Source organism: Rattus norvegicus, chromosome 5 (assembly GCF_036323735.1).
Source record: "Rattus norvegicus strain BN/NHsdMcwi chromosome 5, GRCr8, whole genome shotgun sequence".
NCBI classification, from domain to species: Eukaryota; Metazoa; Chordata; class Mammalia; order Rodentia; family Muridae; genus Rattus; species Rattus norvegicus.
In genome coordinates this window covers 32,576,017-32,819,809 of record NC_086023.1, presented here as the reverse complement: position 1 = coordinate 32,819,809, position 243,793 = coordinate 32,576,017, and the positions used below count along the sequence as shown (strand labels likewise).

Genomic DNA, 243,793 nt, shown 5'->3' with positions numbered 1-243,793 from the left:
TAAATAACCACACACATGCTTTTCTTTCTTTTGGCTTCACAGTTTTAGTTAGAATATTGGCTTTTTGGGCGAATTCCAATGATTCAGATCATAATACAGGATTACTCTTCTGGAGACTGTGGGAAACAATAATACAATAAAATCTTTGACAGTCTATTCTGTTATAAAATGTAACACTAGCTTTTAAAAGGAGAACACTCTACTAAAAGTTATATCAACAAAAATAGTACTACACACACACACACACACACACACACACACACACACACACGTGCCACTTCAAACAATAGTTTTAACGATACTGAATTTCTCAATAAATTTTACTTACAATGACATAAGTGTGTTAATTAAAAACGGAGAGAAACAACCAGGGTAAAATGAATGAGCAGAGACAGGAAGAAAAATAAAGTCTAGCCACAAATATTTGCTCATTGTGGTACTTAATTCCTTAGCCCAGGAGATGAAATTTCAGTTTGTTTATAAGAACTAGCTAGTCCTTTCTCAGATGGCACAGTGGTTATCTGAATGTTTTTTCTATGAATGAAAACTTCATATTCCAGATGATAGCATTACAAGGACTGTTGTAGTTCCCTATCATGTTTCCAAATTATAAGGACTTTGCAACTTTTAGTCAGGTTGGAAATATATACCTCACAAAGAAGGGCGGCTGTAGCATATTCTGCACAGCGGCTCCTTCTAGCAGTCAGGACTTAGCTTTTGCTTGTAGGGAGACACTGGACTGGCTGGATCCTTCCTGGTTTCATTAGCATAGCCCAGCCCACTTCCACCACACGCCCAGAACTACCTCATTAACCATTGGGAATGCAGCCAAAAAACATAAGACGACAGTGAATATAAGGAGAATTACTGGCAAGGGAGCTGTAACCATCTCACCGCCGAACCCATTCCTTTTCCAAGATCAGAAAAGTAGTACATGAACAGGGACCCATTTCTTATTGAGATAAGAACTCAAGGTTTGAGTCTACAATTTTTATCTAGAATAATTAGCTGAACCACACAGTAAGGCATGCAGCTCAGTTGTATCCATTTGTGTTTCTGCTTCTCTCTCTCTCTCTCTCTCTCTCTCTCTCTCTCTCTCTCTCTCTCTCTCTCTCTCCTCCACTTATTTATTTTCTGGATAGCTTTGACATTGTAAACCACAGACGGATTGGAGCCTGGCATCGAAAGGAGGTGTTCTCCAACGATTTTTTTCTCTCTCCCTTGCCTGAAAAAGTTGACTACTACAGGAGGGAATCTGAGAAATGACGGGGGCAAAGAGGAAAAAGAGAAGCGTGCTGTGGGGCAAGATGCACACCCCCCACCGAGAAGACATTAAACAGTGGTGTAAGAGGCGCCTACCTATCTTGGAATGGGCACCGCAGTACAATCTGAAGGAAAACCTGCTTCCAGACACCGTGTCTGGCGTACTGTTGGCAGTTCAACAGGTGACACAAGGTAAGTGAGCATTCGGGTTTGCAGCTTTCTGCAGAGCGGATGTTACTCTGCTCCTTGGATGGGGGTTATGTTTGCGAGCTGACAGTTCAGCTAGTGAAACAGGCTTAATAAAATGGTCATTGACGTTAGGAAAAGAAGCAGAGTAGATGTCTCTGTGTAAGATTTTCCTAATTGCTTTTAAAATTGCTTGGCTTTTTCTGCCCCCCCCCCCCCCGGCTAGGAATTAAGCAATTAAGCAGCAACCCTTGAATGGAATTACGTGTTTTGCCATGTTAAAGTTCATAATGGTTCAGAGTAAGGAATTGGTGGTTGTGGGAAATGAGCTTTTATAATTTCACTGTGCTGACATAATTTCCCACCTTCATCGAATCAAGCTATAAGACACTTCCTGTTCTGAATACAATTGCTTTTGAGCCCAATTAGCAGCACACAGTTACCTGCCATAGCCTTGGGACTTGCTATAAAGCAGAGAACAAAGCTTTTTGTACATAAAGGAGACTTATTGCCAAGATCACTATTTGCAAAGAGAATCCTACAGGACTGCCGTGTGCCTGTTTACTTCTGAGGTGCAGTCCCTACAGGATTTGTGTCTCAATGAGAAATAATACTGTGGTAAAACATCCCCAGAGCAGATTTAAAAAGTGACATTCTGGATTAATCTGTGTGTACTCGTGTGTGTGTGTGTGCGCGCGCGCGCACACGCATGCCTTCTTTCCCTAAAGGTATGTTCACATGCGTTTTGGCTAAGTCAGGTAATAATGTTCTACCTGTAGCCAGAAAAGGAACCGATTTCTCAACTTCCAAGCTTTAAAACTTTGAAACAGCTTTCTTGGCAGACTCCAAGTGATTATATTTCCATGCAGTCTTACTACCTCCCTGGCTTTAACTATTATTTATTCTGTTCAATTATAAGTGTGCTTTTAATGAAATTATTCTGTAGCTGGAACAAGCTGGTTTGTGTGTTTGTGTTTTCCGCCTGATTAGGAACATCTGCACAGGGGGTTTAAGATCCACAGTACTATCATACTTTATGGAATCCAGTTTTACTGCTTAGCTCTGTGCTGCATTTTTAATGACTGCTTTGCCAATAGCAAAGTATAGTAGTCTTTAACAAATGGAAAGGTGATAGCAGGTCAGAGCATTTCCAGCCTTCCTTTTATTTGATTTTAAATTCCCCACGAAACACCCCTATATCACTTGAAAATTTAGCTCATGGTCTTAAACAAGTTGTCTCTCCCCAGATGTTTAGTTTCACCATATCCCATAAATTTATCTTGCTGTTATTTAATATAAAATAAAAGTGGAGTAATTAGGATGTTAGCAGAAGTTGTCTTTTTATGTTTGAAAAGCACCCAGCCACCAAGAACATTTGGAAATGTGATTCAGTCCCCTAGGCTCATCATTTGGATAAGGCTTAAAAGCCTTTGGTAGTTAGTTTGGTTTAGCTTTTGAGAGACTTTGTTTAATGATCAGGCATTACATTGATTAGGAACAAGTACATTGATAAGCTGAGGACAAGCACGGAGCTTACTCAGCCTCGTTCCATGAGAAGTTTGGATCAGGTCACGTGCTCTGTACATGGACAGTTAGACTGCCAGGAAGAATGTTGGTGTTTTTCCTGTCATGAGAAAAGGTTGATTCTTGCAAAGAGCCTTTTAAAATATGCATTTCTCATTATTTTTCAATCTCTTTTATTTAAAAGACTTCAAAGGTAAAATATGCATTGTAAGGGGCCCACTATTTAAAAGAATCCGGAGTTAACATTACCCTTTCCACAGGAGGCTTAAAACCAGTAAGTTTCTCAGGCCCTCATACCTGAGAGGTGGAGGAGTCAGGCCTTGAGTCCAAAGCCAACATGCTCAACATTTTCATTTTATTCTCTATACTGCCAAAATCATCAGGCTTTCTGTAATACTAATGTTATTTGTAATAGGAGACATTTTGGACAAGTCGACTGTCTGTCTCTGCAAATGAGGTCTATATTCAAGTTTCGTCTCTGAGGTTTTAGAGTCAAAGGAGAAGTGACAGAAAAAGCTGTCCCAGAAAGGGGAACAAGCAGACAGAGACTCTCTTGGATGTTGATGCTTGTTACCAGCCCTGGTATTGAGGGAACTTCGAAGAAAAAAGGAGTAAAGCTTACTCTTCTACCATAGTGCAAACAATAGGAACAGATCCTTTTAATCTACTGATACGAGAAATAATGCTCTGAATTCAAATTCTTTTAACCTATATGTCCTGAAAATGAATACGGTTCTACCTAGAAATCACTCTTCCTTTCTGTCTCTAGAAATAAATTTAAAATCAAGAAAACGAAAAGTATCCTGAATGATAACTATGAGATAGGTGTTATACATTTCTTAAAAAGATTTATTATTTATTTTATGTATGTGTGTACACTGTAGCTGTCTTCAGACACACCAGAAGAGGGCATAGGATCCCATTACAGATGGTTGTGAGCCACCATGTGGTTGCTGGGATTTGAACTCAGGACCTCTGGAAGAGAAAGAAGTCAGTGCTCTTAACCGCTGAGCCCTCTCTCTAGCCTTGTGTCACTTAATTTTATATATGCCTGACTCCTATGTCGCATTTCTCTGGGCTGTTCTTATAGATCCTTCTGTTTTTCCATCCTCGTATTTAGCCTTCTCTCCTAATGAACCTGGGTAGATTTTGCCACCTCTGCTTCCTATCAGACATCGTAGGACCTTTTATCAGACATTCCTAGCTTAAACACTCCAACCTTAGCCCCATCCTTAAAAGTGCTGTAGACAGTATCATCTGCATGAAGGATCTGACCACTATCACTCTGCTAAGGATGCTTTCCTCCCGATCGGAGAGCCGTCTATTAATCCACACCAACCTAGACTGTTCTCAAGCGCAGCAGACGCCAGAGTGCACCGTATCACAATGGACGGTCCAAAATCAAAACAAAGGGAACATTTGGTCTTCTAAGACCGGCACACTAGATAACGTCACCATCCTAACCATATTTACAGTGAATAGTAACAATAGGAAGTTTTAGGAACAAACGTACAATGTTGCCAAGAGATCTCTTGGCATCTACACCAAAAAGAAAGTCAGAGAGCATAAGCAACTTGCCTGAAGCCACACAGAAGATAAGTATTCAAGAACGTTTGACCGCAAGTAACCTGGTTCCAGAGTACCCTGCTTGCTTTTGCACCCAGCCTTCTTTCAGAGGAACTCCTGTTTGGTATTCTGAACGTTCCGCGTTCCCCCCATTTCTCCCATCTTCCCCTTCTACTGTAAGTCATCAGGTTTTTGTCTCAGTCCTCTAGATATTGCGATAGAGTTTGTGACTTCTGGGAAAATACCACAGACTAAGTCCAACTATAATTAAAGGATTTATTGATTGATTAACTGCTAGCAGGATGAACATTCTTTGAGCCAATTTTGAGATTGCCACCAAGGAGGGGTATGTAGAAGACTTTCAAAAGGGGAAAAACCACATGAAGACCTTCAGTGTCTATGCAAGCATACAAAACCTGTTCTTCTCTGCCAAGTTATGTGGTTGAGGCAACACAAAACAACCTCTGGGTATCTGTGTAAGCAAGTTACAGAAGCAAAAAAGAAAGCAGTTAGTTATATGTAACAAGTAGATAGTTATGGCTGTACATTTTTCCGTGGGTGCCACTAAGTCAGGGTTACTGGGAACTTATCTTTCAGGAACTCGAGTCAGAGACAAACAACTGGTAGGTAGCAAGATGGAGGCCTAGCATAAATGGAGCGTCTTTAGTCATAACATTATCTTTTCAGCCAAATAGTCTTGCTTCGTGTCCTTGCTCCTCTTTAGTGGGCTAAATTACTTAAATCATTTTCTGTGGCGCTCCATTGTCTCTTCTGCTTCCTGTAGATCTTATGTCACACTGCTGCCATTGCAATAATAATGATAACAATAACAACAACAATAATAATATGACCATATTGCTTCCCTGTGCATACTTTTTAATGCTCTTCTTTCTATTTCTGCTAAAATAAAAAAAATTTACTCACTCAGAATATCTTATTAAATGGTTAATTTTCTGGACCTCACAGTCTACAGCAACACTAAAAGAGCTCTCTCCTCTGAGAATCCCTCTTAGTCTCCTGGGAGGAGGAGTGTTTTCCTTCTCCTTCTCCTCCCTTTGTCCTTTCTACATATCTCTGTGATAGGCTCTACTTAATACACGGTATTGTAAACCTCTGATATAATTCTTTCCACAGTCTGTAGACTCTGAAAACAAAGACAATCTTCTCTTTGTGTTTTACCAACCAGTATATTGCCTAGCACAGGGGAGTACATTTTAAGTAAATATGGAAAGATTTAAGGCATTCCCTAAGTCAATGGTTGTCCTACTGTGGCGTGCTGACACTGTAGGAAAGATGTTGAATTCAATTTAAATCTTATGGCTTAAAAATAAATATAAGAAAAATAAATATTTCTTAAAAAGAAATATACTGATAGGGAAAGGGCATAAAATGGGAGTAACTGGGTTCTTCTCCCTTCCCTTTCTTGTATCCTTTTACACAGATCTCTTAAAGACTGTTGTCTTTGTCTCAAGAAATGTTGATTATTTAATTTTTCTTTTTCAAAACAATGTTTTTTTTGTTAATTCTTTGAGAACTCATGCAGTGTATTTCAATCACGTCCATTCTCTCCTCCAAACTTTTCCCAGATACCTGTTCCCCAACTTCATGCTCTCTCTCTTTCTCTGTCTCCAGCTCTTTCTCTCTGCCCTCCCTCCCTCCCTCCCCCCTCCCTCCCTCCATCTCTTCCTTCCTTCCTTCCTTCCTTCCTTCCTTCCTTCCTTCCTTCCTTCCTTCCTTCCTCCTTCCTTTTCGCTCACTTTTCAACCCGCTAAGTCCAATTGTATTGGCTGACCATCCCTGGGTGTGATGCCTGCCCTGGAGTGTCAAATAATGTTAATTTTTTGTCCAACCAGCACTAACAAGATGGATAGCGCATAGAAAAATTCAAATGCCTTCTCTTAAAAGGATAGAGAATATGGAAATCCTCCCTTTTATAAAGACCCTACCCTTAAGTAAAACATTCATAGGGGCATTATATTAAGCCTTAGGTTCTTAAACTCTATCGTTGGAACCTGCAGGCTTGGGAATTAGTCCAATATATTCTTTTATTGATCATGCCTTCTTTATCCTATACATTTTTTGTCACTTATCTTTAAAAAGGCAAGGAGAGATCCCACAGGTTTTCTCTGATTTCTTAAGGGTGAATTGCCTCTCACCAGTGTAAAACTAAACATTGATGTATTCATTTCAAAGAACAAAAAACAAAATAAACTTTATTCCCTTATCTCACCACAGTAAGATATTTTCTAGAAACTACTTGTAGGTATAAAGTAGTTTCTAAATTCAGGAGCTTTCATTACTTATTACTGTTACCAGGTAAGAACTATTCGTTAAAAGCAATATTCATTAATGGATGCTACGAAAGCCTGTTATAGGTTGAGTTGTATTATTATATCAACACGTATATAGGTTATTTATTGCTACCAAATGCCTTTATAGATGATGCCTTTATAGATGCCTGTAGTGACTGCAAGCTACTGGAATTGTTACCCACGTGACTGGCAAGGCAGCAGGTGGAATACTGGTCTGCACACCGTGTTGCTCACATTCTAGCCTGCATGGCTGATATGGCCTGACTGTTTGCGACATGGAAAGTCAAGCACAAGAGAAGAAGCAAACTCAGAGTGCGTCACTTAGCCCGTAAGAGCCACAGCTAATGAGAAGGGATGTGGGAGTACTTAGCTTGTACCTAGAGTTTTTGTCCCCAACCACGAAAACCTGAAGCTGCCATAGAGGCACCTGATGTTTGAACCAGAATGTTTTGGATGGCAGAAGAAAGATGAATAGTCCCAACAATTATGGAGACTGGATGGCAGCACTGGTACTAAGGTCCACATATGGAAGCCTAGCTTTATTGCACTCCCAAGAAGAGTTGAGTTGCATGGAGAATGAAAAATAGAAATTCCCGGATCCTCTTTATACTAGAAAGATTAATAACTCATCTGGAGATTCTCCCCAACATGCCTCAGGCACAGGGACATAGCATTCTATCATTGGTTATACATTTGTAACTCGGCTTCCTGGATTGTGCTGTCTTCCTGCTAGAAACCCTTCTCCATGAATAATGGCAGCCAGGTACTCCCAAGGAAGTCTCAAGCATAGTGTCTATGTTCTCTTCAACAATCTACAGAGAGGATCCACCACAGAAGATCTAGTGATACTTTGTCTGCTTCTCCCTCTCCACCCTTTCCCACATCCCATGTCTTACTCCCAAATGATAGCTCCAGATTCCATTTAGAACTTCTGACTTCGTTTTTCTTCAGTGTAAAAGAATGATGATCCAGTTACTAAAGGACCACTACGAAGGCAGTTCTTCCTAAAATGTTTAAGACTATATGCATGAAAGACCCAGGGCCTTCCTTGGTAGGTATCAAAAATGTGACACAATTTGTGGTAATTGTACTAAGTTGAGGACCAAGTATAATCGCTTTTGCAGCCTTTACTATATAAATGTCATTTCCACATCTGCCAGCAAGGCTCCATTCTTGGTGCTTTTAGTACCTGTAACTCACTTTTGCTTAGGGAAAGAAAGCTTATTGCGTTTTCAGTACATGAAGGTTAAGTGAGATATTACTTCTGGCTTTAGTGATAAATTCCATTTTCATCAGAAGCCTGATCGTATGTAGAGTAGACACTCTCCTTTGCAGGACAATTGGAACCACATGGAGAGTGCTGAGAGTTTAAAAATGGTGGCATCTGGGTATCATCTCTATTAATATCATGTTTTTCTAAAGGTGGTATCCAGGACTAGATTCACTGCCTGTGTGCTCTCTCTGTCTGTCTGTCTCTCCTCTCCTTTCTCCTCCCCTCCCCTCCCTTCCTCTTCCCTTTTCCCTCCCTCCCCTCCCCTTCCTCCCCCTCTTGTATGTCTCTCTCTCTTTATCTCTTTCTCTGTCTCTTTCCATTTCTTTCCTTACTCTCTCTCTCTTTCCTGCTGTTGACACAGGTACATTATGTAATGTTGGGGGGCACTGGGCCCACTTACAATTATGCTACATTTGGCTTATATTAATTATGGCTCAAGACGTGGTGACTGGCACATTGCCACACTTCTGGACAACGTCTAGTTCAGGAAAAGAGCTGCCCTCTACACACAGGGGCAGGGGTTTACAACATGGCAGAGTAGTCATTTATCATTTTTACATAGTAAAGACAATAAAAATAACTATGTGGTTCAGTAAGTTAGCCTGGGAACTGCTACATGTGTGGACCTCATGAAAAGATGACTCCCCTCATGCTGGGACTGATGACAGTAAGGATAATACACAGAGATGGCTTCCAGGGACCCTCAGCCTTGAAGATGAAGCCAACACAACAAAGGTCAGAACAGGGAGAAACAGCCTTGGAGATACACTGTCTTTTTATTTGCCTGCAGGCACTTTTTTGTTTGCTTATCCTGGTTTGCTTTCTTCTGATTGTTAGTGACACATTTTAGTGCTATCACAAACTAAGTGTGTTAGACAAATTGTTTCTAATCTTATGAAGCCCAGAGGGATAAATATTGTACTCTATAGCCACATAAGGTACAGACTTTGTGGCTCAGAACCATTGCTTTGTTGCCTCCAATTCTAGCATTGCTAAGACAGATTCCAACATGAGCCAGGATTCAGTCTGTGCTAATCTGTCTCTGTCTCTGTCTCTGTCTCTGTCTCTGTCTCTCTCTCTCTCTGTGTGTGTGTGTGTTAGTGTGTGTGTGTGTGTGTGTGTGTGTGTGTAAAAACACAACCTGAGTGAGCATACATAGGCTCTGAGGTTTTCCTGATCCCTCAGGCTCCTTTTCCTCATAACAGCTTGTGTATATGGTTTGTTGGATAAAGCCCACTCTGTGTGGCCAAAGCCAGAAGAAAGCTGTGATGGTGGAGAGACTACATGTACCCTGGGCCATTGTCCTTTCTCCAGAGGGACTCTTACAGATTGTTGGAATATCTCATGGTGGGAGAAGGAGGGCTCCAAGATTTAATCCTGGCCTGAGAACCTGTGATGAATTTACCAGTTAGCAGTTATGGTACAGGAGAAAGGACTTGAGTGAGACTCAGTGGTCAATAAAGGAGACAAAAAGCATGTGCCAGACTCAGTAACCGGTACTAAGGACCCTAAAGTCTCCTTTATTTTACTTGGTCCCTTCTCTCTGAACGCTGCCCTCTTTCAGATTACGCACATCTCTTACCCTAACTACTCTCAGGTCAGAGCACAGTTGCCGATGTTAACTGACTCCCCATTCTGAGTCCAATGGAGCAATTCCTGACTCTTCTAACTTTTCTCTTCCCACCAGATGCAACTCTATTCTTACCGACCACCAGCCTCAGAAGCAGGGTTCCATCCTGCCTCTCTCTCTGGGGTGGGGGCGACTCAATTGTGTAGCTGGGGCAGGGCTTGAATTTCTGATTCCCCTCTTTCTTCCACCTGAGGGCTGAAACACACTCATGTACCATAACACTCAGTAGGTCATTCAATGCTGGGCATGGGACCTAAAGCTGTGTTTATGTTGGGCATGCCTCCTACTAATTGATATATAGACCCGAACCCCCATCTTATCTTTTTTTTTCTTTTTTTCATCTTTATTGAATTGGATATTTCTGATTTACATTTCATTGTTATTATCTTTCCCAGTTTCCAGGCCAACATCCCCTAACCCCTCCAACTCCCCTTCTATATGGGTGTTCCCCTTCCCATCCTTCTCCCATTATCACCCTCCCCCCAAGAATCCCAATCACTGGGGGTCCAGCCTTGGCAGGACCAAGGGCTTCCCCTTCCACTGGTGCCCTTACTAGGATATTCATTGCTACCTATGAGGTCAGAGTCCAGGGTCAGTCCATGTATAGTCTTTGGGTAGTAGCTTAGTCCCTGGAAGCTCTGGTTGCTTGGCATTGTTGTTCATATGGGGTCTCGAGCCCCTTCAAGCTCTGTCAGTCCTTTCTCTGATTCCTTCAACGGGGGTCCCATTCTCAGTTCAGTGGTTTGCTGCTGGCATTTGCCTATGTATTTGCCATGTTCTGGCTGTGTCTCTCAGGAGAGATCTACATCCGGTTCCTGTCAGCCTGCACTTCTTTGTTTTATCCATCTGATCTACTTTGGTGGCTGTATATGTATGGGCCACATGTGGGGCAGGCTCTGAATGGGTGTTCCTTTAGCCTCTGTTCTAAACTTTGCCTCTCTATTCCCTCCCAAGGGTATTTTTGTTCCCCTTTTAAAGAAGGTGTGAAGCATTCACATTTTGGTCATCCTTTTTGAATTCATGTGTTCTGTGTATCTAGGGTAATTTGAGCATTTGGGCTAATAGCCACTTATCAATGAGTGCATACCATGTATGTCTTTCTGTGATTGGGTTAGCTCACTCAGGATGATATTTTCCAGTTCCAGCCATTTGCCTACGAATTTCATAAAGTCGTTGTTTTTGATAGCTGAGTAATATTCCATTGTGTAGATGTACCACATTTTCTGTATCCATTCCTCTGTTGAAGGGCATCTGGGTTCTTTCCAGCTTCTGGCTATTATAAATAAGGCTGCAATGAACATAGTGGAGCACGTGTCTTTTTTATATGTTGGGGCATCTTTTGGGTATATGCCCAAGAGAGGTATAGCTGGATCCTCAGGTTGCCGGAGTTTTTGATTTTAGCCATTCTGACTGGTGTGAGGTAGAATCTCAGGGTTGTTTTGATTTGCATTTCCCTTATGACTAAAGATGTTGAACATTTCTTTAGGTGCTTCTCAGCCATTCGATATTCCCCAGCTGTGATTTCTTTGTGTAGCTCTGAACCCCATTTTTAATAGGGTTATTTGTCTCCCTGCAGTCTAACTTTGTGAGTTCTTTGTATATTTTGGATATGAGCCCTCTATCAGTTGTAGGATTAACAAAGATCTTTTCTCAATCTATTGGTTGTTGTTTTGTCCTAAGGACAGTGTCCTTTGCCTTACAGAAGCTTTGCAGTTTTATGAGATCCCATTTGTCGATTCTTGATCTTAGAGCATAAGCCATTGGTGTTTTGTTCAGGAAATTTTCTCCAGTACCCATGTGTTCGAGACTCTTCCTCACTTTTTCTTCTATTGGTTTGAGTGTATCTGGTTTGATGTGGAGGTTCTTGATCCACTTGGACTTAAGCTTTGTACAGGGTGATAAGCATGGGTCAATCTGCATTCTTCTACATGCTGACCTCCAGTTGAACCGGCACCATTTGCTGAAAATGATACCTTTTTTCCATTGGAAGGTTTTGGCTCCTTTGTCAAAAATCAAGTGTCCATAGGTATGTGGATTCATTTCTGGGTTATCTGTCTGTCTCTGTACCAATACCATACAGTTTTTTTTTTATCACTATTGCTCTGTAATACTGCTTGAGTTCAGGGATAGTGATTCCCCTGGAAGTCCTTTTATCATTGAGGACAGTTTTAGCTATCCTCGGTTTTTTTGTTAGTCCAGATGAATTTGCAAATTGTTCTGTCTAACTCTATGAAGAATTGGATTGAAATTTTGATGCTATTGCATCGAATCTGTAGATCACTTTTGGTAAAATGGCCATTTTTACTATGTTAATCCTGCCAATCCATGAGCATGGGAGAGCTTTCCATCTTCTGAGATCTTCTTCAGTTTCTTTCTTCAGAGGCTTGAAGTTCTTATTGTACAGATCTTTCACTTGCTTGGTTAAAGTCACACCGAGGTATTTTATATTATTTGGGACTGTTATGAAGGGTGTCGTTCCCCTAATTTCTTTTTCAGCTTGTTTCTCTTTTGTGTAGAGGAAGGCTACTCATTTATTTGAATTAATTTTATACCAAGCCACTTTGCTGAAGATGTTTATCAGGTTTAGTAGTTCTCTGGTGGAACTTTTGGGATCACTTAAATATAATATCATAGCATCTGCAAACAATGATATTTTGATTTCTTCCTTTCCAATCTGTATCCCTTTGATCTCCTTTTGTTGTCTGATTGCTCTGGCTAGAACTTCAAGAACTATATTTAATAAGTAGGGAGAGAGTGGGCAACCTTGTCTAGTCCCTGATTTTAGTGGGATTGCTTCGAGTTTCTCTCCATTTATTTTAATATTAGCTACTGGTTTGCTGTATATGGCTTTTACTATGTTTAGTATGGGCCTTGAATTCCTGGTATTTCCAGGACTTTTATCATGAAGGTGTGTTGAATTTTGTCAAATTCTTTCTCAGCATGCAATGAAATGATCACGTGGTTTTTTATCTTTCAGTTTGTTTATATAGTGGATTACGTTGATGGTTTTCCATATATTAAACCATCCCTACATGCTTAGGATGAAGCCTACTTGATCGTGATGGATGATTGTTTTCATGTGTTCTTAGATTCGGTTTGCCAGAATTTTATCAAGTGTTTTTACATCAATATTCATAAGGGAAATTGGTCTGAAGTTCTCTTTCTTTGTTGGGTCTTTGTGTGGTTTAGGTATAAGACTAATTGTAGCTTCATAGAAGGAATTAGGTGGCGCTCCATCTATTTCAATTTTGTGGAATAGTTTGGATAATATTGGTATGAGGCCTTCTATGAAGGTCTGATAGAATTCTGCACTGAAGTATCTGGACCTGGGCTCTTGCTGGTTGGATGACTTTTAATGACTGCTTCTATTTCTTTAGGTGTTATGGAGTTGTTTAAATGGTTTATTTGTTCCTAATTTAACTTCGGTACCTGGTATCTGTCTAGAAATTGTCCATTTCATCCAGATTTTCAAGTTTTGTTGAATATAGGCTTTTATAGTAAGATCTGATGATTTTTCGAATTTCCTCTGAATCTGTAGTTATGTCTCCCTTTTCATTTCTGATTTTGTTAATTTGGACGCACTCTCTGTGTCCTCTCGTTAGTCTGGCTAAGGGTTTATCTATCTTGTTGATTTTCTCAAAGAACCAACTTTTGGTTCTGTTGATTCTTTCTATGGTCCTTTTTGTTTCTACTTGGTTGATTTCAGCTCTGAGTTTGATTATTTCCTGCCTTCTACTCCTCCTGGGTGTATTTGCTTCTTTTTGTTCTAGAGCTTTTAGGTGTGCTGTCAAGCTGCTGACATATGCTCTCTCCTGTTTATTTCTGCAGGCACTCAGCGCTATGAGTTTTCCTCTTTGCACAGCTTTTATTGTGTCCCATAAGTTTGGGTATGTTGTCATTGAATTAAATTGTCATTGTCATTAAATTCTAAGAAGTCTGTAATTTCTTTATTTCTTCCTTGACCAGGTTATCATTGAGTAGAGCATTGTTCAACTTCCATGTACATGTTTGCGTTCTTTCCTTATTGTTATTGAAGACCAGCTTTAGCCCGTGGTGATCTCATAGGATGCATGGGATTATTTCTATCTTTCTGTATCTGTTGAGGCCTGTTTTTTGCCCCATTATATGGTCAATATTGGAGAAAGTATCATGAGGTGTTGACAAGAAGGTATATCCTTTTGCTTTAGGATAGAATGTTCTATAAATATCCGTTAAGTCCATTTGGCTCATGACTTCTCTTAGTCTATGTCTCTGTTTAATTTCTGTTTCCATGATCTGTCCATTGATGAGAGTGGGGTGTTGAAATCTCCTACTATTATTGTGTGAGGTGCAATGTGTGTTTTGAGCTTTAGTAAAGTTTCTTTTATGTATGTAGGTGCCCTTGCATTTGGAGCATAGATATCTAGGATTGAGACTTCACCTTGGAGGATTTTTCCTTTGTTGAATATGAAGTGTCCTTCCTTATTCTTTTGATGACTTTTGGTTGAAAATCGATTTTATTAGATATTAGAATGGCTACTCCAGCTTCCTTCTTCAGACCATTTGGTTGGAAAGTTGTTTTTTAGCCTTTTACTCTGAGTTAGTGTCTGTCTTTGTTTCTGAGGTGTGTGTTTCCTGTAGGCAGCAAAATGCTGGGTCCTCATTACATGTCCAGTTTGTTAATCTGTGCCTTTTATTGTTATTGAGTCCATTAGTGTTGAGAGATATTAAGGAATCATGATTGTTGCTTCCCGTTATCTTCGTATTTGGAGGTGAGATTATGTTTGTGAGATTGTGTTCTCTTTGTTTTGTTGCAAAACGATTACTTTCTTGGTTTTTCCAGGGTGTTGCTTGCCTCCTTGTGTTGGGCTTTACCATTTATTATCCTTTGTAGGGCTGGATTTGTAGAAAGATATTGTGTAAATTTGGTTTTGTCATGGAATATCTTGGTTTCTCCATCTATGTTAATTGAGAGTTTTGCTGGATACAGTAACCTGGGCTGGCATTTGCATTCTCTTAGGGTCTGTATGACATCTGTTCAGGATCTTCTGTCTTTCATAATCTCTGTTGAGATGTATGGTCTAATTCTGATATGTCTGCCTTTATATGTTACTTGTCCTTTTTCCCTTACTGCTTTTAATATTTTTTCTTTGTTTTGTGCATTTGGTGTTTTGACTATTACGTGATGGGAGGATTTTCTTTTCTCGTCCAATCTATTTGGAGTTCTGTAGGCTTCTCGTATGTTTATGGGCATCTCTTTCTTTAGGTTAGGGAAGATTTCTTCTATGATTTTGTTGAAGATATTTAGTGGTCCTTTGAGTTGGGTTTCTTCACTCTCTTCTATACCTATTATCCTTAGGTTTGATCTTCTCATTGTGTCTTGCATTTCCTGTATCTTTTGAGCCAGTAGCTCTTTCTGGTTTAGATTATCTTTGACAGTTGAGTCAATGATTTCTATGGAATCTTCTGCCCCTGAGATTCTCTCTTCTATTGTATTCTGTTGGTGATGCTTGTATCTATGGCTCATTGTCTCTTCCTTTGGTTTTCTATATCTACGGTTGTCTCCCTTTGTGCTTTATTTTTCTCTTTCCATTTTCAATTCCCTCACCTGTCTGTTCGTGTTTTCTTGTCGTTCTTTCAGGGATTTTTGTGTTTCCTCTTTAAGGGCTTCTACTTGTTTACTTGTGTTTTCCTGCATTTCTCTAAGGGAGTTCTTTAGACCTTTCTTAAAGTCCTTCATCATCATGATCAAATCTGATTTTAAATCTAGATCTTGCTTTTCTGGTGTGTTTGGATATTCAGTGTTTGCTTTGGTGGGAGAATTGGGCTCTGATGATGCCATCTAGTTTTGGTTTCTGTTGGTTGGGTTCCTGCGTTTGCCTCTTGTCATCAGGTTGTCTCTTGTGGTACTTTGTTTTGCTATTCCTGACAGTGGCTTGATCGTCCTATAGGCTTGTGTGTCAGGAGTGCTGTAGACCTGTTTTCTTTTTTTCTTTCAGCCAGCTATGGGAACAGAGTGTTCTACTTTCTGTCTCTCGGCTGTTCCTTTGAGCTGGAACCAGAAGGGCCTGCCCCTGCTTCTCCTGGGTCCCTGTGCACAGGGGGCCCAGATGGCACTAGGTGTTTTCCTTTAGAGTCAGTAATGTGGGCAGAGAGTAGTCTCTCGTTTCCCAGGCATGTCTGCCCCTCTGAAGTCTAGCTCTCCCTCCCATGGGATTTGGGTGCAGGGAGCTGTTTGACCATGCCCATTCAGATCTGAACGCATTCTGGACTGCAGGGCCCCTGCAGCTTGACTGCCCCTCTCTTCCTGTGCCCAGAGGCCCTATGCAGTTTCCTCTTGGGCCAGGGATGTGGGCAAAGGTGGGCAGAAGTGGCAGTCTCTCCTGCCCTGACGTTTCAGGTTTGCCCACACTTCTGGGCTATCAGCTCTCTCTTCCAACGGGTTTAGGAGCAGGGAGCTGTGGGCTGGGATTAGCGAGGTTTGGGTGCTGGGCACCCCCATCTTATCTTAGCATCCATTTTTTTCTAAACACAAGGCAGAGTGGTGTCACTTCTCCTGACCTTATACTTGACTATGTTTTATGTACTGTCTGCACCTTCTGTTTTCAGGAGCTGATCTATTTTTGTGGCTTGAGGTCTCTTTTCTGCTAGTACATTATAGATGTACATTTACAGTTCAATATATTTTTTCTTCCTCAAACTAGACATTTTATCCAATGGTTTGTTGACCACTATGTCAATGTTTTTCAGAGACATACTTAAACTGAGAGCATCATTTTCTTTTCTCAATCCAGTCCCTATCCTCCATTTTTTTCTTACAGTGAAAGCCACGCACCCCACCCCCATCTGCCCAGTTGTCAATGCCAAAAACCTGGAAATTAATTTACTTTTCCTCTCATCAGCCATATTCTATTAACCACATTTTGAAAATTCCTCCTCACAAACAGTACCGAATGTATTTTCGGCAACTACCTTGTCAGTAGACATATAACTAATCTTCACCAAATACTCAAAATATGACCCATGAAATAAACCTTCAATGAATATTATATTGATTTTTTTCTTTTATTGGATTTTTAATTTACATTTTAAAAGTTGTCCCCTTTCTTGGTTTCCCCTCCAGAAACCCATTATCCCATCACCCTTAACCCTGCTTCTGTGAGGGTGCTCCCTCACCCACATACCCTCTCCCTCCCACTTCCCTGCCCTGACATTCCCCTACACTGGGACACTGAGCCTTGACAGGACCAAGGGTCTCTCCTCCCATTGATGCCTGACAAGGCCATTCTCTGTTACATATAACAATCTTAAGAATTCAACAATCAGTTATGCAGTTTTGTACAGCAGAAGGAATACTTAAATGCAGATCTCTCTGATACCCAAGCCCATCTTTCTACCCTCAGAACCCCACATTCCTTCTTGTCCTGTTTGAGTGTCTTATCACTTCTTGTTTGGCTATTATCTTTTCAAATTCAAAATAATTTTGGGAACATGGAGAAGCTCTTGGTCTACTACCATTTCTAATATTTAAGTTCCTGGGTCTATTAATCCTGATGATTCTGGAACATGGTAATTCTTTATTGAGATCTCAAGGGTATAGGAAATTACCTCATAACATGTTGTGACTTATATAACCTTTTCACTAATGAGGACCACTGACTTTGATTCAATAGTTTTCTGTGAAGAAAAGTGTGTGTGTTTGTTGGAATTGTTTTTACACATTCGTGGCTCTCAACTATGTGTAAATTTCCTCTGGGAAACCTACTTATAATGCTATTTAATCACAAGCCTGTTGATAGTGTGAACCAGACAGCTGTCTATGCTCTGTCTTGCTGATAATCAAGCTAAGACCACCACAAACTAGTTACCAGATGGAAATACCATTCACCATTACCCACATGGTTTGGATTTAAATTTTGTCCAAATCTTGGAAGTAGTCACCATGACCTAATTTTTTTTCAAAAGTGCTAAAATATGCCTCACCAAGGTTCTTCATTCATTTCTATTAAAAATATTTGACTGATTATACAACCTTTTGCTATGCTCTTGGAAAGACAGAAAAGTCTTACAGCAATCTATTCCACAAGGGGCTTATTATTTTTTCTCTCCTCAGAAATGTGTACAGAGTGTATGAGAATATGATCTTGTTATTACAACCTTGAAGATATCATTCTCCTGTGGGCTTTTGTAAGGGTGGGAACCTTTTCTTAATGAAGGTTGGTAGAGTATTGGTTTCAGATGATTTTTACCTTGAATAGGTTATAAAATCTAGGGACCTGCCCCAAATAATTTGTTTTTATTCAAGAGCACGAAAACTAGTACTATCTCATCTACGTAATGTAACATAGCATTAAATGAATGATTGGTGGTAAAAATTGGGGGAACAAAATATCTATTACGATGCTACCAAGGTTTTGTTTGATACAGACACATGGCATTAAAACACAGGTCCCTATTCATCACCTTTCCTTTAGAGGGACTCTCTAAATGCTCTGTCTACAAGGGGAGTTTAGAGAATAATAACTGCTTAGTTAGATAAGTTAGCAGAGAGAGCACAGCTCTGACTACACTAGAGAGGACAGATCTGACAGCTAGGGTCTGAAGGTGCTGTGGGAAATGTGAGGCAAGCATGTTGAGTTTACTCTTAGGTGAGATCTAATCTGTTCACCATGCTCAATATATGATTAAATGGTAGAAGAGAGAAAAAACTCCTAGCATGTGCATCACCTTCTCTTCTCAGGAAAGGTGTCTTCTTTAGTTGGTTCAACTTATATTTCTCTAATTAGCAGCACTCCTCTTGAGAGGGGAAGGGGAAGCTAATGGAAAAAAGGGATCGAGGGACTTCTGTTCTACACCTTGCGCTGAATTCGTGTCACTGTTTTGTGAAAACAGAGCTGTAGATGGAAGTTCCCAGAGGGATACTGCCCCTTCAACCAAACTGCTACAAAGCTGATTAACCAATCAGAACTTTAGTAGTGCAGTTTGTAACGTTGCAGGTGCAGAGCCATATTTTCTTGGGCCCTCTAAATAGCCACTCACCTGACCTGTACCTGACCTAACTGCTTTGTGACCATTAGGTAAATCATTTGCTATGTAGTGCACGAGTTTGCCTTTGTAATGTAGTAACTTAGCAGATCATTATGGCCCCCCAATCTAAGAGCTAAAAGTGTCAGCCAATAGCTCTGAGATTCTCGCTGCTTTACTACAGCCCACCTCCCCAGTGTTCCAGCCATTGTTTTTCAAGTGTCATGATTTATAGCTTTCTTTGCTTTTTGTTTTTTGTTTTTGACTATAAAAACTTCATGGAATAGCTAAGACACTGGGAGTAACCCAAATCTGTGTTCCTAGGCCACACCCACTCATACTTAGCTCCAGAATAAACCAACTCTTTGAGGTGACAGTTGTGTTTTTATACTGATAGAACTTTGACCTAAGACCGGTGTCAGGGTCAGGAATGCTGTTTAAGACCAACTCAGTCACCTGGATTTGGGAGTGTAAAGTTTATCATCTGAATGTCAGCTGTGGGGCTAAACAGAAAGAGTACAACTGTCACTGTCAGAGCAACTTGAGATCTGAACCTGTCTAAGACTCCATGATAAATGGGTTTGAGTTACAGGTTAGAGAACTAGCTGGGTTGACACATCTGAGAGTCTGTTCTGGGTTTCTAGGTCATTGTGCAGCTAGGCCTTGGTGCTTGTGTGAGGCTTTTATGTGCTAGTGGGTGTCCATCCTGCCCTCTCTTAGATGTTACAGTGTGGGAAAAAGGCACCAGCTCAGAGGGCAGAAGCACTCCATGTCTAACTGGGCAGTGGCAAGCTATTGGCACCATGCACTTCTCTGATTTGGTACTTCCTTGTCTTCACAAGGGCCTTAGTGTTTGGTATAGAATACTTATCCACTTGAATCACACAAGCTACCTAATCCCCTTTGGGAGCAGCTAGATTATCCTTAGGAAATTAACCCCTTCCAAGTCATAGAGCTATGTGTAATCTATTCCCCAAGAGAAAATTAAACCACACTCAGCAAAGAAGTTATTGCATTAAATGTGTGGTCTCATCATGTGTGCTATAGAATTCTTTCTATGAAGAGATCACTTTACCCTACTCCATGGCAATAATTCAGTTATGAGCATGACAATATAGGAGGCATTACTCTACAAATACTAAAGAGTAAAAGGTGCAGTTCTGGGGAGATAAATCAGTTGGTAAAGTACTTGCTGTGTGCTTGAGTTCATATCTCCAGTACACAAGTAATAAGATAGAGTATATGACTGTAATCCCAGCAATGACAAGATAGAGGCAAGAGGAACCCCATAGGCTGCTGAACAGATGGTGTAGTGGAACCAGTGATCTCTACATTGAGTAAGAGACCCTGGGGTAAACATATGACATCAGTTTCTGACCTCACATGCACCCATGTATATATGGGTGCACACATGTGGACACATGGTTCTGACCTTGTACCCCGCAATCCCCCACAAAATACACACATGAGGTAAAATTATCAAGGGGGACATTCTGTGATTTTTATTAGTCATTTTCAACAATAATTTATTCAGATTTAACGTTGTTTGCAAGAGCAGTTTTGCCACTCACTTGCCTTTGTGTTTTATTAGCATTAAATTGAATGCATACGGTATTTCAACTTTAATATGAAGTGATTAATTTTTATTATAATGCAATGCATTAGGTATAACAGATCCTGGATCCTATAACTGAAGATCCAGCAGGTAGTAGGAGCGGTAGTAGCAGATATGATCAAAATTCTTATAAATCATTCCTCCAGTGCCAGGGTTATTATTACTTTGTTTTAAGCTTGCCGTATGTATGGTCATGAGCTGGCCATTTTTATCCCTTCCACAGAGACTGGGCCCTTTGGTATTCTATTGAACTTGTGTTCAAACTATTCCTCTCTCCACTTAGATTATGCTTTGAAGAGGCAGATGCAATTCTTTTTTTTTTTTTCATCTTTATTAAATTGGGTATTTCTTTTTCTTTTTTTAAAATCTTTATTACATTGGGTATTTCTTATTTACATTTTGATTGTTATTCCCTTTCCCAGTTTCCAGGCCAACACCCCCTAACCATTCCCCCTCCCCTTCTCTATCGGTGTTCCCCTCCCCATCCTCCCCCCATTACTGCCCTACCCCCCAACAATCACATTAACTGGGTGTTCAGTCTTGGCAGGACCAAGGACTTCCCCTTCCCCTGGTGCTCTTACTAGGATATTCATTGCTACCTATGGGGTCAGAGTCCAGGGTCAGTCCATGTATAGTCTTAGGGTAGTGGCTTAGTCCCTGGAAGCTCTGGTTGCTTAGCATTGTTGTACATATGGGGTCTCAAGCTCTTTCAGTCCTTTCTCTGATTCAGAAACAATTCTTTATCCCATATCCATGACCATGGCTGCAGTTGCCTCTATTCTAACAGTGCAATCTGTGACATGCATCTCGTGTCTCCATTTTGTGTGAACCAGGTGATAACCACATCATAGTTGCTGTTTACTATGGTACCTCAGGATGCTTCTGAAGGATTAAACTCCATCCTGATAATATAATTTAAAGTATTCTATTTCTTATCATCCAGCTTGCTCACACAAGTGCATAATCTCTTGATTGGTCCTCTCTGAGGGAGGCCAACCATTCTTCCCCTGCTCTTGGTGATGAAATGCCCACATTACATTATATTTGTATTTCCATGATCAGTGTTTCTACTTTCTACTCTACATTTCTCCCAACTCCATGTTCTCCACTTTTCTGTATCTTTGTCACATTTTCAAAGTTAAGATATTTTAATGGAACCTGAGTTAATAACACTATTTCTTTCCAACCCAACTTCCTTTAGTAATATATTGAGGTCCAGTGGCATTGCCATGATTGTAGTTTCATTGGAATTTGGCCAAGGGGTTTGTCAAATACTTACACTGGCAGAGCTAAAATAGAACTCACGTGGAACTCAGGGGAACATTGTCAAGTTACTAATTAATTAATGTTTATGATTTAGGCACTATTAAATGCATATGCCTTTGGTCAAGGAATTTCTTTTCAAGCCCTTTTTCATTTTAATTTTATTTAAATGAATTAAAGATTTATTTGCTTTTAAAAAATTTATGTGTATATATCAGTGTTCGCACAAGTTTATGCGCACCACTTGCGGGCAGTATCTAAAGAGACTAGAGAGAGTCAGATTTTCTAAAGTAGAGTACAGGCAGTTGTCATTCATCTGCTCTGGGAACTGAATCCCATTCCTCTGCAAGGACATCCCATGCTCTTAACTGCTGAGCCGTCTTTCAGTTTCCTTTGTTTATTCTTTTTCTTGGAAGATAATTTTGTAATTATATTTATGTACAGAAGACTTCGTGTACATTTTTAACCCAGTTTAGTGGCGAGTTCTTCAGCCTTTGCCTTTTCCAGCTTGGCAAGGCGAGGCACAGACTTAGGACCCAGAACATTGCCTCCTCAGTGGCGGTGGATCTCTTCATATCTGTCATGATAATTGGTCCTAATAGCTTCCATCAGCTTAGCCAGAGTAACCTTGTCTTCTGTGTTAACCTGTGTGCAGGCAACAGTGGTGCATGTCCTCCTGTGGACCAGGCGCCCCAGCCTGGCCTTTCCCTTGATGATGCAGTAGGGCACCCCCATCTTTTGACACAAGGCAGGCAGGAAAACCACTGGCTCGAATGGGGTCTACATCATGGGCAATCACCACCAGCTGAGCCTTCTCAGCTGGAGGAGAGAGCCCTTTGTTTATTCTTAATTGGGTTCTTTTATTTTTTGTTCACATGCACACCTGTGTGTATGTGTGTGCCTATATTTGTGCGTGTGATGCATGTGTATGGTATATGTGCATGTATGCTGGATGTGCATACTAAGGTCAGAGAACAATGTTGGATGTATTGATCTATCATTCTCAACCTTATTTCCCTGAGACAGGAATCTCACTAAACCACAACCATACTGAAATATAGCAATGTCCAGAGATTCCATACCCTCAACCCCTGGCCTTGGGTTATAAGGACCACTCTTGGCTTTTCACATGGATTCTGGGGAGTGACCACATGTCCTCATACACGCATGGCAAGTGCTCTCACCTGCTCAGTAATCTCCCTAGCCTAAGTTTTGCTTTCTTGATATTGAACTGAATTCCTTATGTATTTTGGATAATCAGCCTTTAGCCAATGTAGATTTTGCAAATATTTTCTCTCTCACAAGTTACTGTCCTTGGCGATGCAAAACTTTGATATAATCTCTTTCCCTCCCACTTTCCCTCTTCTTTGGGATCATGGACAGAACATTCAATGTCTAGAGCACCACACAAGGCTCTTCTGCTCTGCTCTGTTCTTGTAGTTTTGTAGTTTCGATCCTCAGATTTAAGGTAACTAAGTTTATATTGTAGCTTTATCTTTCTAGTGAGCTTCTTAAAATTTATAAAATTTAGGACTTACAAAACTTGAATCTTCACTCTAGTTCAATGTCACTTTATGTTAGACATAATTAAAAATAAACTCAGCTCTTCTTTGTCCTAGGTCCTTTCTTCTTGTCTACAATTTATAGAAGTCAGATCAGGCTTTCTGTTTGTTCTCTCTGGTCCCTTCCCCTGTTTCTCCTGGTTCCCACACCCTGTATTCTCAGGTCCATGACAGCCTATTATCAGGCTTTGAGGACATGTCTCCTTTACAGGAAACTGTTTCTATGGGTTTGCCACACACCTGTGCACCCAGATTCCTTCTAGGCCCTCTGATATTTGTTTTTCTGTATCTGACAATTCCTTACTCTTCAGTGTTAGATGCAAACCAGATTTTCTCCTTCAGCTTACCTATCTCTTCTCTCCAGGTGGCATCCAGGGCTGGTACTGTTTGTTCATTTGTCTTTTCTCATCTATGTATGTATGTATGTATGTATGTATGTATGTATGTATGTATATATGTATATATGTTTGTATGTATGTGTATCATCTATCTATCTATCTATCTATCTATCTATCTATCTATCTATCTATCTATCTAATCTATTGTGGCTCTGGAACTCTCTACTGCCTTCCAGCTGGTAGCATTTGGTTATGTGACATGTGTCAAGAAGAAATTATTCTGTACCTTTCTCACAAGCCACAGAAATGATTTGTTTTTAGATGCATTTGCAACATGTTCCTATCTGGAATGCTGCCCCTTTCTCCACTGCCACCACCTGGATATTGGTGGGACTTTCCTAGCTTTCCATATACCACATATCCTCTATGGCAATGTCTGATAAAGGCAAAAGGAAGCCTTCCTTTAAAGAAAAATAGTCTCCTAATAACATTCATCAAATTCAGGGTGATAGCAAGATCATTTTGTAGTCTTCTTTGAATATGCTTAAATAGTATAGAATTTTTAAACTCATAATACAAAATCTCCCCTAATGGATGTATAAAAACACTAGTCTCCTTGTATTGTCATGGCAATCATGTAATCCTGAAACCTGTTTGTATGTGTCATGCATATCACAGATTCTACCTCCCGATCAATGGAGATAGTTTCAACTCAGACATTTTAACAGCTGTAAATAATTCCATAGCACAATTGTAACAAAATCCTACTCTTTATATAGTGATGCATATTTAGCTAATTGTTGTTTAATCATAACTTAACTTATTAGCACATAGTAGTAGGAATTGGCACCCAGGCCTCTATATGAAGTTGCACACGTATAGAGGGCTGTCTCTTACCTACATCTTGTCATTTCCTGTCACTGTGGGTAGTCTTTCCTCTTCCACTCCCAGACACTAGTTCCTACCAGCCAATGTTATTTGCCATGAGGGACAAGAAGTGACCCTGGCCTGGGTAGTTAGAAACCGTATCTTTCTAGATACAATGTTAATAATAATTTGCTCCTGTGGTACAGAGCATACTGCTTTAAGAGCTTTTATTATGCTTCAACAGTAAAAGATGTAAGTTTGTAAGTTTGGTCATCATTTTCTAACATGTCACTTTGAAGTTCTCACATTTTGCATTTAAAATTTTTTATTTTTGATACTATAAAATAATTACACCATTTACTCCCTCCAACCTCCCCCCACATATCCGCCCTACTCATTTTGTTAAAATTGTAGATGGAAGGCAGTGAGAATACAGTGGGTCACCCTGATGGTGACCTTTGTCCTCTAACCTCCATTTTTTGCTTCGTCATATAACCCTAATTTACATTGATATGGTAAAAAATTTAAAGTTTTAAATCAGAGAAAAATTATGCATCATCACTCTCTTTCTTTCAACTTCTCACATATCCTAGTCTATCATTTTCCCTGCAGGGTGCAGTGAGTTCTAATATGATTTGATTTTCCTCCTTTAACCACTTCCCTTAGGTTAGCTCTGGTCAGGGTTTGGGTGACTGCTGAGGCCTCCAGGAGGAGCAAACAAGAACCCACGGATGGAGCCGTAGATTCATTGTTGGCCAAGTCCAGGCTGTAGAGGTGAGCAGTAGGTAGAGGTAGAACTGTAGAACATTCTTTCTCAGGCCTGAGTAGACAGTTGAGCTCTGTACTGCTCAAGTTCCTCCCTGTCCAGGCCTAGCTATGGGATTGAGCTGACCTTTAAGATCATAGTCGTAGGAGGTCAAGGAGCTAGACATCCTCTGAGGAACCCCACATTTTTGTTAACCAAGCCCTTCTCTTTCTCTGGAAGCAACATACTCTAACTTTAAATGAGAGGTAATTTTCTCTCTGTCTCCTTTGGTTGACTGTGTCTCATGGGACATCAAAGAGAATGAAACTGACTACCTAAAGTACATACAATGGACTAATGATGCAGTCACATGCCTGGGATATTTTTTTTTTCTGGTCAGCACTGAGGAAGTTGGAGGACAAGGAGCTTCTGAAGGTTCAAACTGTAATCCTCCAGAATCACAGACAGGGTCATAACACTTTCCCCATTCTTAAGACTCTGTGCCAATCAGAAGTACCATTTTCCTGCTCATGCAAACGTACTATGCAGTCTTGTATTCCAGAAACCAAAGAATTCTGTTTTGAACATTTTCCTTCTGTGTAAAGTTATCTCAGCTGTACTCTTTAACTATTCACACCTTATAATTTACCCTTTGTATTATCACTCAATAATCAGTGCAGGCCTTTTCACTTCTTAGGAGCCAACCATTTGTTTTAATGTTTAGTTATCTAATTAAGTGTATGATGATTATATTTATGTATAAACTATGCATGTGAGGCTAAAATGTCAGTTGTTAATTTTTCACTGTACAGTGTAGGAACACAATATCACACTTCTAATTGTAGCACAATTAAGAAGGGATTTAAAGCTACTTAAATGATAGTTTACCTAGCACTTGAAAGGCAGAGGCCAGTGGAGCTCTGTGATATCAAGACCAGCCTGGTCTACATAGTGAGTTTCAGAACAGCCAGGGAACTGTGGAGTGATCCTGTCTCACCAATCAATCAGCCAGTAAAACAAACAAACAAAGAAACAAAGAAACAAACAAACAAACGAGAGACAGGTCAATTAGTAAACTCCTCTATTCAAGCATGAGGTCCTAGATTCAATCTCTAACATCCATGTTTTAGTGTGGGCTTGGAATAGCAGAGGCAGAATAGGCGTAAGGAATCAGTAAATTCTCCATGCGAAGTACTGTATCAAATATTAAAGTCCAAAAAGAGAGGAGACAGCACTGTTAGCCGCCTCTGACTTCCATGTGCACATATGGTCACATGCTTACACACATAACACACACATCCACACCTAAGGAAAGATAATAAACAAATCTGAAGATAATTAATTGCTGTGTAAATAAAAACACTGGAACCAAAACAGACATGAACCACGTAGCTTTGGTGGCTCCAGATCCTTAGCTTCTACTTCCTCAATGTTAAGAGATTCCAGATGTTTCTCCTCATTCCCTTATCGGGGCAGGTATAAAATATGGTGAAAAGAGAGCAGAAGGAGGTTTGGAAGAAAGAGATGGTAGAAAGGAAATGAAAGGGGACAGTCAGTCAGGGGGAGGACAGATTCACCCAGCACCTCCCTATTTCATGAGATAGTTGTCCCTACTTCCTAAGTGCTGAGGGAGGATGTTCCTCACACACACCCTTTTCAGTGTCCTTACTTTATTGAAAAGGCGACTGAAGTGTGACTGTAGCACAGGACAAACTTTTTTACGTCCTTTCCTTGTGCTGCATTGTTGTCACATTGTCCAGATCTTTCATACACAGAATTTAGCTTGTATTCATTGCAGTTGAGAATATGTATCTACTTTTCTTTCTTTTTTTCTTTCTTCCTTCCTTCCTTCCTTCCTTCCTTCCTTCCTTCCTTCCTTTCTTTCTTTCTTTCTTTCCTTCCTTCCTTCCTTCCTTCCTTCTTTCTTTCTATCTATCAATCATCTATCCGTCCACCCACCTACTCATCCACCCACCCACCCATCTATCCATCCATCCATCCATCCATCCATCCATCCATCCATCCATCCATCCATCCAACCGTCCATCCATCCATCAGCTCTGTGAAGTGCTTTATTAAAGTTACTGGCACTGCAAGTGCTGAGAGGTGCTGGTTAGTAAGGAGCCTTCCAATGCCTGCCTGGCTTCAAGATGAGTTCTGAATTAATTAAAAATACTTCTGTTGCTGCGTATTTAAATCAAGCTGCCACCTCCAAAACTCCAGGATTTTTGTAAGAAACAAGTAAGCGTTTACTACTGGCTTACTTTTAGTTATATAAATTGTCTTCACCGAAAGGATATTGTTTGACTAGTGCTATGATTTATCAAGTGCTATAATTTGTTAAGTTAAAGTTCACAACTTTGATTTTTAAAGTAAAAGTTCCAAGTCTCTTAGGCCGCCTGGTTACCTATTTCTAATTTATGGACACATCCAATGTTGTAGTAGAGACTCAGACCCAATGAAGGTTAACAGGAGCCCAGGAGCCCCAAAGGATTTCTGTGAATGAATCACTAATGGACTGCTACTATTTTCTTTCTTAGACACAAGACATTGGAAAGACTAATGAAGCAGTTAAACAGTATTACTTGTGTGGAAACCCCATTCCTCAACACTTTACTATGCTGGCTACCATCCCAAATACTGTGGGTCCACTTTGTCTTACATTTCTTTCAAATTACACATGCTGAGTCCTGAGCACAGAGTTCTAATTATGGCATCACATGTGCTGGAGACGGAAGGAGGTTTCGTCTTTTCTAAGTACTGATTGCACAGACATTCCAAGGACTAGCTTTTACATTTGGCTCCATAACCTCTCCACAGTCACTCAAACTGTAAAATTTAAATAAGCTTAACAAAGACTCATGAGTTTATAGATCGGAAATATAAAGGCTTTGTTATTTTGTATCTATCAAGAACAAGTACTTTGACTTTGCTCAGAACCTGAGGTTGAGGTCCTACCACCAGATGGCTTCAGTTTTTATTTCCCTCTCAACAGTGACACTGTGTATCTTTCATTGGGCTGCCATAGCAAAGGATCACAAATGGGTGGGTAAACATCTCAGAATTGTCTTACAGTTTTGGAGTGTAAAAGTCCCACATGTAGGTATTAATAGGATTGAATCCTTCTGAGAGCTGTAAGGAACAATATATCCCAGGCTTCTCCCCTTACTTCTGGTGGTTTGCCATAGTCCTTAGTATTTTTGTTTTTTTGATTTTTTTTGGCAAAAACAAACAATAACCCAATCTCTACTTCTGTCTCCATCTGGTGTTTGGGTGAACTTTTGTCTCTCTTCACAAGATGTTCTCTAAAATAATACCATTCAATTTGAGTTAGCCCCTATCCCCACTACAATAAAATTATTTAAATTAAATGTCTTTAATGATTGTATTCTCAGTATGTATTCCCATTCTGAGGAGTAAGGGTTTAGACTCACATGAGGGACACAATTCAGCTCATGGTGATAACTAAAAGGTGTTGTGATACGGATTAACAGTCAGGGGACAGTGCATTTTATTGGGAATGAGTTATTTCGACTGTAATTTTTTTTGGGGGGGTGCATAGTTAGTTCATATTAAGAATCAAAGGCTAAAACCAGTAAAATGTACTACAATGCCAGAGGCGAACAAGGCTCACGATTCTGAGTTCTAGGTGCTTGGCTTTGAGTTTATAAGGTGGGATCACTAAACCAGCATCTACACAGCTTAAGATGTAATGCCTCTAACAGAATGGCTTTACCTGTGTAATCCTAGCACCAGAGCCCAGTTCTGAATTCCACAACTTCTAGATACAACCTTTTCTGTTTTATGCTGGTATCAAATCAATTGCCCTGAAACTGAAGTAAAAGTTTATCTCCGTAATATAGAAATACTTTCTAGCTGGTAACTTGTTCTCTTTCTTACCAGTAGAGATTGAGTCCCTTTCTGGTCATCTTAGCAAAGAGTTACTGTAAAAGCAGAGGTGGAGATTGGCTTTTCTACAAGTTCCCCTGTCCTTCTGGGTCAACAGGCTGGGGCAGTCAGGAAAGCTCCTTTCAGTGCACCGTAGGCTAGAGAAGGCAGCTGATAGCATTCCACTTTACCTTCAGGGCTTCATAGAAGGTTCATAGGGTTCCTAAGGGCTGACTCTCTGAAATTTTAATATTATAATCTCGTATTGGAATCTTTTCTGCCCTAGTATGATGGACTATTACTATGGAAACAACACATTTCCATAAGAATTATGCATTTCAAGGCCTTCTAGAAACCATTTCTGTGATTACGTTAGCCTTATATAATTTCACACTGCCTATATATGTTTTTGAATTTTAAAAGTAACTAAAATTAGAATATCCTCATCTTTAAGTTGTCTGTCTGTCTGTCTGTCTCTGTCTATTCTTGCATTCACCTGTCTACTATCTACCTATTGTCTCTCCATCTTCTATCCGTGTGTCTTTCCGTCTTATTTCTTTTCCTTTTTGTCCCCATCAACCCTTTCGGATTCTTTGTCTTTACATCTTGAAACTTTCATTCGTGTTACTTTTATTGTTATCAAAGATTAAGCAATAGACAGGCTCTATCAGCATTATTTTTCTAAATAATAACATTATGGAGTCGGAGTTTTGCTCACACCTGTAGTGAACAAATACTGTTTCTTTTTTTTTTTTTTTAAGGCAGAGAAAAGACAAACTGCTGGTAATTTGAAAATGCCTCTAACTAGTTAATAGCTTTCTCTATTTTTTGAGGATTTAATATATTTTAGCTTGTAGGAATACAAAGGTGTGACAAAACGCATCTAGTTTACATTTATAAAAGAAAAATAAATGGGTCAGAAAGAGAGTTTTATGTGAGCGGGATGTGCCTGGGCCTGGACCTTCCTCTTTATGGAAGAGGTATTGAAGTTCTAAGGTATCATATAATCTGATTAGTTCATTCCTCTTTTTAATCAGGTCATTCTCTGGAGCAATCCATTTCCCTTCACTCCCACACTAGCAAGAAATGGGATCTCATTTATTTAAAGTGAAAGAGTTACATAGGATAAAGGAAATGCATACATCACTTTTGGTCTTCGAGGTTATTCTTGTGAATGTGACCCAAATGACATTTCATGTTTACTTTATAGATTTAAAGACCTTTTCAAATGTCTTAAATTGGACACAGTCCTTCATGCCTGTAATCTCAGCATTCAATATGAGGAGGCAGAGAGAATGTCTTGATTCAAATAGTGAGATTCTATCACAGACAAGTAGAGTAAAAAACAAAGCCATTAACCTCACAGCATTTTGGGACAAATATATTTTCTATAATTATTTTCTTCTTAAAGCCATATAAATGTGAGATATGATTAGTTCATTCCTCTTTTTATTCAGGTCATTCCCTGGAACTTCAATTCCCCCTCACTCCCACACTAGCAAGAAATGTTTTATTTATTTATTTTATAAAAATATGGTGGGTATGAGGGGATGTGGACATTCTCTTGGAGAGGGGGGAGGAGGTATGGGATAAGGAGCAGTCAGACAGTGGACTGGGAGGGGGATAATGACTGAACTGTAAAAGAAGATTAAAGAGTAATTATAATAAAAATTTTATAAAAAATAAGTTTTTTTAAATAAAAAATTGGTTTATTTTTTTTCTTTTTTCTTTTTTTTTTTCCGGAGCTGGGGACCGAACCCAGGGCCTTGCGCTTACTAGGCAAGCGCTCTACCACTGAGCTAAATCCCCAACCCAAAATTGGTTTATTTTAAAACTGTGTGTCTGTATCTGTCTGTAGGTATGTGCATATGTGTATCCATAAAAGGCCAGAAGAGGGCATTGAATTCCTTAGAGCTATTGTTATAGGCATTTGTGAACTGCCCAGTATGGGGGATGGAAATCAAACTAGGATCTTCTGCCAGACCAGGAAGTTCTCTCAACTACTGAACTATCTTTGCAATCCTGAAACTAACTTTTTAAACTCCTTCTGTTATGTATTTTATCCATGTTAAACTAAAGAAGGAGATGAATGTTCTTCCAATTTGGTAGATAAATGAGAGGTTTATCTTTACGAGGTGGGAAAGAGAATCAACTGCTCCAGCTCGATGCTCACATGAGTTCGTTACAGACTACAGCACAAAGTATAGCCCAATGGCTTACAGTTAAGAGTGTGTCAGTCTGACCACAGGTGGCGGAATCTAGCATCCGTGTGATTTCACCAGAGGTACTGAAGTGTTTCCATTAAATATGCCTTATGAGCTTCCTTTTTACACATCTATTGAAATAATAGGTAAAGGTGATCTGGTTGGCATGGTCCACACTATTTTATTCCTATACTATCTGGTTCCCCTTCCCCTCACACACAGAGACTGAATTCAGAGATAGCCATGGTAGCCAAACACCGTGCCACCATGTCCTACCTCTCTGGCTCTCGTAGAAGTGACTGAGTAAAACTTATTCTGAAAAAAAAATGAAGGGTAGTCATGTAAATATGGTATTATTTTCTTTAGAAAGTCATTGAGATAAAAGATACTAAGAGGTTCTGGTTGGTAGGGATGGAAATATTTTGCCTTCCGATGCTAACCTGGGTTCTAGACCTGCTCTTTAATAGAGCCCCTCCCACCAGTCTGATTGTACCCTACACTACTGTTTTTATGAAATTCCAGAGCAGTTTCTGTTGCTCACTCTTCTGTAGTAAATTTTAATCTATTTTCACCAGACTTAGGGATTCCATTACCAGTAAACAAGCTTGAAAAAAAAGGGGAAACAATGGTACAGCTTCAATCTATTTTAATCAGAGCATAATTTTTGTCTAATCAAATGCTCAGCATTAAACTCAAATGGACTTTCAAATCTTCCCTAGAAGCATTAATGCCAAGGAACAGCTGCAGACAAGAAACTTTACTGAACTTGTGTTAACTCATGTACTGCTAACATTAAAATCACCAATGGTCACGTAGGAAGGCATAGAAACATTTTCTGTGTACGCAGAACACACAAGCTATGTAGATACTAGCATCCCTGAAAAACAAGGATGCATCATTGTAAGTTATAGTTTATACACTCATTAAGTAAGCTAAGCTGTTGGTCTTTGCTATGCTAAGAGGCTATAGTTGACACACAGTCAAGGCTAGTCAATGGAAAGTGGATATGATTGGCCTGGCTGCTATATACACCCTTAGCTTGTGCACTCAGATAGTCCCTTTGCCAGCTTTTAAGTTTGCATCCTTGTGCCTCTAGACCAGAGCCCCTTTCACTTCAGGCTTCTCTTTGTCCAATGATAAAGCTACTGTTCCTGCCTACTACACATATGCTACTCACCAACAAAATGACCTAGGAGAGTGCTTCTAACACCTCAGTGTATCTAGACATGTATTGCCTTTACATGATCAAAGACTACTTTTACTAAGAAGGTTCTCCAAATCCCTGTTTCTTCTAGACATTTCTGCAGTTAAGAGAAAAACCAGCAGTGCAAAAACATGTGGTCTTGAGAATTGAAGTATGCATATGAATGAGTGATCAACTACCTCTTAGTACAGTAATGCTAGTTTTTGTTTTGTTGATAGGTAGGATAATCAAAATATTCATTTTGGCTTTATGCACATCAATAGCTGTTGTATCATGTACTATATCTTGAATATATGAGATGGTCCTAATTCCTCTGGATTTCTTCACAGGGCTGTCCTTCGCTATTCTTTCATCTGTACACCCAGTTTTTGGTTTATACGGATCTCTGTTTCCTGCCATCATTTATGCGATATTTGGAATGGGACGCCATGTTGCCACAGGTAATAATTATGGTCTGTGCTTAAGCGTTTTGTACAATGAATGAAAGGGACTCAGGGTGTTCATCAGCTCCTGGTTACCTTTTCAAGGCCATTCTCACTGCACTGAGGGATGTGAAGCATGCATATTTATCAGATTATGCTCCATGATTTATTGCAATATCACTGTGTCATAAAAAGGAATCTGAAAAATAGGAGTGTGGCTGAATTGACAATGGAAAAATATGTAAGTATTTGAAAGAAAACAAAGACTGTAAAATTTAGTTGTTCAATTATTGAAAAATATTTCAGATGTATTTCTTTGATTCTTGAACTAAATTATCTAAGATACTGGTGTATCTTACCCTACACCTCACTCCGCATCTCTGAAAAATACAACCATGAATACGAAGGACGAACAGTCATAATGATTCTCTGATAGAATGGACTGTATTTCTGTGTGAGCTACACCTAAGTGCGTGCCTCTTTTGATATTTACAAACGGCATGACCCTGGGTAAGCTTTTAAAACTCTATTCCCTTTTAGCTAATAAGATGACCCCTCCGCCATTTCTTTTTTCTTTTTTCTTTATTAACTTGAGTATTTCTTATTTACATTTTGATTGTTATTCCTTTTCCCAGTTTCCGGGCCAACATCCCCCTAACCCCTGCCCCTCCCCTTCTATATGGCTGTTCCCCTCCCTGTCTTCCCCCCATTACTGCCCTCCCCCCCAACAATCATGTTCACTGGGGGTTCAGTCTTAGCAGGACCCAGGGCTTCCCCTACCACTGGTGCTCTTACTAGGATATTCATTGCTACCTATGAGGTCAGAGTCCAGGGTCAGTCCATGTATAGTCTTTAGGTAGTGGCTTAGTCCCTGGAAGCTCTGATTGGTTGGCATTGTTGTTCATATGGGGTCTCGAGCCCCTTCAAGCTCTTCCAGTCCTTTCTCTGATTCCTTCGAAGGGGGTTCCGCCATTTCTTACAATGGTGAGAGCTACACAATTGGTATTGAGTGTTTAATTTAACACTTGCTTACATTAATGTGACATTGAGGTTAGTTACTATGAAATGATGCCTTAATCTTAAATGTTCACTTAATAACAAAATATAGTTCAATGGAGAGAATGCAGATACCTTGCTATTTATTTCTGTGAGATCTCAGCCCTTAAGGAATAACATTTACAACTCTGTCTTCTGTGGTTAGTTGGAGTTGTTGATGGTACATACATACTGTCACAATTATCAGGAGATGTGTGACTTAAAACAGAAGACTTTCTGTACTTCCGGTCAGTGGTCTGAATAAGTCTTCCAGCCCTAAAATGAGCAATTGGCAAAGCTGCATGCTTTAGCAAACACCTCATTTTCTTAACTTTTCCATCTTCTAGAAACTTCCTCCATTCCTGGACTCCTGGCCTTATAACAGTTTTCAAGGCCCATCAGATCTTTCTTTAACTTCAGCCTTATGCCTCCATCATCTGTATTTATAAGATATGTCCAGGAAATCCAGGATAATCATGTTTTAAGACCAGTTAATTATTGATCTTAATTTCACCTGCTACATTTGTAGTTTCTTGATATGGAGCATACATACATATGGATTCTGATGATTTCATATAGAAATTTTAGGAGGTTTTTGCTTATGACACACACATGTTTTTTCATGAAATGATTTTGTACTTGTATACACTTAATTTTTATATCACTAAACTTTGTTATGAGAGATCAAAAGTTATCAGTTATTTGTAGACTTGCTACCTAACAAGGACTCTGTGAACTTGGTTGAAATGCAGATAGTGACTTTCATTGCTGGCATGCTGAATTAAAATTGGCATTTCCACAGGAGTTTTACCACCCCCAAGCCTTGACATTATGACATATTTCAGTCAACAAAAATGGTACAGAAAGTATGGCTCATAATATTATATATCACTTGGCATCATAGCTGGTGTGGTTTGGGTAAAGTGCACTATGATATACCACAGTAGTGAAATTAGCCACAGTGAATTCTCAAAAATGAATCTTTACAACTATAATATATATGTTTTAGTACATAAGTGCATGTGTGCCCATGCACACATGTATATCTGTTTGTATATATGTGTTTGTTTCATAAAAATGTGTGTACTATTCAGTAGGAGCATTGTTAAGGGGTTTACATGCTCTTGTCTTAAAGAACCCATAAGTGGATATTACTTTGTATTATATATACATTTCAAGTAAACTAGGAAGAAACGTACAAGGTTTCTTATGACAGCACAGATTAAAGTCACAAACCTACAATGTGCACATCAGATATAGCCAAGACTGAAACCCAAACTACTTTTTTTCTTCTTGACAACAAAATGATTTAGAATACTCATTGAATGAGTTTTCTTCCAGATGCAAAAGAAGAAAGACACAGAATGAATTAGAAATTCTTTTCTTCAGTATTTATTTATTTATTTATTATTTGAGACATATTATCACTACTTATTCCCCTAATTCAACCTCTAGAATGTTGGAATTACATATGACCCAAGATAAAATAAAAAACAAAGCAAAATTTCTCAATAGACAGTAATTACTTCTAGAAGCCAACGTCATGCATAGTAGTTGACCTTCATAATCCAACACTTGAGAGACTACAATAGGAATTCTACAAAATCCCACCAATTCAAGCCCTGTGTGAGCTCTATAGTGACTTCTAGGTTAGTCTGTATCTCAGAGCGAACTTCTGTCTAAAGTCAATATATATATATATTACATAATTTGATACTGAAATGTATGCATACACAAACCATTGCATTTCAGAGATAATTAATGTAGATATACTACTGGTTGTACAGTTTGAAAATTACCATTTATGTGAGATTCTGTAACTCAAAAAGATATTTGATAATTTACCAGCTATACCTGTGATATAGATGTCAAAATACACATTGTGCAAACCACAGTCATTCTGCTGTTCAATAGCTGGGTGACATTCTACTTGTGCATTTATATTTCTTAGAACCTGCTAAATCTTTCTGTTTTGGTTAAAAGCGAATATTAGAATCATTAGCACCAATAACAAACAGGACACTTATCCTTATGATATAAATAACAGAGGAACCACAGAAATGGCATGTGTGATCTTCCTGTGATCATAACTATAAGGGCCATTGAATCTCTAAAGATGCCCACAAATATTTAATACAGAAATCATATTTTGCTTATATTTGATCATAGTTTAGTGCATGTGGGAGATTAATGTCCCCTGAAACTTTATTAAGATACCAGTGTACTTCTGTGAAAGATACATGCCTTATCTTGGGTCTTAGCCTCCCAGTTAGGTGTTAAGAACGCAGTCTGACTTTATGAAATTCGTAGACAAATGGTTGGAACTGGAAAATATCATCCTGAGTGAGGTAACCCAAACACAGAAAAACACACATGGTATGCACTCATTGATAAGTGGCTATTAGCCCAAATACTTGAATTACTCTAGATGCACAAAACACATGAAACTCAAGAAGGATGACCAAAATGCGAATGCTTCACTCCTTCTTTAAAAGGGGAACAAGAATACCCTTGGCAGGGAATAGGGAGGCAAAGTTTAGAACTGAGGCAGAAGGAACACCCATTCAGAGCCTGCCCCACATGTGGCCCATACATATACAGCCACCCAATTAGACAAGATGGATGAAGCAAAGAAGTGCAGGCCAACAGGAACCGGATGTAGATCTCTCCTGAGAGACACAGCCAGAATACAGCAAATACAGAGGCGAATGCCAGCAGCAAACCACTGAACTGAGAATAGGACCCCCGTTGAAGGAATCAGAGAAAGGACTGGAAGAGCTTGAAGGGGCTCGAGACCCCATATGTACAACAATGCCAAGCAACCAGAGCTTCCAGGGACTAAGCCACTACCTAAAGACTATACATGGACTGACCCTGGACTCTGACCTCATAGGTAGCAATGAATATCCTAGTAAGAGCACCAGTGGAAGGGGAAGCCCTGGGTCCTGCTAAGACTGAACCTCCAGTGAACTAGACTGTTGGGGGGAGAGCGGCAATGGGGGGGAGGGTTGGGAGGGGAACACCCATAAGGAAGGGGAGGGCGGAGGGGGATGTTTGCCCGGAAACCGGGAAGGGGAATAACAATTGAAATGTAAATAAGAAATACTCAAGTTAATAAAGATAAAAAAAAGAATGCAGTCTGAATTAGGAGACACAGTAAGACCTTATACTAGCCTCACTTTATAAACTAAGTGTGACGTCTTCATACATGTAAGCAATGAGTTCTGATCATACCTTGCCTTTCCATCCTTCATCACCTCTTAACAACTCACCCTCTTTTCAATGCCTTTTACATGTTAATGATTTTGTTAAAGACCTGAGATTCTCCACTGGAGCTTAGTGGGTTTACCAATGGTTGTTCAAATGATGACAGTGTCTCCTCGATTTCTGTAGTTTATCTACTGAAGCCACTGCTGAAGTAGCAGAGCTTAAACCCCCATCTTCTTTCTTGATGGGCCATTAACACGGTTCTTCTTGTGTGGACTCAGTGGAAGAAAGTGCAGCTGCATTGAGTTCCCATATCTTTTGAAAGCAATTGTTTGCTGAAGCCAGAGTGTAAAGATGTCGCCCATGCTAGTGTATTTAGCTATTTGAATTTTCATGACTAACTTAAAATAAAATTACTTCAAATATTTTAAATAGAATGTCATAAAATATAATCGTGACTCAGTAGTCACGGAAAAGAATGAACTGATTTATTCCTTGGACTAAAAAAGAGAAAAATAAATCTGGTTATGATCCTGATATTGTATTTTTAAAATGGCATCCTACAAGTTTTCTCTGCAGGATGCCATTTAAAAAATACCAATGAGTATTTACTGAAAGACTTCAATAAAGTGGGTCTTGCAGCTGACTGAGACTCATCCCCCTGCCCCTCCAACAGAGCCTTCCAGATGGCCCCTTCTGTCTTGTTTAATTCCTTTCTCTCTTCTACTAAATCACAGGAAATAGAACCCTAAACTAAAACATTAACACATTTAACCAAACCTAACCCTGAAGGTATATTTCTTCTGTGGTTTTGCTCTTTGCTTCAGGGAGTATTAAGGCCCCACTTACTATGTGGTTTGATTTCAGAGCTCTCTGTTGTAAATTATGCCTTACCTGATGAATGTTCTTTACTTTGTATTACCCATCTGGGTGCTAGAATCTTGACTCCAATCATTAGTTATGTTCTTAATTTAGTTCTGTATGATGAGTATACTTTTTATAGCAATTAATATCTATTGATTTATTAAAAATACCTAGCTGCTCACTGAGAATAATCAGTTCTCAGAGAACAGAGTCTAACCATAACAGAAGACTATTAGTTTTACTTATAAGGCTTGCTTATCTAGTTATTAAACACATACTGGGTGCTAATGACATGCTATTAGATACTAACTATGATATATTTGTGTGACATTTAAGCCTTTTAGAATGTCAAAGGATGAGGAATATGCTCTTTTTAAGACAAGGAGTTTGAAGAAATAGGTATGGGATTTAGGGCCAGGTCCACTGGAATCCACACCTACCATGTTATTCTAAATCTATAGTGATACCATAGCTCTTTTTCAAACCCTCTGGTCTTACTGGACTACTTATTAGACTGCTTACTTCTAGCAAAGAAGACTCTGCGCTAGGTGTCCAGTGCGAGCAGGCGGTGGGAGGGTGCCTATCTCCTGTAGCGTCCCTTTCTCTGAAGGCTCATGCATAAGCTAGAACAAGGTGAGGTCTTTAAAATATAAAATGAGGTGGTGCTTGCACAACCCAGCATGTGTTGTTTAACCTGAGTTTTCTGGTTTCCGGTAGGAGTCAGCATTTCTCATCTACACTGGTGCATTCTCAGGCAAGCTATGCCAAGAGGAAAAGCATCAGAGCTCCTGTCAGGAGGAGAGCAGCATACTGAGTAAAGTCCTCCTTAGAAACCAAGCTGTGAGCATTTCTAGGACATAACCATTGAACTCTGTCTATCAGCAATAGGCAAATATGTGGGCTTAATCATTTTGTGTACCCTAGCATTGTGTTCATAAAAATAAAGTCTACTCAGTTATTATAGGTATCAGGTATCAGAATCATAGGTAGACAGCCTATAGCCTGGTGGGGAATAACTGGATGGACAGTTGTGACTATGGAGTCTGAGTCATATTTTGGAAGACGAGAAATGTGTTTGGTAGATTAGAGGAGTCAACATTTTAGCCAACAGGTTTATAGTTAGTCATTTAAGTCTTCAAGCTTTTCTCCTCTGACTCTCCACAAACTCTAAAGTATGGGTATTAGTCTCATTTAGTGGATAAAGCAATTTAGAGCCAGAGTGACATGCCTTAGGAGGCATTGTTGATATGTTGAAGGCTTGGATTTAAATCTAGGCAACCATCATGAACTTCAGACACTCTCTATACACAGAGTTAGGAAAGTTAGTTGCGAAAGACACAAAAGCTCAGTGGGTATTGGGACAAGTCAGAAATACCGTCCTTTTCTTTCTTGGAAAGGAATGAAAGAAATGGGATCCAGTGGAGTACAGTGTGTTTCTAATAGCTCTCCATGGCTTTTCAATATTCATGGTAGAATCCAGTAGCTTTTCATGCTTATATGGAAGCTTTCTGATTTCGCTCTCACCCTTAGGCACCTTTGCCTTGACGTCCTTGATATCAGCCAATGCTGTGGAACGGCTGGTCCCTCAGAGCAATAGAAACCTCACCACACAGAGCAACTCAAGCGTGCTGGGCTTATCGGAGTTTGAGCTGCAGAGAATCGGGGTTGCAGCAGCCGTTTCATTCTTGGGCGGAGTGATTCAGGTAAGCATCCCCGAGACTGCGTAGGCTGGAGGAAGAAGGAACAGAGGGAAAGCGAACAGCATTGCACCTTCATTTTAACTAGCGCCTCTGCGCACTGATAACGTTTTATCATTATGGAAATCTGTAGTGACTCTATAAATGCTGGCTAGATGAGTGAATGAGAATCAACAGATTAGAGATTCAGAGAAACACTTAGTAAAATCTTATCTTTAAAGGGGATTTTTTTCTTTTAGTAGTGGGAATAAAACATGATGTTGGGTGGGTAGGGAGGTGTTGAAGACTTGGGAGGAGTTGGAGGACGGGAAAGAATTACGATAAAATATACAGCATGAAAATTTAAAAGCAAAAATATAAATTAAAAGTGACATACAATTTTAATAATTTTAAAGAGTGTTTTATGGCCTAGAGAGGTGGCATAGGGGTTAAAAATACTTGCTTTTCTTGCAAAGGACATAGGTTCAATTTTAAGCACTCATGGAGGGCAAAAACTGCCCGTTTAGTTTCAGGGCATCCAATACCCTCTTCTAACCTCTGTGGGTATCAGGTACACATACTGTATGATGTACACACACACATACACACACACACACACACACACTCACTCATATACATACATACACATATATACACATATACAGGCAGGCAAAACACATGAAATTAAAAATCAAGGTGTTTTACAAATAGAATGAGCATCCTTATAATACAATGAGGCCAAGCTGTGTTGATATCTGTCCAGATTATCATGGGAAGGAACGTGTGAGAGAAATTCCTACAACAGGATGATGCAGCTTTCTCGAATACTTCTCTACCTAAGCACCCTATGGTCCTGTATATACATGGGCAGTAGATGGTACTTAGTCTGTTGGCTTTGCTCGCTGGTCTGAGGTCTCTAGACTCAGATCTGCACTACTCTTTGCCTTTTTCATGATTATGAAAAATCAATGCTGCCACATTGGCTACTGTCAAATGATAATTGCTTGTTTTTAATGAATTGTTCATATGTAGACCACATCAGTCATGACTTTAGGATGAACTTTTGGTGACTGGCAACATGCCAGTCAAAAAATCTTACAGGAGAAAAGGTTTAGTTGTGTTCACAGTTTCAAAACTGTCAGTCCATCATTGCTAAGTTTTATTTCTAGGCCAGTTGTGTCACAGAACACCGTAGAGGGAAAAGGTAGCTCACCATGGGGCAGCTGGAAAACAGAGAGTAGGTGAGCAAATTTGGACCTTTGAAGCCTAGGTAGCACAGCATCTGTGATCCACTGCCAGTAACACGGCCTCACCCCTCAGTTTCTACCACCTCCTAGTCACACCACCAGACCATCAATCTATTTATGTATAGCATTAGAGCCATAATAATGATTTTTGTAAGATCTCTGCACATTGTTTTGGGGAAAAAATCTTCAACACATGCATTTGGGAAATACATTTCAAACTTAAGCCGTAGAACACAGAAAGGCACTAAATATTAGACTGAAAATTCCCTGTTAAGTGATCATTTTTGCTTGCTTATTTCTTGTAAAACTAAACTGTGTATAAACCAGCTTTCTGGATGTCTGAGTTCTAGGCAGATAGAGTCTATTTTGAACTATTTTCTTATGGTTTACAAGATTGAATATGAGCATCAGAAAGAGAGGCTAATGATTATGTGAATAAATGGAAAGGAAAAATGTGATCTACATAAAAAAGAGAAGCTAAAAATCCTTAGAGTATCGCCTTCTGGTTATGGCAGAAGAACTTATGAATCAAGGGTATAAAATGAAATGAGAGCTGAAGTCTGCACAGTAACTGAGAGGAATGAACTACTTTGCCACAATGACAGAACAGACTAGTGGGCCTGTCAGATTTTGCCTTTCAAGAAGCAAAGCCCAGCTGTGGCCTTCACCATGAGTTTTCAAACATGGATAAAGGCACTGTACACGGAGACTGGTGTGGGCTATGGAAAATGCCCGATATGACTCCATATCAGACAAAGTCAGCTTTGCCAACTGGTGACTGGAGTGCAACTATGTCATATTAGTTTTGCTATAGATTCCTCTTAATTACTGCTCATTTAAAATGAAAATCTCTGCATTAAAGTGGTGAAAAAGATCACAGTGCCTCACCTTGCCCCATTTTCTCCCATTTTGGTTTCTCTTACAAATAGTTATAGGCGTGCACTTTCTTCAGAATAGATCATTGTTAATAAGACTAGTAACTGTCTTCTTAGTCTCATTTTAACCATTTCTCTATGAGTCTCGAATGATCTTCAGGAATTTTATTATCATTTAGCATATTTGGATTAAGACCTTACTCGGTAAGCTTTAAAAGCAGAGGCCAAGATTCAAGCAAGAAAACTAAATCTCATTGCTCCCCCCTGAAGCTCTCTAGAAACATAAGAGTAAAGCAGGATATTATTAAAGATAATAAAGTCGTTTCATTTTCATGGCCTTTTACTGCATGTAAAATGTGATCCAGATAGTTGAATGTTTTCTCTTATAAGTTTGTCAGACATCTGCTTCCCTCCCTCTGTCCCAGGCTCCGGTCCTGGGTGTGGATCTGTGAGTTAGTCAACGTTTAAGCAGATGGCTGGACTCTGTTTGACCCCCACACTCGTCTGTCCCTTGTCAAGCTGGGGTCTTAGATCCGTGAGGTCCTTTGGTTTCTGCTCCTCCATCTTTACTTTCCTTTGTTCTCCATCCGAGTCCATTGACAATGAGGAAAGTGTTCTACAAACACAGGATGCTCTTCAGCCATTCTTGGGTTGTTTTGCTTACTTTTATGCTGCCCTTACCCTCCCTTTCACATACCTTTGACATACATTATTTTTTCAAGTTTTCTGAAGCAATCATGATCGACCTTATTTCCAGGCTGTGTGAATTAGAAATGGTCTCAGTATAAATTAGAAATGGTCTCAGTTGCCGGTAGTCTCCTCAGAGGCAAATCTTAAAGAAATCAGTTGCTTCACTGAGGTATTGGTAGGTATTAGTGTCTGTCAACATATTCAATTTGAGTAGATTTTTATGAACAGATCTGCTTTCTCTTATTTTATAGTAATGCCCTGTACCTTAGCACGGTTTTCAGTTTTCAATCTCCCTCCTTCTCTTTCTTATCCTTCCATTCCTTTCCTCTCTCTTTTTCTCTGCCCTTGTCTCCCTATTGCTTTTTCTCTGTCTGTCTATCTGTCTGTCTGTCTGTCTGTCACAGGTGATTGATCCCAGAATCCAGGGATTTTTACTGTTTTTTCTACCAGAAATCTTTGTCTTTTAGTCCCTTTCTTTTCAGATTTTAAGAGTTTTCTATGTATTAGGGATTTTAGCCCTTTAAGTATGCCATGTGTTGCTATTTTTTGCTATTATGACCATTACTTAATTATATTTTACCATGAACAATAGAAAAATATATGGAATTCATCAGTCATTTCCTTTCAGTGGATTTTAAGCAAGCAGTAGAAAGCTTCTGTTGAAGGTGTCCTTTTATTTTCCTAGTCAATCAACTTTATTCCTAGATTTTTTATACTGTTCAAAAGGCTATCATGAGTGGACATTTTTCCTGACTTCTTTTTTTAGTAAGCTATTTTTTTGGTATTGATAAAGTTTATTGATTTCTGTATGATTTGAGGGGTCTTATTTATTGTTTTGCTGCTGTGAAGAGAGTTATCATGGCGAAGGTAACTCATAAAGGAAATCACATGAGTAGAGACTTGCTCACAGTTTCAGAGGGTTAGCCTGTTATTGTCATGGTAGAAAGCAGACAGATGTAGTTCTACCTGAAGCTTTACATTCTGATCCACAGGCAGTGCGTAGCGGCAGTACGGTAGGCATTGAACCCCGTGTGAGCTATAGAAACCTCAAATCCTATCTCCAGCTTCCTCCACTTCCTCCGACAAGGGCACAAATTCTAATCCTTCCCGAAAGTTTACAGCAACTGGCAACCAACCATTCAAGCATATGAGTCTATTGGGGACAGTCTCATTCAAACTACCAGATTCTACTCCTTGACCCTCAGAGTCTTTTCACAATGCAAAATGTATGACTTCAAAAGACCCATAGTCTTTCAGTTTCAAGACAGTTCCAGATCTTAAACTCTTAACTGTAACTCCTTATAAAATAAATAAAAAGAGGAGATCACACACTTCCAACCTACAATGGTACACAACATCCATTACTGTTTCCCAAAGGAGGAAAGCAGGCATAGTGAGGACATACTGGACAGAAGCAAGACTGAAAACCGGCAGGGCAAATTCCAAACTCTGCCTTAGATGGTTGTTTAGATCTCCAAATCCTAAATTCTGCCTTCGGTTTGGGGTGAAACCCGACCCCATTTGTAGGGAAATCCCTTCAGCTTCTTCCCTTCACAGGAGACAGGGTGTTCTTGGTTGGGTCTTGCCCTGAGGGTAGGACTCCCTTATTCACTTTAGCATCAGGCCTTGGTTTGAGCGTTTTATCTCCGTGAGCTCAGGACTTACTTGGCTCTGACATTACATTTCCAGGTGCTCCTTTTCTATTCAATCTGTACATTTGCCTTCATCCAGCTTGCACCCTTTTGCTGTAGATCTGCAAGTGAGTTATTGCAGATAACCACATGACACAGTCAGCACTAGGCTATTTGGAAATCTCTGCCAAGGACATTAATCCAAAACTCTTTCATTTAGCCTCAGGCAGACTCTTAGGACAAGGGCAAAATAGTGGCACATTCTTTGCCAAAATATCACAAGAATGGTTTGTAGCCCAGCTGCTAATATTAATAATGTTACCCCCTGAAAACCCTCGAGCCAGGTCTCCACACTATCAGCATTCCCATCTTCTGTGTTCATGCCTGCTAAGGTACCTTATCACTGCTTTATCCTTATACCAACTGCTGCTATGTTAGTTACTGTTTTATTGCTCTGAAGAGATACTATAACTAAGGAGACTCTTATAAAAAAACAACAACATTTAATTGTAGGCTTGCTTACACTTTCAGAGGGTTAGTCCCTTAACACCATGGAGGGAAGCAGACAGACCAGCGATATGCATTCACACTATAGGCTACCTTTTCCTCGATAACATTTTCCAGCTATTCAGTGTTTTTCACCCTCTTCCTCTCCTTTTGCCTGTTCCCCCTCCCTTCTGTGTTTTTCTGTCTCTCTGTGTGTGCCTTTCATACACAGTCATTCAAGCAATATCAAACTTCCCCTCCTCTTACCACTTTTTATATTGTTTATATTGTAGTGTATAAAATGAAATTGTAGAGTTGTGGCAACGCAATGTGATGTGTGTTTGGGCTCTAAATTAGATTATGGAATGTTTCAAGAACTGCTCTAGTGAGGTATAATTGTTGTACATTAAATTCTGTACATTTCTAATATACAGTTTGATAAAATTTGACATCTATACATATCCATGAAATCATAATCATCATAGTCTTAATATCTGCCACATATATCCATTGCACACACCCATTTTTTTTCTGGACCATTTGTAAGCACGTTCTTTCAGTCTTTCATGCATTTTTAGTCTCACTTCATAGCATTCACTGGTCTGCTTCAGACTCCAGGCTCCACTTACAGCTATTATCATGTAGGATCATCACAATTACTTCTTAGCACTGGAAGGAATTCTCGTTAAAATTCACTTACTTTCCTACTATGGATAAATACAGTAGCTAAACTGACAGCAATGATTTTGTTCTGCTTTTTATCATCATTTCTTTTTTTTCCTTTGTATAAGTATAGGGGTGTGTGTGTGTGTGTGTGTGTGTGTGTGTGTGTGTGTGTGTGTGCACGTGCGCATGCGCGTGCATTGTGGTATTAAAGTATGTTGACATCATTGTGGTACTCACATGTGTGTGTGTGTTTATATACATTGTATACATATGGGCATGTGTGTGTATCTCAGGCCTTCCTCATTTCTCTACTCTACAGAGCTTGCTGACTTGGCCTATCTAGGTAGCCATGCTGCTGTCTGGATCCCCTTTCTCTATGTCTCATGTGTTGCAATCACAAGTGGGCCAACTTGCCCACCTGACACTTACATATGTGCTGGGATTTGAAGTTTCATTCTTATGTTTGTGTGACATACACTTCATTCATTGAACCATCTTCTCACCGTATGTAAATGTATGTTTTATGTTCCCATATGCAAATGCCTGTGCATACATGTAAGCTAGAGTATACCAAAGGCCCTACTAGTACTTTCTGATTTATTTCCTTGAAAAACTTTCTTACTGAGTCTGGAGCTTGGTTGATAGCCATCAATCCCAATGACCCTCTTGACTCTCTCTTCCACCACACTGGGACTGCACATGTACATGGCCACACCTGGCTTTGTAATGTGAGTACTGTATTTGAACACAGGACCTTGGGCTTGTTCAGTAAGCATTGTTAGCCATGATCTCATCTCTCCAGCCTCTCTATCATCTGTCTCTAAAGTACATTATCATTTGTACTTTAAAAGAACATTTTTAGTGTAACTCACATAATTGTGCATTATTAATAATTACTTTTGATGAAATATAGGAAAAAAGAAAAAGAAAAACAAGCTTCCTAACTGAAGGCCAATAACAGTCAAGAGAGGAACTGCTTGCACTCTATCAGCAACTGACTGTCAAGCTCAGGGTTGAATTTTGAGATACAGGGATACATCTTTCTATAGGGAAGCAGGCACTCAATAAAAACCATTGCTCTTTCAGAGCCATTGATGTCCCTTATTTGTCTCCATGATGGGCACTTTGCCTCTTTCTTTTTCCAAGAACTTAGAGAGGCCTGGGACTGTCCTTTACTCATTTAATTTTGGAAAATTTCCCAAGCTCTACTTTTCTGAAGCAACTTCAGCACAAGATTTCTGCCCTGGAGGATAAAGCATATACAGCTCCTTTGTTTAAGAGTTGCATAAGCACTGGTGAGGGGTGGGGGTGGGGTGTTCAGTGACAGAGACCAGTGGTATTGCACCACTGGCTTCCAGCGACACATGGTCTTAAAAGTCTTCAGGGTGACAAACTACAGACCAAGCTCTTCCATATCCCTGTAGTTTTGCACTAAACATATTTAGCACATTTAGATAAGATGCTCACAAGGTTAGACGGCCTTAAGATAAAAGTTATTCATCCTGCCTTTTCCATACATCATACTTAGTTTTTCCCAAATATCATGAGCTTTTTTCTTCTGTAAAAGAGGAGGTCATTCTAGTCTCTGCCTCCCCAGTGCTTGGTTGCAGGTGTGTGACACTATGGCCAGCTATTGTCATAAACGAAAAGACGATGAACACAGACACATACTTTACTAAATAACCACCTGTAAGCCTTTATACAGTATATTATAATTAGGAGATGACATAATAGAAGCTGTACTTCATCTACACTGTTATTACTGCTGTGTTGCACAGCTTATAATCTTATTTGTTTATTTATTTATCTATTCATTTGTTTGTTTATGGAGACAAGGTCTCACTCTGTAGCACAGGCTGTCCTCGAACTTGCAGCATTGCTTTGGTCAGCTCAGTGCTCAGGCCACCAGGACCAGCTTTCTAAGCTGATACTGAGAGAAGAGAGGGAGAGCAAAGCCATCATCTTCTGGAGCAGTGCTGTTCTTGCTCTTTCCCATATGTCACCTTGTGTGTAGTCCCAACAGCCTGGGCTTCAAGCTCACACTATGGAGTGGGTGGACATCTGGGTTCCATGCTCTACTCAGTGGGCTGGCAAAAGTTTTTCTCCAGCCATGTAGGGTCTGTCCCTCTGTGTGCAAACATGGCTATATAACTGTGTGGTCCCATAGGGCACTGCTCATTCCTTTTCTTCTAAGACTTTTTGATACCAGGAAACAGTATTTGTGTGTTTATCTTCCTTCATACACTGCGGGCCTCTGTGGAACACAGAATGTTTACCCCTCTAATTCCAGCAGCTGGTGCTTAATAACCATGACTTAAAGAAATTAAAGAGGGAAAAGGTTAATTAAATGTTAGTGGCTTCACTATGTTAAATAAGCAAAATTAAATGGAATTTTTTTCTTACCTTTACAGATTAGCCTTTATTTATTTTTTTGCTTCTATTTTTTTTAAATCAAAGGAGAGAAAAATCATTCTATATCTTTAAAATTGTACTGCGGTTCTTAATGAAGGAGGTTAGCAAAGCTTAGAACTTTCTAAGTTGGCCATATATTCTGTGGGCCATTCTGATTGAATGTAACAGTCTATTCAGCAGAACTTCTACCTCTGTGACACCATTTCCCCCATACATGGTAGAAAGTCAACTCCACTATCTGTCAACTCCACACACTCCTGTGTCCCTTAACACAATGCTTCCACTCATCCCAGTTGGCCTCCATGCTCTTTCTTTTGGCTGGAGTAGAAAGGGAGATAGAAGAATCAAACCATGCATCCCTGGCCGTTCTGAGTCTCATGGTCTCCTGCTTTACTTAGTTCTGACATGAAAATTCTGGGCACTAAATATATTATGGCATACTCTTCAACCACATATGTAACTGCAAATAGAAACAATTCTCAAAGCAAGTGACTGTCTGATATGTTCTGTGGCACAGCGAAGTCAAACCATGCTTGTTTGCCTGCTGGGTTACCACGGCCATCTCTCTGTTATCCTTTTTCATTCTGTGTGCTTTAGGGGCCATGTCTTTCTAACTCTGGTCACCCTTCTCATACTCACCTTTTAAATAACTGCTCCACATTCTAACATTAGATCGAGTCTATTAAAACTTGGCTCTGATGCAGGAGCCAGACTTACATAAGTCTTGGCAAAATTAGGTGTTTAATAAATGTATGGAAGAGTGATGTCACTTGCTCCTAAGACACTCCCTTTTAACTGCTTTTTACAACACTCCTTGTTCTGACATCAGCGTTTCTTGCTATATTTTCTGCTATTCCCTCTTGGCTAGTTTTGCTCCTTTTAAGCAAACTGAGCTGTCCTCTCCACATGATCCTGCTGAACTATTTTCCATCTATATTCCACTTCTGGAGTATTTTCTAATCATATCTCTGTCTTGAATCTCTCCTTGAGTGTAACAGACAATTCAAACCTGTCCTGAAATAGACCTATCTTCCTACAGAATACTGTGGCACACTTTCTTTTCTTTTTCTTCCTTCTTTCTTCCCTCCCTTCGTCCTTCCTTACCCCCTTCCAGCTATCTGTCCACCTCTCCCTCCCTCCCTTCCTCCCTCCCTCCCTTTGTTCCTCCCTCTCTGTCTCTCTCTCTCCCTTCCTCCCTCTCTCTCTCCCTCCTTCCCCCAATCTGTTTTTAAAGACATAGTTTCTCTTTGTAGCCATGACTACCCTGGAACTTACTCTGTAGACCCGACTGACCTCGAATTCAGAAATCAGCCTGCTGCTGACTCTGGAGTGCTGGGAGTAAATGTATCACCATCGCCTGGTTCCTTCCCTTCCCTTCCTTTCCCTTCCTTTCCCTTCCCTTCCCTTCCCTTCCCTTCCCTTCCCTTCCCTTCCCTCTTCTCCCCTCCCCTGTTCTTTTCTTTCCTTCTCTTTCCTTTCCTTTCACCTCTCTCTTTCTATCTTTTTAACATAGCTTTTTATTAACATTTATTCATTATACACAATAATGGGTTCTGTTAAGACATTTTTATACATATCTATAATGTACTTTGATCACATTTACTGTTGTGTAGCCTACTGTTCAGGGAATGCTGTGTTACATGAGGAATTAATTTGCACAAATGTTTGGGATTATGCAGAGGACACCTGTCCTATTCTTCCCATGTATTTAGTCAATCATCTATATCAACATGGACTCAAGGATATCTACTTTATATCCCAATACTATGCTTACTTTGCTCTAGCTTTGGGCATCGGGGGCTCTTTTGTTGTTTCTGGATCTTGGGCTATGATACATTTATTTATCAATGCCCTCTTATCCCTCTCCTAGTCCTGGAAATCCCTTTGATCTCCCCAACTACTTGCTTTTTTTCTACTTTCAAGTCTGTTTTGGTGACCCAGGGAGTCTAGCTAAGATGGCCATGGGTGACAGCGTATTGTTGTGCTCTCTTACGTGTATACTTAATGTCTTTCTCCTGGTATAACTATTTGTGTATATGTCATACCCCGGACCTCCAGACATTTGGTACCACTTGAGTCCTCCTTCCCCCTAGTGTCACATGCCAGGACTCAGAACTTCCTCAAGCCCATTGCATATGGTCAAGTAAGAAAGGGAGATTTGTCAATGAATTCTATGGGAAAGATGGAGATGGTTTTCTTCTTTAATGTAATTTTACTTTATGATATATTTTTTTAAGTTACAAAGATAGTAAGTACGTGGAGTAGCCATATAGCCTGTTCAGTTTCTCCTATTATTAACATCTTATGACATTCTTGTCACAATTGATGAATCTGATTGATAACAAGGCTCTTACTTCACTCCATATGTGATATTGACATTTCCTGGATTTTAATCTAATGTGCTATTTCCTGTTACAGTATCTCATCTCAGATATGATAGTACTCCAATCCTATGCAGGAGCTTATCCCTGGAGCAAAATAATTCTCCAATTCTTTGTGATCATTGCCCACTTGTGGCTCTTCACCTAGGACTGGGACCATGTGGAATATCCCCTGGTCACACTCACATACAAATTGTTGTCATTATTGTGATCATGTTCAGGCAAAGCCATATTGTTCACATTTTGTGGGTGCAGTTTTCTCCGTCGTGCCTAACAGTCATTCTCTAACAGCAGGCAGCCTAGCACTCTGTCTCTTCTCTTTGGCCTCACCTTCAGTAATTTTCCCTGAGCCTTCATTGCCAGAACTGTGTTGGAGATACACAAGTTGGAGTTTGGCAGTGCACAGTCTTTGTTTTCTCCATTTTGACCAGTTGTGAATCTCCACAATATTTCCCATCAATGCAAAAGGAAGCTTCTTTGGAGAGGGGTATGAGCTATCCATGTCTGTGGATATGAAGATACGTAATTAGAATACAGTTACAAATTATATTGGTTTGAGAAGATGGCAGTAGTATGTTCTCCTCTCAAGTCTCTGACACCTCTAGCTATGGATAGTTGGTAGGATTATAGCACTAGGCATCCCTCCTATTGATCAGGTCTTACGTCCATTTAGACAGTCACCACTATCGCCTCATTGAGCATTCTTTGCTCAGTGGTTTTGGACAATGCATAGTGTTACACATTGACAGTAAGAGTTTCACCACCCTACAAAGTCTATATTTTACTTCTTCCTCATTCTGTAGTTTTAAATTGTTGGAAACCAAGATGGACTCACTGTTTCTATAGTCTTGCCTTTTCCAGAGTGTCATTAAAGGGAATCTTACATGCTGTTTACTTTTATTTACAATACAAAAATCAATTCTATTTCTAATACAAATTCTATCATGTCTTTGATCATTACATCTTAAACTGAAAACAGATCGAAGGTTTCGATATGGAATTTTGCAAAATATATCTTCATACATATCCATTTGGTCATTTTCTCTCTCTCAAGTCCTTTGTTTACCCAGAGGATTTTCCATCACCCCGTGGAGCACCTGCTGTTAAGTTCTTTCCTTTATCCTAAATATATCATCCATTAAACTCTATGAGGCACACTCACCTTTTAGGTCCCACCTTCAAAGCTTTTCAGACTTTACCTTCCAACTACTCCTGTTAGGCTTTTAAATTTTTTCTATTTTTATCTCCTTAAAGTCCTAAATCACATTCCTGCAACCTCATTTCACCTTTCCTTCAATATTTTATTGAATATCGACATTTTCCTTCGATTATTCCACCTTTCCTTAAATATTTTAAAGTCTGAGCTATGTCTTAAACTCTGTAACCTGCAACAATGTTATGCCTGTCTCATAATCGGTGTCCATAAATACTCATTGAATGGGCAGATGATTTGCCATAGGGAAAAGGCTGGCTGCCTGGCGCAGCGATGCCACTCGAAATGCCTGCTCTATCACATCCACTCGAACACGCAGTCATTTCCTACTCAAACTTTACAAACATGTCTGAAGGTCATTTGAAAAGAATGGACTGGAATCTGAAATAAACGTAATCTATGTAGAGTACATGATGCTTATACTAGCAAGATCAAATAACACCATGTTAGCGAACCTTGAAAATGCATGTCAGAAGTTTTAAGCATTAGCCAGAACATTGGTACTGCTATGAATAGCTGTAGTATATTGCATGAAATTTACATTCTCCTTATCCAGTGCATGGCTACTTGGGAGAGGATATTAACCCGAATACAATCATTATCATCATCCATGCTGATAAAAAGAGCTATGGCTGTGTGTTTTGTCATTTGCTTCAAAGAACCCTAAGTGAAATATTCTTGAGAATCCCCATTTTGCATTTTGTACGTTTGAAAATGAACTTGGGTTCATCTGTGGGTTCCGTTTCTAAAGCACACTGTTCCAGGATAGGATTTGCTACACTTGGATTGTCTCTGTGTACCAGATCAACTCCCCTGTGAATGAACTGTTACAGTTTGGATGGTAGGAAGAGGGAGCTCTTTTAACTCTCTCTTCTCCTGCTTCTCTCTTTACCTACCCCATTCCTTCACTTTCTCCCTTTCTCTTCCACCCCTTCCTCCTCCTCCTCTTCCTCTTCCTCCTCACATCTGCCATTGTTATGGGTTATGAAGAATGGTGTGGATATAATATCATATTCAAACTCATGGATGAATTCTGAATTAATATTGTAAGTAAAAGTAAATAACATGAAAAATTCCCTTTACATGACACTTTTTCCATTTGTTTTTTTTTGTTTGTTTGCTTGTATGTTTGTTTGTTTTTTTAAACAAGGTCTCTCTGTGTTGCCTTGGCTGTCCTGGAACTCACTTTATAGACCAGACTGGCCTTGAACTCATATCAATCCAGATTCAACTGCCTCTGCTTCCCAAGTGCTGGCATTAAAAATATGCATCATCTCTGCCTGGCTTATACAACACACTTGAAAAGGCAAGGCTATAAACACAGTAAGTAAGTCTAGATTTCCAACAACTTGAAAACAAAGCCAAGGAAAGGCAGAAGCAAACATTGCCTCCACACATTTGCAGTCCCTGCTGGAGGCCCAGTGGACTGTGTGAGAAGGGGACCAGTTAGCTTTTCACTCAAGCACTCTCTGTTCCAAGTGTTGGCCCCTAGCTGGCAGGCTGTTTTAAAGGCACAGATCTGTGGGCACATAGCACATTACAAAAGTTGAGGCTGATGTTCTAAAAGACAATAGACCCTTGTCTCTAATTTTTGAGACTAAGGAGATTTGAATATTTGCAACAGTTAGAATCTTTTGATAGTCTGGAGTTGTCCTAGAAGCTTCGATTGTGAAAATGACAAAGGTGCTAGTGGAAGTTTGTGGTGTAGGCAGTTACAGTCAGTCACCACTTTCAGGTTTCTCAGCATAGCAAGTCATAAACCCATCTGAATAGATCTTGTAATTTAAGAAATTAATCAAAAGCAGTTGAAATGAAGATGACTGCTACAAAGCCTTTCAAGAGTTTTCCTCTCAAAATAATGATTAGCTCCAAGTTATACAGATAGAAACTTCTCACCTAATCTTCCACACATGTGCAACACTTTATTTTTGTGAATCGCTTCCAGAGTTTAAAGATGTAAATCCATCTATAGTTCACCTAGATAAAATGAAGATTCAACTCTACTGTTCTCTATCTTTTAATAATGTGCTCCTTTCATCTTTATGACCTAAAAGAGTTAATACCATATAAATGAGAACTCATGATCTCATGATCTTGCTGATAAAGAGATACTTGGGAATTCTTGGTTCAGTGTTTTTCTTGATTGTGTTTTTAGAATAAAACCAACAGACTGTGTCAAGAGAGGCTACAAAGATCACTGTGTTCCTTTAGTACCCATAAGCTTGCTTGTGTTGGAGTTTCCAGCAGGTTCTTGTTTCTACTTTCCAAGCTAACACAAGGCTTCTGAAATAAATCATATTACCAGACGCTATACCCTTCTCTTCCTGTGTTGGCTGTGGGAGTTTGCCTCATTTCTTTTTTAATGACCATCATTCTTCTCTAATCACATATTGAATAAAAGGTGGTAGCTAAGCTCTCTACACTCACGTTCTTTCAAGGTTTCGAGAGTGGGAAAATATGCTGGGGCCATGTCTGCCCTTTCAAAACTGATGGCTAGTTTCCTATACAAAATACCTCATGATATTTTTCTGTATCGTCTGTTTTGCATTATTTACAGGCTTTAAATAATTTTCATGTATCATTTCACATACATCCTACCAGGTCTCTAACAGTTGAACAGGGCAGATATCACTCTAATATTTATGGATGATGGTTCAGTTTAGAGAATTGCAGTAGGTGTTTTCTACAGACACGAATTTAGGATATGGGAGAAGACAGGATCATAAAGCTAAGCTTCTAGATTCCTCTTGGAAACTCCATTTTAATACAGAGCATTATTGCTGGCGAATAGTGATGCCATCACAATATAAGTGTCACACATTTTTGCAATGTATGTTTTGGTGGTACTAGATAACCATTTGAACTTCTATGCCACACTGTTAATCTCTTGATGGAAGGAAATCCTGTAGCCATTCTTCCTTCTGGTTTTTTCTTAATCTCATTTTCCAACAGGAATTTTAAGACTTGACCTAAATACTATTATTAAAACATGGCCTTGTTTCTCTTTTCTGGAAGGGATACTCACAAATATAATTTAGTGTTATTTTCAAACTAGTCCTACTTTTTACTGATCCTGTGACTGAGTTTACATAGTCAAAGATCTTAAAGCTCTGTTCTTGTTCCACTGGCAAAAGATGATTGGAATGGTAAGAGCCCACTTTTGTCTTATCATGAGCTCATTTTGAGATGGGGGATGATACTGTCAGTCATTAAGTGTTTAATGTTTCCATAGTGATTTCTATAAAGTCTTGCTTCTTAAGAGACATTCCTGTACCCCATCTTTGTCTGTATTCCCAATTCTGCATATAGGTCCTTGTGTCTTCACAGTAAATACCAGTCTTTTAGAGAGGTCTCATGGGCATCCTTTGCTCCCACTTTTCAAAAGCTGAGGTAAAAACTCTTTCCTCTCCTCAGAGCTTATGAAGTTATACATTTATTGTGTATCAAGTAGGGAATAATTATATAATTATATATATATATTTTTTATTAACTTGAGTATTTCTTTTTTTTTCATCGCAGCCTTATTTATTTATTTATTTATTTTTAATTTTTTTTTATTAACTTGAGTATTTCTTATATACATTTCAAGTGTTATTCCCTTTCCCGGTTTCCGGGCAAAATCCCCCTCCCCCCTCCCCTTCCTTATGGGTGTTCCCCTCCCAACCCTCCCCCCATTGCCGCCCTCCCCCCATAGTCTAGTTCACTGGGGGTTCAGTCTTAGCAGGACCCAGGGCTTCCCCTTCCACTGGTGCTCTTACTAGGATATGCATTGCTACCTATGAGGTCAGAGTCCAGGGTCAGTCCATGTATAGTCTTTGGGTAGTGGCTTAGTCCCTGGAAGCTCTGGTTGCTTGGCATTGTTGTACATATGGAGTCTCGAGCCCCTTCAAGCTCTTCCAGTTCTTTCTCTGATTCCTTCAACGGGGGTCCTATTCTCAGTTCAGTGGTTTGCTGCTGGCATTCGCCTTTGTATTTGCTGTATTCTGGCTGTGTCTCTCAGGAGCGATCTACATCTGGCTACTGTCGGTCTGCACTTCTTTGCTTCATCCATCTTGTCTAATTGGGTGGCTATATATGTATGGGCCACATGTGGGGCAGACTCTGAATGGGTGTTCCTTCAGTCTCTGTTTTAATCTTTGCCTCTCTCTTCCCTGCCAAGGGTATTCTTGTTCCCCTTTTAAAGAAGGAGTGAAGCATTCACATTTTGATCATCCGTCTTGAGTTTCATTTGCTCTAGGCATCTAGGGTAATTCAAGCATTTGGGCTAATAGCCACTTATCAATGAGTGCATACCATGTATGTCTTTCTGTGATTGGGTTAGCTCACTCAGGATGATGTTTTCCAGTTCCAACCATTTGCCTACGAATTTCATAAAGTCGTTGTTTTTGATAGCTGAGTAATATTCCATTGTGTAGATGTACCACATTTTCTGTATCCATTCCTCTGTTGAAGGGCATCTGGGTTCTTTCCAGCTTCTGGCTATTATAAATAAGGCTGCGATGAACATAGTGGAGCACATGCCTTTTTTATATGTTGGGGCATCTTTTGGGTATGTGCCCAAGAGAGGTATAGCTGGATCCTCAGGCAGTTCAATGTCCAATTTTCTGAGGATTCTCCAGACTGATTTCCAGAATGGTTGTACCAGTTTGCAATCCCACCAACAATGGAGGAGTGTTTCTGTTCCTCCACATCCTCGCCAGCATCTGTTGTCCCCTGAGTTTTTGATCTTAGCCATTCTCACTGGTGTGAGGTGAAATCTCAGGGTTGTTTTGATTTGCATTTCCCTTATAACTAAAGATGTTGAACATTTCTTTAGGTGTTTCTCAGCCATTCGGCATTCCTCAGCTGTGAATTCTTTGTTTAGCTCTGAACCCCATTTTTTAATAGGGTTATTTGTTTCCCTGCGGTCTAACTTCTTGAGTTCTTTGTATATTTTGGATATAAGGCCTCTATCTGTTGTAGGATTGGTAAAGATCTTTTCCCAATCTGTTGGTTGCTGTTTTGTCCTAACCACAGTGTCCTTTGCCTTACAGAAGCTTTGCAGTTTTATGAGATCCCATTTGTCGATTCTTGATCTTAGAGCATAAGCCATTGGTGTTTTGTTTAGGAAATTTTTTCCAGTGCCCATGTGTTCCAGATGCTTCCCTAGTTTTTCTTCTATTAGTTTGAGTGTGTCTGGTTTGATGTGGAGGTCCTTGATCCACTTGGACTTAAGCTTTGTACAGGGTGATAAGCATGGATCAATCTGCATTCTTCTACATGTTGCCCTCCAGTTGAACCAGCACCATTTGCTGAAGATGCTATCTTTTTTCCATTGGATGGTTTTGGCTCCTTTGTCAAAAATCAAGTGACCATAGGTATGTGGGTTCATTTCTGGGTCTTCAATTCTATTCCACTGGTCTATCTCTCTGTCTCTGTACCAATACCATGCAGTTTTTATCACTATTGCTCTGTAATACTGCTTGAGTTCAGGGATAGTGATTCCCCCTGAAGTCCTTTTATTGTTGAGGATAGCTTTAGCTATCCTGGGTTTTTTGTTATTCCAGATGAATTTGCAAATTGTTCTGTCTAACTCTTTGAAGAATTGGATTGGTATTTTGATGGGGATTGCATTGAATCTGTAGATTGCTTTTGGTAAAATGGCCATTTTTACTATATTAATCCTGCCAATCCATGAGCATGGGAGATCTTTCCATCTTCTGAGGTCTTCTTCAATTTCCTTCTTTAGTGTCTTGTAGTTCTTATTGTACGGATCTTTTACTTGCTTGGTTAAAGTCACACCGAGGTACTTTATATTATTTGGGTCTATTATGAAGGGTGTCGTTTCCCTAATTTCTTTCTCGGCTTGTTTCTCTTTTGTGTAGAGGAAGGCTACTGATTTATTTGAGTTAATTTTATACCCAGCCACTTTGCTGAAGTTGTTTATCAGCTTTAGTAGTTCTCTGGTGGAACTTTTGGGATCACTTAAATACACTATCATATCATCTGCAAACAGTGATATTTTGACTTCTTCTTTTCCGATCTGTATCCCCTTGACCTCCTATTGTTGTCTGATTGCTCTGGCTAGAACTTCAAGAACTATATTGAATAAGTAGGGAGAGAGTGGGCAGCCTTGTCTAGTCCCTGATTTTAGTGGGATTGCTACGAGTTTCTCTCCATTTAGTTTAATGTTAGCAACTGGTTTGCTGTATATGGCTTTTACTATGTTCAGGTATGGGCCTTGAATTCCTATTCTCTCCAGGACTTTTATCATGAAGGGGTGTTGAATTTTGTCAAATGCTTTCTCAGCGTCTAATGAAATGATCATGTGGTTTTGTTCTTTCAGTTTGTTTATATAATGGATCACGTTGATGGTTTTCTGTATATTAAACCATCCCTGCATGCCTGAGATGAAGCCTACTTGGTCATGGTGGATGATTGTTTTGATGTGCTCTTGGATTCAGTTTGCCAGAATTTTGTTGAGTATTTTTGCATCGATATTCATAAGGGAAATTGGTCTGAAGTTCTCTTTCTTTGTTGTGTCTTTGTGTGGTTTAGGTATAAGAGTAATTGTGGCTTCGTAGAAGGTATTCGGTAGTGATCCATCTGTTTCAATTTTGTGGAATAGTTTGGATAATATTGGTATGAGGTCTTCTCTGAAGGTTTGGTAGAATTCTGCACTAAACCCGTCTGGACCTGGGCCCTTTTTGGTTGGGAGACCTTTAATGACTGCTTCTATTTCCTTAGGAGTTATGGGGTTGTTTAACTGGTTTATCTGTTCCTGATTTAACTTTGGTACCTGGTATCTGTCTAGGAAATTATCCATTTCCTGAAGATTTTCAAGTTTTGTTGAATATAGGTTTTTATAGTAAGATCTGATGATTTTTTGAATTTCCTCTGAATCTGTTGTTATGTCTCCCTTTTCATTTCTGATTTTCTTAATTTGGACACACTCTCTGTGTCCTCTCGTTAGTCTGGCTAAGGGTTTATCTATCTTGTTGATTTTCTCAAAGAACCAACTTTTGGTTCTGTTGATTCTTTCTATGGTCCTTTTTGTTTCTACTTGGTTGATTTCAGCTCTGAGTTTGATTATTTCCTGCCTTCTACTCCTCCTGGGTGTATGTGCTTCTTTTTGTTCTAGAGCTTTTAGGTGTGCTGTCAAGCTGCTGACATATGCTCTTTCCTGTTTCTTTCTGCAGGCACTCAGCGCTATGAGTTTTCCTCTTAGCACAGCTTTCATTGTGTCCCATAAGTTTGGGTATGTTGTACCTTCATTTTCATTAAATTCTAAAAAGTTTTTAATTTCTTTCTTTATTTCTTCCTTGACCAGGTTATCATTGAGTAGAGCATTGTTCAATTTCCAAGTATATGTGGGCATTCTTCCTTGATTGTTATTGAAGACCAGTTTTAGGCCGTGGTGGTCCGATAGCAGGCATCGGATTATTTCTATCTTTCTGTACCTGTTGAGGCCCGTTTTTTGACCAATTATATGGTCAATTTTTGAGAAAGTACCATGAGGAGCTGAGAAGAAGGTATATCCTTTTGCTTTAGGATAGAATGTTCCATAAATATCCGTTAAGTCCATTTGGCTCATGACTTCTCTTAGTCTGTCTACATCTCTGTTCAATTTCTGTTTCCATGATCTGTCCATTGATGAGAGTGGGGTGTTGAAATCTCCCACTATTATTGTGTGAGGTGCAATGTGTGTTTTGAGCTTTAGTAAGGTTTCTTTTACATATGTAGGTGCCCTTGTATTTGGGGCATAGATATTTAGGATTGAGAGTTCATCTTTGTGGATTTTTCCTTTGATGAATATGAAGTGTCCTTCCTTATCTTTTTTGATGACTTTTAATTGAAAATTGATTTTATTTGATATTAGAATGGCCTCTCCAGCTTGCTTCTTCTGACCATTTGCTTGGAAAATTGTTTTCCAGCCTTTCACTCTGAGGTAATGTCTGTCTTTGTCTCTGAGGTGTGTTTCCTGTAGGCAGCAGAATGCAGGGTCCTCGTTGCGTATCCAGTTTGTTAATCTATGTCTTTTTATTGGGGAGTTGAGGCCATTGATATTGAGAGATATTAAGGAATAGTGATTATTGCTTCCCATTATATTCATATTTGGATGTGAGGTTATGTTTGTGTGCTTTCATTCTCTTTGTTTTGTTGCCAAGACGATTAGTTTCTTGCTTCTTCTAGGGTATAGCTTGCCTCCTTATGTTGGGCTTTACCATTTATTATCCTTTGTAGTGCTGGATTTGTAGAAAGATATTGTGTAAATTTGGTTTTGTCATGGAATATCTTGGTTTCTCCATCTATGTTAATTGAGAGTTTTGCAGGATACAGTTACCTGGGCTGGCATTTGTGTTCTCTTAGGGTCTGTAGGACATCAGTCCAGGATCTTCTGGCCTTCATAGTTTCTGGCGAGAAGTCTGGTGTGATTCTGATAGGTCTGCCTTTATATGTTACTTGACCTTTTTCCCTTACTGCTTTTTATATTCTTTCTTTATTTTGTGCGTTTGGTGTTTTGACTATTATGTGACGGGAGGTGTTTCTTTTCTGGTCCAATCTATTTGGAGTTCTGTAGGCTTCTTGTATGCCTATGGGTATCTCTTTTTTTAGGTTAGGGAAGTTTTCTTCTATGATTTTGTTGAAGATATTTACTGGTCCTTTGAGCTGGGAGTCTTCACTCTCTTCTATACCTATTATCCTTAGGTTTGATCTTCTCATTGAGTCCTGGATTTCCTGTATGTTTTGGACCAGTAGCTTTTTCCGCTTTACATTGTCTTTGACAGTTGAGTCAATGATTTCTATGGAATCTTCTGCTCCTGAGATTCTCTCTTCCATCTCTTGTATTCTGTTGGTGAAGCTTGTATCTACAGCTCCTTGTCTCTTCTTTTTGTTTTCTATATCCAGGGTTGTTTCCATGTGCTCTTTCTTGATTGCTTCTATTTCAATTTTTTTTGTGTTTTTAATTTTATTTATTGTTACATAGGATAGCTAACTGACACAGAAAAGGAAAAATATGGGTCAAAACTTGTACTTGGTACTTTATCAGTCTAAGAAGGCAAATTTACAAAATGAAACAAGTAATAAATGAATATTTCATAGAAAGCAGCTAATAACTTCCATTTAAAATTAATAATCATTTATCAATTCCATTCATACACCATAGGTTTATGCACCTATCCTTTATGCCAATGTGAAGAATATTCTATTGAACCATTTTCACACCAGAAGAACATTCCGTGAGAACATTACACAATTTTACTAATTATCCCTTTCTTGATGTTCTATTCTGATCTGTGGCAAGGTAGGTATGCATTGGTTTAGACATGAAACTGAATTATCTCATGTCACAAACCAGACAAACACACTTGGGTACACCATTCAAACTGGGGGTTAGAATAATCCAGTTTACTTTATTGTCACTATTTCCATTTTTAATTCCTTCAACTGTTTGATTGTGTTTTCCTAGAATTCTTTCAGGGATTTTTGCGATTCCTCTCTGTAGGCTTCTACTTGTTTATTAATGTTTTCCTGTGTTTCCCTAAGGGAGTTCTTCACATCTTTCTTGAAGTCCTCCAGCATCATGATCAAATATGATTTTGAAACTAGATCTTGCTTTTCTGGTGTGTTTGGATATTCCATGTTTGTTTTGATGGGAGAATTGGGCTCCGATGGTGCCATGTAGTCTTGGTTTCTGTTGCTTGGGTTCCTGCGCTTGCCTCTCACCATCAGATTATCTCTAGTGTTACTTTGTTCTGCTATTTCTGACAGTGGCTAGACTGTCCTATAAGCCTGTGTGTCAGGAGTGCTGTAGACCTGTTTTCCTCTCTTTCAGTCAGTTATGGGGACAGAGTGTTCTGCTTTCGGGCGTGTAGTTTTTCCTCTGTACAGGTCTTCAGCTGTTCCTGTGGGCCTGTGTCTTGAGTTCACCAGGCAGCTTTCTTGCAGCAGGAAAGTTGGTCTTACCTGTGGTCCCGAGGCTCATGTTCGCTCGTGGGGTGCTGCCCACGGGCTCTCTGCGGTGGCAGCAACCAGGAATACCTGTGCCACCTCTTCCGGGAGCTTCAGTGCACCAGGGTTCCAGATGGCCTTTGGTGTTTTCCTCTGGCGTCCGAGATGTATGTACAGAGAGCAGTCTCTTCTGGTTTCCCAGGCTTGTCTGCCTCTCTGAAGGTTTAGCTCTCCCTCCCACGGAATTTGGGTGCAGAGAACTGTTTATCCGGTCTGTTTCCTTCAGGGTCCGGAGGTGTCTCTGGCAGGGGTCCTGCCGCTCCTGGGCCCTCCCCCACGGGAGCCCAGAGGCCTTATACAGTTTCCTCTTGGGCCAGGGATGTGGGCAGGGGTGAGCAGTGTTGGTGGTCTCTTCCGCTCTGCAGCCTCAGGAGTGCCCACCTGACCAGGCGGTTGGGTCTCTCTCTCACAGGGTCTGGGAGCAGAGAGCTGCTGCAATTATATATATTGATGCAAATTCGATTTTTCTTTCACAGAGACCTACATGTTGATTCCAGTATATCTTTCTTTTCCCTTTTTAAAAGAAAATGTTTCCTAGTTTTGCAGTGCAGTTAACCAACGGAACAGTTTTTTTTCTCCTTTTTTTATTAGATATATTTCTTTATTTACATTTCAAATGTTATTCCCTTTCCTGGGTTCCTGTCCATAAGGCCCCCTACCCCCTACCCCTCCCCCATACGGGTGTCCCCCCCATCCACCCTCCTTACCGCCCCCCTCCAACATTCCCCTGCACTGGGTTGTATTCTTCAGTGCAGGAACTCCAGGAGAATGAACACGGGAGGCCTGGTCAACGCTGATGACTGTATCCCAGTAGCAGAATAAGGAAAAGAAAGGTCAACATCTAGAAAGAAAACTATTGGTTTAATTTTAATGAAATCATGTATAGTGTACTCGATAAAATTTAGAACGTAATAGAATCTTATAATATTTGCAAATGTGCACAAATACCGAACACATAAAATTTAAGAATCCCATTTATTCTAGCTCACTATGTATCTATAAAATGAAAAGGTGTCTGATACTCCTTATTCCCTAAAGGAACCTTCAGTATGTGACCTGCATGTGATGTCCAGCTCTCCTCTGTCGTTTCAGCTGGTCATGTTTGTGCTGCAGCTAGGCAATGCCACATTCCTGCTTACGGAGCCAGTGATCAGTGCCATGACCACCGGCGCTGCCACCCATGTTGTGACGTCACAAGTCAAGTATCTCTTGGGAATAAAAATGCCATATATATCTGGACCACTGGGATTCTTTTATGTGAGTTTTCTAAGTGTCTCTGTTGTTTATATAATCTGGGTGTATGTTTCACAAAACTTAATTTAGCTTACTATAGTACTGAGAGTTTTCTGTACCACAGAAAGTTGGGTTTAAATTTTCTTTTTTTTTTAAAACATAGGATGGTTTAAATATATTTGGGGGTATGAAACTAGTTTAATGAGTACAATCTACTGACTTTGGAAATCATTCCTTATAGTGAATAATTGAATATAAGTTGGGTGTTTGGTGAGAAAAAAAATAGCTAGGTGGTTTTGGGAGTCAGATCTGTTGCCAAGTTCTAATGAAATCCATCTACCAGGCTTTTGATCCACTCCATCACATTCTTTCAGAACTGTGAACTCCAGTAGGGATCAAAACAGAGGTGTGGTTGGTTTTGGTGACTGGGGCCCAGTAATAGACAATCAGCTACTAAAATCTGTCTGAATCTGAGAAGAATGACTGACCAGTTTCAGCACATTTCCATAATGACATTCCATCACTCTTGTTGTCTTTGGAGACTTGACTTAAAACCCACAGCTGCCTAGGACTTTGCATTCAGTTGGAACTTTACAACAACTACAGCAAATATTCAAGTCATGGCTTCACTTTACTTAGGTTTATGCATTGCTGGGTTTTATAGCAAGCTCTGTGTCACCCTTAATCTTAAAGCTAACTGTCTGACTAAGCACCCAGATACATGGACGTACAATAATCTACTGGTCTAATTTCTGTTTTGGAAGTAATGGCTGGTACTTCTCAATTTTCCATGCCCCAGCAGAGATTCACTTCATGTGTGTATCATTATCTGCATTATTGATTTTTTCTTTTTTCTTCTTGTGTGTATGTGTTTTCTCATGTGTGGGCACATGTGTGAGGCGTGTGTGTGTGTGTGTGTGTGTGTGTGTGTGTGTGTGTGTGTGTAGGAGGCTACGCTTGACTTCAGTCATTTCCCTCACTTGCTTTCTATCTTATTCCATGTGCCATACAGGGTTTCTCCCTGAAACCTCTGTTCATGAGCATGGCTTCTTTAGCTATCCAGTTTGCTCTGGAAATCCGTTCTCTGTCTTCTAAACACCGCAATTACAAGCGGGACTCCCTTGCCTTCCTGGCATTTATAAGGTTTGGGGATCTGATCTTTCTGCCTGCATGGTAAGCACTTTAACATCTGAGCAATCTCCCGAATCCTACCAGTTATTTAAAACAGATTTCAGATTTTAGAAGTTCTCTTATCAAAGTGGTATAATGTTTCCAGAAAATTCTACCTAGAAATTTCAACATATTGGTATCTCACTCCACCTTTATCATTCCTGAGTCTGGTTGTTACTGTTTTTGTTGATGTTGGTGGTGGTGCCTTTTGTTTTTTTTTTTCTTTTTTTTTTGTTTTTATTAACTTGAGTATTTCTTATATACATTTCCAGTGTTATTCCCTTTCCCGGTATCCGGGCAAACATCCCCCTCCCCCCTCCCCTTCCTTATGGGTGTTCCCCTCCCAACCCTCCCCCCATTGCCGCCCTCACCCCATAGACTAGTTCACTGGGGGTTCAGTCTTAGCAGGACCCAGGGCTTCCCCTTCCACTGGTGCTCTTACTAGGATATTCATTGCTACCTATGGGGTACCTAGGAAGCACAAGGCCCTGGGTTCGGTCCCCGGCTCCCCCCCCAAAAAAAAAAACAAAAAAACCGAAGCCTTTTGTTTTTAATAACATAATATCAAGCCCTTTGGATGTGCAGCTGGACATAGGAAGATAGTAAAAAAGAGAAATGCTGTAATTATAGTATAATCTCATAAGTGACAGGAAAAATGATTCTAAATACCATGCATACACATAGATATGGAATTTTCAAAGACTTAATAAAAACCCTATTTTTTTTAAGTGTGAGAATGAGAGATATACGGAAATCCTCCTTAGTGGCACTGTACACGTTAGAGTTTGGGATGTTTGCTAGCACTAAGGAGAAGAGTGTTTTGTATGTACTCCTGAAGCTCAACTTTGAGTATGTAAAATAGAAATGACCAAATACACACAAATAAACACAAATTGGAATGAATGTCATAAAATTTTGTCTGGTGATAAAATAGTAAGAAAGGCAGTAACTGGTGGTGTGGTGCTGCAAGCCGGCTCTGGAGTTTTCTTGCTTAGGTAATATCTGTCTCAGTAATTCATTCATTGCAAGAAAGTTTAAAATCAAAACAAGAAAGCTGGAACTGCGCCTGAAAGCAACATAATTTCATGCTCCAACTCAAACAAAAGCAGACCAGAGTAGCTGTAAGCCATTAGATGACTGGCTAAGAGTTAAGACCTTCGGTGACTCCCAGTCTACAGAACAAAATCAAATTGGAGAAGATTCTGCCTTGACCTGCCTTGCAATAGACTGTTAATCCACATATGTGCAGAGTAGAAAGCGCACATGGGTTAGAACTGAGCCCTGCTTGCGTGTTTCCACGTATATAGATGATCCGCTCATCTTTGTTTTCAGAAGTCTGATAAAGAAACAGGCCACACTGACTTGGAAGTGACATTGTTCCCTGCTACCCCAGCTGTTACTGTGTAGACATGCTCACTGAAGCATGTGCAAGTGAATCCCTTCTCATGAGGTGAAATGCAGGTCACTTTATCTTATCTAGATCAAATGCTGTGGCACCTTTGAAGACCTTTTGTAAGATCCTACACTGGGACTGACTCACAGCCAGGTACATGTGTAGGCTGCAGATTTTATTTATTTATTTATTTTTATTAACTTGAGTATTTCTTATATACATTTCGAGTGTTATTCCCTTTCCCGGTTTCCGGGCAAACATCCCCCTAATCCCTCCCCCTCCCCTGCTGTATGGGTGTTCCCCTCCCCATCCTCCCCCCATTGCTGCCCTCCCCCCAACAATCACGTTCACTGGTGGTTCAGTCTTAGCAGGACCCAGGACTTCCCCTTCCACTGGTGCTCTTACTAGGATATTCATTGCTATCTATGAGGTCAGAGTCCAGGGTCAGTCCATGTATAGTCTTTGGGTAGTGGCTTAGTCCCTGGAAGCTCTGGTTGCTTGGCATTGTTGTACATATGGGGTCTCGAGCCCCTTCAAGCTCTTCCAGTTCTTTCTCTGTTTCCTTCAATGGGGGTCCTTTTCTCAGTTCAGTGGTTTGCTGCTGGCATTCGCCTCTGTATTTGCTGTATTCTGGCTGTGTCTCTCAGGAGAGATCTACATCCGGCTCCTGTCGGCCTCCACTACTTTGCTTCATCCATCTTGTCTAATTGGATGGCTGTATATGTATGGGCCACATGTGGGGCAGGCTCTGAATGGGTGTTCCTTCTGTGTCTGTTTTAATCTTTGCCTCTCTATTCCCTGCCACGGGTATTCTTATTCCCCTTTTAAAGGAGTGAAGCATTCACATTTTGATCATCCGTCTTGAGTTTCATTTGTTCTAGGCATCTAGGGTAATTCAATAGGCTGCAGATTTTAAGTTTACATTATTCAGTGATTGGTGGATGCGATGCTTTTTTTTTTCTGACAGAAAATGTTAAAAATATGTTAACTCTTGCTGCTCTGGGTCAGAGGACCCGGTGTTCTCAGGCTGGTCAGAAATGAGAATTCTTTGTTCTTGGTTCGTGTGGTAGCACTTCTGTGTCAAGAATTGTAGTGATCCAAGACCAGAATGACACAAACTAGTAATATGAGTACTTGAGAGACTAAGAAAGGAAAAAAAAATAACATGAGTCTGAGGCCAGTCTGTAATGTATAGTGAGTTACTGACTAGATTGAGGTAAGTAGTTGAATTGCCGGCTAACCCATAGTGCATAGTGTGACTATCTGAAAAGAAGAAAATGTGGTAGTTGAGTATTAGTTTGTAAATTAATCTGTACTCAATGGATACTTTTACTGGGATAGTTGAAAAAGAGTTTCAGGACAGTTCAGTTGAATCTGGTGATCAGAATGTAAATTCAATCTTGCTCCTGAGTATTTAAGCTGTACCTGGAAGAGGAGGCCTGGACTCAGCATCGCACTGCAGAGCAGGTAAAAGGCCGTGGTCATCTGGTCACAGTGGAGGAAAGTCAATGGGCATCATTTGGGGGACTTGCTTTTTAACTACTTCCTTCTGAGTTTCTTATATCCTTCTAGAAAGCTAACCAGGTTGTGGGGAGAAAAGGATCACACCTTGTCACATAAATTAAAGTATAGAATAATTTATATAATGAGCCTGTCACACATCTTATGGCCTGGGACACTGGCTTTTATTTTTTAAAAACCACATTTAGCTTATATGTGCCATAATTCATCCCGGCAGTATTGATCTTTACTGTCCATTTTGAGAGAAAATATTGTTTTCTCCTTTTGTTCTGATCCTTTGTCTGCAGTAGATATTTCTGCCCGATGCTACAACTGTGGGTACCCCAGTGCCTCCTTCCTTAGGGATGCCAACTTGTGCAATAAAGAAAAGTCTGTCATCTAAATTGAATTAGTAATACCTCTGTCCAGTGGCCTCTCTGGGCTGGAAAATGTACTCACCTCAATGGGACACTTTTAGCAAATGATTTAATTCAGATCCATGAAGTGCTATGGCATTAGTATCATATATATATTATATGTATATGTATCATATATATGATATATATCATATATACATTTGTATACATGCATTTATACAAACATATATGTAATGACTATATGCTATATGTAATGAATATATCATATATAATGAATACACCATATGTATACACTTACACTTATATATGTGTGAATATACCATATGTATATACACACACTTACATATGAAGAGGATTTAGTGTAGTCACTTACAGGTTGTGGTCCAGCCAGTCCAACAACAGAAAGGCCAAGCATCTAATAGTTGTTCAATACAAGAGGTTGATTATCATAGTGATTCTTCAGTTTACATTGAACTCCCGAGGAAGTAGGCTTTAAACCAGTGAAGGCATTCCTCAACATCAGGATAGTTGAACTTGACAGCAAGAGTGAGCATAAGCAGGGAAAAGCAAATTTTCTTTCTTCTATGTCTTTTCTGTAGGCTGGCACCCTATGTATGCTATTTGGTTGGTGGCTTAATCTCAGGGAGCTCCCAGAGGTCTAGATTAGTTGTCACTGTTGGGCTTCCTATGGTGTTGCCACCCTCTTCAGCTCCTTCAATCCTTCCCCTAGCTCTTCCATAGTGGTCCCCGACCTCAGTCCAATGGTTGGCTGTCAGTATCTGCATCTGTCTCAGTCAGCTGCTGGTAGAGCCTTTCAGAGGACAGCCATGCTAGGCTCCTGTCTGCAAGCACAGCATTGCATCAGTAATAGTGTCAGGGTTTGGTGCTTGCCCATGGGATGGATCTCAAGTTGGTCCAGTCACTAGTTGGCTATTCCTTTAGTCTCTGCTTCATTGTTGTCTCTGCATTTCTTTCAGACAGGAATAATTCTGTGCCCAAGATTTTAAGGTGGGTTTGTGTGTCCCCATCCCTCCACTGGGAGCGCTGTGTAACTACTGGAGGTGGACTCTTTAGGTTCCATCTCCCCACTGTTGGTCATCTCAGCTAAGGTACCTGAAGATACAGCTATATACTGCTCCTGGGCATATACCCAAAAGATACTCTACCATTCCCCGAGGACATGTGCTCCACTATGTTCATAGCAGCCTCATTCATAATAGCCAGACACTGGAAGCAACCCAGATGTCACTCAATCAAAGAATAGATACAGAAAATGTGGTTCATTTATACAATGGAATATTATTCAGTTATTAAAAATGAGGACATTGGGGTTGGGGATTTAGCTCAGTGGTAGAGCGCTTGCCTAGCAAGCGCAAGGTCCTGGGTTCGGTCCCCAGCTCCAAAAAAAAAAAAAAGAAAAGAAAAAAAAATGAGGACATTATGAATTTTTCAGGCAAATGGATAAAACTAGAAATTAGTATCCTGAGTGCGGTAACCCAGATCCAAAAGGATACATGCATGGTATGTACTCACTGCTAAGTGGTTATGAGCAAAAAAGTACAGAGTACCCATGATACACCCAACAGACCGTAAGAGCAAAAAAGTACAGAGTACCCATGATACACCCAACAGACTGTAAGAAGTTAACCAAGAAGAAGGATCCAAGTAAGAATGCTTCAATCTCACTTAGAAAGAGGAACAAAAATAACTGTGGGAGGTAGAGACCTGGGTGGCAGAGGGGAGGAGTAGGAGAAAAGGGGGGCAGGATCAGGTATCGGGGGAGAAAGAAGAGAAGGCCAGAGGGCTAGATGAATGAATGAAAATATTCAGTTGCCGAGGGTGTGGGACAAGGATGGGAGGATCCTTTAGAAAGTCCCAGAGACCTGAGGTGTGAGAGGCTCCTAGGACTCTATGAGTGAAAGTAAATATTTGTGCTGTTAGTGAGAACTTATCCTGAGACTTGAAGACACACTGTATTTTAAAATGTGTTTACAATTTCCCATTGATTCAGCCCTCAATCTCTTCTGCAATTGTATTCTCACCTAACATATTATGTGCTATACTGTCATATTTATTTAAGATAAACAGAAATAGCCATGTTCGAAGGGTCACTCTGTCTCGGGGTCCTGGTTCAGCAGTTAAAGTGTCTTGTTCTCATCTTTCTGCAGAGTCAGGCATTTGACTCATACGTGAGTTGGCTCCCCAAACACATAACAGAGAAAACCTTAATTCTTTAAAATGAAAAATGCTTTTTTTAAAAAAAAAAACAAAGGATGATGGAGTGTGTCTTTAGTAGAAAGGGTGTTTACCCGGAGGGCATAATAAAAATGACAAAAATTTCTCTATCGTATTTGCACATGTGGATTTCCTTGCGAAGGCACCAGTGTCGAGCCCACACCAGCCTACGGGAAGTGTGGCAAAGATCATTTCACCAGCCTGGCTCTGTGTTTCTTCTAAACACTAATGCACAGTTCAAGGGAGAAGTCAAACTTGGCAGTCTTTCCAAGGAACCTTCTTGAAAAGTTACTACTTTCAGCCTTAGAAATGCAGACTTTCTGAAATGGAAAACAGTTCCCTGTGTGCCTACACCCCAAAGTACGAGCACCGCACTGCTCTGCTTTGCTGTACAAACTAACCCAAGAATGTTAATAAAGTGGAACTGAAACGTCAGAAGGGCATCGGGGCCAGCAAAACATTTTCCTTTATAGAGAATGAGATCACAACTAAGTGTGTACACATGAAGTTTATATTTGGAGAAAAAAATCTACTTCGAAGATACAGGCCCTCTGGGACTCCAAATCAAGAATACACTTTGGTGGCCTTTGAAAGACTCCGTTTTCTTTGCATATATCATGCTGATTCTGTTGTCAGTTGCACAAATGCCAATATACCATAAAAATGATAGGACAAATTGAAAGGGAGAGAAGCAAAATGTTTATCTGTAGTGTGATTTAGTCAGTGGTGCTGTGCATGTGAATATGGAGTAATTACATGGACATTTACAATAAAGGTCACGTTCAAATTTTAAATCAGACAGCAAATATTTTTGCAACTTAACCATCTTGGGCTAAATGCCTTCCATCCCCCACAGTTCACTGAAAAAATGCACCACCACAAAACCCAGAGCTCAAGTAATTCAAATTAAGCTTATTTTTTCTAAACAAGGGATGGCTGGGTGCCAGGTGGGCCTTGGTATGCTTGGCTGAATGTTTGGTCCAAGAGAATTCTGTGTGCCCATGTTGTCTCTAGCTGCTTGACATACCGCGTTTCCCATTTCTGGCCCGAGACTTCATTTATCCCTTGACACAGAGCAAATGGATCTAATTCTTGTATAAGATACAGTTGTTAATGAGAAATTTAAATGCATGCATGTGAAAATGTATAGAATGATTTTTTTCTCTCTTTTCTGGTGCTTTCCTTGTACTAATGAAAATGTAACCTGAGACTGATATTCAATATCTTTCTCTTTTATTTTGGTATTTGTGTCCACTACTTTGGGGCATGGAATTATAAGAAGCTTATCGGTACTGAGTTTAAAGTATTTAATAAGGGAATGGTATGTAGACAAAGTTGATAGGAGGCATCCAAATCTGAGAAGCAGGGAAACTTGTTTGGACATTAGTTTGGAAATGATGAAAGATGGGTTTAGAGAGCTGTGAGTTTATCAGGAACTTGGATTCAAATATCATCTGATTAAAAGCATCTCTGAAGGGAGGTAAAGAGAGGTATATAGGTTGCATAAGAACACAACATTCTGGAAATGATTTTATGATCTCCATACAATGATAAAGAAAGTAGCACCCGTCCTTGATTAAAGATCTACTAGAGTAGGTTGATTCAACACTCTTTGTTGATAGATTAATAAGCATTGAGGATCCAGGGATGAATACTATCCAGGTTGTCCCTGAAGAGAGATAGGAAGTTTGGTAGATGGTTACACATACAAACTGAAAAGGATCTCTTGGAGCTTGTTAAGGAAAAATGGGTCATTGCTTGAAAGAAATGGTATGATAAGGTGGGTGGAGAAACTTGTACTTAAGGTAGTTATTACCTCTGTCCTGATACACTACTTTCATGGGAAACATGGAGAGTAGAGAGAGTCCCATCCATGGGCACAAGCTTGGTATGGCGGAGCGGCAGACAAACTAGCTCTTTTCTTAAACGCCTTTTAAGTGGAAGTCAGAAATTTTGTGACTCTCTTCTTCAACTCTTACATTTTGTTTACAAGATTTATCCCAATGTTCCGAAGGCTTTTGTTGGCTATAGCAGTATTCCACTAGATGGATTCTTCAGTAAACTGTATTCATTGTGAGGCTTTCTAGAAGTTATGTGATTAAAATGTTTGATGAGTCACACTTCCTTCAATAGACATTCTTCCAAAAATGGAGGGAAGGTCGCTATTCTCAGACATATATTTTTGTACAGAGATCATGCCAAATGTATTTTCTGTCACAGAATGAGCACATGTAATAAGCATGTGTGAATGTTAGCATTTTTGCCCTCTGGAAACAGTCCTGGCCTTGTGGTTGGTGACTAACTCAAAATCATATATTTAAAATTAAGACCCGTAGATCGACAGTTATTAGTTTGTGCCTACTATTCAAATAGTGCTGACACACAGCAAAACATTCTGGGTTTGGTGTCCCTTAGCTGTTTCCCGAGTGAAATGCAACCTTTTTCATGACAGAGACTCAGAACAGAGATGGCACAGGATTAGTCAATGATATGAAAGGGTTTATGTGTTTCGTTTTGCATGGAAGGATTTATTCAGGTGTTCTTTGTGGCCCCTTTGTAGGTAGTCCAGAATTACTAGGAAAAAAAGATTATTAATGTTGTTTTCATACTTTAAAATACTTTAGTTAACTTTTTCTCTTATATATTTTATTGTAGTAACCAGGATGCTAGGAAAGGAGAAGTTTTGGTAACGGGTATTTTCAGTTGACGGAATATTAAAAAAAAAAACCCAGTCCATTACAATTTTATCACCTGTTATTTTCTAAGCGTATGAGATTGTTGTCTTGTGTCAAGAAGCTTCATATGTGAATGAACACTCTGGCATTTTTTTTTCTGTACATGTATGTCCCTATACAGGGTCTTAGAGTCTGAGTCATAATTGTGCAATGAAAGCAACCCAGTGGGTGTGGCTCCAGGGAAGCCTTTTACTTTTTTAGGTAACTCATGCTATGAGGTTTTTCTGCCTTCAATTTTGCTTTATTCTTATACAGTCTTAGTTGCTAAACATCTGTTTATTTAGATCAGGTTGATCATTTCAAAGATAGATTGCTTGGAATTTGCTGTCGTGGTAATTTTAATATTCATCTCGTTGCCTTCCACAAAACAGAACATCGATAAGCATGAAGGGGTGCAAATGTAACTACAAACCCATCCTGGGCTGAGCCTTAGTTCTCACAGTGAGAAAAGAAGGCATCTGTATAGGATTCAACCTTTCTTGGTCTAATCCTACTCCTGCTCCACGATATCCCATTCGAGGTTTATCATTACTTTTGCCAGGTTAGAACAGAATATTAATTCACTCAACAATGCTACTTGAATCTCTGATTTCAGACATTATTCAAGGAGTTGAGAATCCATCACTAAAAAATAGGCAAAATTATAAAAAAAAAAGGTCAGCTCAGTTAAAAAATGTGTGTGTGTGTGTGTGTGTGTCTGTGTGTGTGTGCATGTGATTGTATGTTTAAAAGTACTTTGGCAGTATTTCAGAGAAAATAACATATCTAAATAAATTAAATGTAGCAATGTATATGCAAATGAGTAAGTCATTTTAATTCTTTGAATTGTCTCAAAATGGATGTGTTTATATAAGTATTTCCATTCTATGCTAAAGAACAAATAATATTATCATCTCAGAAGTTCTGAACTAATATATTAAGTGGATCAGTCAGTCCTAATGAACTTGGTTATTCATTCTGCACAGAATTGCTATTGCTTCTCTCTGAACTCTGAGAAGCCATTGACAAACCCCGTTAGGAAATGTTTGTTTGTTTGAGAAAGGATTTCTCTCTGTAGTCCTGGAACTCATTCTGTAGACCAGACTGGCCTTAAACTCAGAGATCAGCCTGCCTTTGCCTATTGAGTGCTGGGGTTAAAGGCATGTGCCACCACTACCCAGCTCTAGGAATTTTTATTAACTGATGGAGAGGGCATGTACCAGATATCAAGACAACTGGACTTATAGTAGAAAGAAATTTAGCATATATTTAGGATCCCCAGGGCTCTGCTGAGTGATCGTATAGAAATTCCTTGCCTCCAGCTTGGCAGCATCTGCATGTACCATTCATGTCCCATAAGCTGTGACTTCTCCAAGTAAGTCCACATGACAGTCATTAGGACTCCTCCCAGCCTGCTTTTATATTGTGTTCTTCATGCTCCGAGTTCTTGTTTTAATGAGTCTTTGCTCCCCCCCCCCAGTCCCCACCCCCCTCATGTTCTTCTGGAGCATCTTGTAAGACATGCTTTGTTTGACGAGCTCTCATTTAATCCAGACAGACAATAAAACCCCTGACGGGGGTCTCATTCCTTTCATTCTGGGGTGGTCATTTGTATCACTGCAAACACATGTTCTCAGACTGCACATTACATAAAAATCTGGTATGGGATGGGAACTTCATTGTCATGGCATACTTCTAATCTCCTGGGGAAAGGCGTAAAGAATAATGTAAGTGCTTTAAGACATTTGGAGGATTGGCTCTTGGGAAGAAGAGTCTCAATAATCTTCTCAATTATCCTCAAACCACTGGACAGAGACATGGATTTTTGAAAGAAATTTTTGGACACTCGCTTATGCCCATCCTTATTGGTATGTATCATACTGAGAAAAACTTTATTTAAGGAAATTATTTTGAAAATGTAATTAATTTATTCAAATGTTATTTTGTATGACTGGGTGCTTTGCCTGGATGTATATCTGTGCACCATGCACCTGCAGTGTCTGCAGAAGTCCTGAGAAGGGCATTGTATCCCTCTGAGATTGGAGGGTCAGAGAGTTCTAAGCTGCACTGCGAGTGCTTGGAATCAAACTTGGGTCTTCTAGAAGAACAGTCAGTGTCTTTAACCACTGAGGCATCTCTCCAGCCTCCTGACTTTGGATTTCTATCTTGAGCTCTGAGTCACTGGTAAAAAAGGACCCAGTTTCTTCAATTTCAGTAAGCAGTTTTTATCATAATGTCTAGTGACAGGTAGGAAAAGTGTTATCTATGTCTCACATAGCGATCTTGCATATAGTGGAGAATTCTCTTCTGAGTACAACTGAAATGAGTAAAACCACTTGCTCCATATTCTGTGGTGGGTTTCTAAATGTATCAGGCTACATAGTGAGCAGTTTGCTACTATTATTGTTATTGTCATTATTATTATTATTGCTTAAATATATATAGTATTGTTAAAGTGCACTTTGGACAACCGAACATTACCTCAGTTGTTCCCACGCAGTGAAGCCTCCATGCATGTTCTTGTCTAAATTGTTAGGAAGTTAGTGATCATGCTCAGTATGTATAATTCAGTATGTCTAAGAAGGCTGGAAGAGACACATTAGTATACGCACATGCAAAATAAGACTTAAAAATATCTAAATCTGGTTGCTTGATATCAAATGCTTATAAAGAGCAAAGGTTAGATTTAGGTTGGCTATTTTTTCACCTTCTCACACACTTCGGAATTACTTAAATTATACCCTATCTCTTTATGGCAGTAGACCTGGCAGGTAAGCAAGTACTCACAAGAATTTGTATTATTGAGCAAACTATTTCTCCTACTTACTTGAATGAATACAGACAGGTACTCAACTTGATGCATGCAGTTTTTTTTGAAGACCAAAACCTTACACCTGCTTTATTTCTTATATTTAGACCCTTACGGATTGGAAACATCCTTTATTAAATTCATTATTACATTCTAATCTTTCAAGGAATACTTTCACAGACACATTTAGAAATAAAGTGTACCAGTGGCCTGTCTAGTTTCCCTTATATACTGGGGTGTCTGTGGATGACTGACTTATACAAATACAGCTTCATTTTGGTTCACAGCTCTAGAGACGGGAAGTTCAAGTGTCCAATCCTGGTGCTTTTCTCAGTTTCTAGTGGGGTTTACATGCTGCTTCAGCTTATGACTGATGGTGGGACGTATGAGCAGATACATGCTAGTGAACCAAGTAATCCAGTCTCAGATAGCAAGGCTCACTCTTCCATTCACAGTATGATGCAATATCTTCCATTCATGGAGATTTTGCTCCCATACCACAAAATCTGCATACTAGCCTCCAACTCACAATGTGGCCATAGCAATGGACTAAGTTTTCAACACATGAACTTTGTGGCAATGTACTAAGATGACAGCATTCCTTGAGCATGGAGGTTTTTAATTTTTATTCTTTTCCTTGACTTTACACTTGAAATGTATTTTTTGCCAACTTGAGTAACAACATCGAATATCTAGTATTCATGTGTTATTAGCATACCTTATTCATAGTTACCAATGAGTTGTTTGAGGTTAGTGTATTTTCATTTGCTTGTGTGTGCGTGTGTGTGTGTGTGTGTGTGTGTGTGTGTTTGTGTATGTTGGTGAATGCACAGGCATCTGGAGATCAGAGGACAGTATCAACTGACCTCTGCCTTATTTTCTGAGACAGGGTTTCTCACTGAATCTGGAGCTCAGGAGGGCATCCAAGCTGGCTGTCCAGTATGCTCCAAAGTCCTTTCTGCCTCCCTCTTTCCAGTGCTTGGGTTATAGCACATGTCATTGCTCAAGCTCTTTGTCGTGAGTTCTGGGCTACTGAACTCAAAGTTATGAGAGCTGTCTCCCCTGTCCTATGTAGGCTTCATGACTGTATATTCTCAGGAACCATGGACTCCTTTGCACCACAGTTGATGCATTTACATTTGATGTAAATGCAAACTATGTCCAGAGACTTCTTCCCTCACCTCTCCTTAGCCTGTTCAGTTCTTGTTTCCTGGTTTGAGGAGGGCTACACCCATGGCTCACACATTCAGTCATATGCTTCCACTCAATCCATGTTATTAGCATCTTGTACTAATTGATTAGTTATTAGCATCTTGTATTAGCTGATTAATTAAATACCAGTCTTTGACTGCGTGTGTGTGTATGCGTGTGTGCACACGTGTGCATTTTCCCTTCCTGAGTTTATTCTTTTCCCTATCTTTGCATCATCCAGTCATCGGGAGTTGCTTGTTTGCTGTTGTTGTTGTTTGTTTTTCTTTTCTGTTTTGTTTTAAGAAAGCATCAGCGAGTTTCCTTAGGGTCAGATTTACATGCTGGCGCTTTCCGGGCCACCCCGATTTTACTCCTTTCTCGTCCCTGTAGATCTATGCGTATGTTTTTGAGAACATCAAGTCTGTCCAGCTGGAAGCACTGCTCTTGTCCTTGCTGAGCATTGTTGTCCTTGTCCTCGTTAAAGAGCTGAACGAGCAGTTTAAGAGAAAGATTAAAGTTGTTCTTCCTGTCGACTTAGTTTTGGTAAGTATGCAATCAGCAAAGCTTGGCTGCTTTCGGGGAACGGGATAATCTGCAGAGGCTTACGATATTTTCTACAGCAACCCACCGCCATTCCTGTGTCTCATTAATGAAAGAATAATTTGCAAGGATATACATTAATGTAAGAACAGGAAACAGTTTGAGTCAACATTTTTAAAAAGGAAAGACACATGTTTTCAATTTATATAACATTTCTCATATGCTTTTAATTTTTTTTATAAAAATAAGAAAAACATATCGCCTGAGATCTTATAGGAGACATGTCTAAGAGTGAGTCCTAAATAATACTGGATATGATCTGGTGCAAGGAAATCAACTACGATAACCTGTGCTATTGCCACAACATCACTGTGACCCATGTAGAACTCTGATCTGACAGATAATCATTAGTGATTTGAAGGTTTGTTGACCTTTCTGTTCCTCAACTACTTTTACCTCTCTGAAAAGACACTCAGAATTTTATTGACCATGGGCGGTTCTTTGAAATATGTTTGTGACTGGAAAATTACAAGATACCTTGCTTCTAAAGATTGAAGTTTTAAGAGTCTTTCCTAGAAGCACCTAATAAAGTATCACACCGACACAACCACCGTCTGCCAACTTACATGTCCTTAATGAGGTTTAGTTTTTTAAATGCTCCTTCCTTGGATTACTCATGTAAAGTATAAATAAATGGTATTTAAATAACTTCATCAATTGAATTTTTATGGCAAGATCCAAAATGTGCCATTTTATGTCAAAGCTCTGAAGGGATTAAGAAATGCTGGTTGCATCTTGGCAAGTTATATGAAACGTTTTATAAAACCAACATCTGAAAATAGCCTTCAGGAGACAGACCCCTAATCTAGTCATAAAGCACCTGACGTTTTCTGAAACGTTGGTAAGGATCATTAGGATTATTCCAAAAGTGGCAGATATTCTTGATATGTCATGTGTTTTCAAGACCCTGGGCAAAAGCACAAATGCAAGCCAAAATAGTTGAAAACTATAGGACAATTTTCTAAAAATCCCAGTTCCAACATTGTTTTGTTTTGCTCATTTTTTTTTTAACCCTGACTTTACTTAGTTGATGACCTTGGAAACCAGATTAAGAAATAAAATTCTACTCCTGAGACTCTGAGAGAATTTGCCAGCCTGAGGAGATCCACTCTAGGCTGTTCTTTCTCCTCTCACTCCAGGTTCTTCCTACTCATGACACTAAACCAGTGTCATACGTCCTTGGTACCATCACAGTTGCCCCTCGGTACCCCATGGGTCACTCTGCTGTGGAAGAACCAAGCGAGATGCTGTAAAGGCAGTGAATGATAGATATTTCAGTATCTGCAGCATAGACAGAGGAGAAACAGGGGCAGATGTCAGTTGGGCGCCTATGCTTTATCCTCTGAAGCTGTCCATTTAGGGAAGGAGGAGGTTGGAGGAGGGCCAGATTAGACCTATCTCTACCACTCTGGGCAGAATCCCTTCTTACCCATGTCTAAGAGTGGCACTGGTCTAGAGACACCTGTAATACTACAGAGGAAGCGGTGATCTCAACATATAAAGAAACCATGCTAAAGAAACACATCAAGGAACCAGGGTTGCTGTCTCATTGGCAGTTTCCGCAACTTAGACACTACTCTTGTATCACTTTATTTATATAGTTCATGTTGCCACTTTCTTTTGTTAAACCTAAAATATTATTTTGCTTTTTAAGCCCATTTGATATTTTAGAAACTATTTTTTTTTAATTTCAGTTAAATTAAACAAAAGGCATGGTTAGGAATGTAACTATAAAAGCTGCTTTTTACTATTAAGTATTGATTGTTAGAAGCCCTTTATCTGATAGTGTAATCTTGTTAATGCTTTTACTCTGATCAAGTATATGGGCAATTTGTACTTTTCATATATGATTAATGTATCTTTTTAAAGAAGATAAATCGCTTAAAGTTGTTTTTGTTATTTCGTTTCTATTTGTTCTCAGAAGACGTCTCAAGTCTCATTTTAGGTGATACAACTAGTTTTTACTTTACCCCACATGTTATTATTATATAGTAGCTCAACTTGGTAGTATTCTTCAACATTTATATTTAGGATTTCAAATAGCCCAAAGCCCAACACGGTGGGTCATGAAATTTATAATAGACCAGAAGAAGTGACATAAACTATGTTGTCAGGAACTCTTCAAATCAAACTAAAACCTCTAAAGGGCTCAACCTATGTTCTCCACGGAGCAGAAATTCACATGCTATAAAGAAGGGATCTCATGTTCAGATGACCTGGAAATCCATAGCTATTAAAAGCATTAGTACATGAAAGAATGTGACCATGGGTGAGAAACACTCAGGAGGCATGGCTGATGCGACACAGGCTAAACTGCTTTGATGTGTGCTGAACTGATGATTGAAGGACTGAAGGGAGAGCTCGCTGGTTAAGTGAGGACTAGAGTTCCATTACCCAGAACCCTTATAAATGGCACTCAGATTACCTGTCATTTTATCCCTGGAAGATTGTAACAGGAGATTCCCAGGGCAGACTGGCCCTCAAGACTAGCCATATAAGGGAGCTCGTGGTTTGATTGAGAGACCCCATCTCATTGAGTAAGGCGGAATAGCAATCATGCAAGAGTCCAGACAACAATTTTTGTCTTCTATGTGAACATGAAAACATGAACCCATATGCATTTGTACACATGCAAACCTATGGCAACTATATATACATAGATGTAACATACACACGCATGCACACACACACACACATACAGTGAGGAGGGAAGAGAGAGAGAGAGAGATAGAGAGAGAGAGAGAGAGAGAGAGAGAGAGACTGTGATTGTAGACAGAGCAAGTGACCTTGCTTGAATATCTCAATAACATCAAAGTAGAATATTTGAACCTCCTTGAGGGTTGTCTGAAAGTCATTTGTCCCATCAGGTTGGGGGCTGGAATGGTTTACTTCATTAGAGAGATAGGCCCCTGAACTAAAAACAAATTAAGGAGGTTGTAAATCAGCATTTACTGCTAGCAGTGTAAGAATATTGCACAGTACTTCATCCTCCTGAGAGACTGTTCTCATGAAGAGAAAAATGTGTTCTTACAAAAGACCCCTTCATTTCTTGAGAGAAAATGTAGGCTAAGTTTCAGTGCTTACACACACACACGCGCGCACACACACACACACACACACACACACACACACACACACACACACACCATTACATTTTGTGTCTTTCGTGCCTTCAAAACTGGACACAATTGGGTGGGTACAAAGCAGAATATAAGAAAACCCAAGCACAGCAAATACTGTACTTTGACCTTTCAAGGATGTGCTGAGCTTTAGAAGTATAGTTTAGAATTGTACTCAACATGTGGTTGGTGATTGTATGTACTGTAGACCTGTGCATACATACTTAGTTTAGCGTGGCATTGTAACACCATGTTTAAGGTTTAATTATCAGATGAAAATCATTGACTTTTGCATTCTTTTGTGTTGGAACATTCAATTTTTTTCCTAGGGACTTTAAAATGCATGGTTATTTTAATCATGTTTAAAATCATTTAATCATTTTAAAAGCATGGTTGATTTATATTATCATAAATGATAGATACTTATTAAACTGTGCTATAGGACACCAGAAGTTTCTAGCCACGTTCAGTCATGCCTGTTGACCATCTTCTCTTTACTCAGCCTCTATTTTCTCTTCTTTTCTTTTCTTTTCTTTTTTTTATTAACTTGAGTATTTCTTTTTTTTCTTTTTGTTTAATTGGATATTTTATCTATTTACATTTCTTTTTTTTTTATTAACTTGAGTATTTCTTATATACATTTCAAGTGTTATTCCCATTCCCGGTTTTTGGGCAAACATCGCCCTCCCCCCTCCCCTTCCTTATGGGTGTTCCCCTCCCAACCCTCCCCCCATTGCCACCCTCCCCCCATAGTCTAGTTCACTGGGGGTTCAGTCTTAGCAGGACCCAGGGCTTCCCCTTCCACTGGTGCTCTTACTAGGATATTCATTGCTACCTATGGGGTCAGAGTCCAGGGTCAGTCCATGTATAGTCTTTAGGGAGTGGCTTAGTCCCTGGAAGCTCTGGTTGCTTGGCATTGTTGTACATATGGGGTCTCGAGCCCCTTCAAGCTCTTCCAGTTCTTTCTCTGATTCCTTCAACGGGGGTCCTATTCTCAGTTCAGTGGTTTGCTGCTGGCATTCGCCTCTGTATTTGCTGTATTCTGGCTGTGTCTCTCAGGAGCAATCTACATCCGGCTCCTGTCGGTCTGCACTTCTTTGCTTCATCCATCTTGTCTAATTGGGTAGCTGTATATGTATGGGCCACATGTGGGGCAGGCTCTGAATGGGTGTTCCTTCAGTCTCTGTTTTAATCTTTGCCTCTCCCTTCCCTGCCAAGGGTATTCTTTTTCCTCATTTAAAGAAGGAGTGAAGCATTCACATTTTGATCATCCATCTTGAGTTTCGCTTATTCTAGGGATCTAGGGTAATTCAAGCATTTGGGCTAATAGCCACTTATCAATGAGTGCATACCATGTATGTCTTTCTGTGATTGGGTTAGCTCACTCAGGATGATATTTTCCAGTTCCAACCATTTGCCTACGAATTTCATGAACTTGTTGTTTTTGATAGCTGAGTAATATTCCATTGTGTAGATGTACCACATTTTCTGTATCCATTCCTCTGTTGAAGGGCATCTGGGTTCTTTCCATTTTCTGGCTATTATAAATAAGGCTGCGATGAACATAGTGGAGCACGTGTCTCTTTTATATGTTGAGGCATCTTTTGGGTATATGCCCAAGAGAGGTATAGCTGGATCATCAGGCAGTTCAATGTCCAATTTTCTGAGGAACCTCCAGACTGATTTCCAGAATGGTTTTACCAGTCTGCAATCCCACCAACAATGGAGGAGTGTTCCTCTTTCTCCACATCCTCGCCAGCATCTGCTGTCACCTGAGTTTTTGATCTTAGCCATTCTCACTGGTGTGAGGTGAAATCTCAGGGTTGTTTTGATTTGCATTTCCCTTATGACTAAAGATGTTGAACATTTCTTTAGGTGTTTCTCAGCCATTCGGCATTCCTCAGCTGTGAATTCTTTGTTTAGCTCTGAACCCCATTTTTTAATAGGGTTATTTGTTTCCCTGCGTTCTAACTTCTTGAGTTCTTTGTATATTTTGGATATAAGGCCTCTATCTGTTGTAGGATTGGTAAAGACCTTTTCCCAATCTGTTGGTTGCCGTTTTGTCCTAACCACAGTGTCCTTTGCCTTACAGAAGCTTTGTAGTTTTATGAGATCCCATTTGTCGATTCTTGATCTTAGAGCATAAGCCATTGGTGTTTTGTTCAGGAAATTTTTTCCAGTGCCCATGTGTTCCAGATGCTTCCCTAGTTTTTCTTCTATTAGTTTGAGTGTGTCTGGTTTGATGTGGAGGTCCTTGATCCACTTGGACTTAAGCTTTGTACAGGGTGATAAGCATGGATCGATCTGCATTCTTCTACATGTTGCCCTCCAGTTGAACCAGCACCATTTGCTGAAAATGCTATCTTTTTTCCATTGGATGGTTTTGGCTCCTTTGTCAAAAATCTAGTGACCATAGGTGTGTGGGTTCATTTCTGGGTCTTCTATTCTATTCCATTGGTTTATCTGTCTGTCTCTGTACCAATACCATGCAGTTTTTATCACTATTGCTCTGTAATACTGCTTGAGTTCAGGGATAGTGATTCCCCCTGAAGTCCTTTTATTGTTGAGGATAGCTTTAGCTATCCTGGGTTTTTTGTTATTCCAGATGAATTTGCAAATTGTTCTGTCTAACTCTTTGAAGAATTGGATTGGTATTTTGATGGGGATTGCATTGAATCTGTAGATTGCTTTTGGTAAAATGGCCATTTTTACTAAATTAATCCTGCCAATCCATGAGCATGGGAGATCTTTCCATCTTCTGAGGTCTTCTTCAATTTCTTTCCTCAGTGTCTTGAAGTTCTTATTGTACAGATCTTTTACTTGCTTGGTTAAAGTCACACCGAGGTACTTTATATTATTTGGGTCTATTATGAAGGGTGTCGTTTCCCTAATTTCTTTCTCGGCTTGTTTCTCTTTTGTATAGAAGAAGGCAACTGATTTATTTGAGTTAATTTTATACCCAGCCACTTTGCTGAAGTTGTTTATCAGCTTTAGTAGTTCTCTGGTGGAACTTTTGGGATCACTTAAATATACTATCATGTCATCTGCAAGTAGTGATATTTTGACCTCTTCTTTTCTGATCTGTATCCGCTTGATCTCCTTTTGTTGAAAATTGATTTTATTTGATATTAGAATGGCTACTCCAGCTTGCTTCTTCTGACCATTTGCTTGGAAAGTTGTTTTCCAGCCTTTCACTCTGAGGTAGTGTCTGTCTTTGTCTCTGAGGTGTGTTTCCTGTAGGCAGCAGAATGCAGGGTCCTCGTTGCGTATCCAGTTTGTTAATCTATGTCTTTTTATTGGGGAGTTGAGGCCATTGATATTGAGAGATATTAAGGAATAGTGATTATTGCTTCCCGTTATATTCATATTTGGATGTGAGGTTATGTTTGTGTGCTTTCATTCTCTTTGTTTTGTTGCCAAGACGATTAGTTTCTTGCTTCTTCTAGGGTATAGCTTGCCTCCTTATGTTGGGCTTTACCATTTATTATTCTTTGTAGTGCTGGATTTGTAGAAAGATATTGTGTAAATTTGGTTTTGTCATGGAATATCTTGGTTTCTCCATCAATGTTAATTGAGAGTTTTGCTGGATACAGTAACCTGGGCTGGCATTTGTGTTCTCTTAGGGTCTGTATGACATCAGTCCAGGATCTTCTGGCCTTCATAGTTTCTGGCGAGAAGTCTGGTGTGATTCTGATAGGTCTGCCTTTATATGTTACTTGATCTTTTTCCCTTACTGCTTTTAATATTCTTTCTTTGTTTTGTGCGTTTGGTGTTTTGACAATTATGTGACGGGAGGTGTTTCTTTTCTGGTCCAATCTATTTGGAGTTCTGTAGGCTTCTTGTATGTCTATGGGTATCTCTTTTTTTAGGTTAGGGAAGTTTTCTTCTATGATTTTGTTGAAGATATTTACTGGTCCTTTGAGCTGGGAGTCTTCACTCTCTTCTATACCTATTATCCTTAGGTTTGATCTTCTCATTGAGTCCTGGATTTCCTTTATGTTTTGGACCAGTAGCTTTTTCCTCTTTCCATTATCTTTGACAGTTGAGTCAATGATTTCTATGGAATCTTCTGCTCCTGAGATTCTCTCTTCCATCTCTTGTATTCTGTTGGTGAAGCTTGTATCTACAGCTCCTTGTCTCTTCTTTTGGTTTTCTATATCCAGGGTTGTTTCCATGTGTTCTTTCTTGATTGCTTCTATTTCCATTTTTAATTCCTTCAACTGTTTGATTGTGTTTTCCTGGAATTCTTTCAGGGATTTTTGTGTCTCCTCTCTATGGGCTTCTACTTGTTTATTTATGTTTTCCTGGAATTCTTTCAGGCATTTTTGCGATTCCTCTCTGTAGGCTTCTACTTGTTCTCTAAGGGAGTTCTTCACGTCTTTCTTGAAGTCCTCCAGCATCATGATCAAAAATGATTTTGAAACTAGATCTTGCTTTTCTGGTGTGTTTGGATATTCCATGTTTGTTTTGATGGGAGAATTGGGCTCCGATGGTGCCATGTAGTCTTGGTTTCTGTTGCTTGGGTTCCTGAGCTTGCCTCTCGCCATCAGATTATCTCTAGTGTTACTTTGTTCTGCTATTTCTGACAGTGGCTAGACTGTCCTATAAGCCTGTGTGTCAGGAGTGCTGTAGACCTGTTTTCCTCTCTTTCAGTCGGTTATGGGGACAGAGTGTTCTGCTTTCGGGCGTGTAGTTTTTCCTCTGTACAGGTCTTCAGCTGTTCCTGTGGGCCTGTGTCTTGAGTTCACCAGGCAGCTTTCTTGCAGCAGAAAATTTGGTCTTACTTGTGGTCCCGAGGCTCAAGTTCGATCGTGGGGTGCTGCCCACAGGCTCTCTGCAGCGGCAGCAACCAGGAATACCTGTGCCACCCCTTCCGGGAGCTTCAGTGCACCAGGGTTCCAGATGGTCTTTGGCTTTTTCCTCTGGCGTCCGAGATGTGTGTGCAGAGAGCAGTTTCTTCTGGTTTCCCAGGCTTGTCTGCCTCTCTGAAGGTTTAGCTCTCCCTCCCACGGGATTTGGGTGCAGAGAACTGTTTATCCGATCTGTTTCTTCTTTTCCTTTCTCTTCTTTTCTTTTCTTTTCTTTTCTTTTCTTTTCTTTTCTCTTCTTTTCTTTCCCTTCTTTCCTTCTTTTTTTGATGCTGGATCTCACTGTACATCCCAAGTTGTTCTCAAATTCGAATCTTTCTGTCTTGACCTCATGAGTGCTAGAATCATAGACATGGAACATTCACTCCTGGCTTCACTTTTCATATTTCATTAGTAAATGGTAATCCTGGGACACATAATATATATATTTTTAAGTAGCCATATGCATTTGAAAGCTAGCTAGCAATGTGTGTATATATATATTTATTTCTTTTTCCAATGCAACCATTCAGATCATTGCTGCCTCATTTGCTTGCTATTGTACCAACATGGAAAACACATACGGATTAGAAGTAGTTGGGCGCATTCCAAAAGGGTAATGTAGTCTTTCTTTTAATATGTGTTTATCTCAGTGTTTGGTTTTTTTTGTTTTGTTTTTTGTTTTTTTTTTTGTTTGTTTTTTTTATGTTTAACAGTCCTAGGCCTGAGTAGGTATGGATGAAATTTCTTTTTGTGACTGCCTGAGGCGAAATTCTAATTAATTTTTTTACAAATGACAAAAACCAACATATGGAGAAAACCAGTAATTTTCTAGGTTATAAGTTAACCTGTTATTAAATAAGCAAATAATTGTTTTGTGTAGCATTGCTTCAAGTAGAAGACCCCAAAAATATTTATAAAGATACGGCTTGAAAATAATGAAGGTCGATAAATTTGCCTTGGCCTTAATTTGGCCCATCTAAATTGCTCAGCCACACGTGTTCTTGTGGCCATTGTTATCACTTAAGTTATGATAAGCATAAACAAGTCTGAAGGCCTGCGAAGACCAGTACAGAGACAGCTCCTCAGCTCTCTCCACTCTCCCTCCAGACATCAAGAGAATATGTCACATGTTACACACTGTGATAGAACAAAAGTCCTTCCAAAACCTGGCTGACAGGCTGAGGCAGAGAAGAATGAACACCTTGTGCATTCATAACTTTCTTATAGGCTGAGTAAAACAGACAGAGGCAAGGTCTAATTTTCCGACAATGGTAGAATTGTGGAGTTCTCCATATTTTGTTTTTCATCTCCTTAAAGTTAAAAAAAAAGTAGAAAAAAATCTCAGGAATTAAACAAAACAAAAACAAAAGTTAATTAAAAAAATCCTGTGTTGTCTGGCTCTGTCACAGGCAAAGGAGGGTTCCCTAAATCAATTCTAGTTTCCTAAGGGTCCCTCTGCTCTTCCTTGGAAATCCAGTTGTTTCTTCTTCAGTCCAGGTGTTGTCATCAATTAATCACATTTAGTTTTAGTGAACTAGAAGTTTGATTTCCTCACTTCAAGTTTGTGTGATATGTATTATCTTAGGATGTAAACTCACAGTCTGTTTGGGGGAGCCAGGCATACGTAGCATGATGTGACAACATGTATGGCCCTCTTCCTTCTACTCCTGGCCATCTTATTTGAATTCCTGTGTCAGCAACCCCCCATCCCCCCATAAGGAACTGCAGGGAGGCATGACTTAGAAAGGTTCTCCTCCTTGTGACCTTCCTCCAAACATTTTCTCATCCCTAGTGTGCTTGTGGCAAACTTGATTTGGGGTTGCTGAGAAAATTAAATGAAACAGTTAATGAGAAAGAGTCCATGTCCCCCTCACACACTAGATAATAAGACAGTAACTAGTATGAAATAATGCCCCCTTTCCTTTATTTTTGCCACAGGAATTCTTTCAGGGTGGGGGTAAGTCTCCCAGCATGACGAGGAATACGTAAATGGTCATTTGGTTTACATGCTTTTCAAGGGACAATAAGACATAATGGTTGGGTATTATCCGAGAAATGCTTTAAAGACATCTTTGAAATGAAGCTGAGTGTGGTCTATTTTGCAACAGAGAGGAGATGTGATCTCCTGCATGTTTTCTTTAGCAGTGTATGGAAGGCATGATTGCCTCCTGAAAGGATTGAGTTAAAAATGTAATTACCGTAATGAAGTTGATGGCTTATTTGGAGATTAGTCGAGAGTAAGCTAGTTTTGGCCTGAAACTCTGCAGCATTCAAGGGAGGAAACATGGCTCCAGTGCTAGCCAAATAAATATTTGGAAAGGTTCAAATGAAAGAAGGGCCAGATATGCTTTTGTTTCCTACAAGAAACTTTTGTCAAGTCAGAATTTCTGTGGTATGACCTGAATTCTCTGCGTGCGAGTGTCAGCTAAATGCATGGGGCCCTCCTTGTGGTGTGTCTTACAATTTTGTTTTTCTGCTAAATAATATTGAAGATACAGGCCAAGACTGCTTAGTTTCTCTTAGAGATTTGAATTCTTGTAAACTTCAGGAACACTACTGGAATGAATTTCATGGCAAGTTCCTATAGAAATGACAAGAAGGTTCATAACTTCAATTCAGTCTTTCTCTCCATAGGATCCCTCCGCCCCGTGCTCCCCCAATGAACATCCTCTCCGCAGTGCTCACGGAAGCTTTCGGAGTTGCACTTGTAGGCTACGTGGCCTCGCTGGCTCTCGCACAAGGATCTGCCAAGAAGTTCAAATATTCAGTTGATGACAACCAGGTGGAGTGTGCCCCCAGCCCCTCTCCAGCCAGGGGGTTTCACTAATCTTTAGACTCTCGTGTACTGAAAAGGTCCAACATTTGAAAACACAACTTTTCTAAATGTGTAGCAAGCATGGGCAGAACAAGACAGGAAAGTCTCTGAGTCACTCACAGGGAGCAGAGAATCTAGTGTTCACAGCTTATAGTATATTAATTTCTTCATTTTGTCTTTTTATCTGTATGTGTATCAGAAGACAGCCTTCATTCTTTGTTTCCACCATGTGAGCCCTGGGATTGAACTCAGATCAGCAGATTTGGTAGCAAATGCCTTTACCTGCTGAGTCATCTCGCTGACCTTTATAATACATTTTAAAAGAAACACACACACCTTCATGCTCTTTTAATTGATTTTAGGATAGAACCCAAGCATATTTACCATTTCATGATCGATGAAATTTCAAAAGTGGACCACCAACAGTAACAATTCTTACTAAGACAGGATGTGAAGCTGTGCATACACAACCTGTATACTGAAACTAGTTTCCCAGTGTCTTTTCCATGCCCCAAGGCCCTGTAGAGCTCCCTGGGCATGAACAGAAGCTGCAGTAGACGGCCAACAAGTATGGAGTTACCTACACAGAGTTCACACTGAGGTTTTGGGACCTCAGTTCTCTCTGTATATGTATCTATTAAGCCCTACTGTAGGTGCCAGGGATAAAATAGTAACCAACACAGATGAATGTTTTCCTCCACTCAGAAACTCCCGGGTCTTCCTTCTTTGATGATCAAATTACAGACCCCTTTATCATGGCTTTCAAGGCTCTATGCCTGCAGGATTCTGTTTCTTCTCTAGTCTCATAAGACACTTAGTCCTAACGACACTTTATACCTCTCCTTTAAACTTACTTGTCAAGATTCTGGCTGGGAAATCTGTACTCAGAGGTCTATTTCATGGAATTCTGTGCTCACATTTCTGGATAACTGCCTTATTCAGTCACTCACGTCATAGGAAGAGTTCTGTTGCCCAAACTCCTCAAATCCAGCTCTCCCCACACTCTTCCTATTTGCTTTCTAGCTTTCTCTATCTGCTGTCTATATTTTCTTGCCAGAACCACAGCTCTCTGAGACCAGAGATATCATTTATAGTAACTGATATCAACAGGGACAGGCAAGACATTAGGAAGATTTTTTTTCCATTTACCCAGTAAAAACATGATGACTGGGCCAGATCCTGGGGAGGAAGGGCACATGTGAATGGGCACTGGCCTGTACAAGGAGGTTCTGGAAAGAGTCATGGATAACTGTACAGTTTGGGGCCCAGTTATGTAATGACGTGATTAGGATGGTAGAAACCTATAGAGTAGTTCCTGATTTCTCATTAGCCATCAAATGTTGATGACAAATAGTAGGTTAAAACAAATCTGGAGTTAAGAGTAGTATAAGCTGAAGATGTAGGTTTGGGAGTTGCCAGGGTGTGTTTGATGTAGACGGACAAGGTGCCCTACAGTTGCAATTAATTAGACAGCAAAAGAAACTGAGAAGTGACATCCAGAGAGAGAGAGAGAGAGAGAGAGAGAGAGAGAGAGAGAGAGAATCAAGAAGCCAATTGAAGGGACCCTTTAAGAAGGATGGAATGAGCAACTGTGTAAAATGCTTCTTAATATCAGGTAAACAAAGCAGTCGCCATTGGTATTGGTAAGGCAGAGATCATTGAGGAAAGGAAGGGTGGGAATAAAATCCCTACCGGGAATACCTAGAAGACAGAAATGGGCAATGGGACCATGGAAATCATGAATAATTAGAATCTCCTCACGGGTTCATTATGAGAGTTGAGCCATGTCCTTAGACTAGCCTTGGAGGATCGCAAGCAGTCTATGGATGTTAGCTATTTTTATTACAAACTATCGCATCTCAGCTGGTGAGGAGAATAGTGCCTGAGCATAAACAAGCTTCGTTCTTTGACGAATTGTACCTGGTACCATAGAAGGGGATTTTGATAAAGAAATGTTCCATTCTCCCATAACTAATCTCACAGGAATTTTTGGCCCATGGCCTCAGCAACGTGATTCCTTCATTTCTCTTCTGCATCCCAAGCGCCGCCGCCATGGGAAGGACAGCTGGTCTGTACAGCACGGGGGCAAAGACACAGGTAACAACCATTCTGCAGGGAAAAGGGGCTGTGGGGCCGTCACCCCCTTCTCAGAGTGGAAAGATGCTCTATTGAGCCTTGAAAACGCTGCTGATTCACGTTTCCTAAGCAGCTTCTAGAAGCCCTTCCTCTTTCCCTCTTCTACTCCCTCTATTCTGTTCTGATTCCCCTCTTTTTCATATTTTTCCCATCAACGATGACTTTTCCACAGGCTCAAGGATTCAAACACCAAACTGCTGCTTTACGTATCCACGGTAGCTTTATTAACAATCTTGAAGCCAGCGCTCCCTCTAGTGGTTTTTTAGTTAATCTAAACAGTCTGCGTGACTTTTTTTCTTTTTTGTTCTTTAGCTTCCTCCTCTTCCTCCCCCTCCTCCCCCTCCTCCCCCTCCTCCCCCTCCTCCTCCCCCTCCTCCCCCTCCTCCTCCTCTCCCTCCTCCTCCTCCTCCTTTTTGTTCACTTCCTTGTCATAAAATAAAACCAAGTGCAGGCACAATATATCTTGATAAGAACATTTCTGTATATAACAATGAGAAAATGTGCCAAGGCACCATTCTATATATGTGAATATTTGTGGTTAAAGGAACAATTGTTTTATATATGTTTTAGAAAATTAGGTGGATTCATTCGTTTTTTTGCAAGCTTTTTAGAAAGATGAAGCCTTTCCTAGGGAGATCCCCCAAATACATATCTACTCAGCCAAGGTAGGCATCCCACAACAAATTTTATGTCCGTATAGTACAGATGCTACCAAAGTCCAGCTTAGGGAACCAATGAGGTTACGTACAGGAATAAGGGTAAAGGAGTGCTTGCAGGAGTAGAAATGACTCAAAGAAAGGTGCACCATCAAAGCCCACCCCAGGATGGGTGACAGTTCACAAAATCTGGGAACCGGGGGCACACTGCACAGCCTGAAGGCAGCTCAACAGGTTGGAGTGTCCTTTCCAGGTATCCCAGTTGGTCTAAGTCTCTGCAGGTAGCCAGCTGGTTTCTTCCCAGAAGCTGGTCTGGTTTGAGGGTATCCTTTGCAGCTTGGCTTATCTGTAGCTGATTCTGTAGTCTTTTTGTTGACTCTTGGAAGGGAGGAACCTAGTGAGTCTGGTCAGATTAGGGAGTTCCTGAAGTTATGTTGAGTTGTTTATTTTCTGATGTAAGGAGCTTCTCTTCAGGATGGGCTGTCCTGAACTGTAATACAATCTCATGTCACAGACCTTGGGAATGACAAAGCTGGGACTTAAACTCTGAGTGATTTATACTCTTAACCAGTGACCCATGAAGAAAATTGATGTTATATCATAAGAAATTAGCAATCACAGCTAGCCATTATTAAATAATAAGAATTGGATGAAAATCCATAAACGATTTTACATGCAAATATAAACATTTCTTAGAGGTTTACCTTATATTAATAATATAGTTTTTAAGTTGTAGGACAACACATGAGAAAAGTGTAAGTTTTATGACCTTGTGGGTAAGAATCAAGATGAATACAGATAAATAATATTGAATAAAACTGATGCTATATACCCCTGGTTCTCAACCTTCCTGATGCTGTGACCCTTTAATTAATTTCCTCATGTGATGACTTCCCCACCATGAAGTTATTTTGTGGCTACTTCGAAGCTAATTTTTCTACTGTTATGAATCATAATGTAAACATCTGAGGTTTTCAATGGTTTTAGGTGACTCTTGTGAAAAGGTTACTCAACCCTCCCCATGGGGTTGCAGGCCACAGGTTGAGAACCACTGTCATTGATGCAACAATCAATTTTTAATACATTACAATTTAACAAATAATTACTATAACTTGTTTAAGAAGCAAAATTCGTATGTAAGCTCAGATTCATGACATCACGTACTTTGATGGGTTTCTATGAAGTTAGTGATTTCCAGTCCAGGTTCACGGTGTCTACAAATCTTTTTGTAATTTACTCTTAAATGTTTGAGATCCTTTTCTCTTGCAACTCCTTCCCGCAACATTCTAGGTTGCTATAGATTTTCTTCAGGCATCTCTTTAAAAAGTGAACGTGTTAGGTTTTTTGTATTCACGTTTAGGCTTAATGAATGAAATGTGCCAAGGGAAGGTTTTAGAAGCGGGGCTTGCACTGTGGCTCCACTATGTGGGAATGGGTGACTGCACCAGTAACTCCTCAGGCTTAAGTGGACTCAGCTGACAAAGCAGAATTACAACTGTATAAAGGTTAGAGGAATTGACACACACTCAGCTAGTGAAACACATAAGCAGACAGAAGCCACTCTTGAAATGTCAACGATTACAGTCGAGTTTATTAGGCTTCTCCTGTTACTGTTTTTGTGTGCCTAGGATGGCTTTCTCCTGGGACGGTTTTCTCATCCTAGTTGGCCCTCACACTTGCTGCAGGTGCTTGAGAAAGCTGATATGATATTGTCACTTGTCTTAGAGACAGAGAGGCTGAAATGCAGTCCTGAGGTATATCCGTGTGATGCTGTGTATCCACCGTGATGTGTGTCATCTCTGGCCTTTGGCATGCTGCATGCATTTTTAATTACTGCTTAAGTGACAAGATTAGTCTTTGTAACTTTCAACAGTGAAGGTTTCAGAGAAAGAACACTTCAGAAAATTCGTCCTAAGTATGAAATCTTAGTGATTTCCTAAGTGACCCCTGTCTTTGATCTGGGGGTCACATAGTTAAATGATCACAACAAGAGAACATCTCTAAAGACTTTGTAAAGGTTTTTCCCACTTGCATGGTATTCTGTTCATCAAACTTCAAAAGAAACAAATCTAGCAAAAGCACTAAAACCCGCTTGCAGAATATTCTCAGGGTACCCTGCTTCCTGAGGTGATGGCTCTGTGTCTTAACCACTCCTTTCCAACAGCACAGGAAGAGAGCTCACGTGCATGCTCAAACTGAGGACACTCTGCTATCCATTTCAGACCTTTAATGCTGCCACCACTAAGTGCACATAGGTACAGTGGATAGCTGTCTTGAAGAGAGCTCTAAGTGCATCTTCAAAGTTTGGCTCTATTTAGGGTACCTGTAAAAAGCCCCCTTCTCACATGATTTCAAAGTGCGGGCTCTTCAACAGTTCTTCCTCCCCTAGGCGCTGGAGTGTATACCCATTAAATTAACCTGGGACACATAAAAGCCCTTCAACTTTTTAGCTAATTACAACTCATCAAAGCACAAATGATAAGCACATTACCTTTATTAATTACTTTACCGCCTGCAACAGCTTCGGTATGCCCAGAGGAATACTTCTCTGCGATATTTGTGTGTAGTAGTTATCGATGTAAGGCTGAAGGTATAGCTAAGTGATGATAACACTCGGCTGCCATGCCCAGGACTCAATCCCAGCTCTACAAACAACACCGTCTTATCTCTTCCTCCAGTCCCAGAAAAGACTTTGTTAGGCCAGAAATTGATTGTCCCTACACAGTCTAGCACTTCCCTAGACAAGGCTCAGCTGCGTATCTTTACTTTTCCTCGTTCCTTTTTTCCTATCATCCTTCCTTCTTTTTTTAAAAAAGATTTATTTATTTAATGTATATGAGTACACTGCTGCTGTCTTCAGACACACCAGAAGAAGGCATCAGATCCCCATTACAGATGGCTGTGAGCCACCATGTGGTTGCTGGGATTTGAACTCAGGACCTCTGGAAGAGCAGTCAGTGCTCTTTTCTTTTCTTTCTTTTTTATTTTCTCTTTTCTCTTTTCTTTTGAAGCTGGGGACCGAACCCAGGGCCTTGCGCTTGCTAGGCAAGGGCTCTACCACTGAGCTAAATCCCCGACCCCAGCAGTCAGTGCTCTTAACCACTGAACCATCTCTCCAGCCCCTGTCCTCCCTTCTTAAGGTTTCATGATAGTATTATTTATAAGCATGTGTCATTCAGTGTGCAATGTGCACACCCATGCAATGTCTGCAGAGGACAGAAACAGGGTGTTGAATCTCTTGAAACTGGAGTTGCAGGCACTAAAGAGGAGAAGTAAAGCCATTTCAGAAATGAACTTGGGTCCCAGAGTAGCAGCTCGAGCCCTTAACTGCTGAGGCATTTCTCTAAACCTCACGGGCCTGGGTCCTACCTCATCTTCAACTTTCCGGTGCACGATTCTTCTCTGTCTGGTAGGCTCCACTCCCTTTGTTATCCCTTCGTGTTCCTCTTTAGCTGCTCCCTTCTATTCTGCAGCTATCGCTAACACTTGTGGGCTACAGTTCTTCTCTTCACGTTTTGTGCGCCGTTGACATTCTGTGCTCACTAATGTGACTGTATGATTGATATCTTCTTTCTAGCCTTAAACTTAACCCACCAGAGAGCACAGCTTCTGTCTGCTACTGTTCCGCTGCTGTTCATTTGTTCACTGTATTCTTGGTGTTCAGTTAGCCAGGTACCTAGCACGTCACGAAAGAAAAATGGCTAGGAATGACATCTGATATCATTTACCAGTTTTGCTGCCATTATGCCAGAGATTTCTTTTTTATTTATCAGGCAATTTTTATTATAATTTATAAATTTTAAATGTATTGTAGTACATTTATTAGTGGAAAAGAATCTTTTTAAAATCAGGCATTTGGTCACATACTTTAGAGAAGTCCTGTTCAAAAGAAATACAATATGAGCTAGCTCAGCAATTTAAATTATCTAGCGGCCACATCTTTCAAAATGAAAACCTATTAAGACTGATTTTAATGCATTTTAACTTACCCGATCAAGTAATTAAATTTCAACATGAATTAAAAAAGTATTCACAGTTTTTCAAAAATATTTTACCCTCAGTAAAACTGAGGAATCTGGTATATACCTTACATGTGCGGATTAATCCTAATACAGATAGTCATTTTTCAAGTACTTAGGAGCCTATTGTGATTATGGGGCACGGGCTCTAGGACTATTATATGTGAGTGAGTGGAGTGTAGAGACTCACTGTTTCCACAGGAATAACAACAGAGTCTGATCGCTTACTAGCAAGTGCTCTGGTCAAAGTCACACGCGTGGTGGTGCTCTTAGCAAGGTTCTCCTTTCCACGTGGTGCCCAAAGCCTGTGTCTCTAAGAGCAGCCTCCAGAGAGCAAGAGGAAGAGGACAACTGGATACTGTTTCTTACTCCCTCCCTTCCCTTCTGGAGTGTTAGCTCTGTGCCGGAGCTCCGTTTCCCCTGGCTTCCTCTCCTGCATGCTTCTCTTCACTTCCAACAGAGGAAATACATCAGTGCTTTTCAGGGACTTCAGGAGGCTCACAGAACCACGAGGGATGGCAGACAGCATCTGCTGCAGAGGCTGCACAGCCACAACTGAAAACAGCAGTTGGCGTGCTTTTCTGCAAGGCTAAGATTGCCTCTGGGCTCTAATTTGCAAAACTGTATTCTTTTGATTCCTCCAGAAGTTGGCTCATGACTGGCATTGTCTTCAAGGCTTTCTTAATTTAGCCATGTTGCCCCATAAACTGCCTTTCGTTCTTTCTTTCTCCCCTTTCCTGTGTGTTTTATTATTATTATTCTTACTATTATTACTATTACTATTATTATTATTATTACTATTATTATTATTACAATTCCACTACCTTTTCTAAGTCTGGGCATTAATTGACCCCTGCTTAGGAAGCTAACAATTGGGATCTCCCTCTCTTTCCAACTAAGTATTGCATGATTGTGGGGGACTCTAAAGCCTGCAGTGGCCATCTTTGTAAGGAATATGCAGGATGGAATGGCGCTACGGAGGTAATATCCTTTGTGTCTCTGAAAGGGAATTTATGTAATGTTCACACATATACACATACCTATACATGTACATAACCTCGTAATAAAACATGAAAAAAATTGTGATTTCGTTAACTTTTATGCAGACTTAACTGTTAGACATGACTGCTTAAAGTTTTAAGACAAAAAATGTCCTGGGGCATTTAGTCAGTGTGCCGTGGAAAGTATTGAAGAGGAAACTCCACAGGCACTGATTGCCTCTTGGATGGTGAGGACGTGAACACTTGCCCTTAGCGTTTATAACCGAACTCCTCCTAAAACTTACTGAAGGCTCACTTATGCTCCGTTTGTTTTCTGACGTGGAAGCAAGTCAAATATTATCAGTGAAGAGCCCAAGGGAGTTGCACATCACGTCCTATCGTTTAGCTGCTGTGTAGCGTTTCATAGCGGCTTTAGTAGATGGTAATCTATCCAGGAATTTTAAAAACTACATCTCGAGCTTGTTCAACTGCCTCATGTCGAGTAATGTCAAATCAATCCAACCGTGTGCTCACAAAATCTGAGTTGCCAGTGCTGAAAACTAAATGCTCCACTTTGAATCGCAGATGATACCATAGGTTAGAAGAGTAACGCATGCCCTACTTCAACTCAAGTCAAAGAAAAGGACACATTGTTAATAAGTAAAATGAAACTCAAAAAGTAAACAAACCTTTGGAAACATCACTGTTTATGCATTATTAGGCTAATAGGCATTAGACTTATTCTCAGTGTTGAAGGCTATTCAAAACAAGATAGCCACATTTGATGTCCTTTAGAGAGACAAGTAAGAAGCAGAGAAACAGACAGGGAAAGAGAGAGATCGGTATTTCCCTCACTCTGCCCTGTGTCCTGCCACTGTGCAATATCCACGTCTATATTCAGAATTTATATTTTCCCATCACCAGTGATTCTTGACAGAAGTTAGAAAACTTTTCCAAACACATAGGTTTATGTTAAGTTAAACGTCTGCTTAGAAAGAAGGGGAATGGGCTGGAGAAATGACTCAGCAACTTCGAACACTGATTGTTCTTCCAGAGGTTTAAAGTTTTAATTCCTGTCACGAACAAGGTAGCAACTTCCTGTAACTCTAGTTCCAGGAGACGGGACACCTTCTTCTGGCCTCTATGAGTACCAGGCACATACTGCACAGACACATACCCAGACAAACAGCCATACACAGAACATAAATAAATTAAGGTTTTAAAAATGGGGGCGGTTAATGTTCTCTAAATCACCACATATTTTTGAGTGGTTAATATACACATGTTGAATTGTACGTAAAGACACTTCAAAGAAAGTGAAATAAGCCAATCAACCAACAAACTAAAAACAAAGAAAAGTCTTCAAAATTGTCTGCCTCTGGATCCAATGTGCTGCCACCTTGTGCCTCCAGTCCCTCACTACGTGACCTTGGATGAACTGCTATGCCTCAGAGCCCTCTTAGGAATGGTGACTTCACTGAATTCATTTCAGCTCCTAGAACTGAACTTGCTCACAGGTACATAGTGAGAACTGGATTTAAAAGTCCTATGGGGAGAACAAATGTCCTTCCTTCCTTCCTTCCTTCCTTCCTTCCTTCCTTCCTTCCTTCCTTCCTTCCTTCCTTCCTTCCTTGTTCACCTGAAGTAAAACTTAGCAGTTAGTGTATTTTTTTTCCGTCCATGTAAGCAGGCCGCTCCTAACCACAGCTGTTCTGATGTGTGAGCATGTCTGATGAACTGAGTCATCTGCTATTTTACAGCCCCTCCTCCACAAATGTGTCCTTCAAAGGTATCAAGTTCAAGACAAGTGTCCATGCTGGCTGCCTCTGGGTGTGTTCACATGCCTGCCAGCAGCTGCTACAGATTCAGTTTTAATCTCTCTGTAAAATCACACTTATATTATATTACTAACGCTAGTAAATGCCATCACATTTTAAGGGTAAAGGTAATTGCATCGAGAAAAGGTTGTATTATATAACCACAAAATCAATATGTAAAATATTTCTATTGTTTCAAAATGGGTATTTCCCCATGTCTAACTATCTTCATTTTCAGTGCCTACCTCCATCCCCTGGCATCCTATAACTTTTCTTTCTTAAAAGTTCTTATTGATACAGGACTGTATGTTTTGTGTGTAGCTTCTCTTATCACTAATGGTTTTCATTCCATGTGCTTCCTTCCCTACCGCTGTGTGGAGGATGCTCCACAATCTCTGTGTTTATTTTAGGACTATAGTAAGTGTGTGCCTTACTCCGTGTGAGATGGTTGAGCCGATTTCATCGTATCTGCAGCATGCCCCAGCAGCGATGTCTGAGACTTTCAGCTGTTCTTGCCAGATTCTGAATTTATTTGTGTATTTAATTTAAATTCAAGCCATTCCAACACAACGAGATTCCCCTTGACGCCTTCATAGTGATATTTTAGGTATATTTGAGGACCTGTGAATTTGTCCAAATGTGTTTCAGGAGTCAGATTTCTGCTTCTGGGAAATCGGGCTCTCTTTCACTGCTATGGAAGTTAGGGGGTTTGTCAGCAGGCTCAGTGGGAAAGAACATTACACTAAAGACGTCCCAGGATTAGTAAACCTAAGTCTCTTGCACTGGCAGAGAAACTGTGCCTGCTACCCCATCTGAGCACTTCGTTGCCAGAGTTTCTTGTGAGGAACTTCACAGGGTGGAGGTCAGGGGAGCTTTGGTGCAAATATGTCATTAACAGAGAAAAACCCCAGGCTGAACATTCTCCTCTTGTTATCCACATGGCCTTCTGGGAAGTGAGGAGTGGAGTTAGGCTATAGAATTTTCCACTGAGGTCTCGCTGTCATGTGTAACCAGCCTTTGCTTTGATGCATTATGCAAATAAATGGTGCCCCATTTGTGTGTGTGCAAGTGCATGTGTGCATGTGTGTGTACATGGGAGTTTGTAATTGTCTCATCATTGACTTCATGTGGTTGTACCAGTTTGTCAACTGCTACATTTGGTGTCTCTTCACTGCAAGACAGAGCTAAGAACAGACCATGCAACTTAACAATGATGTGCCAACATTTTATTCCTTGCTCCCATTCCCATAGCTTTGAAATAACAATAGAGTTCAAGGCTTTCTTCTTTTGTCTGTCTTGTATTTTGCAGGTGGCTTGTCTAATATCTTGCATTTTCGTCCTTATAGTCATCTATGCAATAGGACCCTTGCTGTACTGGCTGCCCATGGTATAGTAGTGTTTTTTATGATATACTTCTTGACTTTTAATCATAGTTTTTACACTTAGAAAACCTCAGGACAACATTTTAATAATCCTAAATCTGAAGACCATTTTACATGAGTGAATATTGAGTATAAGGGAGGATGGGGAGAAAGGGAAGGAAATGGCGACAGTGTTCTGGCTCATCAGTGGGAACCAGAAATACGCTCAGGAAAAGTACGCTTTGGGGACAGGGGTGTAGCTCCATGGTAAGGCATCAGCTGAGCATGAGTGGATTCCATGGTTTGATCTCCAGCAATAAAAAAAAGAGGCTTTCAAAGAATTTTGCATAAAGCATGGGTTGGAGAAAGGGAGTAGAGTACAAAATCCATTGACACAGCATCCACACATTTCTTAGCTCTAGGACTACGTTCCCTATCCCTTCATAGGGCTCCCACAGGACCCCAGCTACCATCCTGGCCTTAGCCTCTGGTTCTCTAATTCCTAACTTTCCAAGGAAGAGTCATGATTTTCATAAGATGATTGCCTAATACTTAAGTTCATTTCTCAAGGGCATAAGTATCTATGAAACAAGGTGTCTAATAGTAGAACAGCAATTGAAGTATATAAGTTGAATGCATAATTTCTGTAACCAACATATTTTAAATACCATACAGTGACCCTTATAAAAGAGGAAGGTCAGTCTTAGGACATTCAGCCTCACCATTCACTTTCTTTCTCTTTTCTGTTTTTTTAGACTTGCATCAGTCTTGCCCTGTGATTTGCTAGAATTGATCTTGTTTCCCTAAAGTACAAAATAAGTTAATTTTAAACAAATATTGCTTAAATTCGTGATAGCGTTTTTCAACAATTTACTTTAAAAACAACCAACAATACCTTGATGCTTTTAGATTCACATTAAAATGTTTGTCTGCTTCTTCCCCAACTTATTCTTCCTTTGCAGTGCGTTCTTGCAAGTATTATTGTTGTGGGACTGAAAGGAATGTTAATACAGTTCCGGGATTTAAAAAAATACTGGAATGTGGATAAAATCGATTGGGTAAGTGGCAGTCTGACCAGATATTTTCTTCTTTGGCTTAAGTACATGCTACCAGATGTACTCTAATACTTTCATTGGCAGGAAATACGCTTAACCATTTGAGACTTGTGTACACCCCGTTATATCTTCACAGTTTGAACGAAGGCCTGAACACAGAATTTTATCTTATCTTGATGAATATGTAGTTTGAATGATTTCAATTTGAGTGGATTGAGGATGCCCAGTTTAAATCATGGATTGGTTTTGAAGGCAGACCTCATTGAGGAAGTAGACACCGAGATACATGATAGTGATCACGTACATGAAAATCCAGCATTAAATGTTTGATACATAGACACACAGTGGGTCTTTCAGTGTTGTCCATGTTAATGCCAAAAACTCTCACAACTTGTCTTTTAAATAGATTAATAACCATGGGGAGGACTACATTAGTAAGATATCTCTGGGAACAGAACAGATTAGATAACAGAAAACAATGAGAAAGTTTGTGTTGGCTAACCAAAATATTTAGTGCACTTACATTCTAGAGAAAGTGGTCTGTGTAAAAGCATTCCCAAATCCTCCCTCTCTCCAGGGTGAGTGAGGATTTCATGAGTGGCCTCTGTTCTGCTCTAGACTGCACTTGTCCTATTGAAATGCCATGGCCTGTGTTTCCTCTTTTGAACCTTTGTGCTATGAAGCTCTTGGCAAATGCTGGTGCTTTCTTTCTTTATGTTGTATCTGTGACTCTTTTCACAGCACAAGGGTGAGTGAAGGAGGGATGCAAGGACCCATTGATAATGACTTGACCTTCTTGACACCTGTTACATAGGGAAAGGCCCAGAAACTTAAATGTATTGTTCGCCATGGGTCTGTTTTAAATGATGCACATTCTTTGCTCCCGAGTCACTCACCTCTGAGGAACCCAGGGCTTAGTAAAGGATAACCTGGGGTGTGTCTGTCATGTTCTTCCCAGAGAATGAACTAAGATGTAAAGACTAGCCATAAGTCCTCAAGGCTACTGACCAGGTGAAGAAAGAGAAAAGCCACTAGCAGTCATTTTGTCTCCCGTTTCTTGCCACCATGATGTGAAGTGATTTGCCCTTACCACCTCCATGGCTCAAAACCCTTGAAGCCACGAGAACAAAATGTTTTTATTTTCTGTTTTGGGTTGTTTTCCTCTAGTGTTTTGTCACAACAGCCCCAAAGTGCTCAATGTGTTCGTAGGTTTTCTCTGGTTGGGGGAAAGTTGGAGGAGCACAAACAGCCATGCAATTTTGATGCAGTCGGAACATCAAGTGTGTCTCTACTCGACTTTTCACTGCTTCTCTGGTGACCTAGCAGCAGCTAACAAACTTAAAAACTTTTGTCTCTATACACCCTTATCAGAACTGTTATTGTAAAGGTCATTCAAGATTCTAATAACCTTGGCAGACTGAAGCTGATTGAAAACTGAGACAATGTCATGGGATTCTAGTATCATCCATGATCATTATTCGAATTCCTGGGTAGTTGACAGGTTTAATCTTACTTTAGAACTAGGGTTCTAAAATAACATTTATTTTTTTTCAGATCTTTTTCTTTCATAGATTCATTTTACATTACACTTTGGCTTTATTTTAACAAAGAATGAAGTAGACTACAAATGCATTTAATGTATGATCTAAACCCAATACACAAATCTGTACTTAGAGAGGGACAGGAAAAAGTTTACAATGCTAATTATGAAAGGAAGACCTAAGTAGGAGGCTGTTAGATAAAATAAAAACGGAAAATAATGTGTGAGGTAGGGCTTCCTCGGTGGACTGAGGGAGGATGTGGTTTCCAGTGGTTTTTATGAACAATTGTGAGACATTCAGGAGAGATTGGACAGGGAGTTGAAAGAGCAAACTGAGTGAGTTAACATTCCAAGATCTCTCACAATAGCATGTCTGTGAATCTTAGTTTTACTACTGAGGAAACACAGTGGGGAAGGAGGGGATCTTGAGATAGGTCTGATAAGTATGCATTTGGGCATGTTAATTTTGAAAGAGTTTTTCTAAACAATGTTAAAAATGGCTTAAGAGCTTGTAATTATGGGCAAGCCGGGTAGCTCAGAACACAGTCATCTGCTGTGCCAAGCCTGATGACTTGAGTTCGGTTCCCAGCACCCACATGTTGGGAAGAAAGAACTGTGTGTCTCTCTAGTTGTCCTCTGACATACACACATGCACTGTGCTCTCCTCAACTCCAATAAATCAAGTGTATAAAAATGAAATAGGAAATTAATTGTGAACTGATTGGGATTGATCTTGAAAATCTGGACTTAGGAGTCATTACATGAAGTCACAGAGTAGGCTGTAAAAGGGGGAATGGGCAAAACAGATATAGTATCGTTCAGTGGGCATTGTGGTAGGTTCCAATTATATAGCTGGAGTGAATTGATATATCTCTTATTTTTAAAGTTTATTTTATGTTATGGGTGTTTTTGTGTATGCATGTCTGTGTGCCACCTTTGTGCTTAGTGCCAATTAAGGACAGAAGAAGGTGTCAGATACCGGTGTTAGAGTTTTGAGATGCCATGTGGGTGCTGGGAATTGAACCTGGGTCTTCTAGAAAATCAACCAGTGTTGTTAATCACTGAGCCATCTCGTTAGCCACAGATATATATCTCTAAAGATTTCTTAGCTGTTTCACCAAAGATCTTTTTGTACTGTCTGTCTGTCTGTCTGTCTGTCTGTCTGCCTGCCTCTCTCTCTCTCTCTCTCTCTCTCTCTCTCTCTCTCTCTCTCTCTCTCCGTGTATGTGTGTGTGTGTGTGTGTGTGTGTGTGTGTGTGTAATAATGCATTGGTTCTCAACCTGTGGGTTGCAATCCCTTTTGCAAACCTTTATCCCCCAAAATATTTACTTTACAATTCACAATGGTAGCAAAATTACGGTTATGAAATAATTTTATAGTTGGGGGGGGTCACCACAACGTGAGGAACTGTTACAGCATTAGGAATGTTTAGAACCACTGACTTTAAAGTATAAAGTTCAAAAATCATATTAGAAGTCAGCACTTTAAAAAACTGAAGTCTTTTATTCTTTTTTTGTATAGTTTTAAAGTGATTGTATTTAGAGTTGCACGTGAAAAAAATCCCCTGTAAAAAATTAGAAAGTAGGATTCTAGATGGTGGTGAGCAACCATGGGGTTGCTGAGACTTGAACTCAGGACCTCTAGAAGAGCAGTCAGTATTATTAACCGCTGAGCCATCTCTCCAGCCCAGAAAATAGGATTCTAAATGAGAGTTTTACCCACAGGTTTAGAGCTGAGTTCAGAAGCTGATCAGTTCTATGTAATTTTAATGGTGTAGATCCATCATCCCACCAGATAGCAAAATACAGGTCAAGGGGAGAGAGAGTAATTCAGTAGCTGCTAAAGTGTTTTCCCTTGATTCATGGTCTTTAAGGAACAAAACAGATGCCTCCTGTATCTCAGGCAGCTTGGAGGTTAACCTGTGCTTAGGGGCTGTGAATTCCAAACAATTCATTTAAAAAGAGTGGGAGGGAAAAAAGCCTACAATTTCTGATATTTGCGATATATATATACTGATATTTGGACCTGTATAGCAGGAATTGTTGCAGAACACTGCTGGGACTTATTCTGACTAATGGAGCTGTTCACTGACTTATTATTATGTTACAATTGATGATTTTAACTCTAAAGAAACCACTGGAAATACTAATAACTTGTAGAGCATGACCTATACAAGATGATGCCACAGGTATAGTTATTCTTTTTAGATATGACTATATAACCTGGAGTAACCATAGAACTCTCCAGAAAGTAAAACAGGACCATGTCAGGGAGCTCTAGATACAGGCGCTATGAAGAGGAACATAAGAAAGACCAGTGGGGATATGATTGGGAAGAGAGGAGGGAGGACAGTGCAGAGAGGAAAGAGGGAGAGAGCTTAGAATTGTGGGCTAACTCAGAGGGTAAAGGCAGAGAGAGGGACAGGATGGAGTAATAAATTGACATGAAGGATGTTGGAAAATGCTTCCCTCAAGAGCCATAGACTACCAAACCAAAACCCCATGCCAGGCACGGGAAACCTACCTATGATTTGTTGGTCAGGAGGCTCCAAGAGACTCCCAGAATAATATAGTTTCTTGCAATTGCACTTGGTTGTCTCTCATAACTTGCAAGTAAGGCCTTCTTGCTAAATATTCCACACTCGACAGAACTAGGCATTGGAGGAACTGGGGTGAAACTGAATTGGAAGCCTTCTTTCTAGGATTATCTCATAGTCTCCAAAGGTACTGTGCCAGCTGCTGGGGAGAAAAACAGTCAACAGAATCACCCAGCTGTAAAACATTTGAACCTCAGCAATGACCAACATGGTGAGATGTCCTTAGAGGTCCAATAATGTCACTCGTAACTTGGAGGTATCCATTAGCCATCTAGTTGGACTTAAGATCCATTCACCGGGAGGTCAGGCCTGGGACTGTAAACCCAACCAACTGCCTGTGGTTACTGAGATCATGGACCTTAGAGGAGAACTGAATTGTAGACATTATATTTAATCCTATACAAAATATAGGTGCAAGTAAACCCACAGATAAGTAAAATTATCACCCCCTCCGTCAAAATAGCTTTTACTGGGGGCTGGAGAGATAGTTGAATGGCTAAGAGCACTGGCTGCTCTTAAAGGTCTTAAACCTCTTCTAAAGGTCCTGGGTTCAATTCCCAGCAACCACATGGTGGTTCACATCCATCTGTAATGGGATCTGATGCCCTCTTCTGGTGTGTCTGAATACACCTACAGTGTACTCATATATAGAAAATAAATAAATCTTAAAAAAGCCTTTACTGTAGCAGACGAAGCCCCGTACAGAAACCCACAACTGGTCAAAATATGGAAAACAATGATGGGGTAGGCTCCTAATACCTGTTAATATAGCTACAAGACAGCATTTATATCCTAAGACTCAGGAAAAAGTATAGACGAGAGGATGGAAATATTGTACGAGCCAGAGGACCATAACGGATGCTGGAAGATAGTGCTCTCTTTATGATAGGAAGCTTCACCCATGAAATCTTAAAAGTATGGTTGCCTAAACAAGGCATGCACCTGTCAGCACCAGTTAATATGCCAACGTAGGGGACTCTCATAAGGCCATGCACCTAGATGAATATCTATGGATAATCAGTGGCTGACAAGAGAGGAAGAACCAGTCTCCAGGGATGTACAACTTTATGGGTTATCCAATCCTCTGAACACTAAGCAGACTTGGGAGGCTCTGGTTATGTGCATATGTAAAACCACAGTAATTAAAGGAAAAGAAGAAGAGGTCATGAATTTGAGAGGGAGTAGGAAAACATAGGCCGATGGAAGGGGACGAGGTAGGGGCAGTACTGATGTATATATAGTGCTTATGTCTGAAAGTCTCACAAAAAATTAAATTAAATAATAGAGAGCCAGATGGTACTGCAATTGTTTGGCTGCTCTAATGAATTCTGGCCTCCAGGCTACGTGCTTTCTTTCTTAAGTGACAAGACCTAAAACCTCCAAGTCCTTGGGTAATTATAGAGATTGGTCGGGAGGAGCGGGACTCAACATTCTGATGAGGTACTGTTCTGCCACACTCAGGCAGGCTCAGCACCAGAGATAGGTAGAGCTCAGAATCACTATGGAAGTGGAAGTTATAGTAAAAAAACTTGCACCTATATTTTGTATAGGATTAAATATAATGTCATAGGTTAGTGAGGAAAGATACAGTGTGTGGAAATAAAGGCTAAAATGGCAGCCAGTTTCTGAATTAAAGAGAACAACTGTGTCTCAACCTAAGGGGTGGCAGGCTTGGATGACCCTGTGATAAATCATATAAAGGGGAGATTTTCTGGAGAAAAGCCCCTCCATTTACTTCCAAGGGCTTAGCTTTTCAAAACCACTTATTTTAAACTAGTTTTATGTGGATAAGACACAAGAAAATCATTTCAAGTCTATAACAACTCCACTTTAGAGCTATTTCCCTCAGACTTGTTTAACAAATGAATGAATCTCTCTAGATTTCCACCTCTCCAGATCTCCATTTTCCTTTCTAAGCAAATGTTTTGCATTTCTTTTCTTCTAATACCAGAAATTCCACACAATGTATTTTGATTATTTCACACCCTGCCTCCAACTCCTCCTGGATCCACCCCACCCCACCCTCTACTCAGCCAGCTTCATGCTTTTTTTTTTTTTTTAAAGCTTATGTAGTTCAATTTGTGTTGCCTACATGCTGTAAGAGTCAGGCTAACCCCTAGAGTGTGGTTAACCTACCAGAGGTCACACCCTTAAAGAAAAGTTTCTCCCTCTCCTATGAGCTATGAATCACCCCAAATTCTTCAGACGTGGAAAGCTGTGCTTACCACTTCCCTCTTTGCATGACTGTTTGTCCAGTTTAAGCTTGCATACGACTTGAACATATGTTGCATATGAGGTAGTTTGTAAATACAGTTGTGTTGTTGACCCAGAAAACACTTTTGCTGTAGTCACTCACTGCCTCTGGCTTTTAACAATCCTTCCAACCCCTTCTGAGATAATCCCTCACTCAGCTGGGAGGAGGGTGAGTGGTACAGCTGTCACCAAGAATTTATCCTATTTTTAGGTTACAGAGAGAGTGGGTTTTCAATCTCACTTGTGGATAACATGAAATAACATTTTTGAAAGTATATTAAAACATTGAAACAGGAAGAAAACAAGCTAGCATTGCAGGCATAGGCGAATGGTGTAGGTTATTTGGGAAAAATAATTTGAAAACAACTCTTCCTCTAGTATTTTATAAATATAGAGTTTTGTCTTTAGAGGTATAACCTGACTTGGTTTCATAAATTATTTTTTGTTATTGAAGCTATGTTCATCACTAAGCCTAGAAATACCAGCTTTATATTACAAAATTTTGTTGAGATTATAATTTCATATGGTGGGCAATCTTATAAAGTTAAAATTCGAATTAAAATAATTTTTTCCCTAAACATCTTTGAAGTCCTAAGAACTGAGTCAGCCCTGATATTTTATCTTTTATAGGAAGTGAACTTTTGTAAGTAACATTCTTTCTAGGAGTTGATCTAAAACCAGTGTTGTTTTATTCAGTTTAATATTGGGCTTTGAGACTAGTTACAAATTATATCAGTTATTTGTACAGTAATCAAAGTAAATGGAAACTTGTTGAGAGTGACAAAATCCTGCAAATAGTTGCTTATAATATCATCATGTTCCATAAGAAACAGTTGGAAATTCTGACATATTTTTGAGCACATACATACCAGCTATTTACTGACTGTTGGCAATGCTTACAGGTAAAGAAAGGAACCTTCCCACTTCTATTGGGAAGGCTAATGGAGCCCTGGTATGCTTCTGAGTTTCTGGTTTTTTTTTTTTCACATTTCTCCATGATATATTCTTGGGCTGGTGAGATGCCTTAATGGGTAAATGCACTTTCTTCCAAACCTGATGACCTGAGTTTGACCCCCGAAACCCACATGGAGAAAGGAGAGAAACAGTTCTAATAGGCTTCCATCCTCAACTCATAACCTGCTTGCCTTGTGAGGGGAGAGAGAGAGAGAGAGAGAGAGAGAGAGAGAGAGAGAGAGAGAGAAAGAAAGAGAATAAATGAGCAAGTAAAATGTCAGAGATCCGTTCACTGCAGCGCTGTTGAATATAGTTCTGAGGGTTTTACAGTTGTGAGAAAACGAGAAGGAGGTAGCCGCGTGTCTTTCTCTGTGTCTCTCCAGGGCATATGGATCAGCACTTACATTTTTACAATATGCTTCGCTGCCAACGTGGGACTGCTCTTTGGTGTTGTCTGCACCATAGCTATCGTGTTAGGGCGTTTCCCAAGGTAAGGCTTTATTTAAATGCTCTGCGTTTGGTCCACGGTAGAACATATGGCGTTAGAGTTATTTTTATTTTCAGACAATATATGTAGTTCCATAATTTCATGTTTTACTTGTAGTGGGGAAACGGAAAAGCAAATGACAAAATATTTTATCTCCATATGATACAGACTAATATTGGTCATAATAAAGAGAACCATCAAAATCATAACAAATCACTGGGATCCATCAACTTAAAAGGACAACTTTATTTTGCCTATGATTTGGAGGTCGCTTTGGGCCTGTAGTGGCCCAGTGCATCCATGATGGAATGGAAAGCAGAAAGACGGGTGAGGGTGCCAGCATCACCTTCAAGGGCACACTTTCAGTGAGCTAATTTCCTTCTGTTATCCCTCGACTCTTAACCTTTCTACTGCCTTCCAATAGCTGCATAATCTGGCAACCAAGCCTTCAACACGTGGGCATTCAAGGGTCATTTAAAAAAAATCAAACTAGGCACTGGAGCTGCAGATCCCCTGCACTCCAGACACCTCCAGGACCTGAAGGGACAGGGAGGGGATCAACAGTTCTCTGAACCCAAATCCCATGGGAGGGGGAGCTAAACCTTCAGAGAGGCAGACAAGCCTGAGAAGCCAGAAGAGACTACACTCTGACAACATTCCTGACTTCAGAGGAAAACACCTAATGCCATCAGGGACCCCGGTGCACGGGGGCTCCCGGAAAAGGCAGCACAGGCCCTCCTGGTTGCCGCCCTCACGGAGAGCTCAAAAGCAACACCCCACAAGCAAACTTGAGCCACAGGACCACAGGTAAGACCAAGTTTTCTGCTCCAAGCGACCTGCCTGGTGAACTCAGGACACAGGCCCACAGGAACAGCTGAAGACCAGTAGACAGGAAAAACTACATGCCTGAAAGCAAAACACTCTGTTCCCATAACTGGCTGAAAGAAAACAGGAAAACAGGTCTACAGCACTCCTGACACACGGGCCTATAGGACAGTCTAGCCACTCTCAGAAATAGCAGAACAAAGTAACACCAGAGATAATCTGATGGCGAGAGGCAAGCGCAGGAACCCAAGCAACAGAAACCAAGACTACATGGCATCATCGGAGCCCAATTCTCCCACCAAAACAAACATGGAATATCCAAACACACCAGAAAAGCAAGATCTAGTTTCAAAATCATATTTGATCATGATGCTGGAGGACTTCACGAAAGATGTGAAGAACTCCCTTAGGGAAACACAGGAAAACATTAATAAACAAGTAGAAGCCTACAGAGAGGAATCGCAAAAATCCCTGAAAGAATTCCAGGAAAACACAAACAGTTGAAGGAATTAAAAATGGAAATAGAAGCAATGAAGAAAGAACACAGGGAAACAACCGTGGATATAGAAAATCAAAGGAAGAGACAAGGAGCCATAGATACGAGCTTCACCAACAGAATACAAGAGATGGAAGAGAGAATCTCAGGAGCAGAAGATTCCATAGAAATCATTGACTCAACTGTCAAAGATAACGTAAAGTGGAAAAAGCTACTGGTCCAAAACATACAGGAAATCCAGGACTCAATGAGAAGATCAAACCTAAGGATAATAGGTATAGAAGAGAGTGAAGACTCCCAGCTCAAAGGACCAGTAAATATCTTCAACAAAATCATAGAAGAAAACTTCCCTAACCTAAAGAAAGAGATGCCCATAAACATACAAGAAGCCTACAGAACTCCAAATAGATTGGACCAGAAAAGAAACTCCTCCCGTCACATAATAGTCAAAACAGCAAATGCACAAAATAAAGAAAGAATATTAAAAGCAGTAAGGGTAAAAGGTCAAGTAACATATAAAGGCAGACCTATCAGAATCACACCAGACTTCTCGCCAGACACTATGAAAGACAAAAGATCCTGGACAGATGTCATACAGACCCTAAGAGAACACAAATGCCAGCCCAGGTTACTCTATCCTGCAAAGCTCTCAATTAACATAGATGGAGAAACCAAGATATTCCATGACAAAACCAAGTTGACACAATATCTTTCTACAAATCCAGTGCTACAAAGGATAATAAATAGTAAAGCCCAACATAAGGAGGCAAGCTACACATTAGAAAAAGCAAGAAACTAATCGTCTTGGCAACAAAACAAAGAGAAGAAAAGCACACAAACATAACCTCACATCCAAATATGAATATAACAGGAAGCAATAATCACTATTCCTTAATATCTCTCAACATCAATGGTCTCAACTCCCCAATAAAAAGACATAGATTAACAAACTGGATACACAATGAGGACCCTGCATTCTGCTACCTACAGGAAACACACCTCAGAGACAAAGACAGACACTACCTCAGAGTGAAAGGCTGGAAAACAACTTTCCAAGCTAATGGTCGGAAGAAGCAAGATGGAGTAGCCATTCTAATATCAAATAAAATCAATTTTCAGCTAAAAGTCATCAAAAAAGATAAGGAAGAACACTTCATATTCATCAAAGGAAAAATCCACCAAGATGAACTCTCAATCCTAAATATCTGTGCTCCAAAAACAAGGGCACCTACATATGTAAAAGAAACCTTACTAAAGCTCAAAACACACATTGCACCTCACACAATAATAGTAGGAGATTTCAACACCCCACTCTCATCAATGGACAGATCATGGAAACAGAAATTAAACAGAGATGTAGACAGACTAAGAGAAGTCATGAACCAAATGGACTTAACAGATATTTATAGAACAATCTATCCTAAAGCAAAAGGATATACATTCTTCTCAGCACCTCATGGTACTTTCTCCAAAATTGACCATATAATTGGTCATAAAACAGGCCTCAATTGATACAGAAAGATAGAAATAATCCCACGTGTCCTATCAAACCAACACGGGCTAAAGCTGGTCTTCAATAACAATAAGGGAAGAACACCCACATATATATGGAAGTTGAACAATGCTCTACTCAATGATAACCTGGTCAAGGAAGAAATAAAGAAAGAAATTAAAGACTTCTTAGAATTTAATGAAAATGAAGGTACAACATACCAAAACTTATGGGACACAATGAAAGCTGTACTAAGAGGAAAACTCATAGCTCTGAGTGCCTGCAGAAAGAGACAGGAGAGAGCATATGTCAGGAGCTTGACAGCACACCTAAAAGCTCTAGAACAAAAAGAAGCAAATACATCCAGGAGGAGTAGAAGGCAGGAAATAATCAAACTCAGAGCTGAAATCAAACAAGGAGAAACAAAAAGGACCATAGAAAGAATCAACAGAACCAAAAGTTGATTCTTTGAGAAAATCAACAAGATAGATAAACCCTTAGCCAGAATAATGAGAGGACACAGAGAGTGTGTCCAAATTAACAAAATCAGAAATGAAAAGAGAGATAACTACAGAATCAGAGAAAATTCAAAAAATCATCAGATCCTACTACAAAAGCCTATATTCAACAAAACTTGAAAATCTTCAGGAAATGGACAATTTCCTAGACAGATACCAGGTACCGAAGTTAAATCAGGAACAGATAAACCATTTAAACAACCCCATAACTCCTAAGGAAATAGAAGCAGTCATTAAAGGTCTCCCAACCAAAAAGAGCCCAGGTCCAGTCGGGTTTAGTGCAGAATTCTATCATACCTTCATAGAACACCTCATACCAATATTATCCAAACTATTCCACAAAATTGAAACAGATGGATCACTACCGAATTCCTTCTATGAAGCCACAATTATTCTTATACCTAAACCACACAAAGACCCAACAAAGAAAGAGAACTTCAGACCAATTTCCCTTATGAATATCGACGCAAAAATACTCAATAAAATTCTGGCAAACTGAATCCAAGAGCACATCAAAACAATCATCCATCATGATTCAGTAGGCTTCATCCCAGGCATGCAGGGATCGTTTAATATACGGAAAACCATCAACGTGATCCATTATATAAACAAACTGAAAGAACAAAACCACATGATCATTTCATTAGATGCTGAGAAAGCATTTGACAAAATTCAACGCCCCTTCATGATAAAAGTCCTGGAAAGGTTAGGAATTCAAGGCCCATACCTAAACATAGTAAAAGCCATATACAGCAAACCAGTTGCTAACATTAAACTAAATGGAGAGAAACTTGAAGCAATCCCACTAAAATCAGGGAGTAGACAGAGCTGCCCACTCTCTCCCTACTTATTCAATATAGTTCTTGAAGTTCTAGCCAGAGCAATCAGACAAGAATAGGAGGTCAAGGGGATACTGATTAGAAAAGAAGTCAAAATATCACTATTTGCAGATGATACAATAGTATATTTAAGTGATCCCAAAAGTTCCACCAGAGAACTACTAAGGTGATAAACAACTTCAGCAAAGTGGCTGGGTATAAAATCAACTCAAATAAATCAGTAGCCTTCCTCTACACAAAAGAGAAACAAGCCGAGAAAGAAATTAGGGAAACAACACCCTTGATAATAATCACAAATACTATAAAATACCTCGGTGTGACTTAAAGCAAGCAAGTAAAAGAACTGTACAATAAGAACTTCAAGACTCTGAAGAAAGAAACTGAAGAAGACCTCAGAAGATGGAAAGATCTCCCATGCTCATGGATTGGCAGGATTAATATAGTAAAAATGGCCATTTTACCAAAAGCAATCTAGAGATTCAATGCAATCCCCATCAAAATACCAATCCAATTCTTCAAAGAGCTAGACAGAATAATTTGCAAATTCATCTGGAATAACAAAAAACCAGGATAGCTAAAACTATCCTCAACAATAAAAGGACTTCAGGGGGAAATCACTATCCCTGAACTCAAGCAGTATTACAGAGCAATAGTGATAAAAACTGCATGGTATTGGTACAGAGACAGACAGATAGACCAATGGAATAGAATTGAAGACCCAGAAATGAACCCACACACCTATGGTCACTTGATTTTTGACAAAGGAGCCAAAACCATCCAATGGAAAAAAGATAGCATTTTCAGCAAATGGTGCTGGTTCAACTGGAGGTCAACATGTAGAAGAATGCAGATCGATCCATGCTTATCACCCTGTACAAAGCTTAAGTCCAAGTGGATCAAGGACCTCCACATCAAACCAGATACACTCAAACTGATAGAAGAAAAAGTGGAGAAGCATTTCGAACACATGGGCACTGGAGAAAATTTCCTGAGCAAAACACCAATGACTTATGCTCTAAGATCAAGAGTTGACAAATGGGATCTCAGATAACTGCAAAGCTTCTGTAAGGCAAAGGACACTGTGTTTAGGACAAAATGGCAACCAACAGATTGGGAAAAGATCTTTACCAATCCTACAACAGATAAAGGGCTCATATCCAAAATATACAAAGAACTCAAGAAGTTTGACTGCAGGGAGACAAATAACCCTATTAAAATGGGGTTCAGAGCTAAACAAAGAATTCACAGTTGAGGAATGCCGAATGGCTGAGGAACACCTAAAGAAATGTTCAACATCTTTAGTCATAAGGGAAATGCAAATCAAAACAACCCTGAGATTTCACCTCACACCAGTGAGAATGGCTAAGATCAAATATTCAGGTGACAGCACATGCTGGCGAGGATGTGGAGAAAGAGGAACACTCCTCCATTGTTGGTGGGATTGCAGACTGGTACACCCATTGTGGAAATCAGTCTGGAAGTTCCTCAGATAATTGGACATTGAACTACCTGAGGATCCAGCTATACCTCTCTTGGGCATATACCCAAAAGATGCCCCAACATACAACAAAGACACATGAACATAGTGGACTATGTTCATAGCACCTTATTTATAATAGCCAGAAGCTGGAAAGAACCCAGAAGGCCTTCAACAGAGGAATGGATACAGAAAATGTGGTACATCTACACAATGGAATATTACTCAGCTATCAAAAACAATGACTTTATGAAATTCATAGGCAAATGGATGGAAGTGGAAAATATCATCCTGAGTGAGGTAACCCAATCACAGAAAAACACACATGGTATGCACTCATTGATAAGTGGCTATTAGCCCAATTGCTTCAATTGCCCTAGATGCCTAGAACAAATGAAACTCAAGAAGGATGATCAAAATGTGAATGCTTCACTCCTTCTTTAAATGAGGAAAAAGAATACCCTTGGCAGGGAAGGGAGAGGGAAAGATTAAAAGAGAGGCAGAAGGCATACCTATTCAGAGACTGCCCCACATGTGGCCCATACATATACAGCCACCAAACTAGATAAGATGGATGAAGCAAAGAAGTGCAGGCTGATAGGAACCGGATGTAGATCTCTCCTGAGAGACACAGCCAGAATACAGCAAATACATAGGTGAATGCCAGCAGCAAACACTGAACTGAGAATAGGACCCCCATTGAAGGAATCAGAGAAAGGACTGGAAGAGCTTGAAGGGGCTCGAGACCCCATGTGAACAACAATGCCAACCAGCCAGAGCTTCCAGGGACTAAGCCACTACCAAAGAGTATATATGGACTGACCCTGGGCTCCAACCTCATAGGTAGCAATTAATAGCCTAGTAAGAGCACCAGTGGAAGGGGAATCCCTTGGTCCTGCTAAGACTGAACCCCCAGTGAACGTGTTGTTGGGAGGAGGGCAGTAATGGGGGGAAGATGGGGAGGGGAACAGTCATATAGAAGGGGAGGGGGAGGGGTTAGGTGGATGTTGGCCCAGAAACCGGGAAAGGGAATAACAATCGAAATGTAAATAAGAAATACTCAAGTTAATAAAGAAAAAAAATCAGAAACAGCACAAATAAACTGCTTAATGGTGAAAAAAAAGAAAAAAAAAGAAAAAAAGAAAAAAATCAAACTATAACAAATTTCATAACATTTAATGAAATCAGTAAATCTCCCTGCTGTATCTTTACTTTAGCATTTAAAAACAAGTTAAAGGGTATAGTATTCATAAGATATAAATTGCACCAGTGATCATCATTTAGGAAATAAAATTACCCTTTTCACATTCTGGAAGCCATGTCATTTGATGCGGAATTCTTTATTGTTGTGTCGTTTTACGGAGCATCATTAACTTGTTCATCTAGTTTGAATGGTTGCTTTGCTGCATTCCCAGAGTTCGCCTACTTCTTGTCATACTGCATTCTCACAGGTCCCCTGGAATTCTTTATGAAATCATCCGAGTGTATAACTTTATAAGTAAAATATAAAATATACTTTTACCTGTATAGAACCCTCAAATACAGATTATCGTCTTCTTCCACTTCCTCTTCCTCTTCCTCTTCTTCCTCTTCTCTTCCTCCTTCTCCTTTTCCTCCTTCTCCTCCTCTTCCTCCTCCTGCTACTATTCCTTTTCCCTCTCCTCCTTTGCCATTGAGTCCCTTCCTTCCACTGGTCTAATAACATTTTATGAGACCTCATATTGTTTTCAGCCCTTTCTCATTTTTTAATTTTTATCAATCATTGTAACTCTTACAGCCTGGAGCTTTTGGACCCTGGGGACTTAAATAATTAATAAACATATTCTGTTTATTAATTTCTAGTTAGGTACCTGTGTTCTTATTCTGCACTACAGACTATCCTCACAAAATACAGATTTATCAATATCTTACAGACAAATCACAATAGAGTATAAAACACTTTATTTCTAAATTTTTAATATAAAACAACCTGCTGCTTTTGATTCTTCTCTCTTAATCGAGTGATCAGGAAATGACTTGTAACTTTAATCTGCCTTAAATGTAGGGCAAAGACTTTAAGCATAACAGACATGAAAGAAATGGAATTGAAGGTGAAGACAGAAACGTATGATGTAAGTCTGAATTCCTTTTCTCTTTGTGCAAGTATTAACATTTGTGGATGAGACAGTTTCCAAGGGTCATAATATCCAATAAATCGTGCTGTTTGACAGCATCCAGTGGTATACGTGTGAGCACCACACTTGGCAATGAGCAGTGGACGTGCAATAAATTAGTAGAGAAAAGAAAACCTTGAATTTAGGTTTCTAATTAAATCACACCATGGTTCATAGAGTTTCAGCTCACGGTTGACTCATGGCAGAGATTACGCCAGGCATTTGAGGACATCTTTCCCACTACTAAATTGCATAAAATTAGCCAAATCGGTATCCTTTTTACTCCTCAAATGATAAAGAAAATTAGAGAACGGAGAGAAAAATAAAACAAAAGTCATTGATGCACTGCTGTCTTAATGACCTAATCAGTGTTGGGATGGTGCATAAGGTCATATGTATGCATGTATGGAATTCTCAAAGAATTTTAAAAATGTTACTTGAAAATACAGGGATACTGAATTATTACCTGAAAGTAATTAAGTCCAAGGTTCTATCTAGAATACCAATAATTGTGGAATTGTGCAACGTGGAGAACTTTCGTAAAAAGGCAATTTACATAAACCAGCTTGCCTTGCTCCTGTGTAAGGGGGTCTGTCATGTGATAGTGTTTGAGCCCTGTTATCTTTTTTAAAATTTGAAGTTGTTCTTTGACAATTTCATACAGGATTGCTTTCACCTCACCCTTTCTTACTTCCTTCTTAACTCCAGGAACTCACCCCTTGCTTCACTCCACTACCCTGTCCCCCATTCTATTTTCTTTTTCTTTTTTCTTCCTTTCTTCTTTCCTTCTTTTTTTTTATATACAAATTTTAATTTTTAGAGGCAAGGTTTCTCAGTTGCCCTTGCTGTCATGGAACTAGATTTGTAGTCCAGGCTGGCCTTGAACTCACAGAGATTCGCCTGCTTCTACCTGTCCAGTGTTGGAATTAAAGGACACACTTGGCTTCTTTTTGACATTATTTTTTTTCTTTTGTTTTGTGGCCCACTGAGTTTAGCCAAGTGTTGCCTTTAGCTGTTCTCCAACTTCATCTGTAGAGTCCACTAAGGAGGTATGGGCACTTGTAGTTTCTTCTTTTAAAAAAACAACCATACAAAAGTTTAAGTTGGGAGAAAAATAATAATAACAGAAGTGTTCACTGGCATCATTTTAGCCTATTTGTAAAGGTTGTCCTCACTCTGAACCTGCTTGATAAATGTTTGGTTAACATTTTCTCCTTTGCTCTCTTATTCACTTCCTTCATTACCTTATGATTCCCCTCAGAACACAGAGAACTGGCCTCCTTCCAAAAGCACCAATGTCAAGGTCTTTCCAGGTAGCCTGAAAACAGGAAGTAACGTCAGGAGTCTTTCTGTGACACCCAGGAGAATGGTTTGTTCTTTTAATAAGAGATTTGCTTCACAGAGGACTGTTTGGTTCAGAGCCTTGGAAGCTGCTCCAGGCTCAAGTTTTCAACCAAGCTAGCCTTTCTCTTCCTTTTATAGTTTTCCCATGGAATTTAAACCATAGCCCCACCCACCCTCCCTGACATCTTTATCTTTGAGACAGAATATAATTTTTGATTGGTGAACTTTCCTTCTAAAGATCACTGGTGAGCAAATCTCATAATGCTTGCCTCCTTAGGCTAAATGTAGCTTAGAGTGAATGAGGGATATGTACGACAGATACAAATGACAGAAATTTCTCTTTCTTCTGTCACCTGTATATGTAATAACTTTTACTCATAAAATCCCAGTTTTTAAAAAAAGTCACATCTCAGTAGTTTCCTAATATTTTCCATGAGAATAAGAGATGAGAATAAGATTGAATGTAATTTGCATAAAGTGGTTGAATGAAAATTTTATCTGACTTAAAATGGTGCTACCTGCCTTTTAACCTCCTCTTCATTCAAAATGCCCATTCTCACTTGGAATGCATTTTCTGCAACAAACTCAGTTCTGCTGAGAATTTCTTAGTTGCAGCAACTTGAATCTTTGTTCTTTAAGAAAGATTTAGTTTTTCATCTTACTTGGAACAATCAAATCTGATGACTATATGACAAAACTAAACATTAAGGGTTCACTTATCAGTTTCTGTGTGGTTTCTTCTAGATTAAAAGTGATTTTGACAGCTCAATCATTTTGCTACCATGCATTTTTGTTGTTGTTGTTGTTGTTGCAATACCCTCCTTTTTCAGAGCTGAAGTATCTTCATAATTTTAGAAGCTCTGAAATATATTTTAAACATTTATTTAACAAATGAGCGAACAGTAAGGTCTCTGAATTATCCATATTCATGTGTCTAATTCTTTCTTTCTTCTGCCTGCATGCATGGTTAGTCTCTGCATCTCTTCTTTCATGGGAGTACAAAAGCCTGAAGGAGTAATGCCTTGCTTGGTTGGTAAGGAGTTACCATTCCACAGGACTGAGTATCTTCTCAATCAGATACCCATCCCCGAGTCACAGAAAAGAGGGTTTTGGTTGGACAGCACCAAGTGCTGTCAATAATACCCAAACAGATAGGTAAAATAGATAGGTTTTGTGTTGAAACCGTTTCTTCTCCCTTCCCCCATCCTACAATGGGGCGATGCAGTGTAATCCAGGGCTGCTCAGGTAAACCTTGTGTCAATACTGTCTCTTAGGATCTAGTTTCAATTAGGACTGCTGATTATGTGCACAGAGGCCAGCTTGTATCAGTGTTGCTTAAAGAGATGATAGTTGACACTTGGAGATACATGTTCAATTTCATTGAAATGCTGATGGATATTTAAGGGTGTTTTCAGTAGCCGTGTACTTGTCTAGTATTTGAGAGGCTCTCCATTTAATCCACGTCATTGCAAAATAACAATTAAGTTCATTTTAATCGGTAGGTTAAATAAAAGATGCACTTTGTGGAGGGTAGTCCAGGCTGTTACCTCACTTGGGCTGGTGAATAGAAATAAGAAACACTTTCTGAAAAGCTGTGGATTTGTTTTATTACTAATGTTTCTCAATATTAATTGTGTATTTCCTTGATAAGTGTGGTATTACCATAAGACTTTCAAATAAATTACAATAATGAATACGTTAGTCAAGAGATAGCAATTCACAATTGAGTGGTATGGGTTTTTTTCTTTTCTTTTCTTTTTTTCTTTTTATTTTTTTGGTTTGCTTGTTTGTTTTATTTTCTTTTTGACTTCATTCAGAGTTCTCAATCTTTTCCTCTTTTACCCTTTAAAAGGAAAACTCGCAACAGATAAAAATCATCTCAATAAACAACCCACTTGTTTTCCTGAATGCAAAGAAATTTAGTGCTGATCTTATGAAAATAATCCTAAAGGAAACTGACGGCAGCCAAGCACTTGATGATGTCAGCAAGGTAGGACTACCTGCTTCATGATGTGTGCAATACTGAAAATATAACTAAAAATATCCCATGTAAACAACAACAGAGTATAGATGTTTCTATAGACTTGTTCCCCAGGGGAAAAAAAAAACCTTAACATTGTATGTTTGTCTATTCATTACAATATAACCTGTGAATAGGACAATATTTAATATTGTTTAAGAAATTTGTTCATCATGGACCTAAAATAAACATGTGATAATCTAGTTCTTCAGAATATGGAGTATGATAGACAGCTTCAGAGAAGCATAAACAGTTACTATTAACAGTAGAACATTATTACACATCTGTCCCTCTTTTCAAAACTTCCTCTTCTCTTCCTTTTCTTCCTTTCCTAACTTCTCCTTTATTTTTCTTTTTGAATTTTCATATTGACACAGGGTCTCCCCATGCAGTCTATGACCTTTCCGCCCCAGTCTCCCAAGTGCTTGGATTATAGATGTGCACCATCGCCCCACTAACATTCAGCTTCCTTTATTTCTGTAAGACATCTCGGTGATCAGAGGCACTGAATCCTATGAGCACCAGAACGAGCCGATGTGTAATTTGCCCTTGAGCACTCAAGTCCAGAGCCACTCACCAGCTGTGGGAATTTAAATGAGGCTGCGTCTCAGGGTCCTCATTTGTAACAGCCCTCGTTATAAATATTCATATTACAAATAGTTAAAATATGCAAACACTTTGAACAGTGCTGGGATTGCCTTAGTTCTGTGTGCTCTTAGCAAATGTGGTTTGTTCGGTTGACTGTCTTTCTCATGAAACTTTCCTTGGCTCTCCAGAGAGTTTCTCATTTATCCTTGACCATGTATCTCCTAGTTACTCATGTATGGGAGACCTTAGGCCTCTTGTTTCTGCTCTCAAGAACTATGCAGAGGGAACATTCCTTTGTCTACAGCCTCCTGCTTCTGCCCATAGTTCTCACCCTAATCTGCCTATGACCTTTGCCGCTCACCCCGATAGAGGACCAAATACTTGACTTTCATGATCACGTTTGAAAATGAAGGTGTGATGTTTTTCTTCCTGTGATTATTAACATTTATGAGATGATGCTGTCAGACTATAAATGAGTGTAAACCCTTTACAGATGAGAACCTTTGGGACCCTACAGGTTGTAAATTGTGCCGCCTTTGTGCCCTTAGGTTTTCACATTCAGTGGATGTTGAGGACCACGGCCAGTGTTTTCAGATTGGAAACTCACTTCTATATTTAGTTTTTCAAGTCAATACTGTGCTTATTTATTTCACAGAGCCTTCTATTATTTATTGTGCACGCAGTTGTAGTTTTTGTGGACTGGCGTTAGCTCACAATCACCATTCGAAGAGGTATTATGAAAAAATGATATAGTTTGAAATAATCTTATGAATCCCTAAGAAATTGGTCAAATTTAATATCTTCCACCTGAAACCTTGCAGTGTAGTGTAATCCAGGACTGCCTAAAGTGAACCTGTGCTCCTCTTACCGACTCCCGTCTCCTTCAAGGCAGGCTACCAGTCATTTGCAAAGTTATGTTTTAGCTGGAGGGGGCTTACACCAGTGTGACATAATTGGATTATAGTTGGCACCTTTTTAGGACAAAATACATTTAAAAAAATAACTTTAGCTTTTTATAGTTTTGATTTATGGGAAAACTAAGAAGATAGGATAGGTTCCAGCTACGGCTAACAAATTCATTTATGTTTTATGCTGTCTTCTTAATTTTGAGTAGTAGCTTGCTTATTTATTTATTTATTTATTTAGTGAGGGGAGGAAGCTCTAAGATTCTAGCTAGTGTGCCACATTGCACTTAACTGTCCTGCTTCTTTGTCTACAATAGTTTCCCAAATTTTCTTGTTTTAAAGGTTGTAAAAACTTTGACCAAGACTGGCCAGGTATTTTGTAGAATGCCCCTGTATTAGAATTTCTTTGGTGTTTTAAATGGTAAGACTAGGGTTACGGTCATAGGGAAGGGACACTGTAGGGGAACCCTCCCCAAGGTACATAGTATAAACAAGTCTGATTACCGTTGATGGTAATATTGATTCTCTAAGCTCATCTATTTTTTTAACCTTTTCTATGCTATACTGTGGACGTTACTTTGTTCAGGGCAGATTCTTGGAATTGGAGAAGTTATAATTCATGTCCTACAAGTAGAGTATCTAGATAAATTATTTAAAATTCTTTCGCACAGGAGATTTCAGAGAAGGTAAGAGGGAGAAAGGAAAAAACCCATCTGCTGAGGGCCAGTCCCTATGATACATCCACACAGCAAAGTGTCATTACCTGAAGACTGAATCAAAGAAAGACTGAATCTTGGAAAGATAAATAATCTGTTAAAAATATGTGACCTGTAGCACAGGACAACATGTAGGGGAAATGATTCCCCACCGGCCTTAAAGAGGAGCACCCCAGAGAGGCTGAACAAGCAGTGACTGAGAGTGGGAACCTGGAAAGGCATTGACTCTGATTCTAGACTGAGATGTCCCTAGCTTTGTGACTGTGACTTTGGCCTGCTTTTTCTTTTTCTTTTTTTTTTGGGGGGGGGGGCGGTTTTCTAACCTTTGCCTCCCTCATAATGGAACACAAAATTAGAAACTTCACAGAATGCTTCTAAGGATTCAATTGCTAATGTCTTCAAGTCTTGGGTATGGAATAGACACTGAAAAATATGCCTTATCCTTATCACTAACTAGGAAAAAGACCCCAACCAATCCAGAGCATTTGTTGATAAACAGCTAGCATGCAATCTCTGAAGCATTGCTGAGACCGAAGCTGAATTATATGATACAAAACCGCTTTGTTTCCACTCCCTGACATCTAACATGTGATAAATGTTCTAACATCCAACTCAGTGAGCAAAGTATCTACTGAATGAATGTGTGCTCACTTCCGGCCCACAGTGCTTCTTCAGTTCCTAGTTCACTGCACACAGGGCTGATTGCTGTTACTCATCACGGAGAGAGGGATGTGCGACCTTTTCATTGGTGGTATATTGTTTCACAGCGTTTTCACTCTTTACATTTATTTTTATTTCAGTGTGAACAGAACACCTTGCTCAGTCCCCTGCCCAACGGGAGCTGCACTGGTGAGTTCCCTTTAGAAGAAAGTAGTTCAAATGTTTTGGCTTGAACTTACTCCAGAGGATAAGCACCCTCTTCTCTCTTTTCTCTCTGTTGGCCCCTCTCCCATTAGGGTTGTCCATGTTCTTTCACTAGAATCCCCTTCTCCATCTCCTCCTCCAATTCCCGTTTATTCACCCTCTCCTTATTTTTATCCCTGCTCCACTCATCCACTTTAGTTGTCTACTTGCTCCTTCTCCCTTTCCTTGTTTCTCTTCTTTATCTTCTTCGATCTCTTCTTTTTCCTTCCACTCCTTCCTCTGTTCTAGCTTCCATTTTTCTTCTTTCCCTTCTCCTTAAATTGAATGACCTTATTCTTTGTAATCTTCATATAGACCAATCTTCCCCCCAAATATTATCTCAAGGATATTTTAGATTTTTCTTCACCCAACTAAGTTAATTACAGGCTCATGCTTTTCTAGGAAAATGCCAGGTAACAGCAACAATTCTTTATTGCCCCGCCCTAGCAACAATGTTTCAATGATGTGTCATTGATAAGAGGTCCAAATCAGTGTATCATGTAAGGGATACAGAATAGGACCCAAGTGACCCAATTAAGGTGACACATCAAGCAAGAAAAGCAGTGGGAAAAGAAACAGAAGTAAAAAAATCCCCTTTCTCCAATAGCCTTGTCACGTGCATAGTTAGCACTCAACAAAATAAACAACCCTATAAGACTATTTACATAAATTAAAAGATGGATGCCAGGCAGTGACAGTGTATGCCTTAAATCCCACCTCTCAGTAGGAAGAGGCAAATGGATCTCTTGAGTTTAAAGTCAGCCTGGTCTTTACAGTGACTTCTAGGACAGCCAAGACTACACTGGAAGCAGACAGACATATAAAACCAAACAAACACCAAAAAGTTAGAAGAGGGAAGCCACAGCATTTTCTAAAATGAAAACTTTAATTGTTCAACTTGTGAAGAGATGTTCTAGAAGTATGTTTAGTATTCTAGGTCATCTGAGGATAATGCTAACAGGAGTCCTGTATAGCTGTTGCCATGTGAACGTGTTATGTGGTCTTCTACCACCTGCCCCAGGTTGTGGTAAATAGTAAAAATACCCACAAATCCTCGCTTAGCGGCATCGTAGAGCCATATGGCATTTGCGGGGTAATTTCATCTCAGTCAGCACAGTGTTCACCCACTAAGCTCCCAATCTCTATCACACTCTGCCACCAGCTACTGTCTGAGCCCAGCAGCTTTCTCTTCATCTATCTAGTTCCCAAGGTGGGTCGCTGTCATGCCAGTTTCTTTTCTTTTCTTTTTTTGACTTCTTTTTTTTCCTTTTTTTTCTCCCTCTTTTTTAAATTGGGTATTTCTTATTTACATTTCAATTGTTATTCCCTTTCCTGATTTCCAGGTCAACATCCCCCTAACCCCTACCCCTCCCCTTCTATATGGATGTTCCCCTCCCCATCCTCCCCGCATTAGCGCCCTCCTCCCAACAATCACGTTCACTGGGGGTTCAGTCTTGGCAGGACCAAGGGCTTCCCCTTCCACTGGTGATCTTTTTTTTTTTTATTAACTTGAGTATTTCTTATATACATTTTGAGTGTTATTCCCTTTCCCGGTTTCTGGGCAAATATCCCCCTAATCCCTCCCCGTCCCCGTCTTTATGGGTGTTCCCCTCCCCATCCTCCCCCCATTGCCGCCCTCCCCCCAACAATCTAGTTCACTGGGGGTTCAGTCTTGGCAGGACCCAGGGCTTCCCCTTCCACTGGTGCTCTTACTAGGATATTCATTGCTACCTATGAGGTCAGAGTCCAGGGTCAGTCCATGTATAGTCTTTAGGTAGTGGCTTAGTCCCTGGAAGCTCTGGTTGGTTGGCATTGTTGTTCATATGGGGTCTCGAGCCCCTTCAAGCTCTTCCAGTTCTTTCTCTGATTCCTTGAACGGGGGTCCTATTCTCAGTTCAGTGGTTTGGTGCTGGCATTCGCCTCTGTATTTGCTGTATTCTGGCTGTGTCTCTCAGGAGCGATCTACATCCGGCTCCTGTCGGCCTGCACTTCTTTGCTTCATCCATCTTGTCTAATTGGATGGCTGTATATGTATGGGCCACATGTCGGGCAGGCTCTGAATGGGTGTTCCTTCTGTGTCTGTTTTAATCTTTGCCTCTCTATTCCCTGCCAAGGGTATTCTTGTTCCCCTTTTAAAGAAGGAGTGAAGCATTCACATTTTGATCAACCGTCTTGAGTTTCATGTGTTCTAGGCATCTAGGGTAATTCAAGCATTTGGGCTAATAGCCACTTATCAATGAGTGCATACCATGTGTGTTTTTCTGTGATTGGGTTACCTCACTCAGGATGATATTTTCCAGTTCCAACCATTTGCCTACGAATTTCATAAAGCCATTGTTTTTGATAGCTGAGTAATATTCCATTGTGTAGATGTACCACATTTTCTGTATCCATTCCTCTGTTGAAGGGCATCTGGGTTCTTTCCAGCTTCTGGCTATTATAAATAAGGCTACGATGAACATAGTGGAGCACATGTTTTTTTATATGTTGGGGCATCTTTTGGGTATATGCCCAAGAGAGGGATAGCTGGATCCTCAGGCAGTTCAATGTCCAATTTTCTGAGGAACCTCCAGACTGATTTCCAGAATGGTTGTACCAGTCTGCAATCCCACCAACAATAGAAGAGTGTTCCTCTTTCTCCGAATCCTTGCCAGCATCTGCTGTCACCTGAGTTTTTGATCTTAACCATTCTCATTGGTGTGAGGTGAAATCTCAGGGTTGTTTTGATTTGCATTTCCCTTATGACTAAAGATGTTGAACACTTCTTTAGGTGTTTCTCAGCCATTCGGCATTCCTCAGCTGTGAATTGTTTGTTTAGCTCTGAACCCCGTTTTTTAATAGGGTTATTTGTCTCCCTGCGGTCTAACTTCTTGAGTTCTTTGTATATTTTGGATATAAGGCCTCTATCTGTTGTAGGATTGGTAAAGATCTTTTCCCAATCTGTTGGTTGCCGTTTTGTCCTAACCACAGTGTCCTTTGCCTTACAGAAGCTTTGCAGTTTTATGAGATCCCATTTGTCGATTCTTGATCTTAGAGCATAAGCCATTGGTGTTTTGTTCAGGAAATTTTTTCCAGTGCCCATGTGTTCCAGATGCTTCCCTAGTTTTTCTTCTATTAGTTTGAGTGTATCTGGTTTGATGTGGAGGTCCTTGATCCACTTGGACTTAAGCTTTGTACAGGGTGATAAGCATGGATCGATCTGCATTCTTCTACATGTTGACCTCCAGTTGAACCAGCACCATTTGCTGAAAATGCTATCTTTTTTCCATTGGATGGTTTTGGCTCCTTTGTCAAAAATCAAGTGCCCATAGGTGTGTGGGTTCATTTCTGGGTCTTCAATTCTGTTCCACTGGTCTATCTGTCTGTCTCTGTACTAATACCATGCAGTTTTTATCACTATTGCTCTGTAATACTGCTTGAGTTCAGGGATAGTGATTCCCCCTGAAGTCCTTTTATTGTTGAGGATAGTTTTAGCTATCCTGGTTTTTTTGTTATTCCAGATGAATTTGCAAATTGTTCTGTCTAATTCTTTGAAGAATTGGATTGGTATTTTGATGGGGATTGCATTGAATCTGTAGATCGCTTTTGGTAAAATGGCCATTTTTTACTATATTAATCCTGCCAATCCATGAGCATGGGAGATCTTTCCATCTTCTGAGGTCTTCTTCAATTTCTTTCTTCAGAGTCTTGAAGTTCCTATTGTACAAATCTTTTACTTGCTTGGTTAAAGTCACACCGAGGTACTTTATATTATTTGGGTCTATTATGAAGGGTGTCGTTTCCCTAATTTCTTTCTCAGCTTGTTTCTCTTTTGTTTAGAGGAAGGCTACTGATTTATTTGAGTTAATTTTATACCCAGCCACTTTGCTGAAGTTGTTTATCAGGTTTAGTAGTTCTCTGGTGGAACTTTTGGGATCACTTAAATATACTATTGTATCATCTGCAAATAGTGATATTTTGACTTCTTCTTTTCCGATCTGTATCCCCTTGACCTCCTTTTGTTGTCTGATTGCTCTGGCTAGAACTTCAAGAACTATATTGAATAAGTAGGGAGAGAGTGGGCAGCCTTGTCTAGTCCCTGATTTTAGTGAGATTGCTTCAAGTTTCTCTCCATTTAGTTTAATGTTAGCAACTGGTTTGCTGTATATGGCTTTTACTATGTTTAGGTATGGGCCTTGAATTCCTATTCTTTCCAGGACTTTTATCATGAAGGGGCGTTGAATTTTGTCAAATGCTTTCTCTGCATCTAATGAAATGATCATGTGGTTTTGTTCTTTCAGTTTGTTTATATAATGGATCACGTTGATGGTTTTCCATATATTAAACCATCCCTCCATGCCTGGGGTGAAGCCTACTTGATCATGGTGGATGATTGTTTCGATGTGCTCTTGGATTCGGTTTGCCAGAATTTTATTGAGTATTTTTGTGTCGATATTCATAAGGGAAATTGGTCTGAAGTTCTCTTTCTTTGTTGGGTCTTTGTGTGGTTTGGGTATAAGAGTAATTGTGGCTTCATAGAAGGAATTCGGTAGTGATCCATCTGTTTCAATTTTGTGGAATAGTTTGGATAATATTGGTATGAGGTTTTCTATGAAGGTCTGATAGAATTCTGCACTAAACCCATCTGGAACTGGGCTCTTTTTGGTTGGGAGACCTTTAATGACTGCTTCTATTTCCTTAGGAGTTATGGGGTTGTTTAACTGGTTTATCTGTTCCTGATTTAACTTCAGTACCTGGAATCTGTCTAGGAAATTGTCCATTTCCTGCAGATTTTCAAGTTTTGTTGAATATAGGCTTTTATAGTAAGATCTGATGATTTTTTGAATTTCCTCTGACTCTGTAGTTATGTCTCCCTTTTCATTTCTGATGCCAGTTTCGTACAGAGACTGCCTATCTCATGGCTTTCTTACTGCGGACTCTGTTAGCATTCCCAGCATCCACCCCCTGTGGTTATACTCTCAGCTTCCAGCAATCCGTTAAAATCAAGACTCAATAAGCTCGTAACTTAGCAATCAGATTTGTCTCAGTAATTTATCTCAGTAAATTTACACTCCACAAAATGTCCACAGAATAAACTCACAACCAGTTGATAATGATACAAACTGCCCACCTAGATAAGATAAATTGTCCTATAAAAATCCTTCCCTTAAGAAATATCCATTACTTCCTGTGGCCATTTAAGGCCACATGGATCTGAGTCATCCTTCTCTGCCTCCTTCTTGGTTCTTCTCCTCTTTTCCTCTCTCCTTACCAAAACTCTGTCCCTACCCCACTTTCTCCCTGCCCAATCATAGGCCCTGCCTCATCTTGTGCCAGCCCTCACCTGCATAGAGACAGCAATCTATAGTCCCACTTAAGAAAATATCCAGGTTTCCTCTGTGTTCCAGTTCACATAACTCTTGGTTTCATTCATGCACTTTTCACGTCATTATTCACCTGGCAAATACTTCACTATTTTAAGATGTGCTTTATCCTAGGGAATAGTAAGAGGTAACATATATTCAATGTTGATGGAAGTAGACCTGGCTTCTGATGTCATGGACTCCAAAGTTTAAACAGGCTTCTATCGTTCTGAAATAGATGCTTTACTCTTAACCCCCAAATTAGAAAACTCAGGTGTATAAATTTGTATTACTGTTGTTGTAATTATCCTGTTTAGTGACTTAAAGCAGTGAATATTTATTAGATTATATTGCAGTGACAGAAGTTCATGATGAGTCTCATGTCCATAGCATTATGTCCCTTTTTGGAGGCTCTACAGAGAAATCCCCAGCCCCTCTCCAACGTGGTCCATCTGTGTTCCTTGGTTCATGCTCCTAATAATATTCAAGCCAGTAGAGGCATCTTCAGGTCTCTCTCTGATCTCTTCTTCATCACATTTCCTGACTCTGACTCTGCAGACACTTGGATAGTCTGGGATAATCTTCCCATACTAACATCCTGAATTTCACCAAATATGCAAAGTTCTTGTTGCCCTGTAAGATATCATATTCACAGGTACTGAGGATGCAGAGGAAGACTTTGCCTTTGTGTGTGGGAGGTTCTTGCTCCGTTTCTGGTTCTTCCTTTGCACTGTTTGTATACCTTCTCCAGCTTTATAACCTCTCAACGTAATAGCTGAACTGACTATCCTCTATTTGATTGAAAGTCTGTTGAAGACAGGCACCCTCATCACTGTTCATGCCTACACTTATGTTTCCTAACAGGGTGCTTCAATACACAGCACATCTGTATGAACTGATTGTTGGAATTAGTAAAAGACCGGACAAGAGAATGAAATGTTCAATAAGAACATGCCTTTCCAAAGAGAATATTGTTGTTTGTTCAAAATGTTTCTTCTCTCCTTATTCCTTTAGAAATTACAGAGATAATTCTGTTTCTCATTAGTTAATTGATATCAATAAAAAACACTTTTTAAAATTACAAGTGACTCACAGACCGTCAGGAGGCTTTTGAAGTGAATGGAAAACACTCCTAAATTATGCAGCTATGAATATTTTTAATTAAAGAAGTTAATGAATATTCCACAGGAAAGAGCTGTCTTCCTCAGTCTGGGTTTAATTGCCCACCCACACCTGATGGTTAATGTCTTTCTGAAATGTTGTACTTTGTAGATAAAGCCCATCATTTACCACATACCCTGTGGGGATAGATTAGTCTAGTCGTCTCCTTCGCACATGCTCCAAGCTTACCTCATTTACTCAAGGCAGACTATTTGCTATGCATTCTCTTATCCAGGATGACTTGGTTTGTATTGTGCTACTTGATTTACTTAGAAGCTTGGACCACAAGGTTATATTCATGAATGAGTGCAATCACAGGGCAGAGGAGATACGGGTAAAGGAAGATTTCAAAAATGCCCATTGTATTAAAATTCCCATTTGAGTGTATTAGAAACTTTACCATTAAGATGTTATTTTTGTATAAGTAAGGTGCTATGAACTAATTTATTTGAAATAGCTCACATTAATAATTATCTACACATAGAAGGATGGGTATTTTGTTTTGGTTTGTTTTATTTTGAATGAAAATAAAGGCAAAAAGATCATGTATAAAAGTAAAGGATGAAATAAACAAGATCCCAGAATGACTCTGTAACAACAATCTGTAGATTGAATCTATAACAACACATATTATAGAAAATTTACAAGGCAACCACAAGAATATAGAATACAGTTTAACAGTAAAATAGATATAGCAGGGTTGAAGAAAAAATATAAACTTTCTTAAAATTATCCCAGTGCCATTTTTTGTCATGTAGACAGCATTATTAGCAATCTCTGTGTTAATCAATACATAGATTGTTTTCATTGTAGCACCTTTAAGTTCAGAATTTCAAATAAAATTACAGTAGTGCCTAACTGAAACACTGACTTGATAAGCCATCCTAAGTTTTAATTTGATTTGACAAACAAATGTATCATGATTGCATAAACTTCTTGCTCTGGCTCTATATTGAGATGCCCAAAATGATGCCTATGGCTTATAGATAAAAACCATATAAATTTTTGAGGAAAATTAATGTACTGACATGTTTTCCATTTTAGGTTGTAGTTTATTGTTATAAAATCTTATTTCTAAATATTACCATTGTGCTTTTTAGCCAACAATGAAGACATATACATACAAGTAACATTATATAGACTGAGCAGGTTATCTTTAGGAAGATATATGACAACAATGAATGAAAAAAGAGGCCATGAATTTGAAAGAGAACAAGAAGGGGTGTGTAGGAGGAATCCTTGGAAGAAGGAACAGAGTGGGGAATGATGGAGTCATAGAACCCTAAAAAATGTAAAGTAAAAGAACAAGAAGGTGTTGAGATATAAGAAAAATTTAGAATTCATTAGTTATCTCTTTGTAGAGTTAAATATTTAATGTTTCTGAAGACAATCTTTAGCAAGCGTTGTATGCTGTCACTCAATTTCAAATACGTGCTGTATGTCATTTGCTCAGAACAGAGTTGAACACATGAACACAAGTGAAACCATTTCCACACCAATTCTGTCGTCATTGTCATCTTAAGATCTAAACCCAAATATTTTCGTGGATTAGTCACTCACTTAAAACAAGGCTACTGGATAATGAAAGCACCCACCTTTAAGCAGTGATCGTCCTGGTAACTCTACCCATTTTTGGAACAGGGTATATGGGGTATAGTTGTAGCACTTGTCTACGACTAAGGTGTAAATGTTTCTACCTTGAAAAATAAAAATGGATTGATCGAATTCAGATCGATCACTAAGGGTGGAGCTGGGAAGATGCATACCAATATGAACTGTTTCTAACCTACTATTACTTTCAAGAAGACACTTAAAATTTTATTTTCTAAAACCAATATGTTGAAAGGATTTTCGTAGGAAACATATACAGCAGGTTAGTGTGGTTCAGTTGGTTGTTATTGGTTTTTGTAGGGCTAGTGCTGATCCCGGGGCTCTGCGCATGCAGATTTATTGTTAATTAACTGAAAATTAATGTTAACACAGATTGCCTCCAAAGCTCTGGAGTACTCCCAAGCATTGGACTTCTGCTGTCCTGTATAAACTGAAGTGCATGAGCTTCAGACATCCCAAAACAGGACTCTTGCTCTGGGCCTGCCAGCAAAAGAAGTAGATGATGCGGATAACGCACCATCCAGATTATCTCCACTGTGCTTAGAGTTAACTTGTAGATATCCTTTCAGACTCATTGAAATTTCTCCAGCTACTCAAAAAAAATGGTAACTAAATTTTAAAAATGAAAATGTGCAGAATTACCAGTGCAGAGGACACTGTGTCTTTGCTACCGTTCAGCCAAGTCAGCCACAGAGATCTGCTCGTTCTAACTAGAGTTTCTTTTTCTCCTGCAGAAGAAGCCTCCCAGCCCTGCCCCAGTGAGAAGTATTCTTTGGTCCTGAATTGCAGTGGCTTGACCTTTTTCGACTACACAGGAGTCTCCACACTTGTTGAGGTATCTGTGCGGTCTGGGTCAGGCCTGATTCCTTATCTCTCTCCATTGGCAGAAGTATTCCTCAGCCACCTCAGCTACAGAGTCTTAAGCCCCTTCCCCACAAAAGACATCCATGCCTTTACTACAGTGATATTATTTCAAAAGACTCTATCAGGATTCTAGGCATGTAGGGTAGGGAGTCAAAGTTGGAGAAGTAGGAAGACTGAGATTTGAACATTATTGGGCAAAATGTCTGGCAGGAAGTGAATATTCAGTGCTTCTAGAATGGAGAAAAGACTCTTGGGGTGCTACCATTCCAGCTAATTTTCCCCAAACTCTACCTCTGCTGGCCTTCTTCATCCATTGAGCCTGCTGCATTTACCCCTTCCCCCCACCTCATAATATGACTGGGAATTGCTTTGTAATGGACACTAGGAAGAGTTCCTTCTCTTCTTTAATCTGAAAAAATGTTTTTAAAGAGTTGTGTTAGCTCTGAAGCTCTGGTTCAGTGGCAGAGCATTGACTAGCAATCAAAGCCTTGGTTTCAATTCCCCAGGTAAATGTATAAATAACCAGAAAAAATGGATTGATCAAATTCAGATTGACTGAGAGCCTATATATTTTCTATCTTTTCATTTGTATTGTAAATTTGCTTTGAAAGTTCCTGCCTTTCACACTCCAGAACTGTAAGGACGAACTGAGTATCTCTGTCCAGGAAGATGGGAATGGTAGTGCTTAGAGGGAAAGTGCTTATCCTGAGGACGTCTGGGCACTGGCTGCTCTTCTGAGGTCCTGAGTTCAATTCCCAGCAGCCACATGGTGGCTCACAACCATCTGTAGATGGTTCTGCCACCCTCTTCTGGAGTATCTGAAGAAAGCAACTGAGTACTCATATACATAGAATAAGCAAACATAAGAAGGTTAGAAAGCAAATGGATGGTGCAAATCAAGGTTTAAGTATCGAGATACTGTTGTTATTGAATGACTTTTAAGTTTTCAGCTGACAGTATTAGTTGCCCTTTCTAGATATCAGAGAACACTCCTTAGAGTTGGTTACAAGGAAGACAGGGGACCCGCTGTCCTTTAGTTTAGGGTTGAAGGCTGATAGTTGAGGAGCAAAGTGTTCCAGGCACTGATGCATGCCAATGAATGAAGGCTGCTGCTTTTGTTTTCTACCTGAATCCCAGTAATGGATTCCAAGTTTTACAGGCTGCGTTAAGACAATTGATGCCCCTTTAAATTGGCAGGAAAACTGTCCTCGCACTTTCCACACTATTTCTACTTTATATACAAAGCTGGAAATGCTGTACCTATTTTCATTTTTCCCCCTTATTACTACATGGTTTATTGCCTCATGGCTATTTAGAATTTGTGTTAAGCATTTAGGCTTTAAAGATAGAAAAATTTTGGATTCACACATCAGTCAAATACTAGTTTCATGCCTGAAGCTAAATTCTGTCTTGTCTTGTCTTTCCTTCCCTTCCCTCCCCTTCCCTTCCCTCCCCTTCTCTTCCCTTTCTTCCTTCTTTTCATCCTCACCTCTCTCTCTCTCTCTCTCTCTCTCTCTCTCTCTCTCTGCATGTGTGTGTGTGTGTGCGTGTGTGTATATGTGTTTGTGTGTGTGTGTGTGTGTGTGTGTGTGTGTGTGTGTGTATGGTCATTTGTGTGAGTGTGAGTACATGACTGACACAGTGTATGTGTGTATGTCAAAGGACTGACACAGGCCTCAGTCCTGGCTTTCAACCTTGTCTGAGACAGTTTATGTTTGTCATATGCTAGGTAGTTGACACATTACAGGGACTTTTCCTGTGTCTGCCTCACCTCTATCAATGATGCCATACTGCTTTCTGAACTGAGCTTTTAGGTGTGTTCTGAGGGTTCAAAATCAGGTTTTATATGTGTGTGACAAGAGCTTTACCGACAGAGCCATCTCCCCAGTCCTCATTTGTTTGCTTTTTATAAACTAGAAGGAGAGCTCACTCTCCACTTCTTCACATTGTGAGCTCATAAGAAATACCCAGTCAAGTACTGAAGTGGCCAGCACTGTTAGTAAGCACTCAGCAATGCTACTATCTGTTATTGCTTTGCTCGCTTTAAACAGTCATTTCTTGAGCTACTGAGATGGCTCAGTAGGTAAAGGTTCTTGCCAAGCAAGACTGACAACCTGAGTTGATCCCCAGAACCTGTACAAATAGGACAGGAATGAAGCACTTCACAGCAGTATTTTGTTTTGTTGGTTGGTTTTTTAATCTCTGTGTTGTATGCTCATGTATGAACACATACATATAACAGTAACACATACACATATGTCACCTGATTTATATTTTATACATGTATATATAATTGTGTGTGTGTGTGTGTGTGTGTGTGTGTGTGTGTGTGTAGTGAGTTTTAAAGCCATTTCTTAAAGTGCAAACATATTTTCAAGCAAGATTATTTCTTAGTTCCAGCTACCCTGAGAAAACGTCTGGAGCCATAAGCATCAGGGACTGTCCTGCCATGCCAGTTTCCCTGCTTTTTTAGGAACTCTGTAGACTGTGTACTTAGCTTCTTCAGCATAAAGAATATTGATCCCAGGCTTGTGGATGGAAGGGAACTTCTTGGATGACTTCGGTTTATTCTTTTGCCAGATTAGGGGATGTCCGGGTAGATCAGTGAACTGGAGACTGTGTTTATCAAAATCAACAGTCCATTCATAATGTGTTTGAGCTCCATGGGGCTTAAGACAAAGTCAAATACTGAGAGGTCACCTTGAAATTAATCACATCAACTTACAGAAGCAGGGGCCACTTATTCAATGTCAAAGCCAGAGCTCATAGTTTATTGTTTTTTGTTGTTGTTTTTCATTTACGCTCACTTCTGATAAATCCACAGTTCTTATTTTTCAAAAAGGACTTACTGATGAAGAAAGATGAGAGAAATTCTGTATCATGTAACATACATGATTATAATACAGTCTAGATTGTATTGTAAATGCAGCTCTCCGTGTCTTGTGTATAGAATACATCAGTAGCACATAACTAATTCCACCCAACTGTAAATTGACCTTTACATGTACTTTTAGCCAAACTTTATGATCTTAATTTGCTTTTGGTGAATTAAAATTGCTCGTTCATAAGTTGTTTCTGGTTAAATTGTCTAGAAGGCAATTAGTCAAGGCCTCAGTATACCTGTGGCTGAGTTAGACTCTCCTTCTTGGTGTAACTTTAAAACTAGAAATTAGTTCAGGTTATAATGAGGTTTAATAGTTGGGATTTATAGGGTCAGAGGAAGTATTCCTAGATTGTTGCAGAGTAGGAAAGTTAGCAGGTCAACATCTTTCATCAGTCCCACAGGCTGGTCCTAGACTTTCCATAAAAGATGTCTGTCCAGCAGTCCTCTCTCAGTTTTACAAGGAAGCAAAGATTATGGTTTCATTTTTCTAAAGAAATGGTAATATTAGTCTCTGTAGAGTAAACGTTTCAGTCGAATCCTTTCGAGAGTGCTGGCCATGTCCTTAACTGTGTAACAATGCCTCCCTCTGGTGGTTTGGCTTCAGAAACATTTTCTCATTTGTTTTCCCAAGAGTTCTCCTTTTCCCAAAGCCCGATTCCTCCCTCCAGTTCGCTACGCTGCCCTAACCGTGCCATGGGTCTGCTCTTTTTCTTTTACCAGCTCTACCTTGATTGCAAGAGCAGGAGTGTGGATGTGTTCTTAGCCAACTGTACAGGTAAGACTGTGTTGTCGGCTCCCATCAGATGAGCCCTCTCAGCCGTTCCTTGTGTCTTTACACATCCTGTGCCTTCTTTGCAGCATCCTTGATAAAAGCGATGACATACTATGGAGACCTAGACACTGAAAAACCAATTTTTTTTGACTCGGTAGCCACTGCAATAAGTGTCATCCAATCAAATAAGGTGAGTTGCTTAAATGAGCGAGCAGGAGTTTTGTAAGAAAAACTAGAGTACACAATTGTTGGAAGTTTTATGAGGTTCCTTCCTCACTGGTTTCTAAAAAAATAAATAAAGAAGTCTAGAATGACCCTTCCCTCTGCATCTGACACATTTACTTTAAAGGAATGATTCTTCTCCACTTTGTGGGAAAGTTATGAACAATCGTTAAAGAATTTGGACCTTCTAATGTTGTCATGGCTTAGAGAATTTGATGATCACCCATGAAGTGCAAATTCTTAGTTTGAATCTTAGATCCACTGTCCTGGAACTTGACCTCAGAGGTCTCCAATGCAGAAGTATTGAATATCAATTTTAAATATATTTTATGCTCAGATATTCGTGTCACTATGGTTAATTTTACTGTCATCTTTTGGAATATCATTTATGGCATCTGATGGTCACACGACTATAAACACACAGAGTGCTGTGCAATAGTGGGCTTTTGGTAATGGTTTGTAATGATTCCCAGAGCCATGGTTTCCTGCAATGTCTCTGTAATTCTGAGTCATTTTGCCTTTCTCCTTCCCAGGGCAGCATTAGCGCTCCTCACAGTGACTGCACTCCTCTTCAGTCAGAACAATAACTCTATCATTATTACTACATGTACTGAGTGCCCACTGCATTCTGCAACATTCTAAAGGCCTTAGTCAGGTTAATTAAATTTTCCACCGCATATGAGGTAGATATTCTCACTTAGCTGATTTTTAGAACTAGGAAAACTAAAGCCAAATAAGTTACACTGTTTGGCCGGTTTCAAAGTCAGCTGACCTGGGATGTGGAGCTCTGTCACTGATGGGTGTGGCTTGTGGCACTGCTGTTCTTTCTATGTAGTACAGATTATGAGGTAGGTGGGTAATCTGTGCTTCTTTCTTTTTCTCTTTTAGAATTTGAGCAAGGACACTGACCACAGTGAAGTCTGAGGTCCACGCATTGAAATGCACATCTCATCTTTAGCACCTGCCCCAAAGAGGCCAGATACTGGCATTTTGCACTCATTTTGGTGTATATACTGTATATCTCTTAATTAGAATGATGTGAGTTGGCAACTGGATAGCCACTGGCCAAGACTTGCTGACATCCTATTTTTTCTAATTTTTCTTAATAAACAGATTCATTAGTTATTTCATATAGGCATCAATATGCATGTAGCTTTAGTTTAATGAACAGTAAACATGCTTTTATTTCCAGTTATAAGAGTATTTTGTATGGTTTCATTTTTGTTGTAAGCTAACAAATGGAGAAATATTTTTATCAGAAATGGTTTGGATTATTTATAAACCATTCATAAAAAAATTAAGATCATCTAGTACATAAAAAAGTATTAACAAATGTGCCATTTCTCCATAGTTTTTATCCCAAAATTATTTGAACATCAGTTAGATAAAGTATCACTTTTATACAGGGAAAATGAAATCCATAGATATAAAACAAGTGAGAAAGAGACAAATTAGAAGTTATTAATGTCAATGCCCATCAACACACTCACTCTGACAATATTCATATATTCAATTATGAGTTCATATTTGGAAGAAAACTAATGTTTTAGCAAAACTAAGTTCTTGATGTTTATCTGCTGAATTGTGGATACTGGAGACCATTTGTGTGTTTAATCAGATAACTCTGACTTCTGCATTGCAACACATAAGATATTCTGCTTTCAAACTTCTTTCTTGCAATCAGAGAATATGAGAATTTGATATGTATTTTTTCAAAAATATGCATTTTTCAATGATAAAATATCATAAGTAGAATGCTTTTGTGCTTTTGGATACAAGATTAACCCTTAGAAATTTTGAATTTTCTATTTGAGATATAAAAAGTCAACAAAATATAATATGTTATTGATCTATACCAAGATAGATAGATTGAAGATAGAACGACAGACAGACAGACAGAAGACAGGTAGACAACAGACAGATGACAGACAGATCTCCAAGGTATGTTTTCCATTTTCTTTTGTTAGAGATGAGCTTGAATGTGATTATACGTAAATTTGCTAATACAATAGGATAATTTATAACACTAATGGCCAGATATAAGTGTAAACATTTTTCATACTTGTATATTTTATTTTTATCTATATACAAGAATGAAATTTCACAATTTTTTAAACAAATTGTCTTATATATGAAGCCACAGATTAAATTATGATTTATCCTTAATAGCATCTAAAACATTCTACAAAGTTAGTAACGCTGTCAGAAAAAAAAAAAACAAAACACAAAAAAAAAAAAAACAGCAAAGGGAGTTTGAAAAGCAAGTTAAAAATTGGCCTTCTGGTGTGGTTCTTATGGGCATCTGTAAGAGCAAATTCTAACTCCTGTCCAAATGACAGAGTGGAATAGTCCTTCGCCAGTGCAAGGTAAACATTTACACAATCCACTGTTTTAACACCTCACTCTTTGGCAGGATGAAATAATAAGTGAAAACTAAAAATAGCGCTCTAAATTTTCATGGTCATTTTCAATTTTTACTGAAACAAATTCAAAAGTCTTGTTCCCCCAAATTGCCCCAATTTCTTCATCACTTATTGGGGTAGTACCAAGTAAGGTGACCAGTATTGCTCATCAGATAGGTTTCTAAGGGAAGTCTGAGGGAGAATTAGAAAGGAGTTTTATTCTGCGTCATCCACTTCCCTTACTCTATACGTGCAGAGTGGTGGACTCTACCTTGTAATCAGGAGTCATGCGAAGCCAAGAAAAGAAATAGATTATGGTGCATAGAAAGTGATATTTTGCTATACAAATTTGACCTTAATTAAATTCATGAGTTGTAGGCATTTTTAATTTGTTGTAGATGATGGGCCTTGGGTGACATTAAAGTCATTATAGCTATTTGTTGGATAGTTTTTCTGTTTCGTTGTGAATGCTCAGACAGTATTGTCTGAGAAACTGCATCTGAGTGCATTTAAGTATAAGCTTAATGCATAAAAAGTCAACCCCATCAATTTCAGTATCAAACATTGTTACAGCCAAAACAAGAAAGACAAGACCACACACTGTATAAAGTCCACTGCTCTATAGTTTATGCCAAGACCACAATCTTTTTAACCCAAAGAAAGTCTCTTAATTAAGGTCCAAGGCTCCAAGAACTGCACATAAGTTTTAGACATACAAGTGTTTATTTCAAAGCAGACTCAGAGAGCAGAGAAGCTACAACATGGCTCTAGTGTTGTAATATTTTCTATCAGCACACTGACCTATTCTGAGGGGGCCATGTTAATTTTATATGATAAACTCCTTCCGTAGTACTTATTATAGTAAAATAACATAGAAAACTGACCTATACGAGTGTTAAGAACCTAATATGGCAGATATGAAATATGTAACCAGGAAAAACTGTTAACATTAAACATCACATTTATGCAAATTAAATGCCCTTAAAATTTTGCCATTCGTCTTTCATTTTTAAAGGTTATTTGCCCTCAATTATGTAATTTCAGTGTTATAAAGTTTAGCTTAAACTACTTTGCAATAATTTATTTGACAGATCTCCGTTCTATAAACCATGCAATGTAATGAGGCCAGAGATCTTTCTTTTTTAATGAAAACATTAACATGTTAATATCCCACATGAATGATGCTTGACATTCAACGATTGTCGAAATATGTTGGTATGTTGCTGAACATACACACACCTCTGAAATGCCAGTTCTGCGTTCTGTGGGCTGATGATCTGACTCATCGTGTGACATATGCTTTCTGGCAGTGAGTTCATTGCCAGAGTTTAAACAGGGAGTTACGGTGCTCATGGCGCTTTCAGAACCCAAAGATTTGTGGTTTGGAATCATGTAGTCTAGTATGCTGCACTTATTTTTATATTTTTAATGCACTTAATTATTGTTTTTACAATTATTTGTACTAACTCAGCATGTAACAACCAATTTACATGGAAATAAATTGAAATATGATAACTACAACTCTCAAGTGGGGTGGTGTCCATTATTTCCGAGTATTTACTCCCCTGCAAAGAAAATAATACATACTGCTTTCTTGGTCTGACCACTGAACAGCATGGTTCATTATTCCTAGCAATTTATTCTGACAAAATTTCAGTCTGGGCCAAATGGGTGTGTTTTTCTGTTTCTTTTTTCCTCTATGGTTTCTTTTTTCCTGTATGGTTTCTTTTTTCTTTTTTTTTTTGCTTTTGCTAGTACTTCAATTGCATAACACTCTTTTGCCAGCCTTACATTCTTTTTGTTCTAATTTTTATTTATGTCTTTTTTTTTGTTTTTGGCTTGTGTCCTTTGCTATGTGCTTTCAGTTGTCTTTTCCTGGGTTCTGAGACTGAGTTCAACTTCAATGGTGAAAAACAAACCATTGTTTTCCTTAAGCATTGGAGGCACAGCAGAGAATAAAACAGAAAACAACCCCTGCCCCACCCTCCTAGGCTTGCCTTCTGACTGGGAGCTTCAGGGAATAAATAGGATGTTTTTAACTTTAATTATATCTTCATAGACATTATTCCCACATAGGACTCAATCCATAGATTCCCCACCCCCACTTCATGACGTTATCTGGATTCATAGCCCCCTTTGATTTCAAAATACATTCCAAGTCATACCTAAATATCATCTTCATCACATATTACTGAGGATTAGAGATGTAATCTATTTCTAGACAAAATTTCTCTCCAACCAGGAACCTATGCAAAAAGCCATCTATATGCTCCCCAAATTCCAGTAAAAGGACAAGCAGAGGAATGATGCTCTCACTCAAAGAGCATGAATGAAAGAAGGGAATGTATGCAACAATCAAGGAAAGAATGCAGCATGCCACATTCACTAGATACAGATTCATTATTGTTTTTAGGTATTCATTCATTCATTCATTCATTCATTCATTCATGTGTGTGCATATGTATACAGTCAAGAGTGTATGTATGTGTGTGAGAAGACAGTGAGCAGGGAAGAAGAGAGGGAGAGAGGAGGGAAGGAGAGAAGAGAAGGGAGAGGGGAGGGGGGAGAGGGGAGAGAGATGGAGAGAAGAGAGGGAGAGGAGAGAGGGAGAGGGGAAAGGAGAGATGGGAAAGGGAGTGGGGACAGAGGAGAGAGGGGGGTTAGAGAGAGGGAGAGAGAGGGGGGGAGGGGAGAGAGAGAGGAAGAAGGGGAGAGAAAGGGATCTAGAGACTTGAGAGTTGCTTCTCTCCTGTGGATTCCAGGGACTGAATTTCAGTCTCAGGCTTGGCAGCAAGGACCTTTATCCACTTAACCATTTAGCTTCCCAGATACATTGAATCTTGCATCTTGAAAACTATCCACTTTAGTCTCTTGATTCTCCACCTTCTGGACTCTCTAGAGTGGAAGTCTTCCTCCAAATCTCCACAGAATTGCTCCTAAAGCCTGTAGCTCTGCAAGCCGTCAGAACCTGAGAAATCTCCCACAGCTCCCACAGAGCTCTCTCTTTCAGTTCACACTGGCAGTGGGATTGGTATGAATCCATGTCTACTCCTGCTGAGGTGATTGCTGATGAAATTCATAATGGGACAGTCCATGGTGACTGTTTTATGTCTCAATCAGGTTCTTGTCCCACTTCCTCAAAGTGTGGACTGGGCAGACAGTGGGCATACACACTGGGTTTCTTTATTGTCAATTTACCATCAACTTTTAAACAGAATAAAACAACTCAAAACCAATTGACGTTTTGGCCTTAAATGAAACAGGTTTGACCCTTGTGAGAGTCAGGATAACTCTGAGTTACAGCTCAAAAGCACTTAGAGGGCTTAGGAGAACTCAGACTAGAAGTGGTCCCTTGAACAGTGTGCTCATTGGTCATCGGCAGGCAAACTGGAGCTTCAGGTCTCAGAAGTGGTGGGTCTTGGAGGCTAGAAGAAACTATGGGGACAAATTCCCTTCTGTAGCATGACTTCCCTTCTTCTATGAGTATTTTTTGAGGCAGAGGCAGGAAGGAGTCCTTTCTCTGCCAGCCTGAGTTCTGGGGTCTATATGGGACCAGCTCCCAGCCCAGGGTGAAAGCTTCAAGTGATTGGGACACCTGATTGGCTTAATATGGGTATGTAAATGAGGTGAAAGTTTGGCTGAATAGGGGTATGTAAATGAGGTGAATGTTTGGCTGAATATGGGTATGTAAATGAGGTGAATGTTTGGTTGAATATGGGTATGTAAATGAGGTGAGAGATAGTGGGAACTAGAGAAATTCTGTAAAATCTGGATGTAGGAGTGCACAGGAAAACAAAGCTACCAAAATTTGCCAAAAGTTAATCTGGTCCACAAGTCTCATCTCTGCCAGGGTAGGGAATCTCCAGGGAAAGTTTTCCTCCCTGGTCATTAAGTCAAATTTGCAGGCTATTTGCTGCTCCCACATGGGGATTTCCACTCAACAAGCTTTTATCTGTTTTGTTTTCTGTTTCCTTTTGCAGCTTTTGGGACAGTACTAATGTCAACTGTGTGTTCTCTACTGCCTTTATCTGCTTCCCTGTATGGAAACTGCAGGGCTCTGTGTGGGCTGTGTTTGGAAGAATCTACCTTTAACAATATACCACAGCTACAAATACCTCCTTATTAAATGTTCTCATACCTCATCTTTGCTACTATTTTTTTAAAAAAGGGTTTCCTATTTCATACTAATGGATAAGGTAAGGATTCTCCCAATTTTCAAATACACACACTGTGATGGTTTGTATATGCTCTGCTTAGGGAGTGGTGCTATTAGAAGTTGTGTCCTTGTTGGAGTAGGTGTGTCACTGTGGGTATGGGCTTATAAGACCCTCATCCTAGCTGCCTGGAAGCCAATATTCTGCTAGCAGCCTTCAGATGAACATGTAGAATTCTCAGCTCCTCCTGTACCAGCATCTGCCTGGATATTGCCATGTTCCCACCTCAATGATAGTGAATTGAACCTCTGAACCTGTAAGCCAGCCTCGATTAAATGTTGTTCCTGTAAGAGTCGCCTTGGTCATGGTGTCTGTTTACAGCAGTAAAACCCTAAGTAAGACACACACACACACACACACACACACACACACACACACACACACACACACTTTCAATTCTTGCCTTTCGTAGTTTACTATCTGAGCAGCCAGAGGGAACAAGCCACTCCTTCAAGGTTTTGCTTAGAAATGGCCTCAGCTCGGAGATGAAGACTGGAAGACTCTAAGGAGGAAGTTGATTGGAAGACTGACCACATCACAGTAGGATTTTAAGGGTATCTACATATTCTCTGGCCGAAAATTCTCATTATTAGCCATTTATTTGGGTTGGAGTAAGTAGGATAAATAATCAAATGCACACAGAATCTATTTGTATATATTGGTCTTTGGAATAATTTATCCAAGTAGCTTGAAAGACATTATTACTAGGACCTGAGAGATCAAAGTTCAAAATAAATGGTGGCAAGGAAAGATGATTAAAGAGGTACCTGGTACTGCTAAGAGCAGAGACAAGGAGGAAATGGGGTCTTGGAAGCAGGGTGGTGGTAAGGGAGAGGAAGGGGGGGGGGAGGCAACATGAGCCATGACCTCTGGCATTCATGGGGAAACCAGATGAACAGGTTGTATTTTCACCCTACCTGAGTGACAGTTCATGCAGCTGTGGTTTTTGTTCGTTTGTTTTGTTTTTGTTTGTTTTGTTTGTTTGGTTCTGGAATTAAAATGTGAGGAAAGCAGTGCGACCGCCCAAGTGGAATTGACATAGTATTCCTGTCTCAGCCGTCCTCTCCCTTCCCTCCTCATTTCCTCTTCTCACATCATGAAAATATTGAAATATCATCTGTTTACTTAGTAGAATTAAAAACTATAAATTGAAGCTTGCCCCCTCCCCTTTAAAATCTATTGGGAATGTAAGTCTTGTAATATACCTACAGTGGAATTACCATAGGTATTTGCCAAGCATTGGACTCAGACAGTATACACAGGAACTCTTCAATAAGGTTTCTGTCAGTAGATGTGAGAGAGGGGGGCTGTAAAACGAGTGTGTCTTTTAGCTCTAAATCTTAAAGTTTAGCATCAGGATCACAAAGCCTTTCTTTAGTGACCTTTGAAATGAGATCTTGTCTTAGCTGCCTGTGTTCACTACTTGCTCTCTTTCAACTCTTCTATCAGTCCCAGAGTAAAGAATCGCATGCCTAGAATGCTACGCATAGGTGACAAGCCTGACTGTGTCATATGGTGCTCATAGATTTCACAAGACAAAAGTCTTTCAGGACCAGAAAACAGGAGAAACCTGTGGTGGGATTTTTTTTTGTTTGTTTTGGTTTATTTTTTTGTATTTTTAAACCTTTGTGGGTAAGTTTACTGGACACTTCAGCTTGTACTTAATGTCTGTTGTTATGGAAACTTTAAATCTCTTTGTTTTACAAATTTGTACTGTGCTCAACAGATACTGCTCTAGTCACCGAAGGTAAGGATCCCATCCTCTGGGCTTTTCACAGAAACTCAATGTCAAAGGGAAGGGGATTCTCTTCTAGACTAAGGCTACATGAATAGCCTTCATTTTCCTTCAACATTTTCTCTGTAATTCCCCGTGTAATGCTATCAGAATGAATGAAGCTGAACCCTTTATTTCACACATATGGGGCACTGTTACTCAGCCACTTTCTGTTTGGGGGTTGAAGCTGATGTAAGCTATCACAACTAGAGAGAAAACGATATTCACATATTAATCGCTGCCAGATGTCGGAATGTGTGCCTTCACGTTTCATTTTCTGGATTTTGCTTGTTCCAGTGTATCCTTTATTTGCCTTCCAAATGAATTCTTTGGGTAATGGAATAATGAATTTAAATGCATTAAATGTCCAGCAGATTCAAAATTTAATAAAACATGCATATGAGCTCCATCTCAGAATCCAAAAACAAAGTCAGAGACTGTTCCCCAATGAATGCAGAGAGAAGTTTCCAGGATGGAAGAATGTTGCATTGTACATATTTACATGTTGCCTATCATTGTCCCGTGTGGATGACTTATGGAAAACACATAGGAGAAAGATGTAACATTGAATGTAATGACACAGCATGAATCAAAGTGAAGAGACATGACATCTGTGGTCCTTAGGTCCTGGATTACAAGTCCTGTGTAATATACTGTCTGAAGGTAAATTAACATTCCCACAATATGGCTAGGAGACCATCACATTCATGCAGCTTGAGTGCAGTTAAAATTCCTGGCCTCTGGCCTGAGGTGGACGTCAGTGCTGGCTGCAGAGGCTTTACCTTCTGCGTATATTCTATGAGTCACTGGTTTTACATATCCATACATTTTTCATATTTTACTTTATTTGCATATATCTGTGCAATACACATGTATGTAGGTGTTACCACAGGTCAGCAAAGGGCATTGAATCCTGACCACCCCCTCCACAGCTGGAGTTACAGACAGTGGTTATGAATCATCAACTGTGAGTGCTGGGAACCAAACTATGGTCTTCTGGAAGGGCAACAAGCGCTCTTAGTCCTTCAGCATCGTTCCAGTCCCTGATTCATCATTTTTCTTTGTCATATTCTAACTAAAAATTTAATTCTTGATCTCTCCTCTTTCTCTGACTCTCTGTTCTTTTGTTTGTTTGTCTGTCTGTCTGTCTGTCTCTCTCCCTCTGTGTGTGTGTGTGTGTGTGTGTGTGTAAAACTTTTTTCTAGTGGTTCTCCACAAATCACATAGTTTCACCTTTAGGAAGGAAGCATTTATGTATTTTAATTGATCAATTTTTTTCTACATACACATATGCACACACACATACATGCACACACAACAGAGAGAGACAGAGAGAGAGAGAGAGAGAGAGAGAGACAGAGAGAGAGAGAGAGAGAGAAAGAGATAGATATTTGTGTTGTTTGAACAACACTGGTTGAATTGTACTTTCTCTTAATGAGATCAAACAAGTTTCTCCCAACCTTGTGCATTAGGTAACTAGTTGTTTCTTCTTCCTTCCTTCCTTCCTTCCTTCCTTCCTTCCTTCCTTCCTTCCTTCCTTCCTTCCTTTCTTCTTCTTCTTCTTCTTCTTCTTCTTCTTCTTCTTCTTCTTCTTCTTCTTCTTCTTCTTCTTCTTCTTCTTCTTCTTCTTCTTCTCCTTCCTCCTCCTCTTCCTCCTCTCCCTCCTCCTTCTTTTTGTGCTGAATATCAAATCCAAGACATATGCTGGGTAACTGTTTTGCCACAGAACTCTTTCTGTAATCTATCATTTCCTTCTTTTTAAATAAAAACTTTTTAAGGCATTGCCCCATTGGCCTTTTTCTTTTATTTCCAGTGTGTCCACTCTCTTTTGCAAGACAAGATGCAGCAACACTTTAGTGAAATAGATTATCTTATTCTTTCTTTTGAAACAACTTCACTTGGCCACACTTTCTTACTGGCTTCGTATCTCCATGCGTCTCCAGTTAACCCCTACATGATTTCTATTCGGCTAGTTGAGAGTGTGGCAAGTTTCCCATGTCTCCTTGTTTCCTTCATATTCAATAAATCCGATCTGACATTTTTATATATAAGACTTCTGAACAGTCCTTGACAAATGTTCACTTCCAAGTCCCCCAATCCCAAGGATACTCACTCTTCTCTATTTCTGTATTTTAACATCACTCTCCTGTGTCAAGTCATACTCTCTTGGCTTTTGGAAACCATTCATATGTCAAAATATCTAGACATCTATTTTATTTTTCAGATAGCAGGCTTTATTGGAATATAGACACTAATGTTCTTATAGATTTTTAAAAAAATGGGGAAGAAATCCATAGGTCAGAAGAGAATCAGAATCCTGTGTGCTCTGTACTCTTTTGTAGATGCCACCCAAGCATTTACAGATCCATGTATGTAGATGCCCTTTGTCACTTTCCTCAGGGTTATAGTTTAGAGAGAGGATGAATGGCTCCATCATAAATGTACACGGGATGCCCTACATCAAAAGTGGAAAAAAGAGGCCTTTCCCACTACCTTTATTAGATATGAGGTAGAGAGGAGAGTAGTGCTCCAAAGTCAAACCCTCAAGTCCTGTTCTCTTTATAATTTGCCTGGTTTAAGTTAGCTGCACACCGAGGTTCTAAGATTCCCATTCTTTCTTATGTTAGACTCACCACGTTTTTCATGTTACCATAATTTTCTCATTCATACTGTTCTAAAAGCATTGTGTTACCTACATGTTGCTGGCCCATTATATATTATTTACTGGGTTTTATTGAAAGGATTTTGAAACGATCAATCATGATTGGAACTACACGGAGATGTTGAAAACACAATAAATAAAGATTTTTTTTTACTGTTGGTGTTCAGATTGGATCTGACTACCCTGCTCAGATGAGCTCAAATGATCTTTCTGCCTCAGTTCGCACATAGTTGGCAGTATAAGCTTGAGCCACCGTGCTCTGTTAGGTGGCTTCTTTCAAGCCCTAAGAAAAGCAATGCCGATGGAGTAGAGTGGGCAGTGGAAGCAGGGGACTGGGAAAGCAGGGGACTCAGGGGGAGCAAGGTGAATAACTTGAAGAACATATGGAGAAACATGGACATTTAGTCACAAGAATGCTACTATCTCTTCAGAACACTTCTAGTGTCCAAGTTTTTATTCATATCACTGCAGGTGTTTGTTTAGCTTTGTCACCAGGAACTAATCTTTTCATTCAGGTGGAGTAAGCAACCATTTCTAAGATGCCATCTGAGGGGCTTGACAAGCTCTGATTCTGTAAATAATTTACTAGTTTGTGACAAATTAGCTCTCAAGTATTCTACCAGTCAAACCCCTTTCTGTGAAAAGTATGCTTTCAATAAAATACCGAACTATGGAGGACACACACACACACACACACACACACACACACACACACACACAGAGAGAGAGAGAATAATGAAATAGCTATTTAAAAAAATCTCAAAATTTTGAAGTCATCTAATAAAACAACAACAATAACAACAACAGCAACAACAACAACAACAACAACAGACTTAACAAACTGTCCCAGACCAGGGGAGATTTAAAGACATGATGCTTAATGGCTTCCTGCATTTTCTCCTACAGAATGTCCTGAAACACTCTGGAATAAGGGGGGATGGGAATGAGGTAAACTGAGTAAATTGTGGAGCCTCTTATCATTGGCTCCTTCGTTGTGACACATCGTGCTTTATGATTATGTAAAATTGCATTAAGGGACATGTGATTGGGAGCATATGAGAATATATTCTCTGTGGCTTTTCAGTAAACATAAAATTGATAAAAGAAAATTCAACTTAAAAAATAAGGATGGGAAGGACATAGTGATCCTGATTGTGGAGCAATAGTGAAAAACAAAAGATGTGTCCCGGGTCCAATCCTGTTTTCCTTGAGGGTAAAGGATGTTCCTTGAGCAGGGTCCAGTTCTACAACTGTGAATGATTCTTGAGCCCCCGCCCCTTTTTTTTGGCCCTCAGCTCCACCCATGCCCCTTTCGGTTTTCTGTACGATGGCTTCCCAGTTTGATCAGAAGGACTGTTGTTGCTGATGGATCTCAGCTGCTTCCTTTTCTTAGGAAGTGGAAGGCCCCAAGGCTCTTATTTGCTCCTTGTTTGTGCTCTTTTTGGTCCAAAGTGGGCAATACTTGTGTCTGCACCATTTTTTTTAAATGTGTTGTGAAATGTACTGGATTGGTGTGATGCTTTAAAAGTGACATCTATAATTTTTGTGTGGACTGGCCTCTGTCTACTTTGGGCACAGAAATGTACTGCAGGGCAAACACTCAAATATGGGTTTCAGAATTGTCTTTCTGGTCCTATAACCAGCCTCCACTTACATTTCTTAGATCCTAAAGGGTTTGGAGGACAGAGGCACCCTTATGCCCATATCCGATGATGATTTCTCTCATAGAGAAATTTCCACAGGATGAAAGTAGAAATACATTTTATTTTTCAGCACAGTGATTACTAGCTCTTGTATATTTCACCTGAACTTTACCTTAAAACTAATTTAGTATCCGTTAACTCATCTCTCTCTTCCAATTTATCAACTACAACAAAATTAAAAACAAACAAAATTAGCCAGTAACATCCCTAGTATTGCTTGACAGTCTCTACCTTATCTCTTAACTTATCTCTTAATCGCAACTCTAAACTCATTGTTATATTTCAAGGCAACTGTCCACACCAAAGCAAGTTTCTGTATTACTTAACCATTTCTGAGCAACAAGCCAACATATACTTCACAGCTAAAGTATTATACAAGAAAAAACAAAACAAAACAAAACAACAACAAAAAAACCAGATGAGTGTTTGGAGGCCAAGTTTCGAGAAATCACAGGGGAGCACTCTCTGCCATATTTTACTATCTGAATCAAGTGCCACTTCAAATGAGATACTAAATATAACAAAGTTGAGATTTAATGTGACATATGGTTTAACCTCATAATGTACGGGAAGTGTTGTAGCTGTTAAATATTGTCTACTATAGAATCATATAGAATTCTTTTAGGGATAGGTTTAGCTATAAATAAGAACTCTCTTCTCTTCTGCCACAGAAAAAAATGTAGCTTAAACTAGGTGAATTTTATTTCTCTTTCACAAAAATACCTACTTCAGAGCTGAGGGGAATCTATTTCTCGGAGGTTCATAAAGCTTGATGTCTTCTCCAATCAGGTTCCTCCTTGTCACTTGGCCAAAGGGGGCATCAAACACAAAATTATATCTAAAATCATACCAGGGATCTCTCTGACTTTTTTCTTGATCTTTAGGTAGCTCGATTTCACTGTGTAATCTTCTTAATTTCATAATTTATGACAGTCACTCATAATTTATCTGCACACATCACTTATTTACAATGATCATTGTCTCTTGTGTTAAAAAGTAAGTTCCACCCAGGCAGAACTTCTTTGCTTAAGGCGTTAGTACCAGTTCTCAGAACAGTGGTTTATGGAACAGTGCAGCTGGCCACTCATGTCTGTGGCAAGAGTGATGATTTATTTACATTTTTTTCTTTTTTCTTTTTATTTATTTATTTTTTCATCTTTATTAACTTGGGTATTTCTTATTTACATTTCGATTGTTATTCCCTTTCCCGGTTTCCGGGCCAACATCCCCCTAACCCCTCCCCCCTCCTCTTCTCTATGGGTGTTCCCCTCCCCATCTTCCTCCTATTACCGCCCTCCCACCAACAATCATGTTCACTGGGGGTTCAGTCTTGGCAGGACCAAGGGCTTCCCCTTCCACTGGTGCTCTTACTAGGCTATTCATTGCTACCTATGCAGTTGGAGCCCAGGGTCAGTCCATGTATAGTCTTTAGGTAGTGGCTTAGTCCCTGGAAGCTCTGGTTGCTTGGCATTGTTGTTCATATGGGGTCAGATGTGTCTTAACAATTCCGACTTAACCTTCTCATTCACCCCACTTCAGCCACTGAAATGGGGCAGAGTAGGACAGAGCTAAACCACTACAGAACAGGAAGGAAAGGGATTGTGAGAACAGCTGTGCCGGTACTTATACAACACCCTACCCATTGCGTGCTCTCTCTCTCTCTCTCTCTCTCTCTCTCTCTCTCTCTCTCTCTCTCTCTCTCTCTCCTTCCCAATCTGTGACATTAACAGTTAACTGTGTTGGCCCTAGATTACAAATATATTTAGTACCTGTTAACTCATCTCTCTCTCTCTCCCTCCCCCCGTCTCTCTCTCTCTCTCTCTCTCTCTCTCTCTCTCACACACACACACACACACACACACACACACACACACACACACACTGTCTAACTCTATACCAGGGAGACATGAACAAATATTTACTCATCTCAGACAAGGAATCGAAGGCATATCAAATTAAGAAGACTGCGAAAGTCTAATTTGGTAAGCCAATGATTATAGGAATACTGGTGTGGAGTTATTTACAAGAGCAGATATGACTCAAAGTCAGCTGCATCACCAAAGGCATCCCTCCCAGTGACACCTCATGAAATTTGGGGACCTAAAGCATAGTGCAAAACTTGCAGGCAGCTCAGTGGTTAGGGGTGTCTTTTCCTGATAACTCATGTTGTCTGAGCCTTTGCCAGACAATTCCACTTATTTGAGAATGTCTCTTAGAAGTCATTACTGCCTATATATGTATGAAAGGAGGTTCCTAGTGAGTCTGGTCAGTTTCATTGACTTCCTGAAGCTATTGAGTTGTTTACTTCTAGAGATTAAGAAGCTTCCCTTTGAAATAGAATGGTCCAGCTCCTCTTAGAATATCCTATAATCTTAAGGTACGTCCCTCCAAGATGAAACGTTTTAATCTTGGAGAAACTGCTACACAACACAACCACACACTCACATGCATGCACATACAAAGAACATATATACATGCATGTGCGTGTGCACTAGCCATTGCTGAAATGGCACAAAACTTGACCTAAGGCTATTTTTCTTTATCTGAAAAACTCTAGAAGGAGGTAAATAAATACTGAATCTGAGACTCATTGAGGTTACAATGAAATAGTCAGAATTCTAAGGTTTTGTGTACACTGACTGGTGTAGCATATCTCAACTGTTTTAAGAACAAAATAGGATGAGTTATCATTTTGATTAATATTATGTGCCTGCACTCTTGAATACAAATTTTTGAATGAAATGCTTAAAGGACCTATAAAATAGCTAGATCAGAGTTTTTGTTTCTCTTCTTGTTTAGAAAACAACACACTACTATACCTGGAAAGAGAAGCCCCAGGAAAATACAACGATAGTTTTCCTTTAAGTCATAACCATCCCCTCACCTTTTTGCTCAGGGCTGTAATACATCCTGAGGTATTATCATGGGATGCTATTCTACTCCCTACACTTGCATATAGCAGAGCTAAGCTTCTAGAGGAAGGACTTGGGACTTACCCTTTTTTGCTTCTCTGCAAGTTGCTTTAGAGCTCCTAAGTGAACAGATCTGACAGACTTCAGGTTGTAGCACAAAAGCAACAAACTAAAGCTAGCCATGGCCATGAGAGAGTCTTTTAAAAAGTTTTCATGTTTTATTATACCTTTCAGTTTGTGTGTGCATGTGAGAGCCCACAGAAGCCAGAAGAAGGCATTAGATGCTCTAGTTTGTATCTTAGATATCAACCTTAGATATTAACTAGTACGTGTCCCAAATAGACCCCAACTGATTAGTGAAAAACTGATTATTAAGAAATCTATGTAAATCACTTATCAACTATTTTCATTCAACAATAATTTAATGACTACCTACTATATACATTGGCAAATTGAAAAGTAGATTTTGATTTGTGATACTTTAGTAAAGAAAATACACATAAATATTCTCTATATACATGTGTTTATGTATATGTACCTCGTGTGTATACTAACAGCGAAAGACCTTGACCATCGTTATGGTAGAAAAGATACAAGAGGTAAAGGAATGGCTTGGGTGAAAGAGTAGTGACTCTCCTTTAGGTAAATACTTAGTTACTTTTCTGTTGCCGTGGAGAAACACCATGAGCAGTGCACCTTACAAAAGGCAAGGAGTATGGTAACAGGCAGTCATGCATGACACAGGGGCAGTAGCTAAAACCTTATATCCTTACCCAAAAGTAGAAGGTCACGAGGGCTAACTGGGAATGGTGGGAGGTTTTGAAATCTCAAAGCCTACCCACAGTGATACACCTACTCTGACAAAGCCACACCTCCTTATCCTTCACAAACAGTTCCACCAACTGGGGATCAAATATTCAAATAGGTGAGCCAATGGGGACCATTGTCATTCAGATGATTAAAGTACGTAACTCAGTTAAGATTCTTGAAGAACATGTTGAAGTGTGATGTGGCGACCAACAAGAAAATACTCAACAAAAAAAGCAAGAGGGAGGGCTGGGGAGATGGTTTTGTCAGTAATGTGCTTCCTGCACAAACATGAAGACCAAAGTGCAAGTCCCTAGCACTCAGGTATAACAGGGTGTGCCATGCACCTGTATTCCAAACATTAAAGAAGTACATAAAGAAAAATGTCTGGAACTCAGGGTCAGCCAGCCTAGAATAATCCATGAGTTCCAGACACAGTGAGAGACCATGTCTAAAAAAAATAAAGTAGTCATCAATCAAAGAAGACATTTAGTGTTGACCTCCAATTTCCACACATATAATACCTCACAGCCCCACACTTACACAAAACAAGACTGATATGGGGGGGGGAGCAAGACAAGACTGAAGGAGAGATTTCATGCACAGTCTTTTTAAAAAATTTTTTATTATATATATTTCTTTACTTAAATTTCAAATGTTATTCCCTTTCCTGGTTTCCTGTCTATAAACTTCCATCCCCTTCCCCTCCCCCATATGGGTATTCCCCTATACATCCCCCTTACTGCCCCCCCATATTCCCCTGCACTGGGGGTCCAACCTTGGCAGGACCAAGGGCTTTCCCTTCCACTGGTGCCCCTACAAGGCTGTTCTCTGCTACTTATGCAGTTGGAGCCCAGGGTCAGTCCATGTATAGTCTTTCGGTAGTGGTTTAGTCCCTGGAAGCTCTGGTTGGTTGGCATTGTTGTTCTTATGGGGTTGCAAGCTCCTTCAACTCTTTCAATCCTTCCTCTAATTCCCCCCAGGGGGTCCTATTCTCAGTTCAGTGGTTTGCTGCTAGCACTGACCTCTGCATTGGACATACTCTGGATATATCTCTCGGGTCTATATGTGATCTATATCTGGTCCCTTTCAGCATGCATTTTTTAGCTTCACCAATCTTATCTAGTTTTGGTGGCTGTATAAAAGCTTGAAATAGCTCAGGTGTTCAAATGTTGAAAGACCATTTCGTGGTTTGGGGATAGTAGATATAGAGGCAAGAACACAGCTCATCACTGTAGAGGCATTATAAGCTCTGCCAGGGCAGGATAAGGAAGAGGAAACTATTCTTATTTGGAAGAGAGAAGAACATGCATAATTAAAGTGGCCCAGTGACTGAAACACAATGAGTACTCAGCTAATAGGAACTATGCTGGTCTTTGTTGTCAATGTAACGAATCTAAGGCCATTGCTATTTTGAGAAGCAGATGGTGCTTCATTGTCTCCTTCTGATAAACTGTTGCTCTGTGCATGCTTCTGTCACTGTCTCTACCAGTGTCCCTGTTGGTCCTATGCTTACTTCATGAATGCCAGAACAAAGATGGCTATTCTGTAGGCATTACATGCTTGATAACTCGTGTAGCTTTCTTGATTACATTTGCATCATTTATTCCAAGCAAGTTTTGGTTCCTTTATTTAGTGAAAAGAGAATTTTTAAATTTAAAAGCTGAAATGAACCAATGAAATGACTTTAAAATGGCCTTAGTTCAGTAAGACACCCTATATTCCGGATTGAGAATAATAATCTTTACTGTGGTTATCTGGGAAATCATAGAATCTCCCTCCTAATGAATGGAACTCAGAGTCCTCCACAAGGAACTGCCCCTTCCAGTCAATGGGCAGCCTGTTGATCTTTCAAACGATGAGTTATTAATTTGAGATTCTGAACTCTTCTGAGCTTCTTCAAATGAACAAAAGACATTCATGCTCTGAGCCTTGGTGGCATTTATTCAGCCATTTAATGCAATTCTAATGGTTTGTGTGTGAGGGAGAATTAACGGTAAATTCATTATGAAAACCCATTTACTACAGGGTTGACACCAGCAAGAGCCCGAGGCAGCTCCGGGAATTGTGGGACAGAACATCTGTTGCGGTGAACATAACTCAAGTGTTCCTTGTGATTGCTCATTGGTGCCTAATAGCTTCTTGCGCGGTTCCTTTTTACCTCAGGACATACACATTCAGTCACAGAAAACCATAAAGGCCAAATGTCTTCTTTAATCCTTCCCGGCCTAGTTAGCTGAAAAGCAACTGTGGAGAGCCACAGAGTCTGTCCGTGTAAAAGAAAACAGAAGTAATAGTGGGGCTGGTAAAGGAAGGGAAAGGAAACAATAAGTTAATTTCCAGATTTAATTCATGAAGGGCCCTCTTTAACTATGACTGTGTCAGATTTTCATGTATGCTTTGCATTGTATGTGTCTGTCATCAGAGCACACCTACTTGCTTATGATTTACTGTTTATAACTTTGCTTAAGTGTAAATGGTCTCCCATATTAATTGGGTGCGTTTCCCGTGACATATGCAAACTGATTTAGAAGCTAACATATGCTGTTATTACTCTTGGTAGAGCAGTTTTGTCTGAAATATTTGTGCCCCAAATTACCATTTGGCACATCTTCAAATTCAAATCCACCTTCTGCCCTGAGATGAAATTCAAGGATTTGTTTTCAGTTTTATACATTTTGGAGAGGCTGCTTTCACTGCTGTAATAAGGAGTGTTCAGTGTTTACATTAGGATGACTATTTATGGGGGTTTAATATCTCGCTTGTTGTAAATCGCATCCGACGGAAACTTGGCAAAGCCACACAGAGATGTGGGACCACATTCAGCTATATTTAACGTCGTATCAGGCAGTTGATCTTTTGAAAATCTATGGTGCTAAATAGTGTTTAGCATAATCTTACATACACTTTTTATCTTTTCCAATTTAGAAGTTTCAATGGTGCGGATGACTGCAGTCACTTTTCAGGAAAAAAAAATGTGCTTTTTGGTTGTCAACAACTTCTTGAGACAAGAGGTTGTAAGAGAATCAAAGACCAGTGCACTGGTTTCTGATTTGCTAATTCCTTGCAGACCCTAACTGGTTTTGTACTGGGTATTATCTGTCAGTATGTCCTCCTGTGGCTGTGCAGGAGACCAGAAGAGATAAACAAAAGTTGTGTCCATGATAATATGCACACAATAGTCCAAATGAAATGTTTGCTTTGGAGTACAAAAGTATACTATATCATTTGATTCCATTTTGAAATATCACAGTGCACTGTGAAGGCTAATGAGGTGACCTTGGGTGAGTAGAAAGGGAGGAAACAGTTTCAGAATAAGAACCAGAGTGTGTGAATAGTGGAAGTGTAGGCTTTGCTAGCTATAAAGGAAGACTTCTGTTTATCGAAAATAGCACTGTCAAGGGAAAAATCTCCTATACAGCATCATGGCCGTAGGTGATGACCAAGTAATAGATTATTCACTAGCACTAGTGAAGCTGTCTGTTTGCTGCTTGTCCAATAGCTAGGCACAGGGCTCCATGTTCCTCTTTGAAGTACTGTCCTCTGTGTGGGCCACATCCCACTAGTAGCATCTACAAATGGTTTCTTTCTTCTTTTCTTTAATAATGTTGGAGCTGATCTGTAGCAGACATTCTGAAGGATCTAACAGCTTATTTTGGCCCAATCAGTTAAATAGCATATCTTGGTGAAGTGCAATAAACAATAGAATGTATATTACATAGCGACAGTAGAGATAGATATTACATTTATTTTAAAATCCACTATTTAAATTTTACCAGAACAAGTGTCAAATATCTTTCACTTATCGGTACCTATTACTTACATTTTTCCTTATCAGCTCCATGCTATGTGTGAATGACGTGAGCTATGAGTGGACATTACTGTTTGCAGATAGAGGGAAACTAAATCTACCTGGTTTAATGACTTGATAGGGTCAGATGGCTTTGGGACACAGACCTTTCTAGTTCCAAATTCAGTGTCTAAGTTGACCTGCTTATGACCAAATGGCTACTTAAAAGACTTTAGGGTTAGTATTACCAGACCCCTTAATGAATATCACCCAAGCTTCATGAAGGATTGGTTGCCTGAGGTGAGTGGGAGGACAACAGTCCTGTTGGGTACACATACACATCTTAGGATCAGGGAATGTATTGTGAACCCAGTCCCACTACTGGGATCTGCTACGATAACTTAATTCCAGTAAGGAAAGCAGAAGCAGCTGGCACTGCTATTCCTCAGATTAAATTAATAAAGTTTTATTTGCTTTTGAATATTTTACATGTATGAAAACAATACCATGAAGCGTTTATGGTGGCCCTGTAGCATTTAAGCTAAAATTTGGCACAGTCCAGACTGAGTGAAATGTGCTCTGGGAAACAGCAGGGCCAGGACCATCTGAACCAACAAGGTTCTGACCTGGTACAACTTGGTGAATCTCTAACTTCTGTCCTGAAAGCTGAAAGATTGAACAATTTCAGGGTCTGAGCTAGAGTCTAACACAAGAGGAGGGTTTCTAGTTACCTAAAATAAAGGCTTGCTGCATAATAGATACATAAATAGATATTAGGATGAAGAGAAATTACATTTTAAAAGGGTGGAAAATATCACAAACACTTCCAGATTCAGAAAAAAAAGTAACATTGTTTCTAATTAATTTAACTTTTAGATTCAGTTCATGGTGTTTTTCCTCAGGCATTTTTTTTTTTTTTGCTTACTTACTCTAGTTGTTTGTCAACAACTATATGGCATTTTTAAGGGGGGTGGATAAAAAATTAATTACTTCCTTTAGCAAAGTCTTACATAATAACGATTTCTATATTGGTAATTTTAAAGTCTATTAAATTTACAATTTGGTGCATGTGATGTCATGTGAAAATGCAGGGTGTCATGAAGGTCGAAAACGTCCCTCAAATTTTGTGCACAGAGTGGCTGAGGCATTTCAAAGCCTTTTATATTTTCTTGTGCAACGATGGCGCTTGGAAGACCTTTGAGTGACTCCTGGCATTGATTAGCTTTTTGTTGACATCCTTGCTGCACTGGTTTGGTTAAAAGCTAATTTTTTTTAAAAAGTGTTAATATGTCTCTTCATTAATCGTATTTTTTCAAAGAAGTCAAGTATATATTCATTATTTCTATTTCAGCAGCAGAGATTATCAGGAGGAATGGTCTCTCACGCCCATAGGTCTTGAAAGCTAGAGCTCAGGGTCTCTGAAGTGTAGGTCCGGGCGTCTGGGGCATCTTTTTGCAGAAGGACAGTTGTTGGAAGCTGCAAGCCGCTGCAGGGAAGAATTCTTCCATAGCCCAGCGGAATGCAAGGCTTCTTGGAGGCTCATATAAGCACGAGTGGTCCCTCTGCCTATAACCTCAGGAGTCCAGGAGGCAGGATGGAGTGAGCTCCCTACCTGGGCCGGAACCTTCAGTTACAGTGAACCTGTCCTGGGTGAAGTCTGCAGTGTTCAAGCATCTTGTTCTCCCAGAGAGCAGGAGCCCTTGGAGGCCGGCTCTTCCCAACCTTGTCTTTCTTCCTTTTTTGGCTCCCACAACACCTTTAACACTACAGCCTAGCAGACTAGAGTTTATGGCACTGTCAATTGGCCTTGATTGGCTGACTTTGGGAAGTTAAACAAGAAAAACTAGAATCAATCAGAAGAACTGTCTGTCCCACCATGTGAGAAGGGATGGAGAAGCCTCCCTCCCATGCCCCCAAACCCATCAGCACACCCAAATTGCCCCCGTTAGGTGCACATATCTCTGTCTTTGCCAAAAGCAGAGAAACCAGCAAAAAAGTTTCCATCTTTTTGGTTGCTACAGGCACCCTTATAGGCCGCTCAGTGCTTTGGTTTCATTCAGCCAGGGTTTTGACTCTGCTAGGATTTTGTTGTTCCCTTTTTCAGCAGCTGTGGCTCAAATGTGTTTCCTCTGTCCTTGAACCTGAGCCCACAGACTGACAGAGAGCTGTCTGAAAGCTCCGTATCTAGAGCCTTTTCTACCCGCAGTCGTAAGAGAACTCGTTTCTAAAAGAAAGCAGCGGCCATTCCTACAGACATGTGTTCACTGGTTAGGGAGACACGAAGGAAGTGCACTCTTGGCCGAACTAAGGTAACCAACCAGGAATGAAGGAGTTGAGCTTGCCTGCATAAATGTATCCCAGAATCCTTTAGGCTAGGTTATATTCGTGGACCTGCTAATGTGTATGCTTCATTAAGAGGGTAGAGTCACTAGCTAAGACTCCTAGTAATGTGGGCTTTGGAACCTGAACTGGCCAACTCCTTTAATCAGGCAAGACTCCACATGGAGGCATTGGGACACCAACCTAGCCACAAAATCTGAGACCCCAATCTGTCCTGCCTACAAGGATGAAGGATGAAGCAGAATTTGAGGAAAGGGCCAAGCATTTACTCACCCAGCTTGAGGCCCATGCCATGAGAGGGAGTCCACACCTTACACTGTTAATATTATTCTGCTATACTTGCAGACAGGAACCTAGCATAACCATTATCAAAGAGGCTTCACCCAGCAGCTGATGGAAACTGATGCAGAGACCCACAGCCAGACATTAAATAGAGGCTGGGACTCCTGTAGAGGAAGAGAAACATTGAAGGAACCAGAAGGGTCAGGGATGCCACAAGAAAACCTATAGAATGAACTAACCTGAGACCATAAGGGCTCATACAGATTAAACTGCAATCCAGAGAGCATGCGTGGGACAGACCTGGTCCCTCTGCACATGTACAACAGATGTGCAGCTAGGTCTTCATGTGGGACCTCTAACAGCAGAAGCAGGGCTGTCTCTGACTACATTGACTGCCTTTGGATCCCTTTTTCCTAACTGGGCTGTCTTGTCTAGTCTTAATAGAAGAAGATGGGCTTATTCTTACTGTAACTTGGTATGCCAAGGGTGGTTGACATTCATGGGAGGCCTTTCCTTTGCTGAGGAGTAGAGTAAGAGGGGTTGATGGGGATGGGGAGGGGAGAGAGAGTGACTGGAAGTAGAGGAGGGTGGCAAAGCAGAGATCAGGATGTAAAAGAAATTAATTTAAATCAATAAAAATTTTAAAGAGGGCCAGTATTGTTCTGTGCTTTGTACCCATTACTTTAAGCACACCTACCTCAAATATGTATCACAATAACTACTAGGAAGGATTCAATAAACACTGGTTCAAGGGTTGAATTGCTAAGACCATGGTAACAGATAAGATAAATGATCTTCAAATGTCTGGGGTGACAGAACAATAATCGAGACATCAGAAAATTGTATAGAAGCGGAGTTAGAAATTAAAAGGGAGCCACATTCTATCTTACAAGTAAGGCGCTGTTTCTTGGTGTCCACATTCAATTGTTTGATCCAGGGAAACAGTTTGTCTAACACTATGACAAAGATGTGAAGAGGAGGCCTGCGTTCTCTTAGAATTCTTTCTGCTGACCCTACGATAATGAACAGTACCTGGTGTTTGGAAGCCCCAGCATAGCAAAATGGCTTATGGCATGGCGACTGGAGTAGCCAAAGTTTAAAGGACAAAACCTCATGTATGGCCTTACATTCCTCCAAAGTCATTACAGAGCTAAACTCTAAGAACGAAGATGAGTTTTGTTCTATGCAGCAGTTTCTCCTGCCATCTCTTGTGAGAGAGTCTCAACGGGCGACACGATTCTTCCCTTAGAGAAAAAAAAAACAAAATCCATCTAAATTAATTTAAGCTATCTGCTCATTGTTAACCACCTTTTGGCACATCATGTAACAACGCTCAGGCTAAAAATTCTCCCATGGAGCATTAGTGCAATCCGCAAAATCCTCTTGGAGAAAAAAAAAATTAAAGAAACATCCCAAGGCATAACATGCACAACCACTTTTCACTAATCAAAGAATCATTGCGAACTTGGACGACAATCCTGTAATAAATGACTGTCATTGTTGCACAGAAACTGTACGCCCTGTGAGTTCAGTACATTCCACATGATCTAATACTCAGAACTGAGCACTGGGGCTGTTTTCAGTCCCAGGAGGGATGAAAGATGACTTTTCCCTTAATTCCCATGCCCTGGAACATGCCCCCAGTGAAATTGCTGACCTTTCTCTGTTTACATTAATAGAGGAGAAACTCTAACGCGATTAATAAGGATGCAAAAAGAATTAGCTAAAGCTTGTGATTAATTCAGCTGTACCATCTTGCTTTGAGTATCCTAACTAAACCAGAGAAATTTAGACAGCCTGGTCTATATATTTCCTTTAATCCAAGTAGATCGAGATTTCTAAAATAGGTCTGTACTTTTTTTTTTATGTTACAGAGTTTGAAAGATTCATTCATAAACTTAGTTAATACTGGTTTTGTATTGAGCGTGTGTAACATGAAGTAAATTGCATTGCACAAAACTACTTTTTCCTATTGTGCCTTTTAAAGGTTAAAGAATTCTTGTTTGTGCTTCTGTAACTTCAGGAAGTTAACTCAGTAAGTGGGTCATCATTATTTCTGCTCCAAGTTCTTACCTCTTATCACTCTGAAGCATTCAGAATAAGTATTTTGACAACAAATTTTAGAGAAAAACTAGTGAGTAGTAATTTTTGTAGAAGATAAAAAGTTATAAATTTTCTGCTGTTTTGAATTCAACCAAGCCTGGGTTAGAGAAATATCTACATTGAAGGGCCCTTAGCTACAAGCTCACAATTCTCTGTCATGACTTAAAGACCCCACAATGTGGAGAGAGTACTATGACACCCTGTAATAGCTCTCCAAAAATCTGTTTTAATGCAATGCTATGGTAAGAACAGAGCAAGTAGTAATTTTGATTCCCATTTAAAAAAATTATTTATTTGTATCCTATGTGTATGAGTGTTTTGCCTGTGTGTATGTATATACATCATGTACATGCCTGATACCAGATAAAAGTGTCAGATCTTCTGGAAATGGAGTTACCAACATTTATGAGTTGCCATGTGGGCCCTGGAAACTGATCTTCAGTCTTCTGCATAAGTAACCAGTGTTCTTAGTTATTGAGCAGTCTCTCTAATTCCTTAATCTTTAATTTTTGTGAGATTTCTCCTCATAAAATAACCGAGAATTTGTAAAAGTAATTTTAAAACCACCTTTTAGATTAATATTATATGGATATATTCCTTTTGATTACATACATGTAGTTTCAAATAATTCTTGCCTCAAAGTTTACACTCTTCATAATGTAGCCCATGCTAAGTTATATAACAGAGCATCCTTCAAAGATGTCTGGGCATTTGTGCATTCAGTAATTCTTCCAACAAACACTGCGGTGTAACTAGCTTAGTTAAAGAAGAAAAGATCCTCTCAAGGGGCTCATGGGTTGGTACTTAGCAGCTCCTCAGAGTAACAGATCTATTGTGTAATTGTCTGATATCAGCATCTGTATTTGATTTGAGAAGAAAATCTTTAGGTCAATACGTCAACACAAATTCTAGTGTATACTAGAATTTACAATGAGAAACCAAAAATAAGGATATGACCAATCCTCCATCTTCTAGTATGTTCTTCGTTACAGCAACACAACATGTCTGTGATGGCAAATTACGTATAAAATGGGTCAGGCAAGCAAATAGTCTTAAGAAGAAAGGCTATGTCATTGAAGAATGTTTCCCCCCTTAGCTTTGGATCGCCTAGGTTTGTTCAGAATCTCACAGAACAACTCCCAGTCTCTCAGACGGGATTAAGAGGTCACTACCTAAGTTCTTGCTCTGCCCTTGCCATTTCTCTAGAAGAAATCGGTGTCTAATAAAATTACAAGAGTCACAGACATGTGACACTGGCAGAAAACCAGATATTTGGACTAGTAAAACAAAAATATTCATAAATAAAAAAAGCCATAAATAGACCCTCACATGTATGCCCAAATTAAAATGTATGGCATTTCAAAGGTAAGAAAATGAAGAAAACATCATCCCTAAATATGGTGTTGAAGGACTTGTAAAGTGAAACTACAAACCTCTAGAGGAAAACATAAGGGGACATGGTATGATGCTGGTTTTGGCAATGATTTTCACATGATCCCAACACAATAAACAATAAAATAAAAATAAAATGGATTGCATCAAAGATTTAAAACTTCCATAGCACAATGAAAACTTCAAAAATGTTAACTAAAAGCTTCCAAGATGGTTTTCAAACCACGTACATGATAAGAGACTAGTGTCTAGACTATCCCAAGGATTTCTGTAACTCAATAGCATGTGAAGCATCTATTTTAAAAATAATGGGCAGCAGATAACATTTCTCTAAAAAAGGCATACATGGCTAACAAATAAAAAAGGTTCAAATGCTGTGCAAAGACACAATGTAATAATATCACCTAGAATAAATTAGAATATCACATACAAATATGTATGTGTATATGATATACATGTTGTACATGAATATGCATATAATATATGTATATATATATGATGAACACGGATATGTGAATGATATATGTATATGTACATGACATACATGAATATGCATATATGTATATAATGCATATGAATATGCATATATATGCATATGTATGTGCACATGTATATGTATATGATGTATATGTATGAATGTATAAACAAACACTGGTGTGGGTATGGTTGGTGAGAATATAAAATGAATAATTGCTATGGAAAAGAGTATGGCCGTTCCTCAAAAAGTTAAAACTAGAATTACTCTGGCCTAGAAGTCTTGCTATTACCTACATATTCTAAAGAACGGAAACTATGATCTCGAAGCTATTTTTGAACTTTTGCATCCATTGCACCATTTCTTTCAAATCGTCCCCAAGAGGTGGAAGCGATTTAAATGTCTATCAACAGAAAAATGAACAAAGAAAATAAAATGTATGCATAGTATGGAATTTCACTCAGCTTTTGAAAAGAAGAAATTCGGACTTGCGAACATTACAGCAATTGAAAGGAGCCAGCCACAAAAGGACCAAAGGACAAAGACTATATATGTGATTCTCATATAGAGAAATCTCATATGAGATTTCTAAGTAATCAAACCCTGAGGAAATGAGAGCCAGAGTTACCTCAGGGCTCAGAGGGATGGGGAAATAGCATAATAGCTTTTTAGTGGTATAGAATTTCAGCTTTTTAAGACAAACCTTGTAGAGATCTTTTTATATACTATGAGCATAATAATACTACTCTATGCTACATCAAACATTATTCAACGGCTAATTTTGTGTGTTGTTTTTTGACCACAATATAAACGAATAAGTCAACCAACACACAAAAGAACCCTAACACAACCGTGAAACTACTAAATCTAACCTCTTCAAAAATGTTTGTAAAATTAGTGCAAATTTTCTCACTATGCCTAATGTGCTATTTAAACCATGCTTAGTAGTCTCTCTTTCCAGTTATTTCTCTGATATGATTTGAGTTGAGATCAGTCATTATCATAATTGCTAAGCACAACCAGAAGACTTTCGGTTGTACTTAGTGAATTTCTTTGCAGTATTTGTCAAGTTCTCCCTTCTTCTCTTCAAAGATATCTGTGTCAGCTGCAAGCCCTTGCTTTCTCCATTGCTAAATGACAATTCTTCCAAATCTCTTTGGATATGACCTTTACCGGTTCCCTCTTGTAAACAATCAGCATCCAAACACTGGACTAATAAGAGATTTACATGCTATTTCTATGCAATTTCTCTTCTGTCTCTCTCTCTCTCCTATAATTAATATATCTACTGATTAGAGAGAATTGGTTTTTGAAATCAAATGCATGTGCTAAGTAATCTTCATGTCTAATCATGGAACAGAAAGTTGAGAGGTCGCTGTGAGGAAATAAGATTACAACAAACTTGAAGCTTGCTTCAGCTACTTTTCTCATTGCTGTTATAAAATACCTGATTGAAGTAACTTAAGGAAGGAAGAGTTTATTTTGGCTCACGGTTTGATGTCAGTGGTCACCATAAAGAATGAATGGTAGCAGGAACTTAAGGTAGTTGTTCAAATTGCATCCATAGTTACAAAACTTGGATAATTGGGCGATACCACTTGTTTTAGAATTGATCTTCTCATCTCAATTAAAAGAACCTAGAAAATCTCTCATAGACATAATCTGAAGATCATTTCCATGAGTCTTCTAAACCCTGTCAAACTGACATTCTTAACTACCAGAAACATAGAGAGTAAAGAACTAGAGCTCTCCCAACATGGACTCCATTCCATGTCTTTCACGTTTCATTGACTTTAACAGTAATTATTCCCTGAAATAACTTGGGCCCTTCATTGTGAATATTAACACACACATATAGCTGGTCCATGAGTCAATGGTACTAAAAGCAAATAGAACATAGGTAGGCACATGCCACTGAGACAAACCAGAGATCATAACAGCAGGTGTCTTTCCAAATGGGGTCATCTCCTTTCTTCTTCCCTTCCACTCTAGCAAGAGATCCAGACTAATCTTACATTGCACAAGAAAAACATAGAATATTGAGGGGTATGCTGTTCAACCTAGCCAACTGGATATTTGAAAGTCATCACCCCCGCGCCATTAAGTCTATAGACTTTTTGAACTTGCTTTCTAACTGCGCATGTCCTCCTGGCACCCTGACCTGTCCAATGAGCTTAACTTCCTGGGTATACACCAAATTTGGCTGTTCTCGCTCTGAGCAATAGTCTTAGATCAGCAATTACCTGTTGGATCTACCTTGCTATTTAATTAGACCCCAGATGTCTCCGAGATGAGTTCATTTCTCATCTTTGCATAGATTCACTTTGTTGACTGATGCCATCGTGGAGCATACAACTCAGAAATCCTTTCAAACATCTCTATCCAGCAATTATCAATTCTTATTTATTCTATTCTGGTTCTGCTGTGCTATGGTCATTACTGCTCTACATCAAGCCATGAACATTTCACGCATAAGTTAATGCAACCATCTCATGGCCAGCTTGTTGTCTTGATTTCTGTCTTTGCTTTCATTATCTCATGTGAACTATAAATATGGAAGTAGGATATATCACTCATCTATCCGAATTCCCCCTTTCTTTCCTTAACCTATGAGTAAAATCCAAATTCTCTTTGTGCCTCAAAAAGTCACATGCTTTTAAACTTGTAGTGTGCAAGTGATAAGAAGATTTGTCTAATGTGCAAAAACTCTTGCTTCAGTGCTGGGTAGAAGGAGAGGCAGACTATAACAGCTTGAAAGCAGGGTGGCTTTTGGGTTTTAGTTTAATTTTATTTTTCCTTTTGTTTTTCTTTTTAGCCTTTTTTTTGATGTGCATGAAATGCTATATGACAAATGTCATATAGTCTTCAATCAGTTTGTGTCATTATTACATTGGGTTTATCTGGTTTATATTCCACATTGTAGTCCATTCATGAAGGAAGAAAGGACAGGAACTCAAGCAGGGCTGGTACCTGGAGGCAGGAACTGATGAAGAGACCATGGAGGGTGCTCCTTACTGGCCTGCTCCCTGTGTTTTACTCATCCTGCTTTCTTTTAGACCCATCCTCCCCAATCAATCATTAATTAAGAAAATGTCCAACAGCCAAATCTTATGAAAGCGTTTTCTCTATTAAGGTTCCTTCCTTTTAGTTAACTCTAGCTTGTGTCCAGTTGACCTAAAATTAGTAGTAAGAGTACACAAGGAAGAAACAGAGTCTATAATAATATGATATAAGGGGTGATCAGGGAACACTGAGTGGAGAAAGAAAACCTTAAACTATTATGATTGTAAGTGATGCAAAATGTGTTTATGCAGCATAATAGGAAATTCAGTTTGAGTTTGTAAGAGTAATATGCAAGCTTTGTCTTTACTTATTAGCAACTTCTAAACTATTGTTTGATGCAGAAATGCATTATAAGAATATCAATGATGACACACACCTATATGCCAACACCTGGGAGGCAGAGGTGGAGTCAGATAGATTTCTGTGAGAGAGGCCAGACTGGCATGCAAAGGAAGTTCCAGGACAGACAGAGCTAACCAGGGAAATGCTGTTTCAAAAACAAAAAAGAAAAGAAAGAATAATTTATGAGATTTGCACATTGTTAGTATTCAACAGTTGATGATATCTCTTTGAAGATGGGAATTACACCCATTTTATATGGAAATTACTTTTATTTGAATCTTAATCTTAATCACTCAACAAAATAAATGAAATATAAATGTAATCATTATTTTATTATAATTATTACCATCTCTTGTATACTTTGATTTACCTGTCATTGTACTGCAAACATATTATTAGATATCTGTGGTAAGAGGAATTTCCAACATGAAAAACTGAATGAATTAGCTATAAAGTCTCAAACATCTGTTTTTGGTCATCGAAAATTTTGATAAAACAATGAAGCTATTTTAGGTAAAATTCTGTTCATGAAATAAGTAAGATAAATCCAGAAAGAGAATTTACCATCCTTTAGAAAGAAGTGTTTTCAGATTGCTTCGGGAGTAAGAAGTTTGGACATGTAACATGTCCCATATAATGCCACTTCCCATAAGTAAATGTACAAAATTTTGCTTTATTTATTTTTGACATTTGTGTGTGTGTGTGTGTGTGTGTCTTGAGATCAGAGGATGGCTTGCAGAAGTCAGTTAAATCCTTTCACTATGTGATCTAATCCAGGTGGTCAGCCTTTGTAGTAAGCACCCTAGTCCTTTTGTACCATTTCACTGGCCCCGTTTTGACTTCTTAATATAAACAACTTAGAGGACATGACAAATAAAGTGTATTCTAACTTAAAGTTCTTTTTTTTTGGGGGGGGGAGAAGGTTTATTCAGCTTACACGACCACATTGCTGTTTCATCACTAAAGGAAGTCAGGACTGGGACTCAAGCAGTCCATGGAGGGATATTTCTTACTGGCTTGCTTCTGATTTTCTCGGCTTGCTTCTTTTTCCCCCCATGTTTATTAAACTGGGTATTTCTTATTTACATTTCAAACGTTATTCCCTTTCCCGGTATCCAGGCCAACATCTCCCTCACCCTTTCCCTCCCCTCCCCTTCTACATCGGCGTTTCTCTCCCCATCCTCCCCCTATTATCGCCCTCACCCCAACAATCACGTTCACTGGGTGTTCAGTCTTGGCAGGAACAAGGGCTTCCCCTTCCACTGGTGCTCTTACTAGGCTATTCATTGCTACCTATGAGGTTGGAGCCCAGGGTCAGTTCATGTATACTCTTTGGGTAGTGGCTTAGTCCCTGGAAGCTCTGGTTGGTTGGCATTGTTATTCCTATGGGGTCTCAAGCCCCTTCAGCTCTTTCAGTCCTTTCTCTGATTCCTTCAACGGGGTCCCGTTCTCAGTTCAGTGGTTTGCTACTGGCATTCGCCTATGTATTTGCTGTGTTCTGGCTGTGTCTCTCAGGAGAGATCTACATCTGGCTCCTGTCGGCCTGCACTTCTTTGCTTCATCCATCTTGTCTAATTGGGTGGCTGTATATGTATGAGCCACATGTGGGCTCTGAATGGGTGTTCCTTCTGCCTCTGTTCTAAACTTTGCCTCCCTATTCCCTGCCAAGGGTATTCTTGTTCCCCTTTTAAAGAAGGAGTGAAGCATTAGCATTTTGGTCATCCCCCTTGAGTTTCATGTGTTCTGTGCATCTAGGGTAATTCAAGCATTGGGCTAATAGCCACTTATCAATGACTGTATACTAAGTGTGTTTTTCTGTGATTGGATTACTTCACTGAGGATGATATTTTCCAGTTCCATCCATTTGCCTATGAATTTCATAAAGTCATTGTTTTTGATAGCTGACTAGTAGTCCATTGTATAGATGTACCACATTTTTCTGTATCCATTCCTCTGTTGAAGGGCATCTGGGTTCTTTCCAGCTTTTGGCTATTATAAATAAGGCTCTATGAACATAGTGGAGCATGTGTCTTTGTTATATGTTGGAGTATCTTTTAGGTATATGCCCAAGGGAGGTATAGCTGAGTCCTCAGGTAGTTCAAAATCCAATTTTCTGAGGAACCTCCAGACTGATTTCCAGAATGGTTGTACCAGTCTGCAACCCCACCAACAATGGAGGAGTGTTCCTCTTTCTCCACATCCTCGCCAGCATCTGCTGTCACCTGAGTTTTTGATCTTAGCCATTCTCACTGGTGTGAGGTGGAATCTCAGGGTTGTTTTGATTTGCATTTCCCTTATGACTAAAGATGTTGAACATTTCTTTAGGTGCTTCTCAGCCATTCGATATTCCTCAGCTGTGAATTATTTGTTTAGCTCTGAACCCCATTTTTAATAGGGTTATTTGTCTCCCTGCAGTCTAACTTTGTGACTTCTTTGTATATTTTGGATATGAGCCCTCTATCAGTTGTAGGATTAACAAAGATCTTTTCTCAATCTGTTGGTTGCCGTTTTGTCCTAACCACAGTGTACTTTGCCTTACAGAAGCTTTGCAGTTTTATGAGATCCCATTTGTCGATTCTTGATCTTAGAGCATAAGCCATTGGTGTTTTGTTTAGGAAATCTTCTCCAGTGCCCATGTGTTTGAGATTCTTCCCCACTTTTTCTTCTACTAGTTTGAGTGTATCTGGTTTTATGTGGAGGTCCTTGATCCTCTTGGGCTTTAGCTTTGTACAGGGTGATAAGAATGGATCGATCTGCATTCTTCTACATGCTGACCTCCAGTTGAACCAGCACCATTTGCTGAAAATGCTATCTGTTTTCCACGGGATGGTTTTGGCTCCTTTGTCAAAAATCAAGTGACCATAGGTGTGTGGGTTCATTTCTGGGTCTTCAATTCTATTCCACTGGTCTATCTGCCTGTCTCTGTACCAATACTATACAGTTTTTATCACTATTGCTCTGTAATACTGCTTGAATTCAGGGATAGTCATTCCCCCTGAAGTCCTTTTATTGTTGAGGATAGTTTTAGCTATCCTGGGTTTTTTGTTATTCCAGATGAATTTGCAAATTTTTCTGTCTAACTCTTTGAAGAATTGGATTGGTATTTTGATGGGGATTGCATTGAATCTGTAGATCGCTCTTTGTTCAAGTTCTTTTAGTATTGAGAACAAAACTGGACAGATCTTAATAAAGAAACAAGAGTATGCTAATGTCTTTCTGTCTCAGGTCAACATGGATCAGAAAAGATACAAGGTGACCAGCAAAACAAAACAAAACAAGCAAAACTAACCACTCTTTGAAAACATTTTGAAGCAAGGGATCCTGTACCTTGCCTTGTGCAGCCTCCAGGTCTAAAGAAGCTTTCTGTGGCCCACTCAAATGATCTTCAACTTATTAAGAAAACTATAAGCAGACTAACAAGTGGACCGTAGCTAATGTTACTAGATCTCAAGACGAAATCATTATGGCAGCCAAGACATTTATTGAAATGAAGTATTTTGCTTCAAAGTGGTCCACATTGATGTTCTGTTATAACAATTTTATTTCTGCTGTCCCAAGTGATGGATGAAGATGCAATTATCTCATCTGATGGATGAGGCCCTGTGCAAAGGTGCAATGCTCTGTGCTTTCTTATTGAATAATTGAGCTCGTGCTTTCCCCTGGAGAACCACTATGTGCCTCATCTTCGACTAATTTACTATATTTAAAATTTCTATTCACTTGGCAATACAATCCCGGTTACTTCATTATCTAAGGAGAATTTTGAGGTATTGATTGCATTCAAACTTTTAGAATTTGGTCAGCAGTTGTCTCATATGATGGTGCTGTGGAGTGGTTTGCAAAAGTTTTTGCAGGACTATTATGGACTGAGTTCTTATGTTGAAACCATAAGCCCTAATTTAGACATAAGGCTTTCAAGGGACTAATTAACGTTAAGTAAAGTCTTAAGGATAAGCCTCTAATCAAATAGGACAGGAATCCTTGTGTGTGTGTGTGTGTGTGTGTGTGTGAGAGAGAGAGAGAGAGAGAGAGAGAGAGAGAGAGAGAGAGAGAGAGAGAGAGAGAAAGGGAGGGAGGGAGAGAGAGAGAGAGAGAGAGAGAGAGAGAGAGAGAGAGAGAGAGAGAGAGACTAGGAGCTTGCACACATAAAAGGAAGGCCGCTTAAGCACAAAGAAGAGAACTCTCTTTAAGCTAGACCAACCCTCCTCATGTCTTAATCTGGGCCTCCTAATATCAAGAACTATGAGAAATTTATCAGCCATTCAGAAAGTGGTACCTTCCCTTTTCTGCCTTGTCAGACTAGTACGAGATCTTTCATAGTACAAATGTCAGTACACAGCCTATGGTTTCAAGTCTTCTGTTTCTTGACTGGTAATGGGCGTATCACAAGGATATGCAATGTAAGTCTTGAGCTCTCTTTTATGGTAGTACCATTTTTAACTAGCAATTTCCATACATGTTAGACACTTTAAATCCCATTTCTTTCCTGAAATAAAGTACACATGACATAAACTTTAACGAAAACCACCCCTAAGTTGTGTAATGTATAAGTATTTCACACTGTGCTGCAAATATTATCATCATGCATCTCCAGAAGTTACATCTCTCTTAACGTCCCATTTAGTAACAATTTTCCACTCTGGATTCTAATACCTTTCTACTTTCTGCTCCCTGGATTTTGCTAGTCTAGGTCTCTCAAACCAATAGAAATGTGGGCAATATTTTATCAAGTAAGTATTGTAAGTAGGATAACCTGCATATTTTACTTACTGTCATGTTTTCAAGCTTCTTCCATGTACCTGTATTAATCAGCATTTTCTTCCTTTCCAGGGATAAAATGAGATGCCACATTGTGCTTACCCATTTAACTTTCAGGGGACATTTGGGTCCCTCTGGCAGGGGTGAGGCCTCATCTGCTTTTCCTGCATCCACAATGAAATGTGGTTATTTTTAGCTGTATGAATGTGTTTATATGTGTGTGAATTTGTATAAATATAAATGTATGTGCAAGTGCACATGAACATATGTGTGTGGTGGTGTAACAGAGGTCAAGATCAAATATCACCCTTGAAAGCCCTTTCAGTCTCCATTTAGGCTAGACTGGCTGAGTCCCAGGAATCCTGCTGTGATTATCACCCTAACATGGGCAGTGCACACCATGACCTTTGTATTCTACATGAGTTTTGATGGTCAAATTCAGGTCCTCATGATCGGGAGGCAAGTACTTTCCGCACGGAGCTGTCTTACCAGTGTGGTTTTTGTCTATTTGCTGGTTGGTTTTGTATTGTGATGGTCTTAAAACTAATAATTAGCAAATAAGAAAGGACTTCTCTTAATTATTGTTACTTAAAATTTAGACTATATCAAATCTTCTTTCAATCAGATCCTCAGGAAGAATGGAAAAGGATAAAACCAAGAAGACAGGAGCTTACATCTATTTGCCTACTCAGTGATCACATTAGCATTCAACCAACTGTAGTCGCTTCCTCAGAACTCTTTCTATGTAGCTTCAAATTGAACTTGCTACTTCTCTGGCTGGAAGCTTTCAGAGTCAGAGGAGTTTGTACCAATGTAATTTGAAGACGCTTTTCTTTTTCTAAGTTATGATGTGTCCCAGATTTTCATTCCTTAATTATGAGTTATACCCTGAATACTTAATCATCCCTGTTTGGATAGCACATCTGTTATGCCTACCATACAGATCTTGGGTTGGAAGATCATGGTAGCGTCTGGATCTATGAGACATGGAGGTATTGAAAGACTGGAGGGTATTTTACAGTGCTCAAGTAAATGGTTATAGGGGCATCAGTTAAACATCAGTTCTCTTCTTGTATACCATGTCCAATTCAAAACCAGTCATGAGCAATATCTCTATATGCTTGATTTAAATATACTAAAATAATAAAATAACTGAAGTGTCTGAAAAGTATCACTTCATCAAATAAAAGATCATTTTAGTATAGTTTTTGGATCTAGTAACTATCTTTTTGTTTCTTTTTTTTTTTTTTTTTCGGAGCTGGGGACCGAACCCAGGGCCTTGCGCTTCCTAGGTAAGTGCTCTACCACTGAGCTAAATCCCCAGCCCCTATCTTTTTGATAATATAAGGGGATGGACTCTCTTTGTAAAGATAATAAATGACATTTTAAAATTGCTTAAAATAAGTGGCAAATGTTAAGCTAGATTGCAAATTACTTGCCTATGAAAGGTGATTTGGTTAGATGGATTTTCTTTTTGTCACAATTAACTATTTATTCTTAAAAATTAATTGTGTCTAGAGTGGGTAAACAGCCAAGTGCCTTAATTTTGCTCATGGCGTGCTTAGCAATGTTTTCTTTCTAATAGTGTATGTTGTAAATTCACAAATTTGTATTATTTTAATGTAACCATGGTAACATATTTTATAATAGTTTTGTAGAGATAATTTAGATGCCCTGAGGTTTGCCTTTTAAAATTTCTCATTTATGAAACGCATTTAGCATATTCTTCAACACCATTACTGTTTAGTTTCAGGATGCTATCTCCCCAAGGTCCTTTAGAAAAGAGCATGTCAAATGCAGAGGCAAATGCTAGCAGCAAATCATTGAACTGAGAACGGAATCCCCATTGGAGGAATTAGAAAAAGGATTGAAAGAGCCGAAGGGGCTTGCAACCCCATAAGAACAACAATTCCAGCCAACCAGAGCTCCCAGAGACTAAACCACTACCCAAAGACTATACATGGACAGACTCATGGCTCCAGCTGCATATGTAGCAGAGGGTGGCCTTGTTGGGCACCAATGGGAGGAGAAGCCCTTGGTCCTGCCAAGGATGGACCCCCCCAAGTGTAGGGAAATGTTTGGGGGGGCGGGAAAGGGGGTAGATGGGGAGGGGAACACCATTATAGAAGAAGGTGAGGGGGATGGGATAGGGGGCTTATGTCTGAGAAAGCAGGAAAGAGAATATCATTTGAAATGTAAATAAAAAATCCAGTAAAAGGAAAAAATAAAAAGAAGAAAACACTCCCCAGTACCTAAAATTACCATGCATTTACTCCTCAATTTTTCTTACTCTAGACATTTCCCATAGACAGAAACTTTCAAAACCATCCTTTATGATTGATATATTTTACTTATCTTAATATTATCAAGATTCCTTTATGTTAGTTCATATACCAATAGTTCATTACTTTTATCACCAAATAATAGACAATTGAATGGGTATGCTATCTTTCATCATCTTTTTATCAGATAGTAGTTCCTTGAGCTAGTCCATTTCATGAATGTTGCTGTAATGAACATATGTGTGCAAGTATTATTGGGTATGTGTTTAGATAGGTGAGGAATTACTGTGTTTTGGAAAAGGATTATTCTGAAATTGCCCAGTTTTTCACATGATAAAATAAAATGCCAATCATGTTTAGCATGTAAATACACATGTACCTTAATGCTTATATAGTGTTATATACAAGTTCATGAGGGTGCACTTAGGAAATATCCAGGGTTTATAGTGTCAAACTTCCACCAGATGTTTAGATATTCCCTTTGCTGACAACATCATCCGCAGAACACACTAGAGCCTCGTGACCTTAGCCTTAACTGAGTATTTATTCACCCTTGTGCTTCTGAATGCTGAATTCCTCTGTCCATTTGCCACCATATCTTCTGTCCTTACATCTATATGACTGCTAATTATGTCAGAGTTAAAAAAATGAATACTGAATAACAGAGTTTACAGCGTGTCTGGGGACTGCTACACTTTGAATACATGGTGCCCACTTCCATTCTCTAATGGATTCCCTTTCTGAGTTTCTTCCTCTGCTGTGAAATTTTGTATAAATCAGGAAACCAGTAATTGGTATTCAGCTTAAGAGAAGTAATCATCATGAGCATCCCACTGAATTAGCTCGTAGAGTACTTAATTCTAATTCGCATGATGTCTGATGGGGAAAGAGGCAATAAAGGCAAAAAATAGTATTGTGCTTGTTATATGTTATTCCCGTGCTAAATTGCTATCGACAGCAATCAGAACAGCTTCTGGTATAAATTTTACTTCTTATTGCTTTCAAAAATATCAGAATGTCCTTCCGTGTTCATATAATACCCTCAAAATGAAGTTTTAACATGTTCTTTGAAGTTAAAGCAACTTTTTATACTGCATTTAGAGCGACATCAAAATTTGTCCAACCTAATTTAAAAAATCTCACAGCCTTATCTAAATCGTATCTGACTTTTAAATCATTCTCAAAATTCCCATAAAAATCTGGCTTTCTCTGTGTGTTATTCCTGTTGTTGATTCTCTTCAGACAATCATTATAAAACAAAGGCTTTTAAACATTTAACCACCTTTCCATTGAGTACTATGTACTCAACTATCAGTGTTCTGTGGTTAGTGTGTTTGATAGTCTACATTTGAGTCTGTGTTGCTTCTGAAGAGTCTTAAGCTTATCTATAAATTTCCATTATTCACAGTTGACTCTCTTTTCGGGCTTGCATAAAAAGCCAACAAAGAATTAACTCAAAATAGAAAAAACAGGACTGCTGCTGCTGGCTGTCTCTTCCTGCAGTTGAGGGGACAACCTTTGTGAGTCTGATGGAGAGATATGCTTTAAAAGGTCAATGCAATAGAAAATTGGATGTTGAGTTAAAATCCCAAGGTATTGGGGTAAGCCTGCCCTGTAACTTCTTTCCTTCTCTGAATTCTTAGGGAATGGTTCAGAGAGACACACATCTGTCTCTGGAAGCCACTGAAACAGGAATCACACAGTGAACATCAGTGTTTTGCCATGAAAAAAATTATATAGAACAAAGACCTGGAAACCTTAAGTCCTGTTGTAGAAGACTCTATCCTTAAAGGTTTAGAGTTGTTAACAATTTAAGATAGCACATGTCTAATTTCTAAAGTGCAATTTTATAATTAATAACAGGGTAATAGAAGGAATGTATTGGTTAAAATTCAGTCAGTGTCTGAATATAGTAAACTCGAGGGTAAATGGTGAAAACTCTGAATGGGGGAGTTGGTTAACTCCATCAGTTTTACCATGTGTATTTTATTTTCATTGCTAGTGTGAGAGGGTTTAAAATCCTGGAATTAAATCCGGAATCACTAAGGATGAATATATATGATGTTAAGTCAAATGCCTAGTTTGATTCTACCATTTTAATAAATTGCATGCTAGTATGCTTCATGGGTCTTGACTTTCTTATTTATAACATAGGTGCGATAGCAATATTTTGCCAAAAAGTTATATTATCAGGGATATTTGATTCCACCTATTATTAGACACACAATAGTAGCGAAATTCTTATGACTGTTATGATATTGGGAGAGAGAGGGAAGGACTTTTTATTTTGGCGCTTTGTGATTAGAAGATCATGAGATTCCCATCGATTAATGAATAAAAAATATGATGCATGTGTGCGCGCGCACATGCATTTAGGTTTAGAGTTGTGAACAATTTAAGATAGATACTGAAGCACATGTCTAATTTCTAAAGTGCAATTTTATAATTAATAACAGGGTAATAGAAGGAGTGTATTGGTTAAGAGTCAGTCAGTGTCTGAATATAGTAAACTCGAGGGTAAATGGTGAAAACTCTGAATGGGGGAGTTGGTTAACTCCATCAGTCACACACACACACACACACACACACACACACACACACACACACACACACACCCATGAACCCACACAAAAATAAAAATGTAAAAAGACAAGAAATTGGAAGTAGTAGCATTTTGAGAAAAGGGGCAGGGCTCAACAGGAAGAGGGGAGATGAGAGGACTGTGAGTGGTCAAAAGACTTGGTATCTGTGTAAAAAAATATCACAACAACACACAATGCTTTGTATAGTTAATATATCCTAAAGGAAGTGGAGTTATAGGGGATCCTAGAACTTAACTGAAGGTAAACAAGGGGTTAATACATCTTGGTGTCAGAGTGACTTCAGACTTTATGTGAAGTCACATACTGACATGTAGGAAATGTAGCAAATCTTATGTTTCCTAGTTTATAGTCATTTATAGATTTTATTATGACTTAAGAAATAATAATTTTCTTGAATGATAGGAGTTCATGCTCAACAAATGCCAACCAATGATCTGGGGTGTTCATGAACTTCTGCACTGTACATCCAGTTTAGGTATCACCTACCTTTAGTTTGCTTGCTGGCTCCTACCCAGATGGTACTCCTTGACATTATCATGCTGTTCAGCATGACCCGTTGAGCACTGCCCTACTGCCCTACTGCCCTACTGCCCTTACAGTTGTGCTTCACAGCAGCAGCACCACTAAGACTGGGCCCCATGCTCATCACCAAATCATGCAATTCTAGTTGTAGGTTCTCTTTATGGCCTGCAATTTAACGTTAATTCCCCATATGTCATTGGTGGTGAAAAATTCTTTTCATGGTTTCTAAAGTGTCGTGAGTTTACAGGCTCTGCAGTCTCTAGCAGGCGATGTTTAGCTCAGCCATGCTAGGCTTCCACTTCGTCCAAGGTTGACTACTTTAATTTGCTCCTGGTGGCACTCGGGATTGTTTGTTAAACTGGCTGCAGATGGGTTTGGAAGCTGCCGCCACCAGCGTTATTACTTGGACTGATTTACAAGCCACATTTCTCCCATCTTAGAGTCTCGTTCTTGGCTGCCTCCAAGACAGCTATGGCTTTTAAAATCCTAACGACCTAGAAAGTCCTCAGTGGCCCCAACTCTGTTTACCTTTCTGACCTTTTAACTCTTTCCCACTCAGCCAGACTCTAGCCATTCAATGTGACACTGCCTAGTGATACATAGCCAGTGAAAGAGATCCAGCAATCCAGCTGCAACATGGACTGGTATCTTGCAGCAGCTGGGACCAAACACCAGAGACCAGAATGATTTTGGAAAAAATCGTAAACAAGTTCTGTGGCTAGTGACTTAGGATGTACATTAAGGATTAAGCAATTTAACTTATGCCTTATCTCCTTGAACTGACTTTCCTATGTCTAAGATGATTTTATTCTTGCCAAAGAAAATCGAAAGAATGCAAAGACTCTTGAATGCATGCTTAAGAGGTAAGGGTTAGAACAATCCTTGAGTGTTAGGAAGAGAGAATCCTGTAGATCATGTCCTTAGCCACCTTGGGAAAGAAAGCAATACCATAAGTCCCAAATGACAGCCCAAAACAAGTTATCTTGTGTACATCATTTGACTCAGTAGTTGGTTGATTCAGTAGTTAGACTCATCCTTATTTCTTAGTTAACAGAGGAATAAAAAGATGTAACATGTTCTCTTTTCCATTGCAATCCCTTCAACTGCAACATAGGATTTGTATTTTCTTACACTCTTTCTTCTTTTCCACCTCTTCACGATTTCACACACACACACACACACACACACAAAGAGAGAGAGAGAGGGGGAGAGAGAGAGAGAGGGAGAAAGAGGGAAAGGGAAAGAGAGAGAGAGAGAGAGAGAGAGAGAGAGAGAGAGAGAGAGAGAGAGAGTTATCTTGGAACTAAATGGAAATGTATGTTTTACATCCTGTGATTTTTCTTGGTGGGTAAGTTGAAAGTATGAGAGTGTATACCTCTTTTAATGCATTTATGAAGCAGTGAGAATGAAATGGAACCAAGAGCTATGGGTTAAAGATAAGCTTCATTATAGACAAACCCAACCGAAGGAGGTAGTTTTAGATTTGTGAATGAACTAACTTGGTGTTATTCTTGATGTCTATAACCTGGACTTCAGACCAGACCACATTATGAGGGTTGTTCCTCACAGAGATAGTCACACAGAATCACTGCCTCATTCTGACCAGGATATTCAAGTCAACCCTTGTGATTTCAGTTTTTTAAGTTCATTGACTAGACTGTGGCTTGTGGGGGCATAAGATGACTTAGATTTCTGTCTTTTGCTAACAATATTTTTTGGGACACAGTAGAATTGTTTGTATTCATGTGTATATTTATTCTTATTTGTTTGTGCACGTGTATGTGTGTTTGTGTGTTCATTTGCATGTTGTATAGGTGTGTTTGTACGTGTGTATTGTATATGCATGTGTGAGTGTGTATGCATGTGTGTTTATGCAAATGTATGTGTGTCTGTGTGTATGCATGTGTGAATATGTATGTGTTTGTGAGTGAGTGTGTTCATGTGTATGTATGTATGTTTTTGTTCATGCTTGTACATGTGTTTATGATAATATGCCATATAACTTAGAAAATTACTTTGGAAAATTCAAAACCTAGAAAAATAGTACACTAAATACAGAGAACAACAGAGCATTAATGCTACCTATTTTCTGCTGAAGATATGGGAGTGCCATTCCTGGAGCTTTGAGACAAGAAAAACAGAAGCGAAGTTAGATACAAGGTTTTAATATCTCTCTTCATCCCTTCAAAAGTTTCTCTTGAATTTTTAGAGAATCTTTCCCACATTCAACCCAGATCTGAAATGTCTGATACCTGAGGTTAAGGGAACCTCCAACTAAAGCTATCTTGATCTTTCCCAAACATATGGATCAGTGAAGTAGTATAATATGAAGAAGCTAGAAAGAGCTAGAGATCTGTGGCAGGAGATAAACACTTACCTTTATATTTCCCAAGGTTTGTGGTTATTCTCACCTATCAGATGCTCTCGGTAGGTCACAGTTTGTACCTGGCCTTAAGAAATCCACAGACAACATTTGAGCAAGAGAATGCTCATCACTCTGTTGAAGATAAGTATGCGTAAAAGGAGCCACTGCAATAATGACACAAACTGATTGAAGACGGCCTGGCTATCTAGAGATTATAAAACACCGTGATTTCTGTGTAAAGAGGAATTAACATCTATTTCCAAAGATGTTTAGGAAGAATGAAAATACTTCTATATAGAAGCAGTGAGGTCAGGAATGGAATTAAGAAAAAGTCTGCTTTACATTTACAAAATGGAGAGAGAACTACTAAGCTATTAAAAACAATGACTACAAGAAATTCTTAGGCAAATGATGGAACAAGAAACTATCATCCTGAGTGAGGTAACCCAGTCACAAAAGAACTCACATGGTATGCACTCACTGATAAGTGGATATTAGCCCAAAAGCTTGGAATACCTAAGAAAAAATTCACAGATCATATGAAGCACAAGAAAGAAGACCAAAATGTGGACGCTTCATTCCTTCTTAGAAAGGAGAAGAATATTCACGAGAGGAAATCCAGGGACAAAGAGTGTAGCAGAGACTGAAGAAAAGGTAACCCAGAGACTGTCCCACTTGGGGATCCATCCCATATGTAGTCACAAAACCCAGTCACTATTGCTGATGCCAAGAAGTGCTTGCTGACAGGAGCCAGAGGCTCTGCCAGAGCCCTACAGATACAGATGAGGATGGTTGCAGCTAACCATTGGACTGAACAAGGGGACTCTAATAGAGGAATTAGAGAAAAGACTAAAGGAGCTGAAGGGGTTTGCAACCCCAGAGGAAGAAAAGCAATATCAACCAACCAGACCCCACCAGAGCTCACAGGGACTAAACCACCATCCACCAACCAATGAGTACACATGGAAGGACCATTGACTCCAGTCACAGAGGTAGCAGAGCATGGCATTGTTCAGCATCAACAGGAAGAAAAGCCCTTGCTCCTGTGAAGGCTCGTTTCCCCAATCTAGGGTAATGCCAGGGCATTGAGGTAGGAGTGGGTGGGTGGGAGTGGGAGCATCCTCATAGAAGCAGGGGGAGAGGGAAGGAGATATGGGTGAGGGGGAAAGGGGATAACATTTGAAATATAAATACATAAAATATCCAAGAAAAATTTAAAAAAGAAAACGTATACTTATATAAATATAAACATATATTATATAGAACATTTATAATTTGGTTTAATGCTTCTTAATGTTATGAGTAATATACCTGAAAAGGTGTGAAAAAGTCAAGAAGAAAAGTGAGTTTAAGCTAATGATTTCAGAAATGTTTATTTGCATAAACAAGAATAGAGATTTATCAAATTAGAAAGTTAAAACTTTTCTCAATGAATTTTTAAAAGTCCAACTTTACTATTCAAGGCCTGTCTAAATCTTAAGGGTAGGGAATTGTTTAAATTGAAGATATTAAAAATATATACTTGGAAAATATTAACCTGTAGAGAACTTTTGTAGCTACATTAATAATAAGCAGATATGATTTTAGACAAAACCATTGTGGTTTCAGAAGGACAAAAGACCAAATTCATCAGGAAAATAAACAACTTAAAAGACATATGTATTTAATAAAGAACCCAGAAACTGTGGTCAGAATATAATGTATGAGAGAAGGATAAAAGTTTTCTTAAAAATCCCCATTTGTTGAGTCATAGCGGCTCAAGGTTTTCAAATAAAAACATCAATATTTTATGATAAAAAGGCACATAAAAGTTAAAAGCTAATAATTTTTTGAAAGAGTTGGAAAATGCCAAATGTTTAGGAATTAACTGTCTCAGTGGTTAATAAGAAACCAAATATATTAACATGCTTTGGCTTGAAAAATAGAAGAGTATTACACATAGAAAATGCACAAGGAGACTCTTCTTGTTCTTCAAGGGCAGCTTATAACCTCAATGCACTAAACACTGAAAGAGTCATGGAAGCGATGGGGCCAGACCTGTAGATCAATGGCACAGTTCTAGCTACACACACATACACACATGTGCACACATACACGTGCTCACATACACATGTACACATGCACACTCAAAGAAACACACACATGAACACATATACATGTGTGCGCACATACACATACACACTCACACACTCACACACACATGTGCTCAAACACATATACACAAGTACACATGCACACTCAAAGGAACACACACATGAACACACATATACGTGTGTGTGCACATGTGCGCACGCACATGCACACATACACACACACACACACACATCATAAACAACCTTCAAAGCCAAATAAAGGATGCTGTAAATCTACGTTAGTTACACAGAAAACTACAGCAGAGGAAAAACCAACCAGGAATAGTTCCTTGAGAAAACTAATATAATTAACAAACATCAAGAATAATATCCATAATCACCCTTAAAATGAAACCCACACTACTACTTTGAAAACTTAATTGAAAGGTTATTCGCTTTAAATAGATAGGTATATTATATGTCTCATCATCTTTCTCATTATTGTGGTCTTCAGAGACATTGCATATATGTGAGCATACCTAGACTTCATTAGGAAAATAGGGGCAGAACTGAGTAGAAGCAACCATAAAGGAACCTAAGGGTGAAGCTTGTGCATAGCATAAGAAGGTTCAGAGCACCCAGAGAAGGTGTGGCTATGGTCCACTGCATTTCACCACAAAAGAAGCAACTTGTTGGTACCCATGGAATTCACTAGAAGCTACCTCTCTGAGATCTGATATTCAATGCAAGCCATCTAGAGAGGAGCTGCGGAAGTCACTGTGAGGTGAATGTTCTCAATGCTGCTGGCAGCTGTGCTGGGAAGCAAAGCATCTTTCTTCCAGGTTTTGTCTCAGACTCTCCTGATGGAGCTTAATGTAGTGTAGTCTGGCTAAGGACAGATGTGTGCAACGCCCAGAATCAGATCTTGAAGCCAAGGCAAGGATGGGTAAGATAAATGATGACTCCATAGCCGGCACATGATAGGTCAATGCTATAGCACAATAAAAGTAAACAAGCTCCCATTCTCAGTTCCCATGTTAACTCAGAGAAGAATGCTTACACTTTGATTGTGTTTTATATAAAGCTGAAAAGGTGGTGGTCAATTCATGTTTAAGAGTAATGTAACTGCTGTAAAATCAATGTTCTGTCGCAGAATTGGAAGGAGGATGGTTTGGTCAATAGGAGATGTACAATGCTGCTCATGTGAGACTGGGAAGGGATGGAAATAATTCCTTTCTTGGGGAATTGTGTCATTGTATAGCTATACGAATAGTCTGCTTCTCAGAACATGCTAGAGAGGTACTGATACTTTCCTCCTAGGATAGGAATTTGATTTTTGTGTGTGTGTGTGTGTGTGAGAGAGAGAGAGAGAGAGAGAGAGAGAGAGAGAGAGAGAGAGAGAGAGAGGTGGGGGGGAGGAGAGAGAGAGAGAGAGGGAGAGAGAGAGAGAGAGAGAGAGGGAGAGAGAGAGAGAGAGAGAGAGAGAGAGAGAGAGAGAGAGAGAGAGAGAGAGAGAGCGCCTAAGGAGGCCAGAAGAGAGCATTGAATCCCTTGGCACTATAGTTATAGGCAGTTGTGCTGGGCACCAAACTGGGCTCGTCTCGATGAGCTGGAGGGGCAGCATATGCTCTAACTGCTGAGCTGTCTTTCCAGGCACAGATTTTTATCCATATAGAGATTAAGGGAAACCTGGGACTCTGCAGCAAGTGGCCTATTTTCCACTCATGTTATCTTCTCACCACAGCGCCTAATGCGCTACAGGGGATGACTTTGTGCTTCCTCACTTTATCTCTGTAGAAAGCAGGCACAGTGCCCACATGACTACAACTTTACTCAGTCCCTTTTTATTAACATGAGAATTGGCTTCCATCCTTAGACTCAGAAGCTCTGTACAATAGACATATTTTTCAACCACTGCCTGAACCACACTTTACTCAATAAAATTCTGACTTTGCTTAAGATTTTCTATCTCCATATGTTGTAGAACAGTTTGGAATTAAATATTCAAGTGGGTTTGTTGTTGTTTTTATTGTTGTTGTTGTTGTTTTTGTTTGCTTAAAAGTATCAAAAGTCTATAACTAATTTGAACTGAAATGTTTCTCATAAAACTATGACTTACTTCAAATGTAGCTTCTTTGGAAACCAAATATTGCAATTGATGCTCTTTGTAGATGAGGCTGCTCTTGAACTCAGATCTTTCTGTCTCTACCTCTAGAGTGTTGATGTTAAAGGCATGTAGCACCACACCCAGCTAAGCACTTGTTAGTCTCTACATATTGCAAGCATATATTCTCTTCATGGCAGACAGTGTGGCTTCCTACATTCTGGACATACATCCTCCAGGAGTCCCGGAGTGCTAGTGAAAAGCCTTAGAAGATGTTCTGATGAGCTGGGTTTGCACGGTGACCACATAGCAGCACATCATTGGTTCTATGCTTTAGCTCTAGGGGTCAGGAAGAGATGTGATCTGAGTGAAAATTTATGAGGATCAGAAGGGACACGAAAGGTTATTCTGCCACAGGAAATATGTCACAAAGCAAATAGGAGGGGACTGGGAGCATGCCCCAATGTCTGAAAGCTCAGCTTTCATGGCCATCTGTGGTCAGGCTGGCTACAACAAAAAACAAAAAAACAAAACAAAACAAAAGACATTTGTTTTAACATAGTATATTCTATGCATCACATATTCCTTTATAGTAAGAGAATGTTTAAAAATAATTGCCCAATCAAATAATAAAACATTATATAAATATTATACTTTCAGTGATAAGGAAAGGGCTCAGGTTAGAAAAGCAGATTTAGACTATGTACTCATTTTTGTTTATATTTTGTGTATAAGGTTATGTTTATGCAGTTATGTTTACACAAAACATTGATAACTTTTTTCTGGACAATGAAGGAGGCTATGTGTGATCTCACAATCCCGTTTATACTACTTTAATGAAAGTTAAATGCTCTATTGTTATAAGGTTTTTAGAAAATAATTTTGTCTTCTGAGAAGAGAATCCCATTTCACGTTAATGATGCTACGGAAGTATTAGTTGTAGGCTCAGACTCATGCCATGGTGGCCAGATTAATGCCTCCTACAAGACCCAGGGCAAACTACATCAGCTAAGTGCATCTTGAAGACCGCTGAGCACCAAACTTGATGGATGTTCAAATCCCTTATGTAAAATGCCTTAGCATTTGCTTACAGTATAACTACATCCTCTCACACACTTCAAATCATCTGCAGTTTATTTATAATACTTTACAATGCAAATACCATGTGAGTATTTGCTGTATTGTTTGGGGAAAATGACATAAAAACTAGCATGGCGCGTATGTTCAGAAACTATTTTCTTTTCCATTTGCTCTTGGTTGAATTTATTGGTGTGGAACTCAAGGCTTTGGAAGGCTGACTGCCCTTAAGTGTGTTTGTAAATCAGCAGGGTGAAAAACATTTGTTGATTATAGGAGTCAAAGAGACTAGGGAAGGAATCTTTCTGCTATTCCTAAACTATGCAAAGGAGTATAAACTTCTTGAGAGCACGATTGGTATTTGCTGTGTTCCATATGGTCTCACTTCAGTGTGAGTTCATGAGACAGCTCTTTGATGTATCATATTTTATCCACATACAATGACAAGGCAACAAACTGTGGTGGACAGCTATGAAGGGTCTCCTTCCCTGCCACCTCTAACCACAAAATGTTTGTATCAACACACACACAAAGCAAGGCTTTTCAGTGGCATTAGAAGAAAAAGGAGTCTTATACTGTAGGTCCCAGCCTTTCTGTGTGATTGTCACCCTTTCTGACAGGATCTTCTATGAGATGACTGCCATACAAATCCATTGGAGCAGACACTGAACAGAACTAACATCAAGTCAAAGCAGTCTCTTTATTTTTCTGACAAAAAAATAATTTGCCAAGTGCACCCAACTGGCCCTATTGGTATTTGTTTGGTCTTACATTTGGCAGGAAATATTGGGAGGAGGAAGGTCAGCAGTCTTGGAGATGGATGAATTGCAGTTGCTTGATTTATGGTATTCCAAATCACAGTAGAAACTCCTTACTTAACCCAAGTCCATGCAGGGATGACTGGCATCAAGTGTGTGTGAAATAGAGCTGACCTCAACCTGCTTCCCATTGACTTTTACCCACGCCTTTGTTTCTTCAAAGAAACAACAACCAAAATATAAATAAAGTCAACAAGTAGATGTGGACATAACTCTGCAGTTGTTTGGCAAAGGTTAGGTATGTCAAGAGAATAGCAAACAAAAAATAACTGGGAATCAACAGATCAAAAGACTTAAGTACACATACTTCAGCACGGACTCAAATGTCTCCTGGTAGAACAATTACTGTGCCCGGTTGCATATGTGACCTAGGGAAAATGTTACCAAACCTTTCTTGGACTACTGCCTACATTTCTGTATTAATGGACTCTGAGTAAGCATGGCAGAGTAGAGATCTCTCAGCTATCGTGTACCAGGGAAGCAGCATATGGAGGCTTGGAACAGAACTAAGGGCAGGATCATTTGATACACACGTGGTCTAAGGAGAACAGAACAACATCATTCCCAGCAGGATAGCATAACTGCATGATCCACATTTAAGCAGCAGCATTCTGTGGAAGTCAGGCCACAAAGGGATGCCTATGGGAATCTTGAACAGGATGAGACAGAAACTAAGAAAGAAAGAAATACATGGTATGTACAGTCAACAAAACTCAAGTTGTCTGAAGGCTTGTGGTCATGGTGCAGAGTGTGAGGCAGGAATTATCTCAAGTGTTAAGTCTTGGGTGCACAGACATGCATCGAGCCTCTACTGTAGGAATGTTGACTACTAAAGAGAATTCCTAAAGACATCTGCTATGTTCTGGATCCTTTGGGTATTTGCCACACAGAGCATGATAATCCAGTGGCCTCTAAGGGAAGTCATCAGGAAGCACCATTTCTGTGTTCATGAGTTGTCATTGCCTTGCTCTGAATCCCTCAATTGATCAAGTCTTTTAAGAGATTCCCCTGCAGCGGGTAGTTCAGAAACTTAACTGAAACACACTACCCGGAAGCTTTGTAAATCCCAGACGTCACCATCCCAAGCCTGTGGTGAGCTTGGTGATTCATATTCATATTCAAGGGTGCTACTGATGCTCCATTCTCTCAGCATCCACTTCCCATCAGGGACTGGGGAGGGTTTGTGAGTAATGGCAACTCAGCTGTGATTTAGTCTCTTTTTTTAATGCATTTTTGTTTGTTTATTTTTGTCTTATCTTCAAACTATTAATTTTCTGAAAGGCTAATAGGAGAAGAGTAAATAGGCAATAACTATATTAATGTTTAATAATTCTTTAGGGTATGACAACTGACAGCTTTGCCTGTCATGTACTTTGTTCTTCAGTCTTATTTGTCTACAGGGAATATGGACTTTGATATTCTGCTCATCTCTCCTCTCTATTGTAACAGTCTCCCTTTCCTCCAAACTCAAATGGCAGAGCTGGTTATAAAAGCCTTTGGTTGTTATGTCAAGCCCCCAACACTCCCCATAGCACAGCAGGCTGCTATGCCACTAGGGCAGCTAGGCAAATTCAAAGTGAATGACTGGCAAAGATTATACATTTCTCCGGAGACTCTGATGCCTTTTTTGCACAACCAGCTTAATTAAGAATCCTCGGCAATATATTAACCACAAGCTTATGGATCTCAATATGCCAATCAAACATAATGAGATAAATGCAAATGTCAAAGCACAGACTCTTTGCCTAGGAATATCAAAGGCTTAAATCTGTATCCTCAGTCAGTTGTCAGAAGGCAGTGGGAATAGCCAGGCCTGCTGAGAGCAGGGCTTGCCCAATGCAATTTAAAAATCTATGACATGACCTCCAGGATGGCACTATCCCATATTCAGGTGGATTTAGAAGACTAAGGTGAGGTTAGGAAGCTTTGGTTCACCACCTTGCATTAACATACTACTACTACTACTACTACTACTACTACTACTACTACTACTACTACCACCACCACCACCAATATAACTACATTAATATAATAATTATAAAAACAATAACAATAACGAAGAATGCCTGGTTCTAGAGAATGCAGCTGAAGACTGGAGCTAAAATCAAAGTCTTTATCCCAGAACCACCCACATATAACATATCATTTTGATTATCTAATGAAATGGCAAAGTTAATAGTTACTTCATAATAATGCACATTGGAAAAGAAATCAATAGGTTTAGATATATCACTTTATCTTCTTATCTATGTTGAAATGGATGTTACTGCTGAGGACCCTCATCTACTTAACGTATCAGAAACAGATTGGAAGTAGGTCAGTAGGTAATTTTGATTTGAACATCTCTGACAGATGGTTATCACCCTGAATAAATGTTCTTGGGATTGAAGGACTTGGCCCTGATATTGGTTACCATTTTTATTCAAGTCCTATATGAAAGTACAGTTATTAAATTTGACTGAAGTGACACACTTTGGAAAAGATATCCAACGTCTACCGTGAATAATTTGAGAACCAAATGTATTTTCTGTTATGTTTAATAGTTAAGTAATGTTAATAAGCTTCACCTTAGAAGAGATAAAAATAAAGTTCTTCATCTACAAAGTTATTAAGAATATCCAAGCTAACCTCCCCTCCATAGGGTGAGTGACTTGAAAATCCTAAATATGGGAAAAACTATGATTCACTGTAAAGTATGATGTTACGTGTTAGAAGTGTTAACTTCTTTTTTAAAGGTTTATTTATTTATTTTTATGTATATGAGTACACTGTAGCTGTCTTCAGACACACTGGAAGAGGGCATCAAGTCCCATTACAGATGGTTGTAAGTCACCATGTATTTGATGGGAATTGAACTCAGGACCTCTGGAAGAACAGTCAGTGCTCTTAAATGTTGAGCCACCTCTCCAGCCCCTATAAGTGTTAACTTTTAATAAAGTCACTGTGATCTGTATCCTTTTAAGGATAGCAATATACAGAGAATGGTAGGGTTATGAATAAGCCAGTCTATACCCAAAGAATAATCCTAAATTCTGGAAAGTACTCTACTGAGGACAGTAATAAAGCAATCAAGGGAAGAAAGAGAACATCATATAAGGTATCGTCAATTAAGCTGCAGCACTTTAGTCTCCACACATGACAGCCTAGGGGAGAATGTGAGCTCTCCTGGAAAGTGTTTGAAGTCTAGCATGGTAAAGATATACTACTGTTGCTATGGTTTTGGACATGAATCCCTGAACTATAAGTTATGGAGGCTATGTCAGGGTTGCAAAGGAGGAAATTCTTTCTTTCTAAAAATAAGCATTTATCAATATGTCGTAAACACACACATCATTTATAGATACAAAAAAAAATACTGTAAAGTTTGAAATAATAACATTGAAGGTCCCTCCCTCTCACCTTAATGTCTGCTCCCAGAGGCAAACTCTGGTGAATATTTTCATTCATTCTTTTGACAATTTCTTATATTTTTAAACATCATACATGTTCTACTCTAAAAGTGATTACATTACATACTTCTAGAGAACAACAGAGTTTGGACCAGTCCCACCCTCTTCTCACATTTAACAGTTAAGTAGTTGCTTATGATTATGTCAGTATCTAGGGTGCATTTTCTTTGAATAAATTACTAGTGAGCTATATAAAATAATTCTGCTCATGTAATTTTATTTTTACCCTTATTATTCATTGTTTTTTGTTATTTTTTCCTAGTTAATATTCTGTGAATACATTCCTAAGACTTGGCATCAATGTTGGAAGACTTCAAATACTACAGAAAAATACATTGAGAAACCTCTCAACACAGTCTGTGTTTCTGTCTCCTACCCACCATCAGCCCTTTCCTATGAAGCCAATCTCCAGTTCTTGTGATAACTTTAATATTAAGTCAAGGTCTTGCTCACCTTTCTAGCTTGTCTTTGAACTCACACAGTTATCTTTCTTCTTCCTCCTGAGCATCTTTCAATAAGTCCACTAACGTTTTTATTTCTATTACTGTACAGTGAATGCCCAGGGTTTTTTTTTAATTGTTATTAACTGAATGGGGCATACTTATAGCACTGAGGCTTTTTTTGTGATTTTTTTCTCTTTTATATCTTTATATATCAAGTTTTCATATTCTTCTCTTAATCTCATTTTAATTCTTTGTTTAATGACTCAGTCTTTGGTCTGGACACTTTCTGTTTTGTATCCCTTAGTAATCTACAATGAGTGTATAAGAATAGCTTCTCTGAGAAATGGACCATGAAGCAGGTTTTAAAGGACTTCTGTTGGGATCAACACAGTAATAAAGACAGTGATAAACTGAATGCTAATGTGCTTGAAACTAGTCCTTAAGCAATCAGATGTAGGTTGATCCATTTTGTGTGAATCTAAGAAAATACACAGACTGGATAATTGATAACGAACAGAGTTTTATTACCATTATGGAGGTGAAGTCCAAGATAAGGGCTGTGCTGACAGGGTCAAAGGTGTCACTGCTTAGAGACAACCCAAGAGAGAAGCTAAACTTAATTTTATAATAAACTCATTAATCATCTCTTACAGATTTTATCTCTCAACATTGGAGCTCTGGGGATGTAGTTTATAAAATATGAATTTTAGGATGCACAATTAAACCATAGTAACATGAAAAGACTCTGGGCAGGTTTCTCAGAGATACAGCAAAGTAAACAGAGTGCCTTAGCCTACATCTGCACATCATTAGATCTAAGTTGTCTCCAGAGATGGCCCTGGCCTCAGGCAAGCAACTTCCTTTATCTGATGGCAACTCTCTGGGAGGGAGTTGGGTATAATTCATAAGCCATGAGCCCTTTCAGCAGTCACACAGCCTTGGTATGGAAGGAAGAAACTAGGTGATAAACTATAGCAACAGAAGTTCTGAAGTGCTGGCCTGTGGCTGGGTCTAATAGGCAAAATGGTAGACCATGTTGCAAAGTGAACATTTGGGAAAGGGATCACAGAGAAAGAAACTCAAATCCAGAGCATAAACATTTATTCTTGGCACGTAAAATTTCATAGACAAAATTGAGGGAGAGATTGGCTAGTGGCCAGTATGCTGGAAGGCTAGCAGAAGTTATTCAATGTCCAATTACACTCAATCCCTCTGTTCCCACATGATGCTGTGCTCCTATTCCCACCATTAACTGCCTATTGTGAGGTTCTTGCCAATTTTGTGTTTTAGCATCTTTACACAGTACACCACATGCTGCTGCTTGGGTAGAAAGGATAGCTTTCTTTGTGGACAAAGGAGAAAACTTGGTTGTCTGATTTGTTTTTTTTTTATACCTTCTTTGTAACTGGGGATATTTTCTTTAATAATTATTTAGTTGTTTTAATTACATTCCAAACATGAAGAAAGAAGATAAATGGATTGCTCACTCTTCCATGTTTGGCTTTAAGTTATACTAATTATTTTCTAAAAAAAGAAAAATGTGCTGTCTCAAGAAGTGACGAACTCTCAATCACTCGAGGTCTTTAGAAAGAACAGTCACCCTAGGGGAGCGTGGGCATGATTCTTGCCTCAGTTTCAAATGAGAATTGAGCTTTATGGAATCTGGAACATCTGTGATTCCATATTGGAGTATAAAAGGCTTTGTGCCCATAAAAGGAATGCTATTCAAATGTCAGATAAGAGTAGTAATATGGTGGGACTTCCTCATTTGATAGAGAGGTTTGATTCCTGTGGCTTTTTACTTGGTCTTTTATTATACCACCGCTAGGGTCATCACCACTTTCTGAAGTAGACCCTTCCATTCAGTTATACAAATTTTCTAAGAGATTCTCAATTGTGCCCTCTACATGTGGTACATACCTAGTGTATTGTCAAGACTTCTGGCATCTTTCAGTCATGGATCTGACATCAGATATCCCTTCAAAGATGTCCTTACACGGAAGTCCTCATTTTTGTTTAGTTGTTCCACATTTGTGATTTCTCCAAAAGACTAAGTACCTTGAAGAGAAAGAATACATTGCTTACAATTTTGTGCTCTCAGAAGTAACAATGTAAAAACATCGCTGACTGAATTGTAAACGAAAACTGGAATGTTAATAGATAAGGTGTTTGAGACCATCCAACAACTTGACCAGTGGTACCTAGTTCATGGCTGTGAATGTTAGTCACAAATAAAAGCTGCATTTTAAACTTTCATCTGAAATGTTCTTTGAAATGTCCTTAGCAATTCTTTAGGACTTTCCTTTTGATAATTTGGAAAGGGAATGTATGAGTTCTACTTCTCTTCCTCAAACTCCACTCCTCAGCTAAATGCCTCAGTCTTTTTCAAAGCTGCCTGCACTTTAGGGTTCTTGAGTTGTCTCCAGTTCTCTTTGCTTAGTTCTTCTATGTTACCCTTTCATAAACCCAGCTCCCTTTCCTTCGGTAAACACCTCAAGTGGGTGTTTCAAACCATGGTCCCACGTGCTACTTTCTGCATGATGAACATGGCATTCTTGGAGTTGGTGTCAACGTTTTCTTCATTAGAAAGTCAAATTCATAGTGATGATGACCTCTTCCTCCTCGTTTAAACGTAAGCTACATAAGAGGCAGCATAGGAAGCAGTTTGGAAGTGGGCACAGAAAGACTGCTAGTCTGAAGACAGCATAGAATACACAGAAAGAACAAATCTCCAACAAGTTAACAGCAGCAAAAAAAAAAAATCAATAAAACAAACAGTATTCAATAAACCAAGAAGGGGACTAGAAGTCACTCTAGTGAGGAAAGACTCTCCTGCCTGCTTAGAGACCACAGACTTTGTTATTGGCTGTATTTATTTGAGAAAAAAATTTTTCCTCTCAGGATGAGCTGCTTCCTGAGATCTGTTTCAGTTTCTTACTCAAATTATTTCAAGCTGACCCTCTGCTTTCCGTTGGCTGAAAATATCCAACTATGTCTATATCCCAGCAGAGAGCATAATTTAAACTCAAACTGAGAGTTTCATCTATCTAAGCAGGGGAAATGAATTACATATTCAGGTTGAACATATGTATTCATAAACAGATAAACACACTAAAGTGATCAGTAGTAATAGTAGTGTTAGAATAGTCCAGCATCTGACTCTGATGGTTTCCCCTGGGCTGGTCACATTTGAAAGTGAAGCACCTTTCCTCCCCTCTCCCCGACCCTGACACCTGCCTCCTGCCTCCATACCCGCTGATGATCATTTTAATGAGTAGGCCAAATGTTTTCTTTATCACTTATTTTATACAATGCTACGCTAAGGGAGAATGCTTATGTGGCTTTTGCCTGGTGCCAGTCAGTGCTTTGCATACATTAGCACATTTAATTCTCACAGCGGAGCTGCAGGAGGTAAGATAATGCTTGATCCTCATTTATTAAGTGCTCTGAAACAGTGTTACAGAGAAATTTAGTACCTTGCTCAAGATCACACAGGTGGTAAGTGGCAGAGTCAGATGTTTAGTTAGTCCTGGCTGCTGAGCAAACCTTAGACTGTGGTGTGGGGAGGCTCTGCACTCTCTTTCCACGTGAAACAGCATTGTTCAACAAGTTTACTCAAAGACTTCCCAGTGCGCGACCCAGAGGAGCAGCAACAGAGGAGAGCCACACTTGAAAGGGAAAGAATAGTTTTCCGGTACTGTTGCCACAATACTTAAAACATCATTCAGTTATTAAAAGCTTTGTGGTTCATTGATAAATACGCAGTGATAAAGGGAAGCTTAGAAACTTGTCCTATGTTAAACAGGAAGCTTAAACCTATGTCTACTGGAACCCAGGACTAAGGTAGGAACTAAGTTTCAGGACTGATTTCTGCGTAACTCTGGGGCCACTTCTTGACTAAGCATGAGAATCACCATAACTGCAAGGTACTCATCTAGGAAAGGCAGCACACTTACTAACCATGGAATTTTTCCCCCTTTATTCTATAAACCACATTAGTGTGTTAGAGTGTTTAGAACAATTTATGATATCTTTGATAACAAACAAGAAAAATATATCCCTAAAATACAGACATTCTATATCTGTAAGCATACTGAAATTCTACTCAAGCAGCTTCAATCATTACATACTGCCTATATATATTGAGTTATCATTTTGCATCCTGTAAATACTGCAATTATTGTATGTTATTTAAGATATGATCAATAACTGGAATTTTAACACTGGAATTTACAGTCATTTGAGGACTTGTTATTTGTATTTGTTATAATTCAGTTTTGGAAATTATATGCAAAATAGGCATTTGGACATTCAAAAGCTTGTCAAGAGCTGTGGTAAGTCCTGTTGATTATTATAAAATTTCCTGTACTTCCTGTTACTTGATTCCAGCTCTTTACAGAGCGCATTGTTATTTAGATGGATGTAGGTTGGAAGGAGAAATCTCTTGTCATCACCATTACTATTTACAATATTAGCTCCAGATAGTCGCTGAAGAATTTCAAGGTTTTTAGTTTTTCAGAGGATATCTGTGTTGTTGGTATCAGTACCATAACATAACATGAAATATATGTGGTATCAAGTCCAATATAAAAGCACACTTGTTTCCAAGGGAGAGCATGTGTATTTTTAAACATTTATTTTGAAGGTAGAAATGGTGACAGACTTAGAGATAATATTGAATGTTCCACAAGGTGTCACTATTTCTCTTTGCTGGAAATGCTTTGTTATCCAATTGCTTCTGAGCCACTTTAAATAAACAGAAATGAAGTAAATAATTCCTCCATTTTTAATGAGGGAGTCATCCAGCATAACAAACGGTCTACAGAGAGGCACATTTTGATATTCAACCCAGTCCTGCGTGTCAACTTTGATACTGGCACAGTACAACCTCCTTAGCACAGAGGATGATTTGTGTGGTATTGATACATATTTATAGAGAAGGACTGCAAGTACAGTTCAATGATCTGTTCAGCTCCAAAGAAAACTGTGAGTAAAAGCGATTTTCCTGTTAAAAAGCAAGGACTTTAATTATCGCCTACAAAGCGCCACGACCATCTTACCACATGTCCTTCCATGCTCAATGCTATTGACCCAAGTATAGACAATTAAGTTCTAAAATCACTAGAAAATGGACTGTGAGGAATATACAGCACCCTTCTGTGGCAGTAATCAGATCATAATCTCGAGAGCTTGATTTGATTTTACACAAAGCACAAGGGCCACTTTTCTCTCAAGCCATTGTCTTCCTCATGGTCATTTTCTACGTCTGTCTTAGTCCATCAAGGGCAGCGTGGCAAGATATCATAGACGGGGTGGTATAGAACACAGAAATGTATTTTCTCTCCACACTGAGGAGTTTATGAGCAAGGCTCTCACAGATCTTATGCCTAATAAAGTCTCTCTTTCTTCCTATTTTCTGATGGTGGCCACCTTTTCACTATATCATTCCCTGACAGACAAGAAAGAGGAGGGATGGAGAGAAATATGAATGCATGAATCTTGTCTCTCTATGGTTAAGGTTTTCATGAAGGGTTAACCCTTAAGATCCAATTTTCTTCAAAACTCTTCACAAAAATGCCATTTAACCACTTTATTGTTATTAGGCTTCCCAATATGAACTCTAAGAGAACACCAACATTTCATCTATAGAACAGTCTAAACTATCTTAGCCATAAGTCCTTGGGAATAGATAAACTATGTGGTGACAAGGCCTGAAACAGAACATTTGGAAACCTTTGAATCTTTCAGGCAACAGGAGTCTTTCTACCAGACTTGTTTGTACCTGTCTATGTGTGAACTCAATAAAATGTGTTTGGTAAAAATGTACCAGTCAATGAGTGCGATCAGTTTATTCAGCAAATATTTGTTGAGCTCTGATTTATTTCCATAGTTTTAGTAGGAAATGAAGGATTGGAAATGTAAAAAAGAAAATGCCAAGTATCATAGGGCTTCCTGTCAAATGAGCAAGAAAGACAATCAAAGAAGTGTACTGTGCTTCTTGTGTAACAAGGTGTCTTAGCATTGAAGCAATGCAGATCAAGAGTCTTTGAGTCCTAGGAGGCTCTGCAGTTCATGCTTAACAAACTGTAGGTACCCACTAAAAATAACCTTTCTCAGCATAGTCCACCTCCCATGAAACCCTAGGACCATATCTCCAGATTAAGTTTGGAAGCACACGATATTATGTTCTGCACTCTAAGTAATCTATGCGTTTATTTCAATAACAGTTGAATGCTTCCTCCCATTAACATATTATGGGAAAAATAACGAGCTGAGTTTTCTTTTCTGATAAAGGTACCTAAACAGGTCTTAATAAAAAAAAATGAAGCAGAGTAGAATTATTGGTCATATTGTCAGGTCTTTGTCTTCATGACATATTGCATTGATTGATCAGCATTTGTACCAAAATAAATGACTAGTTTTCTTCTCAGCAGAATATTAAGTGTTCAACCCTCAGACAAGAGGGCCATTCTCATTTCCATTTAACATTGCTGATACATGCAGATAAGTGCTTTCCCTCGCCACTTCAGAAGTTTCCGAAACTGACAGGAAAAGAACAGAAGCCGGCACGTTGGGTTATCAAAGATGAGGACGAGAGAGCAAAATGGAACCAGATGTGTAACTACTGAATGTTGGCATCAGAATTTGAGTGAGACCCAGGATGTAGCAATTGCCACTTAGAAAGCTAGGGCAGAGAACTGGTGAACAGCAAGTGAGCGGATTCATGCATGTTCTCCATGAAAAGGTGCATTTTAAAGTTTGACGTGATATGATTCAGCTTTTAAAAAAACCTGTGTAGGTGTTGCTAATGGGAATGCCTTTAAGCTTGCAAAATTAGTTTCTAATCTACTTGTAATATGCAGATAAATAAAACATGTGTCTTTTTTAAAATCATTGCTCTTTTCTTGGCTGGTTTTGTTCTGTTGTTATATCAAAGGAAGCCACTCTGTTCTACAGTTTTTCTGCAAAGGTACCCGATGAGTACTTTAAAAGTATTTATTTTTCCTTTAGCAATGATAATTGTTAATTATGTCCCCAGGAGACAGAGCAGTTAACTGAGGCCTGAAGCCTTACACTCAGTGACCCTATAGGTACTTGGGGAATTATGTGAGATCACAGTATAGATAAACATGTGTTATTTTTCATGTTAATGCTTATTTTCAAACACCTTCCCTCAAACGCTCCCAGCACTCCATAAATCCTGAATTACCTCCTCCTGGGCTTCTTTTCTTTACGTGTCACCCTTGGAGAATCACACTCCCTAAGGTCAGTGACTGATGCTCGAGTTCAATTTGTCTTTTAGAGGGTAGTGAGCCCTGTGTCCTGTGGCTGCATGGGCCTGTGACTCATTAACAATGGCTGCTGACTCCTTCCTCCACTGAGCTTCCCCTAAAATCACATCTCGTGATTATGGAATAGAAGCGGAGCACAAGGATAGCAAAATGTATAGACGTACTTCATTTTAAAAAAGCAACAATACCACCTCACTGGAAAGACATACATGTTCTTACAACCTGGTCACAGGATGTAGTGCCGATGTGGGAAGACATATCCTGAATGAAGCCTGGTTTTGTTTCCTAGCTTCTACTGTTCCAATATCAAGAGGGCAAGTCAATTTGTCTTTGAATGATTTTTAACATTCCCTTATTTGGAGTGGGACTGAAATGGATTTCTCTAGTTTAGTGACTCGCTGCAAGTGTCTATCTCCCCTGCTTCCTTGACATGCACTGGACTCTGGGTAATTCATTTCCTGAGTTAACCTTGTTCCATACTTTGCAAACATTTGGAACCATGACTCTGGGCACATCCGCTCACTGATCTCGGCATGACTGGATTTACTTTTTAGTTTCTATTGTGTTCGTGTACATGCGTGTGTATGCTTGCTTAGTTGTGGCTTTAGTACAGCCATGTCATGCCATGGTGTTGAGGTCAGAGGATAATCTCCTGCCTCATTTGAAACAGGGCCTTCTGATATTTATTTCTCTGTGTGGATCCTTTCCCACCCCTCATACTCTAAATCCTTCCTTCACTATGAGGCAGAGAATTTTACAGAAAAAAAATCTCTATCTGAGCCAGCTTGGTTGGTTCTGTTTTGGGTTTCAGGCTTGCCTTTGACAGATGGGACAAAGGTGACAGCTTGGACAGTGATTTCTGATAAGATGTTTTAGAAGCAGCCTCCTCAGATTTTAATTTAATTTTTTTTTAGTTTAGTTCAGTTACCCAGAATCACAGGATAAATCAATGTCTGTCTCCTGGTGATCTCTGTTGTTTTCACACAGCTCTTTTCTGACTCCGTCCAAGGTTCAGTCATCATCAAATTATTAATTCATCTTGCCGAAACACCCAGTCTCCCCTCATCAAGACAACAATTTAAAACAGTTCTCTTATTCTCTCTCCATTGGATAAGAAGGCCACGATTTTCCCACTGATTTACTTTTTCTCCTGTAGGGATCTTGTGGCTGAAGCCTTCATGGTCCTGGATCAATGTCCTAGCTGATGCTTCCCAGTCCTGCACTGTGCTTATTTTCTTGCCATCAGGGTGAAGATGGCCTACTCTATTACTCACAGGGTTCAGCTATCGTGTTTTGATCCTCACATAGTCCTCTTCCTTAACTGATACATTCATTTTGTCTCAGATAATATGAAAAAAACTGAAATTTCAGAGGCAGTCCTTCTCTTTAAATGTACTTCCTCTCCGAAAGCAGAGAGCACTGTTCACAAGTTTCTAGCAATAGAACTAACTGTTGTTATCAATCAATTTATAGGACATTTTTGCTTGGAACTTTTAGTTACTTGGGTAAATTTTCAGAGTACCATGGAGAGATACTATTTTTTTCACTGAGCATGTGATGGTGAGCCCCTCCAGTTGGCAGAACAGTACATACACACCTATTCTAAGAAATTACCTTGGACAAATGATTTCATGAGTTTGGTGGTTAGTTTTGTCAATGCGACATGAACTAGCATCAGCTGGAAAGAAGAAACCTCAAATGAAGAATCATCTCCAACAGATTGGCATATGGCCATGTCTATCATTTCTTGATTGGTAAGTTTTGTGGGAAAGGCCAGCCCACTATGGATGGTTCCACCCCCGGACAGTTGAGATGCTGCTGGGAGTAAGCCAGTGATGTGAGCTATGTTCCTCCATGGTCTGTCTCTGCTTCATGTCTTGCCTCTAGGTTCTCCTGTAGCTTCCTTTGATGATTGGCTGTAACTTGTTAGCTAAAATAAATCATATCCATGACAAGTTGTTTTGGTGAGTGCTTTATTATAGCAACATAAACGAGGATAATGAAGAATTACACTGAAAGACTAAGGGTGAAGAATGTAGAGTGCTGAAACATTTAGTTTAGGCAACTTAAACGGCTTTCTCTCTGCCTCCATGTTCTTATCAAAAAATTGGGAATAATAATGTGACGTGCTTTGTAGCAGTCTTCTGGGTTAAGTAAGATTTAGAACAACGACAGTCATCTGCGTTTATTTCAGACATGAGTTTGAAACAAATGGTTTGTGCCTTGTATTCAAGATGTTGTATAGTCCACTGATGACAAATAAAAGAGAAATATAATAAAATACATAATAGAGAATTTGTTTAAAGAAAATGAGACAACTTAGTGTTTAATTTTTAGAGCTTTGTAGAAAAGTACAATAGATGAGGGCTTAGTTAAAAAAGCACAATATTCCCCAAGTGGAGGGAATTTTACCTTCCACATTCAGGTCCTTTTGGGAAGTTGCTTCATGGAGCCTAGTGAGGAAACAAGAAGGTCCCAATTCTCTTATCTGAAACCACATTCACCATCTGGCCTTCTTATTCTCTCTCTCTGTCTCTGTCTCTGTCTCTGTCTCTCTGTCTCTCTCTGTCTCTGTCTCTCTCTGTCTCTGTCTGTCCGTCTCCCTCTCTCTCTCTCTCCCTCTCTCTCTCTCTCTCCTTAGTCAAATGGAACCCTCATCCTCTGTATTGTTTGCAGCATTTTTTTTTACACATTTTTAGCCATGCCTTAAAGAAAAGAAAACTACCAGTCAGAACTGCTGCTTGGATTTGTGACTCCCTCTGGAGGCCGGCATGCATGCCATAAAGCAGTGAATGGATTAGATCTATTCAAACAGAGTTCTTCTTTTATGACAGATGTAATATTGATAATATCCTTCATTTAATAAGTCATCCAAGTATAATTCAGCACAGGACTCAGATATAAATTACCAGCCATATTCATCTTGCTTGACTGTTTCATAACACCAGAGAGGAACAGGCCCAAGTGCATACAAATTCTATGCTGGAATCTAGATGTAAGGCCGCTTCTGCCAGAGATGAGGTATTTGCTCTTTGAGCTATGGCACATGCCTGAATCCTGCCAGAAAGCTAGCAAATGACAATGACAGTAACCAGGCAGGTAACTGTGACCAGGCAGGTAACCGTGCTCAGAGGAAGTGGTCTGTCAGATACGTCCTCTTTGTCAGTACACCCTTCTTCTCCAGTGTCTTGGCTCACTCTATTTCTTCCTAGTTTGTGTTGCTGTGATTACTATCAAGGATGGAAATGTCTGTTTTGTCTAGGAAGGGACTGGAATATATATATATATATATATGAAGGAACAGGTATATACATGTAGACACACAGGTGATCTGAGAAAAGCAAATGCTTCAGAAATCAAGGGCTCTAAACAAATGCAATGTTTGGTTAGATTATGAAAAAGAGGTGTTACTTATGATGCTGTGATATAGAAGTGAGTGAAAAAATTCCATACAAATTCAACACAATGTGTGCCAGTTCCACATTCTTTGTCTTTTTTTTGAATTGTCCTCTTTAAAATTGTCACAGTGCTATACTGGACGCATCATTTTTCCCCCCGAAATTCTAGCTTGATATTTCTATTGTATTTGGCATGAATAATCAAACGACCTCAAACCACTTCATCCTGGATTTCCGAGCTACTGTGTATTTGGAAACCTTTTTAACTCTTCTATTTTTCTGAAATTTCTCTTCCTGTTAGGTTTCAGCTTTTTTGAGTGGAAAGTCTTATTATAGATATAGATGCTTGAGAATTTGTTTTACCTTCCTCTTTCCCTCTATATTTTCTCAACATGAGAACTGATGAATACCTTTCTAAAGCATTCACCAGCACCTTGTATAAAGAATTTAAGAGACCATGTGTCTACTGCTTTTTGACCCTTACTTCTTTTAGGCCTTTGGCCCCCAAAACTGATCCATCTTTGATGTGGGACCAGAATCAAAGACTCTCAACCATTTTGTTAAATTTGGTATCATTTTTATTAATGCGACACATACCTGAGGGAGTTGTTGGCTGCCTCAGTGTTTATGAACTGTAGTAGGATTGAACCTCATGGGAATAGTGTACAAGGGAGTAAAGTTTCTCATTCCTAGTGGCCAGGATGCAGGGAGATCAGCAAGACAAGATATAGCCCCTGAGTGTGTGTTTTCTAGTCCCTGACAGTGACCTAATTCTTCCAATTAAGACTGACTTCCATTAGTTTAATGAAGTGCTATCAAATTCTAGACCTGACAGTAGGTGAGTCTATTCCTTAGGTTAATACCACTGTTGGACCACTCTCTTCTTAATGCCTGGGCAGACAGCTTTCATCACATGAGTCTTTGTTGGGTAGACACCACATATGAATTATAATGAATTATAAAAACTGTTGTAAGGGTCGAATCTGATAATGTCTGTAAGCCACTTCTTATAGTTTGTAGCCAATAATGTAAGTTCTGTTCATTCTGGAGATAGGATATGATACTGAAGTTTATGTCCCTGACATGACACATTGAGCATACATTTAAAGTAGAACTTACATTGTTTGGCTAGAACTGGCATCTTGACTCCAGCCATGCTCTAGTCAGACTACCATTTACTACATTGCCTCACCTGGACTATCAGTGCATGTGGCTTTCTCTCCAAATGGTTTGATTTTAGTAGCCATCCTTTCTCACCAGCCTTTTCTCAAGCCTATTCCAGTACCACCCAGTATCATTCCATGTTTTTAGGCACACTTATCCTACAAGCATGCCGGGTTCGTCTTCCAGCTATTTAGTTTTCCAGCTCTCAACTTCAACTTAATTATCTAAAGCATAAAATGTTTCATTAGCCAGTCTCTGTGGGCTGTTTTCAGTTCTGAAGTTTTATGGTTCTACCTGTTTTATGATTCATATTATTACTTTTCCCAAAAGTCTTAATGTCCATCTGTTGCTACAGAAGAAACCCCACACTATTCTTTCCAGTTTTGAAGATTCCTTGTGATTCAATCATACCAGAAGAGCATCTGTGTCTGCAGTCCAGTCTCTGTAGTCCCTATCACCTTGCCCTGCCAGCAACTCTCACCATAGGCTCTACTCACTCACTCACAGCACCCACCTTCACTGTTATTCACCACCTTTCTCTCTCTCCTTCCTGCTCCTCATTCTTTAGTGATTGAAAGAGGAAGACTTTAATAAGGAATGACTATATGTGATGATGAATTTTTAAACCATGTTGATCAAGTTCTTTTCCTACAGTGTCTGAGATTTGTCTGCTTGATTTTCCTAACAAACTCTCTTTCCTGAAGGCCATAGCTTCTGGCAGCCTTATTACGTATCCTTCAATCAGAGTAAGCTCGTGGAGAATCTTGGCTGAAGTAGATTGGTTTGTAAGTCAGTCATTGCTTTGGACAAATGGTCAAGTACAATAGGATGACTAGGACCTTTCAGTGTGCTTTCTGATTAATGATAGGTAGTGGAATTTGTGACCTTAATTATGCCATTAAAATTAATTAGTAGAGCTAATAAAACATATTATACAAAGCAAAACAACTCATTTAACTACTCTTTGAGTTATACTGATTGAAATGTATGTGAATTCATAGAAATATACAAATTCATTCAACCTTCATGGTGTGATTTTATCTACTCAAGATCAAAAGTCCAGCTCCTAGGAATTAGGGGAGAAACTTCTAGGGATGCTCCTTTCACCTGTAGCTGAGTGTTTGTGACTGCCATTGCCCAGCAGATGGTTTATGAGTAAGCAAAGCACTGAACTAGCTCGTGGCAGTTGAATATGTGCAGAAGCATGCCACTTCCAAGGCATAACGACAGCAACTGAAGTGCTTTCTCTACCCTCACAATTTCTCTCAGTTGTAAGAAATGACAATGGACATCTGGGTTCTGAGAAGCCATAGTATGAAAACATTGCTTGTTCTTAAACATCACGTGTCAGAACATGGTCCAAGAATGGAATCAAGTGAGAAGAATTTAGAGTGCTTGTGAGAAAATTCCCAGAAAACAAGACAAAAGTCTTCTGACCTCAGTTTCTTCAAAACATGGAGCTGCTCTTGGAATGTGATTTCCTTGTTCCTCTCAGGTGTACTGTGTAAGAATGAGTTAACTTCTGGTCACTCATTATAACTGGTTACTGTTATTTTTTATATGCCTCTATAAAAATACAAGTGTTTGCCACATGCAGCTTGTCCATTGTCAGATAAGGCCTGTGATTTGTCACTTTACCTCACTTAATACTCAGAGTATACATTGTCCGATGCTCTGAATAAAGTTGGTTATTGCCCGAGACTTTAGGCTGCCTCATTTATTGGCACCACTAACTCAGATCCCACTATTTCCATCCTTGTGTTGGTCTTGCCACAGCTTTCAGGGCCATGGACAGTTAAGCCCACGGTTAAACATACTTATAAGTATTCTCATTTATTTGTTGGGCAAGGAAAAGAATCCCTTGCTTGTACTGTTAAAACATTGATACTTGAGAATTTGTATTTTGAAGCCACAAGTGTTATGCTAATGAATTGGTATGTTCAATCAACGAAGATCTGTGGAGCATCTACTTTATGCCAGTAGCGCTTTTAGTGTTTGGGATACCATATTGAAAAATTAAAATTAAATGTCCCTCTTCTAAGAATGTTCCATTATGTGCCATGTAATGTGTCATATAATATAATGCATTGGGTTTATAATGATACATAAGAACTTACTACATTTTTGGCTCAAGGCACAATCACTGAGTTTTCCATGGTTCCCATGGTTCCAGAGTTAGAATATGGGCAATTTAGCTGGGTCTTCTGCTCATGGCTCCAGTCCAAGTATCATCATTAAAGGTTGACTGTTCTTTTCCAAGCTCATGTGTTGTGGCAGAATCAAATTTCTCATAGCAACCGAGAGGATACAGCTTTCTTCCATAAGGTCTAGAGGAATTTCTGACCTCTACAACCTTTTGCACGGACTCAACTGAAATGTGCTTTTATATAGCCCATGGATTATAAACCTTAATTATATCCAAACAGTTAATTTTTTCTTGTCCCGAAGTGTAAACAATGAATTCATTCTTTTCACAAGAAGTAACTTAATCAAAGCTCTGATTGCCTGTTTTCCTTTCTGTATTTTACTGATTAGAAATAAGTCCAGGCCCTACCCGTACCTAAGGCAGATTAACAAATAATGCTTAATTAATTTAAATTCGTACTCCCTAAAGGACAAATGATATTAAAATATGCTCATATTTTAAAATTCAGTTAGAGAATATAATTTTTAAAAAGAATTGGTAACTCTTTGAAAGGTAGGTATTAAAAAATTCCAGTGAACTAAAATAATTAAATTTAGTATCAGTGATAGCTCATTGTGCAAATTTCTTGCCACAAGAGCCTGGCCTCCAATTTTGATTCTCTGAACCTGAAAGACGGTGAAAGAGAAGAACCAACTTTACAAAGTTGTCTTCTGATTTCCACATCTGTGTCCTGTATTGTGCACAAAATACTCCTACCACACACAATGGTAATGAATAAATTTTGGATAAATGTAAGTTTAGTAAATAATTAAGTAAATTAGTAAAAATTTGAACATGTGTTGAATATTAAATTTGCTTATGTTTTTAGAGACCTGAAAAAAATGAAACAGGTTTATACTACAAGGGTCATTGGCATAACCAATTTATGAAGTTGAAATTAAGAATCAGTGTTTAAGAATAGTTGTTAGCAGTGTGGTCCTGATAAGAGGAATCCATACAGAGTATTGCCAATAGCTGGCAATAATATGGTCAACTTATAACCATTGTGGCATATCTGTTACATTTTTGCTAAAATTGCAAATCTTCCATTTAAAGGATTACCAGAGTTTTCTATCAGCTATCAAGGGTAGGTAGAGTTTTCTCAGACTTTGTCTTCTCACCTTTGTGGTGAATATTTATCTGGAAGGGTGGTTTTCAAAGTTTTTCTAAAATACAGAAAATATGCCTCCATTTTCTTCTTGAGAAACTCTTGAAACAGATAGCCTCAGACAGACGTACAAGTATCAGGTGTTCCCCGATGGTCACTTGATCTTGACATAGCTTCTCTTTGCTACTTTTATGGTGTCTTTGTTCTTTAATCATGCGTATAGCAGAGGCCAATATGAAAATACTAGCTTAGTGGAAATTTTTATGCCTAATCTAAACCTCCTCAACTACATTGGAGTTTTTAACGCTTTTCACTCTACTAGTTGGGAAATACTGCACACAGATAGTTCATACTAAAGGAGCCTTGAGCAACATTGTCTCTACAAATATCCGTGGTCCATATGAATCCAGCTGTAGAGAGCCAAACAAGCGAAAGAATCTTGACTGAAAATCAATCAAGGACTTGAGAGCCCTCAGAGAGTTAGAGTCAGGGAAAGCCATTTCCCTTCTCTAGGCTCAGAAAATTGGGGTCTAGACGACAGGAGAAGAGGTATAAGCACAAAACACTTTTTGCCTCTTTGCCAGAAGGTAAGCTGGACTCAGAAATGAGAGTGGGGCAAAGGCTGATTTCTACTCCAGACAATCATGTACTGTCCTAGGGACAAAGAGGTGTCAGGAGATGAGTGGCATGTGGCTTGGACTTGTAAAATTAAAAAGCAGATACAAACCCTTCACATTTTCTCTTCGAGTTCACTTCCCTTTTTTCTTTTTATCTAAAGCCTTCTTAAATCATACAAAATGTATGTAATTGTGCTTCGTAGAGCTGAAGAGTGGCTTCTCCTCTGCTTGTGAACTGCAGCCAAAGAGAGGAGTGACCCCAGACTGAGATGTGGGTGAAATGCAGCTCTATGGGAACTGGGGAGCACAATCCAAAACGCAGGTGTTAAATTGAATTCCAAGGTACTGATCGAAGGCACTCTAGCCAGGCTGAACACGGCAGACATGGCTCTGGAAGACCTTGCCCTTCTCCTCCATCCCCTCTGACTTGCTACAAACCCATTAGATCACATGCATAAAGCTAGAGGTCTAGCCCCCTATTTGGCCACTTCCTCCTCCTGAGCCTGACTACCAAGGTCCAGGTACCAACATATTCAACCAAGCTGAGAAGTCAAAAGCCCCCTTTGGCTTACCCAATTAACATGCCCAATTAAAACTTCACACCTCATCCTAACACAGGTTTTCCTCCTTTAACTTTTATAAACCACCATCTTCCTATGGGCCACATATGTCTCCTCTCTAACCAGAGTCAATCCTTCTCCCCACTCTGGGGACAAATATTCTTGTCCCCTCTCCCTTTTTCTTTCCTGCTTCTCCTTCATCCTCTATCTCATGTCTTCTTTATTCCCTGCCCTTTTCCCCTTTGGGGAAATAAATCTCCTTTGTGCTAAGAACTTGGTCTTGGGGGGTCCTGAGCCAACACTGATCCTTACATTGAAGAAGACCAAAATAGAGGCAGACATCGATAACATGTATCAAGTGATCTCTATTGGCCTTCCTGTTCAGATGGGAAGGTGTCCTGGGACTCAGAAATCCAGGAAGCACATAGTTCTGAGGTGGGACAGTGTCCCAAGGGAAGGGCATCCTGAGACAAGGGAGCTCCGGAAGCTTACAGCTCTGACAGGAAGTCTCTTCAGCAGAGGAGTTGCAGCTCCCAGGGGAAGGAATCCCTAGCTGAGCTGTTTCTCCTCCATTCTTCCTTTCTTCTATTCACTACTTCTCAGCTTTTTCCAAAGAAAGAGTCACACCCAGCAGTAAATATTATAAAGTATATTTATTGAAGGGTACAGGGTGGGAAGGGATGAAACCAGGAGTGACTGCCTATACTCCTGGAGTGAGCAGTCAGCAGGGAATTGGATAAAGCATGGTGTTTATATGGGAGTTCTTGTCAGGTAGCGCTTTCTAGGTAGAGAATTCCAGGGTAAGGTTTGGTGGGATTTCAAGTCCTGAGCTTAGGGGAAACTCAGGAATTGGTGGGTTCTTGTTCAGGGAATGGTGGGTTTCTGTGGGAAGTCCAGGAATTGATGGCTTTTGTTCAGACTCTTCACCTAAAACTAGCATAATTTAGGGAGCATCCTCTTGAGGGGGTTGGAGTTGACTTTTGTGACAGTTACAGAAGATGGAAACCTTTAGGAAGGTCTAGGAGAGGAGCCTGGCTGCTGGAACTCCTCAGGTAGGAGCTTGGCCACATTCTTGTCTTGAGAGTTTACAAACTTTACAAATTGAACAACATTAACAAAGGGAGTCCACTGCAGGGATGAATAGACAACAGTCTCAGCCACTTCCCTTAAGCCACTTGGGAGAAGAAACCTAGGAAGATAATGTCTGACCTAATAAGTCAAACAGGAAGAATGCCTGCTCCGAAATATGGTGAAAATACCAAATAGAAGAGCTACGTTTCCTTCTTCAGTGTTCAAATGCTACACTAGAACTTTTGTTTTTCTTACCCTTCATCCTGTCCCTGACAGCCAGTGTTTCCCACCTGTGTGAAGAAACATTTACAACCTTATTTTCTTGGTGAAGGCCTCAGTTGCCCTTGAGGAAAAGACAGGATGGGAGCAAAAACAGCATGTTGGAATCCATAAGGATAACTTCAATCCAAAAAAAAATGTGTTATTTTTATAAATTAATTTCTCAACATATTTTTAATATGTGTTAATAAATAGAAGCAAAAATGTATCACTATTTTAAGGTGACTACAGATAAAACATATTCCAAGTCAGCTATTGCATAGCTATACTAATTTAAATGACTTCTGAAGTATTTAAAATTATGGATACTTAGGCAAGGAACATTTTTTTTTATGTTGCCTTTCTATCCACTGCTACATGATTCTCTGTTGTGGGTGGGACACCTCTTCTCTGGAATCTAAAATCCTTTGACCTCTTATGAAGAGTAACAGTCAGAACAAAGGTCCAGAATTCACATTCAGGCTGGGCATGTAAAGTGTACCCTCCCGGAGACATCACACTTTGATGTCGTTTATGTGAATATTCCAAAATACAGAAAGAAAATATAATCTGAAATACTACTCATTGGAGTCATTTTTTCACAGGAAATATTGAATATGAACCTCACACCAAGGACTCAGAAGATGACCGGACAATTGTGACCTATTCTGGGTAAAGGTCAGAGGGAACCTAGGAAAAACTGTCATGCTAGATGAGAAACCACTGTGGAAAATGCTTCTGAGGAATTTGGATGGATGTTCAGAGGTACAGTGGTGTTATCTGGCTGGTTATAAACAGCATAAAAGGAACTCTTTATGAGATAGAATGTGGAAAGTCCGAGTTCTGAGCTCTCCTACAGCATTTAAGAATCTCAGAATTTGGGGTTGGCGATTTAGCTTAGTGGTGGAGCGCTTGCCTAGCAAGTGCAAGGCTCTGGGTTCGTTCCTCAGCTCCAAAAAGAATCTCGGAATTTGGCAAACCGTCTACTCTACATTTTGGATCACAATGCAGTAAGCTTATTTGCTTAGTTCTCAATGTGATTGCCATTATTTGCTAGGAACTCTATTTCTTGAGCTTTGTTTAAACGTCTGAAAACTTCAAGTTTTTAAAAAATGTTTCTCTTGGATGACAAGATAAACACACAAAGATCAAATCTGCCTACACATCATTAATGTTCTGTAGCAAATGAATACAATGTGCAGGTGTCTTCTTCAATTGACAGTAAACATTTCCAACAGTATGCTTTTAGGATGGCACTGAGTTACTGAAGCTAGGCTAAGTAGAGTGGTCATGGCCTCCAGACGGTGCACTTTTCTATAAAGGAATGAAGAACAGTGAAGAAGCCAGGTTACTGCAATTTAAATTTACCTTCCATCTTCTGTGATTTACAATGATTATTCCCCCTTTTCATTTAATTTCACTTGGGGAAGATATAAGGAGCAGTGGAATCTCATTTATATTAGGAAATAAAGCAGACCAAGATGACATATGGTATCAGTTCATATCCGATCAGAACCAGTTTATGAGCAAGGCAAGACTTGAATCCAAGTCTTTCCAAGATTCTTATGCCTTCAGCAGCGGTTGGGGACTTTTTAACCTTAGGGTGGTTTTAGAAAGTGTCAGAGAGTTTAGTTTACTGCTCTTTTACCTCAGTGGAAACTGACTGGATTTCAATTCTTATCAACCACAGAGAAAGATTTTTGTGCTATAACTAGGATATAGCAGAAGATAGCTCACTATTGCTTAGCTCGACACTGTTCTCTGTATCTTTAAGTAACAGGAAAGTGCTGAATGGGAGTTTCCCATGTCCTTCCCTGGATCAATTCATCACATAGAGCACAACAGCCATCTTAAGCTGAGCTTGTGTCTGTAAAGGTAGAAGCTTCTTTAGACAATTTCTTTTCATGATCGATAAAGTATTTCTCCCCCCTCAGCCGACAGTCACCTGCCCCAAGCATGGTCAGATCTGTCTCCATAAGCTAGGAATACTCTCAAGCATCCAGAGGGCCAGGTGTCTCTTGGCAGGGACATAACAGATTGTTCTTTCCTGACTTCCATTGTCTGGTTCTTTTGGATGTACTGAAATCTAAACTTCTTTCAGAATATTAATATGGCTGTTTCCAACAAATGTTAGATCTGTTGTTCGGCACCAAATGTACAGAATAAGTCACAGAGATTTTTGTCTGGATGTTAATTGGCTGCTTTGGTAATATTTCTGTATCATATAGACGTTAACATTATCTACCAGATGTTAACATGGCTGTTGACAAAAGAAAAACACAAATAAACTAGTTATATGATGCTGTTGCCATAGCTTTACTTTTCCTGATGAGGTTATATATTTTTCTAAAGCAATAAAAAGTATATTCTGCTTCATAATTACTTCCTTATGGATGTTTTCTTCAGATAAGTTTGTAATCCTCATTTTGAGGCAACTAATCTAAAAATTAAGTTCACATTAAAAGAATTTGACCTAAAATCCTCACTTTCCTATTAAATTATGTCACAGTGACCAGAGCCAATTAAGGAATCATTAATAGGTAAATTATATTTATTGCATATTCTGTATATGTGATCAATAAATTAATAGAATTTGTTTTTATCTGTCAGTAAAGTAATAGATTATATAAAATCAAGAAAATATCATAGTTAGAGATTTCTTTAGCTGTTGTTATAATATAAACATATCAAAGATGAACCACTTGGAATGAAGTTAGCACAGGTACAGAAGATGTTACAGAACCTTATCTGTTGATTGAAGGAAAAGTAACTTTTATTAGGCAGTCCTGAGGAATCCGTAATGGAATACAAGCACTATCCTGCACGTTCTGTAATTGCTTTAGATGTTCCAAGGAACGAAAGATTGATAGGAGCTCCGTTAGAGGGGTTGTGTTCCAGCTGAGCCTTAAAGCAAAGGTCAAGTTTGAATTGATAGAGGTGAGAAAAGAAGACATTGCAGATGAGAAGGGCAGCGTGAGGGAAATCCCAAGGGTGCCAGCAGCAGGGTAAGCATTTTCATGTTTGTGAGACTAGCGTAATCCTAGGTGCTTTCATCTAAATGTCTCAGGCATAGCTCTCAAGAATTTCCATCTCTTTCTGATTTTGTAGCTCTTTTTCTTGCATCCTTGTTAGAGCGTTAATGGTAACAATGTTTATTAGAAAACACTGCATGCCAGTGACATGTCACTGTGCCCTTGTCATGATGCCTAGCTAATCAGCACTTAACAGTCTTCAATGCCAACACATATGAATAAACAGTGTTCATAAACGTAGCTTCATCACCTGCCATTTGAACAGTAGTCTATACATAACATGATGAAGAGACCAAGGTCTTTGACATACTAAGGTTTCTCAGACAGATCTAGGGGCATAATGTGAGGGCAAGAAGAACTGTGCAAGCAAAATCATGAACACTATTCTTCCTCTTGGATATTCTCAAAGTTCTCCCTGGATTTCTTGAGGCAAAGCTCTTCTTTTGTATTTAAATGACTGTCAGGAGAAGACACTGGAGATTGATGCTGGAAACACGGGTACAATGAGGACTTTTGTCCGTCAGCAACAGAACATTATAGGTATTTGAAAACTTATATTAAAGGCAAAAGCAAACCAAATTAAAGCTTATTCACCAGGAGAATCGAGAAAGAAGGATTTATAACAATTTACTCTACAGATGCACCATGGGTGAAAAAAGAATATGGTGCTTCACAAAGTAATCTTTTGATTTTTAAAAGTTTTATATATAATGGTGTTATGATTACATATATCAGTAGTTTAGAAACAATGGGTGTACATAGAATAACTATTACAAACCGGTATGTTAGGTTGCAGTTTGCAAAGTCGAATCAGCCCCACTCAGAAGCTCGTTGTGCTTAGACTTGACATATCAGGGCTTTCGGGAGGGAGGCTTGGGGACACCTTCACTTTACTGACTCTACTAGGCGTTCATACTTTCAATGAACATGACAGCTTAGGATAAGGCTAAACGTTTTTTAAAGACTTCATAAATTTAATTTGAAAATAAATGTTGGAAAAGCCATATATAGGGAGAATGTATTTTGAATTACAGACATCTAAAAATACTGCTTTCCTGTGTCAGTCCGTAAAAAAACTGTGATTGGGGAAGAATTTACAGTGGAGAACACATGAAAGAATGAAGGAGAGAAGGGGAGGAAGAAGAGGTAAGGGGAGGGAGAATGTCAGCAAAGCCCAGAGAGATCTGGTCTCAGAGAAGATGAATGGGTCATAGGTCGAGATTCTCTTGCCTCATGTTAAATTCTCAGCATATCCTGCTGAAGATAGCAGGGCAGAAAAATCCTCCACTTTATGGTGCAAGTGCAGAAGAACTTCCCAGATGGCTTAAATTAATGGGCATTTTGTTTGTTAAAACACCAAATGTCTAAAAGCAAATTGGAGTCATTTGGGTCAAAACACCCTGCTTTAAATCCCTTTCCATTGGCAGGAATCCAGTTTGGATACTTTTGGTGCCACTTTTGTAATGAAATTTGTGTAAACTTCCAGGGATTATGTTCCCTGCAAACACACCAAAAAGTTCACTTTAGACTTCAGTGCAATACAATGAGAAATTCTGGTCGGTTTTTATTTTGTATAATGAAATTTAATAATGCTTGAGTAATGATTTTGTCCTAGAAGCATTTATTGTTAAACTAAATTAAAGCATTTAGCCAAATAATTTCTGTTCTTAGAGTATTGCCTACTAAATGATTAGAAAACATATTCAGTTTGTGTATTGTCATTAATATATATTAGATTTGGTTTTAAAGATATATTTTAATTTAAATGATTACATTGAGATTCTGCTTAGATTTTATTCAGTAGGCAGATTTTCTTGCTGAAATTTTGTTATTCCAGTTTTAATGATGTGTGGTGAGAAATATACAAATATAGTCATACATACCAAATATAGCCATATATACCAAAATGGCTTAAGAAGCAAGCCTAAGCACTTGGGAAAAAAAAGAAAACTTCAGAGATTTCATTACATAACAACATGGTCTGATGAAAGCTGAAGAAGCAGTACAAGTACAGTATAAAACCCCCGGCATCCCTTACCTGTGCATATTTTTGTAAAATGCACAGCAGAGAAATCTTCTGTTTATCACTGAAGGAATTTGAAGTCACTAGTGCAGTGAATAATTATTAATGGGATTAAATCAATCCCCTAACAGGATAAAGCAAAGAAAATAACCCATTGTTGACAACAACAAACGACATCAACAACAGAAATGTTTACTTAACTCAAGTGCCTCAAATACCTAGTTTTTCCAAAAATTGTGTTAAAATAGTCAATAGCCTAGTGATAAAAGTACATAATATTGATAACAAAAGAGCAAGTTCAATAGGGGAACAGAAAGCTTGAAATAGTAACTTGAATATGACTAGCATAAAAAATGTAATAACAAAACCAGTACAACTCTTCCTTGACTTACAATAATGTACCAGGAAAGACCCATGATAAATTGAAAATGCAACCAATTTAGCTGACCTACTTAGTATCACAGCTACATATCTCACTGTAGACCAAGATGTGTGTTTTTTCTTTATGACCATGTAGGTCACTGGGAGATGTCGCCCGTTCTAGCTTCCCAGTATCATGAGAGATTATTGTACAGCTCAATTAAAGCATCAAAATACTAGAGTTGAAGTATAGCTTTTGGTGAATGGTTTGACTTTTACAATATCCAAAAATCAAACAGTTTAAGCATATTAAGCAGCCACAAGTCTTAGTATCCACTTGCAGTGGAAATTTCTGGTTTCTTTAGCAACTCAGTGGTTTCATGTGATATTTTTCTGGAAGCTTTCTTGTGAGAGGGATATATAATGTTTTGCTGAAAGCAGAAACTTGAAAGAGTATGTGATGTAGGAAAGAATATAAATGGAACTCCACAAACTGTGAGAGGATGTTCTTGCATTGTTAAGAATGCAAGGCTTTGCTAGTCTTAGTTGGTTTTCTAGTCTTTGTTGGTCTTTACTTAGTAGAGAAAAATGTGCTAAAGAAACTCTCATGGTGTTCTGGCTGATTCTGGCTATTTCTGCTGACTTGGGCTGATTCAGTGGAGCCTTGATCTTTCTGCTAGATTGTGCTGCCGCTACTGATTCGTGTTTAGTGTTCACTATTGAACTGGACTGCTGGTACCCTGACAATGAAGAGTGGAATCACCCCAAGGAACTACTTCTACACAGGTCCACAACATCCTTTTCCCATTTATCTTTTCCCCTTACTTCTGGCCAGTAGGTTAGAAGGGAGGTTAAAGCATTTAAGAACACTAAATGAGGAACTTTCCAGAATGCTCGGTGGGTCCTAGAGGAACAGCATCTGGCCGAGCTGTGCTGTGCTATGCCCCTGTTTCTGCTCTCTCACACTGACTATAAAAAATGGTGAGAAATACTACTTACTATGATGTTTTGGAGGTTAAACCCAAGGCCAGCCAGGAAAAATTGAAAAAGCCATATAGAAAATTGGTCTTGAAGTACCACCCTGATAAGAACCCAAATGAAGGAGAAACGTTTAAACAGATTTCTCAAGCTTATGAAGTTCTTGCTTAGTCCAAAAATGATAAAGGGGGCAAGCAGGTGATTAAAGAGGGCAGAGCGGGTGGTGGTTTTGGCTCGCCCATGGATATCTTTGATATGTTCTTTGGAGGAGGAGGAAGAAGAATGCAGAGAGAAAGGGAAGATAAAAATGCCATGCATCAGCTCTTAGAGACTTATATAATGGTGCAACAAGAAAACTGGCTCTGCAAAGATATGTGATTTGTGACAAATTTGAAGGCTGAGGTGGTAAGAAAGGAGCAGTAGAGTGCTGTCTCAACTGCTGGGGGATGTGCATGCAGATAAGGATTTATCAGATTGGACTTGCAATGGTTCAACAAATTCAGTCTGTGTGCATGGAGTGCTGGGGTCATGGAGAATGCATCAGTCCTAAGGACAGATATAAAAGCTGCAGTGGAAGAAAGATAGTTGGAAAGAAGAAAATTTTAGAAGTTCATGTTGATAAAGGCATGAAAGATAGTCAGAAGATAACATCCCATGGTCAAGGAGACCAAAAATCATGACTGGAGCCAGGAGATATCATTGTGTTAAATCAGAAGGACCATGCTGTTTTTACAAGGTGAGGAGAAGACCTTTTCATATGTATGGAAATACAGCAGGTTGAAATCATTGTGCAGCTTCCAAAAGCTAATATCTACTCTTGACAACTGAACCATAGTCATCACCTCTCATCCAGGGCAGATTGTCCAACATGGAGATGTAAAATGTGTGCTATGTGAAGGTAAGCCAATATACCATCGGCCATATGAAAAGGGATGTCTAGTCATTGAGTTTAAGGTAAACTTTCCTGAAAATGGCTTTTTCTCTCCTGATAAACTCTCTTGGCTGGAAAAACTACTTCCTGAATGGAAGTAGAAGAGGCTGTTGAAATGGATCAGATAGAACTGGTGGACTTTGATCCAAGTCAGAAAAGACAGAGTCATTATAATGGAGAAGCATATGAGGATGACAAACATCACCTCAGAGGTGGCGTTCAGTGTCAGACCTCTTAATGGGCCAGTCATTCTTTGACATTCTGTATGCAGTAGTGAACATGGGAAGGACTATAATCATAATATGCCTACTACTTGGCTATTGTTTTTGTTTTAATATTCAATTATAGTAGTGTCTTAAAAGTTAAATGAAGAATAAACACAAATATAAAAGCTCAATAATAAACCCCACTAAATGAAGTAGGTTTTGAAAAAAATCTAAGGCTACATTTAACCTCTGTTCAATGAAGAGAGTAGTTTCTCTAATTAAGTATAGTAGCAAAAATTGTCTGTGACTATTAGGACAGATATTTAGTTTGTAGTCTGGTGTCATTTCAATTTAGCTAAGCAGCATTAGTGAGGTGATACATAAGGTTTGTAACTTCTTCAGCCTCAAATTTTTGACCAGGTTTATAGGATCAGGCAGGCATATTCCCTCTTCTGGAGAAGCCTCAAATACATATTGAGGTTTATGGGTTACCCCTGTAAGAGTTGCACCACTATCAAGATGTATACATATCTTGCCTACCAGGTTTTCACTGTCATTCATAGAGTTTACAGCTGGGTCAGACCATTGGTGTACTATCTGTCACCTTCCAGCATGGCAAAAACTATCTAGCGGGGGGAAGCTTCCCACTCAGTTCTAGCTTGCTTTCTGTATATCAGATGTTTAAAATACATGGCAGTTAAGTGCTTAGCCCTAAGCCAGACATTTATTAGCAGTTCATCTAGGGCTCAGGGAACATTGCAGAATAAGAAATTGCAGAAGAAGGTAAGAACCATAAGGAAGGGAGAAGGGATGTGAAATGCTCTCTTGAGGGCATGGCACAATCATTGCAAACAGATCTTAAAGCGGGCTTGCACAAGATTAGACCTGCCAACAGACAATCACAAATCAGAAAGTGGCTCACATGACATATACACCCCTGATCCTTGTCCTGAACTATTATTAAGTGACAATTTTTGGAAAAAAATTGCTTTCAGTTGTGTATCAAATGATGAGTCCACTAAGATACAATGGACAGTTACAAGTCCATGGCCACATAGAGACCTTGTTTAAAATCAAGGGTCACCAAATAGAACAAACAAGTGTGTGTGTGTGTGTGTGTGTGTGTGTGTTTGTGTGTGCGTGTGAAAGGGAGAGAGAGAGAGAGAGAGAGAGAGAGAGAGAGAGAGAGAGAGAGAGAGACAGGGACAGAGACAGAGATACACAGAGAGAGACAGAGAGAGACAGAGAGAGACAGACAGATAGAGATAATTAAAGAATCAATTTATTTAATAAAAATCCTAAAACTGTAAAGGAAATACTGGATCATTTTTAATTTCATTAAACTAAAGCCATTAAATTTATGACATTTGAATACAGAGAAAAAATAAACATCTGGAAATATACCAACTGGCAGCAAAGAATGAAGAAGGCAAGTGAAAGCAGCATAGAAACACAGTAGACATACTTGTTAAACATTCTTCGATAGTTCACTCAAACAAGAAAAGGAAAATTAAAAAAAAAACACCACCAACAAAACAAAACAAAAAAAACCCAACAAAACAAAATCCAAGAATTCCCAATCATCTAAATATACCAATATACTTAGGTTAAATTATAAAAAAAAATACTTAGCGGAGAAAGAAGCCACAAGGACAATCAGTCATTGCTAGCAATAACAAGTCTCTCAGTAGAAAGCAAATAATTCGAGGACTGCCAGATGAGGCAGACACTATGTTCTGGTTTCAGAAAGTCAACACAAGAAAGAAAATACTCTTCTACAGAGAGAGAGAAGAGCTTCAGAAACTCACAGAAGTGGTGATCAAACAGTAGAAAAGTATTAGGAGAAAGACAGACAGAACATTGGAAAGAAACAAGCCAAGCAGACCACAACCCAGCACCGAGTCCAGTCAGAGCTGTTTGTATTTGCATTACCCTTCACTGGAACAGGGGCAACCCATGAAACTCACATCCTGGATAAAAATAGTTCCCACTCCCTCTAGCCATCAACTTCCAGTAGCTCTTGGCTAGGGGTGGAGCCTAATGATCACCTTCTCATTCATGTTGTACTGTTGTTCAAGTCTTATACAGACAGCCAAAGCTGCTGGTTCGTGAATCCCACAGCTCTCTCACATGTTCAGAAGATACTGTTTTACACCAGTCTTCTCAAACCATTGGATTTCAATATCTTCCAATCCATGCTCCCAAATATTTCCCGACTTTTGGAAGGAGGTGTGATATAGAGATTCCATTTGGGGTTGACCCCTCCAAATTCACTTCTGTTATGCTATCATTGTTCATTTAAAGGTGACAAAAATAAGGACATTTTTAGAAAATATGAATGGTCATATTTCAAGCAGGTCATGGTCATCAAACCAGCACTATTGACATTATTAAAAGAAATACTGTACACAGAAGAGGAAAGGTGAGTCTCATAAAAATGATAAGAAATAAGTTTCATGAAAAGAATAGATTTTTAAAAATTTAAGAAAGAATCTGTTATGTTCCTCATGGTCAACCAACAAATTCCTACTATGTTAATGAGAGAAAAAAAATAAAAGGACAATAATGCTACCAACCTGAAAAGAGAGATTATAGGAACTAATAAACAACTCAATGATAACTTTAAATACCAATGTGTCAGATCACCAGTTGTGAGATAAAGACAAAAAAATCAAGATCTAATTTTTTATGTGAGAAATCAATTCATTAAGAAGACATAGGGGTTGGGGATTTAGCTCAGTGGTAGAGCGCTTGCCTAGGAAGCGCAAGGCCCTGGGTTCTATCCCCAGCTCCGAAAAAAAGAACCAAAGAAAAAAAAAAAGAAGACATAAAAGTTTAAAATATATGTTTGGAGTTCACAATTTCAAGAAGGAAAATCTAATGGACTTTTTTGACAACTTGGATCCTGGTACAATAGTCATGGTTGACTTAAACACCTGAGACTCATTTTAAAATACATCACCCCCAAACAAAAAATCCCAAACAAAACAAACAAATGAAAAACAAAATAAAAACAAAAAATAACAGCAATAACACCAAAGCTGAGAAAACAATGAGTTCAGGTTGTTGAAAAGCACAGTAGTAAAGCAGTTGCCTAACATTCACAAGACTTGAGTTTCTATTCCTAGCACTGCTGAGAAAGAAGAAAGAGAAAAAAATTAAAGAAAGAAGAAATGAAAGATAACTAAAAACTTCAGAATGAATTACACCATAGATTAAAGTGAGTTGGCAGACACATACTGAATTCTTCTCAGTAGTTTATGAAAATAGAGCCATGCTAGATCATAAAAATGCTCAACAAATTTAAAAAAATCAAAATAACTTTTGTAAGCTTATCAGATAATATTGAAATACAGTTAATAAACTGTAAACTGCATATAAACATGGTAAGGTAACAATACATTACTGAATGAAGAGTTGATAATTTAAGACATCAAGAGAGGAAATTTACACAAGAATGAAGTAAACATTAAAGCAAAATTTCACACAACTTTGGGGACAAAGCTAAGACACTTCTAAGAAGAACATTTCTAGCTTTAAAATGCTTGTATGAAAACTGAGTGGCACCACGAGGTAATAACGTAACGATGCAGCCCAAGGTCTTACAGAGGAATAGAAAAGAACACAGCAAGCACCAACACAGCAGGAGGGCAGAAATCATACCTAGCAGGGCAAAGTGCAGTGAAAAGAAACTAGAGGAATAATACAAAGAAACGATCAACACATATTTCTTTGAAAAAATAAGAAGTTTGATATAAGAAGCATCTGTAGGAAAGAAAGAGAAGCAGATTCTCAGTATTCTCAGGTGTCCACTAAGCTACCAGGGGCAAACAGTATCTACTCCAGAACGAAGCCAACAAAAGACTAGTAAAATGATTGACTCGTGGAGAAGTTTATAAAACTGGCCACCCTTTAACAATGGTAAAATATAAACTTTTAAAAGTCTAATGACTACACCTTAAAGGAGGACGTATTGGATATACCATCCCAGGAAGTGCAGAGAGAAAAAAAAGAATTAGTGATAAAAACTGAAGAGCGCTGACTATGCCTACATTTTTATTGTGACATGATTTTATTAGTGTTTCAACTACATTGGTCCACTAATTTTTAGGGTCTTTGCCCTCCTCAAAGTAAACAATCTGGAAAATAATCATGATTAGATGACTGGCAAGTTTGTAGAAAAGCAGTGCAAATGTGCTTGTCAAGAGAGATCTCTATTCTACAAAGCCCCTTTTACAAGAAGGGTTATAAATAACTGCTAAGACAAAAAAGAAGCCTATGAGAAATTACCCTGAGTATACTGGTATTGCAGAAAAAATTAGTAACAAGATTTATAGACAGAAAGATGAAACCAGATGAGAACAGCTGAAAATTCTGTCTACCCCAAAAGAAAATGTGTCTCAGAAATAGTAAAAATGTGGACAAATAAGAATGTTTCTTTCCATTTAAAAAGACAATTGGTCCTTTTGGACAGGAAAGATGATGGAGGCCAAAATGTAGGTAGCCCTCTGGTTCAGGTGGCAGATCCATTAGAATTTGCTACTAGACAATTTAACTTAGAATGGCTTACAAATTAGGATGCTAGTTGCTGCTCCCAGCGACTGTATGTTTAGAATCCATTGATTCTAAACTACGTTTGTGTAGTGTTTTCCTTTATGTTGCGACTCATCTGACTTCCAGAGAGAAAGGTATGGTGGCAAAGCGAGGGTTTTCAAGAAATGCACCTCAAAAAGCCATGAGAATTTGAAAGTGTGGGCCTGGCGTGGCAGTGAGCCAACAGGGGAACTTAGTGAGCCAGGTGGAGAGATTTCGGAGTTCTGGGTCAGAGACTGCTGGGCTGACAATAGGCCAGGGTGTCATGGCTGCCGGTGACATGCTGGTGGTAGTGTGAGGTTGATAATTATTTATATTTCATGCAACAGATGACGTCCAATGTAGCAGGCAAGAATCCACTGGAAATTTAAGGTTTTTTAGCCAATAGTTAGAAATTTAGTTAGAAATTTGGAGGTTTGGTTTTCATGACACAAGCATGGAAATCTTGAAACAAAGAAAGAGGGTTCTGAGTTTCCCTGCTGTGAAAAGAAACAAGATGGCTGCCGTGAGTCAGAGAGCGGAGAATGGAAGCTGCCTACTTCTTGGGGCTGATATTGATTGAACTGTGAATTTATAAAATTGGGATTACTTGCTTTCAGTATAGATTTCTACACAGATTTTGTCTGAATTGTGTGGGGGATTTTGTCCACCGTTCTGAACTAGGATAGCAAAAATTACTAACTCTTAAGTAGGGAGCAGTGATAATCGCCTGCTATGCACAGGTATTGATGGATGTGTGTGGCTCAAGGCAGAGAGTGTAACACATAAGTTGTATAACAGGTATTAATAAAATAGAAGTCTGTAGCTCAAGGCAGAGAGCACAACAGCTAGATGTTATGAGAGGTGTTAATAAAATAGAAGTCTGTGGCTCCAGGTAGAGAGCATAACAGATAGATGGTATAATAAAGTCTGCAGGAAACTCATATTCTTTGTTAATCTACCGACATGACAAATTAGAACAGGCTGAAAATAGGCTAATATAACATTTTCTTAGCAGTTCATTTGTTTTGCATTGTTTTTATTATCAAAATGAGTATGATTATGAGGTTTTTAGTTGTTCTATTATTCCTCTGGAAGAGAAGGCAGGATACAAGCTTTCCTGGTTGCCTATTGAAGGTTATGCTGATTTGGGAGAAAGGTTTCATCTTTGTGTATTTGGAAAAGGTGATTAGTGTTTACACATCTCCCAGAGTTATATGGATCAGATTTGATAGAGGCAGACTGCCTGAATGTAAATTCCGGCAAATCAAACACAAAATATCCTTTGTGCCATCCCTCATGTGGCACGAATGAAGACTAATGATTGGAGCAGAATCTCATCCTAACATCTTAACACCCTATGCAAACTAATACAATTCATACAGATATCTTGATGATACTAAAATTTTGTTTTGAGATTTGTATATTATAGACTACACAGTCTTGGTGAGTCTCATTGTCAGAGATGCTGAACTGACCTGCTTGAACTCCTGATCTCAGGGATTTTCAGCTGGATCCAGTCAGGACAAAAACATAAAAGATTACAATGATCATTGATGTGTCTTTTTAAGGCCCAAAAATTCCCCCATTTTCCCTACCCTCCTCCCTTCAAAGATATCTCAATGCCCATATTCAGCTAAAGTAGTTATGAAGAGTCATGGTCCCAGTTCCCTGGGCTTGGGAGCTGGAAGTAGATACTCTAAGTTGTCTTGCCGGGGAATTTAGAAATGGTCATAATTTGAACAGGGAAGAAATATCTAGAACTGACTGGGTAGCCATAACCTCATTTGGCAGAAATCTTTACAATAGTTACTAAGTTGAACTCATAATTTACTTTGGTGCAGAATTTATTTTGATGCAGAATCAAGGTTTTCATTGGTATAAATTTCTTGTACTGATATAAAAATTTTAAAGGAACAAGGCTTGGGCACAGTTCTATAAATGTCATTACAAACTCTTTAGGTTTTTAAGCAATACGAGTTAAGAGTCAGATAGTAAATTCTTGGCTCTGAGTTGATTGCTAGGGCTCTTGCAAGATATTTTATTTAGAAATAGCTGAGAGTAGTTAACTGACAACAGTCCAGATTACTTAGATAGATGGTTTTCAAAGATGTCAGGGATCCACAGAATGTGACATTTAAGGTGATTTATTCATTAGATGTTGACATTTGTGGATTCAAAAAAACAGCTGAGCATCTACCTAAAGGTAGAGGCTGTACATTGTGGCTAGGTGGCCACTGGGCAGAAAATGCCTATTTCTCCTACAGACCTCTACTGTTCTTGAGAGGACACAAGTTACACATTAAGACAGCTATGTTCTGTTGAGACAGAATAAAATAGTCCTTAATAATTTCTGTTTTACAAGGTCTGTCAGATTATCCTGGACAAGAAGGATGTTCCACCTTCCTGACATATTGGGGATGTATAGGTAGGCAACTGTCTCTACGATTTGTCTCCGTTCTAGAAGCTATGTTAGGCTTCCTATATTTTCAGATACTATTGGTCGTTCTTGGATTTCTGACGGGATTGAAGACAAGTTATAGTCTTATAGTCAACCAAGGCTATTTATCATTGAGAGAATATATTTGATACATTTGAAGAATATATTTGAAGATAATTTTGAGATAGTATACAAACTAGCCAGGACATAACATATAGATTTTAAGCCTTTTTAAAGTTAGGATAGATAACAGAGTGTTCTACTTAATTGACAAAAACTGGGTGAACTGGGTGGTTGATGTATTTTGTGCTTGGTAAATTACCAAATGATAATAGTTATTATACTCAGCTTATATTTAAGAGAAAAGTTTATTTTTTTTATTGGACAGAAATGGTGAGATGTGTCAGAACCTTCCCCTAATGAAAAAGATTTCAGGGGACCAATCACTGGATGAGAAGGAGGCAGGACTTCTGGGTCAGAGAGAGAAAGAAGGAAGGCAAGAGAAAGGTACTTCCTTTTGGTCAGGAAAGATGATGAAGGTCAAAATGTAAGTAGTGAAGGGCCCCAGTTAAGGTGGCAGATTCATTGGTATCTGCTCCTGGAGGATTTAACTTAGAATGGCTTACAAATTAAGATGTTAGTTGCTGCGCCCAGAGACTATGTTACCTGTTGATTCTAAACTAGATTTGTGTGGTGTTTTCCTTTACTCTGTGACTCAACTAGGACCCAGAAAGAAAGATGTGGTTTTGCAAGAAGTGCTCCCCCTCAAAAGCCATGGGAATTTGGAAGCGTGGGGCTGGTGTGAGAGCAACTAGCCATGGGAACTTAGTAAGCCAGGTGGAGAGAGGAGAGATTTTGGAGCTCGGGGTCAGAGAGTCTGCTGAACTGAGAACAAGTCAGGCTGGCCTACACACCAGTGCCTTGCTGGCAGTAATGTGGGATTGATACTTATTTCACACAAGAACTATGTTTCATAGATTCCAAAGTATTATTCATTATACACACTAGAAGATTAATACTACATGGTCTTGTTGATATCTGGGCTTACTTAAAGGCTGGGCTTATAGCTAGAGAGATGGGTCAGTAGTTAGGAACACAATTAGCTTTTATATAGGACTAGGATTGGTTCTCAGTACCCATATTGTGGCTTATAACCATCTATGTATAACTCTAATCCAGAGATCTGATGCCTTTTTTTGTGACCTTCAACCACACAATTGGTACACAGATATACATGCAAGGAAATACCCGTATATGTAAAATAAATGAATTATAAAAAATAAAAAGACAATTGATATCAGTAGCAGAAACAAATTGGAGAGGGAAGAATGAAATATACCACTAAAAAGAATGCATAGTACATGACCATGATATATTACTATCTGAAAGTAAACTACAGTAAGTAAAAAATGCACGTGGTCAATGCAGAACAGTAAATTAGTGAAACAGTAATACAGTGATAGCCTATACAAGTCACAAAAATAATTAAAATATTCAATTCACAAGATGCCCAGGAAAACAGGGAAAAAGAAACCAAAATAGCAGATAAGAAGTAACGAAGTAATTTATTTACTCCCAGTCATATCATAAATACATTTTATATAAATTGACTAATTATGACAATTCAAACACAGGGACTAACAAATTGAACTATAAAAGACCCATGCATACTATCTACACTACCTTGAAGATAATAAAATTATTTGGTGGAAATCCAAAATCATTTGGTAGGTAAGTTTATTTTAAAAGTTATTTATTTAAATAGCAAGCAATAGTGTGAAGGAAGGTGTAGGCATTTAAAAGGCTAAGGTTAGAAGCTGCTAATTTAGAATTTAGCTTTACTTACCATACGGCTACATCATTGAATGCAATACAAAATTGGCATAGAAATATCATGGAGTTCTTTGGCACAGACTAGGGTGCAGAATAGAATAGACTGACATATGTTAATTACTTCAATTTAAGGCAATTAGGTGGAGAAAGAAGTCTGCTTAACAAATGATGTTCACACAGTTTTACATCCATCTAAATAACAAAATACTGCCTTTAACAATGCAAAAAATTAAATTATGAACTGTAAACCACAACAAGAGATCAACAGCCCTAAAGCTTCTTGATGTAAATAGAAGTTCTTTGTCAATATGACTTAACTAGTGATTTCTTGTGAGCCTGGCCCATTTACCATTTATTTCTGCAAACTAGGACACAGCAGGACTTAGCCATTGAAATACTGAATAGAGAGCTTTGAATGTAGACAGGAGAAGCATGATCCTTTCATTATGCCATACTCCTGTGCTCACCATTTTATTACTTTTCCTAGTTTTGATTTTTATTTATTTTTAATTTTATTAATTCTTTGAGAATTTTATACAATGTAGTTTGATGATATTCACCCTCATATCCTCTAAGTTCCACCTATCCTCTATCCACCGAATTCTAGACTCTTTTCTTTTAATAACTTTCAAGTCTAATTTGGTATTATCATATATTCTTTAAATATTTACCTCTATATCTATCTCTCTCTAACTCTATCTCTACCCATATCTATATATCTATATATGAATGAATGGTTTGACCTTCACTGGAATGTTGCCAACTTACCAGGGGCTACACTCTTAAAGCAAATTGATGCTGCCTCCCCAAGAAGCTATCAACTGCCAATATCTCCTTGGTGAAAGATGGGACTCTGTACTATTTTCCCTATCCACACTGGAATTTGTCACAATGACTATGAGTTCCTATGTGCGACTGCCTTGATTTGGCCAGAAGATAGTGTTTACTTGTAGTTGCCCTGGCCTCTGACTCTTGTTCTTTCTACTCTGTCTTCCACAGTGACCCCTGAGCACTGAGAGGAGGGACATTAAATAGATGTTCTAGTTAGGGCTGAGAGATTCATAATATCTTATTCTCCTCACCTCGACTGCTTGTGCCTCTCTACTATCTACTGCAAATTGAAACTTCTCTGATAAGGTTGAAGAGATAAATTAATCTATAATAACAATGTCATTAAGAGTAAACCCAGTGATGCATCTATTTAGCAGAATAGGTTCTTTCTTAGGACTTGTGACTTGTGTAGCCACAGGTTCTTGGCTCAGTAAAAGTGCCAGACATGGGTATCAGCTTGTAGTGTGGACTTGAATATAATCATAATGCAGTTGGTTACTTCAGTGATATTCATACCACTATTGTACCAGGGGCCATGCCTTCCCAGGGACATCATTGCTATAGATCACAAGCCTCATGGCTCAGTAAGAATGAAGATGGCTTTTGTCCTTCATTAGTGTACATACAATATCCAGTGTTATGAAAGCTAGCCAAAAGGGATGAGGAGTGAAGGACAGTACCAGCTTGACTCATTTAGGTTCCATTATATCTTCAGTAATAGGGTCTTTTCTTAAAGTTCTATAGGATAACCAAAACCATTGACCTGTAATATTTGGAGGTCTTTAGAACTTCCCTAACCACTTCCAAACAGCTAACTCATTCCTTGTATGGGACTCTTTAATGTTTGGCTTCAGGTAGGAGCATTGTTGCCATGTTATAGGTCAAGAGTTTTATAACTATATTTTAACAAAATGTATAAGGAGTTAAATGTGTGTGTGTGTGTGTGTGTGTGTGTGTGTGTGTGTGTGTGTGCATTTTAGGAAACTTCTGCAGTAGTATGCAAGTGTCTCTGTGGAATTTTCAAAAGGTATGAAGTAGTGTGATTTATTTCTCCAGGTTGAGATCCTTATCTGATTCTCAGAACTCAGACCCACACTATTGTTGAGAACAGGACAGTATCTAAGCAGATACTATTTGCTTTGATTAACATTATTTTTATGTTTCTTAGATTCCAAAAAACTCATGGTTGTTTACTGGCACATCTTACAGATGTCTTCCTTCCTTCCTTCCTTCCTTCCTTCCTTCCTTCCTTCCTTCCTTCCTTTCTTCCTTCCTTCCTTTTTTCTTTCTTTCTTTTGAGCTATAACTTTTTGACACATGCCAACTGTTCTTGGAATGATGTTGAGTCCCTGATACTGTGCTTGCTCCTGTCTTCCTTTCTTCTATGATTTACTCACCTGCTTCTCTCTCACCTTTATCACCATCCGGTTTTAAAGCTAAGTATAAAGACAAGGTGTGAAGTAGGAGAAGAAACATGAAAGGAAAGGGGAATAACTCAACTTAAAAAAAAACATGTAGATAGAATTCTGAAACAGATGATAAATCTTTTCAGGAAGAATGGAGTCCAAATAAAATTGTTAAAATCTCCATCTGTGAACACAAATGCTAGCCAGAGTATGGGGGTGAAGTCAGAAATATTTGAGTATTTACTCTTCCTCTCTATGGAATAGTATATAACACAAATTAAAGCAGTTTAGTAGACATGGTTAATTGTCTTCAAAGTTATTTCCTATGAAGATGTTTTTCCATCCATACAATGTTTTAAATAATACAATTCCAATCTAAATCTAAAAGAGTATTCTCAAGTTCTAAGGATTTCATGGAACTTCAGCGTCCTCAGTTCTTCTCCTTGCGGATGTTGCACATTTTTGGAATTGATTTAGAGCACAGTGAAGCACCATCTGTGTGCCATTTACAGTAGGGGAAACGTTTCTTTAAACTATTTATATTCTGAGATTTAAAAAAAATCCGAGTTGGACATAGTAGAATGGTTCTGATTTCAAGAATCAACTTGGCGTTACTCAACTGACAGCTAAAGAATGGAGAGATAAAACCCTGGCTTAAGGAGAAATCACAATAAACACAGGTGGCTTTTGCAGAAATTAAGGTATAAAGCTGCCGGTTACTTGGGTGAACTGTGTAATCCTGATGAATAAAGTAGAGTGAGTACCAATCTATTAGCAATCAGCACAGTCTGATTCATAAGACACTACTTGATATGAAATACTTAACTGTACACAGATGATTAGAAGGAACTAAAATCATTAGTGTTAAACACATCTATCAGTGTATGCAAAATAGCAAATTAAAACAATTTTATCTACTATACAAACTAGTTCAAGGTTTCATAAAGTCTCAATATTATGAAAGTTTTAAACATCTGCTGGCTTATATATTTTATGATTTTATTTCAACAAAAGCAATAACATTTTTTTTCTAATTAAAAATACTTACCAAAAGACTTAGAAAATAAAACATTAGTCACTGACAGAGCTTTGTTTTGGGAATCTGGTGAAGTCACTGGGGCCATGAAGGAATGAAGAAAGGACAGACATACAGACACCTATAGGCTTTTGCCTGGGTGGGTTCACTCTGATGGAGAAGCACCAAGTACACCCATCCCACACCTCAGTGTTTTTATAACACAGCTCAGGAAGCAGGGGTTATCTACTCTCTATGTGAGGTCTGTTTTGATGAGTACTTTTAAGTTGTAAGTGTTCAGAAGGTACAGTAAGCTCTCTTGGATATTTTCTGTCCACTCTGAGAACGTTTAGAGATGGAGCAGAGGAAGGCTTAGGCAGTTCCCATGGCTCTGAGGCACTGGTCCTGATAAATGAAGCACATAAAGGGCTTTCTCTGCTTCCCACAAGACATGATTGCTATAAATAGAAAGTAATCATTTAAATAATATAACAAATATTTGGATATATTCAATTTTGTCTCTATCATGTTTGTGCAGAATGTAAAATAGTAGTAGAATAGTAGTTCAGGTAGTTGCTTAAATTATCTTTCTCTAGATATATTAGAGTAAAATCTTTGATTTCCTACCAATTGTTCTCAGTGACTTTCATTTGTAGATAACTTATTTGATGAATGAATAGACATACTGCTGTCTATATGCACATAAAAATAATGAGGGTAAATAATACTATTCTCTTTATGATATATATATATATATATATATATATATATATATATATATATACACTTACATCGACTCTTACAGTCTCCTGAACAGTCAATAGTCATAAACATGTGCTTTTTCTTGTGAAATGTTAATATTGTCAATATTGACTATACAGCCTAACCTTAGGAGAAGTTCACTTTCTGTGCTCCTGGCAACAGAGCTCTGTCAGAGCTATGGTTCTGAGACAGTGAGACTTGGCTCTTGGGGTAGACCACATGAATATGAGCAGAGAGTCCTTGAATCCATATAAAATAACCCCTTTGATTTATTTGTCTTTTAGCCCTTGATTTTACTTCTAATTTTTGGAATTGTCTCTAAAACATGTGGTGTTTTATGAAGTACTTAGCAAAGTAGCCACAAAATAGGAACCTAGAAGCTGAGGAGGAGGGCAGCCCTGTAGGAGGACCAGCAGTCTCAATTAACCTGGATCCCCAAGATTTCTCAGACACTGGATCACCAACTAGGCAGCATACACCAACTGATATGAGACCCCCAACACATATATAGTAGAGGACTGCTGAGTCTGGGTTCAGTCAGAGAAGATGCATCCTAAGGGACTGGAGGTGCCTGGGAGTAGGGACTTCCAGTTGAGTGAGGGGTTGGGGGTGGTGACATCCTCATGGAGACAGGGGTTGGGGAGGAGATATGGGATGTGTAACCATCAGAGGGTGGACCAGGAGGGGAATAAAATCTGGAGTTTAGAAATAACAAAAAAAGTAATAATAATAATAATAATGATAATAATAATACCAATAGCAATAAAGAGATATATTGAATAAAGATAGTTATTTTTATATTTGGAGGAATTATACCTTACAGCAACATATAAGGCCCAGCCAAATCTCTAACAGCCACATATTTCTTTTTTTTTCATCTTTATTAACTTGAGTATTTCCTATTTACATTTTGATTGTTATTCCCCTTCCCGGTTTCTGGGCCAACATCCCCCTAACCCCTCCCCCTTCCCTTCTATATCAGTGTTCCCCTCTCCATCCTACCGCTATTACCGCCCTCACCCAAGAATCCTGTTCAATGGGGGTTCAGTCTTGGCAGGACCAAGGGCTTCCCCTTCCACTGGTGCTCTTACTAGGCTATTCATTGCTATGTATGCAGTTGGAGTCCAGGGTCAGTCTATGTATAGTCTTTGGATAGTGGTTTAATCCCTGGAAGCTCTGGTTGGTTGGCATTGATGTTCATATGGGATCTCAAGCCCCTTCAAGCTTTTTCAGTCCTTTCTAAGATTCCTTCAACGGGGGTCCCGTTCTCAGTTCAGTGGTTTAATGATGGCATTCAACTATGCATTTGCTGTACTCTGGCTATATCTCTCAGGAGAGATCTACATCCGGTTCCTGTCAGCCTGCACTTCTTTGCTTAATCCATCTTTTCTAGTTTGGTGGTCATAGATGTATGGGCCACATGTGGGGCAGGCTCTGAATGGGCGTTCCTTCAGCCTCTGTTCTAAACTTTGCCTCCCTATTCCCTCCCAAGGGTATTCTTGTTCCCCTTTTAAAGAAGTAGTGAAGCATTCACATTTTGATCATCCTTCCTGAGTTTCATTTGTTCCAGGCATCTAGGGTAATTGAAGCATGTGGGCTAATATCCACTTATCAGTGAGTGCATAGCATGTGTGTTTTTCTGTGATTGGGTTACGTCACTCAGGATGATATTTTCCCGTGCCATCCATTTGCCTATGAATTTCATAAAACCATTGTTTTTGATAGCTGAGTAACATTCCATTGTGTAGATGTACCATATTTTCTGTATCCATTCCTCTGTTGAAGGGCATCTGGGTTCTTTCCAGCTTCTGGCAATTATAAATAAGGCTGCTATGAACATAGTGGAGCACATGTCTTTGTTATATTTTGGGGCATCTTTTGGGTATATGCCCAAGAGAGGTATAGCTGGGTCCTCAGGTAGTTCAATGTCCAATTTTCTGAGGAACTTCCAGACTGATTTCCAGAATGGTTTTACCAGTCTGCAATCCCACCAACAATGGAGGAGTGTTCCTCTTTCTCCACATCCTCGCCAGCATTTGCTGTCACCTGAGTTTTTTATCTTAGCCATTCTCACTGGTGTGAGGTGAAATCTCAGAGTTGTTTTGACTTGCATTTCCCTTATAACTAAAGATGTTGAACATTTCTTTAGGTGTTTCTCAGCCATTCGGCATTCCTCAGCTGTGAATTGTTTGTTTAGCTCTGAATCCCATTTTTTAATAGGGTTATTTGTCTGCCTGCGGTCTAACTTTTTGAGTTCTTTGTATATTTTGGATATAAGCCCTCTATCAGTTGTAGGATTGGTAAAGATATTTTCCCAATCTGTTGGCTGTCATTTTGTCCTAACAACAGTGTCCTTTACCTTACAAAAGCTTTGCAGTTTTATGAGATCCCATTTGTTGATTTTTGATCTTAGAGCATAAGCCATTGGTGTTTTGTTCAGGAAATTTTCTCCAGTGCCCATGTGTTTGAGATGCTTTCCCATTTTTCTTCTATCAGTTTGAGTGTATCTGGTTGGATGTGGAGGTCCTTGATCTACTTGGACTTAAGCTTTGTACAGGGTGATAAGCATGGATCGATCTGCATTCTTCTACATGTTGACCTCCAGTTGAACCAGCACCATTTGCTGAAAGTGCTATCTGTTTTCCATTGGTTGGTTTTGGTTCCTATGTCAAAAATCAAGTGAACATAGGTGTGTGGGTTCATTTCCGGGTCTTCAATTCTATTCCGCTGGTCTATCTGTCTGTCTCTGTACCAATACCATGCAGTTTTTATCACTATTGCTCTGCAATACTGCTTGGGTTCAGGGATAGGGATTCCCCAAAAGTCCTTTTATTGTTGAGGATAGTTTTAGCTATCCTGGGTTTTTTGTTATTCCAGATGAATATTGGAAATTGTTCTGTCTAACTCTTTGAAGAATTGTATTGGTATTTTGATGGGGATTGCATTGAATCTGTAGATTGCTTTTGGTAAAATGGCCATTTTTACTATATTAATCCTGCCAATCCATGAGCATGGGAGATCTTTCCATCTTCTGAGGTCTTCTTCAATTTCTTTCCTCAGTGTCTTGAAGTTCTTATTGTACAGATCTTTCACTTGCTTGGTTAAATTCACACCTGGGTATTTTATATTATTTGCGACTATTATTAAGGGTTTCATTTTCCTAATTTCTTTCTCAGCTTGTTTCTCTTTTGTGTAGAGGAAGGCTACTCATTTATTTGAGTTAATTTTATACCCAGCCACTTTGCTGAAGGTGTTTATCAGGTTTAGTAGTTCTCTGGTGGAACTTTTGGGATCACTTAAATATACTATCATATCATCTGCAGATTTTGAATTTTTCTTTTCCAATCCATATCCCCTTGATCTCCTTTTGTTGTCTGATTGCTCTGGCTAGAACTTCAAGAACTATATTGAATAAGTAGGGAGAGAGTGGGCAGCCTTGTCTGGTCCCTGATTTTAGTGGGATTGCTTCAAGTTTCTCTCCATTTAGTTTAATGTTAGCTACTGGTTTGCTGTAAATGGCTTTTATTATGTTTAGGTATTGGCCTTGAATTCCTATTCTTTCCAGGACTTTTATCATGAAGGGGTGTTGAATTTTGTCAAATGCTTTCTCAGCATCTAATGAAATGATCATGTGGTTTTGTTCTTTCAGTTTGTTTATATAATGGATCACGTTGATGGTTTTCTGGATATTAAACCATCCCTGTATTTCTGGGATGAAGCCTATTTGATCATGCTGAGTGGTTGCTTTGATGTGCTCTTGGATTCTGTTTGCCAGAATTTTATTGAGTATTTTTGCGTCGATATTCATAAGGGAAATTGGTCTGAAGTTCTCTTTCTTTGTTGAGTCTTTGTGTGGTTTAAGTATAAGTGTAATTGTGGCTTCATAGAAGGGATTCAGTGGTGCTCCATCTGTTTCAATTCCATGGAATAGTTTGTATAGTATTGGTTTAAGTTCTTCTGTGAAGGTCTGATAGAATTCTGCACTGAACCCATCTGAACCTGGGCCCCTTTTGGTTGGGAGACCTTTAAGGACTGCTTCTATTTCTTTAGGAGTTATGGGGTTGTTTAAATGATTTATCTGTTCCTGATTTAACTTTGGTACCTGGTATCTGTCTAGGAAATTGTCCATTTCCTGCAGATTTTCAAGTTTTGTTGAATATAGGTTTTTGTAGTAGAATCTGATGATTTTTTGAATTTCCTCTGATTCTGTAATTATGTCTCCCTTTTCATTTCTGATTTTGCTAATTTGGACACACTCTCCGTGTCCTCTCGTTAGTCTGGCTAAGGGTTTATCTATCTTGTTGATTTTCTCAAAGAACAAACTTTTGGTTCTGTTGATTCTTTCTATGGTCCTTTTTGTTTCTACTTGGTTGTTTTCAGCTCTGAGTTTGATTATTTCCTGCCTTCTACTCCTCCTGGGTGTATTTGCTTCTTTTTGTTCTAGAGCTTTTAGGTGTGCTGTCAAGCTGCTGACATATGCTCTTTCCTGTTTCTTTCTGCAGGCACTCAGCGCTATGAGTTTTCCTCTTAGCACAGCTTTCATTGTGTCCCATAAGTTTGGGTATGTTGTATCTTCATTTTCATTAAATTCTAAGAAGTCTTCAATTTCTTTCTTTATTTCTTCCTTGACCAGGTTATCATTGAGTAGAGCATTGTTCAACTCCCATGTGTATGTGGGCGTTCTTCCCTTATTGTTGTTGAAGACCAGTTTTAGCCCATGGTGGTCTGATAGCACGCATGGGATTATTTCTATCTTTCTGTATCTATTGAGGCCTGTTTTATGACCAAGTATATGGTCAATTTTAGAGAAAGTACCATGATGTGGTGAGAAGAAGGCATATCCTTTTGTTTTAGGATACAATGTTTTATAAATATCTGTTAAGTCCATTTGGCTCATGACTTCTCTTATGCTGTCTATGTCTCTGTTTAATTTCTGTTTCCATGATCTGTCCATTGATGAGAGTTGGGTGTTGAAATCTCCTACTATTATTGTGTGAGGTGCAATGTGTGCTTTGAGCTTTAGTAAGGTTTCTTTTATGTATGTAGGTGCCCTTGTATTTGGAGCATAGATATTTAGGATTGAGAGTTCATCTTGGTGGATTTTTCCTTTGATGAATATGAAGTGACCTTCCCTATCATTTTTGATAACTTCTAATTGAAAATCGATTTTATTCGATATTAGAGTGGCTACTCCAGCTTGCTTCTTCAGTCCATTTCCTTGGAAACTTGTTTTCCAGCCTTTCACTCTGAGGTAGTGTCTGTCTTTTTCTCTGAGGTGTGTTTCCTGTAGGCAGCAGAATGCAGGGTCCTCATTGTGTATCCAGTTTGTTAATCTATGTCTTTTTATTGAGGAGTTGAGTCCATTGATGTTGAGAGATATTCAGGAATAGTGATTGTTGCTTCCTGTTATAATCTTATTTAGATTGGAGATTATGTTTGTGTGCTTTTCTTCTCTTTGTTTTCTTGCTAAGATGATTATTTTCTTGCTTTTTCTAGGGTGTAGCTTGGCTCCTTTTGTTGGGCTTTGCCATTTATTATCCTTTGTTGGGCTGTATTTGTAGAAAGATATTCTGTAAATTTGGTTTTGTCATGGAATATCTTGGTTTCTATCTATGTTGAGCATTTTGCTGGCTACAGTAACCTGAGCTGGCATTTGTTTTCTCTTAGTGTTTGTATGAAGTCTGTCCAGGATCTTCTGGTTTTCAAAGTCTCTGGTGAGAAGTCTGGTGTAATTCTGATAGGTCTGTCTTTATATGTTACTTGACAATTTTTCCTTACTGCTTTTAATATTCTTTCTTTGTTTTGTGCATTTGGTGTTTTGACTATTATGTTATGGGAGGAGTTTCTTTTCTGGTCCAATCTATCTAGAGTTCTATAGACTTCTTGTATGTTTATGGGCATCTCTTCCTTTAGGTTAGGGATATTTTCTTCTATGATTTTGTTGAAGATATTTTCTGGTCCTTTGAGTTGGGAGTCTTCACTCTCTCCTATGCCTATTAATCTTAGGTTTGATCTTCTCATTGTGTCCTGGATTTCCTGTATGTGTTGGGCTAGTAGCTTTTTCCGTTTTATATTATCTTTGACAGTTGTGTTGATGATTTCTATGGAATCCTCTGCTCCTGAGATTCTCTCTTCTATCTCTTGTGTTCTGTTGATGATGCTCATATCTGTGACTCCCGATCTCTTCCCTAGGTTTTCTATCTCCAGGGTTGTCTCCCTTTGTGCTTTCTTTAGTGTTTCTATTTCCACTTTTAACTCCTGAATGGTTTTGTTCATTTCCTTCTCCTATTTTGTTTTTTTCCCCAGTAGTTCTTTTTTTTTCTTTTTTTTTCTTTTTTTCCGGAGCTGGGGACCGAACCCAGGGCCTTGCGCTTCCTAGGCAAGCGCTCTACCACTGAGCTAAATCCCCAACCCCCTTTCCCAGTAGTTCTTTAAGGGGTTTTTGCGTTTTCTCTTTAAGGGTTTCTAGTTATTTGCTTGTGTTGTCCTGTATTTCCTTAGGGGAGTTATTTATGACCTTCTTAAAGTCCTCCATCATCTTGATAAAATGTGATTTTGAATCTAGATCTTGCTTTTCTAGTGTGTTTGGATATTCAGTGTTTGCTTTGGTGGGAGAATTGGGCTCTGATTATTCCATGTAGTCTTGGTTTTTGTTGCTTGGGTTTCTGTGCTTGCCTTGATGGGAGAATTGGGCTCTGATGATGTCATGTAGTCTTGGTTTCTGTTGCTTGGGTTTCTGTGCTTGCCTTGATGGGAGAATTGGGCTCTGATGATGTCATGTAGTCTTGGTTTCTGTTGCTTGGGTTCCTGTGCTTGCCTCTTGCCATCAATTTGTCTCTGGTGTTACCTTGTTTTGCTATTTCTGACAGAGGATTGACCGTCCTATAGGCCTGTGTTTCAGGAGTGCAGTAGACCTGTTTTCCTTCAGCCAGTTATGGGAACAGAGTGTTCTGCTCTCAGGCATGTAGTCATTCCTGTCCACTGGCTTTCAGCTGTCCCTGTGTGTGGGAACCAGAAGGGCCCTGCGCCTCCTTCTTCTGTCACTGTGCACAGGGGCCCTGATGGTGCTAGGCATTTTTCTCTAGAGTCAGAAATATTGGCAGAGAGTAGTCTCCTCTGATTTCCCAGTCGTGTCTGCCTGTATGCAGGTCTAGTTCTGCTTACCACAGGTTTTGGGTGCAGGGAGATGTTTGACTGGGTCTGTTCAGATCCGGGTGCAATCTGGACAACAGGGCTCCTTCAGCCTGACTGCTCCTATCTTCCTATGCCCAGATGCACTGTACAGTTTCCTTTGGGGCCAGGGATGTGGGCAAAGATGGCAGAAGTGGTAGTCTCTCCTGCCCTGCAGTCTCAGGAGTGCCCACACTTCTGAGCAATCAGCTCTCTGTACCATGGAGTTTGGGAGCAGGGAGCTGTGGTCCAGAATCAGTGAGGTTTAGGCGCCAGCTAGAAAACAGAAGTGTCCGGTCCCAGAAGAATTTTGCCTTTGTGTGTCCTGAGTCCACCAGGCAGGTCACTTTTAGCAGAAAAGTTGGTCTTTCCTCTGGTTTCGGGCCTGAAGGCCTGAAGTCACTCCTCGGGGCTGGGTTTCAGTCTATATCTTTTTATTGGGGAATTGTACCCATTGATGTTGAGCGATATTAGGGATCAATGATTGTTTTTTATTTTCCTGTTACTTTTTTTTGTTTGTTTGTTTCTTAGAGGTGGAATTATGTTTGTGTGCCTCTCTTCTTTTGGATTAGTTGAAATTAGATTACTTGCCTGCTTTTTCTAGGGTGTAGTTTCACACCTTGTGTTGGAGTTTTCCATCTATTATCCTTTTGTAGTAATGGATATGTAGAAAGATATTGTGTAAATTTGGTTTTCTCATGGAAGATCTTGGTTTCTCCATGTATGCTTATTGAGAATTTGATGGATATAGTAGACTAGGCTGGCATTTGTGCTCTCTTAGTGTCTGTTTAACTTCTACCCAGGATCTTCTCACTTTTATAGTCTCTGGTGACAATTCGGATATAATTCTGATGGGTCTGCCTTCATAGTTTACTTGGCCTTTTTCCCTTAGTGCTTTTAATATTCTTTCTTTGTTTTGTGCATTTGGTATTTTGACTATTATGTGACAGGGGGAATTTCTTTTCTGGTTCAACCTGTTTGGAGTACTGTAGGGTTTTTGTATGTTTATGGGCATCTCTTTCTTTAGGTTAGGGAAGTATTCGTCTATAATTTTGTTGAAGATATTTTCTGGCCCTTTAAGTTGGGAACCTTTGCTCTCTTCTCTACCTACTATCCTTAGGTTTGGTTCTACTCATTTTGTCCTGGATTTCCTGGATGCTTTGCCTTAGGATTTTTTTGCATTTTACATTATTTTTGAAGGTAGTGTCAATGTTTTCTGAGGAATCTTCTGTCCCGGAGATTCTCCTTTTTTCTTTTTTATTCTGTTGGTAATGCTTGCATCTGTGACTCCTGGTCTCTTGCCCAGGTTTTCTATCCAAAATTTGTCTCCCACTGCGATTTCTTTATTGTTACTATTTCCATTTTTAGATCCTGGATAGTTGTGTTCAATTCCTTCATCTGTTTACTTGTATTTTCCTGTAATTATTTAAGGGATTCTTGTGTTTCTTCTTTAAAGGCTTCTACCTGTTTACCTGTACTATCCTATATTTCTTTAAAGGAGTTATTTATTTATTTCTTAAAGTCCTCTAACAGCTTCATGAGTTGTGATTTTTATTTTATTTTATTTATTTTTATTTATTTTATTTTTATCTTTATTAACTTGAGTATTTCTTATTTACATTTCTTTTTTTTTTATTAACTTGAGTATTTCTTATATACATTTCGAGTGTTATTCCCTTTCCCGGTTTCCGGGCAAACATCCCCCTCCCCCCTCCCCTTCCTCATGGGTGTTCCCCTCCCAACCCTCCCCCCATTGCCGCCCTCCCCCCATAGACTAGTTCACTGGGGGTTCAGTCTTAGCAGGACCCAGGGCTTCCCCTTCCACTGGTGCTCTTACTAGGATATTCATTGCTACCTATGGGGTCAGAGTCCAGGGTCAGTCCATGTATAGTCTTTAGGTAGTGGCTTAGTCCCTGGAAGCTCTGATTGCTTGGCATTGTTGTACTTTTGGGGTCTCGAGCCCCTTCAAGCTCTTCCAGTTCTTTCTCTGATTCCTTCAATAGGGGACCTATTCTCAGTTCAGTGGTTTGCTGCTGGCATTCGCCTCTGTATTTGCTGTATTCTGGCTGTGTCTCTCAGGAGAGATCTACATCCGGCTCCTGTCGGTCTGCACTTCTTTGCTTCATCCATCTTGTCTAATTGGGTGGCTGTATATGTATGGGCCACATGTGGGGCAGGCTCTGAATGGGTGTTCCTTCAGTCTCTGTTTTAATCTTTGCCTCTCCCTTCCCTGCCAAGGGTATTCTTTTTCCTCATTTAAAGAAGGAGTGAAGCATTCACATTTTGATCATCCGTTTTGAGTTTCGTTTGTTCGAGGGATCTAGGGTAATTCAAGCATTTGGGCTAATAGCCACTTATCAATGAGTGCATACCATGTATGTCTTTCTGTGATTGGGTTAGCTCACTCAGGATGATATTTTCCAGTTCCAACCATTTGCCTACGAATTTCATAAACTCGTTGTTTTTGATAGCTGAGTAATATTCCATTGTGTAGATGTACCACATTTTCTGTGTCCATTCCTCTGTTGAGGGGCATCTGGGTTCTTTCCAGTTTCTGGCTATTATAAATAAGGCTGCGATGAACATAGTGGAGCACGTGTCTCTTTTATATGTTGAGGCATCTTTTGGGTATATGCCCAAGAGAGGTATAGCTGGATCCTCAGGCAGTTCAATGTCCAATTTTCTGAGGAACCTCCAGACTGATTTCCAGAATGGTTTTACCAGTCTGCAGTCCCACCAACAATGGAGGAGTGTTCCTCTTTCTCCACATCCTCGCCAGCATCTGCTGTCACCTGAGTTTTTGATCTTAGCCATTCTCACTGGTGTGAGGTGAAATCTCAGGGTTGTTTTGATTTGCATTTCCCTTATGACTAAAGATGTTGAACATTTCTTTAGGTGTTTCTCAGCCATTCGGCATTCCTCAGCTGTGAATTCTTTGTTTAGCTCTGAACCCCATTTTTTTAATAGGGTTATTTGTTTCCCTGCGGTCTAACTTCTTGAGTTCTTTGTATATTTTGGATATAAGGCCTCTATCTGTTGTAGGATTGGTAAAGATCTTTTCCCAATCTGTTGGTTGCCGTTTTGTCCTAACCACAGTGTCCTTTGCCTTACAGAAGCTTTGCAGTTTTATGAGATCCCATTTGTCGATTCTTGATCTTAGAGCATAAGCCATTGGTGTTTTGTTCAGGAAATTTTTTCCAGTGCCCATGTGTTCCAGATGCTTCCCTAGTTTTTCTTCTATTAGTTTGAGTGTGTCTGGTTTGATGTGGAGGTCCTTGATCCACTTGGACTTAAGCTTTGTACAGGGTGATAAGCATGGATCGATCTGCATTCTTCTACATGTTGCCCTTCAGTTGAACTAGCACCATTTGCTGAAAATGCTATCTTTTTTCCATTGGATGGTTTTGGCTCCTTTGTCAAAAATCAAGTGACCATAGGTGTGTGGGTTCATTTCTGGGTCTTCAATTCTATTCCATTGGTCTATCTGTCTGTCTCTGTACCAATACCATGCAGTTTTTATCACTATTGCTCTGTAATACTGCTTGAGTTCAGGGATAGTGATTCCCCCTGAAGTCCTTTTATTGTTGAGGATAGCTTTAGCTATCCTGGGTTTTTTGTTATTCCAGATGAATTTGCAAATTGTTCTGTCTAACTCTTTGAAGAATTGGATTGGTATTTTGATGGGGATTGCATTGAATCTGTAGATTGCTTTTGGTAAAATGGCCATTTTTACTATATTAATCCTGCCAATCCATGAGCATGGGAGATCTTTCCATCTTCTGAGGTCTTCTTCAATTTCTTTCCTCAGTGTCTTGAAGTTCTTATTGTACAGATCTTTTACTTGCTTGGTTAAAGTCACACCGAGGTACTTTATATTATTTGGGTCTATTATGAAGGGTGTCGTTTCCCTAATTTCTTTCTCGGCTTGTTTCTCTTTTGTATAGAGGAAGGCAACAGATTTATTTGAGTTAATTTTATACCCAGCCACTTTGCTGAAGTTGTTTATCAGCTTTAGTAGTTCTCTGGTGGAACTTTTGGGATCACTTAAATATACTATCATGTCATCTGCAAATAGTGATATTTTGACCTCTTCTTTTCCGATCTGTATCCCCTTGATCTCCTTTTGTTGTCTGATTGCTCTGGCTAGAACTTCAAGAACTATATTGAATAAGTAGGGAGAGAGTGGGCAGCCTTGTCTAGTCCCTGATTTTAGTGGGATTGCTTCAAGTTTCTCTCCATTTAGTTTAATGTTAGCAACTGGTTTGTTGTATATGGCTTTTACTATGTTTAGGTATGGGCCTTGAATTCCTATTCTTTCCAGGACTTTTATCATGAAGGGGTGTTGAATTTTGTCAAATGCTTTCTCAGCATCTAATGAAATGATCATGTGGTTCTGTTCTTTCAGTTTGTTTATATAATGGATCACGTTGATGGTTTTCCGTATATTAAACCATCCCTGCATGCCTGGGATGAAGCCTACTTGATCATGGTGGATGATTGTTTTGATGTGCTCTTGAATTCGGTTTGCCAGAATTTTATTGAGTATTTTTGCGTCGATATTCATAAGGGAAATTGGTCTGAAGTTCTCTTTCTTTGTTGTGTCTTTGTGTGGTTTAGGTATAAGAGTAATTGTGGCTTCGTAGAAGGAATTCGGTAGGGCTCCATCTGTTTCAATTTTGTGGAATAGTTTGGATAATATTGGTATGAGGTCTTCTATGAAGGTTTGATAGAATTCTGCACTAAACCCGTCTGGACCTGGGCTCTTTTTGGTTGGGAGACCTTTAATGACTGCTTCTATTTCCTTAGGAGTTATGGGGTTGTTTAACTGGTTTATCTGTTCCTGATTTAACTTCGATACCTGGTATCTGTCTAGGAAATTGTCCATTTCCTGAAGATTTTCAAATTTTGTTGAATATAGGTTTTTATAGTAAGATCTGATGATTTTTTGAATTTCCTCTGAATCTGTAGTTATGTCTCCCTTTTCATTTCTGATTTTGTTAATTTGGACGCACTCTCTGTGTCCTCTCGTTAGTCTGGCTAAGGGTTTATCTATCTTGTTGATTTTCTCAAAGAACCAACTTTTGGTTCTGTTGATTCTTTCTATGGTCCTTTTTGTTTCTACTTGGTTGATTTCAGCTCTGAGTTTGATTATTTCCTGCCTTCTACTCCTCCTGGGTGTATTTGCTTCTTTTTGTTCTAGAGCTTTTAGGTGTGCTGTCAAGCTGCTGACATATGCTCTTTCCTGTTTCTTTCTGCAGGCACTCAGCGCTATGAGTTTTCCTCTTAGCACAGCTTTCATTGTGTGTCCCATAAGTTTGAGTATGTTGTATCTTCATTTTCATTAAATTCTAAAAAGTTTTTAATTTCTTTCTTTATTTCTTCCTTGACCAGGTTATCATTGAGTAGAGCATTGTTCAATTTCCACTTATATGTGGGCATTCTTCCCTTATTGTTATTGAAGACCAGTTTTAGGCCGTGGTGGTCCGATAGCACGCATGGGATTATTTCTATCTTTCTGTACCTGTTGAGGCCCGTTTTTTGACCAATTATATGGTCAATTTTGGAGAAAGTACCATGAGGAGCTGAGAAGAAGGTATATCCTTTTGCTTTAGGATAGAAAGTTCTATAAATATCCGTTAAGTCCATTTGGCTCATGACTTCTCTTAGTCTGTCGACATCACTGTTTAATTTCTGTTTCCCTGATCTGTCCATTGATGAGAGTGGGGTGTTGAAATCTCCCACTATTATTGTGTGAGGTGCAATGTGTGTTTTGAGCTTTAGTAAGGTTTCTTTTACGTATGTAGGTGCCCTTGTATTTGGGGCATAGATATTTAGGATTGAGAGTTCATCTTGGTGGATTTTTCCTTTGATGAATATGAAGTGTCCTTCCTTATCTTTTTTGATGACTTTTAGTTGGAAATTGATTTTATTTGATATTAGAATGGCTACTCCAGCTTGCTTCTTCTGACCATTTGCTTGGAAAGTTGTTTTCCAGCCTTTCACTCTGAGGTAGTGTCGGTCTTTGTCTCTGAGGTGTGTTTCCTGTAGGCAGCAGAATGCAGGGTCCTCGTTGCGTATCCAGTTTGTTAATCTATGTCTTTTTATTGGGGAGTTGAGGCCATTGATATTGAGAGATATTAAGGAATAGTGATTATTGTTTCCCTTTATATTCATATTTGGATGTGAGGTTATGTTTGTGTGCTTTCATTCTCTTTGTTTTGTTGCCAAGACGATTAGTTTCTTGCTTCTTCTAGGGTATAGCTTGCCTCCTTATGTTGGGCTTTACCATTTATTATCCTTTGTAGTGCTGGATTTGTAGAAAGATATTGTGTAAATTTGGTTTTGTCATGGAATATCTTGGTTTCTCCATCAATGTTAATTGAGAGTTTTGCTGGATACAGTAACCTGGGCTGGCATTTGTGTTCTCTTAGGGTCTGTATAACATCAGTCCAGGATCTTCTGGCCTTCATAGTTTCTGGCGAGAAGTCTGGTGTGATTCTGATAGGTCTGCCTTTATATGTTACTTGACCTTTTTCCCTTACTGCTTTTAATATTCTTTCTTTATTTTGTGCGTTTGGTGTTTTGACAATTATGTGACGGGAGGTGTTTCTTTTCTGGTCCAATCTATTTGGAGTTCTGTAGGCTTCTTGTATGTCTATGGGTATCTCTTTTTTTAGGTTAGGGAAGTTTTCTTCTATGATTTTGTTGAAGATATTTACTGGTCCTTTGAGCTGGGAGTCTTCACTCTCTTCTATACCTATTATCCTTAGGTTTGATCTTCTCATTGAGTCCTGGATTTCCTGTATGTTTTGGACCAGTAGCTTTTTCCGCTTTACATTATCTTTGACAGTTGAGTCAATGATTTCTATGGAATCTTCTGCTCCTGAGATTCTCTCTTCCATCTCTTGTATTCTGTTGGTGAAGCTTGTATCTACAGCTCCTTGTCTCTTCTTTTGGTTTTCTATATCCAGGGTTGTTTCCATGTGTTCTTTCTTGATTGCTTCTATTTCCATTTTTAATTCCTTCAACTGTTTGTTTGTGTTTTCCTGGAATTCTTTCAGGGATTTTTGCGATTCCTCTCTGTAGGCTTTTACTTGTTTATTAATGTTTTCCTGTGCTTCCCTAAGTGTGTTCATGTCTTTCTTGAAGTCCTCCAGCATCATGATCAAATATGATTTTGAAACTAGATCTTGCTTTTCTGGTGTGTTTGGATATTCCGTGTTTGCTTTGGTGGGAGAATTGGGCTCCGATGATGCCATGTAGTCTTGGTTTCTGTTGCTTGGGTTCCTGCGCTTGCCTCTCGCCATCAGATTATCTCTAGTGTTACTTTGTTCTGCTATTTCTGACAGTGGCTAGACTGTCCTATAAGCCTGTGTGTCAGGAGTGCTGTAGACCTGTTTTCCTCTCTTTCAGTCAGTTATGGGGACAGAGTGTTCTGCTTTCGGGCGTGTAGTTTTTCCTCTCTACAGGTCTTCAGCTGTTCCTGTGGGCCTGTGTCTTGAGTTCACCAGGCAGCTTTCTTGCAGCAGAAAATTTGGTCTTACCTGTGGTCCTGAGGCTCAAGTTCGCTCATGGGGTGCTGCCCACGGGCTCTCTGCAGCGGCAGCAACCAGGAAGACCTGTGCCGCCCCTTCCGGGAGCTTCAGTGCACCAGGGTTCCAGATGGTCTTTGGCTTTTTCCTCTGGCGTCCGAGATGTGTGTGCAGGGAGCAGTCTTTTCTGGTTTCCCAGGCTTGTCTGCCTCTCTGAAGGTTTAGCTCTCCCTCCCACGGGATTTGGGTGCAGAGAACTGTTTATCCGGTCTGTTTCTTTCAGGTTCCGGCGGTGTCTCAGGCGCAGGGGTCCTGCCACTCCTGGGCCCTCCCCCACGGGAGCCCAGAGGCCTTATACAGTTTCCTCTTGGGCCAGGGATGTGGGCAGGGGTGAGCAGTGTTGGTGGTCTCTTCCGCTCTGCAGCCTCAGGAGTGCCCACCTGACCAGGTGGTTGGGTCTCTCTCTCACCGGGTCTGGGAGCAGAGAGCTGCTGTGGGCCCTTATTTACATTTCGAATGTTATTCCCCTTCCTGGTTTCCAGGCCAACATCCCCCTAACCCCTCCCCCTTCCCTTCTATATTGGCTTCCCCTCCCCACCCTCCCCCCATTACCTCCCTCCCCCCAACAATCATGTTCACTGGGGGTTCAGTCTTGGCAGGACCAAGGGCTTCCCCTTCCACTGCTGCTCTTACTAGGATATTCATTGCTACCTATGAGGTCAGAGTCCAGAGTCAGTCCATGTATAGTCTTTGGGTAGTGGCTTAGTCCCTGGAAGCTCTGGTTGGTTGGCATTGTTGTTCATATGGGGTCTTGAGCCCTTTCAAGCTCTTCCAGTCCTTTCTCTGATTCCTTCAACAGGGGTCCTGTTCTCAGTTCAGTGGATTGCTGCTGGCACTTGCCTGTGTACTTGCTGTATTCTGGATGAGTTGTGATTTTAAATCAAAGTCTTGCTTGTCCAGTGTGTTCAGGTATCCATGGCTTGCTGTTTTGGGGGAACTGATGGTGCCAAGTGACCTTGGTCTGTTCCTTAGGTTCTTGCGCTTGCCTCTTTCCATCTGCTTATCTTTGGTGTTAGCTTTTCTTGCTGTTTCTGACAGTGGCTTGACACTCGCTCCTGTAATCTGTGTGTCAGCACTCCTGGATCTTGTCCCAGACTGCTCTTAGGTTCCTGTGTCCAGAGCACTCCAGGCAGGTTCCACTTGGGTCAGGAATGTAAGCAGAAGTGGTGGTTTCCCCTGTGCTCTCAGGATTGTCTGCACTTCTGAGAGCCGAGCTCTCTCTCCACAGAATCTGGGTACAGAGAACTGTTGCTCTGGGTCGGCACCAGGTGCAGGCTGAAACTGGAAGGATCCTGTCCTAGAATGCTCCTTGGTTCCTGTGTACTGAGGGTTCCAGGCAGGTACCTCTGAGCAGAAGTGGTGGTCTCACGTCTGCTCTCAGGTGTTTATCAGCACTCCTGGAGATCAGCTTTCTCTTGGTGGGATCTGGGTTCAGAGAGCTGTGTCACAAGTTCAGCTCTGCATGCAGGTGGAAACCCATATTCTTTTTTTTAAAGATTTTTTAAAAAAATTAAGTATTTTTAAATTTACATTTCAAATGTTATCCCTTTTCCCAATTTCCCATCCATAAACCCCCTATCCTATTTCCCTTCCCTGTTCTTCTATGAAGGTGTTCCCCCTCCCCAAACACCCACCCCTTCCCACCTCCCTGCTCTGACATTCCCCTCACTGGTCCAGTCTTGGCAGGACCAAGGGTATCTCCTCCCACTAATGTCCAACAAGGCCATTCTCTGCTACATAAGCCGCTGGAGCCATGGGTCTGTTTTTGGGTAGTGGTTTAGTTCCTGGGAGCTCTGGTTGGTTGGTATTGTTGTTCTTAAGGGGTTGCAAGCCCCTTCAGCTTCTTCAGGAAGCCCATATTCTTATAAGATTTATTACATTAAACCTGCAATTTCTCTGTACTCTTACATTCTCCTACAAGTTATTTGAGTGGTTCTAGAAAACTTGGAGACATTGGGAACTGGTCCTCAGCTGTTTATTACATGTCTATGATAGAGGCTTCAAGTTCATCTTTCACATATAAATTGGCCCAACATTCCTGTTGAGAAGTGGCTAGAAAATATAATTAAAATGGCCTGAAATTTTCCCATCTGGATATTTGTTCTGAGTCTAGTCAAATATATAAAAGCCATAGGATTCTGCAATTTCATTTTTATATTATATATAATTATTAGGAAAAGAACCCCCATATCTACAAAAGAATTTGGATAAAATGTTTATGTTGTAATTATTTCATAAAATGCAAATTATTAAATAATGTAAAAGTCCCTTAATAAAGGAACAAATAACTAAAATAATTATTATCTCACCGTGAAATATTGCCTATTTAATGAATGCAATATTTATACATGGATGGACCTGAAGAAATATTATGCTAAGGTAAAAGAATTGTCATCATAGTCTGTATTTGCTTGTTCCTGCTTAAAATAAAATGTCTATAATCTATTAGCAAGGAGAAAGGGACAGATTACTGCCTGACTACATCTAGAGGGGTTGAGGGGCTTTGAGCATTATGAATAACATGTGGAATTTCTTCTCAGAGCAGTGAATATGATCTGAAATCTACTGTAGTGTTGACTTGTCTATTTTATACACCTCAGTTTAGAAGAGAATTTTAATGAACGTGGAAGAAAGAAAACAGAGATTACAAGATTATAACTCATAGAAAGTTTTGTTATCCTGAATTGCTTATTTCCAAATATATGCATTCATCAAATTATCACATAGTACCTTATGATTATTTATAAATAGTATCAATCAAAAACTTCTAAGATTTTTATTGCATATGAATTTTTCACTCACAAGTGAGATTATCAATGTAATGACAAGTGATGGAAGATATATTTTGGTGTTTAATGATTTTTAAATTTTTCTAAGGTAATATAGTGTGGACATCTTTTCAAAAATCGGTTTTAGACAACATAGATGTTTTTCTTAAAGATACATTATTTACAAAAATGAGAAGAATTTATTGTTACAGAGTATAGATTAAGACAAAACTGTCAATAAATAGCTACAAAAATTTATAAGAATTTTTTATCTTGCTAAATCCTTTGCTATGGACAAACTTGCTAAGGTCGTGGGTTGAATATTGTGTTGGTATCAATGATGCTGGACAAAGAACAATATTGGTCAAAGTCAATTACGTAGAGCATAAACTGAGAAAGAACAGCATTTACAACTGAGATTTCTCTGGGTTGGGAAACATGAACACTGTTGCTATTTGGAACGGGTTAAACAATGAAGTAAATACCCGGAACAACTAGAGAAGCTTTGGGGGAGGGTGTACACTAGGTATTTTACCAAATTGATTGGGAAATAAAGATTACTCAAAACATACCACAACAAGGCTGAAAACCTAACTTTAAAAATCAGTCAGCTTTCAAATAACAATAACAACAATATTGACTTCTAGAATAGAATCCAGTGTTCTTTCAAAGTAGACAATAAAATCAGAACACACAATAATGTGATATTATAATGTCCATCATATGATAAAAATCAATATAAATATGAAAAAGTAGGATAATAAACCCATACTCAGAAGACAAACCCATCAGTAGAAATACTCAGCAATGATAGAAATTTATGATCAATAGAACGTGTAAATAAAAGGCCAGAAAGTATGTGTTCTACTATTTTCTTTGTATTCTTTTTTAAAATAAATTCTTTGAGAACATCAGAAGATGTGTTTTGACAATACTTACTCCTTTCCAACGCTCCCCAGATCTACTACCCTGCATGCCCTATGCAAACAACTTCGTGATCCTTCCCCACTACCCCCATCCATCAAGTCCATGTGTACTGCCCTTATCTACTTGGATGTGTTGTCTTCCACTGGAGTGGTTAAGAGGTACCAATCATAAGGAAAACAGACACCTTCTCTTAGAAGCTATCACTTGACAATAGGTTTTTTGCCAAGGGTGAGACATTGTGTCTATCTTCTTCCCCATGCTAGATTTGGTCTGGATTGAGCTTTCTCATAGCGTGTGCAACTATGG

General features: G+C 39.3%; 1 protein-coding gene and 1 pseudogene across 11 annotated transcripts; both read left to right on the top strand.

Moving 5' to 3' along the window:
* The first annotated feature begins 699 nt into the window (after positions 1–699).
* Positions 700–138,157, top strand: Slc26a7 (solute carrier family 26 member 7). Of its 11 annotated transcripts, none has more exons than XM_039109419.2 (20): positions 703–974; positions 1,235–1,455; positions 32,773–32,883; positions 39,502–39,674; positions 62,334–62,498; positions 76,254–76,406; positions 84,963–85,045; positions 87,067–87,214; positions 89,231–89,344; positions 98,165–98,242; positions 99,179–99,274; positions 106,999–107,105; positions 114,794–114,860; positions 116,164–116,271; positions 118,099–118,236; positions 121,276–121,324; positions 130,227–130,327; positions 133,961–134,015; positions 134,099–134,202; positions 135,123–138,157. In XM_039109419.2, the coding sequence occupies exons 2-20, from the start codon at positions 1,263–1,265 to the stop codon at positions 135,156–135,158; spliced, it is 2,079 nt and encodes a 692-aa protein (XP_038965347.1). In that variant the 5' UTR covers positions 703–974; positions 1,235–1,262; the 3' UTR covers positions 135,159–138,157. The 11 variants fall into 11 exon arrangements, with proteins under 11 accessions (XP_008761753.1, XP_063143362.1, XP_063143361.1 ...); XM_039109418.2 differs by having other exon boundaries at positions 1,143–1,455; XM_063287292.1 differs by lacking the exon at positions 62,334–62,498 and having other exon boundaries at positions 701–974.
* Positions 138,158–211,034: 72,877 nt separating this feature from the next.
* Positions 211,035–212,203, top strand: Dnaja1-ps2 (DnaJ heat shock protein family (Hsp40) member A1, pseudogene 2; annotated as a pseudogene).
* The last annotated feature ends 31,590 nt before the right edge of the window (positions 212,204–243,793 follow it).

Excerpts from the sequence above, each read along its gene's own strand:
- Slc26a7 (XM_039109419.2), top strand. The coding sequence starts at position 1,263 with ATGACGGGGGCAAAGAGGAAAAAGAGAAGCGTGCTGTGGGGCAAGATG. Across the intron at positions 87,215-89,230 it reads ATTCAGTTGATGACAACCAG|GAATTTTTGGCCCATGGCCT; the intron begins GTGGAGTGTGCC and ends CTAATCTCACAG. Across the intron at positions 114,861-116,163 it reads TGAAGACAGAAACGTATGAT|AACACAGAGAACTGGCCTCC; the intron begins GTAAGTCTGAAT and ends GATTCCCCTCAG.